This window comes from Lepus europaeus, chromosome 9, assembly GCF_033115175.1.
Source record: "Lepus europaeus isolate LE1 chromosome 9, mLepTim1.pri, whole genome shotgun sequence".
Taxonomy (NCBI): domain Eukaryota; kingdom Metazoa; phylum Chordata; class Mammalia; order Lagomorpha; family Leporidae; genus Lepus; species Lepus europaeus.
In genome coordinates, this window is record NC_084835.1 from 81874351 (window position 1) to 82162708 (window position 288358).

General features: G+C 38.3%; 1 protein-coding gene across 1 annotated transcript; it reads left to right on the forward strand.

Annotated features, from left to right (window-relative positions):
* The first annotated feature begins 28050 nt into the window (after window positions 1–28050).
* Window positions 28051–213590, forward strand: ASXL3 (ASXL transcriptional regulator 3). The gene is made up of 12 exons (XM_062200257.1): window positions 28051–28085; window positions 59111–59193; window positions 97025–97133; window positions 98390–98498; window positions 117455–117576; window positions 130364–130481; window positions 131446–131565; window positions 144584–144747; window positions 198559–198655; window positions 200859–200964; window positions 205396–207355; window positions 209871–213590. The coding sequence occupies exons 2-12, from the start codon at window positions 59138–59140 to the stop codon at window positions 213588–213590; spliced, it is 6681 nt and encodes a 2226-aa protein (XP_062056241.1). The 5' UTR covers window positions 28051–28085; window positions 59111–59137.
* Window positions 213591–288358: the final 74768 nt, after the last annotated feature.

Sequence of the window (288358 nt, forward strand, 5' to 3'; positions counted from 1 at the left end):
ACGTGTGAGAATAAAATCAACCAAATGTCCTTACAGTTAAGGAAAGAACATCAGGAAAAATTGTATCTATGTCTATTTATGAAATATGATTCAACACACCAAAGGGAAAAAAGTAACAAGAAAAAGAAGCCCTTTAATTTCAAAAATTATTATTCTAAGACAGATTTTTAATTTTTTATTTTATAAGGCTTTTATTTACTGAATTCATTTTTCTTTTTTTAACTTTTATTTAGTAAATATGAATTTCCAAAGTACAGTTTATGAATTACAATGGCTTTTCCCCTCCATCTCCATAGGTACAACTTTAGGAACATAGTGAGTGGCTCTTTCCCCCACACCCACCCTCCCACCTCGACTCCTGTCCCACCTCCTACTCCCTCTCCTATCCCCTTCTTCATTATGGTTCATTTTTAGTTTAACTTTATACACAGAGCATCAAACTCTATGTCAACTAAGACAGATTTTCAAACTTGAGCTTGCATCAGCATCACCTACAGAGTTTATTGAGATTCAGGTTCGTGGGTGACATTCCAAGAGTTTCTAATTGAATAGGTATGGCATGGGTCACAGAATCCATTCCTCTGTGCTACTGCCTCAAGTGCAGCACTACACTTCAAAAATCATTGATTTACGAGATTTGATTATACATTGCCAATTTTGTAAATGGAGATTCTAATGGTTTTACCTAAATATTTTAGCAGAATTTTGGTTTTTCTCTACTCCTGGCCTTGCGCTGTTTGGTGGGTGGTGATATGAGAAATGGGGTGGGGGGAGGGCACAAAACAGAAATGACTACAAATGTCAGGAGAGAAGTGCAATTCTCTTCATCCAAGGAATATAGCCCAATATTTCAGCACAAGACAGCAGACTTTATTCACCAGGCACACAGGGAGATTTTCATAAAGCCATTAGGAGTTGTCAAGAATTGTCATTCCACATGGCTGTCCAGCTCCACAGAGTCAATTTTTAAGTAGGATTTGTGAGTTTAAGGGTAGTTCCAGTTCACTTTGTTTGAATTATAAATTTTAGAAACAATGTCCCAGTCTGTTCCAATGTTAGTGTTAGAATATGTTGAAAATATCAACTCTAGAGAAGAATCTAAATTTATCTCTATTCCAACTAGCACAATTTACTAAATTGTGTGCAGAGAAAGCACAAGTAACAGGAGACCTCAACAATGGATGTCAAATGGGTAAGCTAAGCTGTTAGGTAATTATTAGATCCATCAAAGGACAAAATTATAATGACTTTGTTTAATAATGATCTTAACTGACTTACTCTTGATTCTAGTACCAGGAAACAGTTCATTACATAAAACAGAATAAATGTCCCAATGGTCCAAAGAAAGGTTTTTTTACAGACAGAAAAGGATTAAAGAAAACAGAAACAAAAATCAAAGATTATATTGCTTATTTCAAAATCCCTTCCTTATAAATTGGGACAGAAGGATAGACAACAGAAAAACAGCTGATTAGTTATCATCAGATTACTTCTGTTTACCTTTATAATGTAAGGATTAGGCAGAGAAAACATCATTATTAATCCCAACTGAAAATGGCCTATTTGAAAAATTTGGCTGTCATTTCTCTGATTCTGATTCCTCAGAATTTCAGATGAGCGACTCAGTTTCAACTTGGTGACACAGATCTTTAGCATGAGTGATTCCTTAGACATGTATTATTGTTACTATTGCATGAGTCTTTCTTCAACTCAACTGTAGGTCCCTGGAGAAAAGAGAGCATGTCTAACTTTATTTTCTTTTGTTTACTTTTAAAATTAACTTTTATTTTATTTGGAAGGCAGTGAAACAGAGAGACAGAGATCTTCCATTTGCTGGTTTACTCCTCAAACATCTACAACACCCAGTAGTCTGGAATTCCATCTAGGTCTTCCATGAGGATGGCAAGAATCCACGTTTTTGCGTCATCATCTTCTGTCTTCCAGAGGGCACATTAGCAAGAGTCTGGATTGGAATTAGAGGACCCATGACTCAAGACACTCTGATATGAGATATGGTATCTCAAGTAGGGACTTAAATACCTGTCCCTTTTTCCTTAATATTTTACTATGACTGTAACTAAGTTCTGATTCTAAGACAAAAAGTCCTATTTGTAGAATACAAGGAAGACCTCTTTTACTCCTTGAAACTCAGAAAGTATTAATTCCCTTGGAGCAACATAGACAATCATATTTTCTAATTAAATTCTTCATTGACTGATCGATCACCCTAGCCATCTACTTCCAAAAGTTTTCTAAGGTTTGGTGCTGTGGCTGCAGCATTGGCATCTCATATGGACACCAGTTCAACTCTCAGCTGTTCCACTTCCAATCCAGCTCTCTGCTAATTGCCTGGGAAAGTGGTGGGGGATGACTCAAGTTCTTGGGCCTCTGCATTCAAGTGGGAGACCTGGAAGAAGCACCTTGCCCCTGTATTCAAGCGGGCCCAACTCCAGTTGTTGCAACTATTTGGGGAGTGAACCAGTGGATGGAAGGTCTCTCTCTCTCTCTCTCTGTAACTCTGCCTTTCAAATAAATAAATAAGCCTTTAAAAATTCTTGTAGTAAAACAGTAAGAATTCTATATTTTTACATTGCCCTAGTCTTACGCTAGTTGTGCAACAGGTGAAAATACCAAGAAACTCAGGTAAAATGCAAAAGATAATCTAAATTGTAACATACATGTCCATCTATTCTGTCTATAAATACTACTTTCAAATCCCATTAACCTGTAGACTTCCAGCCAGTGATGTACAGGGACCGGCTCATGGGCCCATGAAAATACACTGTCAATATCTCGTTCCAGCCCAACAATCAATTACAACCATATTGGAAGTTTGAAATTGACAGTGGTGGGAATAATTACAGAATAGAAAAGGGAAACCCTACAAATCAGGACTTCTGGTTTCCTGGAAACCCCATTATTAAAAACCTGCCAGCACAGTACTGCTTCCAGCTCAACAAAGTATTACAGCATTTGCTTGTGCCAATTCAGCAAGTTTCTGGACTCATTGTGCTTTTTCACTGTGTCCCAAAGAGTTTGTAGTATTTGGTGAAAATAAACACATACTCCAATTAATTTGTTGTTGAGGCCCACACAAACAGAGAATATTAAAATAAAAAAAATTTAAATCCTACAAACATTACCCTTTACCATTTACAAAGAAATTACATTTACAAAGAAATTGGTGGACTCTAGATTAAAGAGTTATGTTCAGATGGAAAAAAAAAATTTCTCGCCAGAACAATTAATGAATAATCTTAATTTTACAGGAGACTTCTCAGCAATATCAGCAAAATGATCTTATTTTGTAGCATCTGAACTCTGTTCTCTAATCTGCAAAGTAGAGAAGAGAGGCAGACATTATGGCACAGCAGCTAAGATGTTAATTGGGACACCAGCATCCAATATTGGAATACCTGGTTAGAGTCCCAGTCACTCCTCTTTCATTCTGCTTTCTGTTACTGTACACCCTGGAAAGCAACAGATGATGGCTCAAGTAGTAGGGTCCCTGCATCCTGCTGGGAGACCTAGAGAGATATCTGGGCTCTTGGTTTCAGCCTGACCCAGCTCTGGGTGTTGCAGGTATTTGAGGTGTGAAATAGCTTATGGAAGATTTCTCTCTTCTTTCTCTCTGTCTCTCTCTGTCTTTCTTGGTGTGCCTTTCAAATAAATTAAAATAAATAAAACTTTAAAGAAAAACATAGAAAAGATAATCCCTTCATTGCTTATTTCAGAAGGCTGCAGTAAGAATCAAAAGAAATCACATCTGTGCATGTGTTATGTGAACATTAAATCATATGCACATTGTTAGTGTGAAAGGCATGTTTTAAAAGTAGGGAAAACATCCTTGTTCTTCTTATCTGTAGTCCATATACTTAAAAAACATATATTTCATAGGTAATACATATGTATGAATGCAGTCTTTTTCTACTTTAGGATGTACCATTGGACCTCTCCATTACTAAGTTTGCATAGCAACATCATATATTACTTATACATGGTTTAAAAAAATCAGTGAAAACATTCTGGATCAAAATAACAGTAGATATAATAAATTTACCATTTATCTCAGAGATAAAACATAGAAGAAAGTGATTGAGGACAATAGTTCCAAAATATTTTGCAAACAAAATTTTTGTAAACAATATAATAAATAAAATAATACAATATTTATAAACAATAAAATTACTTACACTTTACATTTTTTAAATTTTTTTTTAATTTTTTTTTTTTATTTTTGACAGGCAGAGTGGATAGTGAGAGAGAGAGAGACAGAGAGAAAGGTCTTCCTTTTTGCCGTTGGTTCACCCTCCAATGGCCGCTGCGGCCGGCGCATCTCGCTGATCCGAAACCAGGAACCAGGTGCTTCTCCTGGTCTCCCATGCGGGTGCAGGGCCCAAAGACTTGGGCCATCCTCCACTACACTACCGGGCCATAGCAGAGAGCTGGCCTGGAAGAGGGGAACCGGGATAGAATCCGGCGCCCCGACCGGGACTAGAACCCGGTGTGCCGACGCCGCAAGGCGAACACTTTACATTATTTATTGTGTTTATTTTCTTCCAACTTGAGACATTTAATGAAAAAAAGCCACTTACTGGCTGGTGCTGTGGCTTAACAGGCTAATCCTCCACCTTGCATTGCCAGCACACCGGGTTCTAGTCCCGGTCGGGGCGCCGGATTCTATCCCGGTTGCCCCTCTTCCAGGCCAGCTCTCTGCTATGGCCCAGGAAGGCAGTGGAGGATGGCCCAAGTCCTTGGGGCCTGCACCCGCATAGGAGACCAGGAGAAGCACCTGGCTCCTGGCTTCGGATCAGCAAGATGCGCCGGCCGCAGCGGCCATTGGAGGGTGAACCAATGGCAAAAAGGAAGACCTTTCTCTCTGTCTCTCTCTCTCACTATCCACTCTGCCTCTCTCTCAAAAAAAAAAAAAAAAAAAAAAGCCACTTCTTAACTTCCTAGTGCACTTCATTAAATTAACTCTAAAATGTCTTGTTACAGGTAATTTAGCCAAGTAAAAGCTCAATATTGTTTTCATTAACATCCATTTAGTCAAAGAGACTGTGGTGAATTTATCCATTCTCTAATTCAGAACTTACAGAACTACAAAGACAAAGCAATAAATTGATGAGGGGAAAAGGCAAAGAATTCATTTTTCAAACCTGAATCATTTGGCCAGTTAGCATAAAATTTGATTGTGGATAAGACTTTTATAATCAAATGACTCTAAGTTCAATTTTCTGAAAGATAATTTTGCTTTAATCTTAGCTTTCTGAATATATAGCTACTCTCCAATATGATTCAATAATGAAAGCATATGTTTTGTTTTAAACTACCACATGGATGACTCCTACAAAAATATGATTATGACAAGGAAGTTTCAAAAGTGAAGTGAAAAATTATTCCAATACTTTTAGTTCATAGTTCTTCATAAATGAAGGCTACTGGCCCTTCAGCTGACGTAGATTGTAAATGTGCCTACATTTGTCCTTTGTCCACAAATGTGTCTTATTCTGTTTTTACCATGCAAAAGTATTGATGGAAGAGCTAATGTTGTGGCATAGCAGGTTAAGCCTCTGCCTGTAATGCTGGAATTCCATGTGGGCATCGGTTTCAGTCCCAACTGCTCTGCTTCCAATCCAGCTCCCCGTGAATGCACCTGGGAATGAAGTGGAGAACATCCAAGTGCTTGGGCCCCTGCATTCATGTGGTAGACCTGGAAGAAGCTCCTGGCTTCAGGCTGGCCCAGCCCCAGTTGTTGGGACCATTTGGGAAGTAAACCAGCAGATGGAAGACACCTCCTCTCTCTCTCTCTCTCACACACACACACTCTCTCTCTGTAACTCTTTCAAATAAATAAAATAAATCTTTTAGAAAAAAGTGTTGATGCAACAGAAGTTGCCAATTGTTAAATACTACATTTAACACTTATTTTGAGTCACCTTTAGAAATCTTTTTCTACACACAGATTATTGGGAACTTGAATCTTTCTATTTACTATTTGTATGAGGGATTTTTTTTTATTTTTTAAGATTTATTTATTTGAAAGGTAGACTTATGTGTGCATGTGTGTGTGTGAGAGAGAGAGAGAGAGAGCCAGAGACAGAGACAGAGAGACAGAGAGCATCTACCATCGGCTGGTTCACTCCCCAGATGCAATGACTGGGGCTGGATTGGGCTGAAGCCAGGTTCCTGGAGCTTTTCCAGGTCTCCCATGTGGGTGCAGGGGCTCAAGCACTTGGCCCATCCTCCACTGCTTTCCCAGGTGCATTAGCAAGGATCTGGGTCAGAAGAGGAAAAGCCAAAACTCAAACCAGTACCCATAGGGATGCTTTCCTCATAGGTGACGTATTAACCACTTGTGCTACAATGCCAGCCCCCATGTAGGAGAGATCTTTAAAAGTCCAAGGGAAATGTGGATATTGAAAAAAAAATGGAAGGATTTCACATCTGCAAATAATTGATATAATTAAAAAGGAGAGAGTGATCTTACATAGGAAGCAGGATACACAGCAAACTCATAGAATGGCAAAAGCCCTAAACAGCACTCTGGCCTCAGAATCAGCCCTTAAGGCATTCAGATCTGGCTAAAAATCCCATGAGAGTTTCGCAGGCATGGAAAGCCAAGACATTGTGGCTTAAAAAATGACCTAAATGAAAGATCCCTGTGAGTGAGATTCCAACGGAAAGAACGGGCCATCAAAGAAAGAGGTAACTTTCTCTGAAGGGAGGAGAGAATTTCCACTTTGAATATGGCCTTGTCTAAATAAGATCAGAGTTGGTGAACTCAAGAGGCTTCCATAGCCTTGGCAGCTCATGACAAGAGCCTCGGGTGATTACTGACGTCATAAATAAGAGTGTCAATTGTTAAATCAACAACGGGAGTCACTGTGCACCTGCTCCCCATGTAGGACCTCTGCCCTTAATGTGTTGTACTATAAGAATGGTAAAACTACTACTCAATAGTACTCTATACTTTGTATGTCTTTGTGGGTACAGTCTGTTGAAATATTTACTTAGTATATACTAAGTTGATCTTCTATATATAAAGATAATTGAAAATGAATCATGATGAAGAATGGGATGGGAGAGGGAATGGGAGATGGGATGGTTGTGGGTGGGTGGGAAGGAGGTTATGGGGGAAAAGCTGCTATAATTCAAAAGTTGTACTTTGGAAATTTATATATATTAAATAAAAGTTGAAAAGAAAAAAAAGAAAGGATTTCACAAATGTTTCCAAACAAAATACACTTAAAATTTCATTCCATTTTTAGCCACAAACCTCTTGAAGTATCCTCACATGTCATTTTTATTATTCGATTCCTCTTAAGTGTGGTGTGAAGCATGGATCTTCATGGTCATCATTTTCTAGATGGCTAGCTAGTTACCTAAGCGTTATTTTTCCAAAAGCGCCACTGTGGCGCAGTGATTTGTTATAGTATCTTCATGATACACTTAAATGTGCCTTGGTCTATTTCTGAAATCGCCATTTTCCACAAATGTGTCTAGTGATGGACCAGCACTGTACTGCTTTTGTTGTAGATGCTACCTCATTTGTCTTGGTAGCTTATGAAGCTAGTCCTTTACAGTTTCTCTTTTTTGTTATCTTTTTACTTATTCTTGTATGATTATTTGTTCACATTTAACTTAGCATCAAGTTTTCTGGCTGCATAAAGCTAGTTTACTTGTACTTTATTGAACTGTGCAAAATTTACAAATGACTTTTGGGAGAACAGACAGCTTTATGATGTTGACTTGTCTGGCTGGAAAACAAATGGATGTGTATCCTTTGTACAAACCCACATTTGCATCTGTCAGGAGCATTTCAAATTTATCTTCACCCAGGCTTTGCTCATTTTTTGTTAATTTTATTAATGAATATTTTATTTTCTTCATCATTTTCCCTACCATTTTATCTTTAAAATATTTATTTAGATTGGTTTTTAAAACTGTGTATCTTTTAATTATTTGGCGATATTGTCATTGAGTCAGGTTTTCTGTTGTATCTTCTGATAATAAAGCAAATTTTTTTACTTCTTCTTTTTGAATTCACGTGTTTTTATTGTTTTATTTTATTTCCCTGACTTAGACAACACCTTTACTACAGTGTTAAATAATGAAGGTGGCTGGTATTGTGAGGTCCATATCCCATGTTGTAGTGCTGATTCTCATCCCAGCCCTTCTGTTTCTCATCCAGGTTCTTGCTGTTGCTTCTGCTTAGGAAGTGGACAATGGGCTAAGTCCTTGGTTCCCTGGCACCCATGGGAGATGACTAGAATGGAGTTCCTGGCTCCTGATTTTAACCCATTCTAATCCTGGATGTTGTGGATATTTAGAGAGTGAGCTAGTGGATGTAAAATACCTCTCGATCTCTGTCTCTTCTCTCTCTCTCAGCCTTTTGTGGTAAATGAATTTCTTAAAAATATATGAGTTGGTATATTTGTCTTAGTCTGATTTATAAACATAAATATAAGAGAAAATTTATATGCCTATTTTGTATGTCTGAAATAAATACAACTGAGTTGCGGTTATACAGTGTATCTTCAGTAATATTTTATCTATTGGTTTGCAACTTTCTTTGTGCTGTCTGCATTTGGTTTAATTATTGTTAAGCTTGCTTCAAAAGAAATCTGGGGCATTTTCTTCACTTACTCTATTCAATATACATTATATATCATTAGAGATTGGGTAGATATACTCTAGGAAATGAACTGGACCTGGTGCTTAATTGTAGAACAGTTTCTTAATAATTTCAACTTTTTCTTCTACAGAAACTGGTGTCCCTATGCTTTCCATCTTATTGGGGCCAATTTTGGTAAATTTTGCTCTGTAGAAACATAAACATTTGAAGCTTGATATATAAGAGATCTTCAAAAACTTCATGGAAAACAGATGTTATGAAAAAATTATGCATAGATTTCAAATTGTTTGCACCAAAATAAATATCTCTTCATTCCCCTTTTCCATGAACATTTTGAAATTCCTTTATACTTGTTCTTTCATTTATCAGATATTGAACCCTTATAAAACAATAATATGTCAAATCCTGTGCTAAGAACTTTAAAAATAATATATTTAACCTATATGGGAAACTATGAGGCAGGGATTATTAGTTTAATTTTTCATTTAAGAAAGTTGAGGCTCACAATGGTCATACAACAACTTGGTTCACAGACTAGCAAATGGTGGAATTTGCTTCTGAGTGCATGTCAGAATCTAAGTTCTCTTTATTTACTAGCTCCTGTGATTGATTTTAGGAAATTATAATCTAGTAGATAAACATATACACTGAAATTTGAAGCTTTACTGAATTGATAAGTTTCACCCTAGTACTTTCCAAGCTCACATTTTATTTGGCTTTTAAACTTTTGTATTTATTTATTGTTATAAATTGATCCCCAAACTCCTAAAGATGTTTAAGACCCAAATTCTTAAACAAATAGATAAACTGGACTTCAATCAGATTTGCCCCAAATGGTGGAATTAGAAATGTGCCAGGGGATTCCAATATAATCCCATCAAGGTAGCATGTACCAATGCCATCTCACTAGTCCAAGTGATCAATTTCAGTTCACAATTGATCATACTGATAGGTCTAAGAGTCAAAGGGATCACACAAACAAGACTAGTGTCTGCTAATACTAACTGATAGAATCAAAAAGGGAGAGAACGATCCAACATGGGAAGTGGGATACACAGCAGACTCAGAATGGCAGATGCCCTAAACAGCACTCTGGCCTCAGAATCAGCCTCTAAGGCATTCAGATCTGGCTGAAGAGCCCATGAGAGTATTTTAGGCATGGAAAGCCAAGACACTCTGGCCAAAAATTAATAAATAAATAAAAATAAAAAACCTAAATGAAAGATCTCTGTGATTGAGATCCCAGTAGAAAGAACGGGCCATCAAAGGAGGTATCTTTCTCTGAAGGGAGGAGAGAACTTCCACTTTGACTATGACCATGTCGGAATAAGATCGAAGTCGGTGAACTCTAAAGGCTTCCATAGCCTTGGCAACTCATGACTAGAGCCTAGGGAGATTACTGACATCATAAATAAGAGTATCAAATTGTTAAGTCAACAACAGGAGTCACTGTGTACTTACGCCTCATGTGGGATCTGTCCTTAATGTGTTGTCCAATGTGAAGTAATGCTATACCTAGTACTGAAACAGTATTTTACACTTTGTGTTTCTGTGTGGGTGCAAACTGAAGAAATCTTTACTTAATATATACTAAAGCAATCTTCTGTATATAAAGATAATTGAAAATGAATCTTGATGTGAATGGAATGGGAGAGGGAGCGGGAGATGGCAGGGGTGCGGGTGGGAGGAAAGTTGGGGGGAGGAAGTCATTGTAATCCAGAAACTGTACTCTGGAAATTTATATTTATTAAATAAAAGTTTAAAAATAAAAAAATTAAAATTTTAAAATAAAGAAACCCTAAATTAGTTCTCATCACACCGTTAGCTGTGTAAGACCAGAATGCTTCAGGTGTGTATGACTCTCTGCTTCTTGGTTCCTCCTATACTTTTTCTCTGCACAAGAACCACCATTTCCAGTCTCCACAAGATGCCAATCTCATGAGACCACCCAATGTTGAACTGTGAACTTCCAAACTTTAAGCCAAAATAAACTTTTTCCTTTCCTAGAAGCTCTTCTGAGGTATTTTAGCAAAATAATGAAAAAAAGCTAATACATTTGGTTTATTTGCTTGAAAGGGAGAGAGAGAGAGAGAGAGAGAGAGAGAGAGATAAAGAGAGCTCTCCGATCCGCTAGTTCACTCCTCAAATACCTGCAACAATTGAACATCTAAACCAGGCAGAAGCCAGAAGCCATGAACTCAATCTAGATCTCCCAGGTGGTGTCAGGTACTCGAACCATCACCTACTGCCTCCCAGTACGTGCACAGCGGAAAGCTGGAATGAAGAGCAGAGCTAGAATTCAAACCCAGGCACTCTGACGTGGGCTGTAGCTGGCAACATAATCATTGTGCCCAACACCCACCCTTGACAAGCTTTTCATAACAGTGTTTTAGAAAATGGTGTAATTTTCTTCCATGTTAGTGTCGGTCTCTTTCTAGCTATTTCCCTACTGTGCTTGATGCAAACATAATCATCTTCAAATCCACAAGTCCTGACTTAGGAAGGGAGTGGCTAGCCCAGCATCTATGACCACATCTAGTGGCTTGGAATAGTCAAACTCATCTTCGGAATCTAACGTCTCACCTTGAATATCATGTTCCTTCTTTCCCTCCCACTCTTCTCCCACCAGACTTTTTCTATTGTGAACTAAGGCCTCTACAGCCAGGGCAAGTACTCTTGCTCTTGATTTTAGGAAGATCTGTTTTGTTGCTATCATCTTGATTTCCAACCCATGGGCTTACTGGTATGGTAGTCTGTTGCAAGAATGGCAATTTTGGAATTTTTGCGATTAATAATCCTTGTTCTTTTTTGCCAGACTGCCTTCCACAGGGCTGGATCTACTACCTCTATGCTAATACTGTGCAGATCTCCTGGAAATATTCTTTCATGAATATTGACCTAAGGCAAATTTTATGAGATAGATGCTCTTCGGGGCATATTTTACCTCTTGCTACTGAAGACTGTGTGAATCACCCAAGTTTGAAACATCCTTGACAGCTCTTGTCTCCAAAGAAAGGATGCATATATCCCAGAGAACATGTAAGATAATGTGTTGACCTAGAAATCAGTATGCATTGTCTGTGTTTATAACTATTTCTTTAAAATTTTAATATAGAAAAATTCAATTGTTTAATACACAATGATGCTGGTGTATGTGTTATAACAACAATATGAGGTATCCTTAATGAAGATAAGAAAAGAAGTCATACAGCATGAAGGGCCAGAGAATGATCCTCTAAGTCAATTGGTTCAGTTTGAAGTTTTCAGTGCACTGTGAAATAATGGCGGAATATATTATTTTAAATGGTAGACTCTGAATAACACTTGATAAAGAATTCTGGAAAAGCAGTTTACCCAACAGTAAATGACCTTGAAAAGTTACTTAAATCATAACAAGTTACATGCTTCTTTTAAATTTTTACTTCTTTATTTTTAAATATTTAGTTATTTGTTTATTTGTGTGAAAGGCAAAATTAGCTTGCTAAAGCAATTGATTGGTATTGAAGAAGTTGGAAACATAGTAACAACTTCAACAAAAACCCTTGCCTCACTAGTGAATGAGGTTGAAAAATGATTATGATGACCTAGTAAATGCTCCCCCTGAAACCTTTCAGCTATCAGTTCTATGCATCTTTTGGAAATACCTTGTTCAGCTCTTCAGACTTTAGAAACAGGACATGAAGTAGGACTAATTTGGAACAAAAGTCTATTTAGTTAAATTTACTTAATTAAATGGGTCAATTTACAATTAAAATATTTTTTCAAAAATATAATATTGTTAATTATAGTGCTGTCACTAAAAATTATTGTTCATTGTTTACTATTTCAATATTTGCTATTGTCAGTGAATTACTAAATAATTCAATCATTAAAACTTCCTTTGTAATTTGTGTTTTATTTATATTTGGTAATACGTAAATTTGCCACTGTATTAGCATAGTGTAGGGTAGCAGAGTAGCACATACCATGGGATTTGATATATTATTTTAACTCTTTTTAACCCTGGGAAAAACATGTTGTAAGACCCCCCTGTCTTTGACTGTGAAGCTACCTTCCAGATCATATTTAAGGCCGAGGTGTCCTAGAACTCTTCACTAACATAAACAAGAAACAAAAAAGGAGCTACTCACCACAAACTCACAAACTTATAGCTAAGTTTATTTACACAGAAATTCAGAAATGCACACACACAGATCAAGTGCAAAAGTATCAATATATATTAAGAGTAATTATCAAATAGAGTGGAGAGTATATATGTTCATTCCTTTAGCCTTTAGCTTGTTTTAATATTTAAAGGTAAAATTTAGAAGAACAAAACTCTCTAATCTTAATTCTACAAGTAATTATTGGGCTACTGTTGCATTAACACACTTATTTGAAAGGAAATTTCTCTGATATTTGCCTTAACTGCCCACTTTGATTTGCATATATATATATATATATATATATATATATATATATACTCCAGTTCTCCAGTTTCAATTACAGGTCAAGTGCAATCTTCACTAAGAAATGTCCTCCCACCCCTTAGGGGCCGCTATTGTGCCATTGCTAAGCCTTTGCCTGCATCCCACATGGACACGGTGTGAAGACTGGACTGCTCCACTTCCGATCTAGCTCCCTGCTAATGCCCCTGGGAAAGCAGAGGATGGCACTAATGCTTAGGCTCTGCACCCACGTGGGAGACTCAGAAGAAGCTCTGGGTTCCTGGTTTCGGCCTGGCCCAGCCCTGGCTGTTGCAACCTTCTGGAGAGTGAGCCAACAGATAGAAGATCTCTCTCTAACTCTAACTCACTATAACTAACTCTAACTCTGCCTTTCAATTAAATGTAAAAAGTAAATCTTAAAAAAAAAAAGTCCTCCCCCAACAAAAGGTATTTTTCCCCTAAAAAACTGTTCTACTATATCAGCTATTCTAACACAAGATTTATTTTGGCAGAGTGCATTCTACAGCTGCTATTTATATTCATTCTGTTGTAACATTTCTTTATCAATTTGTAAACAGGAGCCCATATTTAAAAAATGAAGAACTCAATACAGTTGATGTTGCCTGAAAAAGGGTGCTGAATGCTCTTCACCATGGGAACCATGCAGAAGACAAGAATGTACACAGATTTCCAAACTACCCTTTCAAATCTTCAATGCCATTAAAGTTGAATTTTATAGGTTTTCCCTCTTCTGCATATGTATAAACCGAGAATAGAAGCTATTCCCAGTAAGGAGGCTTTTGTACATATATCAAAGGATTTTGATGACATTACAATAACCAATAGAATTGGAGCTAGGGCAGTTTGTGATGATTTTGGAATCTCGAGACATTTACCTTCTGCTATAAAATATTAATGAAACAGCTGACAAGCTAGCAAAATTATAAAGGAGTGCATCTCATAGGAGCGAAATTCACTGGCATTTATTTGGACTCCGAAGAGGGTTTTAGGAGCTCACAGTTATGGATGTGACTACTGTTTCCTTTGTGTTAGTAGTATATTAATGCGGGTGGGTTTTTGTTGTGTTACTATCAGATGTTTGTGGTTTAAAAATTTTTATTACTACAGAAATGTCATGGAATAGTATTTTTCTGTTTGTGAGAGGTTAAAATTACTTCATAATGGCAAACACTGTCCTCCACTGATGAGTACAGTAGCCTAATTTGTCACAGGCATCAACTTTCGGGCAAGAATCTGACTCCTAATTGTAGGAGGATAAAAATGCTGTAATAATATAATAATATTGAAAACAACAAATTATTTCATGCGCCCTTAAATACTGATTTGGCTACCAATCTGGCACAGTTTTACCCATTTCTTGGTTATGCTTGTTATTTGTTTTGCTTTTTTTACACCAACAGGGCAATAAGGATCCACAGTTTTAACAATATGTCCTATGTGGTGCAGGTTTTTACCTGAGAAAGTAATTCAGAATATTGTCTCTTTGTAGAGAAAATATGTATCTACAAAGCAACAGGCAGAGGTAAAATTCACCAAAGAACATACACAGATGGCAAATAAGCCTTGATGTACATGTACACATTATATAGACACAATATCATTTGCCATTAAAGGAATGCTGCAAATGTAAACAATGATATACCTCTGCATACCTATTATAATGGCCCAAACGGGACAGCATTGTGGTGTAGTGGGTCAAGCTGCAACCATCCACACCGGCATCCCATTTGGGCACCCATTCATGTCTGGGCTGCTCCACTTCTGTTCCAGCTCCCTGTTAATGGCCTGGGAAAGCAGCAGAAGACGGCTCAAGTGTTTGAGCCCCTGAAGCTCCTGGGTTCAGTCTGGCCCAGCCCTGGCCCTTGTAGTAATGTGAGTAATGAACCAGATGAAAAAAGATTCACCTCTCTCTCTCTCTTTCCCTCTCTCTCTGTAACTCTGACTTTCAAAATAAATAAATAAATCATTGTTTTTAAATAAAAATGTCCCAAATCCAGAAAAACTGACAATATCAATGGCTGGCAAGGATGCATGGCAAATGGGCACTCTTGTTCATTGCTGGAGGGAATGTAAAATTGTACATCAATTTTGGAAGTCAGCTTGACAGTTTCTCAAAAAGGGAAATAATAGTTTTACCATATGGACCTGTAATCACATTCTTAGGTACTTACTCATATGAGTTGAAAATTTACATTTAGACAAAACTCAAGTGTTTATAGAAGTGTTATTCATAATAGCCAACTATGAAGCAATCAAGATGCCTTTCAACAGAAGAATGTGGGGTGGGTGTTGTGGTGTGGTGGATAAAGCCACCATCTGTAATGTCAGCTTCTCATATGGGCACCGGTTCCAGTTCCAGCTGCTCCACTTCCAATCGATCTCCCTGCTAATGGCCTCAGAGAAGCAGTGGAAGATGTCCAAATTGCTTGAGTCCCTGCCTTCGATGTGAGAGGCCTCGATGAAGCTTCTGGCTCCTGGCTTTGGCCTGGCCCTGCATTGGCCATTGAGGCCATTTGCAGAATGAACCAGTAGATGGAAGATCTCTCTCTCTCTGTCTCTCTGTCTCTCTCTCTTTCTCTCTGCATATCTCTCCCTCTCTTTTTGTAACTCTTTCAATATAAGTGGATATATCTTTAAAAAAAAAAAGAATGGATTTTTAAATATTTGCTATGACCATACAATGGACTATTATTCAGGAAAAAACAGAAATGAGTTGTCAAACCAGGAAAAGATATGGATGAAGCTGAAATGCATATTGCTATGTGATAGCAGTCTGCTGGCATTGTTGACATACTATATAATTCTGAATATTTGACATTCTGAAAAAGGCAAATGACATTCTGAAAAAGGCACATCTAGAGATAATAAGTAGATAGTTACTGGGGATTTGAGGAGGGAGTAATTTGACTCTGTGAGGTACACTTAGAATAACGAAGCTATGTAGGATGGTGTTAACACCAGTGGATACACACATTATAGAATGGCAGGGTGGGATGCAAACTGTGACAAAGGAATCCAGTTTTATGTGTGAAATAATATCATGGGAGGGGATGGAGGGAAACAGTACTTACCTAATTTCAAAGATAACTGGAATATTTTATGACAAAAGGCAAAAAGATCTATCCTTGTGATAGATGTACTCTAGGTGTTCGGGTTTTCCCTACGGATGCGTTAGTTAGCGGTTGTGAGGAACTATGCATGAAAACTGGAAGTGAAGAGTTAAGTTAATAGATGGCCAAGGGTGGGAATCGCTGTTGTAGTGGGAAGTTATAAATATGCCAGGAGAGGAGGTTAGAATGATCCACATGTCAATGGATGAGAGTTGGGGACATAAATTCATGTTTAGCTTACTATAGATATGAATTGCTACATTCATGTGCTATGTGTGAGTGTGTTATTATTCATATATTATTTCCTTGCTTTGTCAGCAGGCAAAGGCTAAAAATAACACTTCAATAGTACAAGCACACTTAGCACTCAAATCTTGGTTTCTAATATCTTTTTTTAATGAAAGAATTAGGACTCTTTGGAGAAATGCTGATTTTAGGATCGAGTCATGACATACATAGGATGATGAGGCTATGGTACCTTGTAGTGCCAGAAAGTGAGGAAGTACTCAAAAAATAAATAACAAGTGAACACACACACACACACACGTCATGTAGGAGTATGTCAAAAGAACACAGGAGAATCCAAGAGAATTTTCATTCACCAAACCTGGAACAATTTGAGCACTGAAGTAAATAAAATTGTACTGAATTATAATTCAAAGTATAAAATAAATATCAATGATTCCATAGGCATATTAACAATAGTTGAATTAATAATAATTGAATAATTGAAATAATTAATATAAAATATTTGAATTGATTAATAATAGTACATAGCTCAAAGTGCTCATGTAACAACTAAAACAATTGTCAATAGTATAATAAATGATCAATAAATGTCAGTTATTTTTACAATTGTCAAACCCCAAGAATAACCTATTCCTACATATGTTTGCTTTTAATATGAACAAATATTTGTATATTTTGATTTCACAGGGATTTCAGACCATTTCCTCATCACGTCCCCACGCCCTGCCACCTTTGGGTAGAAGAGAACATGGTGATTCTACATGCATGTGAAAATTTAAAAAAAAAAAAACTTGAATAGCTTTATAACTTCAAAACAACAAAATTGGAGATCAAACACTAATTACTTGATTTCAAAATGTATAATAGTGCTCACTCATCAAAATAGTGTGATATTGTATAAGGACAGAAAAGGCAAAAATGCAATCTATAAAACAGTCCATTAAAAAAAAAATCATGATTAAGGTCAATGGATTCTTGACAGATGTGTCAAGATACTTCAATGCAGGAAAAGACAATTTTTTACATAAATGACTTTGGTACAATTATATATATTCATATGTTGGAAACAAACTGGAACCACTACCTTATGGGTACCACATAAAAATCCATACTATGACTCAAATATATACATAAATTTAAGGGCAGAAGCTAACAGACTTGGAAAAAAAATTGCTAATCTAATACTTTAGATTAGGAAAAGTATTTTTAGATATACTGTAACAATACTTCACAAAACAAAAGATTGATAAATTGGGTTTCATCAAATTTTAGAATATTTTGATCTGCAAAAGATACCATTAAGAAAACAAAAAGACATGCCATAAATTGGGAGAAAAGATTTTAAATAATATGTCTAATAAAGTATACATGTGAAGTCTTAAAATTTAATTATAAGACAAATTATACAGTAAAACCAACTAAAATATTTGAGTATATGTTTCACTAAAGAATATGTGGCCATTTTTTAAAAACATATGCTTAGAAATAAGACACCAATTTGAAAACTTAAACATACACTTACCATAAGATACAGTAATTCCACTTAGAGGTGTTTATCAAGAAAAATTAAAACATATGTCCACACAAAGTTTTATACACAAATATTCTGAGTATTATTTATCATAATCCAAAACTACAAGTACTCTGAATGTCCTCCAACTGGTGAGTGGATAAACAAACGTGATATATTTATAAAGTGGGGTAATACTTAGAAATAAAAAGAATCAAACTACCAAAACATGTGACAATGTGAATATAAAATAGAATATGCAAAGTGAAAGAAGAGAGACATAAAAGACTACAAATTGTGTGATTCCATGCCCTATAGGTAGGATCTGAGTTTGACTTCAAAAGGGGCAGAGGGTATTTTTTTGTGGATGGTCAGAAATATCTAAAACTCGATTAAAAACATATTTGCACAACTATATAAATTTTCAAAAATAAATACAAGCTATACAGTTACATTGGCTAATGTGGTGGTGTGTAAAATACGTCAATTTATGAATCTAGATAAAACTTTAATAAAATAGAATTCAGAGAAACAGGAGAGAAAATTAATAAATTGCCATTCTTATATTACAGAAATCTGTTGTCAAAGTATTTTACACATATGCACACAATTTTACCTCCAGTTCTATGTAGTTTCAACAGTGAATGCCATCAAACATTTAAGAGAGAAATAATATTAATCTAACAAAAAATATTCAGCATATTGGCATACAGAAAAAGAACAAACTTTTCAACTTATTTTTTAAGTTCACCAACAACATGATATTAAGATATCTGAAAGATACTAAAAGTAAAGAAAATTAAACATCAGTATCCCTCATGCACATAAAGACAAAAATCATTAATAAAAAATTTGAAAAATGAACCCCATAATATATAAAAATACAATTAGAAAGACTAACTGAGGTTTATTATAGAAATGTAAAATCGATTTAATATGTGAAAGTCAATCAATATAACATACTACATTAACAGAATAATAGGAGAAAATCTAATTATCTTAATAGATGCAGGAAAGTGTTTGATAAATTTGAAGTCTACCCATCATGGGAGACAGGAAGAAGAACTTGTTTTATACAAATGGAAGAGAACTTCCTCAATCAGAAAAAGGGTTTCTGCAAAAATAACATAGCCAATACGCCACATAAGCAAAACATGCATCTCTTAGAGCCAAAGTTTGAGAACAGATAAGGTGTATTTACTCTCACTAATTGTATTCAGAATTATTCCCTAGCCAGTGCAATAAAGCAAGAAAAAGAAATGAATTTAAACCAAAAAAGATATCATCTCTCCCCAGTTAGAATGGCTATTATAGAAATGACTTTAAAAAATAAGGCATGCTGGCATGATGTGGAAAAAGGGAAACTTATATGCTGTTTGCAGGAATGTAAATTTGTTCAGCCATTGTAGAAAACAATGTGAGGTTTTCTCAGAAAACAGAAAATATAAATGCCATATGATCAGCGATTTCACTACCAGATGTATATCCAAAGCAAATGGCATAGTTATATCACAGATACATCTGTGCAAATGTGTTTATTTCAGCCCTGGTCACAATAGCCAAATATGGAATCAATCAATATGTCCATGAACAGATTAATAGATTTTTAAATGTTATCTACATGATGGAATATTATTTAGCCATAAAAAGGATGAAATTATATCACTTGCAGCAACATGGATGGAACTGGAGGACATTCTGTTAAGTGAAATAAGCCAGGCACAGTAATGCAAATACCATATGTTTTCACACATTTGTGCAAATTAAAAATGCTGACTATACAGAAACAGAGAGTGTAACAGAGGTCACTAGAAGCCAGGAATGGTAGAGAGGAGGGAAGAGAGTGAAAGAATGGGTAGTGGATACCAAAATATAGTTAGAAGAGTTCTAGTGTTTTAAGCACCCATAAGATAACTATAGTCTAAATCAATTAATTACACACGTTGAGGCCGGTTCTGTGGTGTAGTGGGTAAAGCCACTACCTACAGTTCTGGCATCCCATATGGGTGTCAGAGAGTTGCCCCACTTCCAATTCAGCTCCCTGCTATGGCCTGGAAAAGCAGTGGAAGATGACCCAAGTGCTTGGGCCCCTGCACCCACACAGGATAACCAGGAATCTCCTGGCTCCCAGCTTCAGCTTAGCCTAGCCCAGGTGGTTGCAACCTTTTGGGGAGTGAACTAGCAGATGGAAGACCTCTCTCTCTGTCTCTTTCTCCCTCTCTCTGTAACTCTGCCTTTCAAATAAATAAATAAATAACTTTAAAAAAAGAACAAAAAAGCTAGACATACACCCATGCATATGTGTTCAACTGATATTTGATCACAGTACTAAGTCAAAATCAGTGAGTTGATAATAATAAAATATTATTAATATTATATGTAGAAACATAATAATAATATGGATAATGTATGGAAAAATTAATTGGAATCTCTGTTTCATAATACACACAAAATTAATTATAGTTATAAATACAACTATTTATATATAATACCAATTACTATATAATTTATAAGATATAAATTGACATAAATGTAAAAAGCATAAATATAAATAGATGAAATGTAAAAGCTAGACAATAAAATATCTAGAAGAAAGTATAGAAAATTCCTTCTGAAGTTGTGATAGACAAAGATTTCTTGGAATCTACCCCAACCCCCAAGTATAAAAATTTAAGAAAAGTATATTTATATATCTATATGTATTTCCATATACATGGATTTTATTAAATACATCAGAAATCATTTCAAAATGAAAGGAAGCTACTGGCAGGGGAAAATATTAGCAGTCTATTAACTGGCCAAATTCATCTTTGGTAATGAAATCTGATAGTATTGTTAGGAAAGACTGGAGATGGAAATGTTCTGTATCTTGTTTTGAACAACACTTAGTAGGGTGAATAAAATTGACAAAAGTCATCACAGTCAATATTTGAGAACTATGTATTTTAGTTAATTATACCTATCATTTTAAAGAAATTAGACATTTTACCAAGTAGAAGCGTTCCTTACCTGCATGGAGAACTGGTAATAAGCTCATGAGAAGGATTAGTTTTATGAAATGGAAAGTAACTAAGCAATTATGAGTTAGTGGGGAAGTAGTGATCTAGACATTTTAGATCTACTAGAGTTAATCACCTCTTGGTCTAAAAAGAGGGAGGGTCTCTAGAGGGAAGAATTTTCTACTAAGAAATGCACATTGATCAAAATTCTTACTAGCAACTCAATCCAGGTATTGTTAAAAATGTATGATTCATTATTTTGACATCTAAATGTCATAACTATCTTTGATCTTTTTCCTTGGGGATATCTTGCCTAACTGTGATAGAGTGGTTAAAAAGTAGGGGGGGAATGAATGATCAAGGATCTGCTTTTTTCTGGGTTTCTCTATTCTCATAGTAAAGATAATTATGCTTAGCACCATTCTGACTCTCAAGCCTCACTGGGGCCATGAAAATCCTGGACAAAGTTCAGACACTGCAAGGTCATTGTTCCCCTTCTCAACACCTTTTTACCCCTGAAACACAGTCCTCCCACTTGTCCTTACTGCTAGGTATGTCTTTGGGGGCGGGGGGTTGGCAATTCCTGCTCCTCTTCTAACCTTCTTTTCTCTCATCACATCAGCCAATCCACAGTTGGATGACATTTCCTTGGCCACAATGAACTCCTAAGAGATCTTCCAGTTATCCCTGCTGTTTAGCTAATCAATCAAGTCACCCCACAGTTACTGGAAGTGTGTTGGCCAAGATGATCAGCCGTGTCCCCTGCAATAAAACTCAACAGGGAAGCAATAAGAATTCTTCAGTCACAAAAGGAGTTCTCTCTCCCATCACTTCAATTCATCCTTGTAAAACTTGCAGAAAAGCTTTATATCTTCCTTTGAGTTCCTTTGAGTTGTTGGTGCTTTGCACAAAATGCAAGGACGTTCCAATACCAGAGTAAGACCTAAGGGGGTAGTCTTTATACACTTTTCTGTACTACTTTAAATAGCAGCCAGGTGGAAAACCACTGGATTAAATTACTTGTTGGTAATTCCTCTCACATTCTTTTGGGGGAGTCGCCATCACAAAAGTTACCTTTTGGTCCTCATAGAAAGTGTGGGAAACAGAACATCAGTAACGTGGTCAAGAATCCATTGAATGAGTGCAACTGAGGTGTCAGACCGTAGTCATAATCAGTACTCTAGTCTTCTTCATGAGCTAAGAACATTCTTTCCACATGAAGATGGATTTAGCAGCATGTAATTTTCCTTCTTATCCACAAACTGTAGGATTGAATTAGAGTTTACCTAGAGAAATCTAATTTGTAGTTTTGAAAATAAGCAAAAAAGTTGTTAGACTGCAAAGCTGGAATTCTGATCACATTACATATTCATAAGAAGATAGTATCAAGCAAAGCTTTATTTACATTTCTTAAGTGTATTTTTTTCCCTCCGTTTTGTATAAACTAATGAGTGGTGCTGTTTAGGGAATATGTGTAGCCCTCTTTGTGTAATGGATTAAGTGTGAGTCCTGTTAAATAGTAGGCCATAAATCAGACTGTGTTCTCTATGGCTAATTAAAGGTTTAAAGCGGGAAAAGGTAAATTCTTGAATGAAGGGCTCTACTCAGAAGCAGAGTTTGTTATTGCACAAAGGAAGTAGAGAGATAAAGCAGAAAAAAGAACTTAATCAAGTAAAAAAGAAAAAAAACCATGAAAATGCTTTTAGCTACTTCGTTCTATTTCTCCTCAGGTCTAATAAGGGTGTGGATAGATCATGAAAAACCTTATTTCAATTATTAAACGTAATAACAAGACAAACTAACCAGAGAACTAAAAATGAGTCTCAAAATGGTCCTAGTTTCTAAAAAGAAAAGAAAGCAATATGTACAGACAACATAAATAAAACCAGCTACAGAAGGGTTTTGGAAAAGATGAAAAGTTACAAGTTTTTTAAGCTACACAAGTCTCCATAATTAGAAAATACTGGAATCATAACATTTTAAACTTGTAGATTTCAAGTGAAAATATGACCATAGCAAATAACTCACTTCCTAGAGGAAGAATTGTTCCAAATTTAGATAAAATTGGTGCCAGACAATATTATTAAAATAGCTCTGTTCCTGAAATGAAATGAATATGTATATGCATGGTATAAACAAATTTTGCCTTTTGAAAAATTTATTTTCACTTCATTTGAAAGGAAGAGAGAGAAACAGACAGATCTTCCATGCACTGGTTCACTTCCTAAATGCCTGCAAGAGCTGGTGCTTTGCTAAACTGAAACTAGGAGCCCAGAATGCCATTAATGTCTCCCATGTGGGTGGCAGGGACCCAAGCACTTGAGACATCATCTGCTGCCTTCCAGGATGCCCACTAGCAGAAAACTGGATCAGAAGTGCATGAGCTGGGACTTGAACCAGGCACTTTGCAATGGGATGCAGGCATACCACGTGGATACAACCACTGTGCCAAAAGCCTGCCCCCAAAACTAACCTTAAATGAGTATTGTAATACTGAAAAGTATGTTACATAGGCTATATAGGATTCAAAGAAGACAGACAAATCACAATTCTTTAGCCTTTAGGGACAGCATTCAGTAATACCTGACTATACATAATTCATAACACTGATAACTGGCTTTATTTCACTTCAGTTTGTATTACCCCTGAAATGGTCAATGAAATATAGGAGATTAAAAAAATTGCTAAGAGGAAAAAAATTTAAAATATGTATTGAATTTAAAATTTAAAATATGTATGTATACAGTTATATATGTAACATATTTACAATAAGAGAGATCAATTTGCTCTATTTTCAATCATTCATTATTTATTCAGTAAACATTCATTATATCCTAGATGGACACAATATTTTTTTTAGTGCTAGAAATTCAGTGAACTGGACAGTGTACAAAAGAGATATTGGGAATCGCCTACATGGATTCTCCGACTCCTCAGATCCTAATTGATTAACAAATGGTGTTTAAGAAAAAGGTTAAGTGTTCTTATTTATAGAATTCTGAGATTCCCAGATTTTGCACGATAAACACATTTCAGAAATAAAACCCATGTTTCATGGTTATCAAGACTACCTAACACCTCTTCCTTCTCAATCCCTGCAACCCTATGGCCATCTTCTAGCCTCATCTTAATTTCTCCCCCCACCCCACCCTGCTGGTGGGCACCAGTGATGGAGGAACTCAGGAGGTTCCCTTTTATTCCAGACTCCTTCATGCAGTGAGCACTTAGGTGGTAGCCATGCACACAAGAGTGTTGGATACTGAAGCAACTCCAGGCCCTCACTATTGCTTGAGTCCCTGAAACATTCCAACTTTTGGTGAACTCTTAGATTAGCATCCATTTGGAAACCTTGTATCTCCCGAGGGACCACAGAAATAACACAGCTACAAACTTTGACTATCTTCAAGTACACCATCAACTTTATCTGTCTTAGCATGAAATTTATTATTATTTGGGTTTGGAACCTGCAATTGTTCATCAATTATTAAACATGCTGCAATATAAGAATACATGGGCTGAAAAAAACTGCTGGAATGGAAGAAGGGAGACAGCCACACAGAAGCAGTTTGAACTGAAGAATTCAGAACTCATCGCAGGATTGGAAAAGAGGAAAGCAGGGGAATGCAAAAGCGCTGTAACAATCTATTGTTGTCTAATTAGAAGGGGCCTTCAGAAGAGGGAGAATTTATCGGCAGTTCTAACCGGAACTTGTGCTTTGAGTTATTGCTTCTCATTTAAAGGAAGGCTTCTCAAAACACATGCAATCGGAACCAAAGTTAACTGGATGTTAGCAGTGCTTGGTTAGCAGTGCTTGGCATACGTAGCCTCTCTGAATATTTCCTTAATTTTTAATTGTCCGAACAGATCATTTACTGCATTTTTGTTTGGAAAGCTTTTATCCTTAGCTACAAATGTGAATTCTTCGAATTCCATGTCAAATAGCTTTTCTTTTTTATCAAAATCTTAATCCTCCTGCAAATTATTTCTTTTATTTTCAAAAATATTTGCAAAATGTTCATCTTTAAAAAAAAAGGTTTTTTTTTGCTTGTTTATTTGAAAGGCAGAAAGAGAGAGAGGGAGAGAGAGATTTTCCATCTGCTGGTTCATTCTTCACATGGTTACAATAGGCAGAGCTGGGCCTGGCCAAAGCCATCTGCCCAGAACTCCATCTGGATCTCCCACATGGGTAGCAGGGGCCCAAGCGTTTGGGCTGCCTTCAACTGCTTTCCATGGTGCGTTGGCAGAGAGGTGGATCAGTAGTGGAGCAGTCAGAACTCAAATCAGCACTTGGATATGGTGTTGGCACTTGTAGTGTTTGTAACATAGGCTTTACCTGCTATGCCACAACACTGGCCCCCAAGTCATTCTTTTCATTTTCACATAATTTTAGTTGTTTAAACAAATTTAGCATGTTCTGTTAAAAATTATATAATTTGCCAGCTTACAAATGATCTGTTATTGATTAACATGTTCCCTTTTATGAGTGACTCGTAAGAAAAAGTACAGGTGAATGTTGTTAGGTAAATGTAAATAAAAGGAATACACAGTCTGGGATGGTGGCCTACCTCTATTCTGGTGTGCTGTGGAATATGTTATTTTGGCAAAGAATATTCATCAAGTCCTTAACCAGACTAGCCTGATGAACTATTTATATGCAGAAGCCCAAAAGTGAGGTAGAACCCAAGAGTTGACTATTGTTTTTTCATATTTGCCTCAGTGTCAGAGAACGGGTACATAAACACAATGGGTGTTTTTAAACCATCAATTTACATCTGTTTAAGTGAGATGCTATATTTTCTCTTTAATAACCAGAATTAGATTTTTGGTGACATATCTGAATATGTACATTTTCCTTTATCTGGCTGCAAAACTTTCTATTAAGCACAGAAAATAACAAATTATGTTACAGTCTGGCTTCCTAAAATAGATATTTCTGAGTGGAAGAAAAGACATTCAAATGAAAAGACTTTGAAAATAAATCAATTGCTTTAGCCATAAAGAGTATATTTGGAAATAAAAGCAGATGTGAACATGATTCAAGTTTAATGTATTTGAAATGTAAAGTAAAAATGTAATACACCTGGATAGAGTTATGCAAATTGCATGGGTAAAATTTTCCACTAGGGATAACATCAGCATGTTCTCTAAATCCATTTCTTAAAAAAGGAAAGAAAGGAAAAGTGGAGATAATCTTTTGATATTTCCTTAAAACGATATGTAGTCTTTCCCCATTTTAATGAATTAATAAAACAAATATGTTTCAAGGACTAGCATAAGCAGCTCTTTATGATTATGAACTGCCTGAGCTTAATTTTTCGTAATCAAACATTTTTATTACTCCAGTCACTTGACAGTGCTCTCAAAGGAATCACCTTAATATAATTGTTCTCATAGACATGTGTCTTTTCATTAGATGTAAGAGATCATGCCTAAGACGTGAGTATTTATTTTTAAGCATTGCACTACGGAATAGAACAAATGGGATTACAGTCAAAAGACTTGGGTTCGGTTCTTAAAACTTACTTAACAAGAGACCTTGAAAACATGGTAATCTTTTTAAGTGTTATTCCTTCTTTTGTGCAGTACATGGAAAAAAAATACATTTGCCTAAATGATCTTAAGATTCAAATGAATCAACGTATGTGACAAAACACAAAGTACTATTTATATACCATTACATTAAATTCAGGAAATAACTTTAGAAGACAATGCAGTAGTGACGATTTTGTTTTCAGATGCTTAAGACACACACGCACACAATTAATGTGGCTCAGAATTCATTTCTTTCTTTGCTTAAAATAACTTTATTGACCTAAACCATTCACCAGCGATGTTAAGAAGTTGGAAAGGTTCCCGGAAACTTCTAAATCTTTAACACGTTGTGTGTGTGAGTGTGTGTGTGTGTAGTTCACTAATAGGGATCACGATCTAACTCTTCACACATCCCTAAAGCTGGAGATTATAATAAATCATTTTCACAATACTCCAGCGTTAGCCGTTCGGTTGTGTACCTCCGCATCGCGCGTTTTGTTTATAGAATAAGGACACGCCACTTAAAAACAATGCGTGCGGCGGCTGGTACGGCGCTGGCCACGGCCACTTCGCTTGGGTCTTTGCATTGTTCAGGGCGGCGTAGGTGGCTCCGCGCAGGGTCGCGTTGCCCGTTCGCCGCTGGTTCTGGTCCGAATCGGCTGCTTGTGCTCAACTAGGCTCTGGGAACCCGATCCACCCAGCCAGGCAGAGACAGGGTTAAAGGCGTCCAGCTTGGGGAGCTGCGAGTGTGTGAGTGAGTGAGAGAGAGGGAGAGAGAGAGGGAGAGGGAGAGAGGGAGAAAGCGAGAGAGGGAGAGGGAGAGGGAGAGAGGGAGGGGGAGAGGGAGAAGGAATCTAGCAGGGCAGCGTCCAGTTGCGGAGCAGACTCTCGCTCAAGTTCCTAAGGCCGCCGTGTCCGCGGTGTCCGGCCCTAGCGGGACGGGGAGCCCGGGCTGGGGGGTGCCCTGCTCAGAGCCGCGGCGCCCCGCGCGCATCTGGGGGCTTGGTAGGAGGGAGCGGGGTCTCGCGAGGGCCTCAGGGCGTGGCTGGAGGAGGGGGCGCGCGGCGAGTGTGCGCGGGGGTGCGCGCGCGGAGGGCGAGTGTGAGCGCGGAGGGCGAGTGTGCGGCCGCGTCGCCATTCCCCGTGACGTCAGAGTGTATTGTTGTGAGCGGGGCCGAGCCGAGCATCCCCGGAGCTGTCACCGCGGCGGCCGCGGCGGCGGCGCAGCGCGAGCCCCGCACGAGCGAGCCCGGCCGGCGCCGCCCCCGCCCCTCGCCGGGGCCCCGCCGCCGCCGCCGCCGCCGCCGCTCCCGCCCCCGGCCCGCCCGCCGCGCGCCGCCGCGCGCCCCCACCCACCCTCCCCACCCCCTCGCTCCATCCCTCCCACCCGCCGCCGCCGCCGCCGCCGCCGCCGCCGCCCGCGCGCCTCCCCCCGCGGAGCGAGTGCGGGTCACCGGGTCACTGGGTCATTGTCTCCGCGCCCGAACCCCGAGCACCCCGTGGAATCCCCCACGTCATCATCAGAACCATCAATGAGATGCAAACATGAAAGACAAGAGGAAGAAGAAGGACCGCACCTGGGCCGAGGCTGCCCGCCTGGTACGTGCCGCCCCCCGCCCGCGCGTCCCGCCGGCCCCGCCGCTGCTCGCCCCGCGCCGGCCCGCGGCGCCGCCGGACACGGCCGCTGGCAGCCCGAGCCGCCGCCCGCTCTCGGGCTCCTGCTCTTTGTTATTCCGCGGGAGTGGGCTCGCCCGGGGGCCCGTGTGTGTGTGTGTGTGTGTGTGTGTGAGCGTGCACGCGCGGAGGGGCGCAGCGACCGCCTCGCCGAGCCCCGCGCCCGCCGCGCCCGGGACCGCCCGGGACACTTCTCCCCGTACTTGGCTGGCGGGGCCCGGCGGCGCCTGCTCCGCGGGCTCACTGCCGAGCGCTCGGCGCCGCTCGCCTTCGCTCTCTGCCGCTCCGGAGACCTTTGTGTGGCAATTACCACTCCCTCCCGGCCCCTCCACCCCCCGGAATTTCATCAATAACTCTGTGCACGCTCTGTGTGTGTGTCCAGCGTCTGTGAGTTCAGACATCCCACGCGTGCATGCACGGTGTGTGTCGGACCCGGGCTCGCGGGGCGTGTGCATGCGGGGCTCGGTCGCTGCGTGTCCGCGTGCCGTGTCCTGTGCCCTCGCTGTGCGCACGGGTCCGTGCATGTTTTGTGTGGCTCCGGGGCGCTTGTGTTTGTCTGGCATTGTGCTCCACTTGGTGTTTGTGTGTACACCCCGCGCACGTGTGTGCAAGGTGTGTGTGTGTGTGTGTGTGTGGGTTGGGTGAAGTTGGGTCGGTGTCATTTGTAGCAAGGCTGATTAAGAGTGCACAGCTAGGTGTGTTGTACGGCTGGCTTCCTGGGCGGTGTTACTTCGCTGCGATTCCTTTTCTTAAACCTTTCGGAGCTTACGTTTTAATCATCCAAAGAATGTCTCTATAGAAATGCTGGTTGGCGGAGGGGCGTCGGCGGCGTCTTTGGTTTGATGCATGTCTATGTGTGCGTTTTTCTCTTCCTTTCTTTTTTCTTTTCTTTTCTTTTTTTTTTTAAATTATCTTCTTTTTGAAAGGACAGCTGTAAACGCATTTTTTTAAAAGGATATTTCTGTACAGTGTGTCTCACGGGAATGCAGGGCATTGCATTTGAAGCTGAGTCTTTGAGGGTTTCGGCAGCATAAATTAAATATTTATTCACCAACTTACTATCTGTTTAAAAAAAAAAAATTGGCCAAAAAGAAAGCAGACTGCATGCTAAGCGGTTTGGGGAGGGGGGGCGAGACCCAGGACGCGTTATTGGATTGACTTTGTAAAGATTGTTTTACTGTAACTGTAGTCATTTTAAAAAGCCTTTGAGTAACTACATTATGCTCAAGGAGAACATTTGTCAAAAGTAATTATCTGAGTTTGGTTGAAGGCCCTTGCTGCTGTGTGTCTGGATTCCAGCAAAAGATTTTAGATAATTGGCCCTACTGACCTGCGGAAGAAGTGACAAAAGTCCTTTTTAATTGCAATCTTGGTATTGGTAGCAGGGGCGGCCAGGCCCTTTTACTTCATCTCTTAATTTTGTAGTGGTGTGTGTTATCATTTCTCCCCTTATCTGCGATTGCCTTCATCGCCAGAGCCCTGGCCCTGGCTCTCCCCTTGCTCTCGGTGGGGGAATGGGCAGGCGATAGTCATTCTGTAAGGAACCTCAACTGCGAGAGGAGACTTAGTTGTGAGGAAAATGTGAGAAGTAAGCAGTGGGTGTTAAGTAGATGCCAGATTGATGTTATCGCTGAGTTTTTGCCAAGCGCAGTACATTACTTATTGTTTGCTCGTCCATTAATTCAGAATTGTGTGGGGGTGTACATTATTCAGGTTCCTTGAGGTGGCAATCAAGTACTATTATAGAGCTGCAGTGTGTGTGTTTTAAACAAGTGAACAATGAGTTGATTTATAAATATTTTAAAATAATGATTCATGAATTAGCCATATCTGCCTGCAGAGAATTATTTAATGGAGAGCATTATTCTGATGGAATTTCAAGCTAGCCATTTGTATTCAATCAGTATATGTCACTGTTCTCCAAAGTGCAGTGCTTTATTTGATCAAATCATAATATCTCTCTATTGATGTATCTTGAAAGAGATTTTTAAGTCACAGGTTTTTTGGCTTTTTTTTTTTTTTTTGGCTAAAAGTTGTATTTTCCTCATGCAAAGTTCATTGATGGGAAAAGACACACCAGGAGTCATCAACACAAAAGAATTAATGATAGACCAGATGTCTCTATTTTAACCAGACATATTGAACTAGTAGTTATGGTAATTTTTCAATTTGGTTCAAGTTATTTTTCCCTTGGTAGTCATACAGATGTGCATGTGTTCAAAATGTGACAGTTGAAATAAAGTACAGAATAAAAGAGCAAGTAATTGTGCTGGAAATGCCATTTTCCGAAATTTGTAATTTGTAAAAGCGACATGACTGTTATTTTGTGAATAAAGGATAACTTGACTCGTTTGGGGAACAGTGACACATTTTCATATTTTCTTTATACTTACACGAATCCACATGGACTTGAACTCTCTTCTGAACTTGCACGATAAGGTCTTTTATAGTTGATAGTATTAATTTATACTCCGTGAAAAAGGACTTTTATGTAGTATTTCTGTGATATGGATACCATTATTCCATATTTTATAATGCCTCTACTGCTTTTGCTATTGTTGTTAAGGACTTTTAGCCTCTTGTCCATCAAATGTTAAACCAGGTATCAATTTTCAAAAGTAAAGATTAAGGAAGGATTGAAAATATGCAACTCAGTATGTAATTCTTGCAATATGTGAGTTGAAAGACAGCTCAAATTAACATGAAGAATAATTTTAAAATTGGTATAGAGTTTTATGTATGTATGTTATATAAATACACATACACACATACTACTTGAGTGTGTGTGTGTGTGTGTTCTTGAAAGAGAGGACACAAAATACATATTTTGAACTGTGACCAAAAGCTGATTACATGTATCTTTGCCTTCAGTTTATGAAAAATAGATTTGGAAGAAAAATCATTCTTCCTGCAGTAACAGAATTTTCAGTCGACAACAGAATTTTTGTTTTCTTTCTTTGTGAGGAAAGTATGTGGTCTCCAAATCTATTAACTCTGAGTGGCAACTCCAGATATTTTGTTTTAGATATAGATGTAGCTATCAAGCTGTACCATTTTCTTAACTGAAGTATGTAATTCTTGTGTCTGGTGGGCTTGCTCAGCATGCGAAAGAAGGAATGGTGGCATAATTCGCCTGTGCTTTCAGGAATGCAGTGATTATTAACAGGCTGCTCTTTAAAAACAGCAATGCCACATTTTCCCCTGTTTTTTTTTTTTTTTTCTTTCTGCCCTGCATCAGTTGCAGACATTTCAGCCTTTAGCCTCCTCCCCTCCCCCTCTGCCTTCTGCAGTTATAGTTGTTACTTTGCGCATTGCCATTTAATATGGAGTCTGCTCCTAAACCAGATGCATTTTCATCGTTTTATCTGCTCTTCTAAGGTTGTAGAGTCTCAGAGGATCCCACAATCACATGGAAGTATCTTCTGTCTTAATATTTGTAGACCACAATAAGAATAAAAATCAAAACCATAACTCATGTTGAGCTGGGGCTTTGACTTTAATCCTTTTGACTTTTATCTCAAGTCTTCACTCTGTTACTATAAATACAGTTTAAACCATTGTGAAAGGATCTTCATGCTTCTTTGTAAAAAATGGGGATTTGACAGGACTTTGTTTTACTGCACTAAGGGGTTTCTTTGTTACTGGCTTAACACAGAACATACTGTTATTTATATATTTATTCTAGGTTAATTCTCTTTTTTGACATGCAAAAATGTTGTTGCTTTGAGAAGTGCTTTTTGATAGTTTCCTCACTTTGTTCTGTAGGGAGTGCTGCTTTTAAGATCCCATTCAATGTATTAATTTGTTTCCTGAGTTTCCTTCTATTTATTTTATTCCTTAACAATCTTTGTTTAGTCTCAGTGGTACCTGAAAATCAATCTTAACAATTTCAATAACTTTGTTCTTGGAAAATAGAACTGATTCATTTACTTGTAGCTTAGATACATTCACAGAGATAATGAATATCAGTTTGTTGTGGTTGTTGCTTTTTTTTTTTTTTTTTGGTAGTTCAAGGTGACCTTTAGGGAAATTTTTTCTTAAATGACAAGTTTACCTCATTGTTCTAAGAAAACAAGCACATGTACTTTTATGCCACACAATATTAGTGAAGGATTTAAGTTCGTTGAAATTTAAGAAAACATACTATATTAAAAATTAACTAAGGTGTTTATTAATTAAAGGGAATCTGCATGAATCTTTTGCACAGTGAAGATTGTTTTGCATAATGCATTACATTCTAAATAAACTATTAGAGTTTCCACAAAATAAAACCAATGGGAATGGTTGCTATTGAAATAGACATCAATTCATTGGTTGCCTTGCCTTTTGTTTTGGTATCTTAAGAATAAGTATAGTTTTTCAGGAAAGATGAGCATGGAGATGGGGAGACTGTTGGTTGATCCTGCTTTTGGCATTTTGTCCTTTTGCTCATGGTGCTTAGACTGTAGGTAATGATTAGGCCCCCTTAACATCTGAGAAAAATTTTGACTTGTGATTTGGGGTCACCCCAGACGTACACATGAGTGGAGTTGTGTCAGGGCTTATTGGCTTAGGAGTGTGGCAATATATTTTTGCAAATGTAGTTTTATTTCCAGTCACTTACCCTTCAATTGGTTTGACTCAGCTGTAATCTACACATAACATCATCTCTTTTTTCAAACATGGAACCTAAATTTCCATCTCTCAGTTGGAAAGATAGAAAGAGTTGGGTGATCTCTAAGTCTACTAAAAAAGAAAATGAATTCCAAGGTGAAGTAAAATGATTTGAAATAATGAATCATGTGAGGTCAGGCCCAGTGATTCATTTGTTAAATTTTTTATTTCCTGCTGACATTAAAGTGAACTTGAAGAAATAATTGTTTTGTTTCTTTTAAAGATTTATTTGTGGGGCTCGAGTTGTGGTGTATCGGGTTAAGCTGTGGCCCGCCAACACCAGCATTCCATATGGGTGGGTGCCTGTTTGAGTACTGGCTGCTCCACTTCTGATCCAGCTCCCTGCTAATGCACCTGGGAAACAAGTGGAAGATGTCCCAAATGCTTGGGCTCTACATCCACGTGGGAGACCCAGGTGAAGCTCCTGGCTGTTGTAGCCATCTGGGGAGTGAACCATCAGATGGAAGATATCTGTCTCCTCCAACCCCCTGTAACTCTGTCAGAATAAATAGGGCCCAAACACTTGGGCTAACTTCTGCTGCTTTTCCCAGGCCATTAGCAGGGAGCTGGATTGGAATTGGAGCAGCCGGGACTTGAACAAGCACCCACCCATGCCCAAATGGGATGCTGATTTTGCAGGTGACAATTTTATCTGCTAGGCCAGAACAACAGCCCCTGAATTCATTGTTATAAATCTTTCTCTACTTAAACAAATTCTTTGGTAGCAGATAATTCCTTGTATGTCAGAAATAGACTATTTTCTTGCTCTACAATGGGCATTTAGACTCAAAGATTAGTATTTCTAAGAGAATTTCACCACCAAAAAGCTAATCGGTAAATGGAATTAAATTCAGTATTCAATAATGTGATTGTTTTTAAACTTCATGGAAATGCACTGAAAGTGTGAAATATAGCCCCTAAGCATTTTTCGATCCTCTATATATGTGGTTCAGATGCTGGCGTGGGTATGCAGATATATCCTTAAGGAGTAGAAAGTTCAGTGGAGGAGCAAGAGGTGGAGGATGAGTGCACAGACACCATCTGTAGGCGACACGTGAATGATCAAGCAGGTGCTCCTTTACAGAACGACAGAAGGGAGAAGCTGTGGTGATTGTGGAATGCCTAATGGATTAGGGGAAACTTGGTTTGGCTTTGAAACATGACTGACTTGAAACAGGTGAGGAAAGGAGAGCGTTCTGAAAGAGAACTCCATGGGTAAAGGTGGTGTGTCAAGGAAGAGGGTAGGTTCAGGTGGCAGTGAGCAAATGAGTCTAGAGGTATCAGAAGACCTAGGGGTAGACACTGTGATGAAATTGGAAGTCCAATTGTGATTAGATTGAAGATGGATTTGAAAGTACTTTTAAGGCAGTGAGTTTTAGCACAGGGATGTTGGGGGCAAGAGGTAGTAGAAAAATTAAAAAAACACTTACAGAGAAACTGAAAATAAAATCAGTATTTGTATGGTGGTAGGGCTAGGGAGTGGAGTGTCTGATTGCTTCTGTTAGTTGGCACTCAAGAATTTGAAGACAAAGAAAACAACTTTGTTGTGTTCTTGTCCTTTATCAATTGAGGCCAAGTAAAAATCTGTAAGTAATATAGGCTGCGTTTGTACAAAACCTCTAAGAACAATCCATTTGTTCACTCAAGTCCCCTTTGAGATCAGTAACCAGGATGATCTCAGTAACTGCTTCTGAGGGTGGTTTAACCACATTCCCGATGCCATCAGCCTGTCCATCAGAAGCAGGCCTGAGGCAACATCTATTTCTTCTCTCTCCTATGCCTTCTCTCCTCCCTTCTTCCCCTCTCCTCCTTCTCCTCCTTCTCTTCTTTTCCTCATCTCTCTCCTCTCCATGATTAGAGAGCAAAAAGTATTTGTTCCATGGAGGCATACAGAGTATCCAAACCTAGATCAGGTTTCTCCCTTGCCTTTCAGAAGGAGGGCTCTCTCTCTTCCTTTCCCTCTCCCTCTCCCTCTCCCCCTCCCTCTCTCCCTCTCTTCTTCTCCCTCTCCCTCCCTCTCAAAATTCTGCATGAGGTTATTCCTCTTATTGGACATTTTTAACTCTCCCCCTAGAGCTTGTTAGTGGCAGATCCTGGCTCTTTCCTGATAGGGCTGGGAGGAGGGGCCCCTGTATAGAACCAGTGTCAGCTTTGCCAGCACTGAGTGCCTTGATTGTTCTGCTTTTGTCCCTGCACAGTTGGTAGCTGTGGAGATCTAGCCCTGGCTGAAACTTTCCCTGAAGAGCCCTTGGGGAACAAATAGAAACATTATATGATTAGCCTCATTGTTTTCATTATTAAACAAGTCTACATGAAAGGGTAGCAATTAACAGCTTTATCAGCCTGAACTTAGACACTTACCTCTTCTCTTCCCTCTGTCTTCCCACTTAAAGTGGTAACAATTAACTGTTGCTGGTTTTAATGTCAGCAACTGAGAAGACTAAATTGGGAATAGGCATTTCTCTTGGCTGATTGACATATAGCCTTCTGACACATTCTTATGCCATTTTAAGGCAAATTTGTGCCCCGGGGTTGGAGCCAAAGGGCCTGTCAGAACACTGATTTTAATAGCTGAAATATATAACTTAAATGACATCCAAGACCTGAGCTCTAGTGGAACTTTTAGAACCCGAGGAATTCTCCAAGGCAGTGCAATTTATACTTAGTGGACAAGCTTAGACATTAGAACATTCTTCTAAATATATACATGTATAATTTGATGTATGATACAGTTATTCACCATGGATTCACTTTGCATATCTTTAACATAAATTAGTGCAGTAAAAACTAGATTATGATTTTTAAAATAATCCCAAAGATGGTGTTATTCTGGCAAGTATTCCACTCTTTATGCAATGGTTACACAATGGCTAATTTCTGAATAAATCAAGAAATCAATAACCACTCATAATTATATCTTAAAGAAGGCATAAAGCAGACTGTTCACCTGATTCAGAAGACAGGTTGCGTTTCTAGGATTTCATTATGTATTTGAAAGTATTTCAACAATTTCAATGAGTAAGAAATTGAGAATGGAAGGTTGGGCTATTTTTCTGTTCATTAACAGAGAGTAATAATATAGGGAGTTGGTTGTTTATTCTTAGTTTTTCTTAATTTCAGAAATAAGTGACTGAATATTTCATTTGTATATCTATTAAAACATTGCTGATTTAGACACAGCACTAAGTCGCTGTCTGGGATCTTTATGACCTTCCATTCTCCCAATCCCTACTCATATGCACATGCAACGGATAAACTCTTTGTTTTAAAAAGTGCTTGTAAGCAGATCACCCTCCTTTAAAATGGTTTTTTAACTAGTTAATTTAATTGAAAGGCAGAGAGAGAGAGAGAGAGAGCGAGAGAGAGAGAGAGAGAGAGAGATGATGGAGCAATCAATCTTCCATCTTCTAGTTAAATCTGCAAATGGCCACAACAGGTAATGCTAGGCCAAGAACTCCATTTGAGTCTCCCACAAAGGTAGCAGGGGCCCAAGGACTTGGACCTTCTTCCACAGCTTTTTCAGGTGCATTGGAAGGGAGCTGGATCAGAAGCGGAACAACTGGGACTCAAACCTGCACTCTGATAAGGGATGCCAGTGTCGCAGGTGGCTTAACACTTCAGCACAATGCCCACCCCTAAAAAATGTTGTGATTTTCAAAATCTTCCAATCAGAAGTTGCCATAATGCCTTCCCAAAGTACTTTTCAGTTAATTTCTTGTCTCTTTTAAATCAGTCTTAGATGTGCAATTAAATGTTTACCCAGCTTCTCTCCTATCCTTGTTCTCTTCCCTTAGCTCTCTTTTAATCACTTGAATGCCCCTCCCCACTCTCTCTGTGGCTCCTTTACAGTTGATAGAGTTCTGGGCTCTGCCCGCCTCCTCCTCACTGGGCAGTCCCTCTCACCGGAGTGGCAGTCTCCCAGAATGAGGACACTACCCTGTCTTTTCCCTGAACTTTACATTTATATTAACAATTTCTATTGCTTATATCTTCTGGGTAGATAAATGTATCCAGTTCATTTAAACATTTATTGAGTGTTGCCCACAAATGAACCATGCATTGGGCACACAAAGAAGAAAGTGTTCATGTCACAGAGGGACTTATCTCTGTGTAAATAACCGTGATGCTCCTGGACAGTGGTGGTAGGTTCTGTCTTCTAAATACAGCCCACATGCAACTCATCTTCTCATCCACTACATTTTGACTAATTCTGACCTTCCAAATAATTTTTGTCTCTAACCTCTTTTCTAAATCTTAGTTACTAAAGCTGTATTTATCTTTCTAGAAGGGACCTGATCTTACTGAATCATTCTTCTGCTTAAAAACTTTCACAGTTACCTTTAAACTAAAAGCCATCAGGTCATGAGAACCCTTTTTGATATTAACAATACTTTAAAATAAAAAGAAAAGTGATATATGATTGTTTTCCCAATAATATACAGCATGTAATATATTACACACATTATATACCATGTGTATAATCATTGTGTAGAAAGTTCTGTAACCTTCAGTTTATTTTCTATTCTGCTTGAGCACAAATAGTTATTTTTAACAATAGTAAATTGATTAAATTTATCAGCATTTTGTCAACCTCAGTGCTACACTTTTTTTCTTGTTTCAGACTCCTCTTTCTAAATTGCTGTGTTAAACAGCTTTTTTTTTTTTAATGTGAAAGTCACTGAATGGTAAACACTCTTAGTCTTTGTATATCTAACATGTGCCCTCCTCTTTTTAGAAAAGGTTTTGTTTATTAAACTTTGAAATTTCAAGATACAGACTCACATGAAATGATAAGATATAGAAAAAGGAAGGCAGATTTTCACATCCTCTTCTGTCATCTATGCCTTCTGAAATCCTTCCTTTGCTCATTTCCTTATTGTATTTCTCCTGGAAGCCTCTTTATCCTCTTATTTATGAGGCTCTGAATTCAGTCATTATCAAGTGCAAAAGTGGTCCCAAGTAGCTGTTTCAAGCATTAGCCCCAGATGAGTTGGTTATGATTCAAAGGGAGATCTCATCACAAAACTCATTGTGTCTTTCATTTTAAAAAGTAGAAAAATGTAGGAAAACATTAAGAGATTCTGTGTTGCGTTCACCTTTGAACGATAACTTAGCTGGTTATAAAAGCCTGTTTGTACATTTTTTAAATCCTTTGGCCTTCCCACGAGTTTCTTCATTATGTCCATGCTTCAGTGATTGTGAGTTCTGGTTACTGTGAGTTTCATTGTTACTCTTTAAGAAGTAGTATGCCTTTTGTATCTGACAGTTGTTACATGTTCTCTTCATCTTTGAAGTTTCACAGTTCTAATACTGTCTTTATGTTTGTGGGTAGATTTGTCCTTTTCTCTTGGTGCTTAGCATATACCTGATTGGCATTTTATGATTAGAGTGTGAATTATGTTGTAGTATGGTACTTTGGTATTGCATTGTATCTACAACCAGACCATGAATTCTTTGAAATATCCTCAGTCCTCATAATATCTAGTAAATCTAACATGTCTAGTTTATGGATTAGAAATGATAAAAGAACAGTGAAAGAGCTCTCTCAATTCTGAGAAGGATACAGTGATGAATGTGTTGTCTTTATCAATCAGGATTGTGGGTTTCGAGCATTAGAAAACAACTCCTGCTAACTTAAATAGAAAAGGAGCTTTTATTGTTGTTATTGGAGACTAAAAGCAGTCCATATAATCATCTTAGAACAGCTTAATGAATAGTCAGGGATACTATGGTTTAGGCAGTAAAACACATAGATAGGGTCATGCTGTAGTAGTCTAGTTGGACTGTTTTTGTGGGTGCCACTACTACTGGTGATGGTTGCCACTGGGACTCAGTGTTGACCTGGGATTTTCCTGTTGCTGCAGATGTACAGTGAATGTGTCATAATTAGCTGTCTTCACATCCTGTGTTCAGGATTCAGATTCACAGGCTTAATTACCTAGTTGGCAGACTCTCAGTCCCAAGTCTGTACCTTAGTTGTCAGGAATTGATGAAAAAATGCCTATGGCTTCTTCATTTCCTGTAGTGAGAATATCTCTATTTGCATCTTCACAGAAACAGTGAAGCCCACAAGGTTCAAGCAGAATGCCTCATGTCTTCCCTATCCCTTTTGTTCCCAAGAAGTGTGTTCATCTCTCAGTGAAAGAAGCCACCATCTTTACAAACTCTCTTTCCATCTGCAAAACCTCTTATCATTAACACTTTCTTCTATTTTTTTTTTCCTTACATCTAGTAAATCACTGGGTTCTGCTGGTATTATCTCCATTTCAACTCTTGAAATCCTTATCTTTAAAATCTGCACTTATGGCCATCTTTGTTACCCTTTACTTTAATCCAGATAATACATGCGTTATGAAAACAGTACAGATTAATAAAGGACCTAAAAGATTTCTGTTTGAGTCCAAACTCTGCCATTTAGTATGTGTTTGTCTGTGAACGAATTATTTAATATCTTTCAATTTTAGTTCCATTGTATATTTTAAAAAATAACATCTACCTTCAAGAGTGGTTGGGATGTTAAAACAATCATGCACAAAATATACTTAGTACAGTTTCTGATGATATACTGGTTAATTCTGATAGTTTCCATCTTCTCATTGAATTGCTACAACTTTGCTAGTTTTCCAGGGCCTAGATTTGCCTCCACTCAGAATTAATCTTACTACAATTATGATCACTTATTTAAAAATAGAACCAATTCATGGTACCTTCTTGAGTATGACTTAGTTCTTCAAGGAAGCAGATTGCATTATCTTAAAGGGGTAACAAATACAGTCAGGAAACAATAAAGGAAAAGAGCAAAGGGTAGTGATGCAAACCAAGGCTAACACTGCAAGAGGTGGTTACCATCTTCAGACTTGAAGAGTAGGAGTGGTTGTTGCAATGATGTGGATCGTGACTATAGGTGAGGGCTGCGGAATGGAAATTGTGGCCTTAGGTAGGGGAACACAGACGCTGTCATCCTTCATTGCTGCAGGGAATGGATATTATAATTATGGCCCCTCCCTCCTTCCATCCTCTGATCTCCAGTTGATACCTCCTATTGACCAGACCATTCAGAAGTCAGTGTTAAGGGGGACTCTGTTGAGGAGTTCATAGTTCATAAACATCAGCCTAGTGGGACACAAAATTTGGTAGAGAAGGATGGAAGGTAAATCTGACAAATATAAATTAGCTCTTTAAAGAATACCCACTTTTGGGGCCAGTACTGTAGCCCAGAGGTTTGAGGTGCTGCCTTAGTGCTGGCTTTCCTTATAGGCACTGGTTTGAGTCTGACCTTTCCACTTCCAGTCCAGCTTCCCTGCTAATGCACCTGGAAAAGCAGTGGAGGATGGCCCAGGTCCTTGGTCCCCTGCCACCACATGGAAGACCCAGAGGAGGCTCCTGGCTTCAGCCTGGCTCAGTCCCTGCTGTTGTAGCCATTTGGGGGGTGAACCAACAGATGGAAGATCAATCTCTCTCTTTCTCTCTCTCTCTCCTTCTGTCTCTATCTCTACATTTCAAATAAGTAAATAAATCTTTAAAAAGCCACTTTTAATAGTTTAGAAATGGAGGCATGCTTCTCTATAAAAGTGATGCCTTCTTGATTCATTTCTGTGTCATTGCTGAATTATGACTGTGAAGCCTAGAAAAAGGATCTGATTTTCCAAGAATCCATAAAATATCTTATGGGTTTTGAAAGTGTGTCTCTGTTCAGCCCCCAAGTGGCACCCTTTATTTCATTGAGATAATAATTTGATAGTCATAATAATTAATGGCACTGGAAAAATATTCAGCTCCTGCCATTAATATGTTAGGTGCCATGTGAATGATATAAGATATAAATCTTGACCTTTGCATAATTAGCTTAAAAAAAACCCTTAGGGCTCAAATGAAAGTCTCTTCTGTAAATTTAAAGTTGTACACTCTTTCAGAAATACAGCGATCAAAAAGTGATCATTTTGTGCGTCTGATTTGAATTGGGTACAATGATGTCTGTAAAGGCTTTCTCTGACTGCTAAATAAATAGAAGTATCTACTGCATTGATTACAACATGGATTAGAAATGCTTGCAGAGTAAATAATCTCCTTTATGCATGTTAAGTAAAATATTCATAAGCTTACTGCAATAGCCTCCTTTTGAGAGAATAGTGATCTAATGATGCAATAAACTCAATGTATGAATTATGATAAAGTAATACTAGCAATAAATTATAGTAATGCATTTATCATTAATTAATATTAATAGCTAATAGGAGCTTATACTTGGTACTTACATGTCTTGCATTGAATTAAACTTGTTACACATTACATTGCTTAATCCTATGAATAAACCTAGAAGACATTTTATAATACTATCCACATTTTTCAGATTATGAACTTGAGATTTAGAGTGTCTGTCTATTGATTTTTCTCTCAGTTGCAAGTGAAATAAATTTAACTCAAACTAGTTTGAGAAAAGTGTCATGTAACTGAGAAATCCAGACATGGAATTCAGTTGTAAGTCAATGTCTAAATTCAGAAATTCTCATCAAAATGTTGGCTTTTTCTACATTTTGTCTTTTTTTTTTTTTTTTTCTTACTGCAATGATGTGGGTCGGGACTATAGGTGAGGGCTGCTGAAAATGTGGCCTTGAGTAAGGGAACACAGCCACTGTCATCCTTCTTTTTTTTAATTTTTATTTATTTATTTGAAAGTCAGAGTTATACAGAGAGAGGAGAGGCAGGGAGACAGAGAGGTTTTCCATCAGATGGTTCACTCCCCAGATGGCCGCAATGGCCGGAGCTGCACCAATCTGATCCGAAGCCAGGAGCCAGGAGCTTCTTTCAGGTCTCCCACGTGGGTGCAGGGGCCCAAGGACTTGGGCCATCCTCTACTGCTTTCCCAGGCCATAGCAAAGAGCTGGATTGGAAGTGGAGCAGCCTGGTCTCAAAGCAGCGCCCACATAGGATGCTGGCACTTCAGGCCAGGACATTAACCCACTGAGCCACACCACAGGCCCCTACTGTCAGCCTTCATTGCTGCAGGGATATAAAAATTCTGGCTCCTCCCTCCTCTCATCCTCTGATCTCTAGTTGATGCCTCCTATTGGCCAAACCATTCAGAAGCCTGTGTTCTGGGGAACCCTACAGGCAGGGTTCTATTCAAACCTTGGAGAAGATGTGATGTTTATGGACATCACAGACCTGTCTTCTCCAAACTTAGCCACTCCAATATAAAGAGAATATCTTTCTTTATCTCTCATTAAAGTTTTTTTTCTTTATTTTATTTAAAATTTTTCTTTCTTTTTATTTATTTGAAAGGTAAGCAGAGAGAGGGGATTATGCCATTTACTGGTTCACTCTCCAAATGCTCACAACAGCCAGGGCTGGGTCAACCTAGAGCCAGGAATTAAGAAGTACATCTAGGTCTCTTATGTGGGTGCCAAGGACCCAACTACTTGAGACATAACATCAACTGATGCATTCCCAGGGTGCACATTAGCAAGAAGCTAGAGTCTGGAGCCAGAGCTGAGACTTGAACTTCAGTGTGGAATGTTAATGGCTACACCAAATGCCTGCTTTGTTTCTCATTTTTCTTTTGATGCCAGCTGCAGGGAAGACTTCACCTAGTCCTTACCTGAATAATATGCCCATTCTTGTGCCAGCAGCAAGTCAAGGTCAGGTGACACTATTGATTGCCACACAGTCTCACATGGAGCAGAGGAAAATTACACCAAAGCACCAGTAAAAACCAGATGGAAGTTTGCAGGGGAAACAAATGATAAATGTCACTGCTTTTGCTACTAGAGGGTGAATTAACTTACTCACCTAGTGAAGGCAGAGGAATGATTCAAACTCTTGTCTGCCTGACTTCAGAGCTCCAGACTGTAAGTGTTATCTTGTAGATACTTTCTCATTCATTATTTCTAGTGTTATTTTTTGATATTTGTTTTACATTGAAAACAGATTTAAGGCAAGGTAGTGTGGCAGAGAGTTTAATTATTTCTTTGGTCTGTTTCTATTGAAACTTAACTTTCCTAATTTAGAGGACAGAAGTTATCATGGATGATTTCTGTTCCATTTCTTCCACAGACTAGTTTCTTTATGGTTTTATATGAATAGTCTCCCTGTAATATTAATAACTAATTCAGCATGGCACAGGGTTTGAGTAATAGTTAAGTCTTAACATGCTAACATATATATTTCTACATGAGGCTTCCCGGTATTTTAGGTACCCATAAATAATTTACTTTGGGAAGCATGTAAATATTCTTATTCACTGTCTAAAATGCCAAGAGTCCTGACTTGATTATGACTCTTAGAAAGGATGTCCACTTAGCAGAAGAGAGCAAACTTTTCTTCCCATTAGAGTGACTCCCCACTAATTCCTCTGAAAATTGAGACAAGGCCAGCATCAGATAATGACTCCTTACTTCATGTGAAATGTTGTGGATTTTTGTGGTGTTATTGCTGCCATTTCTTATTTATTTATTTATGACAGCATTTCCTCTCACCAAAAGTCCAAATGACTCAAATATCATTCTCAGAAGATTTCTTTCTCTTCTTTGCCTCTTCAAATCCTTTTCCTGAGCTTTCTGGAAGTTTAACCACACCATTTTAGCTCAGAAGGGGATGAGTGGTACTGACAGTGGGTGACTATTCGTGTTCACAGGGTAGAGGTTCTCTTGGGTACAGAGACACACACATTTAGTTCAGATCCACTAGGATCTTGAAAGAGAAAATAAGAAGTAAAGACACTACTCATAAACAAAAATGTTTTCTTCTTTTTTTCCTGCTTTCTCCACTTTTGTGTATATCTGTCTTGTCACTTCTTACATGCTGACTTGGCAGAACAAGGGTCATTGACTAAACATGAATGGGCAGACTGACAGCAGGAGAAAGAAAAGCCAATGTGTAAATATAGATATTTCATTTCCTTTTAATCTTTTAATAACTCAACTTTTTTCTTTCTTTTCCTTTTTTTTTTTTTTTTGACAAACAGAGTTAGACAGTGAGAGAGAGAGACAGATAGAAAGATCTTCCTTTCCGTTGGTTCACCCCCAATGGCCACTATGGCCGGCGCACTGCACCGATCCGAAGCCAGGAGCCAGGTGCTTCCTCCTGGTCTCCCATGTGGGTGCAGGGCCCAAGCACTTGGGCCATCCTCCGCTGCCCTTCCAGGCCACAGCAGAGAGCTGAACTGGAAGAGGAGCAACTGGGACAGAATCCGGCACCCCAACTGGGACTAGAACCCGGGGTGCCCAGGGTGCCAGCGCTGCAGGCAGAGAATTAACCAAGTGAGCCACAGTGCTGGCCATACTTTTTTCTTTTCATAATTCACTATTTTCTAAGCCCAACTCCATAGTAGAAAATACATTCGTGAACATTAGACACATTTTTTATTTAAAATGTAAACGCTTTAGAGGACAATGATCTCTTAATTGGCCAACTCTACTCACTTTATCTTGTCATTACATTTTCTCTCTTATCCTCTTGGTGTAAGGTGTTAATGGTAGGCAGTTTTAGGCCAAAACACAACACTAGAAACATGAAAAGTTCATCCAGGAAAATGAATAATGGAGAAACAATCAGTGGGACCTTAGTGGTATTTATGCATACAACTTGCTATTGGATAGATTCTATAGGGGTTAAAAAAAAAAAACTGCTATCTTCTATTAAGTTAAAATAAAATCTTTCTCTGTCTTTAAAAAATAAGCAACTGGGTATTTCCTTAATAGTTGGTAGGTTGGTGGATGATTCTTCTATTTTTTCCTCCTTAGGGACATGTGGTGGAATCGCACTTCTTTGCTTCCTTGAAGTTAGGCATGACCATGTGAGTTGTTTTCTTACCTCTGACCTGGAACTTTGAAGAATTAGTGTTTCATTTACCATTTTTCTATCCCAGCTGTGTTGATCACAGAAACCTGTGCAAAGATGGAATTTCAGTTAACCTGGGTCTTAGTTGGACATGTAGTTCTGAGTGAGAAGGAAGCATTTCTTTTAAGTCACTGAGGTTTTGGGGTGGGTTTTTCACTGTTGCATATCCCATCCTATCCCCACAGATGCAGTCACCATGGCAACACAGATGTTGTCATTACAGGCCACTATGTACCACTGTCTGGGACAACAAATGTATAATTACATGCTTAAGAGGAAGGTTAGGCAAACAAGGTTAAGTTTCTTTTTTCTTCTCTATTAAATTATTTTAATTTATAAAATCTTCCTTTCTAGTATTTGTGTTTTGTTGTTTCAAACTAGTAAACAAGAGCATGTTCAGTTCAGGAATTTTTTTTATTCTGTCTTGATACGATTTTTATATTTTTGCCTCATAAAATAATTGTTTTTCCTCCTGTTTACTGAGGAGGAAACATTTCTAACCAGCCAGAATATGATGATTATTGTTAACAAGGATTTGATTCCATGATAATTGAAGAGATAGGATAGGAGCACCTGGACATTTTAAATGAGTTCATGTCCCCTAGTCAAGACACATTGTATTTCACTGAAAAGGTGTGGCCAGATTTCCCACAGAGCCTCTTCCTTCCTTTTCTTTCTTCTTCACACCCTTCCCTCTGTTTTCTGGCCATGGTGGGTACTGGTTGAGAAGCGCGCCCACTACAGATTCTATTTCCCTGCCTGTCTCGAAGATTCCAGTCTACATTTCCTGTCCATTGAGGATTAAGCCGTCTTCAAGCTATTTCCCACCAGTTTCCACTCTTCTCTAGATAAGTGTACAGAAACTCCTGACAGAAGACAGATTCCCCAGAGAGACCCACCCCTTAATATAGGCAATAGAAACAAAAATGAAGAAAACTGGACTTAAAAGGCAGACTTTCATCCCACAAGGAATATGTTGACCATATGCATCATAAACCAGATGAACCGTGTTTGTCCAACCGGTTAGCAGTTGATATACTGATCAGCAACATATACTGATCTATTGATCAGTATTCAGCCTGATCTGTTCAATGCCATAAGCCAAAACTCAAAACCAAGAGATTTCTGGGAACTTGCTACCAGTCTGTTCCTCAGGTGGACATGGAGTTACAGCACAATTCCTTACATATTCAGTTGTATTTTTTAGTATGATGTGATTTTCTTTTCTGCAGAAGACAATGATTTTCATGGTGAAATCCTTATCTGCAAAAAGGTCAGCCTGTATATGGAGGTGCAGCCACTTGATTATAGTTATTGTGGCTGAGGCTGCCTCTGAATTGCTAGGATCCCCAAACTGAATCTCTTCCTATTCTATTTCCTCTTTACATACGGTTATGTGTTTTACATTTGTATGTGTATGGAATGTGTATAGGTCATCTAGATGTTTGTTCTCTTTTGTCATTTCTACACCATGTGACAGGCATATTAAGACTAATCCAAGGTAGTTAACACAACTCTTTAAACTTTTTCTATAGATAGTTTGCATTAGGAAGATTTGTTCCTTGTGCGCTTGATGCCCACTGTCTGTGTTGAGTGAATGTAAGAGAGAAACATCTGGCCTGATTTATCTTCAGGCATAATTTAATAATGCCAAATGACAACCTCTGGGGGAAAAAATCTAAGACGATGCAAGTGCTAATTTAGAGTTGACTAATAGGTAATTCTTATTTTGTGTTCCTTGTTTCAAAGAGATAGATATTTTAATCACATCAAAGTTAGCCATTTTTCTTCATTGTGAGTTCAACTTTTAATATTAGGGGATCAGGAGATCCTAGCCTAGTTTTAAACAGAACTCATCCTGTAAAAAATCAGAACTGAGGAAGGCTAAGAAGCAATGGGGACTATCCGATTCGCAGGCAAAGGTAAGTTTTAATACTCCACTGCTTCGTTAAAGAGATTCAGCCTATGTTTCATATCAACAAATATTGGCTAATTGAAATCAATTCTGCTGTGTTTTACCCTGATACGTATGGCCTTCAATCCTTTATAGATAAAGAAGCAAGACCAGAAAGAGGATTGGATGGAGGCAGTTGGAAAACTTGCCTAACATTAAGCTGGCTGGTATACTAAGCAACACACACACATAAATATTGTTCCAAGCTTTTATTTAGTGTAAGTTTTAATGCAAATATTGTAATGGCAACCTAATCATTTGAGTAGAGTAAATCAGAATGGTAGATCTTTGACTTAAGTTTTAGTATAAACCAATATGGTAGAATTTTATGCATGACTCTAGGTAGAATTAGGGAAGTGCGTATCCCTGAAGCCTATTGGTCTATAGAGGAATCTTCTCTGGATCGTGTATCTCCATAATCTTAGGATACTTTCTTCATATTTTTAAAATGCTACTCCTCTTTAGGAAGTCTGAGAATTAGGAACCCCTTCAGCTGTTACTACCTAAATTTAAATTCTAGGTGAATATCTTTTATGACTAAGATTATTGATAGATTTTCTGGATGGATCAAAGTGCACACTTAACAAAGGAGTATGTTCTGCATTTTCAGAATTTTGATTTGTTAAGAATTCGAGTTGCCAGCGATGAAAAAGAAGTTTTAGCATTAGCTCCACAAAGAATTCACTTATGACTTAGGAGCCCTTATTCTATATTTTGTACCTTTGGTAAAATATCCTGTAAAAGGAACCAACTATGGACTTAATAATTATTGTAAGATATGAATGGACCATGAACATTTACTTACGTAGCCAATTTAATGTGTGGGATAATTTATTGACAGACTCACTTGTAACTGTTAACTGTAAGCTTTTCCAGGAGAGTCACAGTTCTTAAGTAATGCCTAGAAAGAAGGAATGAATGTGATCTGGATCCTGTTATTTACACTTCTCTTTGCACAGTAGTCTTTTATTTTTTGAGCCTGATTTCTTCCACAGTGCTGGGAACATGGCTTCTAGCAAATCCCAGGGCCAGATCACATGGTATCATTATCAGAAAGCAATTGAGTTTTAGGCTTATGTACTCAGGACAAATCAATGATTTATCATCTTTTTGTAGCCAACTCCAGTAGTTCCCCCATTCCACCATTAGTAGTCAACTTTCAGTATCTACAAGAATATGACAGTTCCATTCAATCAGGAACTGGAAAGATTGTTCTTCAGAAGGGAGAAGGGACTTGTATATGAGAAATGCTAAATTAAGCATATCTGTATCTCCTTATCATTTATTATCAGTTTTTCACTCTGAGGCAGGTTTTTAGTGTATGCCTACCATGTACTTGGAACTGAAAACATAGCAAGCAAATACACATGCACACAACAAGCACACACATACACACACACACCCTGATTATAACACTACCATAAGATCTGCATTGTAATGCCTGGAAATAGCATAGGCAGGACTTATTTCTGTGTAGACTTTAATTAGCATAATGAATATGGAAGGAGATATAAAATGGCATAGTCCCCTTTCTTATATTTGAAACCTATTTCTAAATAGACACTTGCCCTACTCCAGTCCCTGACTGTAGAGAAATAGTTAATGTCTCTAGAGGTGGTGATGGTATGTTTCATTGTATTTTATTTTGCTGCATTTGTGTGCTTAGTAAATATTTGTTAAATCAATGTATTATTGAAGAGGGCATGTGTTGTCCAACTGTAGTCAGGAGGAGAGGGTTATTATTAACTGTGACAAAATAAGCAGCATTGTCTTTGTCATTTTTCAACATTTAAGTGGTCAGAATAAAATAATTCCATATAACAAAGTCATTTTATACGATTATCTAAAGATATATTTTACAACTAATTCCTTGTGGCAGATACATCTGGATGCTGTATCATTTCAGACTAGTTTGTAGGAAGAACATTGAAGAATTTTCTTGACTTAGATTGAATGATGATTAATGTTTGTTTTGGAAAACATTCAATCTACCTGTATTTCATTACCCTCACTGTGCTTTACACGGTAAGACATGCAATTGTTTCTGTTGTTGGGTATTTATTTTTGTTTTCTTTGGCAGCTTATTTTTTAATATTTATTTATTTGAGAGGCAGAGAGACAGCACACAAAAACACATACACACAGATGTATGTAGAAACAATTCCCTTCAAAAAACATGAAAGTCTCTCAAAATGTTCTTTCTCTGCCACTCTCCGGGGTAACAGTTGTTAACTCTATTTTTTGTAATTGGAGTGGCTAGAGTTTTATGGCTATGTATTTGTGTATACCACAAACACTTGAACATACAGCTCCTCTTACATATTATTCTTTACATTGCTTATTCTTCCTTATCAGTTTTCCATGAGTGTCCTTCCACGTCACTACATATTTTCTTATTCTTTGTAATTACCATGTTTTGTTTTATGGTATGCGTATGTCTCCAATTGAACCTCTCCCTCTTAGACTGTATCTTGTCTGTTGTTTTAGTATTACATCATGTAGGTAGGCACTGGATTTCTATGGAAAAGGACCCAAAGGGGCACTAGATTCTATAAATTCTATAAATTGGACTTTTGATCTTTCATATTTTAATAGTACTGCTAAGTGATTCTCTAGGTGTGTAACGGTTTGAAACAAAATATTACATTATGATGGTGAGACACTTGGGCAGCTCTGATATGAATCCCAGCTCTGATTGCTTATTTATTTATTTATTTATTTAAAAAGACAGAGAGAGAGAGAGAGTGTGTGTATGTGAGAGAGATTGTGCTATGGTACATCTGTTGGTTCACTCCCCAAATGGTGGCAGTAGCCAGGACTGGGCCAGGCCAAAGCCAGGAGCTTGGAACTCCATCTAGGTGTCTGACATGGGTTGTAAGATCATCTTCTGCTGCCTTCCAGGCACATTAGCAGGAAACTGGATGGGAAGCAGAGTGACTGCGATCTGAACCAGCAGTCCAGTATATGGGATACAGGTGTTGCATATGGTGGTTTAACCCACTGCACCATAATGCAAGTCCCCTGGCTCTGCTTCATACTTGGGCATAGCCTGGTAGAAGTGAATTAGTCTATTAATATCTCAGTTTTCACATCAATGAATAAATATACCTACCTTAGTGGGTGCTTGTGGAATCATATGTGTTAACATAAAGTTCTTTAAAAATGCCTGGCCTATTTCTACTACAGAATTATTTCTAGAATTATGTAAGTATTAGCTGCTATTATTAATAACAGCACTGTGTAAGGATTCCCAAGATACTGAAGTTTGGGGTCTCCACTGATTTCTGCCTTAGAATGTTACTCTGTGGAGAATGTTGGCTTTCACTATAGGTATCCCTGTTGTCTATTTCTGTATGGACAGCAGTTTAAACTCCATATGTGGCCAAAAATACAGACACCTTAATTTTCATAATATTGTGTTAATCCTGACATCTTTAAATCTGATTTTCAGAGTTATATATCTGTCCATAGTTAATAGTAAAGTTCAAGTAAATTCCAAGTTGTTGCCAGAGTATATATCTTGGTTTAATCTTACTCAGCTTTAGGAATATTAGCTATTTAGATTATTTCACATAATATCCTCAATTGTTATATTTAGATTCTCCTGAGTTTCCACAATAAGGCTTCCATATATTTTATATTACTTTTCTGAAATCTTCACTGAGGATATTGTCCATTACCATTCAATGACTGTGTGAATTTTGATATGAGACAATTCTCTTGGTTTAGAAATAGGAGAACTTTTATGTGTTCGGACAAATTCATGTTTCTTTCACTCAGTTACTGGGAGTTAACTGATGTTTACCTCTACATTTAACTGCTGTGAAAATAAGACAGTGCTCTGGATCAGAGTCAGCAGCATTATCATCAGGCATGATTATCATTTTTGAGAGATTCCATTGTATTGGAATCTTTTAAACTCAGGTTTCTTTTAAGAAGTGTGATAAGGAAAGTAACATAGAAGTTATATTGACCGCGAATAGGATAAGGAATGATGGAATATGAGCTCAGTGACAGACATGGAAAGAAACTGCAGATATGACAAGGAGGTGCTGTTGACAGCCGTAGGGATAATCACGGAGAACAGGAAAGTGAATATCCAGATAGCCCGGTTTCAGTACTTGGCTCTACCACTTTCCAACCGTGTAACCATGGGCCATTTAAATGACCTCCTCTGTGCCTTTCTTATTTCATCCATCACCTATAAAATGAGGGCAGTTTAGGACCTATGTAATAGGATAGTTGTTTTGGAGATTGATTGAGCTCATATCCATGCTAGAATAATGCTTGATGCAGAGTAACTACCACATAAGTATTTGATCTTTATTTTTAAGAAGAGAAAATAAATTTTTTTGGAATCATAATCTGTCAAATTTTATTTTAGCTCTCAGTAAAATTTTAGGATGTATTATTATAAAGAGATGAGTGTGAGCATTTAGAAATGGAAGTGAAGTTCCCTGGAAGTCATTATGGATTCTCTAAGTTAATTCATGTCAAACTAAATTAATTTATTTTTGATAGGATTATTAGACTTACTCATCAGGAAGATGTGTCTGTTGGAGCTAAATTTCAGCCAGTCGTTTGACATGAATCTATTGTTAAGGCCTTTTAAAAGTGATGGACAATTATGCACTGGGTGATAGTATAATTAAATGAATTTGTAGCAGATTGAACATCTATAGACTAAGTATATTGATTGAGTAATCAGTATCAATCTGAAAGACGATCTCAGTGGCAGTCACAATGGCTTTATTTTCCATCGCTTTGTTTAGCTCTGTCATGAATAACTTGGCAGAATGCATCAAAATCATGCTTGTCAAAAATGTGTATATCACAGAATAAAATAGGGCAACTAAAAAAAATTGAACAAGACTCATGATTTCAGAAGAACCTTGTTAGCCTGAGCAAATAACCTGCAATAAAAAAGAAGAAAGTTACCCAAAATCACAGTGTCTTTTCTTAAAATATTTTTTCTGGGGTATGTGGCAATCTGCAAAGGATTTCTGGGATGAATGTACTGATACCTCGGATAATCAGATGTTGTGATGTTTTGGACTAATGAGATTTTTGGAGGCTCCACAAAGGCATTAAAACAAACAGTATTGCATAAAACAAAGGTGTATTTATGTTTGGCAAGTTTGAAAAATATACCACAGAACTGTGGCTGTAGTTTGATAAATAAATGTTGAAAGAGCTGAAAGAGTTAGTTGACTGACAGTGTGAGGTGGCTGCTAAAGAAATAGTGTCAGATGAAGTTGTATTGTGACTATAGGAGATAGAAAAGGGATTTAATAGTTTCTCTTTATTGTGCTTTGATTAAGCTACAGTTAGACTATTTATTAATGGTATTTAATTTGTTTTTAATGAGTATAATACTTAAAGATGTGTTTTAAAAGTGACATTGGAAAACCCAAGAATATTCCAAGAAAAATAGGTTGGCTGAAGGTGTCTGCAAACCATGTTATGTTATGGTTGAAGAAAGAAGCTAAGGATCCATTAACCTGAAAGCAAAGGGAGACTGGTCTCTAGCAGTGTTTAAAAACATGTAGCAACGTGTTTTGTGAATAACTTGCTGGGCCCCATTTTATGAATCTATATAGCACAATTACCTTTTAAGTTTACATCTTAGGACAGGGCTTACATTTAATATAAAATAATTGTTACACTCAAAGGCAAAAGCTGTTTGGTAGAATCAAAAGGTATGTAGAATCGTAATCTGCAGAAAAGACTTTATAATAACTATCAGACTCTGGCTAGAGTATGCTGCCTGCAAATTTCTATGATAGAGGGTTTTTTTCATTAAAGAGCCATTAACTTTTTAAATATTTTTCTGTTTCTTTTTGTTTTGAAATTTATTTTCACTTGAAAGGCAGAGATAGGTAGACAGACAAAGAAGTTCCCTCATTCATTGGTTCACTGCCCAAATGCAGAGATGGCTTAGGTCAAAGCCAGCAGCCCAGAACTCAATCAGGTCTCTGATGTAGGTGGCAGAGACCACACTACTTAAGCCATCCAGTGCCTCCCAAGATGCAAGAAGCTGCAATAGGAAGCAGAGCCAGGACTTGAACCCAGGCACTCTGATATGGGGATATGGGGATCCCAAGTGTATCTCACACTGCTGAGTCAAATGTCTGTCTTAGAGGTGTTTTTTGTTTTTTGTTTTTTTTTTTAACAGGTTTTATATATACTATCATTTAAACAATTGTTATTTTCTTTCATTTTTTAAAGAACATTGATTGCATTTGAGTCCCTTACTTGATCTTTTCTTTCTGTGTTAAAAATGGAATGCCAACTGGTTCAAGAGATTCTAAACTTACTGAGGTACAGACACTGCTAAAGTCCCACAGGAAATTCAGATTCCCCTCTTAGTTGCATAGAATTTTATCTGCAAATTCAGAAAATGACCACTGTGATTGCTATCATTCTATACCTCTGAAAAAGCCATTTCTCTCAGCTGTGTTCGGGTCTTATGACTCGGGGCAACTAAAATCACTTTTTCTGTAAGACAGAATTTGTTTCTGATGGATATTCTGTGATCCTGTGTGTCATAGTTGCTGGAGATTTTGTCTGTAAGCACATGTTGTTGAAAGCAAGCTGTTACTGCTGATACTCTGTATTTTCATTAGATTCTTTAACAAGTGTAAGGGTAATTTGCTCCTGAGTGTGCCATTCTTCCTCGTGTTGAAGCAGTATCTGGAAGCTTATTGTGATACCACCAAGTACAGCGTGGTGCAGATTGACTTGGGACTCTATAGAAGAATGTTTGTGGCAGTGGTCAGAAAATGATGATGGGAACCCAAGAGTACTTTAGAGAGGGCATGGAAAACTAGAATTAGAAAATAAGTTTATTTTGACACATCAAAATTTTGAAATCCATGCATAGTGTTTTCCTAATACAGCACTTGCTGTGAGATCTTGGGGGCATGTTACCTTTATGGAGGCCATTGCTACTGGGTGAGGTGGAGCTGATTCTCAAGGCTATCATGAGTCTATTTTTTATACATTAACACTACTACAGTGTTACAGTTTACTCATGAAATATGTTCAAATAGTATAGAAATTTTTAAGTGTCATGCTTAACCCCTTAACAAGTAACTACGTATGCTTGGAGTGGAGAACAGCCTATGTAGCAATTGTCTCATAAGTATTAGCTGCTCTTACCATGTTTAGAAATTGCCAGTATATGAATACATCAATATTGTGTGTAAAAGTTGTGTTCATCTGCTTACTAGCTTTATAGCCTTGGATCGATTAATTCAACTTTGTACCTCTCAGAGGATATTAATAATATCTCCCCTGTGTGTCTCACCAAGTTGTTGTGAGGATCACATGAAGTACTGTATGTTGTGTGAGCACAAATGAATTATTGTATGTTGTGTCAGAGTGCTCTGTAACTGTGGAGAGCTGGACAATGAATTACTGTTGTTTTAACCTCATAATCGTTTACTTGAGATGAGAGACTTTAAACATCTAAACACTTTAATGAACTCCCTATAAGGGTTAAGGGAAGACACATTAATGTTAGAAAAAGGGAGAAAGCCTGGTCATTGATACCCATTTAGGATTCCACAAATGTAAACATACTCATGAATCATTGAAATGATTCTTAATCTTAATTTATGTAGTTTTTATTTTTTATTTTATTTTATTTTTTTTTGCAATCAAATCACTAAGCTCTCTCTGGAAAGTTTTATGAAGGGCTTGAAGGGCCAACATTTTATCCTTTAAATGAGTGCTGGCTTAATGTGTTTATGTTAGGGATACTTAAAATAAGGTTTCTGTTTGAGAGGCACCCGTGTTTGAGCCAGTGTTCTTAGACCAGGAAAGTACTTAAAAACTTAACCTGAAGCCTAGAAAAATGTGTTCTTAACATAGCCCATTCCCTTTTTTTTTTTTTTTTTAAGTTTCTTTTCTTTTTCCTATGCTGGGGCATGCAGAGGTCTGAAGGAGGAAATTTCTTGAATGTGATTGTCTCACCTCAGAGTTGCATGGATCTTGATGTCTTTGAGACAGGTCCTGAGGTAGTCACATAACTCAAGAAGGTGAGATCCAGTGGTGTATTTGTCAGTTCCACACATCTGCTCACCTCCTCTGAAAGATAGAAGGCGATCCATCATTAGGAAGGGAGCTGATTCGATTGTGTGTACGCTTTGTGTCCCCAGCCCTGGAAAGTCCCCTTCTGGAGAGCAGTGGTGAATTCAGCACCTTTCCTGGAGTAGCAACTCAGAGGAAAGTGAGTAGCTGAGAACTGAAAGGGCTTTAGTGCACGAGAGATGAAGGATTACTGAGAGAGAAGTGGAATCACAAGTATGGCCTTAACACGGGAGAGCAGTTTGTTTTACAGAGAGGGAAAGGGCATTGTATGTGAAGGCTGAACGCTGTGACAGACTGTGATTTTTCTAGAAGAGACAGTGGTTTCTAATTACAGTCTTCTCTTGGTGGTGCAGTGCTGGTTCTAGTAATTCTTGCTGTGGGTATCCTTAGTGAAACTCAGCAGCTGTAGGAAGCTGGTTTTGAGGAAATATTTGATAAAGGAGCTCAGATTTTCATCAAGGACTTTGAAATGGGGTAGAGAAGATCAGTTTTTAGAAAATGTCAATACGTGTAGGAGAGAAATAAAACACAGAGCTATTAGAAAGGAGACCCAGTTCACTTTTTTTTTTTTTTTTTTTTTTTTTGTAGAAAACATGTCTCTGTACTTGGTACTGTTGGAACTATTAAGGATTCAATGAGCTGTTCCTATAGATAAGCATTGTTAAAATTTAGTGGCTTTCATATATGTTAGTAACAAATCATGATAGTATTATAATAAAAAAATGCATAGTTGCAATCGATAAATATGAAACTTAATTCAAAGATTATTTCAAGTTCTTAAGTAAATATTACATTGAATACTGTGTGTAAATTCCTTCCAAATCTAATTACATGTGTCATTCAGTTCCAGTCTCAATTTCATTTGGAAACATAAAGAAGTTGTAATTAGAAACTTAAGGAATATGGAGCCAGTGCCGTGGCTCACTAGGTTAATCCTCCACCAGTCGTGCTGGTATCCCATATAGGCGCCGGATTCTATCCTGGTTGCTTCTCTTCCAGTCCAGCTCTTTGCTGTGGCCTGGGAGGGCAGTGGAGGATGGCCCAAGTGCTTGGACCCTGCACCCACATGGGAGACCAGGAGAAGCACCTAGCTCCTGGCTTCAGATCGGCATAGCTCTGGCTGAAGCGGCCATTTGCTGGTGAACCAACGGAAGGAAGACCTTTCTCTATGTCTCTCACTGTCTAACTCTGTCAAGTAAAAAATTTATTAAAGAAAAAATAAACTTCGGGAATATTGAAAGCAATGTCCTTTTCAGATAATGGAGAGTGTGCGTATCGCAATCTGGTGGCAATTAGAGCAGTGTAGTGCTGGCAAAGCAATTGACCAGATCAGTGGCACCTGGTGGAACCCAGGATGTGACCCCTGGACAGTCATTTGCTGTTTATTCCAGAAAGCCTCATGGTTCTCGCAAGCAGTGCCCTTAAGGAGTCAGTGTGGTGGCTCTGAGCTCTCTCATCTCCAGCTCCACAACAGCTCTGCGTTGGTGTGTTTTATGTATTGAATTCCCACATTTGTAGAAAAGTTACACCATTTGAAAATTTTTCATTGCCCTAGCTATAATAAATGGGAGAGGTTGCCTTACGAACCATGTGTGGCTTGTTTCAAGTAATGGCTGGGGGAACACGGCTTACTAAGGGGAGCTGGAGGTTTAAGTCAATACTTTACCCTGGTACAAGAGTATAAATTTCCTATAAATGAAAACAATGGCAATGTGAAGTATTTGAAGCAAACATTTGTAGGAATTTACATATACCTTGGATAAAAGGAATTTCTAATCATTAAAGCAGAAGTCGGTGGAAAAGACTGATGGAGTTGCTTGTTTAAAAATACAAAAACTTTGAGTATCTCACTAAAATGAAATCTGAAACATAAGCAACAAGGCCAGGCCAGTGCTTCACGGCCTAACGTGTGGTGGTGCACTGGGCAGACTTGGTGTAACCTGCGGTCCTGATAGCTGGAGATGCCTTTTGTTCTGATTGCGTGCGGCTTTTCCCGCTCAAACGTCTTGGAGTATGGCTGCCTGTGAGTCTGATTCCCGTCTCTGTCACATTATTTTGATTGCATCAGTGTTCTGTTTTGTGAAGATAATTTCTCCCGCTCTTTGTTCTATTCATGTGCGTAGCTAGTTCAGTAAAGCTTGTTCCAACCCAGGAACCCCTCCTTCTTTGTCTCCTTTCTCTGCCTTGCAGGAACTGAGGGTGGCTTCTGGTGTTTGTGTTGCTCCCCACCTCTCATCCACTTCATGATGTAATTCTTGGCACTTTTACTTCCTTTGTAGAGTAGGATGTGATGTCATAGAGAAGGGGACAGGGCTATCCAAATTCTCTCAATTGCTGGGAGGAGCTGCCCAGGTGTGCTGAGGGGCCTGTACTCAGGAAGAGAAACAGGGAATCCTCCACAGTGAGTAACCCCACTTTCGAGTGCACCCAAATTTCCATTAAAACGTTGTCCAGTACGCTGGAGTGTCCTCCACAGCCCTTTCTGGATGTAATCAGTTTCCCCTTAGGTATTCCCAGTTCAGCTCAATTGTCCTCCTCTTTCCACCTTTCTGTGCTACCCTCCCATACTCCCCCCACTTTCCCTCTTCCTTGCCTGCTTACTCATGTGTCTGTGTCTGTGGACCTCTGCCTGTATCTTTTATGAGAGCACTGGTGTTCCCAGCATGGCCTCTCTCTGGGGACAGTGCCTACCCTACATGCTTGCACAGTCCATGTGACCATGGCTTCTCCTTTCAGTACTTCATCATTATGCACTGTTCTACTTCCAGTTCTTCTTTTAAAGATCTGTCAGCTTGTTTTGTTTGTTTTGTTTTCATGTCTCTTTCCCCATGGTCTCTGTAATCTAATCTTCCCCCTTTTCAGCTCTGTTGTGCAGTTTCCTTATTGCCTTATTTCCAATAGTTTTACATAAGCTCCTCTTCCCTGTGGAGTTTGCCTATGTTGCTTTTTTCCCCTTTCCCAGTTTTCAGGTCAGCTCTCCAAATTTCCTCTGAGAGGACCATTTTCCTTCTTTCCTATGGACATACTTGATGCTGTACCCTCTTTCTAGCATAGCTCATGCATCTGTCTGCTTTAAATGACGTAACTATGAGTGAGGAACTGATCAGGATTGGGAAAAATGGAGAAGTTGCCTGGGAACTGGAAAGGAGAGAATTGCCAAGTGGCCTAAAGATAAGGAGGAGCTCGCTGTATGGAATTCATTGGAGGACCTTGGTGAATAAAAAAGCTTTTGCTAAGGAACTAGATGAAATTTGCCCATTGACAGTAGAAAAGATTATGGAGCTATTCTGAACAGATTTGGAAGCTTTTTCAACTTTTAAGTTTTTAGGGTTGCCCTGTTAATTGTTAATAATAATTATGATCTTTTAGTAAATAATCATGAATGGGAACTCTAACATCTTGAAGTTGCTTGAAGCTCCTGTTTTTTTGCTATCTACCCCGGGAGGAGGTCACTGTGAACACATGTGCAGACTTTTACCTTATACCCAGATGTGGTTCTTGGTTCCACGTAGGTGGGCAGTGTGAGCACGGCTGCTCACTGCTTCCACCACGTGGAGTTAAGTTCCTGGAAGAATCAAGGAATCTTGACTCCCAGGACTGAAGGTCCAATGCCTGTGGAAATAATCAACTATGTCCCATGTGTTCCCATACCCTTTATGAAAAAGAACCCCAAATATTAAGTTGAGCAGAAGAGCAGAGAAAGAAAATGGGACTGAGTTCATTAAACTGATATGGGCTGAATGAGAAAAGGAAAGGGTTTACTGGAAATTAATTGGAAAAGGCAAAAGACAAGGAAACTGAGCTGAACTGGAAAACACTGTCAGTTAGTTGGACTCCTCTACATTTCTTTCAACATTTTGGCCATGAAGGGTTTTATTTTTTTAATTTTCCCCCTTTCTGCTTTTTGTTTTTGTTTTTGTTTTTTAATACAAAAGAAGTTGATCAAAACATGAATCCAATGAGGTGGTTTCTGACCAGAATTCTGTTTTCTGTTACTTGTAGTATTCAGGCTTCATGTTTCCAAAATTTTGGAAACTTAGAAAATATTTTAATAGCCTGAAAAGATATCTTTTAACATAAAATATTAGCAATTTTTAAAATAAATTATATACATTTAATAACTGGTTTCTTTAGGTTTCACATTTCTCTTTTGGTGTGTATGCCTTTGTAACTTTTTTTTTTTTAAACAATGGCCCCTATATGGTACAGAAATAGCCAATTTAAGAATCCAGAAAAAAATTACAATTTTCCCTTTGGACACTTAAGCTGTGTGATGGGCCCTTACCTTGAAATAAAAGCCCCTTCCCCTTTATAAGTTCAAGCAGAGATTGCATGATTCACATAAGTTGTTTTTCCTTTGTATGTGTCCATGCAATAATCTAGCAATCTTATGTTTATTTTTATTTTTTAGGCACTAGAAAAGCATCCCAACTCACCAATGACAGCAAAGCAAATATTGGAAGTCATTCAGAAAGAAGGGTTAAAAGAAACAAGGTCAGTATTCATATTTTAAACATTTTCTGTTTTAATTGACTAATAATTGTTGTTAGGTGCAAAATAATGCATGTATGTCAATTTTGATATTGTAGTTGATTATAAATTAAGTAACAGCCTGTAAATTGTTTGTGATCACAAAATATTTGGATGAACTAAGATTTTTTTTGAAACACCTGCTAACTTAATACAGTACATGAGATGGATTGATATACAGTGTACTTGCTTAACAAAGAGCACACTGTGTGACTTAACCCATTGGTGGAGTTATTTGTGTTTTTTTTTCTTGTAAGTGGAGATTGTGTTTCTGAAAGTGAGTAGTGAAAGTGAAACACTTTTTACAGCCTTTACAGATAGATTCCATAATATAAATATAAAGATGAGCTCACTCTAGCAAAATTCATAGTTCCAGTAAATATGGTTGAAAATTTAGTCCTCTTAGATAAGAACTAACTCTATTTGGAGCATCCTTTATCAGCTGTTGAGCCCCTGTTTTAAAAAAAATAATATGTTTATTCAGATAGGATTTGTATACTATAAAATTTGCCCCTTAGAATAAAATTCAGTGGTTTGTCTTGTATTCAGAAGTTCTGCAGGCTTCTCTGTCATCTAACTTTAGGATGTTCTGTCACCCTATAATGAAACCCTGTATGCATTAGCAGTAACTCCACACTCCCCACTCCTACTACCTCAGCCTCTGACAACCACTTTCTGTGTCTTCGCATTTGCTATTCTGGATATCACACATGAGTGGAATTCCCGTAAGTGTGGCCCTTTGTGACTGGTTTCTTTGACTTAGCAGTGATGTTTTCAAGGTTCTTCCATGTTGTAGACTACATCAGGACATCATTCATTTTTTTTTTGTGGACAGATAAGGCTCCATTGTATGGCTTTACCACATTTTGTTAACCCATGATATTTATTTTTATTTACATATTAATTTCACAGTTTAGGTTGTAGCCAGCAGTTTAGGGTCATATCACTTATATAACTTGATGAAAAAAAGAAGTTCTTACGGGATAAAATAGCTGTGATATAATACCATATACAGTAATCAGCTGTGTTGTGGGTAGTGGATTTTGTACATGAATTATCAGAAAGCCAGTGAGCATACAGTGGTTGCAGTTTGGTGAAAATGAGACCTCTTGAGCTATTTCTGAAAGTTTTAATGTGGAGACAGAACCACTGAGAGAAATGCCCTCCTGAGGCTGACCTTTCTAAAGACTAGATTGCACCTATAACAGCTGTAGCTTTAGGGTGTGGGCGGCATCAGCATTGAGCTGTTGAAAATCTGTTTCTTTCAGGTTAGATCATAGACATCACAGTTTGGTGGGGTATAGGGCATTGATTCTTAAATTTTCTGGTCTATTTTGGAGACATTTTTCTGCCTGCTCTGAAGAAATAGCCTGAGATAGTATAACTACCCAGTATCTGCAATTATTGTCCCCCTCAAAGAAGTGGCAATGGGAGGTTCATTAGTGACAGTGCCCAACAGCTCTGCTAATGGAGATCCTGTTCTAAGCCACATGTCAGTATGAGTAGGAGAGGTTACGGAACACAGGAAAACTGGAAATTAATTTTCTCCTTCCTCACTGTCCATAACCCTGAATATACTTAGGCGAAATAGAAAGAACTGAAAATGTTTGTCCTAGGGCTAAAAACAAAAAAGAAAGGAGTAAAAATGGAAAGATAGCAACCTCTGCTCAATGTGGGATTTGTGCTAGAAGAATCCACCAACAGGGACATAAAAGCTTTTCCTATCAGCAGATAGTTCAAAGTCATTCATTAAGATGTTATCTACAGGAGTGATGCAGCTGCTATCAGTTGTTAGGTACCTTAAGATATAAAATACTTGTACCATGGTTCTCAACAGCATTTTTATTATTGTCATTATCATCATCATATTATTTAACATTTTTCAAAAGTCTGGTCCATCCAGAATAGCACATTTAAGGGATTTAACACGTATTTTTTAGTAAAAACAAGTAACAAACAAAAACCCAAAGAAAAAACCTTTAACGAATACTTTAAGAATATTGAAATGGAAAACTTAAACACTAGTCCACCAAATGTGTCCCTCCCTCAGATACTGTAAAGAAAGCAAAACTGTGCTTGTTAAAAATACTGATGAAGTACTGTAGTGTTACTGAAAATACTGTCTTTAAGCAGTTCCCAAGTTGCATAGAATAGGGGCCTAGCAAAAGACAGATCACAATTCTTTTATTTTTGTAAAATCAGCTCTACAGAGAGAGAGAGAGAGAGAGAGAGAGAGAGAGAGAGAGAGAGAGAGAGAGAAACACATAGACACATACACACAGAGATCTCCCATCTGGTGGTTCACTTCCCAGGTGCCCACAGTAACTGGGCTGGGCCAGGCAAAAGTTGGAAACTCAGTCCAAGTCTCCCACATGGGTGGTGGGACCCAATTACTTGAGCCCTCACTTGTTGCTGCCTGAGCTCTGCATTGGCAAGAAGCTGGAGTTAGGAGCTGGAACTGGGGATCAAGGCCAGGTACACTGATATGGAATGCAGACAGCCTAACTGGTGTTTAACCATGGGGCCGAATGCATCCCAAATGTTGGGCCAAATGCCCACCCCTGTTCTGTTTCCTTAACTCTCCTCCTCTTTCTCAGTTGTGACCTGGTACTTATCATCTGTGTACCTCTGCTTGCTCTCCCTTTGTTTCTAAGTTCTACATTGCTTATTAGGATCACTTATAAAATAAATGCATTTAGATTCTTAGTGAGTTTGTGACTATACTGTTGGTTATATATATATTTATTTTTTGAAAAATTTATTTATTTATTTGAAAGGCAGAGTTACAGAGAGAGAAGAGATCTTCCATCTACTGGTTAACTTTCCAAATAGCCAAAATGACTAGGGCTGGGCCCGCCTAATGCCAGGAATTAGGAACTTTCTTCAGGTCTCGCACATGGGTTCAGGGGCCCATCCTCCATTGCTTTTCCAGGTGCATTAGGAGGGAGCTGGCTCAGAAATAGGGCAGCCAGGACTCAAACCAGCGCCCATAGGGGATGTCAGCACTGTAGGCTGTAGCTTAGCCTGCTGTGTCACAGCACTGGCCCCTATATATGTTGTTTTAAGGAGCAGATACTGACATTTGTTTTGCCTACTTAATATAAGGGACTGTTTTACTGCTTTTGAAGCTCTTAAGTATTTCCCAAATATTTAAGGTGGCTATATAAATGAAGTGCAACTGTGTATCTTTTTCTTAAGTAAAATTTAGAAGTTCCACCATCATAAGTTCAGATCTAGCTGATTTTTTTAAATTAATTATGGGTTTTTAAAGAAAGGAAAGTCAGTGACATGAGGCTTCCTTCAGACAGTTAACCTCTGTATACGGTGTTCTAGAGAAGAGAAGATAGGGGTTTTATCCATCAGTATGCCAACCTGGGCTTATAGTGAGGCCATTTGTTTCAAGTGCTAAGAAGACTTTTCATTTTCTATGTGCCAGGCGAGTCTTCTGTAGCATTTCCCTTGCTGCACTGTGATTTTTGTCCTTGTATGTCTACACTGCCTGTCTGTGAACTCCTTCAGGGCAGGATACCTAACACTCCTGGCATTCAGCAGAAATTTGATAAATAGTTACTGAGAAAAGAATCTTCTTCGTAAAGATGTTCATTTGATAGAGCTCAGTGATGACTTTGGCTGTGATCAGAGATAGAAGCTTGTTTTTCATGTGGCATGTGAGATTTTTCATCCTACTCAAGAGTTGTGGTGGTGTTAATCAAAAAGATCCTAACAATTTTGTGGCAGTCTCGTAAAGTGTATGCATGATGATCGACCCCAGCAGTTATCGGTGAACAAATGAAGTTCTGCTGATGTTTGTTTTCAAACACTAAGAGCCACTGGTTTCAACTTGTAACTTGCAATGGAGAAATACACCAGTAGTTTTGGCAGAGCTCATGTGGATGTTTGAATATGTTCAGTATACATGATATTGTTACTTTATTTGACTGATGACTTCCTTGACATTTTATGTTACCTTTTCTTCTTTTCAAGTGACATTTTAAATTACATACTTTTCATGTAGATAGGCTAAAAAGAGGACAGCTTTCCTACATCATGTTCTGTGTGTCATCTTCATGTTATTGATGAAAATGTGGAAATATGATTGAATTCTATTTAGAATCCAGGATAAAATAGTTTCTTCTTTATGGTTTCAAAAAGCTATTTGAATATAATACATTGTTAGGAGAACATGTAATTTTTGTTGAAAGAAACTAATAATTTGATCATAATATAATTTTTGTATACCTGATTATCTTTTTAATGAAAATTTATTTGGTAGGTTTTACTTCCTCTGTATATAATAAGAGAGGAGATTTTATCAAACATAATTTGATTTTGGTCCATCTATGCACTTACTTTGCTGATCCTGAGAATTTTCAGGCTTTTATTCCATTGTGCTTGTGGTCAATAGTTGATCAGTCATGTTTGCTTGGAATGATCTGAGTCATATCAAAAAACCATGCAGCTTGCATAGAGGAAGTTAAACTGTGCATATTACAGTCTGCTGCTTTCGTAGGTGGATATTGGATATTCCTGTTTGGACTACTTTAGCTTTCCACTTCCTCAAGGAGTTGGGGTGCTTCAGTAATGTGGGTTCTTGTCTGCAGTAAGTAAATACATTTATGCAGCCAAAGAAGATTCACTCTGGTTAGTTATTATGTTTCTTTGGGTGATTTTGGGGCTTTCTCACTTCTGCTGTTCTGGGTTTGATTTGTTGATCAGAAGTTATTATTTCACAAGAGGACTGAGGGGTTTTGGTCCCCAGGGATGCTTTTTTCTCTGCCATGTGTTATATGATGTTTTAATGTGATGCTTCCCTAAGAGTGTATGCTCTGTTAGTGTGACATCCTGGGCCCACAAGGCCTTGGAGTGGGCTCGCATCACTTACCTAATGTAAGCAAAACAGCCATTCATCAGTGAGGGCTAATTGTTTTGTGTACTGGACATTATCATTACAAGTACCTGTCACTGATGTAGCGTGAACTGTGATAATGGTTTTATATTATTTAATAACAGGAAATTAATTTATAATGGGTCTGAAAGGCTCATAAAATAAAACACACACACCACAAAGCAATAAAAGTTCTTTGTTGAGGAAAGACATGAGGTACATTTTTACAATATTATAGGTACTGTATTCTGTAAACATTTATGTCAAATTTCATCAACTATTTACAGGGCAATAGCCTATGATTATGTATTCCAGTAGAACACTTAAAAGTTTTATAAATAATCCCTGTTGTATTTGGTGTTACTCAAAATATGGACATATTTTAGATTTTATGATGTGGAACACACACTTGATAGTCCAGGACTTTTATTCTAGTATCAATGAAAACTTTTATACTTCCACTGATAATTCTTAGAATAAATTTGTTTTCACCTCCTTGTTTAAAGCTTTTTTATGTTTTCTCTTTTGCAGTCTCTGTTATGATATGCTGAAATTGGGATCTTTATTGCATACTGTGGTTTGTTAAAGACATTGCATTTTTTAAGAGGATAAAATGTCAGAAACTCTATTACTATGTATCGTGACAAACAGTAAAATTTCTTGGCACTGCTCTTGGTGAGATTTATGTTGCTAATTAGTGCTATAGGAGATGATTCTTTCTTGCTGCTGAAATGTTTTGTCTACAGATAAGACAGAAACACAAATAATTTCTATTGCAAAATCAATTCTTATCTCCAGATTCCATGTTGGCATGCTTTCTTTTATGCTGAAATGGTGGTCTAGTTTGTTTGCATAGGGGCATTTTAGAATTATAGTGTTGGCTCACAGTGTCATCCCTGCCATTTGTTAACATCTAATTCTCTCATTGTATAAATGGTGTGCACAGTCAGCTACTTAGAGAGGGAAGTATGAGACAATAGTGTTATTAAACAGAAACACAGGACAATTTGCATATATTTATATGTGTGTATATATGTATAAACGAGCTTCTGGAATAATCTAGCTTTTAATTCCCATAAACATTTTGTTCATCATCATTACTCAGATTGGAAATCTCAACCAGAGTTGTTCTTAACTCCCTTCTCCCCTGTCATCATGAACAGTTGATTCTTGGGTAGTGTTAGTTCTACTGCCTAAGTATGAATTTCTTTCTCTGAAGGCTACTTTTTGCCATTCTTAAATTCTTGTCATTCATTAGTTGGAATATTGAGCTACCTGCATATCTTGTCATCTTAACCCCCAGTTCCCACTTTTCAAGTCTGTTTAACCCTCAAACAATTGCGTCATTTATAGTAGTGTTTCTTAACTGATAATCCATAACATTCCAGAGAATATGTCACATGTAGCAAGTTAGGAATCACTTGTATGTTTGGTGATGATTAGATAATATTGGGTATGATACTTTTTTCCTAGGTATGTGGTATCTGGCTACATCCTTGATACTCCCAATTCTAGCCTCCTGCTGATGTGCACCTGTGGAACTTGGAGTCTGCCACCTAAAGGCCACATGGATTGAGTTCCCAGCTGCTGACTTTATGAAACCTAGCCCAGCCATGGCTATTTTGGGCATTTAGGGAGTGAGCCAACAGATGGGAGCTCTCTCTGTATATATGTCTGTCCCTGCTTTATAAATAAAATGAATTCTAAAAATTATAAAAGCTCATTGATATTTTGTATTTTCTAAACAAAATTAGTTAGATTTAAATTAAAAGATATAACATTAAATAAAAAGTCATAGTTTATACATGAATATTTCCAGTTGTTTAAAAATAACCTTGTAATATTATCATACATTAAGTTTCTTTAACTTAAAATTACTTTTCTATACATTATCAAAATAATTGAAATGATTCTTAAGAGGGAGTGACAAAATTGTTTATTACTGTGGAAGCATTTTCTGAGTTAAAACATCATTATGGGCCAGCGCCGTGGCTCACTAGGCTAATCCTCCACCTGTGGCGCCGGTACCCTGGGTTCTAGTCCGGGTTGGGGCGCCGGATTCTGTCCCAGTTGCTCCTCTTCCAGTCCAGCTCTCTGCTGTGGCCCAGGAAGGCAATGGAGGATGGCCCAAGTGCTTGGGCCCTGCACCTGCATGGGAGACCAGGAAGAAGCACCTGGCTCCTGGCTTCGGATTAGCGCAGCGCGCTGGCCGAAGCAGCCATTTGGGGTTAACCAACATAAGGAAGACCTTTCTCTCTGTCTCTCTCTCTCTCACTGTCTAACTCTGCCTGTCAAAAAAAAAAAAATCATTATGTGGAACTTAACCTTTAAGACTAGGTCTCAACTCCTCAGCTCTACGCTAATCAGCTTAAACAATTTATAGTCAAGCTTCAACATTCATTGCAGCCACAGCTGACTGCTTGCCATTGATTGGGTTATTTCCTCTATTATATTTTCATGATTTTCAAAGTAGAAATAGAGCCCCACAAGGCATTCATGAACTGTGCCCCATGTGATTGCGTGTGTGTGTATGTATGCACACATATGCATATGCGTGCATTTGTGTGCATGGGCTCTTGCGTACTTTTGGTAGTTATCACCTTGTTGATAGAAGATTGGATTGCTAAGTGAGAATGAAGTGCTTCTCAGAATCCTTTACAACTAATGTATTAAGTCTGGAAGAGGATTCTTCCTGGTTCCCCATTTAAGTTATACTAATAGTGATTATCTTTGCTTGGGCTGCCGCAGCTCAGGTTGCCATGGACTGGGTGGCTTAAGCAATGCAAGTTACTTATAGTTGTGAAGGCTGAAGTCCCAGATGGAGGTCTAAAAGTGTTAGTGTATGGTAAAGGCTTTCTCCCTGGCTTGTAGCCAGCCACCTTCTTGCTTTGTCCTCACCTAGCATTTCCTAAATGCCTCTGCACAGAGACACTCTCTGCTATCTCTTCTCATAAGGGCACTTATCTTGTGGAATCCTGGCCCCAGTCTTTTGATTTAGTTACTTCCTTAGAGGCCTCATCTCCAAATACTGCCACCCTGATGCTTAAACCTTCAATATAAGAATTTGAGAAGAAAATAAGCATTCAGTCCATAGCAGTGATTCAGAATTTGGGACATTTTCAGAATTCATGGCATAGCCGAAGAACATTTCTAGAATTTTGAGTATCTGGTTCATTTTGGAAGGTATTCCTAATAATATTCTTAATACAGTACTGTGCTTCTGTTTTTGTGCACTGCTGTTAGGTGTTCTTATATATAATTCCTAATATATAAACCAATGGAATATGTGGCTTAAGAAGTTTCATGTTCAAATTTAATGTGTATATTCACATAACATAAATCGATTTGGATTTTATTTGAAGCCTTTGGTAGAAATAGCTGTGGCGACTGCGCATAACCCTCAAGGCATCAATATCCACTAAGCTATGCAATTATAGCTATGAAATGCCCATTTCTTAATATATCTTTTTATTCTGTCAAGCCTGCTTTCTCCAGTCTTCCAAATAATTGAACAAAAAAAGGTAATTTAGGTGATTTCAGCTTTACCAAGAACTAGGTATAATTTACTCCAGAAACACTGAGCACTCTATAAATATTTCAGTGCAGAAATAGAACCAGAAATGGATATAAAATTACACCATGTGAGCCTTTCTAAGTATCCTTTGAAGGTGAAAATCTTTGGGGAGGAATAGGTATTTAACTGGGGTGATTTTATATAATTTTTTTTCTATGTAGTGCTTTTCTCTTCATCTCCTATTTCATTGGTTGTTCTCTTAATTGCCACACGCATAAGTGATTTGAGTTTTGCTTCATTGTATTGAACTTGACAACATAATTCAAATGCAAAACAGTTGATATGCTGACATGGGAACTTCTTTTTATAGTTGACTTGTTTTCTGAGGGAATAAAAATTATGGAATTTTGTTGAGCCAGGTTTTCTAAAAGCTATCATGCATAATTCCTCAGAGTAAGATTCATTTGACAATTGTTTGCCTGGAGTTCTTTTTGAGATTCGGGAGATTATTTTGCCTTTTTTTTTTTTTTTTTTTTTTTTTTTTAGCAAGTAAAGGCCTTTGGAGGTAAACTGCGAGATTGGCAGTCTAAACTTTGTCTGTTAGAAACCACGTCTTAGGAGGGCTCTCAGTATGCAGGTATGTGTGTACAGGGTGCTATGTGGTTAAATTATAGGACATTGAGAGATTAAAATGAAGTTGTGGACATGTAGGTATTATTACATAAAGTTAATCATTTAAATATCTACTAAATTACTGCTCAGTGTTTGCTCTGTAAGGTCCTGGAGCTTTGTGGGAGTTTTATTCATTCCATTAGCATTTATTAACTATATGATATATTCTTGAGACTGTAGAATTGTTGGCATAAATATATGAGCAAAATGTAGTTCAGGATTTAAAGCTGTTATTTCAGATCATTCATCTCTGTGTTATTTAATTAGGTCTTTTAACCTCTTCTCTATATAGCATGTCATAAACCTAGCACATAATGCTTTTTAAAAAAAAATATGTAAACTTAAGAATTTCTAAATTCTCTCTTGAATTCTTCATACATATATGATTTTTGAACATGTTAATTATTGTGCTTCCATCACAAATGTAAGCTCATGTGGTAAGGAAATCACATCTTTATATTCATTAATTTTCTTGGGATAGTGCTAAAATACTGTGCTTTGTGTACTAAGTCAAGCAAATTATTAAGTAGGAATTTGATCCTTGCTATTAGGCCAAATGTTAAGGGCTTTACATGAATTATCTTAGAAAGAAGCCTTGAGGTGAGTAGATACTATAATGTTTCCCATTTGTCAGATAAACAGAACCTGATGAGGTTAAGTACTTTGAGAAAGTTCCTCTAGCTTGCAAGTGATAAGCCTGGGATTTGATGTCTGACTTGAGCCAATTGCCTTTAACCTTTTTAAACACTTATAGCCTGAGTCTAATACAATTTTGATTAAAAATGTATTGGTTATAAGGTTCTATTAAAGAAATACTCCCTCATCCCCTCTAGCAGGTTTTCTGGCTGATTGTAGGTGTCTTACATGTATTACTCACCAAGATTAAAGTCTTGCCTGTAGATAGTTGTGTTGAGACTTTTTATGACCTAGTTGTAAATGGGCTAGAAGGGTGAAAAAGATATTTCTGTAATCCACTTAGATTTGGAGGATGCAAAGCTTCAGATGAACTTTCGTTGTTATGGTTGTCCAACAGAAAGAGGATGATTTTGAGTGAAGATTTGGGCTTATGGGCAGGAGCAAGATATATTTTAAATGTATCTTCTTACTATCTGTTTTAGAAGACAAAACTGTGAGAGTGGGAACTAAGGACTTCATGGGACTATTACATTTTATCATTTATTTTGGGCTTACAAATTGAAATTCTTGTTGCTGTGAAACTCATTAATTGTGACTCCTCAAAGCCCAATTACTACTAAATGTAGATAATCCAAAAAGGGAATTTTAGAGGGTGGCTATCCCTACACTTGTGGAAGCAATTGATTGAAAATAGAAGAGACTGTCTAAACCATGTTTAGATGGAGGTACAGGGAGACTAGGTTACTACATTGTTTTTCTTTTTTTTCTTAGTTAAGATTTATTTACTTATGTGAAAGGTGGAGTTACAGAGACAGAGGCAGAATGAGAAACAGAGAGGTCTTTCATCCACTGGTTCATTCCTCAAATAGCTGGAGCTGGACCAATCTGAAGCCAAGAGCCTGGAGCTTCTTCCTGGTCTCCCATGTGGGTGAGGGATTGTGCCATCTCCTACTGCTTTCCCAGGCCATAGCAGAGAGCTGGATTTGAAGTGGAGCAGCCAGCCCTCAAACCTGTACCCATATGGGATGCTGGCGCTGCAGGCAGGGCTTTACCTGCTATGCCACAGTGCCAGCCCCACCTTGTTTTTCTTTTAAGGAATACATCTAGGGAAAGAAAAGGAAGCCCAAATAAATAAGTGAAATAAGTGCCTCTGGCTTCAGAAGCAGCATTACTGCCTCCTTTAGGGCATCTTCTTAAACAGAATGTAAGCAGAGATAATTTACTGTTATTTATAATCCGTAACATGACCACCTGTCCAACCATTTTCCTTTCACTTATACACCACCATCCCTTTTTATTTTTGATTTTACAGTGAAATATGTAACATTGCCAGGCAGAACATTCTGAGCCTGAATTCATGACCTAGTCCTTCTTTAGCATGTCTGCAATGAAATATAGTAATTTGTATAATTGTTATTATTCGATTGGTTGCTTACTTTGTGTTTATTTAAGATGACCTACTTGATTTGAGAAATAGAAAAATGCCATGCATCATGTTTTGTTGGAACAGCTTGCTGTTAGTGGGATAATGTAAGAGTGGCCCAAATCTTAACTTCTTAAGTGATGGGATTAACAAAACTCAATCTGGAATTCTGCTACATCTCCACCCCAAGATGGAAAATGTTGAATAAGGAACACAGGAAATACCATTAAGGCTTATCAAACACAATTTTTACCACTCACTTTTTAAAATCAAACCTTAGCATTGGAAATTTTAACTGTATTTTGAAGATTATAATTTGTTTTAGTTTTAGACGTCATTGTTTTATCACATTACCAAAAAGTCAGCCAATTGTAACTTTCCATTTTCAAAGTTTTAAAAATGACTCAGTGGTACAGTCTTCACTTCTTTGCTCATTAGAAAGTGATCAGGAATTGTACAATAGTATCTGAAGCATTTTGAGTAACTTGAAGCAGATAATTACCTAAAATTTCAAATCTGGTTTTCTCCTTATCTGACTTCTGATTACCTAGTCTTCCAAGCAATTTCTAGTCTTTATTGAGAGTATACCTTTGTGAAATGAGAGTATGAGTGCTATATAATTCTCATGATGAGGAGTTAATTCTTTGGTAAAGACATAAAGGTCAGGACCGATTTTTCACAAGGAGTCTTTCCTGTTAGCATCACCATGCATACTTTTAAACCGTGCTCTTGAGAATTGACATGGGAATATATTTCCTTTTACAAACAGGTCATTCAGCAAAGCTTTGACTACATTAGGATGCAAACTAAGGTCTGAATTGAGTTAAACTTAGAATTATATCAAGTTTTTACTAAGGACCTTGAAGATGATATAGTGTAAATTTATAGATAACAAACTAAGGCTTAAAAAGGAAAGTGAGTTGTCTGTAGTAATAGAGCTAGTGTATATTTGGCTCATCTTTAAAAAAAAACATTTATTTTCATTTCATTTGAAAAATAGAGAGAGAGAGAGATATCTTCAATCCACTGACTCACTCACTTATTGACTGCAGTAGCTAGATCTGGGCCATGCCAAAGCCCAGAGCCTGCAACTCGATCTGGGTCTCGAACATGGATAGCAGGGAACTCAAGAACTTCAGCCATTACCTGCTAATTTTCAGAATGCTGATTATCAGGGAAGCTGGAAACTGAATTAAGTATTCTGATATGAGATACTTGTATACCAAGAAGAGTCTTAAATGCTGTATTCAATATTCACCCGTTGATTCATCTTTAAACTTAAAAAAAGGCTGCTGATTATTTTAGAATTTGTAAGAGTATACAGAAGCCTAGCAGTAAGTGATAGTCAAACTGTATAAACAGATAAAAAGATAAATGATCTATTCTAAGCTACCATTGGAAGGGACATGTCTTTAAATAGTTCTTGCTAAAGTGATTGACTTTCCTTGATTCAATCACTCTATATTACCAGATTTTATTTGCTTTCAGTGATATGTATTTATAAAACCACTGGCACTCTGTCTCTGTCTCTCACTGTCCACTCTGCCTGTCAAAAAATATTTAAAAAAAAAAAAAAAAACCACTGGCAGGAATTAGGAGTACAAGAGAAATTGTACTGTAATTTCTACATCAAATAATGCTCTAAAATTCTTTTTTTAAAAGATTTAATGCATTTTCTTGAAAGACAGAGTTGCAGAGAGAGAGAGGGCAAGATGTGTCTTCTGTCCCTTGGTTCACTCCCCAAGTGGCCAAAATGGCTGGGACTGGGCTAAGATGAACCCAATAACCTAGAACTCCACCAGGGTCTCCCACATGGGTGGCAGGGACCCAAGTACTTGGGTTATCTTCTTCTGCTTTCCTGAGGGGGTTAGTGGGGAGCTGAATTGGAAGTGAAGCAGCTGTAAGTTGTATCGGAGCTCATATGTGATGTTAGCATCACAGGCAGTGGTTTAACTCAGTACACCATAGCACCTGTGCCTTAAATTCTTGATTATAGTTTCATTGTCTCCTTGTTGCCATCAAGACTTTGGCCAAAGGAACTGTAGGAAAGGCAAGGAAGGACTGTGATTGCCTGAGACTCCTGTCCTGGGCTGATGGAGGGGGTCTGTGAGCTCAGCCAGGCACAGTGAGTCAATGCAAACTTCATAGGAATAGATCGTTTTACTGAATAAATATGTTCCAGTTCTTCTTTGAAATGTTTAATATGAAGATGAGAAATGTGAAGCAAGGGCCAATAGATTTGCTTGCAGACAGGTTGAATCAAAGGGCCATCAAACACTCATTTTTCTCTTCTCTTCAGATTTTCCCAGTGCACTTACAGCTCATTCTATTTCTTCATTCACCTGATGTTAGTATATTTATGCTTATGTATCAAGCTTTTCTTCTATTCTTTGTAAAAATGAGATGTATATCTATGAAATATTTAAATAATTACAGTAAAATTGAGTGGTATGAAAGGTTTAGTGAGTAAATGAGAACATAACTAATGCAAAAAAAAAAGGAAAAATAAGTTCTCATTTATTGATTGTTTTTGCTGATATTAGAACTCATTTGACTCCTTTATGAATGGATGTTCAGTGTGTCAATGCAGTATGGAATATATATAATGAGTATTTTAATCACTAAATTAGGTCAAGTTCAATACAATTTCGAGCAATTAAATACTTTTTATAGTCATTATATGTTTTTATCTTTACTTATAAAATGGTAGTATTGATTCCTGACTTTTTTACCATCTAAAGTTGTTCTGTCTATTAAAATGTTCAACCAATTAAAAAGCCTGCTACAAGTGTATGTTGCTGATTTTATTGAGCCCTTTGGAAATAATTTAAATATTTTCAGATTGTTTTTCTTAGGCTTTTAGTAGTGAAGTCCAATAAATTACTTTTCATTGTTACTTTATGTTATAAACTATTGCAAAAGCTAATGTGTAAGTTTGCATGGTTAACCAAAAGTAAGTGACTTAATCAAATAGACATGAATTTCTCACATTACAGTCTGAAGGTGGATAGTCACAGGAGTGATTCTGTAGCTTTGCGACACCAAGATATCCAGGGAACCAGGACCTTTCGTCATGTTGCCTTGCCATCTCTAGGATTTTGTCCTTACCACAGTGGTCCGAGATGGCATGCAGCTGGAAGCAGGGGTGCACATAGTCCCTATTAGGAAATATTCTAGAAGCTGAATGCTTCAGGTTCTCCGCCTGTTCCACTGATCTGATACCTGGTTGCATTGAGCTGAGTATAGTCATTGTTGTAGAAAGGATGTTCTCAGTTCACATTTAAGGGGGTCTTAATGGTAGGGAAGGGCAGTTATTAGGGAATTACCATCCTCTGCCATATCTTTTTAATTTAATCTCATGCTTGGCCTTGATATATATTATATCTAATCTTTTTTTATATTTGTATACTTTATACTTATACTTTATACACAAATATTCTGTATATTTTCAGTTCTTTCTGGCTTGGTCCATTTTTTTGAAAAAGATTTATTTATTTATTTATTTATTTATTTATTTGAAAGGCAGAGGAACAGAGATGAGAGAAGAGGGAGATAGAGAGAAAGAAAGAGAGAAGGAGAGAGATATCTTCCATCTGCTAGTTTACTCTCCAAATGCCTGCAACAGCCAGAGCTGGGCAAGGCTGAAACCAGGAACAAGAACTCCATCCATGTCTCTCACTTAGGTAGTAGGGGCCCACTTGGGCCATCGTCTGCTGCTTTTCAGAAGCGGGGCAGCCTGGACTTGGACAGAGCTCCAATATGGGGTGCCAGTGTTGCAAGTACAGTTCAGTCTGCTGTGCCACAATGCTGGCTCTGAATTTCACCATTTTTTGCCTTTCATCCTCACTTTCATGGCTCAATTTAAATGTCATATGCTACCTCCTCCTTGTAGAACTCTTTAGCTTTCTGAACTTCAATTTATTATTTTATCCTGGCTATTTCATTATTACAAGTGTGTTCCTTTGTTGTAGAATCCAATAAACTCTAAGATTCTCTCTTGTTCTAATAAGACTGCAATTTCCTTAATGGTAGAGTTCATGTCTCATTGATCCTTCTCTTCCTGTGGTGCCCTTTGTATAATAGGCTCTTGATATTTTCTTACTTGAGTAAATGAAAATGTAAATTTTTTTGCTTTTAAAATAATGTGTTATTGTGGATAAGTCACTCAGTTTTTGGCTTTTTTTTTTTTTCGTTATTTTTGTCTTTCCAATAAAAAGGGGGGAAATTATAGCTCTTTATCCTAAGTTTGTTTTAAAGACAAAATAATTTGGAAAACCTTGGAAATTGTACTGTCAATTGTAAGATTTTTGGCTTATGGCATTTCAGTGTTTACTGCTTTTTTACAAATTTGAAGAAAGCTAATGAAGATTGAATGAAGTCCAAGTTGTATTTTAAGATATTTTACAGTAGTCTTTTGTCACACCGTTGCCAAAAGTTTAATGTTTTAAGTAAGAAATACAGAATATAACCTAAATTTTATTTTTATGTAAAATGTCATAAGCTATAAAAGATATTTTAACTGGTTTTTATTCTTAATTAAGGTATCATAATAAGAAACTGCAACTTGAAGCAGAACCTGAGTTGTTTCAGTATGACCTATACCAATGACTAGTGTTGGCTTTCTAGGTTACTGTTTTGGATCTTGTTTGTAACTCAGAGGGTATATTTCTCTCCAATTAGCTCTTATACTTGGGCCTTGCTAGCCTTCTGAATGTATGAAACTGATTTTGAATGTGTTCTGCTTTTACATCCTTCACACTCAGATGCATTTAAATACAGTATTCTGACAATACTACTGCAAATTACCTAGTTGGTACTCTTTTGGAGGGAAAGATAAAATCCTGTGTATTTACAGTCATCCAAATTTTGTTTGGAATTTGATTACTAAGCTTTGCATACATAAAATGAAATTTTTGGAAATAGATTTTAGTGAACAGAACCTTTGCTGTCTATTAGAAGGTCTACATTTAAGTGTGGAAAATAATGTTTTGGAAAAATTTGTGTCATTATTTTTGTGCTTCTGTCATTCATATTCTCATAAAGTAATGTTTATTGAATGTTCATAGTATACTAGGAGTTTTCTATTATACTGATTTTTTTTTGCTGTCCATTAAACCAAATCCACCATAGAATATATTTTAATTATGAGTAGGGATCTGCTTTCCAAGATTCTTTAATTTCCATTTATATTAATGTCTTAACTTTTGCTATTACTGTCACTGACTCCCTAATGCTATTTATCATATAAGATATGGGTTGTCAGCTCCCTTGGGAAACTTTCTTCACAGTACTAAAACAGAAATATAGTTTCTTTCTTTGTATTCTGTGGGAAGTTTTTAGTGTGTCATTATCATAGTTGTTTTGTTTGCATGTCTTCTTTGAGCTAAACTATGAATTCCAAGATAGCGAGACAAACCTTCTTTGTCTTCGCATATCCTGTATAGTTCTTAGATGGTTTGTATCACTGCCCAGTACTAAGAGACCTGTTTAACCAGTAGTATCTGTATAAGGGATGATTTAAGACAACTGTCACACTTTCCAATATGGTGGTCAGAACTTCAGGTTGTGAAACGGGGGTCAGTATATCAAACACAAGAGCTTAAGCTTTTAGGAGGAAAGCCATTATATGTTGCCAGTGCTAAATGGACTGTAAGTTTGAAGTAACCAGCTAAGTGGGCTGTCCCTTTCAAAATAATGTTTTCTGAGGTTTTTTTTTTTTAACCTGGGTGAATTATTAATTCCTTGTGTGATCCTTAGTGAGAGAGAGATCCCCTTTCTGAGATGCAGTGAAATGCGAGGAGAGTGTCCAAACATAATAAGTATTATGTTTGATGTAAATCTCAGGTCCAAATAACTCTAAAATATTTCTGAATATTTAACATTCATAGAATAATTGACTTGGGAGCCAAAGTAGATACCAAGTGACTCTTGGGAGGCAGTACAGCAGATGGACATTTCTGAGTTAATGTAAACTGAATGTAACTGACAAGGATGGAATGAATCTGACCAGCAAAGCAAGTGAAATGGAGATGAGAAGATGGAATTCTATTAATTTTAAATGGAGTTATATATTATGAATAGTTTTACAGATAGCTATTTGCTTAATGCAAAATAATTTAGGGTAAGTACATAGAAAATAATGTTAGAGTGATCTGATCCATTTCATTTTATTGTAGACATTGTCTGGAAATAGAAAACTTGGAAAAATTTTATAGTAGGATTGAAAGTTTAAGTTGTTAGTATTCTGTTATTTTAGATAAAGGGGGCAAACAAAAAGGAAATAGTCTTCAACCTTGTAATAAAAGGCCCAAGAAAAAAATTGAATACTCTGTGTAATGACTATGGCTTTGTTTCTAAAAAGCCTGTTCATTATGGAGTAAGAAAATGATTATACTGTTTTAGTTGGTTAGAATTCTTTTCCCTTTTTAACATATAGTAGCTCTTTGGCTCCATTGATCATTTTATATTTTTCCTACCATTTGAAGTTCTTGTTCATTGTAAGATTTTTGGCCCTACTTCTATGGTAAGCAAGTGTAGTCAGTGTGGAGCTCTTCAGTCAGTCATAGAGTCTGATAATGCAGTCAAGGTGATACGATTTAGGATTATGAAAGTGGTTTCCACACAGTGGATTCAAGAGAAAGCAAGGCACACTTGGTAATACCAAAGAGAGTGTCAAAGATTAATCTGACATTGCTATTCCATCTCAAAAAACCCAAGGCCTTTAAAAAAAAAAAGCAGAATTGTTTGATTCTGTCCATCAAACTTAGAAAATTGCCTTGGAAACCAATATTATGTTTTCTCTCTTCCCTTCAGGACAAGGTATATTCCATTTTGGACCACTTCAACTACCTTACCAGGCAGCACCAGGTCTTCATATGCTTTAAGTTTATCTTCTACAATGGAAAAGATCTTTTCTTGAATGTTCATATTTTCATCTTGAGAAGGCAATATATGTAGGATGGGTTAAGCAGTTGTAAATGAATATGACAACGTAGAAGAGTGCTTTTTGGGAGTTTTACTTTATATACACATATATAATATTTTCCAGTCTGGTTTCAGACCCCGGCATGGCTTGGAGACAGCGTTGGTGTGTATGAAGGATCTTCCTCGAATGAAGGATTTGGGACACCTTTCCATGATGATTATATTAGAGCCTCAGCTGCTTTCGTGTTGGTCATGAGGTGATGCTGAACCGAATGCTTGAACTAGCAGGAGTGGCTGGGAGTGCATTGGAGTGGTTCCGTTCATTCCTTCCGGGTAGGTACCAGCTAGTGTTGTTGGGTGAAACATGGATACAGAGGGTCTTCCTGTATGGAACCCAGTAGAATCCCTCATTCCCTTGCTCATGTTTAGTGGGTGTGAGAGGACAACTGGACACTGAAAGCCAGGCAGTGTGAGTTGAATGACTGGAGAAGGTTATGAGAGTATGTTCCAGACTGATGTCACTCACCGACGTTGTATCTGTTTGTCAGTGTGACAGTGCAGACTAGAATGGAAGCTGAGAAAGTGTGACTTGTTGGAAGGTGAAAATCTGGGAGGCTGTGGTATGCTTTCTCATTTCTCTGCTGAATTACACTTGTGTACACTGTGGCTACATTTTGAGCACAAATTTATCTGAACATGTAAATCTCATTGTAATTTAGGCAGAGATGTTTTATTTCCCTTTCTGGTTTATATCTAGAGCCTTCTTCCTTATGAACATTGACTGCATCTCCATAGTCTTTCTTACTAAAGTTGTAGTCTACTTATTCACCCTTTTGCTTGGGGCTCTTTGAAGTAAAGCAGCCTGACTAATAAATATTCTTGAAGCTGATGGCTGATTTTTCCCAGTGAATGTTTTATCTTCACCAAAACACTTCGTTATTTTGACTCTGTTTTACTAAGAATCAAATTGATACTTTTAAGGAATTTGCAGCACAAATGATGACTCTTCCTTTCCTTAAATTATTTAACCATTTTAAGTTTATATAAGGACTATACTGTAGTTTCTTGCATTTTGAACATATTCCTTAGACATTTGGTGCTTCTTTTTGGTTAATTATTTATATACTATGATTTTAGTTATTTTCATTAGAGTAATGAAAAGCTTGCAGAATATTGAGTATGGAGAACGTTTATTAGGTCTGAGTGTGGAATATAGGTAAAGAACTGAAAATAAGAATCACAGATGTTTGTGTCTGTAAATATCATTAGAACTGTCTGTTGAATGTCATTTTGGCAAAAGGGCAGGAAACTAACATTTATGCAGTAACCGATCAGTGTGAGGCACTGAGCCAAGCAGTTTCTATTTTTTAGCTCATTTAATCCACACAGTAACATTGAGAAGTGGGTGCTGTTTCTTCATTGTACAGTTGAGGAAATTGATGCTGGGAAAAGTTAGGTACCTTGCCTCGCTGGAAGATCTGATAGTTGAGCCTGGGTCTGGCTGATTCCAAAGCTTACTCTTTCCATCACAGTTGGTGACAGGCAAATGTTAGACTTGAAATGAGGGCCAAGAGGAAAAGAAAAAGAAGAAAAACATACCTGTTGGGAGGCATGAGCAAACCAAAGAGGAAATGAAAGACATAGGAATGTGTGACTGTAATTTTTTTTTAAACTTCTAGTTAGTTAAAACACACTTTGACAAAAGGAACAATTTTAGGATCATCAAATGTTTACTATTTAAGGGCTGAGGAAGTTTAGAATTTCAGATTTTATATGTTTGTTTTGACATTTATTCACTATCTGTTCTGAAAATGAAGTAACAATACTCCACATTGGAGCTTAGAAAACTACTTTAAAGATTAATGCTTAAAAGTCAATCAGGGGCCGGCGCCATGGCTTAACAGGCTAATCCTCCGCCTTGCGGCACCGGCACACCGGGTTCTAGTCCCGGTTGGGGCACCAGATTCTATCCCGGTTGCCCCTCTTCCAGGCCAGCTCTCTGCTATGGCCCGGGAAGGCAGTGGAGGATGGCCCAAGTCCTTGGGCCCTGCACCCGCATGGGAGAACAGGAGAAGCACCTGGCTCCTGGCTTCGGATCAGCGAGATGCGCCGGCCACGGCGGCCATTGGAGGGTGAACCAACGGCAAAAAGGAAGACCTTTCTCTCTGTCTCTCTCTCTCTCACTATCCACTCTGCCTGTCAAAAAAAAAAAAAAAAAAAAAAAAAAGTCAATCAGGTAGGCCAGAGCCAGGGCTCAATAGGCTAATCCTCCACCTGTGGCGCCAGCACACCGGGTTCTAGCCCTGGTGGGAGCCTCCGATTCTGTCCCGGTCACTCCCCTTCCTGTCCAGCTCTCTGCTGTGGCCCGGGAGGGCAGTGGAAGATGGCCCAAGTGCTTGGGCCCTGCACCCACATGGGAGACCAGGAGAAGCACCTGGCTCCTGGCTTTGGATCAGTGTAGTGTGCTGGTCGCAGTGCACCGGCTGCGGCGGCCATTGGAGGGTGAACCAACGGCAAAGGAAGACCTTTCTCTCTGTCTCTGTCTCTCTCACTGTCCACTCTGCCTGTCAAAAAAAAAAAAAAGTCAATCAGGTAGCAATTATCTGAGCAAGGACAGTATTTGCAAGCAAATTCCAGTTGTTTACTGTTGACAAAAGTGTGTTTCTTAATATGTCTGCAAAAATTTTCTATGTGGAACCTTACGTTAGTAATACTCTTATGTATAACATAGTGCATATGACAGAAAATATGGTGAATTTTTGTGTTCTTCTTAAAGAATAATTTGTAAGGAATTTTAGTAAATAGTTTTTATCTTTGAATAAAGTTGGGTTCCTATTAGTTTTCTTTTTTTAATGATGGGTAGCTGTCTCCCACCATCACAGTAGATTTATTTCAGTCATGGCCAGAAGAATGTTGTTTCTGGACTTATAAAGTGATATTCGGAAATAGAATGGTTCTGTAGTCTATATTAAGGTTATTATTAATTATGTTGCTTATATACTAGGAAGCAACCTCTACTGCTTCTCCTTCCCCTAAACAGTAAAGCTCTTTAGAAATAATGATTTTCAGTGTCAGTGTTATCTTAACATCTCATGAAGTAGCATTCATAATTGAATTCAGCACCTTAAGATTTCCTGACTTGGGTTAAGTGAAATATTGATTTCATGAAATTACGTGGCAGGTGCATCAAGGAAGTGTTTCCTGAAAGCTTTAAATGGCTATGTCAAACCTCCAGAATATTAATTCAAGTTAAATGAGTGGGTTGGAGTTGTGCTTACCTTAATAATGATTTCTGCCAAATGGCCAGAAGCTTTGATATCCCAGGTTGTATTTTTAGAAAGATTGAAAAATGAAGGAAGACAGAAGAACTTTTCGGTATTGTTCCATAAACATACATAGTGGTCTATAATTTCAGCAACTGTTTAATCAGTTGCCATTTGCTTAGTTGATTAAATAGGCCCTCAGGTTTAAAATAATTTTTCTTGGACTTTTGCCTTAGCTCACCAATTCCCTTCCTTTCCACCCCGAATATATTTACATATTGTTCTTCTTTTTCATTACTGGAGTTGTTCTCTAGAGAGTCCCTGTGTACTTGGTTAGACCATTGATACTGCTGTCAAATAATATACAGCAACTCTTGTTTTGTCTGAAGATAACATTTTTCCTCTTGGGTCATCAAAATGCGCATTTTTCCTAGGGATGATGTTTATTTCTATAAAACAGAGGTAATACATATATAACCTATTAGTAGAATTACTTTTGGAATTTAATAATGTGGATGTGGGTATAATTTTATAGTTTTTAAAAACTGTTAGCCTGAAATACCATTATTTATTCTCTTTAAACATTTGCATCAATCCTGGTCATCCTAATCTTTATTTTATTGAATTTTCTGTATGGAAATGTATTAATATCAATGTGTACCAAATATGAGCATTTCTGCAACCCCTGCTCCCAACCTTAGCCACTTGTGAATCATATTTCCCCAAGGATGAAATTAAAACGAGAACTAGGCGTATTAAATTTCTCTCAGGCATATTGCTGCATTCTTATGATGTATTTTTAAGTGTCGCATACTAAGTTTGAGGAAAGGAAGGATGCCTAAAATCCCTGGTCTTTGTATTTGTATTTCCTTTCCAGAGTCAGTTGTTTCCATAAGAAGTCTTAACCTTGAAATTAGTTCTGCTCTGAAGTGGTTTGTTTTTGCTGTATATTCTATCTGAATTTTAGGGATATATTTCACAAAACATACTTTATAGTTATTTTTTCTAGAGAGCTATGTTTACTAAATATCTTCATATGGTAACACTTGTGATCAAAATAGAATATCACCATTAAATAACGTATCATGAGCATGTAAGTGGACAAAGAGGAGGAAGAGGGAAGAGCAAGGAGTGCTAAATTAGATTGGCATTTGTTGAATGCCAATCTTAACAGTAGTGGTCGGTTTAGTTATTTTTAGACATTTCCTTTATCAGACATTTTAAAGGTAAAATTTTTCCCATAGCCAGCAAAACTCTGAGCTGAATTTTCTTGACAGTCTGCTGATCAAGGAATTTCAGAGGAGTACTGGAGTCTTTTGCAGTAAAAAAAAGGATAGGAGAGTGAATCAGAAATTAAGTAATGGACAAGAAATCTCCGATGATTTTCTTTTGAACTGTGTGTAGCAAACCATTGCAAATGATAACATTTTATTGGTCACATAATTTGATAATTCATTTTATGTTGAAGAAGATATAACCATGGTAGAAAATTGAAATACTAAAATTTATGCCATTGGAAAAAATTAGGAAAAAAGTTAAATATAACATTTAAATTTACCTTAACAGAAAGTAACTTTTCACACTTAGAAGATATAAAAAAAGATACACAGCAAAAGATGCATGTAGTAGGCTACATCACACTTTATGTATCTTCATATCAAAAATGTAATACTGTAATAATCAGCTGATGGAGAAAATATTGATAACTGATACAGAGGTGTTATATAAAGAAATTAATAAAATCATAAGAAAAACATAATGACCTGAAAGTGTCATGATAAAAGATAAAAGCAAAAATGCTCCAGTTCTTAATACTAAGGAAAAAGCAGTATTCTATATAAACATTTGATCTTACTAGTAATAGTAAAAATAAAACTTTGTTAAGAAACCCTTGCAGTTTTTTTAGTTTACCTAATAAATTAATCAGTCCGTACACTTCACGTTGATTCCAAGTGTTGCTTTTTAATTTTACACATATGACTGGTGAGTGTATAAATCAGAGACATTGACTGAAAAGTCAGTTGTCATTGTTTAGAAAAGGCATTTAAAATAATTTACTTCTCACGAATGCCACTTATGCAAACCTATCTGAAGAAAATATTCCTGATTTTAAAGATGGTATCATATGATCTATCAGAGCTTTTTTCAATTGTAAATAAAGGACATTAAATGTTCTCTGGTAATATCATTGGTTTTCAACCATGGCTGCAAATAGAATCATTTGGAAATATATAAGAAAAAGCTAATGCTCTATCTAGTAGTTTTTATTTAATAGATATGGAATTGGCCTTGAAATGAACATTTTAAAGATGTTTCTTAAGAATTCTGATGTACAATCAGTTTGATAATAACTGCCTTGATTTTGATACAATATTTTTAACTATTTAATGTGGTATTATGATATTATTTGATAGTATGGAAGAGTACAGTATGAAACATAATATTGTGATTCAACATTTAGGTAAATTGTAACTTTAAAATAGAAAAGAGAAAAACTAGAATAAAATTTACAAAATTCTCACAGTTGCTTTAAGGAGTGGGGAATTTGAGTGATTTTTCTCATCTTTAATTAAGAGGTGTTTAGTAATATTACTTTTTTAAAGATTTATTTATTTGAAAGGAAGAGTGACAAAAAGCAAGAGTGAGAGCGAGAGAGAGAGATAATCTTCCATTTACTGGTTCATTCCTCAAATGGCTGCAACAATCAGATCTGGGAGAGAGAGAGGGAGAGAAAGAGAGAGGAGAGAGAGAGAGAGAGAGAATCTTCCATCTACTGGTTCATTCCCCAAATGGCTGCAACAACCAGATCTGGGCCAGGCCAAAGGCAGGAGTGAGGAACTCCATCCTGGTCTTCCATGTGGTTGGCAGGGACTAAGGTACTTGAACCATCACCTCTTGCTTCTCAGGCACATTAGCTGGGACCAGCATTGCAACCTGAGATGTAGGTGTCCCAAACAGCAACTTATCCCATTACACAGCAACACCCACCCCTAGTAATGTTTCTTGTATTACAATTATAAGAAAAACTATACTGTATTTAAAAGAAGGATTCTTGCTTATCCTCTTAATGGGGCTGACATTGTGGCATAGCTGGTTAAGCCACTGCCTGCAGTGCTAGCATCCCATATGACTGCCAGTTAGAATCTCGGCTGCACCACTTCCTACCCAGCTCCCTGCTAAAGCACCTGGGAAAGCAGCAGAAGATGGCCCAAGTGCTTGGGCCCCTGTACCCATGTGGGAGACCTGAAAGAAGCTGCTGCCTCCTGGCTTTGGTTTGGGCCAACCCTGGCTATTGTGGCCGTTTGGGAAACGAACCAGTGGATGAAAAAACTCTCTGTCTCTCCCTTTCTCTCTGTAACTCTTCTTTTCAAAGAAATAAAATAAATCTTTAAAAAGATGATTCTCTTGATAACTTCCTATTTGTATTTATATGTAGGTTATTTGTTCCTATGAATACAGAGATTTATTCTGGCATCTAAAATAATCATATTCTGATGTTAGAGTATACCTTATAATTTTATAATAAAATTCCTAGAATTTTTTCCCTTTGTTTTATCTCAGTAATATTTTCTCCTATCATTTTTTTGAAGTTTGGAGTATAATAAATTCAAAACAGTCACTTTTCTCTTTTTATTACTCCATGAACGTGCCTACCAGTAGGCACTGTTCTAAAGCTCATCTATACAATGAAGGTTCCTCAATGCTTATTTTCTGCCCCAACATTAACTGTGTCATACACACCTTTAAATTAGTAAGTCTGGAACAAAATTCACCAAATTGTTTGCAAACTGTCTTCTGTATTGCACTTCTTGATTAATTATACCTCCATCTACCGCTAGTCCCTAAAGCAATCCTAAATACTTCCTCTTCCCGTAACTCACACTTCTAGTCCACATCTTTATCCTACTGATTATTTTGTTTTCCAACATACACGTATTTCTTGACTGTTTCTCTACATCTCTGCCCTAACACATCTCAACCATCAGTGCTCGGAGGGAGCTCTCACCATTTTTCCTGTAGGCCAGTGCTGCAGACTAATAACTGGTCTGTCTTCTAGGTGTGTCCCAGTTTAAATCTATATTCATGCTACCAGTAGGATGGGAGCACTTTCCTTGTTAAAATTCTCTGGGGCTCTCCATCATCTGCTATATGTACTTTAAGCTCCTAGCTGTGCAGTTTAAACTGTGGTACTTTGAAAGCCTTATAAACCATGACATAGTACATACCTTTTCACTGGATTCACATCCTTACCCTACTGTCTGTCTACTCATTGCTCTGGAAACTCCAGCGATTCATGCTCCCACATTCCACACTCAGTTCTGAGAATTTATGCCTTTTTTCATGCTACTTCCCCTACCTGAAATTGCTTCTTCATCTCTAGTCCTAGCAATATTGAAAGATTGATATGAGAGGACTGCAAAAAAAGTTATTGGAAAATTCACATCATTCTTAATTAAAATTTTTCATGTACTTTTGAAGTTATCTCATATTATCCATTATTGACTAGTTAGTCTTATTGGAAGGTAGGTATCAAAATTTTCAAAGCTTCCTCCAAACTAACAACCCAACTTTTTGGAATCTATTCTAGAGAGATAGTTCTGCATGTACTATATAAGAAGTATATATAAGACTGTTGCAATAGTGTTTTAGTAGGTAAAATTACATGCAAGTTATGTATTCTGTAATAAGGGCATATTTAGTTTATGACACATTATATCTGTTCTGTATATTCTTAAATCATAATATTAATATTAAAAGCATGTATGGAATACAGAGCAAAAATAGAGCTGTGGGAAAGTCTCCCAGTCAAGTGAAGACGCATGCCTGCCATTAGGTACTAAATGCTCTCATTTATATTGAAAATAAATCAAAACTACCAAACCATAGTGTTGAATATACTTATATGCATATATATTAATATAAATGCAAAAGTGTCTTGAGAAAAGCCATGTAGATTTTAAAAATCTTTACTTCTGAAGTAATGGAAAGGACTGAGGAGAGCTGAAAGGGATTTTTACTTTTGATTGAATGTAATGATATTCCTTTATACTTTCTATGTATTTATGCCTTCATAAAATGTTTACACATTAGCATAAGTTGAATAATTCTCAGGTGTGAATATAATAGAAGTCAAACTGTTGGCAAAAGAATAATATCAACAACCACCAATCATTTCTTTCTATTTTGAAAAAAGTTTGAAAATAAAGTAAAGCAACCATATACCAAGCACACACCAGCTGGAATGCACAGTTGTGGTCAGATATTCATAGTTGCTTCAGATTTCTTTTAAATAAAGTCCAACAGAAAAAGTTGAAATTCTTTTGATTTCCTTCTCTTTCTCCTTAGAAGCAACCAGTGCCATAGATTTTCCTTGTATTATTGTAGATGAGAATTTTACTATCAAAATGTAGGTAAAAATGTACACATCTATAGCTACAACCTATTAAACGTGTTATTTATGTTTTCCTATAATTAATAATGTCTGTTCATGAAAGTATGTTTCTGGAGCCTATACCAAAAACTGGAATTGCCAGTCTGTAGAGCAGGTGCACATTTATTTTCACTAGACTTGGCCAAATGTTTTTCTGAATTATCATATCAGTTTTTCTTCTGACTAGAGTATTTCATAATTTCTATTTGTGGATGACCTTAGCTAATATTTGAAATTGTTGGATTTAAAATTCTGTTCTACTCTGAAAATTGTGTAATGTCAGTTTATCAACAAGCTCATGATGTTTTCTCAGTGTTCCAGTCTGGCAGGGCCTGTGAAGGGAAACACAAAGTGTCATTAATAACATCGGAATCCTGGAGGAGCTGTTGTCTGAAACAGTGTAGGGGGAGGCTGAACAGAACTACATGCTAGCATAGCAGCATAGGCTGTAGTGGCTATAGCAGTGCAGGGAAGATCATGATGGACTGGGGAGATGATTGGTAGTTATTATGAGGTGACAAAAAGAGCACCAGGACCGCGGAGGAAGAAGAGAGGAGAACAGTGGGCCTTGAAGATGAGGGAGTCATGCAGCAGAGCAGCTTGAACTGAATGAACTTCAGTCAAACTGTTACCAAACACCCTTAAGTCTCAACCAGAAAAGGACTAGTGGAATCATAAAGCACACCTATTTTAAACTCATCATTTTGCAGATGAAGAAATTGAAGCATAGGTAAAATAAAAAAAATTAAATCATTTACTTAGGTTCTCTGTGAATCACATATCAGACAGAAAGTTGTCAGATTTATTGGCTTATTTAATTTAGGCATCCAAAGAGTTGATATTCAGCATGATAACTGAGGAGTTCAAGTGATGTCATTTTTCTCCCTATTTTCTTTCCATGTTTTGTTCTGCATTCCTCTGGTTAGATTCATTCTCAGTAGTTATGCAGCAGCTGATATTTTTTTGGTGTCTTTACAGCTGATGTTCTTACTGAAAACAACTTACACTCTTTCCCTTTATTTCTATACTAATTCTATAAAGATATGCAAACTCCCCCAACTGATCACTGTGACCAGGGAGATAGTTCCATCAAGCCTTCCTTCCTGATAGGGAAATCAACACCATTTTATTGACTGTTTCATTGCAATCACATTGTTAAGGACAGGAGAGTTCTTCAAAGAAAGGATTGCAGCCACATCAGCCTGTCTGATATATAGAATGTATAACAGACAAGATTGTATCCCTGAGTTTAAAAAGAATTCAGTGATATCCATCTAGGGTACTTTATGTTCACATACCCATAGTTCTAATATCTTTTTATAGTTACAATTACATTTATTTCAGTAAAAAAAAAAACTTTTTTAATACATTAGGATCGCTTGTCAGGCAATACAAAGATCTATAAGTATGTGTCTGACCCCTGTGGAGTTTCCAGACTTCTTGGAAGTTGTAAGAGCAGGGAAGTTAGAAGTGTAAACAACTTTCAGAAAGGATGAGAGGGAAAGTGTTGAGTTTTTTCTAGAGGAAGAGAGGTATCTTATGATCACAAAAGGCTTCACCATCCAAGTAGTTGTTAAAAATCTCTTAAATATTTGAGTGACAAAGTGCAGTATATTAGTCATGGGAGACGATTCCAGGCACAGAGTTTCATATAAGCCAAAGCAGAGAGATGGGAAACCATAAAAAACTGTGATTTACTGAGTTGGATAGGATTACAGGGAGTGGCTGGGAGTTGAAGATAAAGATGAGGTTGGTGCCAGTTGTATAGTAGAGAAGCCTGTGTCAGGCAGTGGAGTTTGTGCTCGCTTTAGTGGGCAGCGAAAACCACACATTAAAACAATAAAGCCAGTGAATGGCACAGCCTGAGAGGGAGACTGGGAAATGTGGTGTTTTTTTTTTGTTTTTTTTGTTTTTTTTGTTTTTTTAATTTTAAATAAGAAAATCATCTGGCCCTAGTGTGTAGAATGAATTGAAGTAGGGAGGTGTTGAAGATGGAGAATGATTGGGAGCTTAAAATCACCCTCTTGTAAGTGAGGTAAAGATCCTTTGCAGCTAAGATGGAAGGAAGTAAAAATGCAAATTCAGAGGTGAACTTGGTTGAGGCTTTATGGAGGCAAGCTAGTTGGAATAGTCTAAGAATTGCTTCAGTCATGGTTAAAGAGGAGAAGGCTTGTACCCAGGGCTGAGTGAGGGCAGAAGGGAAGCAGGAGGCAGATCTGTGGGTTGGTGGTAGGGGATGAATGTGTGGATTTTCATAGTAGGTTTTCATCTATTAAGTAATGTAATATCATAAATACATATATTTTCAACTGTCTATGGATATCATTTGTAAATTTTCCAATGCTGTTTAATGCTCCTGAGTACACATTTCAATTTTACAAATTTACACAGGGAAAAATCATCACATTAAACTTTTTTAACAGAAAAAAGATATTTTAAATTGTTTTAAAGTAACCTTGTAATATTTAGATCATAAAATTAAGCATTCCTGGGAATGGTGACTGCTAAGTACATTTCTCCTGGTGATCCTCTCTATTTAAATGTGGTACAGCATTACCCCAAGTATATTCTTTGGCATATCATAAAAGGAGATGTTGCTGATATTATGGTGAATAAGATCCCTTTTGTTAGATATGGGTAGGAAACATGGAGTCAAGCTAGATTGTTTTAGAGACTTTCATATACATGTATTATTAATATAGTTGGTGAGTTTGCAAGAGGAGAATCAACATTGCATAAATTTGGCGATTTATTTGGAGCATCATTGGGATGACTATCCCATAGAACAGGTATTGGAAATGTGGCAGAATTAATTATGGGTGAAAAAATGGAAGCGTCTCATTGGCTACAAGAATATAGAAATTTACATTTCAATATGAAACTAATTTGTCATCTCATATAATTGTAACATCTGTTCTTTTCTTTAATATATTAAGTTCACTAGTTTATTTTGGAAGATACATTTTTGGACGAATTGAAAATATTCTCTTTGAGTTTGCAGAGGTGGGAAATAGTATATGCCTTGAAGAGACACTTATGGCTGTGGGTTGATTGCAGGTGCATTGGAGTTGATACTATAAAAAAATCCGTGCATGATCATATCTCAATCATATCCTTGCAAGAAACTGAGGATAACATTGAAATTCTAAATGTTTTTCCTCTTTGTCACTTGCCTCAAGGATGCCTTTTTTCTGCATTCCATCTTTTCACATGTATTCAGAAAATTGAGGTCAGCTCAGCCTACAGTTCTATTATGTGGAAAGCACTGTGAGAGTGCAAATTTATTTCAAGATTAGTTTGAGATACATAGTGTGCTCAGTAAATATTTGTTCAGTGAGTGGATTGTGTTTTTTCTTTAATGATCAAGTCATTGAAGAGACATCTGAATTTGGATCTGAATTCTTTACATTTCTTAAAGTTCTTTCTTCCTTGGTTTTCATGGGTAGTATCAGCTGAGAAAGACAACCAAAAAAGTCATCTCCTGCAGCTCACTTTTTAATTTACAATATTTGAAATCTACCCTGAGAAAGTCATTGCTATATGTGGTGTTGGGTGAAGATGGTGCCAACCACCTTACCATTAAGCAACATCTGGCTTTTCTTTAGGTGTATCCTCCAGGTGTTAAATATACTTAGTATTCCAGGTATACAAAGTGAAGGAGGTAACTATGGAGAGAGAATATGGGATAGTAAAACGAACACAGGCTCTGGAATTAGGTAGAATATGAATTTCAGCTTTATCACTTCATTTTGTTATGTGGTTTCAGTAAGATCCTTAATCTTCAAGATTCAGACACATTTATAAAACTGGGACTCATGCCTACATTTTATGATAGCTGTAAGGAATGCAGATAAGAGTTTTGAAAGCCCAGGCACATTATAGATGCTCAATAAATGGTAACTGTAATAATAGATATGTGTGGCTATCATTCTTTTCCATTCTGTGTGCTGCTGTTATTCAACCCTTACTGAATAAGGTATTGATTTTTTAACATGCTATACATGTGAAGGCAATCATTTAGGGATACAGTACATATGCCCATGTCTTCAGCTATTTTTGCTAATGAGAAGAAAATGTTGTTAGACATTAAACAATACATTGCCTGAACCAATTCTTTAAATGAGGTATGAAATAATAATTCCTTTTCATTTACCATTCTTGGTAGATGTTGGTTACTTTGAGTAGTGATGAGAGTAATAATAATAGCTCACAGTTGTTGAACACTTACAACATGCCAACACTGTTCTAAATGCTTAGCCCTCTATGACACACTGACTTCGTTATCTGTGTTTTATATCTGATGAACATGAGACCGAGTCTGATGTGATGCAGCCGGTGAATAGTCTGACATATTCAAACTCGGGCTAACTGGCTCCCACACCCTCAGTCTTGTTCATTGTACTCTCCTCCCTTTCATCATATAGACAGAGTAATACATGTGTGTCACAATACATAGCTGTATGTAGAGGTACAGTTGCCAGTATCTATATATGTGGCACATTCTTTTTTCCCCTTTAATTCAAGAATTTCTATAATGCTGTCAGGGATATAAAACTAAAATGTAAATGGCATACTCCCTTCTTTTAAGAGCCTGCTACCCCAATAATTGAATTAGGCTTTAAAAGATTCTCCATTCTTCAAATGGAGAATAATAGAGTCATTTCAATTGGGGAAGGTTAGAATAAATTTGTCAAATGCTGTCATGTCAAAAGGTATGCCACTCAATAGATAATTTGAACTTTAATATGTAAGTAAAATATTAATTAATGAACTTTTTAAAGTTATTTTGTGACAATTCTTTACTTTATTTCTATAATTAAAGACAATCACTTCACCACCTATTTTAATTGAAGTTCTTTGAAAATTATAAAATAGATTTTATGTTTCAGTTTATACTTCTAAACAGCTATTCCATAGTTTCCTTATAGAGCCTATTTTAAGATAATACCAACCAAGTTTTTGACTTTGTATTAATGTGTTGGAATTTTTGCCTTTTAAAACACAAGGTCAGGTTACTGGGTAGGGCTGATAAATCAGTTTAGTCTTTCTAGTGGTAGCATGGTAGTTTCTATAAAGTAAATGAAAGGTCTAAGTTCAAATGACTTTATATTTTAGGAAGAATGTCTTTTATATTATTCAAGCCAATCAGAGATACACATTAAAGTTTGGAGTCTGAAATTCTTTCTTTAAATTGAGAATTGAATTGCATGACATATTATTTGGTAATTATTTCTTGTATGAATTTCTCCACCTGATAAAAGGGTTTCAGAACTACATTTCTTTCTTTACCTTAGAGATATGTTGAATATTGAAAATCACATAGATATCTTCACAAAGAAATTTGCAAATTTTATTTCCTTTAAATATGAATTACATTTCTAACTATACCTTAGAGACATGTTGAGTATTGAAAATCATGTAGATATCTTCACATAGAAATTTATAAAGTATCTCTCTTTTAAATATTACCCATTCCTTGTTTGGATTGATGGGTTGTTGTTATTTATTTTTATATTTTTCTAATCTCTGTTATTCCTCACATGTCAGTGCTTATTAAAAATTTCATCAGTAATCTTAGAGGTGCCATGAAGTTAATGTGGATATTTTTTGTGTACATTTTTTGGTTAATGTTTTGTGCTGGAATTTAGATAATATACAACTATAATTGCATATATATATATATATTGCATACATTCATGTCTCATTCAGAGAACTAAAAGAACTCTAAATTTTAACATTTTAGTTTCAACTTTTTTTTTTTAATCTGACAGGCAGAATTAGACAGAGAAAAAGGTCTTCCTTCCGTTGGTTCACTCCCCAAATGGCCACTACGGCTGGCGCACTGAGCTGATCTGAAGCCAGGAACCAGGTGCTTCTCCTGGTCTCCCATGCGGGTGCAGGCGCCCAAGCACTTGGGCCATATTCCACTGCCTTCCCGGGCCACAGCAGAGAGCCGGACTGGAAGAGGAGCAACCGGGACTAGAACCCGGTGCCCATATAGAATTCTTCACTAGCAGTAATATTTCTAGAAAATAAAAACTTAGTTTTGCCTCAGTTTTCTAGGGTAGTGTTTAAACCATCTAGGGTATTGATTTTTTCAGCTGATGCAGATTCTGTAACTATATATGTTTAGGAGTCATCCTTTTTCACTGGTAAAAATGGTTTATTCTCCTCCATTAGTATGGACATGCTCATTAGAAATAAAAATAAATAATCCAAGAATACTAATTTTTACATTTTAAGAACATTTCTTGTGAAATGTAACATATAGGATGATAAGTGCACTGATTCTGTTGTACAATTTAATTTTCACAAAGTGAAGAAATATATACTGTGTGAAGATCTGAAATCTTACCAACACCCCAGTGGCCTGTGTAGTTTACTCTTAAAAATATATCCTTTATAATTAAAACTGTTTTGAAAGGTAATACTTGAAAAAAGCTAGAACTGTGTTTTTTGATAGAAGAGTAAACATATCACTGTTTATATTAATAGCAGTTAATACGGTAACTGTCTCATCATAGTGTTTACTAATGCCTTGTTAAATTTAAGTCTTTAGACTTCTATTTATGCAAATTAATTTTTGATGCTTTTGTATTTGAAAAATGAGATTTAGCATTTTTACAAGAAATAGTTTTCATCTAGAATTTTTATTAAGATTAAGATTTGAGTTACTTAAATATTGTCTTACAAAGTACTATTATTTTATATGTAAATGAACAGAGGCCCTTGATTATGATATTATCTTTGCAAATAGTGTTCCTATAGCATTCCCCAGGTAGTCTTCCAGTGACTTTAAAATTATTCAGATAGGCTAACCATTCCTTCCACTATGTATTCTCTAATAGCAAAATTCTATGTGTTGCATCAGCAATTTGATAATATAAAGGAATGGTTTTGTGTATTTCACACAGCACTGGGACTCTGCATAGCATCTCTGGGGGTTCTTTGATGTCTAGACAGTTTCAATTATGACTGCTCCCCTGCCTCCAAATTCCACCCCTGTTCTGCTTCAGGGGTTGTGGGAAATGAAAACAAACCAGAAGGGTTCCACAACCTTATAGTCTAGCGGGAAAAAAACAAACAAGTAGAATAAACTGTATATCTACAATGGCAGGTGCATAGGAAAGGGCCTGATTATAAGGAATGGAAGAATGAACAGAATTTGGGGCAGATATTGTCCTGCTTATTTACTTCTAATTGTATGTAAATATGGAATACATGTGCAATGGGAACAAAATGAAAGCATTACAGAAGTATTACAGAAGAAAATCAGGTTGCCTTTTAGCCCAAAGCCCCAGTTCTTTCCTCTCCACCTCCCCATAGGCAACCAAATCTAAGACTTTGGCGTGTTCACTGTACATTGTCAAATTTTTTGAAATGGTAAGATGGAAACTTGTGTTTTAAGCTATAAAACTAACTTTTATTTCTTCCTTCCTTTTGTTTTCCTTGTATAATTCGGGATGTCATGGTTCTTCCCATTCATCTGATTAGAAAGTAAGTAACTTGAAACTTCAGAGATTTTATTAAATTGTTGATGTTTTATGGCTTCATATACACATATACATATTCTGTTATCAAATTTTAATTTTTTAGTTCTGATTGATGTGATTAACTTGTGCATTAACTGAAGAAAATAGTTTTTAAGAAATTAAAATTAAGAATTGTTGCCTATAATGTGTTCATGATATCTCAGAATACAGATTCGATCATATTTGTGTAATCGTCTCTCTTACCTGCAGATAATCATTGTGTGTTAAATTCAAATAGGTAGGCAGATTTATATATTTTCCCATTCTATTTTTTCTAAATATAAAAATAATGTTTTCTAAACTTTATGGCATTAATGAGAATAATGGCAATAAGTAAATGATATAGATTTTAAAAGTGTATGTTCCTTATTCCACATTGAATGTTACCTTTTATTAAGCATTTAAATTCTATTGTTGCTAATTTTTGTGTTGTTCTTAAATAAAATGGATCAGAATAATTAGACTCTTTCTCCTAAAAAGTCTAAGTGATATGCTTAAAACAAAGTGACTAATTGAGTGATTTTGTTGCATAAAATTCATTTGATTGCAAAATATTTTCTAATTCTTTGCCAATATATAGTTTTGAAATAAAACAAATTTCATATGATTGCTCTGGGAAAAGATTTGGGGAAATTCCAGTAGGCACTGAGACTTTGGGAAATGTACTGTCATGTGATATGAATTACATATTTCTGAATTTTTCTGTAGTAGTTCTTGAGCTTATTGAGTTAAACAGTATGATTTAATTATCATATTCAATAGAGATTATTTGTAGGGTACTGGGTACTCATCATATATGTTTGCAGCAAACACCTTTTCTAAAAAAAGAGATTATTTATGTATTTTGAAAATCAGAGAGAGAGAGAGAGTTAACTTCCATCCATTGGTTCACTTGCTAATTGGCCACAATGGCCAGTGCTGGGCCAGGCTGAAGCCAGGAGCCAGGAGCTTCATCAGGGTCTCCCACACGGGTAGCAAGAGTGTAAACACTTGGGCCATCTTCTGCTGTTTTTCCTGGGCCATTAGCAAGGATCTGGATTGAAAATGAAGTAGCCAGGATGGGAACCAGAGCCCCTAGGGGATGCCAGTTTTTCAGGCAACACTTTACCCACTGTGCCACAATGCTAGCCTTTAAACTGCTAGTGTCTTTAAACTGCTATTTAATAGCAGATTTAGTGTCTACAATTATCTTTAGGTTATTGTACCGTAGAAAATATAAATTATAGTGGTGTTACATTTGCTCAATATTTCTTAGTTGCCTTTAAATCTGTATTATTCTTTAATGTCTTTTTTTTTTTTAAAGCAATGCCTCTAACCTTTTTTAATTAGTTATTTTATTTCTTTGAGGGAGACACAGAGAGAGCTCCCATCCATTGCCTCACTCCCCAAATGCCTGAAAGCTAGGAACTAAACCTAAGTATTCCTTGTGGGTGGCAGGGACACACTACAGAATCCTTCATTGCTGTGTCCCAGGGTGTGCATTAGTGGGAAGCTGGAAGGAACTGGAACCTAGGCCCTCAGATATGGGAAGAGGGCCTCCCAAGTGCCATTTTAATCACAATGCCAAATGCCTGTCCCTCTTTAAAATTCTAAATCTGAATCCTGAATTGTGTGCTTTAAGATCTTAGGAACCAACAGAGAGAATTCTGTAAGGTTTCATGTTAGGTGAGCAATTTTATTAAGCTATATTTTTGAAAGTCTACATTATGTCATTTTTATATATTAGATTCTGTTTTACTTGTCATGTTAACATCTTTTTGCCAAGTCTCTATGGAAAGTCTGTATTTCTGACAGTTTCACTAAATTAAAACTCCAAAATCTGGCATAATCATCCCCAGCTTCAAATTTTCTGTGCTTTTGTCTGAAGGGTGTACCGTAAAAATAACATATTTTTCAGAATTCAGTATAACCTCTGATGCATTATTTATCTGGAATTCATTCGTGCAGACATGAATAAATTTTACTTTATGGGTGTGCCTGGGCCACTTCAAATATAAGCAAAAATCATTTGTGAGGGAAAATAATGAAATGAGGTTTGTAGGCTTGTAGCAGCTTCATGAGGAAAGATATTACATAAGCAGACAGCATATAACTGTGTGAACTTTAGTGTTACAGCTGCATTATTCTGTATTAGGATTTTTATTAGGATTGTTTTTGTATTAGAATTGTATTTGTATTAGGATTGTTATTTCCCATCAGAACTAGTGGAACCATATTTATATGTTAGCACAGACAAGCAGCTTCCTAAAATAATAAAGAGTATTCATATTATTGTAATACTATAAGCCTTTAGGACCACAATGCATATGCATGTTGACTTGCAAAAGTGTCTTCTTACAACTCAGAAAATTTGATTGCTTAGCTCTGTTGGTAAGTGACAGGTTGGATAATCACAAATTTTAGGAAATTCTTAATTTAGTAACAGAAAGTTGTGTTTTTATCACAGAAATTGAGAGTTTGAAAGTGTAATTTCTTAAAGACCTTTTTGACCCAGAATATTTTGGAATAAATACTCATAACTCCCAAGAGGTATGTGGGGTGAGGCTAAGGCTTCTAAGGAAAATCCATGTGACCAAATATTGATCTGGTAGTGTATTAACAAGTACAATATATATGGAAACATAACTGAATGAAAGCAATAATTATAGCTTGCAAAAAATACTGATTTGCAAGTAAGACATAAAACATGGTATAAAATCTACTCCAGGAAATAAATATATTTGTCACATTTCATAAACATCTTCCCAAGTGTATATATTCCAATAAAGTTTGTGCTTTATGGTTTGGTATTTTTAATCATTATTTTAATGGTATTTGATTTCTTTAAAAAATGATTCCTTAATTCAGTCACTTGCATCTTTACTGTAGAGCATAATTATTAACTGGGCAGAATTCCCAGACACATACTTCTTTATTTGACATCTCTAACAGATAAGAATGTCATTGTAGAAGCTATATGAGATATAAACACAGATACAGACTCTTAGTTGGTCATGTAAGAAATGCAGCCCTATGACTTAGATGCTTATAATTTCAAATCAGTTCTTCCCTGGTTTCTTATTGTTCTTTTGGTGCTTTTCAACCTTTCTTTTGTTGCTTTTTAACCTATGGGATGGAGCTACCCTTGAACTTGTTTTTTTTTTTTTTTTGATCACTCAAGTGCAACCATGAAGTTGTCTGTAAAATTTAAAATCCAAAGCTTCATGGTATTATTTATAAAATAGCATCACATAAATGCTTTGGTTTCTTTAAAATACAGTGTCAGTTGCTTTATGAATAAAAGCATAATTTTAATTCAGTAGACTTCTTGCCTGAAGCCTATAAGACTGATGCATCTGATTAACTTCAGTGAAACTGGACTGGCTCGTTATTGTAATGTAGATGTTTCGGGGTTGGGAGGATATTTTAAAAAGGCATGCAAGGAAGTCTTTTTTTTTTATGAAGACTTGGGGAACAGTTTTGCCACAGAAGCTGCATCTCAGACTGCTTCATTTTTGCACACTTTTATTTTCTAGTGGAACCTCTCCATTAGCCTGTCTGAATGCAATGCTTCACACTAACACTCGAATAGGGGATGGAACATTCTTCAAAATCCCTGGAAAGTCAGGCCTCTATGCTCTCAAAGTAAGTTGGACTGTTGTGCATATTATGTGTGATAAGTTATGCCTGTGTATCATACATTTTTTCAGACATGTGAAGGTAAACAAAATTAGTTTTGGGTGAAGGGTAGAAGAATGACCCCTTTGCCTTTTAAATGTTTTCAGATGTCAGAAAAATGATTTCATATTAAGAATAAACAATAGCATTTTTCTTTAAGAAAAGCATATCTGTGGTTTCACTCCATAACATATGGTCATGGAAAATAGTTGTGGCTTCTTTAAAATTCCTGATTCTTTAAAATATTTGTGGAGGAGTGTCATGGATCATCAGCCAGGAGTTTAATATGATCATAGTTGCCATAAACTCTTGGACTTAATGACCATATGTTGATATGGAAGCTTCATATCTGCATGCCTTTTTAGCTTTTTAAAAATAAAAATTTTATTCTGCTTGAACATGTATGGATTTAAATAAAGTATTCAATTGTAAAACAAATGATGATCTCAAGGAAGTTTTTCTAGGAATGCATACCTGTTATTTGAAAAGGATGGAGAAATGAAATGCAAACTTCTAATAACTTGAATCTTAACTGTTTTAGATGAATGCCCATGTCCGTCTAGCAGAAATGCCACCTATATTGCAGAATTCTATAGATCAAAAGCTTATGTTCTACAATAGGAGTATAACTTGGAAAAAGTGAATTCAGTATATTATTAAAAATAAGTCACTGTTTTACTAAATGAAGGATTTATATTTGACGTGTCTTAATTTCCTTTGGGGAGATTTTTTTTAAATGGCCAAAATTATTCTGGGCAAGGAAAGGTGGAACTCTTCCTTAACAGGGACTTGTCCTTGTAGGGATTCAAAAAATAACACAGCTTAATCAAAAGACTTGCTTGCTTGCTTTCCTTTTTTTTTTTTTTTTTTTAGCATTTTATACCTAAATGAGTGTTTAACTTACTGATCAAAATTCTGCTCTATCATTCACGCAATTTATTTACATAAAGAAAAAGTTTTTAAAAAGGGGGGGGGACAACAGTTTCAAAATGAATTATTTTTGGTGTGGATTTTGAAAGATTATCAAGAAAAAAAAAAAACCCTTTGGCCTTTCCCCAGATTTTTTTTTGGGGGGGGGGCAGTGATTTTATATTACAAAGTAAGTCAGTATTGAAATTGTAAATCACAAATAGCAATGGTAATACTTTAGATTTCTGAAAGTATTTCGAATGTTTTCTGTTACTAATACATCTCCATAAATCATCCTTTTAAAACTAATATAGAAAGAGGAATCCTCGTGCTCAGCGGATGGAGCTGTGGATTTAGTCTGTGACTCTGAGTTGGATGGCACAGAAATGGCTGAGGCAAATGCCAATGGAGAGGAAAATGGAGGTGAGTGTGACCAGTCGCAAAAAATAAACTCTGTTCTCCTAAGTGTTGTAGGATTCCAGTAATCCACTAACTGAATCTCCCAGCCTTGTAATATTCTGTCTGCATTTTCACCATTTTCTAAGATTTATCATTAGTTTTGAGTTAAAACGGTTATTGCCTGTGACAGAACATAGCTCTTTGTGTTTTGTTTGCCCAGTATGTATTTCTCCGAGCATTTTTTGTATTAGCAGCCTCAGTGTATTTCTCTTGCGAGGTTGGAGGGTTGCTGGAGGCACTAGAGGTTCCATTCCCATGGGACGACTGAGAATGCCAGCCCTTCATTTCTGATTGCAATGATCTTTTCTGTGATCACAGGAGTTTTATAATAGCTTTGAACCTTGGCTTGTCCTCTGTAAATTAAGCTTAATGTTATCATTCTTCACAGTGAAATAAGGGCCGAATATGATACTTTCTTGTTAAACATTTTGATGAGTGAGTGACCCTTCCAGAATCCCAAGGGGGACGTTTTCCACCTCTGAATTCCATCTGTGTTAATCCATATTTATCTTTCTCACGACAGTTACATTATCATCCTCTGGTATCTGTCATTCTATCCCGCAGTTCTGGCAAATATTTGTCCCACAAAGGCTGCTGCACTTTCTCCTGCCCTACCCACTGGTCCCACAAATGGACCCGTATCATGATCTGGGAGGAAGACTGTATAATTAAAGTTTCAGTCAGTGGACTCCTAGGAATCAGTAAATTACCTTTAAACAAACAAACCTTAAAGACTCCTCACAGAAATATCATATGTCAGTAATAAGCCAAAGCCATTCATTTTATTAATGGCCATCGGGGTCCGTGTGTGTGCTCTGCATGCCGGCTGAACACTCCTGCCCTTTAGACTGGTGTGCGGTCTGATAGGCCCCGAAAGACCCATACTGCTTCAGTTTCTATCTGATCTGCAGCAGAGCTTGTGAAGGTAACTTAGGAAACACAGATTCTTAGCAAAACAGCTGCAGACTGTTTTATGGGCTGCTTTTATCATCTTTCATTTGACTTGCTGTCCCTATTTCTATGCCTTTGGAAACTCACCGTCCCCTTCCCCCAACACACACACAGTAACTACTGTCATGCTATGAATCTTTGCAACTCCTTTTGGTTAGAGTGGGGACAAGGCAGCAGCGCACAGGAATTTCTGGCATTCAAGAAGGGCTGGTGAATAGGGCATCTTCTTCTCTTTTGGGAGAAGGTGAGACCTAGTGATGTCATTTCTGTTCTGTGAGTGCTCCTGAGCTCTCAGCATTTACATGGAGCTTCTACTGTGTGCCAAGGCTTATTCTTGACATCGCAGTTACAGGAGTAAAAACAAATAAAGAAACAAAAACCAAATCTTCATGAAGCTGATGCTTTTTGAGAGAAAGACAATAAGCAAAGTTAATATTTAAAATATTTATAGCTTATTCATTGGTGACAAGTAACATGAGCCAAATAAAAAAGGGGGAAGAGGGAAGGACAGGGTTATTTTGAGAAAATACCTGAGTGGAATGCAAGAGCAGGTATTTAAAGAGGAGTGAGTTCAAGGTAGGGGGAACAGAACTTAAGAAGATGTTGAGGCAGGAGAGTAGAATGTTCTAGAAACATTAAGGGTAGTGTGGGTAGGAGGACGGAGTGAACAAGGGAATGCATAATGAGATACAAAGCCAGAGAAGTAATGGGGGCCAGATTATATAGGCCTTGAGACAGGTTGAGTGTTATCTGAAATGCTTGGGACCAGAAGTATTTCAGATTTTGTATTTTCTTCAGATTTTGGAGTATTTATATTATGTAATGAGATGTTGGAAATGGCACCCAAGTCTAAACACAAAATTCATTCACATTTCAAGTACACTTATGTACACATCCTAGGGGTAATGTTATGAAATATTTTTAGTGCACCTGCATTTTGACTGTGACTTATCTTATGAAGTTAATCATCTTTCCATTTGTAGCCTCACAGTGACTCTCAAAACGTTTTGCATTTTGGAGTATTTTGGATTTTGTACTGGCTCTTGCTTTGTAGAGCTTTGAGCTAATGAGATAATAACCTGGTTTATACTTTAGTTTTAGCAGAATAACTAAATAAAAAGGACAATACAGGAACAAGAATAAAAAACAGAGAGACAAGTTAGAAACCTCTTACTGTACTCTAGAGGAGAGGTGATGAAGGAAAAGCAGTGAATGTTATGCAGATTGATTAGCTTCTGGATATATATGAAGGTAGAACCAACTAGATCTGCTGACAGATAAATGTGGATATGAGATAAAGTCGTTGGGAATTGCTTCAAAGTTGGAAGGTTATTGGAAGAATAGCATTGTTTTTAGCTTAACTAGAAGAATCTGCAAGAGACACAGTTTGACGAAACTGGGTTGTGGATCAGAAGCTCAATTTTGGACACATTGAGTATGAGACTCCTTTTCCACAACCAGATGGGTATGTTAATTGAATTTATATGTCCAAAATTCAAAGGAGAGGTCTTGCTGGAGATACACACTTGGAAGTGGTCAGTTCATAGATAGCATCAAAGACATGAACTGAATAAGAGAAGCCAGAAACTGAAGGTCAACATGGAGATATTTCACAAAGTTTGTGGAAAATTAGGGTTAAATATAAGTTTATTTTAGAGCAAACAGCTTTTAAAATCCATGTATAGTTTTTCCATAATATGTGTCCCCCATGAACTTTTGGAAGACTTCTTGATATATGGACTTCAAGTTGTCTGTGCCAAAATATTCTTGTCCTTTAATTACATTTTGCATAAACAAGTTGAAGTATTGCTGTAGAAAAGACATGAGACCCAAAGGCTGAGCTGATGGGCACTTGAGCTACAGGAGGCTGGAGAGATTATAGGAAACAGCAAATGAAACTGAGGATAAATGGATGTGAGAACATATTTTCTATGCTGAAAACCAAGTGAAGAAAGTGCTTCTGTGGAGGAAGTGACTCATGTCAATGCTTCTGGGATGTCAGGTTATAATAAAGGTTAAGGAATTACTACTGGATTTAGCTTTGTTGAGGGCACTAATGAACTGGACCATGACAGTTTTTGTGGAACGGTAATACCACAGGTTTGAATGAAATGAGGTCAAGAGGATTCTATGAGAGAAACTGGAGATCAGAATTGTAAGCAATTATTTTAAGAATTTTTGAGGGGCAGCTTTGTAGCATAGCTGGTTAAGCTGCTGTCTGTGATGCCAGCATCACATGTGGGAACCGATTCCAGTTCTGGCTGCTCCACTTCCAATTCAGTTCACTGTTAATGTGCCTGGGAAAGCAGTAGAAGATGACCCAAGTGCTTGGGCCTCTGTCATCTACACGGGAGACCAGATGGAGTTTCAGGTTTGTGGATATGGCCTGGTCCAGGCCTGGCCATTGCAGCCTTATGGGGAGTGAACCAGCACATGGAAATTCTCTCTGTCTCTCTTGTTCTCTGTCTCTCTCTATCTGTAACCCTGCCTTTCAAATAAATATACACATGTTTAATAAAAAAAAATGTTGTGGTGGTAAAGAGAAAAAGTGGGAAAAATATCTGAGGGAACAGTAGAATCAATAAATTTTTTAAAGTAAGAAATAAATTTTGGAATGATTGATTACCAATGGCAAAATTGTAGTTGAGGAGAAGTTGATAATATGGGAGGGTTGCCCTGTTGCCATATGTTTGATCAGATCAGAAGGAATGGGACCCATTCAATAGTTGAAAAGATTGGTCTTAGCAAGGGTACAGGCAGGTACTATCAAGGAGGAAAAGTAGAAAAAGGGTATTGTAGAAGTGAAGGTAGGTGAGCATGTGGAAAATTTTGCTTCTTATTACTTATTTTTTTTCTCGTGAAAATCATGAAAAGGATTATGAAGTGAGAGTGAGAATAGGAGATAGTTTTGCAGATTTAAGGAGGAGAATGTCTGAGAGAGTCTGACCATATAAATCATGTCATTAGTCCTGAATTTATCATGAAACTGGTCAGTGTGATTGTACTGTTTTCTCCATTTGTGTTCAAGACAAGCATGAAAGTGCAGAGCACACACAGTTAGATTTCAGTAGAGTTGTCTTTTTTCCAAATGCAAACAATATAGCAACAAAAGGACAAAGAAGTTGAATTTCAAGAGGCAATTAAAGTAAATGTCCACAGAATTTAAGCAGATGTGGAAATAAATGAAGAAACTCCTGTGTGATGGAGTGGTGCAAAGTCCTATTACCTAGAAGCATAGGTGATGACATTGGGTTTAGAGTAATATTGTGGAGTGCGTGTCTGAGATGAGAGGAAAGAAGAGGCCTAGGTTAAAGGCTGTCATGAAAGAAAAAGCTGTTTCTACTCTCCAGTTGGCTGGCTGGCAGTGGATGGAGTTAACTATCCTGCGCTTTTCAAGCCTTGTGCCAGGGGATGGGCCTGAGTCTACCTGGAGGAAAGTGCCGTTCTTACTTGACAAGTATGTTTCAAGGGCTGGTGGTGTCCCTGGCACAAGGTATTAGGGTCACGTGCATTAATATTAAACAGAAAATTATGATAGGACTGCCAAGAAAAGGTGTGACGTTTAGGATCTACAGTGTTCAAACAATGGAGAATGTTCCAGAAGTTGGCAAAGGAGGAAGAATGGTTTGTAATGTACTGCTGGTGGCATGATATTCAGGGGTGGAGGTGTCTACGGAGAAGGGAGGGAGAGTGCTCTGGAAGGAACAATCAGGAGAATAGGTCACCTCTCCCAGTTCCAGGCCAGTGGTTGGAAAGCTGTGGAAGAGAAAAGTCTTGAGAGGATTCCAAGGGAGATAGTGTCCATAAGAGAGCCAGGCTTTGTCCATCAGGATCTGAAAGGCGGGTTCAAAGAGTACACGAAGGCTGCAGATTTTGCTAACGACTAATCCTGAATTCCAGAGGAAATAGAGGGAGGGTTTTTGTAGTTTGGAAGAGGTGGGAGATAGGGTGAGCACTCAGCCAATAATTAAACCAAAGCAGGGGTAAGCAAACTCCTCTAATTTGAAATGTGAATAGGTACTTCACAAAATAACTCATACCCACACATATCCAGCTAATGGGATGAAAATTAGATTTCCTGGACTCTTCTTTGAAGTTGCATTAGGAAAATTGCTTTGGGGAATCACCCAAAGAATAGTAAATAGCTTATTTCCTTGAGTATTCCCTGACTTGCCCAATGTTGCATCTTTCTGCAAACAACAGTTGCCTTTGTAGGACGAGAATGTTTCCTACCCATGTGTGTATTATATCCCTCAGAGGACAGCTCTCAGATATATTTTCAAACCTTGATATTGAAAATATATTGAGTGCTTACAATGTTCAGCTTTTGTAAAGTATTTACATGAAGGCTCTTTAATTTTCACAACATTCCTGTGAAGTAGGCAATATTTATATATTTTTAATTATTTTATTTTATTTTGATTAGTGAGGAAGCAAACAGGTTTTAGTGTTTCACCCAAGCTGCTGGTCCTGGTATGGGTGTGACCCCCAAAAGCCATGTTCTAACCATTCTGAAACTTTGCCTGAAACCCCTGGGAACACTTAATAGACAGTGGTTGTTGATAGAATTTACCTGTATAACATGAGTTTAAATCTTTTCTCATCATACGCTGAGACTCTGACAGAGAGGAATCCTTGGCACAGCAGGTTGTGGAATGGTTGTCATAGAATTTCTTACAATCATCACTACCTGCCAGGAAACTGACCTGCTCTAGGTGATTTCCTTGCCTTCTCTGTTTCCAGTACACACTTAAACCAAAGTTAGAATGCATATACTTCCCATATTTCTTACAGCTGTACAAATATACTTGAAAAATCTGATGAGAATGAGAAGGTGGGGCACATGTGTGGCTGTGTGGGTGTGAGGGAGAGAAAGGGAGGGGGAGTGAAAAGGAGGGAGGAGGGGAGGGGCCGACCATCTGTTTTTCCATCTTTATTTCCCTCTCTTACTCCTCCTTTGGGGTGAAAGAATGGGAAGTGTGGAGGTGAACAATCGCCATCAACTGATACAATAATAGAACGAATAAGCCTCCTCTACCCTAGAGTTATTTCAAATGAATACAGATTAATTGACATTTGTTGCACCATTGGGAGTGGGGGGGGGGAGGGCAAGTAGAGAAGTATTTGAGAAGAAAGCATTTTACAAAAGCTAACAGGGAAGGAATCCTAGTAGGCTGATTCCAGTTATTAACGCAGGAGGTCCTGGGGAGAGTTAAGATAATGATAGCAATGCTTTACTCCTTTTCTGGACATCAGTCGGCCAGGGAAACAGAGCTATTTTTTAAATGACAGATGCTTTGCCACAGTATTTTATTTGAAGGTTCTGTTGAGACATTTTACAATGTAGGGTTATTATTTTTACCAAGTGGTATATTATAGATTGTGGAATTTACAAGACATAGAACTATGGTTATGTGTAGGTTTCCTTGACTTTTGAACAGTTTCTCAGGTTACTAAGTATTAGAAATAAAGACTTTAAAAAGTAAGCTGTTTAAATTTTACAAGCTAAGCTCTGGAGATCAAGGAGTGATTTAGGTGAATCACTTGATGTATCTGTGTATCTGTGTTGACAACCCATGACCATTTGTGCCTATATAAGTATGGATCTGTGTCACCCACAAAAATATTATGAATTTTATGGCCTGTTTTAGTCAGAGATTTATAGGTATGTTTGTCTGAGTTGTTTTCTGTGCATAATACATTGGTATATCATGAGTTTCCGTACACGTATTGAGTTGACTTAAAATGCATTGTTGGTTTGCAGAACCCCTACATATTTTATATAAAACGATGCTATCAGAAGACGCTCTTCATCCTCTTCATCCTCAATTTATACATTATTATTAACAAGAAAAAAATGAGTTTTCTTTTTTTGTGGCCTTTTGTATATTTCAAGCTTAAAATCAACAGCAGTCATCCTATTTTTTAAATGAGGAAACTGGAGAATGTACAATTTTTTATCCGCAGAGATCATAAAGGTTCTGCTTGCTGTTAACCCTAATGGCTTTCAGGGAGGAAGCAGCACTCTAGCAAGGGAATTAGCATTTTAAACGTCTCTGTTTAGGCAAAAAATACTGAGAGAATACGTATCCTATATTTCAAACCTTAGATCCCAGGGTAAATAATGATTCCATTATTGGAAGAATTTTATATGACCCTTTTTCATTATTCTTTATGGCCAGTTTTATAAGTGGGTTTCTGATTGTGTGATTCTTGGCAGGCTTGTGTTAACTTAATGAAACATTATTCAGCTGACTCTTTGTTTTCATTGGCTCAGAGGCCACAGTTGAAGGGGTCTTTTATCCAAAGTGAAAAGTGCTTTAAGGTGGCCTGAAGTGTGTGGATCTCTGTTGAGACATCAATTACATGCAGACTGCAGATGAGGAGCTTTGTAGAGAAAGTGAGGCATGCACTAATGAGGGCTTAGCATCCTCGGGGAGCAGTCACACCAGGAGTTGGTAGGGCAGTTTACTCAAGAGGAAAGGGAAGGAAAATGTGGGTAAAGGTGGAGTTGTGAGGGGAGTGATGTGGGTAATGTTTGAGGATGTTGTACACAATTTACTGTCTCTTTGCTCATGGACTTATTTTGCTGGAGGTTTTTCAGGAGCTTGCTTCTGAATGCGCCAGGGTGATTTTAAACAGGATGGTGTGTGTGTGTGTTTAAGGGGAAGAGGGTTCAGGAAAGTGTTGACAGACTTTAGAAGGTTTGTGGAGGAAGATGAGGTCATATGATCAATTTCCACCTGGAAGCCATTCCTAAGAATCTCATAGGTAAGGGAAGGAAATGCCTTCAGTGTCTCTACCAGTCCCCTGATTTCCTTGGGTTAAGTTAATTTGTCTTCCATTCAGTACCTCTGCATTTTAGTTTTGTTAGCTGGAGGAGGAGCCACCTGCTCTTCATTGGTGGCCTAGCAAAACCTAAATATGTGCAAATTATGTTGTTTTAGCTACACATGGAAGAAAAGGCAGAGGAAAGAGAATACTCTTCACAGTCAGTAATGACCATTGGCAGGATATAAAACTTCCTCTGCCCACTCTTTTTCATTCTCCCACCTTTCATCCCCGCCCACAGATTTCACAGTTCCCCAGAAATATGTGGGACTTCAAAAGCTTAAGCAGCCTTGGATCCCATCTCATTCCAGCTAAAATTTTACTTAAACCAGTCAGTTCCTTTAGACATTATTCTAACAGTCCATGTCTACAGGAGCAGAAATCTCACTGTCTCCTTATATTTGTCTCTGTTTCTGATAACCTTTGTAGCAGAGAATTTTATCCTTATGTGGAAATCTTTTGTGCTTTTAATTAAACTGATTTCCTCTTTTTTCTCTGCCTGAAGATGGAGAACAGCTGGTCAGCATCTAGTCCCCACCCCCTTCTTATGTGTTCCAAATGACTTATCCCAACTCTTTGAAACATTACTTATAGGTACTATTTTCTATTTCTTTTATCCATTAAGGACCCCTTTTTCATACATATTTCCCCTTGAACTGTGAACTTTGTTCTTGTATAAATGGATTTTGCTCAGTTTTAACAGTCTAAAGTCATGGAAGAAAGGAGAGTTTTCTTTTTAAGTGGAGATAAAGTGGCCCAGTTAAGTGGGGTTTCTCCTCTTGCATTGTGAGAGAAATATTTCATAATACATAGATAACATTTGGAAAGAGAGTTTGCTCTCATAATAAAAACAAACTCCCTCTCAAATAAAAACAAAATTAGTGGTATTCCCCCAATTACTCATCTTAACTAGCCAATTTTCTGTTTGATTTATGTAGCCTGTGCTTTATATGTAAGAACAAAGCAGCCATGCTTTTGAAAGAAATATTACATTTTCATTGATACCAGAAAATCCATTCTGCTTTGTCTTTAAAAGCCTTGTCATTTCTCAAAGCCACCTGGATACCTAACTCTCCTGTATTTTACACTGGACTTGATTTTCTTTAAAATATTTGTTTATTTATTTTAAAGGCAGAGAGAGAGAGAGAAAGGGAGAGAGAGGGACAGAGGTAGAGGGAAAGATATTTTCCATCTGCTGGTTTACTCCCCTCAATGCTTGCAGCAGCAAGGATTGGGCTGAACTGAAGCCAAGAGCCATGAACTCCATCCAGGTTATCTCACATGGGTGGCAGGGACACAAGTACTCAGACCATCTTCTGCTGCCTTCTCCGGTGCATTAGCAGGAAGCTGGATTGGAAGTGGAGCAGCCAGGACTGGAACTGGTACATGAATGAGATGCTGGCATCGTGGGCAGTGGCTTAACCTGCTAAGCCACACACTGGCCCCTGGAATTAATATTTTATATGTGGCTTGCTCTCTCTCTGCCTCTCCTCTCTCTATGTAACTCTGACTTTGAAATAAATAAATAAATCTTTAAACAAATATTTTACATGTGGAAGTACAAAGTAGTAATGATGCCTGGAGTGGAGTGCTTACCCTGGGCCCATGCCAACCTTTGGCTGATAGCCTTCCTGTTCACTTTTTCCATTCCTCATTTTCTAGGTTGATTGCTTTGTTTTTGTGCAGATGTTGCAGTGTGAAAAGATCACAGGTGTTGTACCAGTAGAAAATAAATAGCCTCTAATATTTCTTCTCCCATGCCAGCAGCTTATACTGTTGTTACTCTGCATCAGTCTGAGAAAGAAATCCGTATTGATTCTGGAGGGGTTAGGTGATTAAATGCTGGTGCCTGGAGCATTGTGTGTGTCTCCTACTAAATACATATATTTCTTTATATAGAAATGTATGTAAAATAATTAATATATATCCGATGATATATGATATATATAAATCGTATATAAGTATATATAAGATATATATATATACTAATCTTTTTCTGTATATATATATATAGAGAGAGAGAGAGAAAGAGAGTGAGAGCTTGTTTTGAGTTTCTTCCTTTCACATCTGTATTTGAAGATATACATTTATAGCTATCCAGGGATATTAATATAACTAAATGGGTCTGGCTGATAAATGGAGTATGAGGAAGGGATTTCTGTAGCTGTATCTTCGGTGTATAGAAAGTTCTTCCTAGTTACTTGCAAAGCTTCAGTGTCCTGTCCAGTGCAAACCAAAGCGTTCATACATCATTTGTGAACACTGTAGGAAGTTTGTGGCAAATTCAGTTCTGTGAAGGGTGAGTATCATTTACGGCATATGATGTCAGCCCATAAATCATTAAGGTGTCTGGCTTGATTCCATCTTGTAGGAGTATCCTGCCACTTATATACTCATGTATTGCTGGTACAGTTATTGCCTGATTGACTATTCTGTTTGGCTTATTTTGCTCTTATTTCTGTATGTGTCTCCTGAACAAGAAGAAAGTTTCTTTGAGCTAAATAAAGGGTTATAAAATATAATAAATATCAGTTATATCAGATATTTTATATTCATAGAAGATATCATTCTCAATTTTATTAAGAGTACCAATAGTGGCTGGTGCCGCATTTCACTAGGCTAATCCTCTGCCTTGCGGCGCCAGCACACCGGGTTCTAGTCCCGGTCGGGGTGCCAGATTCTGTCCCAGTTGCCCCTCTTCCAGGCCAGCTCTCTGCTGTGGCCTGGGAGGGCGGTGGAGGATGGCCCAAGTGCTTGGGCCCTGCACCCGCATGGGAGACCTGGAGAAGCACCTGGCTCCTGGCTTCGGATTAGCGCGATGCGCCGGCCGCAGTGCGCCGGCCGCGGCGGCCATTGGAGGGTGAACCAATGGCAAAGGAAGACCTTTCTCTCTGTCTCTCTCTCTCACTGTCCTCTCTGCCTGTCAAAAATAAAATAAAAAAATTTTTTAAAAAGTACCAATAATTTGAATGTTTAAACTCCATTATGAGTTTCTTAGAGGAAAAAATGCTATTTCCATGATTTTATTTCTTCTGGCTCTTTTTAATGGCTGATTTTTCTTGGTGTCTGATATCCTTTGAGTCTTGTCTTTGAATGCAGCAAGAAAAATTGCTTAAACACAAATGCCTACACCTACCTTAGAACAAGAATGTTTTTAGAGAGGGCTGCTGTCATTTGTCTAGATCAATAAAAGGATTAAGGAATTATCTTTTTTTTCTGAATGAAATTGAGTCCAGGAAAGGTTTAATTGTGTTCAGATTAATTTCCTTGTTTTTAATTTTTTTAAGTTATTAATTTATTTGGAAGGCAGAGTTACAGAAAGAGAGAGAGACAGAGAGAGAGAGAGATCTTCCATCTGCTGGTTCACTCCCCAAATGGCCACAATGGCCAGGGCTGAGCCAAGCCAAAGCCAGGAGCCAGGACCTTCATCCAGGTCTCCCACATGAGATATCTTCCATTGCTTTCCCAGATGCATGGCAGGGAGCTGGAATGGAAGTGGAGCAGCTGAACTGGATGCCTATGGGATGGTGGCCTTGCAGGCAGCTGCTTAACCTGTTACACCACAGCACTGGCCCCTTAAGTCACTTCTAAAACAATTTTTGGCATGTACATGTTGCTACATATACCCATAATATCTGATACACACAGTTTCGGATGTGAATACTGTGCATGGATCATAATTCAATCCACACATATACCTTTTTGGCTAGTTGCTATCTGGGGATACTTTTGAATTAACTGCTTATTGCTCTTTCAAAAACAAGTTTTGGTGATTGCCACTGTGTTTTCATAGGCATAGTTTTCCTCAGAACTAATGGTTCTATAAAACTGTTCTTTGAAAAGCTACTTTTTAAAACCTTATGGCCTCATAATCAGATCTTGGGTCTTGTTCATTGTTTTCCCCTGTATCTTACACAGTGCTTGGCATGAAGAAATGTGTTCAATGCAAGTTGTGCAGTTGAATGAATGATTAATTAATAAACTTCCCAACTCTCTTGTAAACTGCTATTGAATGCTAACCATGTGCCACAATGTTATCCCTAATGTACTATGTGCTTTTGATTTAAATGTTTTAATCATAAAACTTTATTAAGTCTATGGTATACATCAGAACCATTTCTACAGAACACTTGTTATTTGAAAGCATGTGGTTTGATTGTTGAGAAAATTGAAGGGGGTGTATTTGGAGGGGGAACTGATATAAATAAAACTGATCAAAGGATCTTCCCCTCTTGTCTTTTTTTAAACTGAATACCAGTTCCTTAAGAATGCCTGCCACTTATTGGGTGGCTCAGTGGTATTTATAGGAATTAATTGTACAAAGTATCTGTGTTGCAATGAGTATATGACATCCCAATCCCAGACTGTACACACACATAGCTTCTGCAATGTTATATAGCATTGTGATTTCTAGTTTTAAATCTTACATTTTATTTTTTATTTACTTATGTAAATAAAATTGCAATTTTCCTCATAAAATAAGAAATGAGTAAGGACAGCAGAGAGAAAAAAAATCTATAATTAATGACCAGTTGTACAGCTTCCTGCCAACTTAAAAAGATGTTCTGTGGCTTGGCTTTCATTTTCTCTCTAATTGCCTTCAGGATAATATAAAAATGTTTTTTAAGAAAGTCTCTGACTTCAAATTTTAAAAGTCCCTTTTTTAAAAAAAAAATTTATTTTAAAGGCAGAGTGATAAAGGGAGAGAGAGACAGATCCAAACAGCAGCTATCCTGTAGCAGAAAGTATAATGAAACAAATTTTTCTCTGATAATGCTGATAGAGATACTAAACTTAAGGTCCTGGGAAATCTTCCATCTGCTGGTTCACTCCCCAGGTGGCTGCAATGGGCAGGGCTGGGCCATGCCGAAGCCAGGAGCTGGGAACTTCATCCAGGTCTCCCACTTGGATGGCAGGGGCCAGCCGGAGCACTTGGGCCATCATCTGCTCATTAGCAGGGAGCTGAATTGGAAGCCGAGCAGCCAGATTTGAAACTACGCTACTCTATGGGATGCTTGTAGCACAAGCAATGGCTAAAACTGTTGAGTTACAATGCTACAAATTGAGCTACAGCACACCAAAATTCAATTTTTATGTATGGTTTTCTGTGACAAAAACCAGCTTTGCTGACTACTTCCTTGAGTTTTTGTTAAAAACAGTCATTGAAAGTTAACTTTCAAATAGATACTTTAGATAAATTTAACAAAAATCAAATTTAGAGTTTTACCTTTATAAACATTTTTAGCTCAATTTCTCTATGCCCATTTTTGGACATGAGTAAGTCCCTGCAGGACAGAGCCTGTGGGAGCAGAGAGAGACACAAGCACCAGTTGCAGGGACTGTGATGTATTCAACAACTAGGTTTCAAAGCCATGTGAGTAGGAGAAGAACAAGTCTGCCTCAGAAACCAGGATAGACGGGAAACCTTTGAGGGAAGCTTTTTTGAATGTGTTCTGCCAAGATGAGTTTGCCAGGCAGAGTGACCGGAAGAGTACTTGGAGGAGGGGCAGTTAGAGCTAAGACAATAGTTAGCTGATAGTTGAGGAACCAGCAGAGCGCGCCCTTTGGCTGGGTCACAGAGGGTGCTAGTCGGGGAGTGGGCATCATGTGATTATGAAAATAGAGACAGATCAAAGTTCGAATCTCACTTCTCCCTTCTTTGTATTGTGGATTAAAGATAAAAGTTAGAATTATGGGTGTTCTCTTGTACACCTGTCAGTGGATCACTGATTGGATAAGGAGGAAACACCACCGTGTCTTCCCACTAACGTTCAGTTCTAAAAATATGAGATCTAACCTATATTTTTTAGTTCAGTAGCATTTTCAAGCTGAATGGTTATGAAAAAAAGGAAAGGGAAGTACAGCATGGAGACACTGAGAAAAGAACCTGCAGTCCACAGTTTTGCAGGAACATTGTCACCCATTTCTTTGGTCTTCAAGGCTGTTTCCTGGCTACCCATAACCTTCCACCTCCCTTTGCTCCTGGACCTTCTAAATAGGTTTCAGGGAGGGGTTTGTGAGTGTGAGCAAGAGGGGAGGTAGATATGGGCAACTTTAAAACCAATGAATTAGCTTTTAACAGTGTTTTTGCTTTACCTGATTTTGGCAGGCAAGTCAAATGTAGACAGAAATAGTATTTCTGTGCCTTCTTGAAAAGTGTTGAACGACAGACGTTCCAGGGAGAACTAATCTCATCTTTGTTTCCTTATCTTCAGTTTGTCCCATTCTGAAAAGGGCAGGCTCTTATGGAGTTTTGAGGCATGAAGTTTTCACATTAGTTTTGTGTTCATGCCAGTGTACAGTTAGAAAAAAATAGCTCCCATTCTTTGCTGACTGCCAAGAAGGTATCACTTTCTAAGTTGCATGTCAACGTTTGATATTTATTGGATAAAACATCTGTCCCGATTCTTCAGTTTCCTGGCTCCTGTTGTGATTTTATTTATATTGAATTTCCCCTAATCCTTTCTTTACCATTATTTTTTTTTGGGGGGGAAGGGCTTGTATTTCCAAGACCTAACTTAGTCCTTTAGTTAAATATTCAGGCAGCCCTTAATCATTTATTCATCACATCTATTATCAAGAAATCTGCAAGAATTAGTAAAAGTGAAAAGTTGTGTTTTGTCAGAGGGGGAGTCTGCATGAACCTGAACAATCCAACTGTGCAGTGAATGAGCTTTTAGATGTAGCTCTCATCATGTCATGTACGTGGCAGAGAATGAGTAAAGCAACACATATGCTTAGGTCAGCAATCTGTAGTCAAAAGAACTTACAACACCATGTATGTACAGACCATTACATGTGTGTCCCACCTTTGTTTTTCTCTCTTGATTTTTTTTTACTTAAAAACAAACTTTAATCCAAAGGATATATATTTATTGATTTTTTATCTTCAGTTACCTTTTATGTCTGTCTAAAGTTCTGCATTTATTTTATGAAATGCAAATGGCAGGGAGAAAATAGTCTGACTCAGAGATTTAAGCGTCAGGAACAAGCTCTAGAAAGACAGCTTAGGGGAGAAAATTATTTCCTAGTAGATCAACACCTGATGCTTCAGCTGGATCTAGAAGGAAATCTAAGAAAGCAAATAGAATTAGATTTCAAAAAGTAGCTCACTTTGAGAATGAAGTTCATGGTTCCTCAGTGCTGTGGCAACTCTCTTGTCCTTCCCTCTCTTTGGGTTCCAAATTGAACAGAATCCTTCTTTTGTATGAAACATAAATAAATCTATCTAAATCACTATCAACACAGTGCAGTATTAAATTTAAACCGAAATGCACAGCATGTATGCTGACCCCTGAATTGGGATCAGAATATCTGATGGTTTCCTAGATTACAGAGAAAATGGTGATCCTGCAGGCTGCTGTCCTTACAAAGGACAGCTGGTCATGTAGTGCTTATTTTAGCCATCAGAAAATAAGAGGAACACAAAGGCTTTAATTACATATAAATGCAGAATTTGTCATATTTGATCCTGCTATATTAAAATTTACCTTCAAAAGACTTATGAATAAAAAAGCATTTCCTAGGCAAATCTGAATTTAGATGTGTAGTGTACATAAGCAACCTCATATTTCCCATAAATTCCCTAGAAGCAATGAAATGCACCTGATTCTCCTTTTTAAATAGACAGTAAGTATACAGTTTTCTATGTGGAAATGCTAGTGAGAATTTGAAAGTAATAAAACATATTTACTGGGGCCGGTGCTGTAGCGTGGAAGGTTAAGCCTCTGCCTGCAGTGCTGGCATCCCATATGGGTACTGGTTCGAGTTGCAGCTGCTCCACTTCTGATCCAGCTCCCTGCTATTGCACATGGGAAAGCAGTAGAAGATGGCCCAATTGCTTGGGCCCCTGCACCCATGTGGGAAACCCGGAAGAAGTTCCTAGCTCCTGGCTTCCTTTGGATCCTTGAGATCATTTGGGTTGAGGAGTGAACTAGAGGATGGAAGACTCCCCCCCCCCCCCCCCAGATAGATAGGTAGATACATAGATAGATAGGTATAGACAGAAAGATTGATTGATTTTGCCTTTCAAATAAAATATTGATAAAAGCTATATTTGTTAATGCACACTTTACTTTAGGCTGGGGTTACACTGTATCCATGCAAGTCTGTTCAACTGGGACCATATACCTTTTCTGCCATCTTTCTGTCATTTCATAGAGATTTCAGAACACTGAAAAGACCATTAGTGTACACGATAGATTTATATATAAGCTGATAATTCTTTTTAAAAATATTTTTATTTATTTGAGAGGGTTACATACAGAAAGAGACCTAGAGAGATAGAGAGGGAGAGGGAGAGAAAAAGAGGGAGAGAGAAGAGAAAGAGATCATCCATCTATCTGCTGGTTCACCTCCCAAATGACTGCAGTGGCCAGGGCTGGGCCAGGCCAGAGCCAGGAGCCAGGAGCCAGGAGCTTCCTTCAGGTCTCCCACATGGGTACAGGCACCCAAGTACTTAGGTAATATTTTATTGCTTTTCCCAGGCCACTAGCAGGAAACTGGATCAGATACAAGACTTCCAGGACATGAGCTGACACCCATATGGGTTGTGGGCATCGCAGGTGGCAACTTAACCCACTACACCACGACGCTGGCCCCCTTGATTATTTCTCATGGTTCTTCATAAGTTAGCTTTGGCAAAGTGTTGCAGATTACTCTAGCAGTCATTTCAAGTGGCAAAGTATATAGGGTATGGTTTGTGCAAATAATATTACAAATGTTTCTTCACTGGAACATTTAGACTGCCATTAGGGAAAGTATCATATTTTATAAGTTGGCAAAAGTTGCCAGGTCTTTAATTCTAGGACTTCTCTCACTGTATTCATGGGCACATCTTGCTACTTGAGCCATCATGCTTCCTCAGCCTATTACTCTTCTCACTGTTCTCCATTTTTTTTTATATGTCAGGGGTTGGACAATTTGTTCATTCTTGCCCTTCAGTGTCATGTAATTGGATAAGAACTTTTTAGACATGCAATTTTATGCATGATTTTGACTTTTGAGGTCAATATTTTGTGGGAAAAATCATGGCTCTGGAGCCAGAGAGAGCTGGCCATGGATTCCAGTGCTATCATTTCATTGGCTGTGTGACCATAGGCAAGTTATTTAACCTTACTTAGCTCCATTTTCCTCTATCCATTGTGGAGATAATATCTTCTTGTCTTGAAAGAAATCATAAAGAATAAGTAAGATTACACGTGTAACATGCCTTGCATCAATCACTAACAATTGCCTATTTGGATTACTGATAACTTTCTGTAAGAAGTGGAACTTGATTAACTCTTTCTTCCACCACCAGATTATCTCTAATGAATCACATGTTCATTTATAGACAAGCTGTACTTGAGTCTACGAAAAAGAATTTGTGTGTATTCAATACTGTGACATGCATATACTTCCATTTTTTAAAAATATATATATATATATTTATTTTGGCAGACAGTTATAGAAACAGAGAGAGAGAGAGAGAGAGAGAGAGAGAATCTTCATCCACTGGTTCATTCCACCAAATGCTGCAGAAGCCAGGAGCCAAGAGCTTTATCTGGATCCCCAAGAATTTTGGCCTTCTTCTGTTGCTTTCCCAAGTGCATTAGCAGGGACCTGGATTGAAAGTGGAACAGCCGGGGTGTGAACCAATGTCCATATGGGTGCCAATGTCACAGGTGGTGGCTTAACCCACTATGCCACAATACCGGCCCCCACTTTTTTTACTACAAAAAATTTACTCTTCCACTTTCCTTTAAAACCCAGATCAGAATCTTCCTGAATTGCCGTTACTTGAAAAATGTCCTTGAGTTAGTGTTAGCTCTGATGCCCTTACAGAGTCATGAACATTTTACGGCATATCTTCAAGTGATTTTCTTACATCTGACTTCCTCTTGCCTTTGATGTATATCTCCATTCTGCCATTAGTGATTAATTCCTCACTTGGATTTTCTAAATAACTCTTCTCTCCTAGTCTACACAGAAAAGGTTTCTGCCAAAATCACCCCAGAGTTAAACCTGATCCCTCAGTTTGAGGGTGATTGAAGGAAGAGTTGCAGCTCTAACAGATTTCATAGAGCAGGAAGTATCTATGGGGAACTTGGTCACCCAGGTTGTGGAGACCTTGGTGCTCCTAAGAAGCAATATTGTGGAAGAAAATGTCTTCTTTATAATAAACAGTAAGACAGCCTGGTAAAAATTGGCACATTGTGTTTAATCTGTGGAGAGTACCACTTTCTTGAAAATAATTCTCTTGAGTTGGTCAGAAACATCTTGGATTTCATTTTTCCTTCTCCACGCTATAGTTAACCCATAGGAGACGATAGATATGTCCCAGAGTGTCATAGAGCAATAAATCCAACAGAGGGAGGACTGTTAAGCAGGAACTCATAATATCTTTGAAACTTAGTAGATTTATTTTATTTTTTTAAGATTTTATTTATGTATTTGACAGGCAGATTTACAGACAGTGAGAGAGAGAGAGAGAGGTCTTCTGATGGGTCACTCTCCAAGTAGCTGCAATGGCCAGAGCTGTGCCGATCTGAAGCCGGGGCCAGATGTTTCCTCCTGGTCTCCCATGCGGGTGCAGGAGCCCAAGGACTTGGGCCATCCTTCACTGCTTTCCCAGGCCACAGCCGAGAGCTGGACTGGAAGAGAAGCAACCAGGACTAGAACCAGTGCCCATATGGGATGCCAGCGCTGCAGGCGGAGGATTAACCTAGTGTGCCACGGAGCTGGCCCCTGAAACATAGTAGATTTAAAGCAAAGGCATGCATTTAGGTTGCTCCCTTAGGATACCATGCATTGCCAATTTCAGCATTCAGAGTTGGATAGTGTCTGCTGGCTCCCAAATCCTGAAGCAGATACTGTGCAATTTTTTATGTCCAGACAATAGCTGTATGAGTGAAATTATCATCAATTAGTGGATGAGAAAACAGAAAGAGAGACTTAGAGAGGTTAAATGGACCTGTGGCCACACAGTTATTAAGTGATCCCTTCTCTTCAGATCTACATCTCTCCTTTTTACTGTGTTATTTCACTTTATTTTAGGTTTCCATTTTAAACTAGAGAAAAGCTCCCAGAGAGTTAATTACAGTGGATATAAAAAAGGAATTCAAATTAGTAATATCATTATCTCTCTCCATTTCTAGTTTGTGTGAAGCAGGTAACCGATGAAGCATCTTCCACTCGAGATTCAAGCCTTACTAACACAGCAGTGCAAAGCAAGTTAGTGTCTTCCTTTCAGCAACACACCAAAAAGGCTCTTAAACAGGTAAGGTAGCCAGCATTCGTCCTTTGTCCTTCAATTCTACCTACTTAAGGCAGTGAGTGTTCTGCTGATCAAATAAAATATATAAGACTTTAGCAATCAGAAAGCAATAGATAGAGATATCCTGAATTCAACCACTTCCATATTATGCAATCCAGTAGTTTTAATCTGTGCTAAAAAGCCAGGAGAGCTTTGACTAAGAACTTTGATATAAAATAGAGGGAAATATGTGCTTGGAAACATATAGAATTTGTTTTAAACTTCTGTATGTGTGTGAGACAGAGAGAGAGAAACATTTATAGTAAATCTATTAGGTTCATATTGTATTGCATATTTTGAAAATAATGTTTATATTCTAATATTTATATGATGTTATAAAATAAAGTTTCTTATTACTGAGATGAATTCAGGTAAAAGAAGAAAATAATAAGAATGGTGTATGTCTAGAATATCCATCAGGACTATATGTGTGTATGTATGTATGTGTGTTAAGAGTCTGAGGTAAAGAGAGGACAGAGTGTTGCCATCTGCTGGTTCACTCTCCAAATGCCCATGATAACCAGGGCTAATGCTCTTAGGATTGTATCTATAAAATAAATTAAATCTGTCCTCTTATATTAATAAACATAAAAACTATCAAAAAACAACAGAGAATCCAGGAGTCCTGAACTCAATCCAAGTCTCCCTAATGGGTGGCAGGAATCCAACTACTTAAGCGATCACCTGCTGCCTCCCAGGGTCTGCCTCAGCTAGGAGCTGGAGTCAGGAACTTGAGACAGGTATCTGAAAGGGGACCCGAGTGTCCTAACCACCAGCTCCTGGGGGCAGTTGTATGATGCTGAATGATGATAACTTTGTAGTATCATCCCAGTGGTAACTTCGCAATAAAAAGCTGTCTCGATCTGGGTGGCCTTACTCTGAGATGGTGATGTCAGGTTAGAGTGTGGGTGCTAGTGTACCCTGCTTTGAATCCTTGTCACTCTGTGATTTGGGGCCGACCAGCTTGCCTCTCTGAATTTCAAGCTCCTTTAGCAAATGTGGAAAATGATAGTATCATGCACATGTGATTATCTGAGAAGTCATTGAGGTGATACATTGAAAGCGTATCATGGAGTGAGTATCTGGACCGTAATAATCACTCAGTACATCACTCAGTAGCTCTGCTCTCCCACCACACTTGCAGAATAGTGCTGGGATGGAAAGGAGGAGATGCTGTGCTTAGCCTGGGCCATTGCCTATGGCAGCAGTAGTGGTCGTGTCCACAAATGGAAGGCTATATGTTTTCCCCTAACTTCATGATTTTCCCTTGTTTAACTGATTTCCTCTGGCATTTTCATCTTGATCCTCTGTAATAAACCCCCTTCACCCACCCTAATTGGGCCCAGCAATAGAGGGACTTATTTATAATAAGGAAAAGAGAAATAATGTTTCAATTCATTAGTTAATTAAAAATTTATTAATTATTTAAAGAAGAAAAGACTCACCAAACTCTTTAGCACCTTAATATTCAGATTCAATCCCCTAGATATAAAATATTTCTACCTAACTTCTCCCCTAGCTCCAAGAAATGTAGGAATGCATCACTTTTGTGCTCATTTTTCTTCCCTTTTTACTCTGCATTCATTGTTAACACTGCAGCTCTTCTTTCCATTGGTATTGTATAATAAGTGATAAAAATATTTTCTCCTGAATAGGTCAAGTAATCTTTGGGGAGATTGTCATTTGGCTTTTGGGAAATGGCTTAGATGCAAGAGAACAAAGCTGGAATCAGTGTTGAGATTTTTTTAATTGATGAAATAAAAGATTGGTGTAGGTGAAGAACCCTGGACAAAGGCTCATTCAGGCGGCTAATAGGATGCAGGTAATAAAATACTAACCAGGATAGAATAAAAGATACACAACTGGACACTTGTAGCTGTGGCATTTAAGAGACGTAAATGGGATCATAAATGAAACTCTCATTTCTGAAGTGCAGTGATTTGGAAAATGTGCAAACTGTGAAGTCTTCCTGAATATGAGTAGAAAGATTCCAGTGCCTGTATTGTTAGGTCTCTCTCTCTCTCTCTCTCTCTCTTTTGCTTCCTTTTGGATCCCTATCATTTGAATACTTTTTAAAGTTACTAAAATGTTACACAGCTTAGAGTTAGCATTTTTGTTTTGGGAAAGCAGTGAGTTCGTGGAAAGTGCCACTTACTTGCTATCGTCTAAACCTTGTTTTAAGAAGTCTGTCCTGTAAGCTTCTTAATATCCTGAAAGAGTTATTTTATTCATTTCTTAAAATTTCTATTTTATAACTAAGTAGCAAATTAGTTGCCAAGGGAATGGCTCAATATATAGAAGATATGCTAATGTTTCATTAATTATCCAATTCATATTGTAAATACATTTAGAAGAGCTTGTAGAATTTTGACCAGATTCCCTATAATTGCTGGATTTCTTAAGGCAGCATTTTAAAAATTGAGTATATGGCATTTTAAATTGTAGCAGCCTCAGCAAATCTGCAGCTTTCTTTTCTTTTGGATAGTTGAATGGCCATGAGCATGCAGAATTCATTATGGATGCATTATATCCATATATAATATGTCCATGTATATGAATACATGTTTTATATCTGTGAAATGTTTTGTGTGGTATATACATATGTACAAGTCATAGTCATTCAGCCCTAAGACCAGCTGAATTAAGTTAATAATAATTACATTGGCTGATATAAACATTATGCTTTTCATTTTACATGTGGTATACCATTTAATTCTTATGCAAGTTCTTTGGCATATGTACTCATGTTTCCATTTTAAAAAATTGTTTATTTTCATCTTACCAATAGAGAGTGAAAGAGCAAGAGAGAGCAAGAGCACATGCACAGGAAAGGGGGGGGGGGGTGCCAAATGCCTGCAACAGCCAAAGCTAGACCAGGCTGAAGCTGGGAGTCAGAAACCCCCACATAGGTCTTCCATGTGGGTCTGCTTCAAGAAGCTGGATTAAAAGCAGAGTTGGGACTGAAACCCGGTTGCTCCAATATGTGATACAGGTATCCCAAGTGGCATCTTTACTGCTGTGCCAAAGGCCCTCTTCAGTGTTTCCTTTTTAAAGATAAGAAACAAAGGACCAGAGAAGTTAGATAACTTTCCAAAGATCACCCAGCAGTTAAATCTTGGAAATGACATTTAAATATGGTATCATAGTTTCAGACTCTAGCATTTTAACTAATACTGCATTTCAGTATATGTTATGTAATAGGGTACTATGTTTTTGACACTATCCAAGGAAATTTATTGACTTGAGTCTTTGTATAGTATCAAGAAAACAGAAAGGTACAGTCGTTATCAATGTGGATTGCTTATGTTCAGTGCCAGCACACATTAACACCACACACTCAAATATATTAGCCATTATGATAATTTTCTAATGTATTAGAGAAACAGTGTGCTCCTATCCACTGATTCACTTCCTGAATGCCTGGGCAGGGGCTGAAGCTGGGAGCCAGGAACAATCCAGGACTACTGTGTCGTGGCAGGAACACAATTACTTGAGCCATTGCTCTTGCTTCCCAGGGTGTGCAATGGCTGGAAGCTGGGGCCAGGAGTTGGTGATCAAACCTGGGTATTCTAATGTGGTAAACAATAGCTTAACTGCTAGGCTAAGCACAAGCTCCCTGTTGTTAGTATTTTATTAGAAATATATTCTCTTTCCAGTACAGCACTAGTAGTCTAACTGTATATTGACCAGTATAGATTCTTAGAAAGAGGTAAATTAAAAAACAAACAAAATACCCAAAAACACAATAGCTTTGTAGTCTTTAGTAAAAAATAATAAATTTTTAAGAATTTACTGGCATAATAAGGAAAATACAATTTCCCATATCTGAGGCCTCAAGCCTATACCCCCAACTAATTCCTGTTGCTATAGAGGGTAGGTTCTTTGCCTTCACAAAACAATTGAAAGTGATATAATTACAGGCTGGACAGCATAGACGCTGTGATGCCCCTTGGTTATTGATGTACAATATCTTCCATGCACTCAAATTTTTTGGTTGCTGATACTTTCTAATCATCAAATATAAGTTAGCATCTTATGTTGGGTATAATTGCATGAGTAATAATATGTGGTCATTTCAATGGGGATTTGTGTATTTATTTGTCCTGAATAAACATTGTCAGAAAGTCCTGGGGAGCTGCAGATTGTTGGTTTTTACCTGATTCCTTGAATTTTCTGCCTTGGTATTTTAGTTGTCATGATCCTAAAAATGTGAAATATTAGGTTTTGAATTTTGAAGAAGGCTAGTTTTCTTAAAGAAATAATATATTCTGGAAGTTTGTAACAAAAAATAAAATGCAAGATTAGAGAAGGAGAGTTCTGTTATGCCAAGTAATACGATAGTGAACATAACCTTTTATGTAGCTTCTATTGGTTTATTGACTTTACTCATTATTTATTTAGGGTGGTAGAATTTATTCATAAAGTTGCAGATCCTTTTCCTTCATGACACTGATAAACAGATATAGTCTAGATATTTTACTGTAGGTTAGATGTTTGACCAGTATTGTGCAATTCCATAGATTATGTTGCATGATAGCCGTTTCTGAGCGTGGGCGTTGTCATTTAGTGTCATAACAGTAATGCAATTGTTGGTGTCTCATGCAGCCGCCTATTTGCTCTGTGTGTGTTTCAAGTTATTTAAGTCCCAGCATTCACAGCATGTGGAGTTTTCAGATTTTCAGTGAAGAACTTATTGTACTCAGTGAATTTTTGTTATTTTGCTGGTGTTCTTTCTCTATTAAAATAAAGCAGATATTACTGGTTTGAAATTCCAAGTTAGTGCCAATGTCTCCATTTTTAAGTTTTATTTTTCCTTTAGGGTAGAGATGAAAATTGTATTTTGTAGAATTATCCAAAAACTTCCATTCTAAAAACTGGCGTGTGTACCTAAAGGTTTTTTTCTCTTTTTGCAAGAAAAGATTACAACTTATCTCTGGAGCAAAGACTGTTCAGTCAGCATCTTTTTCTTTCTTTCTTTTTACGTAAAGCCAGAATTGAATTTCTGTGGGTGCAATCTGATCTCTACTTTTCCTGGACTGGTTTAGTTGTGTTACATTTGTTTCTTTTAAAAATGTAAGTTTATTTCCAGGTTTAAGTCTATAAATTACTTTCATATTGAATAGTCCCTGGAAGTATTAACCTTAGAAAGTCCAATTGTACTTCTTACAACATCACAGATAATGAAATTTTACTGTCTGTAATTTTGCAATAGCACACTATGCATGTGACTGACCAGCTTGGAGACACATTACTTCACAGCAAACTGCATTTGTACTCACCATCTGCTCGTTTATTTAGGTTCTAATATTGCATCTTTCTGGATTTGCAATGATAGGATTTAAAGCTGTTCAATAAGATAGTTCATTAGTATTCAAATTACAGCTAAGACTTGAGACAGTTGGAGGTGCCTCATTAATACCATCCCCTGAAATGAATATAGACTGCAATAGAAAGATTGATTATATGATAAGAATGTAATGAAATTATGTTGCAGACTAATCAGTAGGCTCTCTACTAGCCTGATGTGGGAAAAACTGGCCCCTTCCTCAACTTCTCACAACAAAAAGAGAGTATCCTCTCTTTCAGGATACCCTCGTACAAGTACGCTCTCCACCACCGTATCAAGAGGTGCTATGTGGTGACAGATGTTGTGGAACAGTGAATGAAGCCAGCACGTAGGATGCTCACATCCCAGTGCAGAGTACTTGGATCCAGTCCCACCTCCACTTCCAGTCCAGCTTCCTGCTAGTGGGGAACCTGGGAGGCAACAGATGCTAACTTGGGTCCCTGCCACCCATGTGGGAGACCTGGTATTATTTTCTGGATCCTGGCTTTGGCCTGGCCCATCCCCAGCTGCTGTGGCATTTTAGGAGTGAACCAACAAATGAAAGATTTTCTCTCTCTCTCTCTCCCTCCCTCCCTCCCTCTCCTTAACCTGCCCCCCACCCTCCCTCTTGTGTGTGTGCCTGTGTGTGTGGAGAGAGGAGTGTTGCTCTGCCTTTCAAACAAATAAAAGTAAATAAACTTTAAAAAAATTAAGAAAAAAATTAAGTGATGTTCCAGGTATTATTTTGTTTTTTAATTTTTTGTTTTATTTGAAACAGAGAAAGAAAGATATTCCATCCACTGAACTCAACGTGGTCTTTCATGTGGGTGACAGGGACCCAAGTACTTTAGCCATCACCTACTGGCTGCCAGGGTGCACATTAGCAGGACTGAGACCAGAACCAGCCTTTCCAATACAGAGTGGGGCAACCAAGCATCAAGTTAACTGCTGTGCCACCTACCTGCTCCCCAGTCCTGTTTTCTTATTCTTTTACAGAGATGTATATTTTCCAGGCTATGGGGTACTCAAATTTAGTAATTATAAGTTAAGTTGCCTCTATTTGTAACATGGTGTAAAATAAGAATTTTCTCATTTTCTTGGAATTTTAGCAAAAACTCAAGCTGAGGACAATGTGTTAAAGTGTACCCTGCTTTGAAGAGAGGTGCTAGACACAGCTCCAGAGGACTTAGTGAGAGGACTTAGCAGATGGTGCATTGATTATACCCAAACAGCTATGTACAAAATAGCACAAGATTCATTACACACACACCCATACATACACACACATACACGTGCATGGATTTCAAAATATTTCTCAACAAAATAAACTTATCTTTTAATTTCATTTCCTGCAAACTTTTTGAAGCAGCCGTGTGCATGTGTGTGTGTTGTGCATTCGTGTGTGTACTTCTCTCAGTGTAAGTACATTCTTGTGTTTTGAAGGATTATGATATGAAACCTGGAGAATTCTGAAAGTAGCTGAGCACAAAGAAAGTGTAAAGCTGTACATTGCTTAGTAGAGCAAGGATGCTGAGTGTACTTGAAGGCTAGGTAGGTGCTGTGCATTTAGCAAGAGTGCAGGCATCCCCAGAGGGATATTAATTGCTGTATAAAATGCCCACACCAATGAATGCATTTCTTGGAGTTTTCATTTTGACTCAGTAAATACTTAGGGAGAACCTAATATATTCCAGGTACTCTTATGTGTTCAAGGCTGTGTCAGTGAACAAAGGTGACAAAAATCCTAGTTTCTACAAAGCATACTCTCCAGGATGGTGAAGAGAGGAAATAATGGCATTACACTGATTAAAAGGTGTTACGTCCACTCGGAAAAAATAAAGCAGAATGGGTGGTGGGGATGGAGACTACCGAGGGAAAAACAACCAGTCGTTCAGATGGCTGACGCAGGAGCGACATGGGTAGTGAGAAGGGCTAGTTTGAATGGCAGCAGTATGCCTGGGGCATTTAAGGAAGGGAAAACTTGAGATGGTATGAATTAGTAAGAGGTTGGCCTGAGGTGTGAGATACAATGCATTCCATGCAGTGGAGCCTTCTAAATATTAGCCAACATGATTGCAGGCAGCAGGTCTTTGCCCAGGGGATGCCTCATGCTTCCTTTTTGCTGTGGTTTTTTTTTTTTTTTTTTTTTTTTTTTGGCTTTGGTGCCAATTGGCTAGGGTGAAACTGCAGACTGTGGGGAAGGCAATTGGGGAGTGGGTTGCCTTTGCACTGAACAAAAGTCCCCTGCTCCCTATAAACTTAGCAGCTGTTTCTGAGAAGTTCTTTGCCATCTGCAAAACCACTGTAAACTCTTGTTTGTTTTTTTTCACAACTTTGGCTTTCTTTTTATTCCTTGAACCACCCAAGATCTTCCTGGTAGGGGTTTTGCTGCTGTTGCTTTTATTGACACTGGACCCCACAGCTGTCACACAGCCAGGTTGTTCTTGCACTTTAAGTCTCATCACCCTTGTTGCCTCCAGAGAGAGGCCCTTCCTGTCTTGCTAATCTACATTGGTTTCCCCTGACCCCAGCTACTCTGCTTCATCTTAACTGCCATCATTTTCTTAGCACTTGTATGTGTTTGAAATGACTAATACTGTTTCATGCTTCCTTATGAGTTCTTCACTATCATGTAAAGTAATTAAAAGAAAATTTTGGTCATACTCACTGCTGTGAATCAGCAGTATTACACTGCAGTATGGAGAGTAAGTCCTCAAAAATACATTTATTTCAGAATGGATACATTCTATAAATATAAAAAATAACATGTATTGAGTGTTTACACTGTAAACTGTGCTAAAATATTGTTCTGCAGATTTTCTCTTTAAAGCATCTTGCCAACACTACTGTTTCTTTTACGGGGATATTTGCCAAGGTACTTTACCCGGCATTATGCAGCTTGTTAGTTAAATCTTTCTGTGGTGCGAAAATCCTGCAGCCCTTGAGCCACACAACCATTAAGACAATTCTGTAGCAGCCCCAGCTCCTTTCCAGTTCACATTAGAAAAGATGGGATTTAGTACCTACACTGAGCAGTGGTTAGACTTGTTTATTGTGGCCATTGGGGAGAGGCTGTAATGCTTAGTAAACATCAAAGATCTGTGTCATTGGACTGAATATGGCACACAGTCATTTTTGTTTTCCCAATACATTGCTTAAAAACAGGAAGAGTCACCCAAAATCTAGATTTGCTGCATCTCCTGAGTATCAGCTAACCTCTCTGATGGGGTCCATGTGTTCCTGCTCACTTTGGCCTCCATCTTTGGCCATGTCTCACCCTCAGCTTGCCTGGCCCAAAAGGCATTCACATTTTTTAGAAAATCATGAGGAGGAAATGGACAACATGTGTTTGAGTAGTCAGTGCACATAAAATTGCAGAAATAGGGTTACATATACCAAAATGCAATAAGTGAAGAGGTAGCCCTCATTATGCACGCCTTCCCACAGAGACCAGCAGCTTCTCTATACCTTCTGAATCTTGGACAGGACACGCTTCAGAGTTCTCTGTTCAATGTCAGCCCAAACTATCGCAAACATCTCAGCTGAGTCAGCAGTGATTTCCCCTGCCCCCATCCGTGTTCTCATCTGGTTAGGTGGTGCGGTCAGTGTCCATAGTCAAGTGAATCCTGCCTTCTGAATTGGAATCTTCAAGGCAGCCACAGATTAGTCTACAATGACTGGATCTATATGTGCAGTCAGTCCAGATGCCCCTTTACACCCAAGCAGCTGAACTTCAATATGCCTGAGTTTGCCTAACAGCCTGTGTTGCTTTACTATAGTGACTAGTGACACAGTAAACAAAGACTTCTTCACTGTTACTTATCTGACCCTATAAATCATATTTAGGCACAAATACCATGTTTGCTTTTTAAGAGAAAAAAGCAAAAAAGTCCGTGTGTTTTTAATACACTTAAAATAATTGTTCTTATATGATAAACATTGAGTTTTGGTCACCTACAGGCACATAGTGTTGTATGTTAGTGTTTTAAAATATATTGAACTGGGAACTATTGCTCAAATTTTTCTGAGTAGGAAATCCATACTCAAAGACATCATTCACATGACCTTAATGTTGCTTAACTTTCCTTTATCCTTGCCTTGACTAGTTAAAATTAAAAATTTCTGTGTTTTTGTTCTTATTTCTATCAGAGTTGTTTTTTTTAAAAGATTTATTTATTTATGTTAATGTCAGGATTACACAGAGAGAGAAGGAGAGGCAGAGAGAGAGAGAGAGAGAAGAGAGACTTCCATCCTCTGGTTCACTCCCTAATTGGCCACAAATGCAGAGCTGTGCTGATCCGAAGTCAGGAACCAGGAGCTTCCTCCAGTTCTCTCACAGGGGTGCAGGGGCCCAAGGTCTTGGACCATTTTCAACTGCCCTCCCAGGCCATAGAAGAGAGCTGGATTGGAAGTGGAGCTGCCAGGACTTGAACTGCCCACATGGGATGCTGGCACTGAAAGCAATGGCTTTACCTGCTATGCCACAGTGCTGGCCCCTCTATGATAGTTTTTTCCCCCATGTGATTAACTAATTTCTGTTTGGTAAAATCCTTGCAGATCTAAAAATTGAGGATAAAATTTTTGTACATTATTTATCACCTTGCTCCCAAAATGCATGCCAAATTTGGCTTTAAGTTTCCAACATCTAGACTTCTAGTTAGTGCATTATTTATCCCTTAACCAAAAGTATGAGAGGTAAATAAAAAAAGTTTATGTATTTATAATGCACTTAACAATAATTATTTTTCTTCTATGGTGGACATTTAGTTTTGCTCGTCTATAGGTGGGTAGTGTTGCATGTTAATATTTTTAAAAATATTATTATGAGAAACATTGTTCCAATTTTTTTGTAAATGTTAAACATTTAATAAGAGTTCTTTTACATACCAAAAGAAGAAGGAGGATGAAGAAGAAAAGGAAAGAAGATAAGTTAGGTGGGTTGGAAGGAGAGGGGGAAGGAGGCAGGGAAGGAGGAGGGAGGGAAAGAAAGGAAGGCTTGTCAGAGTGGAACCTTCGGGAAGAACCATTTCCTTAAGTGTTCTGTGGCCTAGGCAGGGGTTCCTTGTGCTACACTCTCCCAAACACATTCTGCCAAATGCCCTGCCTTCAGTCACAATGTGATCATGTGAGAAAATGTACAGTACTTGCTTTTAGAGAGAGAGAGAGACATTGTGTCTGCAACTTACATTCAAATGGTTCAGAAAAAAAAAACAACAATATGCACTTGTAGGCATGAGTTGCCTAGGACTACCCTGACAAGATACCTCAGGCCACATGGTGTTAAGCCTGTGGATTAAACAACGGAAACTCTTTCTCACAGTCCTGGAGGCTGAAGTAGGAGGTCAAGGTGTTAGCAGGATTGGTTTCTCCTGGGTCCCTGTCCTTGGCTTGCAGTAGGCTGTGTGCTTTCTGTGTCATGACCTTTCCTCTGTATCCTTTTTAATGTCCTTTATAATAAACTGATTAATAAGCATTTTCCTGATTTCCATCAGCCATCACAACCAGTGTAATAGAACCCAAAGAGAGGATGCATGCCTTGATTTATAGACCATTGACCAGACGTATCTATGGCCACACCGCCCTGAACATCATGCCGGATCTTGTTTGTTCTGATGTTCTGAGTATGAAATACGTGTTCACAAAATGTCATTCAAATGACTCAGTATTGGTTTAGTATTTTCTAAAGTAAATTCCCTAACCTCACACACACACACACACACACACATGAATGTTTTTTAAATGCCTAACTTTTTATCAAGGGATGTAATTGAAATACATGATAATATATACATAAAAATTGATCACTATTTGTATAGGTTGTATTGTTTTGTAAAGCCTTACACAGTGAGCCAATATAAATGTACAGTGCTGTGTGGCATTAATTCATTATAGGATTTATAAATTAATGCCTATAAAGTGCTTTAAGTCTTACACAAGGCTAAAGAGATTAATGAAATTATGTGCAAAATTTATGTGCAATTATATATACACATTGAAGGAAGAGGAGAGTAAATGTTTTAGATATTTTATAGCACATATGCCTGCATTAAATCTACTATTGAAAACAAGCTAAAAGTGAGAATAATAATCATTGCATTTTTTATCCCTATCCTCACGGTACCTGTTACTTTATTAAAGCTTAATAAATATAAGAACCAAATGGACAATGTCTCATTTTATCATTAGTGATCATATCATTTATAATAGATTTCTCAAGCCTTTCCTTTCTCATCTGGATTTAAATTCCATCTGAAAATGCCTTTTCTCATTTAGCTGGTATTTAATATTTCATATCTGTAATTATTTGGTAGCCAAGGCTTATGATCAACAAGCTAGACATTCAGCTAATACTCTTTGCAAATAAAATGACATCATTTTTGACACTAGGGGATATATAGTCAGTGCAGTGTGTTCGGAGAGTCTGACAACTGTTGGTCAAAGAACATTAACCAAGTAACTGAGATGTTGTAAGATTGGTAGAAATTACATACACACCAGGAATAAAAAGGTTTGAGACACTCCACAACCAGGCTTTTAACCTGAGGAGTTTTAGCATTCCTGTGCCTGTGATTGTAATGGCTCTTCCATACGTGTGCTTAAGACCCTTTTTATTACAGGTAATTTTCTGCATAAAGCCATCAACCAGATAAGCTGTATTTCAAAACTTTTCAATGTCTTTTATTACATTATCATCACCGTGGTTGATTCATTTATGAAATACAAAATCACTCTCATTTGGAGAGATTTATTCCATATCTTTTTTTTCCCCTGGATTTGCCAAAACCCCATCATGTTCGTGTTCTGAAGGTTAATACCCAAAGTCAAGCAGACAGAAGCCAAGTGCTGCAAGGTTTCCAAGATTAGGACTGATTCCCTTCACAGAAATAAATGATTCCTGCCATGTTCAGTGATTTTGTGCAGTGCTCCCCACGGCTGAGTGAGTGCATCAATACTGTAGTCCTTACATGCTGCACATACTGATGACACTCGGTGTTAACTTGATTGACTGAGCAGTGCGCTGGAGAGGATGCACCTGCGAGAGAAATGCAGACACATATATTTTTATCCTGGGTTTGAAACATTTATTTTACATTTATTTTACTTGGGAGTGATAGTTTCAAATTCCATGGGCTCCAAAGCCACACTGCTAAGGTAGAGCAAACCGTTAAGTGCTGCTTTGCTGTCAGAATTATACCGAAAATGGTCTCAGGTTTATACTCTTTGCCAAAGCCTGATTTTATGCTTTTCAGGGAAAATGATATCAAAGTGATTATTAAAGATCCTGACAAATTAAGGGTTCTATGAAACTTAAGTCTCATAAGAGGTTCTATCTAACAATAGGCAAGTAGATCATTTAATTCAATTTTGAGAAATCATTTTGGCTATGTTTTTTTTTATCTTGTATTTTATTATCATATTTTGTAGGCTCTGAGGCAGCAGCAGAAAAGAAGAAATGGAGTCTCAATGATGGTAAACAAGACTGTGCCTCGTGTTGTGTTGACACCATTAAAGGTGTCCGATGAGCAGTCGGATTCACCTTCAGGTAAAGAGCTAAAATTCCCTGTGCATGGCTACTTGTCCCCAGAGGAGACATCCTCAGTGGGAGAGATGTTGGGAATTTTTTTCTGAGCCTGGATACTGCCACTGAGGTTTGATTTCAATTTTTTTCTTATACCATTGACTCTTTATGTGATTCAAAAATAAAGATATTTCCCAGTTTAATAAAAGGGGGGTGGGCAACGTTTATCCTCAAAGGACTTCATTTGCTAAATGTGGAAATGTGTAAGAAAATATGTGCGTGGTGATGCTTTGGGCGGGGGAGGCTTTTCTTGTGGCTTTTACTTGTGTTTCAATCATGAACTTTAATGGTGGGCCACATGCTGGTGTGTAATTCCATCAAGCGCAGTTCTTCCGGGAGTGTGAATTTGTTTCCCAGTTCTCTGCTGTAACATCAGGAATCCTTTATTGGTTTTTGTGTTCCGGCAACATTCTTCTCACTTCAGTGCAGTCCTGACCTTTTCTTCTAATTTACCTCGTGTCATTTTATCAGCTGTGCACCGTCCTATTTATTATAGATTAATGCTTGCATTTTCTGTTCCGGCTTCAACATGGAGTTATTTATAAAGGTCTGATTGCTCCCTCTTCTCAGGACTCCCTTTTCTTCATCTTTCTGTCTGTGTCTTGTATCGTCTGTAACTGGCATGGCATTGCTCAAGCTTGTTCGTGTATTTTTAAAAACGATCTGACTATTTCTTTTAAAAGCTATCAGATCAGTGAACGTGTTTTTGACTCTGCTATTAGGCCATCTGTTGTTGCTTTTTGTTCTGTTTGATTGATTTATTGGGCTTTTCTTTTTATATCCAGTAGGGGAATCAGATTGTGGCCAAAGGTAGTGTATTAACTCTTAGAAAAGGAGATTATATCTATGGTTCTTGAAAGAATTTTAGATTTTCTTTTCAAGGACAGCAAGAGAAAGATAATGGCATAATAACTATTTCCTTTTTTAGGATCCGAATCTAAAAATGGTGAAGCAGACAGTTCAGATAAAGAAATGAAACATGGGCAAAAATCTCCTACTGGAAAGCAAACAAATCAGCACTTAAAACGATTAAAAAAGTCTGGTTTAGGTGAGTGTTCAATAGACTGTGACATTTCACCTTTTAGAGATTTATGTCTTTTTAAATTGTGGGAAATTCTCAGAAGTTGTTTTTTTTTTTTTTTTAAAGTGGTTGAATAAGGAAATTTAAATATCCTATTTATCTAAACCAAAAAGAGTGCCAAGCAAGGAACCGTAGTTAAAATTGAATGTTCTTAAGCTTATTTGTAAATTTGCAAATCATGTTAATGGGTAAAGCAGAAGGTAAAGATAAACTGATATACACTGTACATTCAGATAATTAAGTGCCTGCTCATGATTCTGTCTCACATGTGGTATTTCTGTCTGTGTGATTGTTTCACTTTTTGCAATGTACTGTATTAGGGAGAAATGCAACTTTTATGAAGGATTCATTGAACTGGCGAATACATCATCATTGGGGTCTGCTGCGGTGGAACTGTTTTGCCTTGCTTTTTGTCTGTTTCTTAAAATATTTACCAGTGCCGGTCTGAGAGCGAGTACAAGATTGCTGAGAAGTGGGGGAGACCCTGGGCATAGGTCTTGCCAGTCAGCACCAAGTTTTCTTTTAAATATTTTCCTTCCTGATAACTTTCTATCAGGTACCCAGCACTAGCATTGAGAGAAAGGGAGTATGAAAATTAAAAAAGACAAAAATAAACATGTCCTGGAATGAACATTATAATTCTTGGCTTCTTCTGCCTTGTTGACTGACCCAGACCTAATGGCTTCATTTTTCTCTCTCTCTCAGTTCACTTGTGAATAGGGGTAATGATAATAATTCAGGTCATTATAATATTTTATAGAACAGTTGATAGAAACCATAAATTTATCGATGTGGACTTTATTAACTGGTTCTGCCATACTTTCTTGGCAACTTGGAGTACTTCTTATTCATAGAGTTCATCTGTTTGGAAAATGCAAGCAAGATTTTAACTGATTTAAGGTTTTTAGTAAAGTCTTATTGATTCGTACTCTATACCAGGCATTTTGCTAAATTTTGGTAACATACTTATACCAGGCATTTTGCTAAATTTTGGTAACATACTTTCAGTGAAAGCCTTTGAATAGGATGTATATACCTGTACATCAGAGACCTCTGAGGAAGTAGAATTATTTTTTTAACTATAACAAAATTACCTATTTTATGTTATTTCCAAGGATAAATAATTTTTTAATTCTTGTGCCTAGCCCAAAGTATGTTTTTGTGAAAACACAATTACACATACACTGACATATTTCTTTCAGTCCACGAGGTACTATAAATAAAGTTCTTTAATGGATGTAACTTTGAAAATAGAAAACTCTAGTGGAAGAATTGTATTAAACAACTTATTAAAATTATGTATTCAAAAATAGTACCATGTTTCCATATACTAAATGATTTAAAGTTCAGTGGCCATTAGTTAAGGGACAGATCTGCCACCAACCTCAGAGTGGCCAGTGCCACACAATGCACCGGGGCCTCCCTATTTAATTTACTTAGCCAACTCCAGGACAAGAGGGTGCCGAGAGAGTGTACTGTGTGCCTCATCAGGACCCTCCCAGGTGCTCAGGTCTTCAGTCAGGAGCTCTCCGATTGTTACCTTGACATCCATACTCAAGCAGATAAAGAATTAGAATTATTTTTTGTTCTTTTTCATACTTAGAGTCAACTGAAAGGTACAAAGGTGAACAGACAAGCCTGTTTGTAGGAAATCTTGCATGCCACTCTACAGCTTTCATGTTAAAAATAGGGCTGCCAGAGTATTATGGCTGACTTGTTAGCAAGTTCAAAAGGTAATAAAGGAGACCACTATGGTTTTTTAACTTGCTTTCCTGTAGGCTACAAGACAATAGAAATAATGAAACCATTTTAATGGAGGGATGGAGAAGTGAAATCATGCCCACTGCTCATATTTAATGGAATGGTCTAGGTGTTTTGACATGTTACCTCATTGAATTCTTCAATTTTGTACAATAGATGATTTCTATTTTACAGCTGAGGAAGCTAAGACCCAGGAGGGTTGGGACATGGTTCATGAATGAGCCAACTAGAATTCAAGCCAAGGAATAGTTAACTCCAAAGTCTCACCCATTATCTGGATAGAATCTGAATGTCAAATCATGTAGCCTGTATTTTTCAACTGCAGGCACCACTAAGGAGCACATAGCAGTGTATGTCACAAGTCTGCCAATAGGTGTGAAAGTGTGGGTACACTAGTTACACATGGAAGGAGAGCTGCCTGGCTGATCCTATGTCAAACAGAAGAAGAAAGTAGGAATTAAAACAGGTCAATTAAGATAGAAATCTGTCAAAAATAAGCTACAGGTGATTCCTGGGAAGGCAATGTGACTAGCAAGCAGATGAATGGAATGGCTTATTATGTGCAAATGAAGTTAATAATACATATTAAGCTTCCAGTGTATACCCAGAAATATAATATGAGACATTTTTAAAAACTAAAATGGAAGAAAGAGCCTAACATGAAACCATCTCTTTTTAGACCATGATATCTTTGATATTCTGTTAGAATGAGGATATTTAATATTCTGTAAGGCATAATAACGTATACTGCTCTTTTTGCCATTAAGTTGTTAATTCCTGGGGACCATTGACTTTCTCCTCCATTTTTGTAGTCCTTGCTGCACCCATTCTATCTGTTGCAGAAAAACTCCCAAGCTGGTTGGAGGAGTTGCTATACAACCCCCAAACATGGATCAGCTTGCCCAACACACAGAAAGCCAGTCACTGGCATCACGGTGATGGCAGAAAAGTACGTATTTACTTGCAATGTGCAGAGCAAAGAGCCAGACAGCTATTGCTTAATACCTGTTCTCCCCAAGTGTTTGGGGGTGAGGGTTCTTGTGGTTTGAAGTAGGAGCTTAGAGGTGGATGACCAGCTCATGTCCAGGTTCCTGGTTGGTCAGTGGTGTTCCTGGACTTCCTTTGATGGGTCAGTGTCGCTGTGCTCTTCAGGGAATTTTTATGATGGCTAGGTGGGCTTCAGTTGTCTGGGGCGTTGCATTCAGGTGGTAGTTATGTTCTGTCTGAGACCTGGAGTACCCCTAAACAAAACCCCGCAGACAATACTGGCTATTAAGGTTTTTATCCACAGGAGAAGCCAATGACTCCTTGAGTCTTCTGATGAGAACCTTATAGGGCCATCTGTACCACTCCCTCAATAAGTGAATTCCTTTTGATAAGTGATCAGTTCTAAAGGATGAGCAAAGACCCATTGGGCTAATTGAGATGGTGAGGGGCTGGGTCTTGCCTCTACCTCAGGAACATTAGTGTAGGGTTTCAGTCTCATATCCCTGCTGTTTACTAGACATTGAATAGGTTTGGAATGAACTAATGATTTAATTAACTGAATGACTGGTAAGTTTATCAGAATGAATGATGGATTCTATAGGTTTCAGCATAGCACTGAAACTACTAATATCTCTTTGAATAAAAATGATTTTGAGCTTTGGGGGAAGGTCATTGTTCTTGAACTAATGTGTAACTAGCAGCAGAACCAGTGCAAAGGAAGCACCCCCTATCCCCCCCTCAGGTAGCCAGTTCTCCCTCATCTGTTTCTCTCACCTGAGTCAGACATTTAATTCCCACAGTTTCAGAAAAGTGGTTTTAACCTTCTTTGCTTGCTATAGGTAGGAGTTGTGTATAAATTATAAAATTATAAGCTTTGAAACTATTATTAATTTAAACAAATACCACAATGTGTTTAATTTAAACTGATAATTCTGAAAGAAAATCCAATCAAAATCAGACTTAAGGCTGTAAGTCTAAATTTTCTTACTCATTGTGAAATTTCCCTAACAAAGTTTTGTTTTTTTTTTCTTTTTTTAAAGATATAACACACATCTAATTGTACCTTAGCTGCTTTGTTTCGATCTCTGGCAATAACTTAATTTGTCATATTGTAGGATATTCACTCCGTTTAAGGCATAGATGTCATGTGGTCTTGAAACCCAATGAGTGTGCAGTTGCCCCGGTCTGTTTTTCTGGGAAGTCAGGGGGAAAGCGCCACAGCCCTCCCCTTCATATAGATAGTATAACCCTTAGTTATACCCACAGTGTATAACCCACAGTGTAACCCTTCATATGCCCCATTTCCCTGGAGATTGTTAAGAATAGACGATAAGAAATAGTAATAATGACCTTCAATATCTTTAGCCATTTTAGTTCTGACAGTAAGCTTGAATTCTTAGGAGAAATATATCATGGAACACTGCTATTGTTGGTCTAGGTGTTTTGCTTACTCTTGACTACGTTTATGTATGAAAACAAAATTCTCGGAGTGGCTCTTGTGGAATGGACTTGGAGGTGACTGAGTGCAGTTAAAAAGAATAATGGTTCTCCATAGTATTCCCTCATGATGTCATGGTAAAACAAAACAAGCAAACCAAACTTTACTCCTCCCTCTATTGTCAGACGCAAAAAAAAAAAAAAAAAAAAAGAAACAAAAAAAGCAAACACGCGGTAATGATGTTTGCAGGGTGTTTGTTATTATTTTCATAGGCCTGGCAACATAGTACAACAGTAAATGTTAGACTGCCAAATAACCTAGCAGTGGAAACTTCATCTGGTGGGATGGAGGGTAGTTACAAGCTGCAAATAGGGTTTGAAGTATGTGTTTTTCTTTTGTAATCACTTGTCATATTACTCTTACCTTGTCTTAGCAAAGGATAAGATTCATTTACAACCTCTCCAAAGGCGTTTTCTGAGGTAACCCTAATAAATTATCACCTCACTGTCTTCATAGCACAAAGCTTTAAAGTGTAGATTTATGAACACTTAAAAAATTTCTTTAATGATAGGCTATTTTACCACTTGTTTTGCATTTCTTTTTGTTCAATTAATAAACTTTATTTTTTAGAGAAGTTTAGGTTCAGAACAAAATGGAACAGAAAAGATGTATGCCTAACTCCACACATGCACAACCTGCTCCACCAGTGGCATTCTTTACCACAGTGCTACATTTTGTTTCTTCCTGCACTTGATACACCTACATTGACAGCTCGTTATCAGCCAAAGCCATCACATACCACTGGGGTTCTCTTTGTGTTCTATATGCTACGGATCCTTATAAGTGTAAGATGACTGGGATCCACCATTGCAGTATGCAGCACAGTTTCACTGTCCTGAGTGTCCTCTGTGCTCTGCCTGTTCCTCCCTCCCTTCCTGTTTTTATGTCTTAATTTCTCACATTTCCCCTACTGAAGATGTAAGTTCTTTGGTTTCTGGGTCATTGACCTAAATCAGCTTTTAATTATACTTCTTCCAACCCACTCACACAGTAGGAGTTTAAAAAGTGCTTGCTAAACAAATTTAAGCTTCTAACGGATGTCCCTGAAGGGGTTTGAATAAATGTCCACATTGAGCCCAAGTTCTGGGATTCGTTCCAGTACATGTATTTTATTTGGTTTAATCTTTTGGTACTGAAGAATTACAACTTTGCTGGTTTATAAAATGTTACATACTCTTTAAATAAATCAACACAGAAAAATGAAAATGAAATTTTAGAAATAACCCCATTATTTAATCCAAAATAATTGACCCAAGTGTTTTATAAACATTATTTGACATCTCTCAATGTGTAACTTTAGCCAGTGATCCTATTAGAAAATCTGTTATACCATTTTAATTAAAAGTAATACATTTAATTAATTTTAGACTAATGATAAAAAAACAAGTAAAATCAAAACCAAAAATTTTAAAGACTGTTTCAACATCTAAAAATTTTTTCAGAAACATAAAAAATATGAAAAACTAAAATAGTAATTATCTAGATACTCATTTTAACTTTAGGTAATATGTTATAAAATAGAAGTAATTATAGTTCCTCCAAACTGCATGTTTGCATTATATTATCTTTTTAATATCAAGGTTGATAACATTTATATTCCATTTGTTTAATCATAATCCATATAGGTTTTTTAATCATGGCATTATATTTTAATCAGTGCTGCAAGCAGACTTTTTACACAATTTCTTAACTTGTGAAGGCTGTATTGATTCATGTTGTACATGATTAGATCCATCATCTGATACGTTTTTTCCACAAGAGCGTTACATTCTGAAAGCCCACTTTTCTTCTTTGAGATCTCTTTCAGAATCATTCCTCTAGTTTCTTTGAGGCAATAAAGAACTCTTGGATTTTCAGTTCTTTCTGTGTTTGTTTAGGCCATTCCTTTTGTCTGCCTGGTCACCTTTTTCATGTGCTCCTTCCTTCTGTATGAATGGCTGTGTCCCTGTGTGTGCCCATTTTGTGCTTATTTCTGTGTAGGTTTGGGGAATATGAGTTTTTTTTTTAATTGTTTATTTATTTATTTATTTGAAAGGCAGATTCAGAGAGAGAGACAGTACTTGCATATGCTGGCTCATTCCTCAAAAGGGTGCAATAGCCGTGCTGGGTCAAGCTGAAGCTGGGAGCCAGGTACTTCAGCAGGTTCTCCCATGTAGGTGGCAGGAACTTAAGTGCTTGTGCTGTCCATTATCTGCCGTTTCCCAGATAACTAGTTGGAACTGGATTTGAAACTGAGTGCTGGGAGCTAGGACTCTAACTAGCATTCTGATATGGGATGTGGGTTTCCCAAGTGCCACACTGCAGACACTGCCTGCTCCAGGAATAGGAGTCTTCAAGCTGGCAGACAACAAGTGTCCAAGTACTGCATCCTTGACTCTGATGGGGGCCCTATAACTTCTTCTGGCCAAAGAGAAAATTATCCTGGCCCTAAAGCAACACATTCTCCATGGTTTTTAGCATGAGCTCGCCTGTTGTATTCTTGCAGAGCATGGACTCTCACTTTGGCAACTTGGCAGTTGTTACTTCCTTTCTCTTTTTTTGCCCCCTCTTGGCTGCCTCAGACCCTCTGGGCTAAATGTCAAGAATTAGACACTGAAATGACTACAGATTTGTCCTTCTCTGGGTAACAGCTTTGATGAAATAAGACAATCATATATAATTGGATTTTTCTTAAGCCAATTATGAGTGCATGTGTAAGGATAATTAAAATGGAATTAAACATCCTCTGTGGCAACAAATTGAGTTCATCTACTCTGTCTTTGTTCCAAAATTATAAAACATATTTTTCTTAGGTAGATATCTATGAAATAAGTCTTCTCTTGGCTTTGCCATAAAAAGCTGTGTGTCTTGTGGAGACTTCTTTTTTACTAGGCTAATCTTAAAGCCTTTGAACAATACTAAATACTGATAGTATTAAGTCCTGCTTCTCACATCACTCATTGCATCATGTGTTTCTTGAATACTCCTTTGAGTGAATGACCTGAACCCCTTCCTAAGACTTTTAAGGGAATAGTAAGATTCAGCTAATCCCTTCCTGTATTTTATAACATTCCTACCTCTGGGTTCTGCATTTGCTTGTACTCTGAGAAAAGAGACATCTTTTCTGTTGTTTATTGCCCTGTGATGTATTTTTTTTCTTAATTATGAACGACTTCAAGCCTACAAAAAAGACAGATGCTAATAAAAGACATTTAACCAACTCAACTTTAAAAAGTTAGGCTTTAGGGCCAGCACCATGGCTCACTTGGTTAATCCTCCGCCTGCGATGCGGCATCCCCTATGGGTGCCGGGTTCTGGTCTCAGTTGCTCCTTTTCCAGTCCAGCTCTGTGCTGTGGCCCGGGAGGACAGTGGAGGATGGCCCAAGTGCTTGGGCCCTGCACCCACATGGGAGACCAGGAAGAAGCACCTGGCTCCTGCCTTCAGATCGGTGCAGGGCTGGCTGTGGAGACCATTTGGGGAGTGAACCAACGGAAGGAAAACCTATCTTTCTGTCTCTCTCTCTTTCTGTCTATAGCTCTACCTGTCAAAAAAAAAAAAAAAAAGGCTTTTTTTACAAGAAGCAGATACAATTTGCGTACCCTTTTGTGCTTGTGTGACACTGGCAAGTAAGTTTTCTCTCATACTGCCCTTAGTAGGAATCCAGGCTATATTAATGTTATAAATTGAGTTTAAAAGTTTTTTTTATTTACCCATTGCCTGGAATTTGTGCAAAATTAAACAATGGGAGAAATAAGAAAGTTTCATATCCAACAAAAAATCAACTTTTAAAGCTATTCACTGAATTTTTATGTATAGGTGGGATAGGGATGTTGCTATTGATCTGTTTTTTTTATTCTTAGAAATCTATAAGATCTAATTGAAGTTTTCTATTTTTAACTTAAATATGGAAATATATAAACTTAAAACTACTTTGACATCAACTATAATGGCAAACATCATAATGTATTATGCTTTGTAAAAATGTTTTTAATTGTAATTATACCTGCTTTTTAAACCCATATCATATGTAGTATTGTTTCACTACTTTTACATCTGTTATTGTTTATTTGTATCACTTCTTACCAGAGATCTCTATTTCATTAGTTTAATGAAGATAAACATGTAAAATTACTGATGATCTTCACTGTTATTTTCTGTTTCATGAATTAATGTCTGTTAGAATTCATTATTTACTCTATTTTTATTTTTTTTTAATTTTATTTAAGTTACACAAGTTTCATGTATTTCATATATACAGATTTAGAAACATAGTGATACTTCCCACCCTTTCCTCCCTCCCGCCCACACTCCAGCGCTTCTTCCTCCTCCCTCTCCAATTCCCATTCTTAATTTCTTCAGTTTATTTATTAACTTTGCGATTTTTTTCACTTAAGCTTGAATTTTCAAGCTTTTTTTCATCTCCATATACAATTTATCTTTAAAACAAATTGAGCAGTATTTTACAAATTTTGGCATTATCACTTAGAATCTAAGTATTTTGTTATTTCCATTCCACATTTTCCCCTCTGACTTGTGAAGAACAAGTGTGGTTTTGAATGTCCAAATATAGACTGGAAGTGTAGAAGATTGAAGAGTTGCTATCTTTTTTTTTTTTTTTTTTTGACAGGCAGAGTGGACAGTGAGAGAGAGACAGAGAGAAAGGTCTTCCTTTGCCGTTGGTTCACCCTCCAACGGCTGCTGGGGCTGGCGCGCAGTGGCCAGCACCCTGCACTGATCCGAAGCCAAGAGCCAGGTGCTTCTCCTGGTCTCCCATGTGGGTGCAGGGCCCAAGCACTTGGGCCATCCTCCACTGCCCTCCCGGGCCACAGCAGAGAGCTAGACAGGAAGGGGAGCGACCGGGACAGAATCGGACGCTCCCACCAGGACTAGAACCCGGTGTGCCGGCGCCGCAGGCAGAGGATTAGCCTATTGAGCCCTGGCGCTGGCCTACCTGATTGACTTTTTTTTTTTTTTTATTTTGACAGGCAGAGTGGATAGTGAGAGAGAGAGAGACAGAGAGAAAGGTCTTCCTTTGCCATTGGTTCACCCTCCAATGGCTGCTGCGGTCAGCGCGCTGAGGCCAGCACACCGCGCTGATCCGAAGCCAGGAGCCTGGTGCTTCTCCTGGTCTCCCATGTGGGTGCAGGGCCCAAGCACTTGGGCCATCCTCCATTGCACTCCTGGGCCACAGCAGAGAGCTGGCCTGGAAGAGGGGCAACTGGGACAGAATCCAGCGCCCTTACCGGGACTAGAATCCGGTGTGCCGGCACCGCTAAGCGGAGGATTAGCCTGTTGAGCCATGGCGCCGGCCAGAGTTGCTATCTTTTTATTATGTTAATTAGTTTTATTTCTTTTTGGACAGAGAGATGATAAAGTTTTGTATTATTCTTTAGTATTTTTTGAGACTCACTGGTCAGTCCTGTATGTGTGTGTGTGTGTGTGTTTATTTAACCTTGATTGCTAAAAAAAATGCTTTCTCTGTTAACTTAGTACAGTGCTCTATGTTTAATTTGCTGATTAAATATAAACTATTGAGTTGTTACAATCCTGTGTATTTTGAAGACTTTTTTTAAATAAGGCAGATTTTTGTTCAATATTTATTTATTTATTTGAAAGGCAAAGTTACAGAGACAGAGGGACAGACAGGGAGAGAGAGATCTTCCATCTGCAAGTTTACTCCCTAAATGGCAGCAGTGGCTGGAGTTGGGTTGATCAGAAGCCAGGAGCTTGCTTCTTCCAAGTCTCTCAGGTAGTTGCAGGGTCCCAAGCATGTGGGCCATCTTTCACTGCTTTCCCAAGTGAATTAGCAGGGAGCTGCAATGGAAGTGGAGCAGCTGGGACTCAAACTGTTGCCATAGCTCATGCTGGTACCACAGGCAGCACCTTTACCCACTATGCCATAGTGCCAACCCTTGAAAATATTTTTTAACAAACTTTTTTATTTTTTTTGACATGCAGGGTTAGACAGAGAGAGAGAGACAGAGAGTAAGGTCTTCCTTCCGTTGGTTCACCCCCCCCCCCCAAATGGCTGCTACGGCCAGCGCGCTGCACCGATCTGAAGGCAGGAGCCAGGTGCTTCCTCCTGGTCTCCCATGTGGGTGCAGGGCCCAAGCACTTGGGCCATCCTCCACTGTCCTCCCAGGCCACAGCAGAGAGCTGGACTGGAAGAGGAGCAACCAGGACAGAATTCAACGCCCCAGCCGGGACTAGAACCTGGGGTGCCGGCACCGCAGGCAGATGATTAGCCTAGTGAGCTGCAGCACCAGCCGAAAACATTTTTGTCTGGTCTATTATATCTTAATAATATATGTTGATTTTCTTCTAACATTGTGTGATGTCAGTTATTTTTTAAAATTATCTCAGTTTTACATTTTGAGTATTATAATATTTAAATGGATACAGGTTCAAGGTCATTGTGTATTTTCAGTAAATTATTTCATATGCACTTAAGAATGATCTTTTGCGTCCCCAGTAATTTTTTAAACATTTGTTTATCTTGTTGATGTTAATATTGTGGCATTACTTTTTGTTCTTTTCTAATGTCTAGTTAGTGTTTCTTAATTTGTTAATTTTTACCCTTTCATATGACTTTTGTCTTAAATTCTCTTGAAAGCAGTATATAACTAGATTGCATTACTTTTAAGTCTGCTGTGAAGATCCATTTACATTGATTGTGATTTTATTGGACTTAATTTTTATTTTATGGATTTTTTCTCTTTTATGCCCTACGATTGATTTATTAGGTTTTCTTTCCATCCATTTATTTGGCAATTATAATTTTCATTTCTTCCAATGACTATCTATAGTATTTTAGCAAAATACAAAAAGTAATTCATATGTGTTTTATTCTTAAACAATGCCAAAGTTCTGTTGTACTCTCATTGTAATCACACCTCCCTGCATTACATGCAATTATTGTCATATATTTTATTTCCATTTTGTTTTAATACTGATTAGCCATTAGTATTGCTTTCTACAGTTAATGTTTGTTTTGAGGTACTCATGTTTGTGTGTTATTTAGTTTATAGATGCTTCTGCACCCTCTCATTCCTTGCTTAATACAATTTATTAGTTAGAACAATCACTTGTGGTTATTTCAGCGAGATTGTTTAAGGGCTAGAATTTCCATTTTGGATACTGAAAATGTACTTCTATCTTTGCATTATTGATTGACAGACATAGTTATGAATGAGGTTGACCTTATTTTCTCTTGGCCCTTTGGTGATATTCCATAGTTTCCTGTTATTTAATGATAAGGTTTCTACCCATATTATTGTCATCCTCCTGGAGATAATCTGTCTTGTTTGAGTGGTTTTTAGATTCTGTTCTTTTTGTTTCTAGTGTTTGGAGATTTCAACATGCATGATAGTGAAATGGATATTTATGTTTCTTGAGGTTTAGTGTATTGCCTTATTTGAGAACTCTTATTATTATCTCAATTCTAAAAAACAGATTTCATCCACTAGTTAGCCATATACTGCCTCTCTGCCATCCTGTTTTTCGTTCAGGAACTTCTATAGGTATGCATTCTGACTACTATGCCCCCTATAATTCTGCCTTATTCTATTTTGACTCCTTCATTTACAGCACTTAAGATATTTTCTTCAATTCTCTATATTCATTATTCAAGGCTTCTTTACCATGCTAAGGTTTCCTTTCTGGAAATTCTATCTGGTTTGTTGAGAATCTATTGTTTTGTGATAGTATTATGTTTCTTCATAATTTTTAATTTTCTTCTAATTATTTAAAGCAAGGCTCAACAAATTTGTCTGTCAAGGGCCAAGAGAGTAAGCATGATAGATTTCCTGGGCCCAGCAGTTTCTGTCACAGCATTTCATGTCTGCATTGTAGTGCAAACACAGACCTGAGCAGTATGTAAACAGCTGGGCATGACTGCAGACCAGGAAGATTTTATTTACCCAAAGAGGCATTGGACTGGATATAAGCTCATGGGCCATGATTTGCTAAGATATGATTTAAAAGTGTACTGTTTATAATCACATTCAAATAGTTCTCTTGGCTCAGCTGAGAATAGCAGTGCTGTATGCTCCATCAGCTGACTGGTGGGTTATTTTCTTTTATGAATATGTCATGATTTTGAGTTGTGAATTTTACTTACAGGCTTCTCTTGGAGGGAAGTGTGCCTTGAGTTGTGCAATTACCCTTCAAAGCATATTAGCATTTCAGACCCTGGAACTGATGTTTCTATAAAAGATCACTTTTGAAAATACCACTCTCAGAAATGCTCTGAATTAGAATCTTTTGAAATAATCCAGTGTTTGGTTCATTGCCTGACATGAGATGAACACATAGTTCTTGTTGCTGTCATTATCTCTGTAAAAAATCAACAGCACTGAGGTTACTATTATCATTGACCTTAGGTCTTATGAAACATATGTAAATTGTGGTTGCTACTCTACATGCTTTTTTCTTTGAAAATTCTGATTAATTAGAAGCTCATAATTAAAATACTTCTTTATCACCATTTGGTGCTACTTTGAGTTAAAATTGTAGATGATACTGATTTAAGTGTGTTGTGAAAACAAAAGCTGTCTAAGGCTAGACAGAAACATAATGAAAGAAGCTTTGGGCATTTTTCTTCTGAAATACCATTTAAGAGGGAAAGAATTAAACATATTATTGAATGCTTGTGTTCAACAGATATATAGATATGTGTATGTGTGTGTGTGTTCACGAGCATGCACGTATGTATGCATTTTCTCAACTTGTAGTAAATTCATGCCTCTTGTTCATCACAGGACACTTGAAATGGACCAAAGCTGAGGACATTGACATAGAAACCCCAGGATCTATTCTTGTCAACACTAACTTGAGGGCATTAATAAATAAACATACATTTGCTTCCTTACCTCAGCATTTTCAACAATACCTCCTGCTTTTACTCCCAGAAGTGGATAGGCAGGTAAGTAGAAGTTTGAGATATTTGATGTCAGTCACTATTCACATTATTATGAAGTGGCAGAGCTGTTATAGTACATTTGTATAATTTATGTATGTGTGTGTATGTGTATTTTACTACTATCATTGTTTTATTTTTTTAATCTGCCAAAACAGCCATTTTTTATTATCAGTAGTGAGCCAACTCAAATTTTAAAATACAGTACATGTTGGTGAAGTAAAAACTATAGATCGTCCAACATTGGGAAGGGAAAACAAAGAAATCAAGCATCCTACTATCAAATAAATCTTTAAAGTCTGCTCCTTTGCCTAGGGGGAATACTGAGATATGGTAATAAAAGCCAGGGTTTCTAAAAAATTATGTAAATGTTTTTATTCTCAGTTCTTTCCAAAAGGCATTTAAAATTTATGTTTATATTTCATTTCTGAGACCTTATCATTATGAATATGATTGCCTATAAATAATTACCTTTTACTTCTTTTAGTGTAACCAATAATGCTTTAAGTGTATTTCTGAAAAGCTACTAGAATAAGGAAATATAAATATAGATCCATAATAGCAGATATCAATCATCTTCTAAAGCTGTTTCTTTAGGAAAGAAAGGGGAAAAGATTATCACATGAACTTTTATTAAATTTCACAGAACTTATTAAATAGTAACTAGAACATATTCCCTAATGATTCTTACTCCAGTAAATTCTGACACTTTATATCATTCCCAATTGATGGACTTAACACATATGAATTTATGAATTTGTATCTTCAGATGATAGGTCAATACATGAATTGAAGTGTGCAAGACTGATTCAATATTTCCATATTACTTTGAATATGTTTTCTTAGCTTTTTATTTGATTCTGTTTTCTACTGACTTAATGATCTCTTTTCATACATATTTAAATATGATAAGCAACAATTGGCTACAAATGCTATCTCTAGTGATGATTTTTCATATTTAGCAAAAGATTATTTTGATTTGGGATACATTTCCATTTGACTAGGAGTTTGTTTTCAGCTGACACAAAGCTATCTAATATTTTCTGTGAATATGATATCATATGTTTTTGGTGCTTTGGGTAATAAAGCAGTAAATGCTTAAGTGCTTTTGAATTATTAAATGCAATCTACTTAGGAACACTTTATTTATAAGTAACTAAAATATGAAATAGAAGTGAGTATGCTTAGGAGGAACAAAAAGTACAAACTATGCTGCATTTTGATACACAAAGAAAAAATTAGAGACAATTTTAGGATCCTTGAATTAGACCTTGAGAGTTAAATAGAATTTGAATAAAATGAATGGTGGAAGGATACCAAGTGAGAGGTCCAAAGATACAAAGTCAAAAGCTAATTGTTGGAAGTCTGAATTGTAGAAAGAATAGCACAAATGATTCTGGAATGACAGATTGGGAAAAGATTTTGCAAGGGTCCTTGGGTATGAAACTAAAAGGAATGAAGGGTATCCTTCCTGTATATGTAGTGCAAGACATTGGGGGCTTTGAAGCAGGGCTATAATATAATAAGACCATTGCTTTTTAAGAGAATTCAACTTACATAATATCCACTTCAACGCATGCATCATTTCTCTTGTTTGCAATTCCATCTCTAGCTCTTGGAGTAAGATTTAGCATAATATACATGGTATTCAATAAATATTTTTGAAATGAAGAGGGCATTGAGGGCTTTGAAGCAGGGCTATAATATAATAAGACCATTGCTTTTTAAGAGAATTACTCTAGCTGTGGTGAAAGGAAATGTTAGGAGTGAGAAACAGGAAAGTGCAAAGAATAGTTTGGAAAGCAATTTTAGTTGTTCCCAAAGGCTATTGGTGAATCGTATTGAAATGAAAGAGGAGGAGGAAAATACCAATGTCTCATCATCATCATCTCCACCCTTCACCACAACACACTGCACTGGAGCAATTTTACATTTTTTTTTTCAAATAACTAAGCAAGGTATGGAGAGGAGCCACTGATAACTCTCTACTTACAAGTTGTGTGACTGAGTTCAGGCATTAAGAAATTTATTAGTTTATAGAACTGTTTCCTCCACTTCAACAATGCATGATTTCTCTTGTTTGCAATTCCATCTCTAGCTCTTGGAGTAAGATTTGGCATAATATACATGGTATTCAACAAATATTTTTGAATTGAAGAAATGAAAAATTGTGATAGCTTTAACTATGCATTTGATAACCCAAGAGGCCAGTGCCTAAGACCAACATTTTATTCAAGCTGTAATAGTTTATATTATTTTTTTACTCACTATGAGAAATAGAACCGAATAAGGTACAGCTTGACCTTAAATAACATTTGGATCCTTGGGGAGTTATTTAATTATTCAAGGAAAATTTACTGAGCATGTTATGTGCTGTAAGTTGGCTGAACACAATGGATACAATGAATGAATCTATCTTGGTGAGAATGAATGAATCTTTGGAAGGAATAACAGGGGAAAGAAACTCCTGCTGAAATATACTTTCCTCATTAGTTGGAAACAAGTTTAAGAACTGGATAGGTCTATATCAAATTCAATATAAGACCAACTAGAATCACATAAATGTCAAAATAGAAGTATACAAGTCCTCTGAAGGTATAGTGGATGAAGAAATTTAATCTCAGTGTCATATTACACAAGATTTATGATGTAGACGATACTTAAGTTGAACTTTGAAGGACTGATAGGTATGTTTTAGACAAAGCCAAAGAAAACTGAATTGTACAGAGAGAGGGTATGTCATTTATAGAGACTCTTTGCAAAGATTCACTAGTTCCCAGTGACTGGAGCAGTGTATCCTGGAAAATTGAGGGATACTCTGCTGAAGGGGAAAATGATATACAATCTTAATGGCCTGGTTGTTGGCTAAACTCTTTGAAATTTTTCTAGAACCAATGGGTATATCAAGTGTTTTTGAAATGAGAAATGGCATGCATAGAATAATTTAAACAATTGTTTTAGTGCCTGGACATAGCTAGTGGAAGAAGGTCATGTGACAAATAAAATACAGTTCTCCTTTTTCACTTAACAGACAGTAGCCCTGTAAATGATGAATTGGATGGACAAAAAGATAAAACAGGAGACAATTGGAGTAGTTAACATGGGAGATAAATGTCTGACCTTGGGTTTTGGCCTTGGAAATGAGAGGAAAAGATTGAATTCTCTACATATTTGCAACTCAGAATGACTGGGAATAAATGTCATTGCATATGGAATGCAACTGGCCACTGGGTATTTTATCTAGGGTGACTTGGAAGGACAGAGTGGTTCTGTGGGCCTGACACCATTTGATACCAAGAAATTCAGAGCATTTGCTTCTTTGTTCTCTCTGCTCTGCTCTGTCTGAGGTGAATAAACCCTTTGTCCAAGCAGAAAGGGTCAAGTCAGGAATTTCATGCAACAAGCTGACAGAATTGCTGCTTTTCAGTCTACCTTTCAAATATCCAAATGGGGATGGATACCACTTCAACACAGATGGTGTGGACGTGTCTGATTTTATTTATTTGAGCTAGTGGGCATTTCTATAATTATGTGAAATACCTTAGAATGTCTGTTAGAAGGTTTTTCTTCACATATTTTTACAAAATTTGAAACTTGTAGCTTTCTTGTTTCCTTGCACTGACTATCTAGTTTTCTGCCTTATTTTTAGTGTGACAGTCATGTAAGGGCTCCAACTCTGGACCCGTATGGAGCTGGTTCAGTCCATGATTTCATTGTTAAAATATAGGAAATTTCCCATTTATCTTGCAAATGCCAGTTGTTACTAAGCCAGCTTCTGTGGGTGTTTTGTTTTTCAATATTTATAAATTGCTATTGATTAAAAATATGAATCAGATTATTAATATATGATCTAATTTAGATTATATTTTTACTTTTCCTATATAATTTATGTAATTTTCACATCTTGATTTATGTTTAATTTTATTCTCCATATATTATATTTCAATAACAGAAAATTCAATTATGTTGAATAAATTCAATATAAAAAGACTTCTGGTCATTGCATTTGGGATGCAGTTATTATTCAGGACTCATCAATTTTTATTTATATAATTAATTTTAAAGATCTTATTGAAGACCTTCTTCTAAACCTGAATCCATTTATTATAGGATGGCTACCTGAATCCAAATAAATGGTTCCATTTCTCTTTGTTCATTTGCATGGAGATAGTATTTCTCTCAATATTTAAACCAGAAGTCTTGAGATTATCACACTAACAGTACTGTGTAGGCCATGCCATAATTTCTTTCTTAAAAAATTTTGTTAACATACAGAGAATAGATTTCATCTATTTCATAGGTACAGTTCTGGGAAGATAATCATACTTCCTCTTTCCTTTTCTTGCCCCTCATTCTTTCTGTTCTTTTTTTCTTTAATTTTTGTAAAACCATAATTTCAGTCCACTTTATAATCAGAGGCTTAATGCACCACTAACCTTAATATTCAGTAAGTAAAAAGTGGAGGCCGGCACCGTGGCTCAATAGGCTAATCCTCTGCCTTGTGGCGCCGACACACGTGCTTCTAGTCCCGGTCGGGGCGCCAGATTCTGTCCCGATTGCCCCACTTCCAGGCCAGCTCTCTGCTATGGCCCGGGAGTGCAGTGGAGGATGGCCCAAGTCCTTGGGCCCTGCACCTGCAAGGGAGACCAGGATAAGCACCTGACTCCTGCCATCGGATCAGCGCAGTGCGCCGGCCACAGCGCGCTGGCCGTGGGGGCCATTGGAGGGTAAACCAACGGCAAAGGAAGACCTTTCTCTCTGTCTCTCTCTCACTGTCCACTCTGTCTGTCAAAAAAACATTAAAAAGAAAAGAAAAAAAAAGTGGAAAGATCGCAGTTTCACAGGAGTATAAACAAGGGCTAAACACAACAATCAAATTATAAGATGCCCATTTTGTTCCTATATATTGTTTTTTATTCTATGTTAACTACTACGTATCAGAGAAAACATATGAAAAATTGCCTTTTGAGGTTTGAAATTTTCAAAAAGCATAATGATTTCCAATTGCATCCATCTTGTTGCAGAAGATAGGATTTCATTATTTTAACCCCTGAGTAGTATTCCACAGTGTGTGTGTGTGTGTGTGTATAACAATTTATTTTATCCAGTCATAAGCTAATAGATATGAAGATTGATTCCATATCTGAACTGTTGTGAATTAAGCTGCAATAAATATAGGGGTACAAACAACTCTTTCATATGCTGATTTCATTACCCTTGAGTAAGTTCCCAGGTGTGGAGTGGATCTCCATGCTGTCTTCCATAACAATTGTACTATTTTACATTCCCTCCAACAGTGCATTAGGGTACTTTTTTCCAAATAGCCTCACCAGCGTTTATTATTTTTGGATGATAGCTGTTTTAACTGGGGTGAAATGAAACCTCATTGTGGTTTTTATTTGCATTTCCCTGAAGACTAGTGATCCTGAGCATTATTTCATGTGTCTGTTGGCCATTTGAATTTCCTCTTTTGAAAAAATGCCTGTTTATGTCTGTTGCCCATTTCTTAACTGAATTGTTTGTTTTGTTGTTATTGAGTTTCTTGAGCTCTTTACTAATCCTGGATATTACTCCTTTATCAGCTATACTTTGCTAAAATTTTCTCCCCTTCTGTTGGTTGCCACTACACTTAGTAAAGTGTTTCCTTTGCGGTGTACAAGCTTCTTAGGATCATGTAATCCTGTTTGTCTATGTTTTTATCGCCTATGCTTCTGGGGTCTTTTCCAACAAGTCTTTCTGTATGCCAATGTCTTGCCGAGTTTCCCTAATGTTTTCCTATAGTAAGTCTATGATATCAGATCATAAATTTAGATCCTTGATCCATTTTGAATTGATTTTTGTATAAGAGGAGATCTTGTTTCATACTTCTGCATGCATAAATTCAATTTTCCCAGCACCAATTATTAAGAAGACTGCTTTCTCCAGGGATTGATTTAATTCATTTGTCAAAGATTAGTTGGTTGTAGCTAAATGGATTAATTTCTGGAGCTTTTATTCTATTCCATTGGTCTACATATTTGTTTCCCAATACCAGATAGCTTTGATTATAACTGCACTATAGTATGTCTTGAAAAATGTTATTTTGATGCCTACAGCTTTGTTTTTGTTATTTACGGTTACTTTAGTTATTCTAGTTCCTTTGTGTTTTCACATGGATTTTAGCATTGTTTTTTATAGATCTGAGAAGAATGTCCTGGTATTTGGACTGGGATTGCATTGTAGCTGTATTTTGCTTTGGGTCTTATGGACATTTTGATGATTATTAATTCTTCCAATCTACAAATGTGAAAAATTCTTCCATTTTTTTGTGTCTTCTATTTCTTTCTTTATTTTTTTTTTAATTTTTGTTGTAGAGGTCTTCACATCCTTAGTTAAATTTATTTATTTTTTTGTAGTTATTTGAGTGATATTGATCTTAACCAGTTTATGTCATCTGCAAACAGGGATAATTTGACATCTTCCTTTCCAATATGTGTACCTTTATTTTTCTTGCTTAATGGCTCTGGCTAAAACTTCCACAGGTATATTGAATAGCAATGTTGAAAGTAGGCATCCTTGGTGGGAATGTTTCCAACTTTTCCCCGTTCAGTATGATGCTGGCTGTGTATTTCTCATATATTGCTTTGATTGTGTTAAGGAATGTTTCTTCTATACCCAATTTGTTTAGAGTTTTCATCATGAAAGGACGTTGTATTTTATTAATTCATTCTCTGCATCTATTGAGATAATCATATGGTTTTTATTTTTTCAATTTGTTAATGTGACATATCACATTTATTGATTTTCATATGTTGAACCATCCCTGCATTCCAAGGATAAATTGCACTTGGTCCAGGTGAATGATTTTTCTGATGTGTTACTGGATTCCTTAGCTAGTATTTTGTTGAGGACTTTTACATCTATGTTCATCAGTGATATTTGTCTATAGTTCTCTTTCTTTGTTTTATCTTTCTCTAGTTTTGGAATTAAGGTTTTTCTGGCCTCATAAAAGGAGTTCAGAAGATCCCCCCCCCCCTTCAGTTGTTTTTGAATATTTTGGGAAGAATTGAAGTTAGTTCTTTTTTAAAGTTTTGTTCGAATTTATCAGTGAAGCCATCTGGTCCTAGGATTTTCCTTGTTGGGAGGGGCTTTATTACTGATATAATCTCTATTGGTTACTGATCTGTTTGTGTTTTCTGTGTCTTTATGGCTCAATTCTGATAGATTGTAATTGTCTAAATATCTATACATTTCTTTTAGAGTTTCCAGTTTATTGCCAAAAGCTGTACTTCCTGTTGATTATTTTTTCCTGTTGTATCTGTTGTAATATCTCCTTTTTCATATCTGTTTTTATTAATTTGGGCCTTCTCCCTCCACATTCTTTTGGCTAGTTTGGTCAGTGTTATTTCATTTTTTTTTTAAACAGCTCCTTATTTTGTTGATCTTTTGTATTGTTTTTGTGTTTGTTTCAATTCCATTCATATCTTCTCTAATTTCAGTTATTTTGTTCCTCCTACTAATTTGGAGTTTGGTTTTGTTCTTTACTAGATCCTTGAGATGCACTGATATCTCATTTATTTGGTGTCTTTCCAATTTCTTGATGTAGGCACTAATTCCTATAAGCTTTACTCTAAACACTGCTTTTGATGTATCCCATATGTTTTGATATATTGTGTTATCATCTTCATTTGTGCCTAGGAATTCTTAATTTCTTGTTATTTCTTCCATGATAACACTGTTCATTCAGGATCTTCTTGTTCAGTCCTCATAATTTTGCAAATTTTCTAGAGTTTCTTAAGTTGTTAATTTCCAGTTTCATTCCATTGTGGCCAGAAAAGATACATCATATAATTTCTATTGCTTTTTAATTTGTTAAGACTTGCTTTATGACCTAATACATGATCTATCCTAGAGAAAGTTCCATGCAGTGATGAAAAGAATATGTGTTCTGCAGCTGTGGGATCTGTAGATACCAAGTAGGTCAATTTGGTTCATAGTATAGATAGCACTGTTGTTTGTTGAATTTTTGTGTAGTTATCTGTCCATTGATGGAAGTGGGGTGTTGACATCCTTCATTATTATTGTATTTGAACCTATGTTTCCCTTTAGATCCATTAACTTTTGTTTTAAACGACCAGAGAGCTTGGAATTGGGTGCACACACATTTACTATACTCATATCTTCTTCTTCTTCTTTTTTTTTTTTTTTAAGTCAGAGTTACACAGAAAGAGAAGGAGAGACAATGAGGTCTTCCATCTGCTGGTTCACTCTCCTGTTGGCTGCAATGGCTGGAGCTGTACCGATCTGAAGCCTGGCTCCTGGCCAGACTCTTCTGGGTCTCCCATGTGGGTTCAGGGGCCTAAGGACTTGGGCCATCCTCTACTGCTTTCCCAGGCCATAGCAGAGAGCTAGATCAGAAGTGGAGCAGCTGGGATTTGAACCGGTGCCCATAAGAGATGCTGGCACTGCAGACAGTGTCTTTGCCTGCTACACCACAGCACCAGTCCCCTAGTCATATCTTCTTGATAAATGGATCCCTTAATCGTTATATAATGTCCTTTGTCTCTTTTAACAGTTTTTGTGTTAAAGTCTATTTTATCTGGTATTAGGATGGCTACTCCTGCTCATTTTTGCTTTCCATTAGCATGAAATATCTTTTTGTATCCTTTAATTTTAGGTTTGTACATATATTTATTGGTTAAGTGTGTTTCTTTCTTATAGGCAGCAAATGGATGGGTCTGGGTTTTTAATCCATTCATCCAGTCTGTATTTTTTAATTGGAGCATTTAGACCATTTACATTCAAGGTTATTGTTGATAAGTAATGACTTGGTCCTTCCATTTTTTCTTAAATATTCTTATTTTTGTTTTAGATATCCTTTATACTTTTGCTAGGAGATTTTATGCCTTCATATTCTTTTATGATGATGACTATCTCTGTTTCTGTGTGTAGCATATCCTCAAGAATCATTTGTAAGCTTGAATTATTGGTGGTAAATTCTTTCAATTTCTGTTTTGCTTTGTAAGATCTTTGTTTCACCTTCATTTATAAATGAGAGCTTTGTTGGGTACAGTATTCTGGTTTGACAGGCTTTTTTTTCCTCTTGAGACTTGTACTATGTCTCTCCATTCTCTCTTATTCTTTAGGGTTTCTGATGAAAAATTAGCTTTCAGTCTAATTGGAGATCCTCTGAAGAAAATCTGGTACTTGTGCACATTTTAGATTCTTTTCTTAAAGTTTAACTATAATGTGTCATGGTGAAGATATTTTCTAATCATGTCTATTAGGAGTTCTGTAAGCTTTTTGTACTTGGATGTCCCTATATTTTTCCAGATTAGAGAAGTTTTCTGCTATTATTTCACTGAATATGCCTCCTAATCTATTCTCTTTCACAGCTTCACATGTTTGGTCATTTGATAGTACCCATGTATCTCAACATTATTTTTGGTTTTTATAATATTCTCTTCATTTTTTTGTCTTATTGAGATATTTCCAGGGATTTGCCTTTCAGCTCAGAAATTCATTCTTCAGCCACACCAAGTCTGTTGCTAATGTTTTCCACTTCATTTTCTATTTGACATATTAAAAATCTTCATTTTTAATATTTCAGTTTGATTTATCTTCAGTATCTCTACCTCCTGGCAGAACTTTTCATTCATGTTGTGTATGGATTTCTTTAACTCATAAGTTTGCTTCTCATTATTTTTAAGTAATCTTATGATCATTCTTTTGAATTCCTTTTCACACATTTTTATCAGTCTGTTCATCCTTACATTCTAATTTTGAATGTTGTTGTGTTCCTTTTGGGTAGTCATATTGTCTTCCTTGTTCTTGTTCTTTGTATTTCTATGTTTATTTTTAGGCATTTGTGGGAACACTTGGTTTTGTCCTCTGATGGCTTTTATCCTTGGAATATGCCTCTGTGGCTTAGTAGAGTTATCTGTTCCTTCAGTGGATAGCCAGAGGCATATGCTGGGTGGGACCAGGGAACTCTGGCTAGTGCTCAAGCATAGTAGATCCCCTCTGTTGTCAGCAGGGTTGTGGGTGCAGACAGTATGACCACCTTGGCTGAATGATCACCCCCACTCTGCCAAAGTTAAGCAGCCATGAAGGGTGACCCCAAATGCCCAGGCACCTTACCCATGCTGGTGCCTGAACAGCACAAAGGGTCTGCCCACTCCTCAGTCTGAGCGTGGAACCCTGAGTCTCTGAAGCCAGACAGAATGTCTGCATAAAGACCTAGCCACACCCTCACATGCTCTACTGCACATCCATTGAAGTCCCATAATCACAGGTTGCAAGTCTCCCACAGTCACAGGGAGCAGGGGAATCCACTGTCAGCCTCACAAGCCTGCCCAATCCATGGAAAGAGCCATGGTGTTCCAAGAGCCGGCTGCCTAATCGATGGATATTGGTCAGTGCTCTGCCTTGGCAAGTCATGTCCAGGTGCTGTGATAGAGTAAGGGGATAGGAGCACTTCATAGGACTAAGTGGATGCCTTGTACCCTCCCAATCCTCCGGGACAATCTCCAAGTCAGTGGAGACTGTGGATTTATCCCTCTGACAAAATCTCCTACTCTTAAGTACAGCAAGCTCTACTCGCCTTACTAAGATGGCATTTCACCCCTGCTAGTTTTGAGGTCTATTGCTCCAAGAAGGTGACATCTTTTCGAGCTACTGGCTATGGGAGTTGTGGGTGGTTTCCTGCTCACAGCTGTGTGATTGTATTGTCCCTGCTGCTCCATGATGTCTCTCTTCTTTTTGTAGGATTTCCATGGCAAATTTCTGTCCAGCTGTTCCCTGGGAATGCAGTTCTTCCCCTTTTCCTCTGTTATTTTCCTGTGGTCAGAATCAGCACGTCTTTTCCCTGTTTAGTCATCTTGGATCCCCTCACCATCATTTCATAAACAGTGACACTATCCAAGGAAATAGAAGAAGGAAATTGACTTAAGTCACCTAGGACTATCATTAGAGTTTAGAATGCATTGTTATCTCTTGAAATAAAATGATATACTTGAGAGACAGAGGTCAGAGATACTTTAGAAATCTAATTTTATGAAGTTTTATTAGGCGGTGTATATTAGGGTGCTGGTAAATGCTTGGTAGGCAAACAACAGTGCCCACTGAAGTGGGGTAAGAATTCAGTTTGGTTTTAACATGTTGGATTGTGATACCTCTAATTGTATGAAATGTCCAGAGCATGACTCTTTATTCAGGTTTTGAGATAGGAGATGATAGAGTTTGTGATAAAAAAAAAATGTATAGGTTGTGTGCGTGGTGGGATCTGAAAAGATTGGGAGATATCAAAGTCATCCAAGAGGAATACATTTGTTCATGACAGAGAATATACAAAGGGGTCAGGGAATAGTTACAAAATACCAAATCTATGAAGATCATCAATGTAGAGATTATGTATCGCAGAAGTGTCAAATGGACATGATGAGTCATTGGGGACTATGTAGAATATCTTTCCTTTGTCCCTCCAGATCTACCCTTTTACTTTCTTTATTCTGTTTTGCTCCAGAAGTCTAACCTAAGTATGGACTCCTGCATCAGGTGGACCTGTGCTCTGTTTTCTTCTTCTTCTTTTTTTTGAATTTTAAAATCATCGTATACTTTTTTTAGAAAATTTGAAGATTCAGCTGAAAATGTTTCTAGCCTGATGATCCATTCCTTCCCAACCCCAGTATATTATGATTTTAGGAGGACATTCTGTTACCTAAGTACAATGTAACCAGTCAAAACCAGAAAATAAGCAGTGATAATTACCATGTGATTCTTTGAGTCAAGTTTAGCCAATTGTCCCCATCATTCACTTTAGCAGTGACATCCAGTACACAATCTATCACTTCATTGATTTTTCATGTCTCATTAGTTGTCTTCTGTAACAGTTCCTTAGTAAATCCTTGACTTCTGTGACCTTGGCTCTTTTAAAAAATTATAAACCAATTTAAGTTTGCATGGTGTTTCCCTAAGGTCAGATTCAAAGTACATACCTTTGTGGGGAATACAATAAGTGATGTTAATGTTCCTCTCTTTGCATCCTGTTAGGTAGCATACAATTTTGAATTATCCCAATGCTGATATTATTCACTTTATCACTTGATTAAAATGTATTTGTCAGGCCGGCGCCGTGGCTCAGCAGGCTAATCCTCTGCCTTGCGGCGCCAGCACACCGGGTTCTAGTCCCGGTCGGGGCGCCGGATTCTATCCTGGTTGCCCCTCTTCCAGGCCAGCTCTCTGCTATGGCCCGGGAGTGCAGTGGAGGATGGCCCAAGTGCTTGGGCCCTGCACCCCATGGGAGACCAGGAGAAGCACCTGGCTCCTGCCATCGGATCAGCAAGGTGCGCTGGCTGCAGCGCGCCAGCCACAGCGGCCATTGGAGGGTGAACCAACGGCAAAGGAAGACCTTTCTCTCTGTCTCTCTCTCTCTCTCTCTCTCACTGTCCACTCTGCCTGTCAAAAATAAAAAAAAAATGTATCTGTCAAGCTTCTCCAGTGTAAAATTAAAGAGTATTTTGCCAAGAACTTCTGTTTAAATACCCTGTTCCTCTTCCAACTCTAATTCATTTCCATATGTATAGATTGATTGCCTTCTTGTTTTCCACTAGGTTCTTATTTTCAGTTGTCCCACATTTTGTCAGTGGGAGTTTCTTACAGCTGGTTCTTGTGTCCTCTGATGTGTCTCCATTGTTTATGGACCACTTTCTTACTTTGAAGCACATCAAAATATTCTGATTTCATCTCAGATTTCCCCTGCCCCAGCCAAGAAGTGAACCTTTCTTCCAAGAAGCCATGGTTCCCTTGAGTGAGGAGAGTATTTAGAAGTTAAGATCTCAGGAAGATATGCTGTCTCTTGCTGGGGTTTTGTAGCTCCCATATCTAGGACACATTTCAGAAATACATATGTATGCATATACATGTGTGTGTGTATGTGTGTGTGTGTGTGAAAGAGAGAGAGAGTCAGAGTGAGAGAGAGAGACTTCCTTAACTCTTTGAGAGCAGGAATATCATGTAAAATAAAGAGTGAGAACCTAGTCATAATATATGAACATTATACAATTTATGCTTACATTTATTTCTATATGTATTTCCTTTTTAAGCTGTGAATTCATCCTGATAACCTTCAATCCTCATATAACACCCTATGGTTCTCTCTAGTTTTCTCTTTCTGTGGCTGTCTCCTTTCTCTGACAGTGAGATACTAGCTCCTATTACTTTTAATATAGCTAAATATTTGATTATTGTCAGTAGCAAGTCTTCCATCTTGGCCTTCATCCCTCTTCCATGTGGATGGTGGTCTAATTGTACTCCACCTCTTACTGTCCATGATGGGGTCACCTGCTCACTAACACTCCTTGCCCAGACATCTTTCCTTTTCTGCTTGACCTTTGACACTGCACATCAGACCACTTCCCTGTGTAGGTGTCTTTTTCACCCTGCTTGGACCCAGAAATGCCTCTGCACGTCTCCCCTGTACACATACACCTACCTCGCCACCTTCAGCTCTGTGATTGCATACTGTGTCCTATGGATCCCCTACCTCCTCTATATGCAAAGGGATACATTGCTTTAAGCTTTAGACCTGAATTTTTCACAAGGGGAAAAGAGAAGATCCTTTGGATCCTGAATGAGTTCAATTATTGCAGAGCCCCAGCAGGGGATTCTTGGAAGAAGAAGAGTGAGATGCTGTCCCACATCTGTTCTGCACTGTCAGCACAGGGTGCATCCATTGACTAGCCCCTGTCAGGTGCTTCTCCACATGTAACCTTCCATTGAGTTCTGGTAAGTTCTCTCTCCCCTCACACGTTAGGACAAATGCTACCTTGTATTACTATTTCTGGTTTAGTGTATTATACTCTATGATATTGCTGTGCTTTGACCATATCTTTATAAATCATTACTTTAATCTACTCTCCTCATATGACCTTAACTTGAATGCACTATCTGTGCTTGCTGGGACTCTTGACTGATAGACCTAATGAGGAAGTTGGATAATATGGAGGTAATCAAATTCTAATTATGGGGGGTAGATATAAGATATATAATTCATTTATTCAACCAGTATTTATTATAATATTTATTATGTTAACTCTGGTTAGCACTGACGATGTGAACATTGATGACTCATAATTCCTATCCTGAGAGAGATAGAAAAACTAGTTACAGAACTATGCTGTAGTGATGGCAAATGCATCATGCTATGGGGAGCCAGAATGGGTAGTTCTAGTCTGTCTGTGAGAGTTAGAGATGGCTTGAAAGGGGGTGGTCTGTAAAGATGCAGGAAGGTTACCAGGTAAAGAAGTGTAGGGGAAGGAAAGGAGAGAAAACCCTGTATACCAGTAGTAATTTTGCTTACTTACAATGCTGGTCTTCTACATATGTATGTTTTTATTCAGCCTTACAATAGCATTCCAAACATGTTTTTATCCCACTTTTATATGTGAAAACTGAAGATCAAGGGGAAAAAAGATTTACTCAAGATTGTACCGGTAAAACCATGGAAATCAGAACTTGAATAAAGGTTTGTCCAACTCCAAACTCATGCTGTTTCCATACACAGTGTTCCTCAACTCTAAGACACACACACATGCACACACATACACAGCGCACACACATATACACACACAGAGAGAGAGAGAGAGAGAGAGAGAGAGAGATTGAGAGAGGATTAGTGTATGATGTCTATCTATATAACTTTAGATGGCTGGGATACACGATGAATTCAGACCAGCAATGTGGTTGGAAGAAGCATGTCCATAAAACCCTAGTACTGATATGCAATGTTGGCCATACCAAGACTTTGCACTGGAGCATGACACAGTTAGATTGTGTTTTCGAAGATCCCTGGTGGAGGAGGCAAGCATGGAGTTGAGGAGGGAGGTTTTCTGAGCTCCCCACCTGGCTGTTGGTTGGCCAGACCATCTTCCCTCATCCTTCGTGAGCCTTTGCTCTTACTTAGCTTCTGTTCTTGCCAACAACTCATCTGAGAAGCTTTTCTGCATCTTTTGGTAAGACCAGCTCCTTCTCATCTACAACTGTTCTTGCTCCACCTTCCCTCTACACGACTTTCTTTATCGTTCCTGTCTTATTTTTTCTGGGAATTCCCATACCAGAGCTTCTTATGGCCTGATTAACTTGCTTCTGTATTTATTTGTCTTCATTTGAGTCAAGGCCTAGGACAGTCCCTTTGTTTCTTCTGCTTACTATGCGTTTGCTGAATGAATATGTTCATGAATATGGGCTAGGAAAATATTTATAAGGCCAGAAAATTCTAATTCGTGAGACATTTTATTAGTTTGCTAGGATTCTATAATAAAGTCTACATAGTGAATGGCTTAAACAACAGGAATTTATTTTCTCACAGTTTTGGAGACTGGAGGTCTAAGATCAAGGTGCCAGCCTGTTGCATTTCTGGTGAAAGCTCCCTTTCTGCCTTGCAGATGGCTATTTCCTTACTGTTAGGGCATCAACAGAGCCCATTCCTCTTCCTATAATGTCACCAGTCCTTTTGGATGAGGGCTGCACCCTTTGACCTCACTTGACTTTATTCGCCTCTTTAAAAGCCTCATCTTCAGATGTTACATAGGGATTAGGGTGTCAATGTTTGCATTTTGTGGAAACACAATTCAGTCCATACCAGGCATGTTGGAAATAAAATAGTCAGGACTTGGTGGTTGCATGTGGGCAAGTGGGACATATTAAAACACACACGAAGCTTTCATCATGAAAGCTTGGTAAGCTTTTAAAGCCAGGGTAGATTGTGACATATTTTCGGTCTGAACATTGAGACAGTGATGGAAGAAATGGAAGAGAGATGATTTTATTTAGTGATCACAGTGTTATAATAAATAAAAATGGATAGACTTTATTAGATAAGGAGAACAAACAAGAAAGTATCAATCTCTGAGATCAGTGGAAAATAGGAAAGAAAGTGTGAAGAAATAAATAGGTGTGAAAATACAGTGGAAATTAAGATGTTCAGCTAGGGGGAAGTGTAGGAGGGGTTTTCAAAAGCCTATAGAAAATGTAAAAAACTATGCATGGATTTCCAACTTTTTTGGATTAGAGTGAACTTTTAATTCTACTTTTCTGTGAATTTTTGAAAAGTTTTGAAATATTTTTATTTATTTGAGAGACAGGGAAAGAGCTTACATCTGCTGGTTTACTCCCCAAATGCCCACAACAGCTGTGGCTGAGCCAGGCCTAAACCAGGACACTGGTAACCAATCCAGACTTTACATGTGGGCGATTGTGACAAAGGTGCTTGATCCATCACCTGCTTCCTCCCAGGGTATGCATTAGCAGGAAACTTAATTTGGAGGCAGAGCTGGGACTTGAACCCAGCCACTCCAGTATGGGATGTGGGCATCCCATGTGGCATTTTAACTAGTGTAATAAATGCCCACCCCTCCATTCATTTTTTTGAACTATCCTCATATTTGTCTGCTTGGAGACTAGAAAAAAAAAAGGATATCAAGAGACTAAAAAGGCTTTGGAAGGCAACTTGATGAATTGTTATGGGGATTCATCCTGGCCAAAAAAGTAGTTCCTGAAAAATTAAGTTGTTGAATAAAATGTTACAGTCTCAGGATAACACGTTTCAGCTATGATTAGGTTTAGAAAAACATGTAGGTCAAAAGTCATCTCCTATGCCATAGCATTTCACTTCAGAGATGAAATACAGAGAAACCAAGGGGTCAGGGCAACATTGGTCAGTGCTAGCAAACAGGTAGAATTATACACACATCTCATTCTTACATTCAGTGCCCATATGGGAATATTGACTTAATAAATTCGGTGCTTGGGTTTGTAGCCAGACGTGCCTTTGTGCATCGCTCTCTGCAAGATGTGCCTGGAGAATTTTTAGACTCCTTGATTATACATGGCAGATCCTCCTCCCTTTAAGAATTTGTGCTTTGTAAACTATGTCTACATAGAACAATTTTGTGACCTTTTAAAAATATATGGCAGCTGGTGGAATAAATGTCAACTAAAGTGGAGTCTATTTAGGTGTTTATTACACTTTCAGATTGAACCTCACTGATGAATAGGTTGTTGTCATTTCTGTCATCGGTATCATTTTTAAATGATGTTCTTCAGTGCTTCCATTTGGTGGTATCAGGGCTAACAGGACTGTCTGTACATATTTATAAGACCATCCCCCAGCTACTAAATAAATGATGCCTATTCTCTTTTTTTGTCCAAATGGCAATTGCAGCATTTCAATCTATTCTTACTAATCTCCCAATTTTGCTCAGCATTCACATCTATGTGTCTGTGGTCTGTTAAATGACTCACTACTGAAGGCTATGCGCTATGTAGACTCTTTAAAACCCTATCTGGCTTTGTGCTCCTCAGGTTCTGCAGTCACTGGCAATAATGCACATAATTTTAACTGTGGAGAATGTCATTAAGCTAAAATGGAACATTTACACAGTCCCTTTTGCAGAGAATTTTGGACTAGGAAAATGAATGTGTGTGTCAGACATTTTACAGCACACAAGAATGTGATTTATTGATTTCTGATGGCGCTGTTGGCATCAGTGTATATATTTAAAGAAGTCATGCAGCCTTTATAAATGCAAATGGGAAAAGCTTTCCGTCTTTTTCCTCCATGGAAATAGCTCATACATTTTCAATAACTCAGGCTCCTCTTAGAGATTGCTCTATGTACTGTATATATTGATTTTAAAAGTATACTGTTATTTTATTCCACAACTAGTGTGTATAATGAAATGTCAATTTACCTAAAAGATTATAAAATTCGAAAGTATTAAAGATATGAAAAATACTAGTATCTTGAGCCTTTAGGTAAAAGTAAGTGTGTACTTGAGATGTAATTATTTTAATGGAACTGACACTTTGGCTTTTTCCCTGCTTCTGAAAGCATATCTTAAAGTACTTAGGAAATCCATTATTCCTTCTTGCCTCAGTCACTTACTGATGACAGTAAATCATACATGCCCACAACTACCCTCATAGACCATGCCTGGATATTTCTTTTCTCACCCTTAGAGCTTTGTGGAGGTATATATCATTTATTTAATATTACAGTGATTTCTGATGGAGGAAAAAGGTTTCATTTGCATAGTACCCAGTACTTAGCTGACTGATAGTTAACATCAGATCCTGTTTATCAGAATCTGCTACAATATATTTCAAATAACATATAGAAGATTGAATTACAGATAATAGGCAATCCAACAGAGTTAATTTTAGTTCTATACAGGTACTTAACAGAGGAACACAAACTCATTTAACTTAGAGAACATATCATTTTATATAATAACTAGTTTCTGCCTCTTTTAAATAGTAAATGGCAACATCCTGGCCTGGAAGGATATCTTTGGCCACTACCACTGACATTTTGGATTATTAAATATTTAAGTTGTCATCTAATTTGTTATATAATTTATTTAATCATGTGTATGCATAATAGTTAATGTCCAGTTTAGAATGGAATGGAGAATAAGAGACTTAACTAAGTTAGGGTCATGGGTGGAAGGAAAAAAATAATTTCACTTATAAAATTAATGTTGAGTCTCTTACTGTTTATTAAAGCCTATTCAAAAAATATCTTTGCCAAGAAAGTACCTTGCTTCCATTTTTAAAGTTTACTTAAAGAGTCAATTATGAGCAGGGACTCAGCAATGCAATAATGTTTGGATCTCTGGATTAAGGTGCCAGTGTAAGTTTGCATACTTAATTCCCTTGACTATTTCTAATTTTCCATTAAAGTGACACTGGCTTTTTCCCATTAATAGACTTCATTATCAGTCCTGGAACCAAAGGAAAAATGCCATGCAAACACCAAACACTGTGAGGAATTTCTGCAGGAGATAATGAAGGTGACACTAGACACTAGATTAACTGGTGAAGGTGAGGGCAACTGCCTCAGCAGAATGTTCAGGGTGGATATCTGGTGCAATGGTTAGGATGACCCTGGGGACACCAGCATCCTATATGGGAATGCCTGGGTTCGAAGCCCAACTCTGCTTCTGATTCCAGCTTCCTGCTAACGTGCACTCTGGGAGGCCGCAGGTGAAGGCTCAAGTACTTGGGTCCCTGTCACCCACATGGAAGACCTGGGTTGAATTCCTTGTTCCTGGCTTCAACCTGGTCCAGTTCCACCAACGCCAGCATTTGGGGAGTGAATCAGCATATGAGAGATATCGGTCTGTCCCTCTCTGTCTCTGTCTCTATTTCAAATAAATTTTTTAAAGTGGAAAAAAAAAGTAAGGAAAACTTGCTGGCTCTGCCTGGGAGAGACTGTAGATATGCTCTATGCAAAACTAATTCTGAGTGATGAGGCCAGAGACCAGGGTGGAGGAATCGGAAGGAGCAAATTCTAATGCTCTGCGTTCTGAGAATGTTCACTGGGATTTAGTCTCTGTTATAACAGGATCCCACTGCAGAAAATGTTTCCAGGCTGGTTAAAGTCCAGCTGCTTTGCTTGCTATAGGGAGGCCCAGCCTCACCAATGTGTCCCTAAAGATATGTGTAAGATGCTCTTTGTTAAAGAATCAATCACTTCTCCTCACAAGTGCTGTACCTATACTTGGGTAAGCATCAACAGAAATCAACCTGTACTTTTTCCTGAGCCTTTATCTGATCCTGATAGATTTGTAGGAGATCCAACAGAATTTCTGACAGAAACTATCTCCATGTCCTGAAACACCTGCTGACCTCACTCTCAGAATGAAGAGACCCAGTTGGACAATTCAGAGAGCAAGCTCCTAGTGGTGTATTGAGATAGGATAAAAATGTTCTCAGTGGTATCTGTTGATAATCTGAACATTATTCAAGCTAATTCAGTGATTTTACAAATATGAATTGAAGTTTTACAAGGGCTTTGCAATATACCAGACATCATCGAGGATACCTTTCCTGATACTTTCATGAGCCCTGCCTGTGTAGCGCTTACATTCTAGCAGGAGTTAAAACGTTGGAAATAGTGAATGTGTGTGCAGTTTTCTGCTGTAAACTGAAGAGTGAGCAAGCTTCAGAGTTAGGACATGAGGAAGCTTGATACAGGCCTATGGAAATGGTTTGGTACTTGGAAATCTTTTTTAATTCACTTGAAAGGCAGAGAGACAGAGAAGGGGAAAAGATCTTTCATCCTCTGGTTCATTTGGAGAACGAACCTACAACAGCCAGGGGCCAGGAACTCCACACAGGTCTGCCATGTGCATGGTAGGTGCCCGTTAGTACTTGAGCCTTCCCTGGAGGTGCTGGTTGTAGAATGATAAGTTCAACCATACAGTGGGTTTTTGTTATGTAGGTGTATTCAAGATGGCAAGATGCGGGAAAAATCTGTGAACATGATGGGCTGGAAAACTTGAACTTGAAAATTGGGGAAATGAAGAAATTAGTGGATCAAAGTAAAGTGGACAGCAGGTCAGAATGAGTCAGGAATGGCCATTTGATGAGGTGGATATGTTATCAGGTTGCTGGGTCAAATCCCAGCTACTCCACTTCATATCCAGTTTACTGCTAATGTGTATCTTAAGAGACAGAAAATGATGGCTGCAGCACTTGGGTGCCTGCCACCCTTGTGGGAGACCTGGATTGAGTTACTGGCTTGTGGCCTAGCCCAGCCCTGCCTGTTACAGGCATTTGGGGGGAGTGAAAGAGCAAATGGGAAATCTTTCAATCTCTCTCTCTCTCTCTCTCTTTCTCTCCTCCCTCCTATCTCTCTCCCCTTCCCTCCCCCTCCCATTCAAAGAAACTAATTTACCAAAAAAAAAAAAAAAAAAAAAAAAAGGGAGACTGGTCACAGCAAGAGTGTGCAAACATGCAAGCAGGGAAGGAGGAATCTTGGTTAGAGCATCATCATCGTCATAAAGGACTAAAGGTTACAGTTACAGAGCAATTAGGGGGATTTCCCTGTTTTCCCCAAAGATCTATAGATTTTTTTGTCTTTTATTTTAGTTATTAGTAGCTCTACAGAAAGTTGGACTTTTCTTTCAGGATTTGGGGTTTTCCTATCTAGTTTAAGAATATATTCTATATCAGTATTAGACAAATATTCTCCAAAATATTCTAATAGTCTTATATTTTTAAAAATTTGTCTTTAGATTCTGATAGTATGAGTTTTGTCATTTGTTTTCCTTTTTTGAGGTGTTTTTGCCTATTCTGGGTCCTTACATTTCCATAAGAAGTTTAAGATCAGTTTGTCAGTTTCTGTAAGGAAGCCCACTGGAATTTTGATAATGATGATCAAGAATTTGCTGAGCACTTTGGGGACGTTGCCTCCCTCTGCTTAGTCCTCTGATCCGTGAACATGGGATGTCTTTTTGTTTATTTATATCATTAATTTATTTCAATAAACTTCTTAGTTTTCAAATTATAAGTTATACATTTCTTTTATTAAATTTATTCTTAAAACTTTTTTTAGTATTGTAAATAGGTTTTTCCAATTTTCTGTTAGTGAGGTGTCAGCTGCTCATGTTATTGTGGTTTTCTTGTACATAACAAGTCTTTTTTCTTTGCTATCCAAAATCTCTCTGGCTTTTAGTATTTTTACTATGATTTGTCTGAGTGCTGACCTCTGTGCACTATCTTGCTGCAATTTGTACATTGTCTTTCATCAAATTTGGAAAGTTGGACGTAATTTCTTTTATATTTTCTTCCATTTTGTCTCTCTCTTCCCTTTTTGTTACTCCCATTGTGTGCAACATATCTCTGAAGCTTTGTTCATTCTTTAAAGTCTTTCTTCTCTCTCTTCTTTTAAATGCATAATTTTTTATTACTCTGTCCTTTAGTTTGCTGATTCTTTCATCTATTTCAAACTTACTGCTGAGCTTCAATAGTGGAATTTTATTTGTGATTTTACTTTTCAACCCAAAATTTCTATTTCACTCTTTTTCATAGTCGCTATCTCATTATTGATATTTATTCTCCTTTGGTGAGACACTGTCAAAATACCTTTCTTACTATATTTAAGCATAGTCGTCTTTAGTTATTTAAAGATATTTACAGTGGGTACTTTGAGGCCTGTTTTAGTTAAATCCAAAATCAGGGCCTGTCATTGCAGTTTTCTTGCCTTACTGCTTTCCAGTCTGTGGGTCATTCTTTCCTTTGTTGTTTTTCTTTTTAACGTGTTCTCTTGCTCTCACTCTCACTCTTTCTCCCTCCCTCCTTTTCTTTTTTCCCCTCCTTTCTTCTTCCTCTCTCATTTTCTGTCTTCTTTCTCCTTCCATCTCCTTCTGCTTGTCTATTTTTTAAAAAGATTTATTTCATTTATTTGAAAGAGTTACAGAGAGAGGTGGAGACAGAGACAGAGTTCTTCCATCCACGGGTCCACTCCCCAAATGGTCTCTTTATTTCATACACCCTCTCTTCTTCCTGAGTGGTTTTGATTGTTTTCTTATTACCCTGTTTAGAGACGAGCCTAGATAATTGAGTGAGGCTGCTTTTCCCTGAGGTGTGGAGCCTTTGGTGTTCCAGAAAGGCCACAGCGCTGGCCCTGACCACCATCATCCTGAAGCTCTCTTTGTCCTTTCCTTGGTCTCTTTGTTAAACCATCATAAATATCTGTGTGAAATATACTAATTACTTAGTGTTTTTTTTCCTTCACAGTAAAAGAATATTTCCTTTGTTTGTACCTTTTATATTGTTAATTACCATTAATTTTAAAAGCTTACTTACAGTTGCTCTAGGGACTAGGATAATTAATTTATATTAGGTATACAGTGGTCACAGTGAGATTCCATTTGCCAGTCATAAACACTGTGGTCCTGTTTTTAAGTGTTCTACTTCCCTGGTAGTCCATAAAATTATTGGGTATTTATGATAGTGCTCATGATTTTATAATCTCTGCTATGTCATACTTAGCCTTCAATTTCCATTAATTGCAGCTGGATTGCTTTATTGTTTTCAGCAACGCCCTGAGACATAAATTTCTCCACAGTTTGACCCAATTAAATTAGGGCTTATTTAAAGGGTGGTTTGGAGGCTACTTTTTGGAGGTGATTCAAATCCCAAAATGGTTCTTCTTAGCAAAACCTTTCTCTAGTTCTCTGGTAAATTCATTGACCTAAAGTCCAGCTCATTGCCCCCTCATTGAGCTATTATCTCCTCTTTGGTCATAACTAAACTCTCCATTGGTTTGAAGATCGCACTTAGACTTGCAGTTTCCCTGCACACTATTTTAAATAATGTCTGTGCCATTTGGGGGATGTTAGAGACTCTCTCCTCATGAACTTCTTGTCTGCCTGGGTAGAGTCACTCCCTTAGAGATTGCTTTGGAAGCAGGGCATTGGGTGGGCATGGTGGCCTTTGATCTTTCAGATTGCCTCTACTGCGGTGAAACCTCCACTCTGTGAGTGTGCTGGAGTCAAGGCACCGATACTCTTGGCCTGCTGTGAGGCAAGGAGCCGCTGACTTATTGGATGCACCTGCCAGGAATTTAGCTTCTGTAAGTCTAAGGGCTTCTAACCCCACCAACATTCTGGAATGGAATTCAACTCCCTGTATTTATATAAGGTAACAGATATTGTTTTACGTTTGTTTGCCTTCACTATATTACTGGTATGATGAAGCTATATATATAAATTATCCTTTACCCCAAATGACATTAATAGTACATGGATATTTCAGCATATTCTATAATGTAGTAGGCACTCAATAACTGTTTTATTTTTTGAATGAAATTCAGATAAACATCATATTTCTGAGTGAAAGCACTTCCAAAAAAGAATTGCTTTATATTTATACTAGGTTACATTCCAGAATCAGACATGAGAAAGAAAAATTAGTACTTTGCTAAGTATTTTTGTATTACAGAAGCAACTAAAAGAAGGGTTACATTAAAGTACAGATTATCTGACACCTGCTACCAGAATAGTTTCCATTATAAATACATATATTAATGTAGTATTATTTAAAGTATTTTTACCTCAAAGAAAGAAAACATTTCTTTTGATTGTAACTTTATTTTATTGTTATTTACCATAATTTTGAGGCATTTTTAATTTCTTTGTATGATGTGATTATTAGGTTTGCAGTGTTCACAATGACATTACGTTTTTACACTCATAAACATTGAGCCTAAGAGTCCTGTTTCTTTGATTGGCAGTAAGGATAAAATTAATGAGTGCATAAAGCTCCTGTGCTAAAGGATTTTACAATCTAGAAGGAGAGTGAGCCATGCAATCTTAGAAAACAGTGTAATAAGTTATAAAACAGAAGCATGCCATTGATAATGAGGGAGGTCCAGGTGTTAATGATTCTTAACACTGTGTTTCTTGCCTAGACTAATTTCACTTTAAGTCTTTATAGATTTGTTTCCATTCATTGATATTTTAGTACCAAAATTTTGATTATTTAAATCTGCTATTTTGTACATTTAGAGGTTTCATTAAATAAATGGTGCATTGATGGAGGGTTGAGGAAATTCTTCATGTAGTTCAGTTTCCCCACTTTGTTTAATCTCCTCTCGGGATACTTTCCAAAATGTTACTTTCTGTATCCTGCCTTCACATTTAAATTTTTCTTAAATGTTTTACCCATTAAGAAATGCTCTGAAAGGAAAGGAAAGAGACCAAGAAAAATAGAAGCAGAATTGAATAAGCTTCAATTGATGCTCAGATACTGTTATGTTTTAATAGCTTAGATAACTTTGTAATAATAATATATTTCCATAATCAGCAAATATTTTGTTCTTAAGATATGAGGCACAGATCTTACGTTACACAAGACAAAATAATGTTAGGGAATCCATAAAGCATTTATTGTATTTTTAATTTCTACTACAGATATATTTGATTGGAGGAGAAAAACTGTTAAGATACCATCCCACCAACCTGATATAAACTCATTCCCAAAACTTGAGGCTATGCTGTAAATTTTAAAATTTAACTGAAAATATTTTCCTTTTACCAAATCTTTGTGACAGTTTTAGTAAATTTAAAAACGTGGTCAGTTAAATAATACAAACTTTTTATTAATATACAAGGAGCCATTTTCAGCAATAAAATGAATTTGAACTCTAGATATTTTTTAACAAATACAAAACTGTAGATAACTGTTAGCAAATGTTATTTTAAACAAGCCCTCAAATTTAACCTGGCCATTTCTGATTCTATCAATGCTGGGTCTTCCTCAGTCACCAATTCATTGTACTTGTTGTTCTCAGGTCAACCATTAATTAAAATAAGGGAAAATGGAAGGAAAAAATAACCATTCATTTATGTTTGCATAAAAGTGTTATTGAAATATGGCATGCATTTAGATAAGGGCCTAGCTTAGAATTGTACAGTTTGATGAATTTTATAAAAAGTGAGCATACCCTTATAACTAGCATGCAAGGCTTTTTCTGAAGTTTATTTAATTATTTATTTTTTGAAAGGGAGAGTTACAGTGAGAGAGGGAGAGACAGAGTCAGAGAGAGAGAGAGAGAGAGAGAGGGGTCTTCCCTCTGCTGGTTTACTTCCCAAACTGCCACAACAACCAGGGCTGGGCCAGGCTGAAGCCAAAAACCTGGAGCTCTTTCCACATCTCCCAGGTAGGCAGCGCTTGGGCCTCAAGTGCTTGGGCCATCTTCTGCTGCTTTCCCAGATGCATTAGGAGGGAGCTGGATCAGAAGTGGAGCAATCTCGACTCAAACCTGTGCTCAGACGGAATGCCAGCATCGCAGGTGATGGCTTAACACACTAGGCCTTATTAGCTCCAGTATGCCAGTAGGTGCTACAGAAATTCCTGTTGCCCCCTTTAATTAATACCCACACAGAGGAGCCCACTATCACCTCTTTCTGGTTGTTTTTGAACTTTATATGAATGAAATGATTCAGTATGTACTCTATTGAATTCAGCTAAATATTTTGTGTAATTCGTATGTTACATTGTGTGTAGTAGTGATTAATTCTCATTCTGTGTAAAATTCCATTGAGTGACTTCACTATAAATTCCTTGTTCATTCTTTTGATGGATACTTGGGTTGTTTTCGGTATGAGGCCATTTTGAGTAGGACTGCTATGAACATTTCATACCAATGTTTTTTGGTCTGCCTAAGTACAAAATTCCTCTTGATATATCCCTATAAGGCTAAATGCAGGATTGTAGAGTATACATCTGTCCAGCTTTTTGGATAGTACTGAACAGTTTCTCAACATGATTGCATCAATTTGCACTTCCACCAGCAATATGTGAGCATTCATGATCTTTCACACTCTACTTGAACCAAATACTGTCGATCTTTACAAGTTTTACATTATGTTTGTAACTTGAATTTCTCTGATGACTAATGAGATTATGGAACACTTTCCCTGTTTTTGAAAATTGGGTAAACCTCTTTGTTAATGACTAGTTCAAGTCTTTAGTCTACCTTTTTTATTGAATCATCTTTTTCTTACTATAAATTCAGGATATCAGTTCTATGGAAAATATACTGATGTTACCTTCTAACATTATGGTTTGTCTTTTGATGCTTTCAGTGGTCTTCTTTGATAAAGTTTATTTTAATTCACTTAAATTTGTTGAATTTTGTTAGTATAATTAGCTTTCTGTATCATGATGAGAAATGTCCTTAAGATACAGATTTATATCTACAAACCACCTGAAGTTGAATATGAGTGTGTTATTAGAGACTATTAGATTTTTATGTGTATATAGATTCTTAAACATACTTATTGAAGAGATCATTTTCCTCCACTGCAAAGTAATATAAGTAATGTCACCATTGGCAAAAAGTAATGATCACATAGTTGTTTCTAGGGTAGATACTATTCTTGTGCACTAGTCTTTAAGTCTGTCCTTATACCCAAGTCATGTTATTTTGATAATTAATAGCCTGACATCAGCTTTGTTCTTTTTTCTTGGGCTTTGGTGACCTTTTATGTTTTCATAGGAATTTTGAAATAGTAGTAGTATACATTTATATAAAAGCACATGAATTTTGATTTAGGAGATCTAATATATAGACCAATGTAGGGAAGAATTGAAATTATTACCTTCTAATACACGAATATAACTTGCCTTTCTGTTTTATTTAGATCTTTAATTTTGCTGAACATTTCGATAATTCCCTTCAGAAACCTTGTATATATCTTTTAAGAGTTTCTCATTTTGTGTTCTCTGATTTTTTTCTGCTATGCTTTGTTTCTATGTTTTGTTTTGTTGATGAGTATAAATCACTATTTGTTTATGGAGTCACTCCAGTGAATGGGCTGATTCACATAGTATTTCTAATAGTATATAGTTTGGGGGGAGATCATCTGAGTCTGCAATTGTATTGTTTAAAATAATTACCACTATGTTATTTTAACATGTCCATATCTTTCTTACCATATCCACTGGAGAATATGTTCAGTACTGGGTTGTACAGAATGATGATAGTTGGCATCTGTATCTCACTTTTCATCTCAGGGATAAAGATTTTGCTATTTCATCTTTACAAAGGATGCCTAATGCAGTTTTCTTTTGTAGACTTTTTTTTATCTTATTAAGAGAGTTTATTTCTATTCTTAGATTTGTTTTGTTTTAATCATAAACATAAGTAATATTTTCTCACCTAAGATGATTATTTTCTCCTTTATTATATTAATGTAGTAAATGACTAACTACTCTTTTGATATTAACTGAACCTTATATTCCCACAATAAACTTAAATATACACACAAATACAACTTCTAATAATTTGTTTAGAATTTTTACATTGTCAATTGAGAGATTGACCTGTAATATTCTTTCTTTTTTTTCTCTGATACTTTATTTTTTCATGTTAATGTAGCATTAATACAGAAAGAACAGGTTAAATATAGTTCAAAGATATAATTCTAAGAATATAATGATATTCTTTACCTCCCTCCCACACTTCCTCTCTCCCCTCCTCCCCTCCTCCCCTCCCTTCCTTCCTTTCTCTTTTCTTTCCTTCTTTCTTTTCTAGTTTTTGAGATAACATATTTAAATGACATTACAGTTAAGGGGTTAATGCCCCACTAAATAGAGTTCAACAAGTAAAAAGTAAACGTCTGGGGGCCAGCGCTGTGGTGTAGTAGGTAAAGCCACCATTGGCAGTGCTGCCCTGGTTTGTGTCTGGTTCATGTGCCGGCTGCTCCTCTTCTGATCCAGCTCCCTGCAAATGTTCCTGGGAAAGCAGTAGAAGATGGCCCAAGTACCCAGGCTCCTGCACCCACACGGAAGACCCAGAAGAGGCTCCTGGCTACTGGCTTCTGTTTGGCCTAACCCAGGCCTTTATGGTCATTTGGGAAGTGATCCAGCAGATGGATGATGCTCTCTCCCTCTGTCTCTCTCTCTCTCTCTCTCTCTCTCTCTCTGTAACTCTACCTTTCAAATAAAATAAACAAATCTTAAAAAATGAATAAATAAAAATACTCTAGTTCAGTGAAAATATAGGCAAAGGTTATAAACATTAATCAAATGGAAAGATGACCATTTCATCCATATAGTGCAAATTTTAAAATAATGAGAGATCATTAAAACTATAGTAGCATAAAATTCTTAACCATTCGTGTGACAACGTTATAAAACAAAGTTTGACAGAAATATTTTTGTAATAATACTGATACACAAGGCATCTTTCTCTCCCTCTCTCTTTTTTTTGTTTCCTTCCTTCCTTTCTTTCTTCCTTATTTTCTTCTCTCCCTTCCCCCTTTTCTCTCTCTCTCTCTTTCTTTTAATGCCCTTGACAAGTTTAGTAACTGTTCTACTTGATGGAAAAGTTTCTGTAAAATTTGCATTTTGCCTTTCACAATGTTAGGGAAAGTACACTTGTGAAATTATCTAGGCATAGACACCTTTTTGGGGAAATTTTTAATTGCAGACTTGTTTCCTTTAGCCATCAGAGAACTTTGATATCTTTTCTTAAAATAGATTTTGTAAATTATTTTGAGAATTTAAAAAACTGAAGAGCCCTGTTGAGGTAAAATTGACATAATAGGAACTGCACATATGAAAAGTATAATAGTTGATAGATTTTATATGCACATACACCATAGAAACATTGCCACTATCAAAATAATGAACATATCTACTACCCCAAAAAGTTCCTCATACCCTGTGACATCACATAAACCATACCCTGTGACATCCTTTCAGTATTGTCTTAAAATCCATAATTGTTGCATAAACCAGTTCCCCATCTACTGGTGAAGAAGTGAGTCAAACAGAACTCTTATATTAGTGAATGTGAATAACCACTTTGAAAATGATTTAACTTTATTTACTAATATCGACCCAGCATTTAAAACCCTCTTGCATTTATACCCAGTGGAAATCATGGATATATTTACTAAAAGATATGATCAATTTAAAAAACACAAAAAATATATAACCTTGCTATATACAATAGCCCAATTTATGAACTACTGAAATACCCATCAGTAACATAATAACAAAATAAATTGCTGTAAGTATTTTGCTACTTGAATTTACCATTGTGGGAATGAACAGGTGACATCTACGTGTAACAATGTGAGTGAATCTCACAAACATAATATTGAATGTAAGTATCCAATACAAAAGTATATATATTGTATAGTTCATTTTTATAAGAGTCAAAAAGATGCAAAACCAGCCTGTTATATTACCCTTGGGAATTAACAGTGGGAAAAAGTGCTTCATAATTCTGGTAATATTCTGTTTCTCAACCTGGTTGCTGCTAACATAAAAGCATTCATTTTGGTGGCAGCATTGTGGTGCAACATGTTAAGCTGCTGCTTACGATGCCAGCATCCCATATGGTCACTGGTTTGAGTTCCAGCTGCTCCACTTCCAATCCAACTCCCTGCTAATGTGCCTGGGGAAGCAGTAGAAGATAGCCAAAGTGCTGGGGGCACTGCCATGCACGTGGGAGACCCAGATGGGTCTGGCTGTAGCAGTCAGTTGAGGAGTGAGCAAGTAGAAGGAAGATTCTCTCTCTCTCTCTCTCTCTCTCTCTCTACCTCTCTCCCCCTCCCTCCCTTCCTCCCTCCTTCCTTCCCTTTCTCCCTCCTTCCCTCCTCTCTCCCTCCCTCTCTCTCTTTTTCTCTCTCTCTCCCTCCTTCTCTCTATGTATCTTCCTCTCTGTAACTCTGCCTTTCAAATAAATGAATCTTTAAGAAAACACAAACATTCATTTGTGGATTCCTTCCTCACCACTACTACTACTGCCCTCTGTTGAGTTGTGACCATCCATGTAGACCAAGTATCTTTTTTTTTTTTTTACTTTTTTATAATTTTTTAATTTTTTATTTTTTTAAACTTTTATTTGTTGCATATAAATTTCCAAAAGTACAGCTTATGGATTACAATGGCTTTCCCCCTTATAACTTCCCTCCCACCCACAACCCTCCCCTTACCCGCTCCCTCTCCCCTTCCATTCACATCAAGATTCATTTTCAATTCTCTTTATATACAGAAGATCAGTTTAGTATATATTAAGTAAAGATTTCAACAGTTTGCACCCACATAGAAACACAAAGGGAAAAATACTATTGGAGTACTAGTTATAGCATTAGATCACAATGTATAGCACATTAAGGACAGAGATCCTACATGAGGAGTAAGTACACAGTGACTCCTGTTGTTGACTTAACAATTTGACACTCTTGTTTATGGCATCAGTAATCACCCTAGGCTCTTGTCAGGAGTTGCCAAAGCTATGGAAGCCTTTTGAGTTCACTGACTCTTATCATATTTAGACAAGGTCATAGTCAAAGTGGAAGTTCTCTCCTCCCTTCAGAGAAAGGTACCTCCTTCTTTGATGATCTGTTCTTTCCACTGGGATCTCACTCGCAGAGATCTTTCATTTAGGTCCTCTATGTCTATTAAAGATGTATGTCTTTATAATCACTTTTTAAAATAGGATTAATTCTAACCAATATAAATTTCTTAACTTTTTCTTGAGTTAATTATCTAATCTAGGATTTCTTGCTTATTTAGATGTAGATCTTTTGGTGAAGGCTTAACAGATTTCACCTTCTCTTTTATTTCTTTCAAACATGAGAAAAGTGTAGTTATGAGAGTATTGTATTCAACCATACAGTTGGAACATATGGATTTTCACTTTAACGGACCATATTAAACTTTTAGTTAGATTTTTTTACTGGATTTTTTTCATGTGATTGTTTTTGGAGAACAAAATTAAAATATTTGCTTATTCATTGGAAAGGCAGAGAGAGACATTGAAGGGGGCGTGGAGAGAAAGAGATATCTTCCATGCTCTGGTTCAATTCCCCAAATGATCACAACAGCCAGGGCTGGACAAAGCTGAAGCCAGGAGCCAGGAAGTCTGTCCAGGTCTCCCATGGATAGCAGGAACTGAAGATTTGTGCTGTCAGCTGCTGCCTCGTAGACTCATTACTAGGAAACTGGATCAGAAGCAGAGCAGTTGGGACTTGAACTGGCACTCTATAATGTGGGTGTCACAAATGACAGCTTAATCCTCTGTGCCAAAATGCTCCAGGTAAAAAGTTTTACAAAGCCTTTATTTCATAAAGTTTTTTAAAACTTATGATAAAATAAATTTTATATAAAATGACCTATAAAATGCATATCGTTGCATCTTTTTTCTAACATTAGTTTTAAAATGTTCCATTTCATTTTGCCAGAGTTATTGCATTTAGATTTTCTGTTTGGCTTCCTGTATTTCAGTCTGACAGAATGGTTTTATCATTTTAGAACAAATGTAGATGTGGTTTTTCTTGAATTGGTTTCTAAACAAATTAACTTACATCTTATTGTAAGCAGATGTTTGTATATGCTTTATTGCCATAATTCCTTTATTCCTTTTGGGGAAATAGATTATTTTTTATTTCTAATGTCCATGCTTTCACATTTGCTTTCTCTTTTTCTGTCTTTATATGCAAATTTGATGAGTAGTTTTCTCATTTAATTTTTTATTTGATTTTGTGCCATATGCCTCAAATTTGCTTTCAAAATATGCATGAGCTTCCCTAATTCACTTTGACTCCTCTCCCCCCAGTTGTTTACAATGTTTATATTTAATAGCATTTATTCCTGTTTATGAGGTAAGAATTATATCATGGATGATCTGGGTTCCCAAATGAGTAATTGCTCACTTGTCAGTATATGGTTATTATTTAATTAAATGGAAAGCTTTATTAGTTATTGTGATCATGAATTGTGTCTCTAGTAACTGGCTTTTAAACAGATTGGAATTTTAAAAGCCATTCCTCCCCCTTATCATTGGAATAAAATTAGATGGTTGACTTGGTGGTTTGCACGTGGATCATGTGTGTCCTGTGGGTGAGAGCATATGGTGCGATGAGCTCATTGCAGTCCCTCTGTGGAGGGCTCCCAGAGCCTGTGCTGTCACAGCAGTCACAGCAGCCGCTTCCCTGCGCACTCCTCCTGGGGCTCACTGGCTCCCATTTCGGAGCCAGTCACTTGCATGCCACTCCGCAACACAAAGCTTCTGTCAAAAAGATTAAAATTCTATACATTCCTACAGTTGCAATGCAGTCATCAACTGTGCAATCCCTGTTTCCTCACATTTTCATTCTTTCGGAAATTAATTAGTTCCACATAACTCTTCTAATTTCTAGTTTACAGGCAATAGATTCTTCTTCAGCTATTGTCATTTGTTAAAATGAAATATGGAATTAAAGGGAAAGTGACAAAAATTTGAAAAGTCCTAGTGATCCAGCAGTTGGTATTATTTTTCTGAAATTCCTGTCTTACTCTTTAAGTATTTCTTCAGAGTGGTTGATCATAAAGTACAATTTTTGCTCTTTCTTTCCCATTGCACATATTTATTTCAGAATATGTTTGCTCTAGAAATTTACCTTTTACTAGTGACAGAGAATATGGATGATGGTGTTTAATCATTTCTCTCATTTAAGGAATTCTATCCTAATTTTAGAATCTGAATGATGTTGCCCTGGTATTTACACTGACACACTTAAATAAGCTCTGACATTCATTAAGATTACTCACTTGCAGGCCTGAAAATTGAGATGAGATATAAAAGAATTTAGGTTATGAGGGAAGGAGCCAATCATTTAATCATGTTTCGTATTTCAGCCTGCTCTCCTGTTTCACCTGTAGATTACTGTACTGGCTGACAAAATAACCTTCACTGTGGGTGCTCAAAAACAAAAGCTCCCCTGCTGTGTATGTATCTGAGTGTGTGGGCATTTTTAGCTGGTTTCCTAAAAAAGTTCTAGCTACCCCCATCTCTGTGAAGCATATGGCTCAGAAAACCAAGAAAGATGGCCGGCGCCGCGGCTCAATAGGCTAATCCTCCACCTAGCGGCGCCGGCACACCGGGTTCTAGTCCCGGTCGGGGCACCGATCCTGTCCCGGTTGCCCCTCTTCCAGGCCAGCTCTCTGCTGTGGCCAGGGAGTGCAGTGGAGGATGGCCCAAGTGCTTGGGCCCTGCACCCCATGGGAGACCAGGAGAAGCACCTGGCTCCTGCCATCGGAACAGCGCGGTGCGCCGGCCGCAGCGCGCCTACCGCGGCAGCCATTGGAGGGTGAACCAACGGCAAAAGGAAGACCTTTCTCTCTGTCTCTCTCTCTACTGTCCACTCTGCCTGTCAAAAATAAAAAAAAAAAAAAAGAAAAAGAAAGAAAAAAAAAGAAAACCAAGAAAGACTTGAGGGGTCCATGAAACTCCTGAAATTGTTTGCAGTACTTTACATGTATATATGTGTATATACCTATATATCTGTATATTGATAGATAGATAGATAGATACACATTTATGTGTGTGTGTGCATGTGTATTTGTTTGTTGATTTGTTTCCAGGGTGACTTACTAAACCTACAGACTGCATTGCTATAACACAGAGTCACAGAAAAGGGCTTCACCATAGTAGCAGTTTTTCTCTCACATTAAACAGTCCATGAGTAGACAGTATGCCTGGGTGGTTTGGCACTTTAGAGTTGTGTAGTACTTCAGTTTCTTCTGTTCCCTTGTTCCATGAGTTGCTGGGCTGTTGCCCTCATTCGCAGTGATTGAAGCTGGCTCCTCCATGCTCTAGACAGAGGACTGTGGAGGGCAAGATTCCAGAAGTCATGCACAAGTTACACACGTTGCATGTGCTCACATTCCTTTGTTGAGAACTTGAGCCACATGGCCACACGTCATTGTAAGAGGGGTCTGGGAAATATCACCTCTAATGGTGCTCAAGCTCATGGGAGGTGTATGTTACCCTACAAGAATGAAGGGGAAAATGGATCCTGGGAGACAGTTAGCCATCTGCCACAAAGGGGTGTCATCCATTTCCATCAAACATAGAAAAGATATTGAGAACCCAAAATCTTTAAAACCACTCATGTAGGTAACAGCTGTCAGAAACAGTGACCTAATTTTAAAATGCATGTTTTAAAATTCTTTTACTGTCTTTGGACAAAATTTACACAAAATGTGACTTTCCTACATAAATACTTAAAATAGAGAAGCAGTGCATCATTATAAAATGAAAGAATTGTAAATCAGGTTTTTTGTTGGGGTTGTCCCCACTTTATTGATTGACAGTTTCATCCCCAAATTTGTACTTAAAAACCTCATCACCATGGGGTCCTTTGGGCTTTGCTTCTCTTGCAGCCCCCTCCATGCCACTCTGGCTGGAGGCCTTTGACTCTAATAAATCTTGCTTTTAAACTTTTAAAAATTATTATATCCAATATAATATATATTATATAAGAAAAATAAAGAAAATTATCAATAATTAAGCCATATGTGTTCTAGTCTAGGAGTGGTCAGGTGTAAGTACCTGCCTTGGCATAGAAAGCAAGATACCACAACAACTACATGTACACATTGAATGACTGCTATGGCCAGAACTGCAATTGGAGACTGATGCAAATTCAGGAGAATGTCAAGAGAAATACCACAAGTAGTGGTAACCTCAGTAATGCAATTCTCCATGAACTGCTTTGGTAACAAAGTTCTGAACACTGCAAAGCGCATTATTCTCTCAAATTACAGCTTAGGTGCATTCCTGGAAAGAAAATTCAGTATCCTGATATATTAAAACACATGCAAAACTATGGAGTTGTATTCAAGTCGTGGGTCATCACAGCAGGTGTTTTACTTGCATGTGTGTCCATTGGATCATTTGGAAGGCATATGGGGTTATGAGCAATTTCCTCTGGTTTATGACAGTATGCACACTGGAGGGCTTCTGTGTCTTTCCTTCTTGCCCATCCAAGTCTAGAAATGCCATCTTACTTATTTCTCATTTCTAAATTCATGACCAATGAGGTCATGGTTACCTTTGCTGTTTCTGGTGTTCGGTGGGAACAGTGCATTGCATGCACTCCAGTGCTTTGCATGTCAGTTATGTCCATCATATGATTCAGTACAGCACACCAGCACAGGCTCAGATTTTATCCAGTGAAGGCAGTCACAGGCTCATAGAATCACATTACTCAGTGAGCTTGACACAGCTTGGCAGCACCGAGTTCCTTGCTAACTTCATTTCACTGTTTTCATTGCTTTTTTGGCTCTAATCATTGTCACTCCTGTTTCCCTTTGTTCTACCTGTGTCATATAACATTGGGTCTGGAAGGAAGATTAGCTATCTTCAGTTTTAAACACATTCATACGGTTATAGTAACTTGGCCAAGGGGACATATGGTTAGTGCAAACTCTGAAACAGGCCAACGGTATTTCTTATTGCTCCTGTATTTCACTTGAGAAGTAAGCATCCTTTTTATTCTGTTCAGGTTTCCCTCAGCTCACGTTTAAACCAACCGCTCATCTCCTCAGTTGGTGTTACTCTCTAGATCTGTGCTATCCGATTGTCTCCTGCCCCACCCCCCACCCCTGTGCCCACGCTTCCTCCACCCTCCTCATCCTGGTCCTTCTCTCAGTGTGGCACATGATGAACTCATACCAGTGGGAGCGCCTATTTGTTTAAACTGGATTGTTAGTAGTGTCTTACCTCATTTTCTTTGTAGAAACCTTTTCAATATGTTTTTTGAGCACTGATTTTTGTTATGATTTATAATTGGTAAAGTTACCTAACTAGGAGCAAGCAAAATCAGTTCTTTGAAATACATTTTGGGTGAACACAGGTGGAGACCTCTTCTAGCAGGTAGAAGAAGGCTCCTCCCCCCTTCCTTTAGCATGCCCACTTCAGCCTTCAAGTGGCCCAATAAACAAAGCTTAAATGAAACTGCTACGTTTTACTCTCTGTTTCACTTTATTATTGCTTTCCAATGGGTCATTTTGTCCACACTCTTGACCTGAATATAATAACTAACTTGTGCCTGTGTGGAAGTGTTTTTTAGTTTATCTTGGGACTACATGACTTCACCAAGCCTTCCTAAGTTCCCTGTTCCTTTAGTGTTTTGTCTTTTTTCCTTATTGTAAGTTCTCTAAAAACTCAGAAAACTCAGAGTAATCTGGCATATACAACTCAACCATACACTTTATCATGTTGAAAAATTCACAGTAGGCCTACCCATTGTACCCTGGTAGTATCTCTTTGCTTGTCACATTTGCCTTTTTAAATGTCATTCATATATTTTACACATTCTACTTAGCCTTTTCTTATCCCTCAAGCCACAGTAACTGGAGGAAGGGTGATTTTGCTGTAGGGAGTGAGCTCACAGCTGATTTGTAATTGCCAAAAAACTCCATGTGATTGATGTCTGAAACATCATCTTTATGTGACTAATACTAGTGTCACTAATGATGATGTTTCTAATTTTATCTTTAGTTCTGTGAAAGATATTTTAAAGCCAAGTGTCCATAGAAAACCCGAGGATATTAAAATTTGCTTTATTATTTATGATTTCTTTACATTCTAAAGGTATTTGAGTCCATATTAAGAATGACAATTTTGAGAAAAAGATAAAGAAATAAGCGACAGTAGTAAAGAACAAGGGGATAACGTATAGTTGTTATGCCAGAAATGCACCTGCCTTTGAGCACACACTTACTTCTGAGGTTTGTTCTGGAGAGCAGTGACAAAAGATAAACAAAAAAGATCCTTAATAAGAGGAATCTTTGGTTTGTATGTCAGATTTTCAGACAACATCCAAACAATGCATCAGTGGCAACTTTATAGAAACAGCAAGTACCTTGTTCATAAGGGCTGTATCTTACACTGACTTGGAATGGTTAAGTTGATAATTAATTAAAAGAAGTTTATGGAGACATGTCAATTCAGAGAAAGAGAAATACAGTAGATTCTAAATCAGCAATTCTCTGGTGCTGCAATCTGCTGTAATTTCAATACCATAAGGCAACATTTCCTACAGTGAACACAGCCTATAGATTATCACACCCATAGAATATTCTGTCGAGAGCGGTGTTCTGAGCTCCTAGGACTTTGAGAAATGCTGTACAAAGTTCCAGAGCTCTGCAGTAAAGACAACTGTTGGAATTTGTATAATTGTTCTCAAATTTAATTGATCATACAAGTCTTTATTTTCTTATGAATAGCTCATGGGTTGCTATGATAAAATCATTTGGGAAATGCAGAAGTAAAGGAATGGAAGTTGGACATGTTGCTAATCATGTGTACATATTAAAAATCAGTTGACAAATAGTAATCTTCCATTATTAATGAAAGTATAGTTGTGTGTTTTAGGATTTTCATTTAGCTCAGGGGTGAGGAATATGTGGCCCGTGGGCTGTATAAGGACTGTGAATTCATTTGGTCTGACACTGCCAAGGCAACCACAGGTGGGACTCGAAATTCAATAAATCTATAGCAGGCGAATTTTTAAATTCATAATTTTGATTGGCCCACAAATGATGTTATAAATGTCCAATGGCCCTTGGCAGAAAAAAAGAAAAAAACCCTCCCCATGATTCTAAGCGCTTGCTCTAATTTGTAGGTGGTACGTTTGGCATTTTGTGGTGAACGTTTAAAGGTTAATTTTGGAGTCTTTATAAACCTTACCCTTATAGTATTCTGTAAGTTGAACTGTTGACTTGTTATTAGATTGCAGCCCAACTTTTTTTCATGGTCTTTGACTTCCTTCAAATGGAATTTCTTTCTCCAGTGAACTGTACACCATCTTCAAAGTGGAAAATGTTTAATAGATTGCTCAGTGTAATACTTTCTGGTTGTGTCAGTTTGGCCTTGCTCAGATTGCAAGAAATAGAGATCTGCTAAGAGGGAAAAAAAAAAAAAACACTTTAAGTAGTTTTGTCTGGGTAGGGGTGTTAAACATGCATTGACCTCAGTTCTTTTGTGATACACATTATTCCTCTCATATCTCTTCTTGGATTTCAGACTTATCTCTCCAGCCGCACTACACATGAAGAGGTGATTAATTGGTTACCTCAGATCACAGAAGGTCTCTCTGGAACAGTCTCGGCTCCTGCCCTAATCTCTAAGCCAATCAGCCATTGCCTGGGTTGCAGAACTGATTTTGCTCAAGGCTAAGAAACTGATTCTTAAAACACTGTAGTAGAGATCACAGGGCCAGCAGGCATTAAGGCAATGTGAAACTAGATTTAGATGTGATACCTTGTTTCAAGCAGGGAGGTCCTTATAAACATTGCATTCTTAGATGTCTTGATGTTTGTGTTCAGGTTCAAGGACACAATTGAGATTTCTAAGATTTAAAAGATCACAAATGCAATTCATACATGCAAATGAGTATTAATTACCTTTTAATCATTGAATATTTTAGTTCTCATATGTTATTTGTTAGGTAGTCTGTTAGTTTCTTTATATTTATCATTTTTAATTTGTATAACAACTTTGCAGGTATGTTTACTTACCTCCTTTGAATCATGAGACAAATGGTGACTCATAGCTGTTCAGAAATTGAAGCATCTTCAGACAGCTATGACAGCAGAGCTAGATTTAGCAGAGTGATTTTCTAACTTCAAATCCAGGTCTGTTCCCACCCTAACATGCCAGGTTATTTAGGAGAGATACCATGAATACATCAGAAGTCCATTTCCTGGGTTTTACTCATTTTTTTCCTTAGAGGATATTAGAGGAACTGAGGTGTGCATAAAATTTAAGTAATGGAAGGAATAGTACCTTTTCTCTTCCGGTTTGCACACAGTTGATTGATTTAATTTGAAAAGATGCATTGTCCCTGCTCTGAAAAATTGTGTTACAATAACATCACTGTGGTGTTGATAACCCCTAGGCAAAAACTAAAATCCATTATTTGTTTCTTTTCTCTTCGTTACTCTAAATACAGTAACTAGGGGTAGCTCCTGATGTCTGTATGCTTCTGATAAAATTGCTTGTTTTTTCACCCTAATAGTTTTATCTTTTGAGCACCAGCATCAGAAAACTGGGTAAGATTACATGGATGCATCAGATAGTGATACAACTTAACTGCAACAAAATTAGTTCATTTTTTAAGCTCCTCCTGGGTCATGGTCTGCAAATCCCTGCCCTCTCTGTGATTGCAGTCTGCTGTTTGCAACCCATCTCCTATGCAAATGCTGCTTGAAGTCCTGTGTTCTCATATTCGTATTTTCAACAGATCGTTTTCTCTGCACTGATAAAGGAGCAGCAATCAAGTGAGTTTTTCTCACTTCCACTATTTGTTCTTGTGTTTGTTTTCTGTGCTGTGTAACCAATTATTGCACATTTACTGGTGCACCATAGCTCACGTTTATTTTCTGCTTGAATCAGGCGTGAGAGTGGTTTCCATGGGTCAGGAGTTCGGGCACAGCTGAGCTGCGCCTTGTATTCAGGATCATTACAGGCTAAAATGAAAGTGTTGGTGGCTGCATTCTCATGTGCGGCTTGGGGTCCAAGTTCATTCAGGTTGCTGGCGGCATTCAGTTCCTTCCAGCTGTAGGGCTGAGGCCTCAGCTCCCCGAGCCACCATTGTCTGTAGTTCAGAGTGGCTGTTTGCCTCTTCAAGGCCAGTAGGAAAGTGTTTCTGCTCTTTGTGTAATGTAGTCTAACCGAAGGCATGACAACCCATTGCTTAACCATTTCCTGTTGGTTAGAAGCAAGTCACAGAGTCTTCCCACACACAAAGAGGGTAGGGGGCAGGAATCATACAAGGGTGTGACACACTGAGGGCACCTTACAGTGTGTCTGTCACTCATCCTACCAAATACTAAGAATTATTATTATATCTAAACTTCTGGAGAACTTGCTCAGAATCAGCACTATTCAGTGCATTTTTTCATTGAATTCTCAAAAAATACCATGAAGTTATTTGCCATTGATAGCTTACAAAAGATAAAACTGAATCATGGACAGGTGGATCCTTGTCAGCTAAGAATATCCATCCAAAAAAAAAGCAGGCAAAAATAGGAACAACATTGGTGCCTTGTACTCCACCAGCTCCCACACTCTCACAAGGCTTTCTCCTCCCTTCCCCTCCTCTCCCCTTCTCTCCCCTTCTCTCCCCTCCCCTCTCCTCCCCTCCCCTCCCCTCCCCTCCCCTCCCCTCCCCTCTCCTCTCCTCTCCTCTCCTCTCCAGGTTGTGGGTTTTGCCCTCTTCCCCATCCTTTATGTTCATCTCTGCTTACAAACAAACGCCTTGGAGTCCTTCCTGTGCACACACACAGTGAGAATCTCCTCTCATGCGATCCCTATGTCTTCAGGGGCCTTCACGTGGTCTGTAATTACTGGACAGGCCATGTCTTTTTTAGCTGATTGTTACGTTACGTTCCCAGAACCAAGCACATACGCTTTTTAAGTGGAAGAGTGGACGCTTGCCTGATAATTAAAGGAAGCCCCATGGTATAATAGAAAAGGGATCGTTTTGAGGGATCAAATCCTGCGTCATAGATGGCCTGAAGTTAGAGTCTGAATGTGTTTGCACCCCCAAAATTCATATTTTCCAATTCTACCATCTATGGTAGTATTGGTGTAACATAGTGGCGGATCCTTTGGAAAGTGATTAGGGCTCTGCCCTCATAAAAGGGATTAGCACCTCTCTAAAAAAACCCTGAAAGATACATAAGCCCTTCCACCATGGGCAGCACAGCAAGAAGGTATTGTCAATGAGGAGGCAGACTCTCAGACAACTCTGGGTCAACTGCCGGTGCTTCAGCCTTGCACTTCCCAGACTCCAGAGTTCTGAGAATAAATGTTTGCTGATCAGAAGCTACCCATACAATGGTATTCTGTTACAGCAACCAAATGGACTTAATATACCTACTTTGGTGGCCAGCGCTGTGGCATTGTAGACTAAGCTTCTGTCTGCAGTACCAGAATCCCATACGAGTACTGATTCGTGTCCCAGCTGCTTGCTGCTCCTCTTCAGATCCAGCTTTCTGCTATGGCCTGGGAAAGCAGTAGAAGATGGCCCAAGTGCTTAGGTCCCTGCACCCATGTGGGAGACCCGGAAGAAGCTCCTGGCTCCTGGCTTTGGATCAGCCCATCTCTAGTAGTCACAGCCATTTGGGAAGTGAACCAGCAGATGAAAGACCTTTCTCTCTGTCTCTGCCTCCCTCTGTCTATAATTCTACCTCTCAAATAAATGAACAAATCTTTAAAAATATTTATGCCAATAAATAAAATCTTGAAAAAAATATTTATGCCTAAGTTGACTGCCGCCGTAGGCAGTAAATTAATGGTAGTTGTTGTTATAGTTTTTATTGGGCCAAAATGTAGATCAAGACCATTGTTAAACTGAAGAGGGGAGAAAATAGGTAACCTTTGGGCAAATATATTAACAAAATGTAAAGAAGAATTAAAATCATACCAAATAAGCAGTTTAGGGGTTCTCCTAATACCTTTTCCTTCTCTGGACACTCCCCATGCTAATATAATGGGCATTTTACCCTTTTAGTTCCTATTTATTTGAGAGGGAGGGAATGGGGAAGGAGAGAAAGGGAAGGGAAGTAGGTGAGGTAGGTACTTGGGATTACATGGTAGAGAGGGTAGAAAGGGAAGGGGAAGAAGAAAGGGAGGGGGGAAGGGGATGGAGGGAGGAAGGGAGGAAAGGAGGGGGAAAAGGGAGGGAGGGAGGCTGGAAGGGAGGAAGGAGGCGAGGGAGGGAGGGAGGGAGGGAGGGAGGAAGGGAGGAAGGGGAGGGAGGGAGGGAAGGAAGGAAGGAAGGGAGGAAGGGAGGGAGGAAGGGGAGAGGAAGGGAGGAAGGGAGGAAGGGGAGGGAGGGAGGGAGGGAGGGAGGGAAGGAAGGAAGGAAGGGAGGGAGGAAGGGGAGGGAGGGAGGGAAGGAAGGAAGGAGGGAGGGAGGGAGGGAAGAAAAGAAAAATGCCCCTAACAATTAGGATTGGGCCAGGGGCCAAAGCCAGGAGCTGGAAATGCAATCCGTGCATCCCTATGGATAGCGATTACTTGAGCCATCACCACTGCCTCCCAGTCCACATTAACAGGAAGCTGGAATCATGAGCCACAGCTCGGTGATCAGTGTAGGATTTAGATACCTTAATGACTAATCCAGACACCAGTCCCCCATTTATCCTTTTCTATCTCACCCTAGGGACTAGGCTCTTGTGGCAACAAAAGCTGTCTGTCCATTTCACAGTTCCTGGCACATGGCAGATGCTTATGAAATATTTGTTAAAGAAATGAGTGACTAAGAGATAGTCATTTAAACACAGCTGTTCAGAGTATTACAAATGGAAATAGCAATTCATTGATTCCCACTACATTATAACACAAACTTGTATTATCTATAACAAGAACATGAGCTTGAGTTTCATCAAATAAAATGTTAGTATTCTGTTGCATAATTAGTAATATCTTAGTCTGTTTTGTGTTTCTGTAATGAAGTACTTGAACTGAGTAAGTTATATAGAAAAGATTATTTTGGCATTGTTCTGGTCCAGGGTTGAGGGGCTGCATTTGTTGAAAGCCTTTTTGTTGGCAAAGTCTTGGAGTTACACAAGGCAACACATGGTGAGAAACAGGGAACAAATAAGCCAGATTGGCTTTTATAGCAGACTCACTCTCAAGAGAACCCTTCTGCCTATTAATCAGTTAACTGGGTGAGTAGATTAATACATTCCTCAGGGCAGAATCCCGGTCACCACTTGTAGGTTTCACCTGGTTCCATCTCTTAATATGTCACAACGGGGTTTAGACTCAACTTAAGTTTTGGGTACAAAACAGTCTAACCATAGCAGATGTATTGAAAGTTTGTTTTGGGTGCCAGTGTTATGGTGCCAGTGTTTGCAGAGCCAGCATCAGATTTCTAAGTGCCAATTCTAGTCCTAGCTGCTCTGCTTCCAATGCAGCTCCCTGCTAATGCACCTGGGAAGGAAGCAGATGATGGCCCAAGTACTTGGGCCCCTACCACCCACATCAGAGACCCTGTTGGAATTCCTGGCTCCTGACTTCAACCTGTCCTAACCATGGCCTTTATGCCAATTTGAGGAATGAACCATTGGATGGTGTCTTTCTCTGACTCCCTTTCAAGTAAATAAATAAATAAATGTTCCCAGAGATTATATTGATGAAAATACTATACACACACACACACACACACGTACTCATAGAGAGAGAGATTATCTTCTAAGATGTACACATATTCTCATAGTTGCTAGATCTTGTGCAAATTTGTTTATCTGCCTTGGGTCGTTCTGAAAAATTCTTACAGCAGCTTCTCACTTCTCATAGCACATGGTTCTAAGATGTGGCCAAGGGCTGGCCATCGATTTGTCATTAAAGAGATGTACTTGTGAGCATCAAATGGTCTTCTTGAATTTTGGATTAAGGCTTGATATATCATTGGCTTATTTTGCCTATAGATATCCTTATTTGATTTAGTGTCCTTATTTCACCATGGGCTCTCTCTCTTCCAAGACCTAGCAGGCTGCCCAAGTTTCTGAGAAATTATAGAATCTTGAATGATGATTTTCATATTTCAGATTTGAAAACAGAATAATTCTTAGGAAAGGTGATAATATGTTGAAGTGTAAAATTATCCATTGGAAATAATTTTTATTTTAATAATGTTCATGTAGCAGTTTCAGGGAAATCCCATTAAGGACAGTAGTTAAAACATAGCTATCGAACCCTTTAAGAATCAATGTTGGGATTGGAGACAAAGGTGGTTGGCACAGCAGTTGGGTCATTTCTGGGGCTGCCAGCATCTCCTATGAGAGTGCCCAGTTCAAGTCCCAGCTCCTTTGCTTCTAATCCAGCTTCCTGCTGATGTGCACACTGGCAGACAGCAAATGATGGCTCAAGTACTTGGATCTCTGACACCATGCAGGAGACCAGGATGGAGTTCCAGTCTCCTGGCTTCAGCCTGGCCCCTCCCTGGCTATTGTGGGAATTTCAGGAGTGAATACACAAATGGAAGATTTCTGTGTGTCTGTATCTGTGTCTGTGTGTGTGTGCATACACACATGTATGCACTAGCCTTTCAAGTAAAATGAAAGTAGATTTAAAAGTTTAAAGGAATTAGTATTGGGGTTCTCTTTCTGTTTTCACTTGTTTCTACTATTATTTGCATCCCTCAAATATGGTTTTCCAGATTATGTATGCTGGAATACATCACAGCAATTATGATAAAAACTTGCTTTTTCTCTAAGTGTTAGGAAACTCTTTTTTCCCATCAGTTGGTGCCTGCAACAATTCTTGTTCCAAGGAATGGTTCCCTTTAGCACCTGATTTAACATTTTCAGTGCAGTATTGGAAGCTAGGAAGGTTATTGGATGGGAGAGAGATCAGTGTTCTTGGGACACATGAAATTCTGTTCCGAAGGAGATCATCATCTTAGCCACGTGGTTGGGTGACTTACAAATTGTTTTCAGAGAAAAACTACGCAATGTATATGAATGTACTATGTTTATGTATCATTCACATATAATGTATATATGTGTGAATATATAAATCCATGTATAAGGGTACATCACAGTTCATGGTAAGTGAATTAAAAGATGTTTATTTTGGTGCAAAACTGTTTTGAGATCTATACATATGAGTATGTCTTTGTAAATAGATTTACTCATGGGTATGTAGATTTTTGCATACATCTGTATATGTATACTTATGTTATTTTTATAAGAAATATAATCATTTCCAGCAAGACTACTTACCATTTATGCCATCTGATAGTATTCTTTAATTTTTAAAGCCTTTTGCAGCGGTCTATGTATTCAGAAATCTCATGTCGTAATTCAATGTTGCTGTGTTTTTCTCCCTCTAACTCCTCTGCCTGAAGGACCTCGTTTTAGTTAAGAATGACACCTGGCAGCATCCTGAGTTTGGCAGAGCTTTCTTCTCCAGACCACTCCATGCTGAACTCTGGGCTTTGTTATTTATTCCCTCACGCTGGGCAGTGATCACACAGGCAGCATGCAGTAGGAAGCAAAGGAAGAAAGCCTCCAAGGAATGGCTTCTGTCCTTAAAATCAACTTTACAACTTCGTTACCAACATTATGACACAGAATGTCTTCTGCTTTTCCATCACGAAGTTGGCTATTTACATAGTATAAGTTAAATATAAGTTAAAGCTTATAGCATCATCCTGTATGATTTTTCACTACTTCACTTATTTATTTTGAATAATGGTTCTTACAGTGTCTTACATATTATCTTGTGTTCAAGCCTTAGAGTTTTCCATTCATTTGCTAAATAGGCATTTAGTATCTAGTGTGTACAAATCCATTGCCCTAGGTTTATCTCATTTGACAGCTTCTGACAATGATGCTATCACAATTCTTAATGCATCATTTCCCAAACTGTATTATGGGGAATACTTGTTCCTTGAGATATTGATAACTGTTCTGTGAGAGAGAATTGCAGGTTTTAAACATTTGGGTAATACTGCATAATTTATTCTTAGGGGTTTATAAGAAGTTCAAACATATTAGAGAATATGTACAGTAAGCTAATCATATTTAGTAAAGTTTAGGCCCTATTTGTTGAAAAGGAAGATTAGATTTCCTGTTAGATTGGTTTACCAATTAAAATACCTCTTTTGAAAAGTACAGCTTGGAGAATATTGTCTTTGCAATTTTGGAAGTAGGTTTCAAAAATTATTTGCTAAATTGTCTTTAGACTGTCGATCATTTTACTTCTTTTATTGATGCTCTCTCTCTTAGCAGCCTTTTTCCATTTTTATACCTATTATTATGTTATTCTAAAGAATAGCCTTTTCCCTATGGATAAAATGTGAATATACCTACAGAGTCTCTTGAGCGATCTGATTTATACTTAGTAGTAGCTAAAAAATGAAATGAACATTTTCCTTTAGAATTAATACTGTGACTAATTAATACTGGAGTATAGACTACAGGGACACTGGGTGCTTGATCATGCAGGGTATAAGTGGTTCCGTGTCAATAGCTTACAGTTTATGTACTCACTACTTTTTTGATATTGTGTTAGATTCCTGATTAGTATCTAACTGTATTGGTTTCTCTGCCCTAAAGATCCTATTGATTTTTTTATTGGACACAACATCTAACAGTGTACTGCACACAATGTTGACCTAAATAATTCTAAGTGTCTGGATAGATATTTGTGCATGCACAGTACAGATCATCTGCTAGCAGCACTTTTTGCCTTTGCACCTGTAATGGCATGAGCTCTGATTTTCCACATATCTGTGGCTGCTTTGGTTTAGTCTTCCTCACAGCCTGTACTGCCGCTCCCCATTCCTGCTACGCTAATGCCATCCTCTGTTTTTGGAACCGTTCCTTGGATGTTCTCAACCAAATCCCTGTTTTTCACTTGCTTATTTTCATGCGTTTTTTGCTGCTAACTCCTAATGTATTTCCTATTTGTTTCCTCACTGTTGAATTCCTTACCCCTACTTAAGTTATTGAGGAGACATTATCACATGCATACCTTTAAGATATCTTTACACCAACAAATCCAAAGGAAACATCCTTTCTTTGTTTTAAATACCATTCCTCCTCATAACTTTTCCTTTCCTGCTATCTGCTGCCAGCATCTATCCAGTGATTCCAGCCTCGTTCTTGGGAATCATCAGTCACATTTTTATCTCAGTCACTACCCACACATATGTTCATTCAGTGAATCGGATCCATTCCAGTTCTATACCGGTCTTGATCTTCTTCCTCTTCATTCACATTGCTGACCAACCCGAAAGACTTTCCATCTTTGTTCCCTGGCTTTCTCTGTGATGCTTCTTCATAGGAGTCATTGGCTCTAGTGTTACCTTAGCGCAGAATGTCCTCTACACCAGAGTAAATGGCTAAGACACCCATTGGAATTTATGTCCAAAATCCGAATCTTAAACACAAAACCATACCTCCTTATTTTATAGTCTTCTCCATTTTAGTAAATAGCAGTGTTTTATATATATATATATATATATATATATATATATATATATATTTTGCCAAGGCCAAAATTCCTTGCTGTCATCCTTGCCTGTTCTCTTTCATACCACACATTCAATCCATCATCAAGCCCTCTGGCTCAACATTTTTTTTTTTTGAGAGATAGAGTTACAGACAGTGAGAGGGAGAGGGAGAGAGAGAAAGAGAGAGGGAGAGAGAGAGAGAGAGATTGAGAAAGAGAGATCTTCCTTCCACTGGTTTACTCCCTAATTGGCCACAAAGGCAGAGCTGTGCTGATCTGAACCAGGAGCTTCTTCCGGGTCTCCCACATGAGTACAGGGGCCCAAGGACTTGGGCCATCTTCTACTGCTTTCCCAGGCCACAGCAGAGAGCTGGGTTGGAAGTAGAGCAGCCTGGACTACAACTGGTGCCCATATGGGATGCTGGCACCACAGGCGGAAGATTAACCTACTGTGCCACGGCGCCGGCCCCATTAACCTTTAGAATATAATCAAAACACAACCATCTCTTACTACCTCTACTGCTGCTTCCCTAGTCAAGCTACTATCTTCCGCTTGGTTTATTACAATCACTGCATGCTAAGTGGCCCTGGTAAGTCTTCTCTTCTAAAATTATGCTGTCCAATGTAGAAACCACCTGTGGCTATTGAGCACTAGAAATATGACTGATGTGAATTGAGATGTACTTTAAAAAGACATGCTGGATGTTGAAAAATTAACATTCAACGGGACTATAAAATACTTCAATAACATTATATTTTGATGACATGTTGAATTAACATTTTGGATACATTGTATTAAATAAAATGTATTACAGGAATTTATTTCACATTTCCTTTTCCTTTTCAATGCGATTACTAGAAAAACTAAAATTGCAGGTGACTCATATTTATATTACTATTCAATAGCATTGCTCTAAGTCTTTTTATAAACATAACAGTCGGAGCTATCGTTTGGAAATGTCACATTTTGTCATTCCTGTGATTAAAATCCCCCCAAAGGCTGGCCAGCTCCCTCAGTAGAGAAGCCAGTTTGTACAGTGGGGCTACAAGACCCAGCACGCACTGCCCCCTTGACCCCACTTCTTCATACTCTCTGATTGTACTGCAGCTCTATGGGCCTCTTTGCAAGCCCCACCCTAGGGACTTTGCATGCACATTCCATTTGCTTCCCAGAGAGCTGCATGGCTCACTTTCTCCTCATTTCCAATGTCTTCTCAAACATCCTTATTATTAATGAGTTCTAGAAAGGCCCATCTTGGTACCCTAAAACAACAGTCTGCTTGATTTTTTTCACTAATTTTTTCACATCCCCCTCATTGTCTATAGAATGAAACCCACATTGCTTGTATTTCTAGGCACTGCATTACTATTTAGCCCCTTTGTCACTCCAGCATATTTCTCACTGTTCCTCCAAGCAGCCCCCATAGACCATGATTTTGGAATCAAATGCAAGAAACACAAAATAAGAAGTAATAATGATTATAACAAAGGATTAAAAGATTAATATTAAGTAAAGCATATTCTTATACTGAAAGCATTCATTCAATTTTAAATTTTGGCTATGTACAGGTAACAACATTTGCTTAACCCTTTGACATTCATTGCACAAAATCTGTGTTCATTTAATCACTACCAAAAGCATATGATATATCCTCTGCAAGAAAGAATGTCAACCTTTTTTTTTTTTTTAACAGGCAGAGTGGACAGTGAGAGAGAGAGAGAGAGAAAGGTCTTCCTTTTTGCCGTTGGTTCACCCTCCAATGGCCATAGCGGCTGGTGCACTGCAGCTGGTGCACTGCAGCCGGTGCACCGCGCTGATCCGATGGCAGGAGCCAGGTGCTTATCCTGGTCTCCCATGGGGTGCAGGGCCCAAGGGCTTGGACCATCCTCCACTGCACTCCCTGGCCACAGCAGAGAGCTGGCCTGGAAGAGGGGCAACCGGGACAGAATCCGGCACCCCGACCGGGACTAGAACCTGGTGTGCCGGCGCCGCTAGGCGGAGGATTAGCCTGTTGAGCCGCGGTGCCGGCCCAGAATGTCAACCTTTTAGATCCTTTTGCATCTCTGTATGAATAAGTACCTGCTTATTTCTTTATTAGTATTTATTTCTCTTAAAAATTTTTGATCAGAATTTTTTCTCCTAATTAAAGAGGAAACATAACTCATCAGTAGTTAGACACTTCATTGTAAGAAAGTCAGGTGATTTTTTTAGAATGAACATGTCTATTGTGGCTAATGAGAAAACCTAGAATTTATAGTTCAGCAGTGAATAAATAGACCTTTCAGAAATGTTTATTGTTCCAGTCCATTAAAATGTTATATCTTTTGGACAGTATTTCTTAAAAGCCATAAAATTAATAGTGTATTTTAAAAGTTTTATTGGCATGTATTTGCTAAATTTAATTTAGCTCTGGTGTTGAATTGTGCTGTCTCATACAGACTGGGAATCTGGTAGTTAATGTTATTTTTTCTCTTTAAAAAAATTTCCTCCAGGGCTAGCTTCCATTTTCTTGAATGCACTTATGTCACATTGCCTTGCATTTTCATGTACTGAAATCTTGAGAATCTGTCAGACTTAATCTAGATCTGGTATTTCTTTGTGTCTTAAAATTATGCTGAAATTTCAATCAGTAACTAATCCAGCCCCTGTCTCGATAAGATACAAGAGACTAAAGTTCTGTGTATCAGCTGCTGGAGTTAAATTTTCAGTCTTTCATTGCACAAACCAAGGACAGTTCAGAAAACTTTTAGTGCATACCTGCGAGACGCTAAGCATTTTATAGACTATAGAAGATTATGACATTGTATATATCCTCAACTATAGAATAATTCTACATTGTTTTTTACTGTATCTTCTGTAAATATTCTCCAGAGTAAACAAACTCTACTTTCACAGAAAAGTTGCTTTCTACCTGCTAGTCCTAATTAAAATCTGTATAGGCAATATAAATATTTTTTCTTTTTTAAAAAAATCTTTTTAAAAGGCTGAATGAGGGAGAGGGAGATCTTCCATCCTCTACCTTACTCCCCAAATGCCTTCAACATCTATAGCAGGCCAGGCCGAAGTCAGGAGCAACTAACTCCACCTAGATCTACCACATGGGTGGCAGGAACACTAGTATTTGGCCTGTCATCTGTTGCTTCCCAGGCACATTAGCAGGAAGCTGGATTTGAAGAGAAGTAGCCCAGTATTCTGACATGGGATGTTTTAACTTGCAGTACCACAACACCCATTCCACTTTTCATTTTTAGTCTTACTAAGTAGAGTTACTTTTTCCCCCAAAGTTCCTGACCCACAATGACATAGATTAAGCATCAATATTTGCAGAAAAATTTCAGACTTCTTAGAGGCATACTGTTCAAATGTCTACCTTCTCCTCATCCTTATTGTCGTTGCTACACCTCCTTCATCAGCATGTTCCTGAAAGACTTGTATTCAAGGTTGGTCATCTGTTTCATCCAACCCGTTTTCCAAAACCATCCTGAGCAATTTTAGCATCTCTTGAAGTATTCTCCCAATGCCTTTGTCTTCTGAGACTATTGAGACCTTCACCCAGTCCTGCGTATCTCTCCAGTTTGCCTTTCTTTTATAATCTTATGCTGAAGTATTCTAGTCCCATTTCTGATTGTTTCTGTGTCTATCCGTAACTTTTCTGTCTTATCCTTTACACAGATACTAAAGTCATATTTGTTAGCATAAATAAAAATAAAAACTTTTCCCAACCTTCAACATTTTGAGTAGTTTCCCATTACCAAGAATAACACTTCACATCTCCCCTTTACCCCTGCCATCTTGGCTTACATCAAAAAAGGTAATAAATACACCAAGATAAAATCAAAGTGGGAATATGAACCTGAAGACCATTACCTGGGGCCTTATGTTTCCTTCTAATAGGTTCACTGACCACTCCTAGGTAGAAGGTAAGGCTCAAACTCCTTCACTACAGGATCTTACGTAGAATTCTTCCTGGCCCCTTTCCTTCCAAAGCAGAACCCCAGGCAAAAACTTGAGTGCAACTAATTTTGAAGCAGAATCCAGGAATTAGTGTGAGACATGGAAAGGCGAAGCCCTCTGGACAGGTGGGCTCAGGTTCATTTAAGCCTCTCTAAGAAAATGTGCAGCATGAGCTACAGAATTGTCCCACAGAAGGACACCACAGAAAAGGACTTTGCCCATGGTTTTGTAACTCCTGTGGATTGTGAATAGTGCTCAGGTCCAGACTCTGCATGTTCAGACTGCACCTGCAGGATGTCTCAGAGGCCTCTGCTTCAGAGAAAGTCCTGGATCGTTGTAGGGTATTCAGCTATTTACCCCAGCTGCTCAGTACTCACACGGGCTAAATGATACAGAATAGAGTATCACAAATGTCTTGCACACTACCTTTTGTACCACCCAGATCTTGCTGTGCCTCACATGAAGACCAACCTGCCGCTAACTTTTTAAGGAATGTCTTGGGAGCTATGTTGGAAAGAGGAAAACAAGCTGATCAGTTGACCAGCTACAAGCTGCACTCATCTCAACCCAGTCTTAAGGCTGTGATTACAATTTATCGTCTCCCTCCACTGAGACCCACATCTGTGTTTCCTCACCCTTGGCCAGCATTTCTGCTAGTTTGCTTGGTGGAGTCACCTACATCACCATTCCTGCAGAGTCTGGGTCCATGGTTGCCTTGCCCTTTTATACTATCTATGCAGTGATCATTGGTCGCTGTTCTACCAGGCCTGGATACAACAAGAGACATCCCAGTGATTTCCCAGAATTCTGCACATCCCCCTCCCTGCCCATGCTCTATGGCAGCAATCCTGTTTCCTCCTGATGGCCAGGGATGATGATCACATTTGTCTACCTACTCCTCTCTGAACCCCCTGGTCAAACAACATGAGAGGTGCAAGGGAACCTGGCAGAGCTTTAGCTGCAGTGGAGTACTTAGCCTTTTTGTGCACTAATCCTCAAATGGTGATGAATTTTTCACCCCCAAAAGACACTTGGTAATGTTTTGAAGCATTTTACTTGCAACAGCTAGAAAGAGGTTGCTACTGGCATATAGTGCTTAGAGACCAACAATGCTGCTAAACACATTACACAAAGCATGACCTTACAACATAGAATTATCTGACTGCAAATGACAGTAATGCCAAAATTGAGAAACCTTGCTCTGGTCAAAATGATTCTACCCTAGGGACCTGAATGTCTCACCCCAGAGTCCAGAGCTGCAGAGACATGGGACACACATTCTGATATTGGATCTCTGGGAGTGGTAACACAGAGGCTCATTCATTTCACCCTATTCTAGCTGCTGGGGACACAGCACCACAGCATCCATTGGTTCAGTGCATAAGCCACGTTCCAAAGCACAGTATTCTAGAACTGCCCCATCAAAGGGTGGGCAGGTTGGGACATTCTTCTACTCAATCTTGGGGATGAGGGAAACCCATGATATAGAATACTGACATGGTGCCCAGTCTATTACAACCATGCTGAATCTGAATGAGCTAAAGTGATATATAAGGCCCAGAAGCATCTGGTGTATCTGGAATATATTCAAAATGTAAGGGCAAGGCCTTATTCATCATTGCCACAGTGTTGCCAGCAGCCATACAAGTGCCAGGCATGTGGATTCATTTGAGGGCTTAATAAGTATCTGTTGAATAAAGATGAAATATCAGAGTGAGTCAACAAAGCTTAATGGATGAGTGAAATCCTGTCTGAAATTGTCGCATTGCATCGAGTATTTTAATGTGGCTACTGGTGTCTTCTTAAAAATGAAACTCAGGAAATCAGATCTATGTTCTTCTGGATGTCTGATGTCAGAAAATGACATATCTCAGATTTGTTTTCCATGTCTCTCATGGCTGGGTATGATTGGCCATTATTCAGCTTTGGGTTGTTTGTATAGCCTTTCTTTTAGATTCAGTAGTCTCCTTTGTTTCTGAATGATGGTTTAGCTAACACATTCACAAAGGAATTATTTTAGCTAAATTTTTAAAGAAATTATATTTCAGTGGGTAAAATGAGGTGTAGAGAAGATTATAAACAAACAGAAACAATGGCATAAGAAATCTCTGAGTGCATTTTCATGTTAATAGTAAATAACTGGAGTTTAGGACCTATGAATTATACACATCAACATAAGAGGAAACCCTGGAAAAATCTGGCTAGGTTTATAGTTTGCCAGGCCTTTGAGTACCATACTAAAGCGTCCTCATACCTCATAAAGGTTCAGTTGCTGATGATTTATTACGTTCTGCCTCTGCACTATGCAAGCTCATGCTGTCTGCCAGTGTGCGATGTGCTTTGATCTCTAACTGCTCTGTCTAATCCCGCCAGTCTCCCCTGTCCATGCACAAGTTCTTCCTAACCACTCCATGGCCACCTAAATACCTTTTTCTTTTTGTATTTCTTAACTCTCATGGAGTGCTGTTTCACTTTTTATTTGTTTTGTCTCCTCTTCACCACTATAACTTCAAACCAATCAAGGTCAACCCACTAATTTCTTCTGTCCCCTATATCAGCAAGCAGAGTGCATGCAATTTTCATTCTAGGAGACTCATCTTGGGTCAAGTTCTTTTCCTCCAACTCTCACTCTCTCTCTCTCTCTCTCTCTCTCTCACACACACACACACACACACACTCCCCAACACCACTGTGGTTTTGCTGCCTTTGTGCTTACTTTTGCTTTTAATTCTTCCTGATGAAATCTCATTTTTGTCGGCTTATTTCCTAGATGGGAAGTGATGGAATTTTACGCCTCAGCACTTCAGCTCTAAATAATGAATTTTTTGCATATGCAGCACAAGGGTGGAAGCAACGACTGGCAGAAGGTGAGTTTCTGTTTTCTATTATTCTGTGACATTGGCATACACAGTTGTACTGAGTGTTCTTTTCTCTGATTTCCAAATTTTTTTCCTCCCTTAAATATACTTTAACTTAGTAAACTCACATCCCATTCTACATTAATTCATTAATTCTTTTGTTATACTTGGCAGTTTGAGGGATCAGATATTTTTGAAGAAAGCATGATTTTATGAGACCTAATACTTATTTTTATATATTAAGATTTTCTCTGGGATGGTAATTTTAATCACATGGTTTAATCCACTGTGTATTGTCTGCTGGACCCTAGAGAAATTTGATGAAATACTTTTTTACCTCCCAAAGCTGCTATTTCACTTTATTCTTCGTTGGGTTACCCAACTTCTTCAGAAAGACTGAAATCTACCCAGGGCTACCAGATTTTTACTCTGTGTGCACTTAAGCTGGTATAAGTTAGGTGTGGGCCCGCTATATAGAGTATTTTCCTCTTGGAGAACACTCATGGCTTTCTGATAGCATTGTCCAATTTCATCGTCTCAGTACAATAGTACAATTCAGGTTCCTCCTCCAATGTTTCATTTGTTTTTGACCCCATCCAATTTGAAACCACCTGCTTGAGACACTTATGATCTATTTAAGGTTGTTTTGGGGCCCACCTTTCTAACAACCCTTTCTCAGTTCCCTTCACAAGCTTCCTTCTGTTGAGAAATGTTGATGTCGCCAGCATTTTCTTCTCTAACCATGCCTATGAAGGTACTCAAAAAGTTCATGGAAATATACATTGTACATTCTCCTATTCTCCAAGCAGCCTTATTCACCACCTTCATTCCAGCTGTCACCGCATGCCAGCACTTCCAAATCAGACTCTCGCTCCCCTCTGTACTCCAATGTTCCATTCCCACATGGCTACTAAATCTCACTAGCTGATATTAGGCAGTGTAAAACCAAGATGCCCAACATTAAATTCATGGACTTCCCTTTCATATCTCCTCCTCCTTCTGTTTTTTCTCCTTCTATAACGTTGCTTCTTTCCTCACCCCTGTTAATGATCTTAATAATATGTTTGAGCTTCCATTTCCCCAAGCATGTCTGGTCAAGTACTGTACACCTCTTCAGCCTTCTCACTGCTCCTGGCCCAGTTATAATCTGCATCTCTCACCTGTGATGTTTCATAAACTCTTAGCTAGAGTCCTCCGCTTTCTTCACTCTGTTGGCAATCTGTCTAAGCTGCTTACTTGGCTATGTTCCTCTCACACTGAATGCCAACAGGCCCTCCCTCTGTCTCACATAGGAAAATGCATAACTCCCTTTGGAAAACACGTTGGGTGACTGGCCTTAGTCTTATTTTCCCATTTATTTAATCCTATGTTCTCATAATTGGACACTCAAAAGAAGATACATATATATTCATATCTCTGATTCTTTTAATTACTTTATAAAAGCCTCACTATCAGGCATCAGCTTCTCCATGTGGTCTTCCTTCATGTACTTAGACAGCATGAAGTACTTTCCCTCTGTACTTCTACCATGCTTATTCCTTATGCCTAGAGAGGGCATGTAGTTTATAATATAGTAAACTACAATGCCTCTTTTCCCACCAGGATGGTTTCAGTAAGGATGGTGAATGTACACTCTTTCATTTGCAGCCCCTAGCATGCAGTGCATCTTTTTAAAGATTGATTTATTTATTACTTATTTATTTATTTTTGAAAGAGCTACAGAGAGAGAGGGAAAGATGGGGAAAGAGATATCTTCCATCTGCTGGTTCACTCCCTAGTTGGCTGCAACTGTCAGGGCTGAGCCAGACCAAAGCCAGGAGCTTCATCTGGGTCTCCAAGGTGGCTGCAGGGACCCAAACAGTTGGGTCATCTTCTACTGCCTTTCCTAGATCATTAACAAAGTTGTATGAGAAGTAGAGCAGCTGGGATATGAACCGGGCCCATATGGGATGCTGACATCACAGGTGGCAGCTTTACCCACTATGCCACAAAGCCACCCCCTGCAATACAATTGGTAAATGCTTTAGAGTTCATCGTTGATGAAATGACTCTTTGAGTGATTTTCATAAGAGAAATTTATAGAAACGGCATCATTACTCACTCTTTTTCTTTTCGACACCTATAATTTTTTTCAAATGGATGGTTTGTGTCCCTTATTAATTGAGAGATGAGGAGACCACTTTTATTCAGCATATTAAAATTTTCCTTCCAGGGGAATTTACCCCAGAAATGCAATTGCGGATAAGGCAAGAAATTGAGAAGGAAAAGAAAACAGAACCTTGGAAAGAAAAATTCTTTGAGAGGTTTTATGGAGAAAAGTAAGTACTAGAGCATTTTTTCTCATTTCTCATAGAAGGAAATGAAAATGTAATTCTCTGCTTCACATAGCACACTCAGATGCAGTAAAACTTAATAAACCTGTGATAAAAGGCAATAGTCCCTTGGTGTAAGAAATTGCAGGTAAAATTATAGTGGCATATCAGCACTTAAATTTTAAAAAATGCATTTTCAAGGGTTTATAACTTGTTCATGAAAATTCATTTTGGACCAAAAATAGCACATGAAATCCAGTAGCAGTCAATTTTGGTTTTCTTAAGTGGATCTTAGTAAAATTCTCTAATTCTTTTGCCTCAGTATTTCTATTAATGGATGCTTTAGAGATAAGTAGTTTTACTGAGGAACATATTTAGTTCTCATATTTTACCCCCAAAACATTGATTGTGCATGTAGATGCTAATCTTTGCTTAGTTCTTGTTTTAGGGAAAGTCGGAGGTGTTATTTTTCATGTTACCCATCATCCTCCTCAAGTGCAACCTCTTTTCAATGTATTATTTATGTGTGTGTGTGTGTGTGTTTCCTTTTTAAAACAAAAGCAGCAACAGGTAAATGTGGTAGTAACTAAACTAACCCAGAAGCCATGAAGCTTTAAAGGCCTTTTGTTTAGAAGACATATTCCACATGGGCAGAATTAGTGTCTTACAGAATTGCCTAAGGAAGGAGGAATTGAGGCACTATTGCCAATAACTTCAGATATTCTATAGTAAAAGAATTTGTGCTCTAATCCACACATAGGAAATTAGTGTTATAAACTCGCTGCTTTCTGTAAAAGACACAGAGGTAGTTGCAAGTAAGAAACTCTGTGCCATTTGATCTCATGTCACATAATTACCCATCAGTAGGGGGTGATGTGCCAGAAGGAGTATCACATAAGAGTTCTTCTTGAAAAGGAATCTGGTGATTAGCAGGCCACTTACTCGGAGTGAGCTAGCCTTGATGAGTTGACCGTTGGTTGGGAAGACCTATTTATAATCTCTGTGTTGGAATTCCTGGATGTACATACCTACATAAGCAAAACTGATGTATTTCCTCAAAGATTAAAATGTGGCAGGCTAGTAGTATGTCTTGTCTGTACCTGTAGTCAACAGCAGTATTTCTCACTCTTGGCTGCATCTAAATCCTCATTGGAGATTTTTAAAAATAGATTTCTCAGACCAACCCCAAACAGACTGGCAATTTCTAAGGTTGAGCTTAGGATCAGTGGGTTTAGAAGCCCTGCAGGTTGTCCCGTTGCCCAGCAGGCTTGCGAACCCTGGAGGATGGGGCTGAAGGTCCTGCAGGGGCCCTACATCTCCTTCTGTCTGTGAAAGGCGATGTTGCGAACACTCTTCTCAGGAATGGCAGAGCCATAACTGCATTAGTCACCTCCAAGGGCTGGTCCTTAACTGCAGAGGGAAGTACTTACTCTGTTATTGATTCAACAGTATTTACTCAGCCTCTCCTCTGTGCCAGATACTTCTCCAAACCAGGGATGTAGTCACCCCTTGGGCTTCCTGGATTCTCCCTCTGAGAGCCTACATTCCAGGCACTTGGCAATACACATTGAGGCGTGGATAGGTCTCAAGGAGCTTATTAGCAAGTATTTCATTTAATCCCCAACAAGTGTACAAGGTAGCCACCATTATTATTCTTCTAATAAGAACTTTTAAATTTTTTTTCAATTTAAAAAAATGATTATAATAAAAAAATGATTATGAGGGAAGGTGAAGCTAAGTAGTTTTTCCAGGTTTATACTATAAGGTTAAGTAACCTGCTCGAGGTCTTAGTCCTGCATGTTCTTAGAAAAAAATCATACAGATGAACAATTTTTGCATGAAATTTAGCAACTTCACAGATTTCCTGGATGCCAGGTTAAATAGTCCTGTCCTAGGATATGATAGCTATGGTACTATACGTAAGCGTGACCTTCCACCACCATCTCCAAACTCTGAATACAAAATATTCCTCTAGTAGATCCTCTCCTTGGTGTACTATGTTGATGGGTTTTATCTCCTTCCATCATTGGACTTGTTTCTTGTTCTTTTCTATGTTTGATTAGATGACAGATATATTTTGTATATTTCATTTTACTTGTATTTCCCCAATATTTTGAGGGTTTGCTCCAGCACAAGACAGTCTTCAGCTGACCAATACCCTGTACCTTCCCTTCTCATTGCTCTGAAGTCTTTCAGGAAGTTAGTATCCAAACTTGTCTCTAGTTAATACATGTCTGAATTAGTCCTCTGGTCACTGATATGGGTATATATGATGCTTCTTGTTGGTTTAGTCGGCCTATAAAATAATACCACCATTTTCGTTTTTGTTGCTGAGAGATCACCTATATGTATGCTAATTTACAACGGTGGAGTTTGGTCTCTGAATTTGTGATGTAGATTTCTGGAGTTGAGGGTTGCCTTTGTATGAAATGGGTATGCTGAGCATCTTCCTTGTATGCCTCCTGCCATCTTAAATCTATCTTCCTATGAAAATAATTTTCATTATTTCAAAGGCAAAATGTGTGTGTGTGTGTGTGTGAGAGAGAGAGAGAGAGAGAGAGAGAGAGAGAGAGAGAGAGGCCGATCTCCATCCACTGGTTTACTCCCCAGATAGCTACAGTGGATGAGCCTGGGCCATGCTGAAGCCAGGAGCCAAGATTCCACCCTGGTCTCCCACTTGGGTGACAGGGACTCAAGTACTTGGGCCATCATCTACTGCATTCCCAAGCACATTCTCTGGGAATTGGATTGGAAGTGGAGCAGCCAGGACTCAAACAACTCCAGTACAGGATGCCAGCATTGCAAGTGGTGGCTTAACCCACTGAACCACAGTTCCAGCCCCCAAATTAAAATTTTGATATAAATATGTTTATGTTATTATACACACAATACATATATATTATTATATCATTACCTACATTTATATTTAATAACATTGTTATTAACCAAACAATAGAAATAGGGCTGCCAGGGCCTTAGATTTCTATATGTTATATACAGAGCTACTATCAGTGGTATTTCTGCTTGATCCAGTCTCTCAGGGGACTTAATTTCTAGCTAATTATTCTGCTTTAAATTTGTCTATAATATAATTTTGCTGCTCTTAGTAAGGCATACTTACAAATTGTAACTGACTTTAAACCCATCTTAGGGAAAATTGAGGGGAACAAAACTAATTATGAAGGTAGCATCTTCTATCTTCCTTTCATAGCTTTATGAATGTTAGTAAAGAAAGCAATGATCAAATACCCCACAAGTGTATTCAAGTTCAATTCCCTTTCATTTTGTGCATTTTATTTAAATAAAACTTAAGGTGGATTTCACTGAGCTACTTTCTTGCATTACAGCTCTACAGCTATATTTCCTCACCTAATGTGTTACTTTCTCTGGAAATGTTCTCTCTTACGCTTATCCTCATGATTTCTTATATCCTATTTCTCAATCGTTGGATACTGATATTGTAGTTTAATATGACAAAAACCATATTCTACCACAAATTTTATATGATCTTCGTTTAGACAATTAGAAGCTACAGTAAGGTATTTGAGTAACATTTCTTAAATTGGTTTAAGAACCAGTGAGGTAATTTTGAGGTAATTTCAACATCAAAATTTGATGTATTGCATTAATCTGCCATTGTTCTTATTTGGTTCTGTTGTATCCCCAACATTTAGATAATTTCCTATTATAAGAGAATACTCTAAGTTTTTTTTTTCCTTTTTTTTTTTTTTTTATTTGACAGGTAGAGTTATAGACAGTGAGAGAGAGACAGAGAGAAAGGTCTTCCTGCCATTGGTTCATTCCCCTAATGGCCGCTACAGCCGGCGTGCTGCGCCAATCTGAAGCCAGGAGCTGGGTGCTTCCTCCCGGTCTCCCATGAGGGTGCAGGGCCCAAGTACCTGGGCCATCGTCCACTGCCTCCCAGGCCACAGCAGAGAGCTGGACTGGAAGAATAGCAACCGGGACTAGTACCCGGTGCCCCAACTGGGACTAGAACCAGGGGTGCTGGTGCCACAGGCAGAGGATTAGCCAAGTGAGCCATGGCGCTAGCCACTCTAAGTTTTTTCTTTAAAAAATTTTAGATCTGACACATTTTTTAGCTTTCCTGAACATATTTGCTGATCTTTTGTTGGATTCTTTTTGTTAATCCTTTTATTGACACTTGGTAAAGCTCCTATGTCTTTGCTTACAAAATAAGTGCCTTTCTTAGCCAAAAGTGGAGCTTGTTTTAGCTGTTATTATTATAATTATTATTAAAGCAGTAGAGACCCTACATCACCATAAATTAGCTTACGTAAATTAAACACGTTACTTGGGGATGATAAAATCCACTTGATGCATTTACTTCCGTTGAATACTGTATTTGTGGGAATTTCAGGTTGAACCTTTCGTGTTTTGTGGTTGGGCAGCCCTTTAATATTCCCAATTTCTGTTCAGGTTGGGCATGTCGAGAGAGGATTCTGTGAAGCTGACTTCCGGACCAAACAGTGATGGAGCTGAGAGTAGTTCCTCCTGTGGGACCTCTGGCCCTCCTGGGCCTTCTGTGCAGACCCCCTTGGAAGAAGAAAAGCCAAAAAGCATGAGAAGTGCAGCTTCTCCAGAGCCTGATTTCTGCGACACGCTTTGTCCTATGATAGAGGTTCCAGCGAAAGACGCCATGGCGGAGTCCACATCTGAGGATATCCTGATTCCTGAGGCGTCTCTGATTCAGGAGGAAGTTGCAGAAGAGGTGGAGACCAGCATCTGCGAATGCCAGGATGAACATCACAAGACAATCCCTGAGTTTTCTGAGGAGTCTGAAAGTCCAGCCCACCCTTGTGAAGAGCCTCAGATAACACCTCCCGAAGATACTTTGGAATCCTGTGTTGTGATGAATGATGTTTTAGAAACCTTGCCTCATATTGAAGTTAAGATCGAAGACAAATCAGAATCTCCCCAGGAAGAAATGTCTGTTGTTATTGATCAGCTTGAAGTCTGTGACTCTCTTGTTCCTTCCACTTCATCTGTGACTCACGTCAGTGACACAGAACTTAAGGAGCCAGAAACTGTAATAGAGACCAATACTCCAAAAATGAAAACAGCAGCACCTTCTCTGGAAGACCAGTTTCCAAGTGAAGGAATTGCTGTGGATATGGAGCTGCAGAGTGATCCTGATGAGCAGCTTTCTGAAAACGCTTGCATCTCTGAAACGTCCTTCTCCTCCGCGAGCCCAGAGGGAGCCTGCACCAGCGTGCCGTCCCCAGGTGGGGAAACCCAGTCCACATCAGAGGAGTCCTGTACTCCAGCCTCCCTGGAGACAACGTTTTGTTCTGAAGTGTCCAGCACTGAAAATACAGACAAATATAATCAGAGAAATCCTCCTGATGAAAACCTTCATGCATCTCTGATGTCAGAAATATCTCCAGCATCCACGTCACCTGAAATATCAGAAGCATCACTTATGTCCACTTTGCCATTAACCTCTGAAGCATCACCAGTATCCAACTTACCTCTAACATCGGAAACATCACCGATGTCAGATTTACCCTTGACGTCCGAAACCTCTTCAGTGTCTTCCATGCTTCTCACCTCTGAGACCACTTTTGTGTCTAGTCTGCCACTCCCCTTGGAAACATCTCCAGTATCTAATTCTTCCATGAATGAAAGAATGGTGCACCCACAAAAAAAGTCGCCATCGGTATCTGAAGAACCGCTCTCCCCGCAGAAAGATGAGCCTTCTACCCCTGCCAAATCCCTGGCTGAGAACTTTATCTCTCAACCCAAGACTCTGTCCAATACTCCTGAGCCCATCAAAATCGGTCCTTCTTCCATAGCTCCTGAAGCTTTTCCATCTGAAGACTTGCACAATAAGACCCTGAGTCAGCAGCCTTCTAAATCACACGTGGAAACTGAGAAGCCCTATCCTGCTTCAATCCCAGAACTTCCTTCTACAGAAATGATGAAAGTTAAAAACCATAGCGTTCTGCAAAGAACAGAAAAGAAAGGCATGTCCTCACCATTGGAAGTATCTGTCTTTTCTGAAGAAACAGAGAGTAAGGTCAGTGAGCTTCCCTCAGTTAAATTACAGGATAAGCAGTATGTCTCATCGGTGGATAAGGCTTCATTTTCAGAAGGTTCTAGAAACAAAGCACATAAACAAGGGAGCATGCAGAATCGGTCGGAGAGCTCACATGCTTCCAAGTCAGCAGAGCCCTCCAGGTCACCTGAGGGGGTAAGAAATGACAGCAGAGAATCAGAGATATCAAAGAGGAAAACCGCAGAGCAGCACAGCTTTGGAATTTGTAAGGAAAAGAGAGCTAGGATAGAAGATGATCAGTCAACCCGGAACGTATCATCCAGCAGCCCACCGGAGAAAGAGCAACCTCCAAGAGAGGAACCCAGGGTTCCTCCGCTCAAGGTATGATATTGAAAAAGCTGGTCCCACAGATAGACACCTCCTCCTTAGACATGATTTTTACACTTTCCTTCTCCCAGATTTTATGTAGCAATTTATAATGTAGTCCTCCAGAACAGCTTCATGGTGGATGATCCTTTTTAAATTTGCATTAGGCTCATACAAGAAATTCAGAAACGTGGATATATTTAGACCACAGTTTTTAAGGAAAAACCACTGGGAGAGGGGGTTGAGTGGGTACAGGGCCTAGAGGAGGCTCTAGGCCACTGAGACACTGGGGCTTTTGGGATTCAAAAGTGTAGGACAGAAAACTATAAATGTGAGGAAATGTGAAAGATTATTCAGTTTTTATAAGATCTCAGCAAACTAGGGGAAGTAGTCACAAGTCAGAGTAAGCACTTATTTTCCAATAGCACTGAATACCGCCTAGCAAAGAGGACTTGGCATATGGTAGTGTTCCATTAAATATTTCTTGAATAAATCATTGAAATTGCCTTATGAACCCTGAGGGAGAGTGCTGTGTATATCAAGACACATAAATTTTTTTTTTCTTTTCCAAGATAGCCAAGAAGTCTTTAACATCACAAAATAATATAGCCTTATAAAAAATGCATTGCTATTTTATACTTTCTATTCCAAGTAAATTTTACCTCTCAGGAAACAAACTTTTTATGTAAATTGCTTCTGCTTAAATAATAGAATATTAAAAGTAATTCAAAAGTAATTATTTAAAAAGTATCCCTTCCCTCTGTCATTTATACTTCTTTGATGCTTTTACCTAAGCCCACTTACATCATCATACAATAAAGCAGAGTCCATCATAGGATTTACCTAGAATTATAAACATCTCAAACTTTATAAAAATGTTTCGCTAGCTATGTCATATCTATTTTTTGTATGTGATTCATGATCTCCCCAAATTTTGCTTTGAAGAGTGTGGTTGTATTCACTCTATTTAATAAAGCAGTCCCAATTAAATAAGATTGTAGAGATGCTAAAGTTGAACATGAACTTCCAATTAAAAATCAAAGCTATGAATTTTGATTTCCAAAGTCATGGAAAGAATAGTGTAAATATCTTTTTCAGGAAAGTCTTCTTAATCGTACCAGTCTGAAGATAGGTATTTTAATTCAAATAGATAGATAGATGCTATAAGCATGTTTGATGGCCTTGAGTTCTTGTGCAGGGAGATCTAAATTTACATTTTTTAAGTATTTACTTTTCTAGACTAAGGGAGATGTTTATGAGGGAAAATTGAATCCCCCTCACCAAATTCACCTTTCCTTGACCTTGAATTAGAAGAAAGTTTCATAAGCAGTTTGAAAGTGAGTAATGAGATAGCTCAGGAATATAATTCCACCTATTAAATTCCCAAAGCACAGTTCCAAATGGATATGTTGCTAAATCGTGTTTCAATTGATTGTAATGTAAATATACATATGTTAGGAAGAGGTAGAGAAATTTCCTAGGAGAAGCTGGGGAAAATAAAGCAGGGTAGATGTAAATAGCACGGAATTGACACCAAAGTCACTCATGGGTTATATGACCTCAGGGCAGACTCCTTTTCCTCCAGAAGCTCAAATTTTTCAACTTTCAAATGAGGGGCATTCATGGAGCCCTTCCAGTTCTGCAAAGCTGTGAGTCTAAGAAAGCTGTAGGCGACTGGAGCATCACAGCATTGCTGTGGGATGCTAGTGCTTAGGGCTTGCGCCTCGTGAATTTGGTGATGACGTGGTGGTTCTCTTAATTAGCAAGAGTACATGAACATTGCTGTTTGGGACAGGTAATCTGAGCAGACTGTAGATTTTCTATATCAAAACAAGTGCCCCATTTTCAGAGGCAGAAAACCATACTCCGATCCCTTTGGAAAACAGAACACTTACAAATACAGTCCCATTTCATCTTTATAACAGCTCTGTGAAAGAAATAGACCAGAAATAACTCGTTCCATTTTACAACTCAGTTTACAAACTTGTCGCAGGCTTATTATATATGTATAAGGCTAGGCAGTATGTGAGTACATAAAAAACAGAATCCTTGGTTCAGAGAAGTTACTGGAGAAACTGAGGTACAGGGATTTTTGACTAGCATCATAGAATTCTGTGAAGCCAGATGAGAATTCTCATCTTCTGACTTCTTGGCCAGCATTTTTTATTTATTTGGAAGACAGATAAAGTCTCAGTTTTTCATGCCAGCAAGGAAGACAGTTTAAAAACTAAATATTTCTAAATTTTGTTTGCTAACCTCATTTTAAGAAGCATTAAGATGTTGTATGTCCATGCCTAATAAGGTCACTGGTTGATGTTTTCGTAGATTCCAGACAGAGTTTAAAACTTAATTCACACTCTTGCTACATTGCTTGCTGCCTTATACCCTGGAGGCCCACCATGGATTGAGGGTCAGCTCAATGCCTGTTAGCAGAGTCTGCGGCAAGTTCTTCCCCTAGCATGCTGCGTCCTATACCTCCCACCCTATGCTCCTATACGAGGCACTTTATTTTTCTTCTCTCTCCTTTCAGATCCAGCTTTCCAAAATTGGACCGCCTTTTATTATCAAGAGCCAGCCAGTCTCGAAACCAGAATCGCGCACATCCACTAGCACATCTGTCAGTGGGGGGAGGAACACAGGAGCCAGGACCCTTGCAGATATCAAGGCTCGTGCCCAGCAAGCTCGGGCGCAGCGCGAAGCTGCTGCGGCTGCTGCTGTAGCTGCTGCAGCAAGCATTGTCTCAGGAGCCATGGGGAGCCCAGGAGAGGGAGGAAAAGCAAGAACCCTGGCACATATCAAAGAGCAGACCAAGGCTAAGCTCTTTGCAAAGCATCAAGCCCGAGCCCACCTCTTCCAGACCACTAAAGAGACCCGGTTGCCTCCACTCAGCTCCAAGGAAGGGCCTCCGAGTTTGGATGTCTCCTCTACCCCTGAAACAAAAATGGAAGGTTCCACGGGCGTCATTATTGTCAATCCTAACTGCAGATCTCCTAGCAACAAGTCTGCACACCTCCGGGAGACCACCACTGTATTGCAGCAGTCTCTCAACCCAACTCAACTTCCAGAAACTGTCACGGACTTATCCGTGCATAGTTCTGACGAGAACATACCTGTGTCACATTTGTCTGAGAAAATTGTTTCATCTACCTCTTCTGAAAATAGCAGTGTTTCCATGCTTTTTAATAAAAATCCTGTCCCTGTGTCGATTTGCAGCACTGCTATGTCGGGAGCAATTAAAGAACATCCCTTTGTGAGTTCCGTTGATAAGTCATCTGTCCTAATGTCTGTTGACAGTGCAAACACTACGATTTCTGCTTGTAATATAAGCATGTTAAAAACCATGCAGGGAACTGACACTCCGTGCATAGCCATTATACCAAAATGCATTGAAAGCACTTCTCTTCCAGCCACTACAGAGGGCTCCAGTGTCCTGAGCTCCACAGACGAGAAGCAGTTGCTCATCTCCTGCAGCAGTGCCAGTAACTCGGTCTCCGGTCAGTACACCTCTGTGCCAACTCCTTCTATTGGAAACAGTTTGCCAAACCATCTCTCCACTAGCTCTGTCTTGATTCCCGCTCCGGGAATGAACAACAGGTTTCCTTCTGAGAAGATAGCCATGCCTGGGAGTGAAGAACAGGCCCCTGCATCCATGGGTACCACTGTGAGAGCAGCCCTTGGCTGCGGTGATTCCGTGGTGGCCACGGACTCGCTGGTGGCACGCCCGCCCGTCGCGATGTTTGCTGGAAACGTGCTAACAGTAAACTCTTACGACAGTCCTCCCAAGTTAAGTGCCGAAAGCTTGGACAAGCATTCAGGGCCTCGAAACAGGGCAGACAATTCGGGAAAACCTCAGCAGCCAGCAGGGGGCTTTGCACCAGCAGCCATAAACAGATCAATTCCGTGCAAAGTCATTGTGGACCACAGCACCACGCTGACCTCCAGTTTGTCACTGACTGTCTCCATTGAAAGTGCAGAAGCCACCGGGGACCCACAGAGCAGATTGGTGAGGACAGAGACATCCATACAGCCCCTGGCATGTCCTCAAGTGTCTGTGATTAGCAGGCCAGAGCCAGCTGCAAATGAAGGTATAGATCATGGAACTAGTTTCATTGCTGTGTCTGCAGCAAAACAAGACTGTAAAACCTTGCAGGCCCCCTGTGCCAGTCTCCGAGAATTGCCCCTTGTGCCAGATAAAGTAAATGAGGCAAGTGCACCTAGTCATAGCTTTGCTGAGCAGGCCCATGGCCCCACTACTTTCAAAAGTGAAGCAGACACAACCTGTAGCAACCAGTATCCCCCAGCTAACCGGATCTGCTGGAATGATGATGGGATCAGGAACACAGGCCAGCCTCTGCTTAGTCACGCAGGTTCAAGCAAACAGAAGGAATATCTGGAGCAGAGCTGTCCGAAGGCTATCAAAACGGAACATGCCAGCTACTCACATGTGTCAGAACTTCATCCCAGGAACCTCCTGACAAATATTGCTCTTCCTGTGAAATCTGAGCCTCCCGAAGCGGACAAGAGCTTTAGAATGGATACTGAAGACTTCCCCGGCCCTGAGCTGCCTCCTCCGGCTGCAGAGGTGGCCGCTGGTGTGCAACCCACACAGGGCGTGAAAGCTTCCACTTCGAGCCCCATGGAAGAGGCCATCTCCTTGGCTACAGACAGCTTAAAGAGAGTCCCGAGCGCAGGAAGCTCCAGCTGTCGTCTGTCATCCGTGGAGGCTAACAACCCCCTGGTGACACAGTTACTACAGGGCAACCTGCCTTTGGAAAAGGTATTGCCACAGCCCAGACTGGGAGGCAAACTCGAAATCAACAGGCTGCCGCTGCCTCTTCAAACTACCTCAGTGGGGAAAGCAGCACCGGAGAGGAGCGTTGCTGAACTGCCGACCAGCTCTCCCAACCCAGATGGAAAGGGCTACTTGGCGGGGACTCTTGCCCCACTACAGATGAGAAAGCGAGAAAACCACCCCAAAAAGAGAGTAGCCAGGACTGTGGGGGAGCACACCCAAGTTAAATGTGAACCAGGGAAACTGCTGGTGGACCCAGACGTGAAAGGGGTGCCTTGTGTCATCAATTCTGGCCTGAGTCAGTTGGGACACAGCCAGCAATTTAAGCAAGAGTGGCTGAACAAGCACTCCATGCAGAGCAGAATTGTCCACAGCCCCGAGGTCAAACAGCAAAAGCGGCTGCTCCCCTCATGTAGCTTCCAGCAGAACCTGTTTCCTGTGGACAAGAATGGCGGCTTCCACCCCGACGCTGGTACCTCACACAGACAGCAGTTTTACCAAATGCCCATGGCTGCCAGGGGCCCTGTTCCTACTGCAGCTCTGTTGCAGGCTTCCTCCAAGAGCCCAGTGGGCTGTAATGCGTTTGCCTTCAATAGGCATCTTGAACAAAAGGGATTGGGAGAGGTTAGTCTGCCTTCAGCGCCTCACCAGCTAAGGCTAGCCAACATGTTATCCCCCAATATGCCCATCAAAGAGGGTGATGACGTGGGAGGTACTGCACATGCAATGCCAAACAAAGCACTAGTGCATCCTCCACCGCCTCCACCCCCGCCCCCGCCTCCCCCTCCACCCTTGGCCTTGCCCCCACCTCCCCCTCCACCACCTCCACTACCTCCACCTCTTCCTAATGCAGAAGTCCCAACCGAGCAGAAACAACCGCCGGTTACCATGGAAACCACTAAGAGACTTAGTTGGCCACAGTCCACGGGCATATGTAGCAATATAAAATCGGAACCTCTTTCTTTTGAGGAAGGTTTAAGCAGCAGCTGTGAACTGGGCATGAAACAAGTTTCCTATGACCAGAATGAAATGAAAGAACAGTTAAAAGCGTTTGCGCTAAAAAATGCAGATTTCTCTTCCTATTTGCTCTCTGAGCCACAAAAGCCTTTTACTCAATTAGCTGCTCAGAAAATGCAGGTGCAGCAGCAACAGCAGCAGCTCTGTGGAAACTATCCAACAATACACTTCGGGAGCACGAGCTTCAAAAGGGCAGCATCTGCAATTGAAAAGTCTATTGGGATTTTGGGAAGTGGCTCCAGCACTGCCACGGGCCTGCCTGGTCAGAACGCTCAGATGCCTGTTCAGAACTTTGCCGACAGCAGCAACGCGGATGAATTGGAACTGAAATGCTCTTGCCGGCTGAAAGCCATGATTGTGTGCAAAGGCTGCGGGGCCTTCTGCCACGACGACTGCATAGGTCCTTCCAAACTCTGTGTAGCTTGCCTGGTTGTGCGATAAGAGCTGAGTAAAAGATGCAGTATCCCTTTTCGGCACGGAAAAGCCAACCCGCATCAGCGACAACACATTGAATAATGCAGTGGCTTATATCATGTTCATTTGTTTTCCTTTGGAACAGTCTTTCCCTAGGAGATGATTATTTTCTTGCAGTTCTCACAGAGGGGAGGACGCAGCCCAGCCCTGCGGCTCCACAGAAGCCTTTAGTTGTCATTCCCAGCTTTGGAAAGTTTCTGTCAACGTGTGTGCAGGTCACTGCCCCCTTTCTTTCCTTTATTTTCCCTTTAATACAGCTGTAGAGAAGAAAAGGACATGTTTACTTACTTACTAGTCACCAGAAGTGCAGATGTAGAAAGAGAATCGTAGAAGTAAATTAAGGTGGTCATGCGTTTCTCTGTAGATGAGCCATTACGGTAATGGTGTTGACAGTTGACTCTTCTGGACCTACCTTTTACCACAGTGGTTAAGCCGTATTTGGAGAGGGGAATCTGATTTAAATGTGTGATGCCTTGTATTTACTCCTGTCGCAAAAGACACATCATAGGAGGCATCGATGTGCTCCACTGTCGTCCTTACTCTCTTTCCTCCCCTTTTGCTCTTTCTCAGAGACTGCGGTGGAATATCTGTGTCTGCCTTGGATTTTGAACATGTATTGTAGTGAATTGCGTCCTGCACCTGAAATTGCAGCATGAAACCAGTATTCTGGTTCTTGCCCTTTGACACTTGATCATGTAAGACCACTAGGCCAACAGAGAGCCGTAGGCCCAGAGGATTTTGGAGCCTTATGTGTGGCATTTAAGAGCAAATATGAAAAAGAAATGACCTAAAATTAAAAAATAAATAAATAAGATGCTGTATATGCATGCCTAAATAAGTTGATAATGTAAATATTCTTCTATTCTATTCACTCTGATGCAATTATTGGATGTTAAAATTCTGGAGAAGGTAACTGTAGCCCTTGCTGATGGCACCAGTGCACTCTGGCCTCCGCCTTTGCAGAGGTGGCCACATCCTTTGACAAGTGTCATCGTTGACAACAGGGACTACACAAGGCTGAAATGTTGACATTTTCCGAACCATTTCATTCTTCACAATTCACTATCTATCTATTTACATTTGGCTCTGAAATAGCCCTTATTTTTAAGAACTGTCCTAGGTATTGCATGTTTTGTTTTGTTTTGTTTTCCTCAGGTGAATTCAATACATCCTTCAAATCTGGGGGAGTGGAACCGCTTTTGAAAAAGGGATACTGCATCTTACAGTTATCGTCAGTGTTTATCCCGTAAAGACTGAGTGTTGAGTATTTGAGCTTCGCTCCATATACTTTGGCCACCCTCACGCAAAGAACAGCTGTAGTTCAGGAGGCTCTGTTCCCAAAAGGAAGGTCACAAAGCACACATACACTGTGGGAAGATGAAAGAAAGCGAAAACCACGCCCATTTAACTTCAAATCCAGAGCACAAAATGTGGAGTGCCATTAACCCATTGATTGATTGTGGCTGTAGGATAAAAACAAAAATCATGGGGTTGGGGGGAACCACCTGTATCCAGGGTAAGAATGAAATGTTCACATGAGGTCATCCTAATCAATGTAAACATTTTGACATTCCCTTGAAACACGTCTTAAAAGTTAACTACAATGAGTGGAAGTTACATTCCTGAAAAAAGCAAAACTCATTTGATTTTCTGTAGTAATCAACTATGAGACATGTTGTTTTTTCTCCATATTTATTATTGTGATGTTGCCAAATCTCTGTAGGTGATAGAGATGTCATTGTTATTAACAAATCTCTGTTGTGAAAGATAATTTGTCTTGAGAGAAAGAAAAGCAAAGAAAACCAGCCCTTCTCAAGGAATCCAGTGTGAGTTCCGGCAGGTCCTTATTTATCTGCGTGCCAGGTTGTATTTGGGTGGTGTCCTTAATTCTGAAGATCATGCAGTTAGTGTCACAGCGAGGTATCCATGTAATACAGACACTCGCATGCCAACTTCTTCCAAGTTCAGTTGCCGCTATCTCAGTGTCAGATACTGTCTACACCAGCAGATTCAAAACTACCGCATCAGTAACTGGCACAATGTTGAAGGAAACTCCAGTCTACAAAACCTTTGCACTCTGTATGTGAGGTACAATTGAAGCTGATGTGAGACTGAGCTCATTGTCAGTTCTATCATTGTTGAATACTGCCTGTGAGTACTGGGTATAAAGACAAGTGCCCTTCCGTATGTTTGGGTTTTTTCACATAACAGCTTTGGAGACTCAGCTGTTGATTGTGCATGGATTCCACCACCCAGGTCCAAAGAGCATAATTTTTCTGTGCCCTTGCTCTTTTTTTGTCCCCAGTTCAAATCCCTAGTATCTCACATGGTTTATATTACTGAACATTAATACTTTGGGACTAGAAAATAATGGGAAGAAAATTCAGAAGTAAAAGTGGGTGAGATATTTTTTGGTATCCACTTAGTATATATATACAAAAGCCAGTACATAAATTTGAGTTAGCTGAATAGGTTTTTAGTTCAATAATTTCTACATGTGTCTGCCTATGTCCTAATAGCTTGTGTATGGTTATTGTGGTGTAAGGTGCAAATTTCATTATGTGCATTATCCTGATTATTGGACACCATTATATCCCTATCAGGAATAGAACTTGCACATATAACATGTAATTTTTTTCACAAAGGATGTGTTTCCCTAAGTAGCACTTTTGGAGCAGGGGAAGGAAGAAAACTGCTCTTCCCTTATCCCACTCCTATATGATATGCATATGCCTGAGATGTATAAAGACTTTAGGTAGTTAATGGGCATGTTAATAAGAACATTCGGATACAAATTCGTTTTCAAAATGAAAATGTTTTTCCTTCCCCAAAGTCAGAATATTGAAAACTTTGGTGAACTGAGCACCATTGTTACATATAATATATCCCTGCTAAGGTCTAGTTTTAAAGAACAAACTTTAAAACCAACCTTTGAGGTTGAGCCTGGTTGTTACAAAGCCTTTGGCGTGGTGGTATTTCTGGGATGAGCTCTAGAAGGTTTGGTTGACTCCTGAACCATGGATATTCTTACTCAGTTCAAAATACACACACAAAACCAAACAAGCTGGTGCATACGGTGCTTTATGATGCAGTCAGGAGTCAAACTACACACTGCTGCAGCCCTGTGTCCTTGATGAACACTCGCACAATTTCAAAAGCAGCAGTTCCTGTGGCCTCTGGTTCACCAGTTTCTCCTTGGCTTAGTCAGTCCCCGGGATTTGACGCTGAAACCAAGCTTGGGGTTGCTTCGTCTCTGTGGCCGTGAGGCCTGGCACCGCACTAGCTGAACATTCACAGCTGAGAGGCGCTGTCCCTCTGTGTTCTTCGAGGACAGTGTGAGGAGTCCTCAAACAGGACCTCCTCTGACTATCAGGGGCCTGTGTAGCCAAATGTCACTGCATATGAAAATCCTGTCGTCTTCACGCTTTGTCACTGTAAAGCAAACAGAAAGCATTTTTACTATAATTTAAAGGAGCTGCTTTTTTATAGCACACACTATTTCGCTTTGTATATTTGATAGTTGCAGAATAATTTAGACTGTAGACAAACTTTGTTGTATTTGTACTGTTTATGAATGTTTCAGAGAAAGTGCTTTACTCGGTTGCCATAATTTTCTTGTACTGCTGTATTTCCCCTGCTTCATGGAAACTATTTTCACATATTTTCAGTACAGATTTTTAAATGTGTGTTTGTGTGTTTTTTTTTTAAAAAAAAATTCTTTTTTTTTTTTTTTTTGGTCAGTATTCTGAATGTTTACATCTTTTTGACATTAGCCATTTAATGCCTTTTTTAAAAGGCAGTATTACTCCTACAGTGTAACAGCAAAATGTGAAATCAACCCAAACATAACGTGCATGACAAACACAGATTGGGGGTGACGCCCCCACACAAACATAGACATTTTGTATCAGCATACAGAAAAGTAGAACCCTCCTTCAGTCCTCTACCAAAGAATATATTATTCCCCCAGGAAGAACTCAGAGCAGGTGTGTCAAATCCGCGGAAGGGGGAGCAGTTGACTCAGTGAGACTGCTACAATTGAATACTGCTAGGCTTGCTTTGATACCTGACTAAATGTGACTGAGTGCAACGAGCATTGAAAAACGTTTTAGACAGTGTTTTGTTTAGAATTCAGGGATCATGCATTCTTTAATGGTGCTGTTTGTTTTTTATTTCTTCTTTTCTACAAAGAAAAAAAAAAAGTGTTGCCTACAAAAGTGACTGCTCACAATACCATAAGTTAAATGAAATGAAATGTCTGTCTCTTCATGTTTCTCTCTTCTTCCCTTTCTCGAAGTAACCATTTGGGTTTCAATATTAAAATATTCTGGAGAAAATAAAGAACTTAAACATGAAATGGTTGTCATTATTTTTTAATGAAATGTAGTTATGTCTCAAATGTATTATTGTATTGAGAATTTTATTAAGAAAAAAATTATAGGGCAGACAAACTACACACTGTTAAATTATCTACCTTTGTTTCTGGCATGCCAGATTAACAAGTATAACTATTGTTAAGACAGGAACAATTAAAAGCTGTTAGGAATTGATGGTTTCTGTTACATTTATTATTTAGAACTACATTGGATTCTCGTTTTCATGAAGATATTGTTTATACCAAAATGCATTGAAGTCCAGTAAATTGTTACTACCATATTTAACTTCCAAAATGCATAGAACAGAAAATGGCCCTTTAAAAGAACTGTTCTGGTTAATTGTTTATCCTACATTAAATATTATAGCTTGTTATTTGAATAAAATGCTGTGAACCATTGGGGCAAAACTGCTTCAGTTATATTTACACAAGTTAAAGAAATAAGCATATCTGTTCGGTAAGATGAATCAGAAAACATTAGCTGTAATTGGTGCTAAACCGAAGTCCAGCTGGATATTCATCTACATGGAAAATGTTGCCTTTAGCCACCAGATGGCGAGAGAGGATGTTTACTTTGGGAAAAGAAAAACCATGCTTCCAAGAACGAAAATGATCATAATAATGAAAGTCCAGCTTATCCAAGGAAGCCCAGTAGAAGATGAAGATTTCTTTTATCACATTATTTCACTACCATGATGAGGTTTCTTTTGTGTTTCACTTTTTGTTTATATATTTACAAAGTGCTTTCTTAAATTTATTTACAATTATTGTTATGTAAAATTGCATTACCCCATAAACAACATCTAGTCCAAAATCCATTACATATATGTCAAGAGCACATCATCCTGGAAGGTGACATTTATTGAATCTGATTTGACTGCTTTACATATCTTAATTCATTTTCATAAAATGGATTACAGTTACAAAATACATAAATATTTTATAATTTTAATAAATTGATATGAACTACTTTGAGTAACAATCTCATTATCTGAGTATGTATTTGTATCCATCATAAACTTTAAGAACTAGTGACATCCAGTAATTTATCAGTTTTCACATAGTTTATTGCATTCAAAAATGATGCTGTTATTTAGAAGAAACTTCTGAGAATAGTTCTCAAAAACAGTTGGAGGATCCTTTCTGTAGAAAACAAGCAAAAAGAAAATTTTTCCCACTCTAAAAGTGTTCAAAGTCTTTAGTTAGAGGTTGCCTAGGCTCAGTTTAAGTACAGAGCACAAACAACTATCCACAATAATAAGCAAAAATCAGGACACCTAAATAGAGCAATGAACTTAATCCTCTTCCTCACAGAAACTTTTATCCAAATTGCCAATGTGATTAATTATCAACCACTCTAAATACTTGGGGGAAGACTGCTGATTTACAAAATACACACTGAATTTGTTGCTATTTTATTTCAAAGCAGTTTTATTTCATTGCAAGTTTTGCAGTTTTATTAAATATCCCACTATTCATGACTATAAGTAATACTGATATTAAAAAAATATTTAGCAATCTTCTGAGGCACTAACCAATCCAAACAGATGCTGGATAAATGAAGAGAGATTATGGTTCATTTGCAACAAATCAGTGAGAACTGGCTGAATAGCAGGCTGTGAATGAAAAAGCTCCCTAAGTCTGTTATCAACAGTTGGGATTTATACTAGCTATATTCATTACATTTATGGGACAGCTTTCTGCTGAACTGCTTTTCTTCAGCTAAGTGTGTCATCTACAATTTCACTTACATTATTTTTTTAAGCAATCATTTAGAGATGTTTCAAAGGTGGGCTTTAACCCAACCAGAACTAACTGTTTAAGAGTTTTTTTTCTTTTTCCTTTTTTGCTCGATTCAAGTGGACTCTTCAATGGATTCCCCTCATAAATAATTACTTGGCCAAAAGGTGAAGAGCACGAACTACTTTAAAAGAAGGTTATGGGGGCCAGCAATGCGGCACAGTGCTTTAAGCTGCCTGCCGCCTACAGTGCCTGCATCCCATGTGGTCATAATTTTGGTCCTGGCCACTCCACTTCTGAACCAGCACTGTGCTTATGGGCCCAGGAAAGCATCGGAAGACGGCCCGAATCCTTGGGCCCTTGCACCCATGTGGGAGACCCAGAAGAAGCTCCTGGCTTTGGCCTGGTCCAGCCCAGGCAGTTGAGGTCATTTGGGGAGTGAACTAGCAGATGGAACATATAAGTCCCTCCCTCTGTCTTTGTAACTCTGCCTTTCAAATACATAAGTAAAATCTTTAAACAATAGTTGTGGACACTAAAGGTCCAACTCATATTTTTGTAGCTTCATCACAGTTTATTACTTTTACAGTAAGCTTGTAAACGTGAAATAGAATTCACCTTTGGCCCAAACATGTGTCTCGAGTTTCAAACTATGATTTGATCTTGAGAAAAAAACTGTTGCAAATCCTCATTCCTTAATGACAAGGGCTTGCAGAGAGAGATCCAGACTGCAGAACTGTGGCTCTATTTCTCTTGATTCATTTGGCTTCCAGCGTCCCACTCTGGGATGTCGAAGCATTTGCAGATAAGGCTGGCCTCAGCCACCATGGGAAACACAGCTGCTCCTGGTGTTCTCTCCCCATCCAGAGGGGATGACTTTTGTGTCTGTTTATTCACATAGCAAAAAAAAAAAAAAAAAAAAAAAAAAAAAAAAAAAACATGATTTCTTATTGTCATATAAGCTTCATTTACCAATCAAATTCGATCTGAAACTGAGGAATTGAAGGGTTTGATATATGAGTGGGGACAGTGCAGAATGATGGCTTTCAAACAGAAGCCACCAACATATTGTATTCATCTTCCCTTAACCTGGGTTTTTAACATCGATTTTTTTTTTTAGTACTTCATGTTCTTTGATTAAAATTTTTGTATCTTCAGGGAAAAAAAGCTATAGGAAATGGATAATCTTTAACAGAAACATTCAACAATTTAAAAATACTTTTTTAAATGCTACATTCAGAGTGGAACTGTACATAATTCATTACCTCTGATCAAATCCTCACCTGGTATGAACGGCCTCATGACCAGAAGCCCCTTCCAGAGGATGGCACACACTTTTGAGCATATAAACAACAGTACAGCTAGTACCTGTCACTCTGCACTTCTCCTCTCCCCTCCCCCTCCTCTCCTCTGCTTTAATCTTCTTTCTTTCCATCCCTCCCTCCCTCCCCTCCTTTCTTTTCCATATTGATATTTGAAAGGTTCTGTCGTGAAAGCTGTTCTGTCCGTAAAGCGTTGCTTGGCAAAAACCAGGAAGAATTGAGATATCACTGTCTAAAATCCCAGTTTTATAACTGTGATTTTCAGTAAAAAAAAAAATCATTTACAAGTCTTTAGGCTTCATGATCTAAATATGGATATTTTATAAGTTTGCTATGTATAGATAAACTTCTGGAGTTTTAACTGTGTACTTAAACCAAATATGGCAACTTCCTAGAGTAGTTCCAAAAAGACAGTTTTTATTTTAAAATAACATTGGTGAAATCTGTGTACCAAGTGCTACAAAGCATTTCACAAGTATTACCATGTTTATCCTTAGAAAACCCTGTGAGAGAGACACAATAAATGAGGATCCTGAAGCTTAGGCACCTGAAAGTTACCAACACTCAACCAGGAACTGGGAGGAAAAAAAATTTTTTTTAAACCAAAACTCATCCTCTTAACTTACAAGATGTGCTGATTGCTTCTCAGATCCTCCTAGGTACTGGGGATTCTGAGAAAAATTCAAATGCCCCCTCCAAAATGATAGGCTAGTGTAAAGAAAATAATTGCAGTTTAATGTGCCAAGTGCATCATTAAGACGTGAGCAAGATGCAGTGGGGGAGGGCTCAACCATGTGGGTGCAGCCATTTAGGACTGCCACAGCTGAGAACAATGTTCATCAATAAACAAACTGTCCTTCCCAAAGGTGGTCGCTTCAAAGTGTATGACCCTTTACCTAGATCACAACTCTGCCCCCAAACCTTTCATGAATTTAACAATGTGTTCAGATTTTTTTTTATTATTTGACAGTTATAAACAGCGAGCGAGAGAGATAGAAAGGTTTTCCTTCCACTGGTTCACCCCCCAAATGGCTGCCATGGCTGGAACTGCACCCATCCCAAAGCCAGGAGCCAGGTGCTTCCTCCTGGTCTCCCACGCAGGTGCAGGGCCCAAGCACCTGGGCCATCCTCCACTGCCTTCCCCGGCCACAGCAGAGAGCTGAACTGGAAGAAGAGCAGCCAGGACTAGAACCGGCACCTATATGGGATGCCAGTACCACAGGTGGAGGATTAATCAAATGAGCCACTGCACCAGCCCCTCAGATATTTTTAATGTTAATAATTGATTTTATAAAACTCAAATTGATGTTTGTGGTGTCTGATGTCATAGATGGCTTTGTGTTTTTAATATCTATTGTAAGTTAATGTAATACATATTTATGATTTAAAAAGTCAAAGGGGCCGACGCCGTGGCTCAACAGGCTGATCTTCCGCCTAGCGGCGCCAGCACATCAGGTTCTAGTCCCGGTCGGGGTGCCGGATTCTGTCCCGGTTGCCCCTCTTCCAGGCCAGCTCTCTGCTGTGGCCCGGGAGTGCAGTGGAGGATGGCCCAGGTGCTTGGGCCCTGTACCCCATGGGAGACCAGGATAGGCACCTGGCTCCTGCCATCGGATCAGCGCGGTGCGCTGGCCGCAGCGCACTGGCCGCGGGGGCCATTGGAGGATGAACCAACGGCACAGGAGGACCTTTCTCTCTCTCTCTCTCTCTCTCTCTCTCTCTCTCACTGTCCATGCTGCCTATTAAAAATAAAAAAATAAAAAATAAATTAAAAAAGTCAAAGGATATTCCAGACACTATTACAGAAACTAAAGCAAAAAAGATCTCAGTACCTGGATATAAATTGCCAAGTGGGCTATCAAATTTTTTAAGGAAGAAGACATTACTTAGCAGGATTCGTATTGTTCAATAGGGCTCAAACAGCAAAACAAAGAGCTAGTATTGCACATGCAAGTGGTAAGTCTGATTTGGAGTCAGTAACTTGTAAATATCACATCCAGTACTTTTGGGAACTAGAAGCTTCCTACTCTAATGGGGACCACAGATGAGGAACATTTTGGCTATGGGGGGTGGGAGGGAATGAAAGCGCATGGAAGACGCAGCCACCAGGTACCACCAGGGTATATAGGGCCAGAAATCAACTTCATCTGGATCAGTACTTTTCTAAGTAAACTTTGCCTGTTTCAATGAATCCTTCTGCTCTAATTCCACACTGGGACACAAGTGATGGTTACTGCCCAGAGGAGCCTCTGCTGTGAGCAGGACTTCCGGTTACTCAGACCCCTGCTCAGCGTCTGGGTCACCATCTTCCCCACATCTCTTCCTTGAAAATAACACTCTTAAAGCCATCTGGCAACCTAATACTTTAAGTATTTTAATAAGTTCATTTGAATAAATTCTGAAACAAATTTACAAGATTACATTTAGTGAGAAATTGAATTTTTCGATCCCCGAAAGTGATACTTTAACTTTCCTTCTTGCTTAAAGATGATGTGTCATCTTCCTGGGGAAAACAGTTTGTTCTTGAACCCTAAATAATTATAATATAAGGGGATGCTAAATACCAAGGCACTTTTGGAGCCAACGTTCATCACACATTCACTGAGCAGTTTTTTAAAATCACCATTTCCATGCTGGATGCTGTATTGTAGGGAAGATAAGGTTATACTGATGACTTGATTCTTCAACAAAAAGGGAGTTCTCTAACATTTCTTTGGGATTTTGTGCTTCTGCATTGTACTGTTGCCACAACATAAGATGGAAGGAATTTTCTCCTCTACCCCAGAACAACGTGAGTGGTTGGAGTAACTCACTGGGGGGATGAAAGTTTTGGAAAGATAAATCTCCTTGAAAGTCATAATTTCCAAACTATTGAGGCTCAGAGGCAAAATATTTATCAATAAAGTCTAAAAAGAATGAATCTTTTTCTGCATTTTTATTGGAGGAAATACATGTTCTTATTTGAAGTGGAAAGTTGTGTATGGACAATGACTTGTCATCCGACTTGGCTCATCTGCAGGAAACAGCCGAGAGGGTCAACCCTTTCCCTCAGTCTTGCAGTTCTGAGCGATGCAGGATTCCCCTGAGAAGGCTCCCCAGGTTCCACACGTTTCAATTTGTGTCCACCATAGCAGTCACAGGAAGTAAGGTGCATTAACATTCTTTTGTCACTAGACCTTAATAAGAAAATGATTTTTATTTTCTAGCTAAGTTAAAGATTTATTTTCTTGCAGTTTTACATTAAATAAATAAATAGTAAACAATAAAACTTGATACTTCTTCATATGGAAAGGTCTTTGGCCAAGACCTAGTAAGTAATTCTTTTTCTTTCAATGACTATCAAATTGACTTATCAGAAAGAAAACACTGGTCTCTGTAATTAGCTATTTTATACCTGGTTGTTTATTAAAATATCATCACATATTTCTGCTTACTTTATGACTGTGAGGATGGATATTTAAAATGTACTTCAATACATATATTTGCCTGTTTTATGGTTAACACTAGCCTCACATAAATATTACCAAGACTGAGTGATAACTTTAATAATGGGAAATCTGGTTACCTGACCCATAGTTCAGCAAATAGATTTATGCAAAGCTATTGAGTTTAGTTTCTGAGTGAGAAGGAAATGTCTCCCCAGACAGTGGTCCATTATTTCATCTTGGTCATTCCCTGGGCCATATGTTGTTATAGGAAGCTACCATTCATCTGTAGTGAGCATTGTACCTGGAACCACCCTGAAAGCTTCTGAAGATCAGGTGTAGTATTCATCTGTTTCGTTATTGCTGGTTTCCACCGTGTATAACACAGGAAAGTCCATTCATGCATGTGACAAACATGTACAATGGGGCTTCCTCAGTGCTAGCCTCTATCATCGATTCCGTGGGTACTACAATGAAACAACAGTCGAGAATCTCTGAAATTTAATCTAATGGAGGGAGGAAGGTAATAAAGGGATAAATGTTTAAAATCTATAGTATGTTTGCAAGTGGTAAGTGCAACGAAGGAAAACATAGTGCAGTAAGGATATAGGAAACATTGGGTATCAGAGTGGGTATAGATATGGTACTCAGGGGCAGCCTCACTGAAATGATGTTGTGACTGAATTGTGTCAAATTCTAGTTGGTGTCAAATAAATTCTAGTTGGTGTCCTCACCTTCAGCATGGTTGTATTGTGAAATAAGGTCTTTATGGAGATAATTAAGGTTAAATAAGTTCATAAGGTTGTGGCCCTAATCTAATAGGACTGGTATCCCTTTGAGAAGAGTAAGAGAGACCATGTAATAGGTAGGAACTTCAAAAGTTTATAGAAAAATGTTTACTATGAAAAAAAACTATGCATGGATTTCAAGTGGGGTTCTTTTTGCACCAAAATAAACTTATCTTTTAGTTTTATTTTCCCTGAGCCATTTGAAGTTGCTTCATATCACTCTCTCTGTTTTCTCTGCATGACACAGAGGTAAGCTCATGTGAAGTCACAGAGAGAGGGTGGCCATCTAGATACCATGAAGATAACCCCCAACAGAAACCCACCCTGGAACCTTGGTTTTGCACTTCCAGCCTTCAGAATGGTGAGAAAATACATTTCTATGATTTAAGCTGTCCAGACCATCATTTTCTACTGTGGTAGCCCAATGTTCTGGAACCAAAGACAACCTCTGAGTAGAGAACTAAAGAAGGTGTGGAGGTGCAGGAGCACATCTACAGCACATGTGATGGAGAGGCCTTCTCAGCAGAGGCAGAGCAAAGGAAGGACCCTGCTATCAATGTGCTATGCTCTGGTTCTCAGAATGTCCCTGTAATCAACAGGGCTCTCAGAGCAAAATAATGGATTTTCCAGGCCTTCCATTTACCAAGGATTTTCCATGATTGATGGTATCCAAAGGTCCAAATTGAAAAGAAATTACAAGTTTTCAGCAAATTATTAGAATCAATTATCATTCCTTTTTCCATGTAATTAGATTTATAACACCCCCATTCAGATTATTCACTAAGAAAGATCTCCAAAGGGCCTTATATATCACTTCATGTAGGGCCTCTGTTGGTCTAATGCCACCTTAGAACTAAGAAGGTGGAATCACTCCCAGTGCTAGAAAAGCAATGTCAGAGTCAATCATATGAAGTCAACTAGAAAGGACTCCTTGTCTCCAAATGCCATGCAGTTTATAAACCATGTAGTACAAGCAAATGTCAGTGTGCCTCAACCGCTCTACACTTAGTTTCTCTGCCATAGCCCCATCCTAGTTATGAGTAGCTGTAAATTTTAGGGAAACTGGAAACATGGATATGATTTTTTTTTTGGTGGTGGAGTATGTTTTTCAAAGCACAATTATAGATCAGATGGTGGTGTGCATCTAAAATGCAAAAGTATTTTTTTTAATTTTTTAAAAAAAATATTTGTGAAATACTGAGCAAAAAGGAGAGAGAGAGAGAGAGAGAGAGAGAGAGAGAGAGAGAGAGAGAAATTTCCATCCACTGGTTTATTCCCAAATGGCTACAATGGCCAAGGCTGGATAAGGCCAGAGCCAGGAGCCAGGAGCTTCATCCAGGTCTCCCATGTGGCTACAGGGGCCCAATTACTTGGACCATCATCCACTGCTTTTCCAGGAACATTTGCAGGGAGCTGGATCAGAAGTGGAGCAGCTGAGACTTGAACCAGCACCCATATTAGTTGCTGGCACTGGCAGGAAGAGGTTTAACCTTCTATGCCACAGCACTGGCCCTCAATTTTTTTAAAAGATTTGAAAGAGTTACACAGAGAGAAGAAGAGAGAGGGAGAGGGTGAGAAATAGAAAGATAAAGAGAGAGGTCTTCCATAGGCTGGTTCACTCCCCAATTGGCTGCAACAACCAGAGCTGTGCTGATCCAAAGCCAGGAGCTTCTTCTGGGTCTCCCACGTGGGTACAGGTGTCTAAGAACTTGGGCCATCTTCTGTTTTCCCAGGCAATAGCAGAGAGCTGGATCAGAAGTGGAGCAGCCAGGACTTGAGCTGGTGCCCATATGGGATGCTGGAACCGCAGGTGGTGGCTTTACCTGCTATACCACAGAACCGGCCCCTTCAAAAATTTTTTTTTAAATATCCAAAAATAAATCCAAGATTTGCCTCCCAATGAAGAGATTTATAAGCATCAGTTCTGAAATACTTCCTCCCTTGACATTTTCAAATAACATGAGTAAGAAAGAAACCATTAACCATACAATCACTCTTTTGAATCAGACAGAAACTTCATCTGCCTTCTGGCCCTGCACATATCTGCATGGAGACTAAATAATACTAGAATTGAGTCACCATAGGTCATAGAACCAAAAACAGTTGTTTCAAATCAGATTTTGACCATTAAAGACAATGTAACCTGCATTAACTTACAATTTGAGTTTATCTATAGAAATGGAATTACAGTATCCTGGCAAGATTGTCAGGAGGGATAGAATTCATGCAAACTGCTTAGCATAATGTTTGTTGCATGTTATGGTCACAATATATCATTTCTAACGTTCACAGAGGCATATACTTTCCCACAATCTCTCCAAAGGCTGTAATTTAAAGTTGGAGATGAACTATTGATAAATTCTAGTATTCCCTTGACATTAAACTAATCTAGGGATTTACCATACTTTTCACTTAATAAAGGAAGAAATGGAAACAAATGAAATGTAAATGTTCTTCTAAATCTGTACATTTCCTATGAATGTTATTGTTGGGGTCTTCTGACTAAATCATTTTATACAGCGTGCCAATGGTTGTAAAACTTTACGTGTATTGAAACAGCTCAGGAAACTTGTTAGAATGCACAATTTGGGGTTTTATCTGTGAAGTTCTGAAGCAGGACCACTCCAAGTGTTTCAAATCAGCAAGTTCTGATAAGAAATCTGTAAAAGCACATTAATGAGCTAGAAAACATAGACATGGCCCTCTGATACTTTTCTGACCTCAAAGTAAACACAAGTGATTTTTTTCACTTTTTTCTTAAGAAAGAAATGAAAGAAGAAAAAGACTACTTTTAAACACAAACTACATCCAGATAGTACTGAAATTCATTCAAGATTTATATCATTATATAAAGAGAGGCTTTCTCTATATATAAAAGATTAATTTATTGTTTCACATTGAAAGGCTGAAAAACATTGGTTACCTAACCTTCAAAATTAGCAATAGTTGGGGTCGGCACCATGGCTCACTTGATTAATCCTCCGCCAGCGGCACCAGCATCCCATATGGTTGCCAGGTTCTAGTCCCGGTTGCCCTCTTCCAGTCCAGCTCTCTGTTGTAGCCCAGGAGGGCAGTGGAGGATGGCCTAAGTGCTTGGGCGCCTGCACCCGCATGGGAGACCAGGAGGAAGCACCTGGCTCCTGGCTTCGGATCAGCGCAGTTCTGGCTGTAGCGGCCATTTGGGGAGTGAACCAACTGAAGGAAGACCTTTCTCTCTGTCTCTCTAACTGACTATCTCTGTCAAAAAAAAAAAAAATTAGCAACAGTTGTCTATAAGAGTAAGTATTAGAAAAATAACAAATACTCAACAAGAAGGAATAAGTTTTATAATTCAGTCTAGTTGTTTGAGTGGCTATTATGCAATTACTAAACATAATTTGGGAAACAATATTTAATTACATGGGCTATAATGTCATATAAAAGGACTTTGAAAAGTTTTTGGAAAATGAAAATTGGAAGGTAAGTTTATTTTGCTGCAAAATATTTTGAAATCATATACATGGAGGCTCTTCAAAAAGTTCATGTAAAATATGTGTTATGAAAAAAAAATTCATGGGTTTCAATATTTTTAAACCAAAATAAACTTATCTTTCACTTCCATTTTTCACAGTCTTAGAAGTTTGTGAAACAGAAATTTAAATTGTATTATAAAAATTTATTTCATTATTATTGAAAAAGCCTTAAATATCAAAAAAGACATTATACTAGTGACAATTAATCGTTGCTCTAGGATTGGAGATTTCATATAGTTTTATTCTTTGTCTTTTCGAACTTCAAAATTTCTTCTCAATATGAATGACTTCTGTTAGAAGATTTATAGAGCTATTAAGAGCAATGGAAACTTAATTATTAGTCAAATGCCCTATGTCAATCTGCAGAGTTGTCCTGAGTAGCATCAAAAATGTGTTCATAGGATATTCGGTAGTAGGGTTTTTTTGTTGCTTTGTTTATTTTCTCATTGTTGAATATGCTAGTTTACACTTGGAGAGATAACTTAGGTGAATATTACATGTCAAATGATATTTTGCTAAAAATATGTTTTTAGTGTGCTAAAGAATAAAATATAGAAAAAATAATAAGAAAACATTTGTAAAGTGTATCTATCAAATTTCTGCTGCCACCCAGTGGCTGCTCAGTCTGTTTTACATGCATTGTTCAATCCACTGGTGAGGTTACTGATGAACAACACATATAGTGGGTAAAATCATCCTACTCTGAGTAAGCCGTGGTTTTCTACATCTAGAAATGGCTAGTTAAAGCATATCATGTCATAAAACAATCTTTTCATAAGGACAGCTCTAAAGATGATTTGAGTCCACATGAGTAACTACCAACACATTCTATTGGTTCTACAAATTCTAGAAACTCTTGTCTCATTAGAATCATTCTTAAAAACGAATATTCCGGCCGGCGCCGCGGCTCAATAGGCTAATCCTCTGCCTTGTGGCGCCAGCACACCAGGTTCTAGTCCCGGTCGGGGCACCGGATTCTGTCCCGGTTGCCCCTCTTCCAGTCCAGCTCTCTGCTGTGGCCCGGGAGGGCAGTGGAGGATGGCCCAAGTGCTTGGGCGCCTGCACCCCCATGGGTGACCAGGAGGAAGCACCTGGCTCCTGGCTTTGGATCAGCGCAGTGCGCTGGCCGCAGCGCGCCGGCCGCGGTGGCCACTGGAGGGTGAACCAATGGCAAAGGAAGACCTTTCTCTCTGTCTCTCTCTCACTGTCCACTCTGCCTGTCAAAAAAAAAAAAAACAAACAAACAAAAAAAAATGAATATTCCATGAGTCCCGTGGAAGACACACTTGTCATACAGCAGCAGTCTTTAACATAAACACCTGCTTGCTGAATTGGGTCCAGTCACCTTCAGTTCTCAAAGAGGAGAAACCCGAGGAGGAAGCCAAATTACACCGGGACATCCCTCAGAACTATCAAGAAAGGCAGCCAGCTGCAGTTTAACAAGAGCGTTGCTAGACAAAAAGGGATTGGCGGCCTTCTAATAGCTGACTCAAAGTCCCCAGAGTATAACTTAAGGGAATATATGTAAAAACATGAAGAAAACATAAGGGAACAAATACTAATTTCGGTGCAAAGAAGTTTTAAAAAGCAAACCACATCTTAGAAACCAAAAGATAAGAGTGAAGGTCAAATATGTCAGTGTTCACATAGGTTTTCAAAAGCCTTGCGATAAGGATGCCAAGATACACACCCAAATTTTATTATTGGTTACATTATACAGGTGGGACAAAAGGGAGAAATGACACTACCTCCATGCCTCTATTTCTTAATTGTTACAGTGAAGCTATAAGACAGTAAATATAATTTTAAAGACTATGTAATATTAGCTCTGAAATAGAGATAAAATATAACAAACACTGGAGTAGTTGGTCCTTCTTGAATGCCTTTGGTAGAAAGGAAGAAAAACAACCTGGAAATATCTTCAGAGCTGTAAGGGTCGATAAGATACTAATGCAAGAGAAGGTGGAAGCTGAGATTCTTCAACATGAAGCAAGGCAATTTGGGGCCCAAAGAACAACCAGGTTGAACAAATGGAAACATCTTTTGACTGAAATGCCAACTCACAAAGTCAAACACTGAATAAAATTTTTGAAAGGGCAATGTCAAAAAGTAATTTAATAGGAAAATGAATAAAAAAGCACTTGTATGGAATAGTGACAAATTTCAAATTCTGATTGAGCCACAGTGACCTATAATGATCACTCTGAATAGGACAGACTGAAAATTCTTCAGTAATTGTGAAAATCATGCTCAGGCTGGTACCTTGTGAGTTATTAATTCAAAGGAAGTAGGTGGGTTTGGGGGCATTGTGAGGGTGATGCAAAAGAAAGTTGGGACCTTTCACTTCTGCCTAGATCTTTTGTTTTGGATCAGCCTGTTGTTTTTGTTTATTTATTTTGTTTATTTATTGTACTTTTTAAAATCTCAGAGCTTGTGTGGCTTTATGTCACCTTTTGGCTTGGTTTGTTTCTGTATGATTTGACTTTGGGAAGCCGTAACCAAAGACAAATGGATATCAGTGACGTATTCTGATTATTATTATTTCTCCTCCTTGGAGAATTACCTTCTCATAAAATTTAGAGGATAAACTTAATTGGCCTTGGTCAACCAATTTGGAAACATAAATGATTTATGTTGTGTTAAAGTAAGAGTGAGTAAAATGGCTTGGTACATGTTTATTTAAATTATGTTTCTTAACTATTTTAAAACTGATTATTCAAAGTCCTTTGTATCTTCAGAACAGTAATAATTGATACACATTTAAGTTGTTAATGTTTTAACAATAATACTAATGTTGAATAAATAAGATAGGAAATACATTAAGGTCAATGAAAGTATTTATTTATGAATTTACAAGATTAATTACTTCCTAACCACCTTATGCAACAGCTCTCTCCATTCATTTTCCTCTCCTCTGACCCTGCTTCCTTTTTTTTTAGAATTATCATTATTAAATACAAAGTTTAGAGATTGACTTAGGATAAGAATAAAAGTACACTAATCAGCTATATAACATTGATATGGTTCTCTTCTACTTTTCTCATCTCAAACATAAGTGATTTTTTTCACTTTTTCTTAAGAAAGAAATAAAACAAGAAAAAGACAATTTTAAAACATAACTACCTGCATTGGAGACCAGGAGAAGCACCTGGCTCCTGCCTTCGGATCAGCGCGATGCACCGGCTATGGCAGCCATTGGAGGGTGAACCAACGGCAAAAAGGAAGACCTTTCTCTCTGTCTCTCTCTCTCTCACTATCCACTCTGGCTGAAAAAAAAAAAAACAAAACTACACCAAGATAGCACTAAAATTCATTTGAGATTTATCTATATTGCTATTCCATAGTTCATATTTTATACTATCACTAATCATATTAGTCTAGAACAAAGAGCCCCAAATATTAGTATCCAGTTATCTTGGAAACTTGTTGAAAGTTGATGTTCTGGATTTATGCCATCAGAATTGATATCTCAGGAATCTACATATGTAATTGGCAACATACTTGATAAACTATTGTCTAGAGATTTGGAGTATGTGATTGTCATCTGCTATACTAAGTCCTGATATGTAGAATAACTCTAATAATCCCTAACAGCTTAATAATGCTTAGAGAATTGAGCACAGTGAAAACCATAACAAGAATACCCCATGACAGATGATTTCACATAGATGAAAAAGATTTGTTCAATTTTTAGGGAAAATATATTGACTAGGACTTTATAAACACATAAAATGAGCTCAGTTCAGTTTTGCACATAGACAAATGGTATTTCTTGTTTCACTTGCCCTTTTAATTTAGTGTCACCCCCAGCATTTCTGTCTTTTCCATTACCTTTTCAATTTATTTGACTGTTCTCCACATAAGCTATTTGAGTAGGGGGATAAAAGCAAGTTTTTGATAAATTAAAATCCATCCCATGAATTTTAATGCACTTAATAATTATTTGCTATTAGCTCTTTTACTCAAGAGCATTTCACTTGAAAAGAAAATGTGTCCTGCTGCTTAAAAGTGAAGGCTTTTAGCTTTAATTTGTTTTCCATCTTGTTATCAGCCCTTATGCTGAATCAACCACAGTTATGTAATTATTTATTTTTTGTAGACATCAGAAGTGTATAGTTTTTGAAAGGAAATTTCTATCATTGAAAAAGTATGTTATTCTAAATATCTTGTAGTATATTTGTCCCCATGCATAAGAAAACAAATACTGTACATTTAATATGGAGTTAACTTTATTACATTTTATTCATAATACTAATACTATTTTATTGTTTTTAAAAAACTATTCAGATAACATTTGAATTTTAACAGCTAATTCCTAAATAAAATGTTGGCTAATTTGTTTAATTAGTAAAATTAATAAAATGAATATTTTACTTATAGACAATTCAATTTCATATTTGTCTTCTCTGCTTTTTCCATAAATGCTCTAGAAGTAAATACTTAGAATTTTTACAAAGTACTTCGGATATTGGATAATTAACTGCTGCAATGTTAAAACTTAACTGTTGTAAAGTGAAATAATGGCATTTTTCTTAGGTCCTGGATTATAAAATAGTGACAAACCATGACAAAGTACATTACAGGTGAGGCCTTAAGCTTTTAAGTCACATCAACCAAAACACCTTGGACAAAGCTTATAAAAAATGCAGCAATGAATATTCTTTTGATATGAATAATTGAATTTACTTTGTTCTCATTTCATTCCTCAGTATGAAGCTTTGAGCCATTGCAGAAATAAAATTGACTCATTTTCTTTATTGGCTATCTTGTATGTTCTCTGCTTATATTGTAGCTCTCTCTGTTTCAGTATCATATGCTTGTATATTCCACCTGGCTTACTCAGACTATTTGAAATTTATTATTTTGCATTTTCAAGTGGATTTGTCATAAGCACAATGCAGCTTGTTTGAAAGAGAAAGTGTGTTACGTTTTTGGTTAATTTCCTATAGTGTTTTTATAGGGGTGAAGTGAAAAGAATCTGGACTTTACAGTCACATTTGAGGTTTGTGTTCTACCAGTATAGCAATGAGGTTCTTAATTTCCTTTGTCTAATCTACACATACTATACTTGGGAGTATAGACAGAATGTGTTACGTTTATATTCTAACTGAAGAAAGCTAGCATAAGGAGAATCCTAAAATTAAACTCAGTCAAATTTGTTAATCTCCATCTGATTCAATCATTTTTAATTAACATCTTCATTTTTATAATAGATTTTGTGTATGAGAAAACTTTTATATTTAAGAAATTGAAGAAATAGTGCAAAGAGTTGCCATACTCTTTGCACCTTTTCCATTATTAATGTTTATGTTAGTGTGCTACACTTATTATAATTAATGAAACAGTACTGAAGTCCCTAGTTTACACACATTTAATTGTTTCAACTGATATCTTTTTCTCTTCCAGGATCCCATCTACCATGTCACATTGCTTTTAGTAATTACATCTTCTTTGGCTCCTGTTGGCTGTGAGATTTTCCCAACTTTTCTAGGTTTTGATGACTGTGTCACTTTTGAGGAATACTAGTAAGTTATTTTATAGAATTCTCCTCTTTTGGAATTTGATGTCTTTTTGTGATTAGACTGAGGATATTAAGTTTTGTGAGGGAAGAAGAGAGGTAATGTGTTATTCTCATCATGTCACCATGATTTATCACTGTTGATGTTGACCTTGACCACCTGGCTAAGGTAGCACTTATCAGATTTCTCTACTGTAAATTTTTCTATCTCCCCCCTTTTCTATCCTGTACTCTTCGAAAAGAGAATAATTAAAGCAATTCCACACCAAAGGAATAGGGATTTATAACCCCCTTCTTTATTGGGTTTCCTTGGACTATTATAACAAATTTCCACAGACTAGGTGGCTTACAAAAAGGAAATTTGTCCTTTCAGAGTTATAGGGGCCAATCATCTGAAACTGAAGTGTCAGTAGGGTCACGCTCCCTTAGGAGGCTTTTGGCAGTGTGTTAGTCCATTTTCATTACTATAACAAAATACCTGAGGCAGGATAACTTTGTAAAGAGGATTATTTAGCCCACAGTTTTGGACACCGAAAGTTGAAGATCAAGCAGTTCCATTAATTCCACCTCTGGTGAGGTCTAACAGTAGATGTCACAGTGGTAAAAGAGTATATGGGAGGAAGAGACCACTTTTCAAAACAGGAAGCCAGAGGGAAATTCAGAGGTTGGGCTCTCATTTTGGCAAAGGCTCAAGGGTCTCATGAGAGCTACTTTAACCACCTTAAGGGGCAACTGTGTTTATGATCTAATGTTACCTCTCACTAGGCCCTTATCCATGTGTCTCCCACAATCCCACACTGGGGACCAAGTACATATACGAAGCTTTGAGGGACACACTCAGACATATCCAAACCATAGTAGGGGTAGAATTATTTTTTTATTTTTTCTGGCTTCTAGTAGTTCCAGGCATTCCTTGCTTTATGACAGCATAACTCAAATCTATCATTTCAGAGTTTCCTCCCTGCATATGTTTTTTATTATTAACAGAACACTTTTTATTGGGTACAGGGTCCACCTAAAATCCAGAATGATCTCATTGTAAGATCCTTAGCATCACTACATCTACAAAGACACTTTGTTGTTTCTCAAAATTAAGTCACATCAATAGGTTCCAAGCCACCATTTAGTTCATTATACTTTTCTTGAGGACAGGACATCTACATGAACTATTTCAAGGAAACTTTTTATCCTCCTTTCCCCATCATCTGTATATCAGGATGAGCTCAAAGCTATTTATCTTTTATAATTAAAAATAATATTTTTATCTCAAATTATTCCTGTAGGCTCTGTGTTCCTCTGCTCGGCTATATTGATGTAGGTTTCATTTCATTTTAGCAGCCCTTTATTCTGGCATTCTGGCAATATGCAATTCTTGATGCACTTGTTGATTATTCATTACCCCAGCCCTAAAATCAGTTATTTCTCCAAGGAATTTTGATTCCTTTTTTTGGTAGATAATAAATTGAACCAAGACCTCGGCACTAGATGCTTTTGAGTTCTAGGTTTTTTTCAGCTGAGAGAACAAGAATGTATGTACAGGTATAATAATTAATATAAATATTCCTACATGGAAATATTTCTATATGTAAGCATCTATAGCTATAGAAAGTTAAGCATACTGTTATGTTCATACTGTCTCCAATTTGAATTCATTCCTATAAGGATCATATCACTCTCTCCTACTTATGTATATATAATTCTTAATCCACAGTGAGAAGACTGGCTCCTACCATCTGTCATCCATTTACTTAATTGTTTGGGTCTAGTCTGTATTTAAGAGGGGTCTTCAGAAAGTTCATGGAAAGTGTGTATTATGAAAAACCTGTGCATGGATTTCAAGATTTCTTTTTACTAAAATAAACACCTTTAAATTACATTTTCCATTAACTTTCAAGAACTGTCATATAGCAGTATCAGAAATGTCAACTCATTTTTATAATGTTAAAACATTTTATCAGCTGTAGTCCCACAATTATGTGGAATTTCACTTGCCTTTTGTCTAACAAACTACACATTCCCCAAATTAGCACTTTTTCTATAACCCCCATCTATGAGGTTGTTTCATACATCTATCAGCAGTCAGCTTTTCTTGATACAGTACATATTCCATTCTGAAATGCCCTGGCTGCTTAAATGATGGTTTCTGTAATTTTCTAACATTATTGTCACTCTTTGTGCTGTAAAGTTCTGAGTTTTAACAAATGTATAATGTCATGTATCTAGCATTATAGTATCATGAAGATTAATATCCTAAATATATACCATAATTTACCTATTCCCCACTTTCTTATCCTGCTAAACCTTTGGAGGGCACTGGTGTATTTATTGTCTCCATAGTTCTGTCTTTTCTAAAACATATGATTGGAATTTTACAGAATATATTCTTTTCAGGATGGCTTCCTTTACTTATTAATAAACTTTCTCATAAATGCATTTTCTTGGCTTTATAGTTTATTTCTCTTTACCATGCAATATTACATGGTATGTACCATAGTTAGTATATCCATTTACCTATGAAAAACATCTTGTTTGATTCAAAGTATGGTGATTATGACTAAAGCTGTTACAACCTTTCCTGTGAAGGTTTTTACGTGGACCTAAACTTTAAAGTCAATTAGGTAAGCATGTGGGAGCATGACTGCTGGATTAAGTGTTAAGACAGTGGGCTGATAAAAAAAATTGCCAAATTGACTTGCAAAATGGCTGTGTTGACATTTTGCATTATCACCTGCATTTAATGTGAATTCATGTTCTGCAATCTTCTCAGCATTTGGCACTGTCAGATTTTTGAACTCACTCAAAATCAAGATTGTTTTTTTAGCCACTCAAATACGTATGTAAGGCTACTTATTTTAATTATCAATTCCTCTGGGCCGGCGCCGTGGCTTAACAGGCTAATCCTCTGCCTTGCAGTGCCGGCACACCGGGTTCTAGTCCCGGTTGGGGCGCTGGATTCTATCCCGGTTCCCCTCTTCCAGGCCAGCTCTCTGCTATGGCCCGGGAAGGCAGTGGAGGATGACCCAAGTCCATGGGCCCTGCACCCGCATGGGGACCAGGAGAAGCACCTGGCTCCTGGCTTAGGATCAGCGCGATGCGTCTGCCGCAGCAGCCATTGGAGGGTGAACCAATGGCAAATGGAAGACCTTTCTCTCTGTCTCTCTCTCTCTCACTATCCACTCTGCCTGTCCAAAAAAAAATTTTTTTTCAATTCCCCAATGTCATTTGATGCTGAGCATATGTTCCCATGCTTACTTAATATCTGTGCATGTCCCCTGGTGAGTCTTCTGTTCAGATTTGTTGTCCACTTTGTTGAGTTGTTTGTTGTTAAGATTTAAGAGTTGTTTATATAGCTTGAGTTTATATACTTTACTAAATTTGTGTTTTGCAAATAGTTTCTCAAAAATTGTAGCTTAGATTTTAATTTTCATCTAGTGTTTGAGGAGTAGAATTGTTTTATTTTAATGTAATCTTTTTCTTACATGGATTATGCTCTTGGTGTTATATCTGAAAATTCCTCTGCAAACTAGACACAAATATTTTCTTCAATGTTTCTTCTAGACATTTTAGAGTATGACTTTTTAGGTTTAGTTATTTGATTGATTTTTAATTAACTTTCATGATGGTTGTGGTCTGTATCTACTAAAATCTTTTACCTGATATTTAGTTATTCTAGCACCTTTTGTTGAAAGGATTGATTTTTCTCCATTGCATTCCTTTGTTCTTTTGTCAAAGATCAGTTGAGTATGTTTGTATAGACCCATTTCTAGGTTCTTTATTTTTTTCCCCATGAATCAACGTGTCTCTTATTTTGCTAATATCACACTGTCTTAATTACTTTAATTTTGTAGATAGTATTAAGAACCAGGTAGTGTCAGTCTTGTGCTTTTGTTCTTCTTCCTCAGTGTGTGGATCTTTTGACTTTCCTTGTAATCTTCAGAACTAGTTTGTCACTTTTGACAAAATAATATGCTGGGATCTTGATTTGGCTTTCATTAAATTTATAGATGAAGTGAACAGGTGACAAAATATTGGACCTTCTAATCCATGAACATTTTTATCTCTTCATTTAGATCTTTGTTTTTTTGTCAGAGTTTTATAGTTTTCTATATATATAGATCTTGTTCATATTTTGTTACATGTGTAACTAAGTATTCTATATTTTTTAAAGAAGTAAAATATTAATTTATCTGAGAGGCAAAGAGACAGAGACAGAAAGAGAATTCCCATATACTAGTTAATTTCTTGAATGCATGAACTGGCTGGAGTTAGGCTAGGCTGACCTTGGGGACTGGGATGCCACTGTGATCTCCCACATGGGTGGCATCAGGAACTTAATTACATGATGCATCACCATTGCCATTCTGGACCTGCATTAGCAGGAAACAGGAGTCAGGAGCTGGAGCTGGAATGAGGCATTGAACCAAGGCGCTCTGTTGTGAGATACAGGATTGTAAAATTTTCTTTATTATTTGAAAGAGAGAGAGATCATCCATCTATTGCTTCACTTCCCAAAAGAGCACAACATCCGAGCTAGTCCAGGACAAAGCCAGGAGCCCAGGATTCCATCAAGTTCTCCCATGTGGGTGGCAGGGAACCAACCACTGGGGATATCATCTACTGCTTTCCCAAGCACATTCAGACTGTTCAGCAATCTGAATGCAGCATTGATTGAACTAAATGGAAGCAGATCAATCGGGACCCAAACCAATGTTCAGATACGGAATGTTGGGTCACACTGGCCCCAGATATGGGTAATATTAACTGCCATCTTAACTACTAGGATAAACAGTCACTCCCTACTTTTATATCTATTGTTAATTATGTTGTGTTTCATTCTAAATTCCAACTGTTTGTTGATGATATATAGGAAAGCAATTAGCTTTGTACAGTACACTTGTATGCTAAATTGTGGTGGAATGAGAAATGTGGTAGAATGATAAGGCCATGCCAAGATGGCCACAGCAAGTGAGCATCAATTACTCAGGAGTGGCTTGGAAACCCCCTGGGAAATCCCCTGGCAACAGAGCCTGCCTGGCAACAGGCTGTAATTGAATGACTTCAGATACTGCCTGGCAACAGGCAGTAGACCACCCCTTGACCGGATTGGCTGCCTTGGCTATATAAGCTGTTGTACCAAGTGAAATAAACGAGTCTGTGGGCTGCTCACCTCTGGCCTGTTTTCACCCGACTCCCAGGAGCTGTGTGGTGACTCTGCGCCTCTTGCCCCCACAATGCTCCTCCTCTCAGAACGAATCGACCTCAACACTAAATATGATGCTAGTTGTCAAGATTTTGTAGAAGATTTCAAGTCAGTTGAAGAAGTTCTCCTCCATTCACAATTTGTTAAGACTTCTTGTTATTAATGGATGCTTGGTTTTTGTCAAATGCCTTTCCTTAACTAGTGATGTGATCATATGTCTATTCTTTTAGCCTGCTGATGTGATGCATTGCATTAATTTGTTCTTGAATGGGGAACTAGCTCTGTATACCTGGAATAAGTCCCACTTGAAAACTACATATAGATCTTTTTATATACTGTTAGGTTAAATTTGCTAACTGTTTTTAGTAGAAATTTTCATCTGTGTTCATGAGAGATATTGGTCTGCAGGATTTTTCCTTAGAATGTTCTTATCTGGTTTTGGTATTGTGATAATGCTGACTTCACAGAATGATTAGGAAAGTATTCATCTGCTTTTATTTTATGGAAGATATTATAGAGAATGTGAAGTGTTTTTTTTTCTTTATGTGATTGGAAGAATTAGCTAATGAAATCATCTGGGGCCTTGCCTTTATTCTTTAGCAGATTACAAATTGTTGATCCAAGTTGTAGGAACCAAAGTTAAACAGGCCTCAAATGTGAGGTTTTGTATTCATCTGGCTAAGAAATGGACTGAGTTTGATTTTTTCTAAAGTCTCAGGTATTAGAGGCTCAGAATACCCCTCATGTCCTCGTTTTCTTCTCAGCTATTATCCTTGGGTTCCCCTAAGAATTTATTCTTAAATAAAGTATGTGCTTTTACTTTAATCTATTGTTACTGTACTAGAGCACTGTTAATATGGTGGTAAGAAGTCCTGGAGGAGAAACCGTTTATAATCTTAAAATTAAATCTCATGCCAACAGTAGGCCTGAGTCCCTGGGCTGTAACTTTCTCAAGTGCTTCTCCCATTGTTTTCTTCCTCTCTCCTTAGGACTGAGGCAGGTGTCAGCTGGGTAATTGCCCTTCTGCTATCTAGGTGAGACTCTAGCAAAGATTTTTTGCTCCCCCTGCAGAGTAGGTCTTTATTATGGAGAACTTGCAGGGAATAGTTCAAAATGACTACTTTCCTCTCCTCCTAGAGATACAAAAAAAAAAAAATCAATTTTCCTTAACTATTCACCATAAGAATCTAGTTCCTTGATGGAAAACCCATGAAAATGTGGGTGACTTCAAGACTAAGACTTCCCAGGAGTTTCTTTCAAGCCAACCCATGATCAGCTTCCAAAAATTTATTTTTTTTTAAACAGAGTTTGGCAAAATGTTTTTATTGTTGAATAATATTCCTTTGCATAGATATACCAATTTTCTATTTTTTAACTTTTATTTAGTAAATATAAATTTCCAAAGTACAGTTTATGGATTACAATGGCTTCCCCCCCATAACTTCCCTCCCACTCGCACCCCTCCCATCTCCCGCTTCCTCTCCCATTCCATTCACATCAAGATTCATTTTCAATTCTCTTTATATACAGAAGATCGATTTAGTATATATTAAGTAAAGATTTCATCAGTTTGCACCCACGCAGAAACACAAAGTGTAAAATACTATTTCAGTACTAGTTATGGCATTACTTCACATTGGACAACAAATTAAGGACAAATCCCACATGAGAAGTAAGTACACAGTGACTCCTGTTATTGACTTAGCAATTTGACACTCTCATTTATGGCGTCAGTAATCTCCCTAGGCTCTAGTTATGAGTTGCCAAGGCTATGGAAGCCTTTTGAGTTTGCCGACTTCAATCTTATTTCGACAGGGTCATAGCCAAAGTGGTAGTTCTCTCCTCCGTTCAGAGAGAGGTACCTCCTTCTTTGATGGCCTGTTCTTTTCACTGGGATCTCACTCGCAGAGATCTTTCATTTAAGTTTTTTTTTTTTTTTCCCAGAGTGTCTTGGCTTTCCATGCCTGAAATACTCTCATGGGCTCTTCAGCCATATCCAAATGCTTTAAGGGCTGATTCTGAGGCCAGAGTGCTATTTAGGACATCTGCCAATCTATGAGTCTGCTGTGTTTCCACTTCCCATGATGGATCATTCTCTCCCTTTTTTATTCTATAAGTTAGTATTTGCATGCATTAGTCTTGTTTGTGTGATCCCTTTGATTCTTAGACCTATCAGTGTGATCAATTGTGAGCTGAAATTGATCACTTGGACTAGTCAGATGGCATTGGTACATGCAACCTTGATGGGATTGTATTGGAATCCCCTGGCACATTTCTAATTCCACCATTTGGGGCAAGTCCGATTGAGCATGTCCCAAATTGTACATCTCCTTCTCTTATTCTCACTCTTATATTTAACAGGGATCACTTTTCAGTTAAAATTTAAACACCTAAGAATAATTGTGTGTTAATTACAGAGTTCAACCAATAGTACTAGAACAAAAAAAAAAATACTAAAATGGATAAAGTATTAAATTGTACATCAACAGTCAGGACAAGGGCTGATCAAGTCACTGTTTCTCATAGTGTCCATTTCACTTCAACAGGTTTCCCTTTTGGTGCTCAGTTAGTTGTCGCCAATCAGGGAGAACATATGATATTTGTCCCTTTGGGACTGGCTTAATTCACTCAGCATAATGTTTTCCAGATTCCTCCATTTTGCTGCAAATGACTGGATTTCATAGTTTTTGACTCTGTATAGTATTCTATAGAGTACATGTCCCATAATTTCTTTATCCAGTCTACTGTTGATGGGCATTTGGGTTGGTTCCAGGTCTTAGCTATTGTGAATTGAGCTGCAATAAACATTGATGTGCAGACCGCTTTTTGTTTGCCAGTTTAATTTCCTTTGGGTAAATTCCAAGGAGTGGGATGGCTGGGTTGTATGGTAGGGTTATGTTCAGGTTTCTGAGGAATCTCCAGACTGACTTCCATAGTGGCTTAACTAGTTTGCATTCCCACCAACAGTGGGTTAGTGTCCCTTTTTCCCCACATCCTCTCCAGCATCTATTGTTGGTAGATTTCTGAATGTGAGCCATTCTAACCGGGGTGAGGTGAAACCTCATCGTGGTTTTGATTTGCATTTCCCTGATTGCTAGTGATCTTGAACAGTTTTTCATGTGTCTGTTGGCCATTTGGATTTCCTCTTTGGAAAAATGTCTATTGAGGTCCTTGGCCCACCTCTTAAGTGAGTTGTTTGTTTTGATGTTGTGGAGTTTCTTGATTTCTTTGTAGATTCTAGATATCAGCCCTTTATCTGTAGCATAGTTTGCAAATATTTTTTCCCATTCTGTCAGTTGCCTCTTCACTTTCCTGACTGTTTGTTTTGTAGTACAGAAACTTCTCAATTTGATGCAATCCCAAATGTCAATTTTGGTTTTCACTGCCTGTGCTCCTGGGGTCTTTTCCAAGAAGTCTTTGCCAGTACCTATATCTTGCAGGGTTTCTCCAATGTTCTCTATTAATTTGATGGTGTCGGGTTGTAGATTTAAGTCTTTAATCCATGTTGAGTGAATTTTTGTGTAAGGTGAAAGGTATGGGTCTTGCTTCAAGCTTCTGCACGTGGAAATCCAATTTTCCCAGCACCATTTATTGAATAGACTGTCCTTACTCCAGGGATTGGTTTTCGATCCTTGATCAAATATAAGTTGGCTGCAGATATTTGGATTGATTTCTGGTGTTTCTATTCTGTTCCATTGATCTATCCATCTGTTTCTGTACCAGTACTATGCTGTTTTGATAACAACTGCCCTGTAATATGTCCTGAAATCTGGTATTGTGATGCCTCCGGCTTTGTTTTTTTGTACATGATTGCTTTAGCTATTCGAGGTACCTGTGTCTCCATATGAACTTCAATATCATTTTTTCCTGATCTGAGAAGAATGTCTTCTGAATTTTGATTGGTATCACATTGAATCTATAAATTGCTTTTGGGAAAATGGACATTTTGATGATATTAATTTTTCCAATCCATGAGCATGGAAGATTTTTCCATTTTTTGGTATCCTCTTCTATTTCTTTCTTGAAGGTTTTGTAATTTTCATTGTAGAGATCTTTAACGTACTTGGTTAAGTTTATTGCAAGGTATTTGATTGTTTTTGTAGCTATTGTGAATGGGATTGACCTTAGAAGTTCTTCCTCAGCCGTGGCATTGCCTGTGTATACAAAGGCTGTTGATTTTTGTGCATTGATTTTATATCCTGCTACTTTGCCAAACTCTTCGATGAGTTCCAGTAGTCTCTTAGTAGAGTTCTTAAGATCCCCTAAATAAAGAATCATGTCATCTGCAAAGAGGGATAGTTTGACTTCTTCCTTCCCAATTTGTTTCCCTTTAATTTCTTTTTCTTGCCTAATGGCGCTGGCTAAAACTTCCAGTATTATATGGAAAAGCAGTGGTGAGAGTGGGCATCCCTGTCTGGTACCAGATCTCAGTGGAAATGCTTCCAACTTTTCCCCATTCAATAGGATACTGGCCGTGGGTTTTTCATAAATTGCTTTGATTGTATTGAGGAATGTTCCTTCTGTACCCAGTTTGCTTAGAGTTTTCATCATGAAAGGGTGTTGAATTTTATCAAATGCTTTCTCTGCATCTATTGAGATAATCATATGGATTTTCTTCTGCAGTCTGTTAATGTGGTGTATCAAATTGATTGTTTTGAGAACATTGAACCATCCCTGCAACCAGGGATAAATCCCACTTGGTCTGGGTGGATGATCTTTCTGATGTGTTGTTGCATTCTATTGGCCAGAATTTTATTGAGGATTTTTGCATCTATGTTCATCAGGGAAATTGGTCTGTAATTCTCTTTCATTGCTGCATCTATTTCCAGCTTATGAATTAATGTGGTGCTGGCTTCATAGAAAGAATTTGGGAGGATTCCCTCTTTTTCGATTGTTCTGAATAGTTTGAGAAGAATTGGAGTTAGTACGTCTTTAAATGTCTGGTAGAATTCAGCAGTGAATCCGTCTGGTCCTGGGCTTTTCTTTGTTGGGAGGGCCTTTATTACTGATTAAATTTCTGACTCAGTTATGGGTCTGTTTAGGTTTTTTATGTCTTCCTGGTTCAATTTAGGTAGGTTGCATGTGTCCCGGAATCTATCAATTTCTGATAGATTTCCCTGTTTGCTGGCATACAAGTCCTTGTAGTAATTTCTGATGATTCTTTTTATTTCTGTGGTGTCTGTTGCTACATTTCCTTTTTCATCTCTGATTTTATTGATTTGGGTCTTTTCTCTTCTTTTTTTAGTTAGTTGGGCCAATGGGGTGTCAATTTTGTTTATTCTTTCAAAAAACCAGCTCCTTGTTTGGCTGATTTTTGGTTTTTTATTTTGGATTCAATCCTATTGATTTTTTCTCTGATTTTAATTATTTCTCTTTTCCTACTAGTTTTGAGTCTGGTTTGCTTCAGTTTTTCTAGATCCTTGAGATGAATTGAAAGCTCATTTATTTGGTGCTTTTCCAATTTCTTGATGTAGGCACCTATTGTTATAAACTTTCCTCTTAACACTGCTTTTGCTATATCCCATAAGTTTTGGTATGTTGTGCTGTTATCCTCATTTATTTCCAGATAGTTTTTGATTTCTCTTTTGATTTCTTGCATGACACAGTGTTCATTCAGGAGCATGTTGTTCGGTCTCTGTGTGTTTGCATATGCTCTAGGGATTCCTGAGTTGCTAATTTCCAACTTCATTCCTCTATGGTCTGAGAAGCTGCATCATACGATTCTAATTCTTTTGAATTTGCTGAGACTTGCTTTATGGCCTAGAATGTGGTCAATCCTAGAGTAGGTTCCATGTACTGCTGAGAAGAATGTAAATTCTTTATGTGTAGGATGAAAAGTTCTGTAGATATCTGTTAGATCCATTTGGGCTATAGTGTCATTTAAATCTACTGTCTCCTTGTTGATCTTCTGTCCAGTTGATCTGTCTATTTCTGAGAGTGGAGTATTGAAGTCCCCCAATACTATTGTATTGGAATCTATGTCTTCCTTTAAGTCCCTTAACAAATTTTTTAAATAAACTGGTGCCCTGTAACTAGGTGTATATATATTGATAGTCATTATATCTTCCTGTTGAATTGATCCCTTAATCATTATATTGTGCCCCTCTTTGTCTCTCCTAACAGTTTTTGTGTTAAAGTTTATTTTGTCTGATATTAAGATGGCTACACCCGCTCTGTTTTCATTTCTGTTGGCATGGTATATCTTTTTCCAGCATTTCACTTTCAGTCTTCATGCATCTTTGTTGGAAAGATGTGTTTCTTGTAAGCAGCAAATAGATGAGTTTTGTTCCTTAACCCAATCAGCCAGTCTGTGTCTTTTAACTGGAGAGTTGAGGCCATTTACATTCAATAGGACTATTGATAAGTAGTAACTTTGCCCTGCCATTTTCCCAAAGATATTTTCTAATATATGCTTTGAACTTCCTGTGATCTTTAGCTGTAAGGTTTCCTTCCTTTACCTTCTTTCATATTGATTACCATGTTTCTGTGTGTAACACATCTTTAAGTATCTTTTGCATGGCTGGACTAGTGGTTACAAATTCTTTCAATTTCTGTTTGCTATGAAAGGTCTTTACTTCACCTTCATTCACAAATGAGAGCTTTGCAGGATATAATATTCTGGGCTGGCAGTTTTTCTTAGTACCTGGGCTATGTCTCACCATTCCCTTCTAGCCTATAGGGTTTCTGATGAGAAGTCTCCTGTGAGTCTAATTGGAGATCCTCTGAGAGTAATCTGACGTTTCTCCCTTGCACCTTTTAGGATCTTTTCTTTATGTTTCACTGTGGTGAGTTTGACTACAATGTGTCGTGGTGAAGATCTCTTTTGGTCATGTTTACTATGGGTTCTTTGAGCTTCCTGAACTAGGATGCCTCTATCCTCGAAAACCAGGAAGTTCTCTAAAAAGGCCTTCTAATCCTTTCTCTCTCTCCATGCCTTCAGGAACTCCTAGAACCCGAATGTTGGGTTTTTTAATAGTATCCTGTAGCTTCCCAACAATATTTTTTAGATTTCTAATTTCCTCTTCTTTTCTTTTGTTTGACTGTATACTTTCCTGTACTCTGTCTTCTAAGTCCAATATTCTCTCTTCTGTTTCACTGACTTTGTTTTCAAGGCTCTCTAATGTGTTTGTCATTTGATCTATTGAGTTCTTCATTTCATTTTGATTTCTCTTCACTATCACACTTTCCTGTTCTACTAGTTTCTGCGTTTCATTTTGATTCCTCCTTAAGATTTCATTTTCACGAGAGAGATTTTCTAAACTGTCCAGTAAGGATTTCCGTAGCTCAAGCATTTTTTTTGAAAACTTCTAAATGTTCTTATCATAAATTTTTTGAAATCCATATCTTGCATTTCTTCCACCTCATCATCTTCATAATCTTGGCTTGGGGTGTCTTGTTCATTTGGGGGCGTCATAATGTCTTCCTTGTTCTTGTTTCCTCGATTTCTGTGTTTGTTGCTTGGCATTGTGGAGATATTCTTTGGATTCTTCTTCCCTCGCTGTGGTGTTTTTTTCTTGTTATACTATGATTGTATTAAGTGGACTGTCTGCTTTTGATGGAGCCTTAGAGGCTTGAGATGGGTGTGGCCTGAGAGCTCTGTTTGGTTCCTCAGATTTAAGGGTGTGCTAAAGGTGACACTCCCAGGTTAGGCATGGTAAATCTTTCTTTCTTTCTTTTATTTATTTATATTCAGAAGGGAAGTAATTCTGCACAGCTGAGCAGAATTGAAGGTAGTTAGTTAGCAGGCGAATGATATACCCACAGGAGCCAGAGATCGGAAGCTCTTTCCCAAGGACCACACAGGGAATCTGTCCTGCCCTCAGTGTGGGCTCAAATTCTCCTGCAGTCTCCCACTGGGTTGCCAAGGTTACCGAATTGTAGCGTCTCTGGAGAGTACTCAGGTGAATTCCGTGAGTTTTCTCCCCCACCATCTCTTTTCTTCATAGTCTCAGTTCATTAGCACCACACATTCACTAGGTCCTAATCTCCTGTTATTTCACTCCCCCCAGAGTCAGGTTTTTCTGCTTGGCTGAGGGCAGGTGCAGTCCTGAGGTTACGCCGCTTATGACGTATGTCCAAAATTGTGCCTGCTCTTTGTCTTGCTTGCCTTTGAGAGGTGAGCAGAGAGAGAGAAACTCGTGTCCGTACTGGTCACTTTTTTTTTTCCTCTCTCTTCTAGTTAGCCTGGTGAACTTTTTCCCACAGGGTTTCAAGCCTTGTTCCCTCTAGTCTCCTCTTTCTGCTTTCCCGCCAGTGTCTCAGGTTATTGAGGTTCGGCTCACCTTGCGTTCCAGTGCTGGTGCGTTGATTCTGCCACTGGTGTCCTGAGCCGTGGGCTCCCATGCCCTCCATGCAGGTCCACTGTGAATCACTAGTTCTGGAAGAGTTTCCTCTGCTGTTTCTTCTCCTACTCTTCCTTGAACCAGCAGTATCTCCACTTTTATTAAACTGTCTCCTCCCAGACTATCAGTGTGCTCCCTTCCTATTCTGCCATCTTGCCGCCTCTCCCAAAAATTCTTAAGGAATCCCTGTTGGGTTATGGCTCCGTCAGCTTCTGCTCCAGAGAGGCAGGTTTTGACTGTGTTTCTCTGTATTTACCTCTCTAGATTTCAGGATGGCCATTGGCCCTGGGACTTCAGCACTCTCGTGGATCCAAGAAAAGTCATTAATTTTCAGATTGTTCAGCTTTGCTGTTGTCATAGGATGAGTCTGACAACTCCCCAGCTCTCTCTATGTCAGACCTAAGTCTGGAAATTCAGTGGACCATTTCTTTTAAATAACTGTCCTGTCCCAGGTTCCCCTCTGCTTCCCCTGCCCTTCTCTAATGTGGCATCTGAGCATTAGAAAGGAAAAGGATATGTGGACATACAAAGGGGTAGAGAGGTTTCTCCCATATGGTCTCAGGATCTGGCTTTGCTCTGTGTCTGGTTTTTTTTTTTTTTTAATGTATTTATTTATTTGAAAGAGTTACACAGAGAGAGAGAAGGAGAGGCAGAGAGAGAGAGAGAGAGGTCTTCCAACTACTGGTTCACTCCCCAATTGGCTGTAATGGCCAGAGCTATGGTGATTCGAAGCCAGAAACCAGGAGCTTCTTCCAGGTTTCTCTCGTGTGTACAGGGGCCCAAGGACTTGGGCCATCTTCCACTGCACTCCAGACCATAGCAGAGAGCTGGATCAGAAGTGGAGTGGCTGGGACTCAAACTGGCACCCACATGGGATGCTGGCACTGCAGGTGGCGGCTTTACCAGCTACACCACAGTGCTGGTCCCTGCCCTGTGTCTTGTAGGTTCTTCCCAGTGCTGTTGCATGCATACTTGACTACCACTTGCTCAGCAACTGTCAGCCATTGAAGTCCATGGCCTGTGAGTCAAGATCATTTTTCTCCTGCTTCTGAAAGTCCCCTCTGTTTACCAAGCCCTGCTTTTTCCTTGCTGAAAATGCAGACCCCTCACAGTTAAGGCAAAACAGTCTTTTTTTCTTTTTTTAAGATTGATTTTTATTATTTTAAAGGCAGAACTACATAGAGAGAGAAGGAGATTTAGAGAGCACTCTCCTATCCACTAGTTCACTCCCTCAAATGGCCACAATGGCCAGAGCTGGGCAGATCCAAAGCTAGGATCCAGAAGCTTCTTACAAGTCTCCCACATGGGTTCAGGGGCCCAAGCACTTGGACCATCTTCCACTGCTTTCCCAGGCACATTAGCAGGGAGCTGGATCAGAAGTGGGCAGCTAGGACTCAAACCAGTGCCAATTTAGGATGCTGGCGTTGCAGGCAGCGGCTCAGCCCACTACGACACAGTGCCAGTTGCGTCTGATCATCTTTTCTGTAGCTTCTCACCAGGAAAACAACCATTCTTATAGATATGTCTCTCTCAGAGCCCCAGAGAGCCAATGAAGCAAAAGCCTGTTTGCTTTTGACTCTTCTTGTGTGTTTCCTTTCGTATTTTAGCTCAGAATGAAGGAGATCATGACCACCTCATGTCTCTACCTCTGCACAGTATCTCCTTCGCATCCCAGGAACCACTCAAGGCCAAGAGGGATGTACGCTCCCTTTGCTTATCCTTGTTTGCCATGGCTCTGCTCAACTTCACAGCCTCTTCTTTCCTGGAGGGTAATTCATCTCTCTCCTTTTTCAGAGGCTGTACTGGCAAAAAACAGTGTGTAAAAGCATGACTGAATGGAGTGAATAGAACTCATTAGTGCAATCTTCTCAATGGAGTCCATCTTTACAGCTATAAAATAGGTGCATTGATATTTCTCTTAAAGGCTTATTTAATATTAGCATATTGTATGAATAAACTATTTAGAAAACTAAATTCTTAATACAAATATGAGTTTTATTATTTTTACAGTGCTAATCACTGCTATATAAGCTAACACTTTAATTCAGGGAAGTTTTATAGATTTTTAAAAATGTTGAAACCTTAGCAAAGAAGAAGCTGCCATCCTGACTTACAGATTCTTAAATGGCTAATTTAATGATAAAGGAAAAGGGCAGTATTAAATATTAGAAAATTATTTCCATAATATTTTAGCCTATTACTCATCATAAAGTTCTTTGTTTTCCCTCAGGCATTAATAATAATGATCCATAGGCTTTTGTTTGTTTGTTTTACCTTGGAAATCATGTATTAGGCATTTTTGGAGGCATTTTAAAATAATCCTAGGTGGAGAGGCAGTAGAGATTGCCAACAGGAAACACAGAAACCAATTATGACTGGTAAAGTAATCAAAGGAATACTATGCTGATTTGGGAATGTTGTGAATTGCCCATCTTGTTTAGCTAGACAGTAGAACTAAACTCTTTTAAAACAACAAGCACACAGAACGGGATGGCATTGAGGCACAGTGGGAAAAGCTGCCCCCTGCAATGCTGGCATCCCATATGGGTACCGGTTCATGTCCCAGCTGCTCCATTTCCTATCCAGCTCCCTGCTAATGGCCTAGGAAAAGCAGTGGAAGAAAGGCCCAAGTAGTTAGGCCTCTGCCACCAATGTGGGAGACATGGAAGAAGCTTCTGGATCCTGGCTTTGATGCTGGCTGCTGCAGCCTCTTGGAGATTGAACCAACAGATGGAAGATCTCTCTTTTGGTCTCTCCCTATATATAACTCTGACTTTCAAACAGATAAATAAATCTTTAAAAAATACACACACAGAAGAACATGTTTCCAAGGATCAAAGCTATAATAGACATTTCTGTAAAAATTCACTGTGTATATATGATAGGTAAGGCCTAGTGGCAGGCTGTGGAGATAAACAATTAATGAAGAATGTCATTATCCTCAATACCTTTTAGTTTAGATGGGAAGACAGCATATAAACAGAAATTTCAAAATAATGTGATTGATACCCTGATACAGGAAGTTGCAGAAGCACAGAGTATCAACACTCAGGTCAGATTCAGGGTTGAAAGGCAGTGTTTGGAAGGAGTCATGCAGAATCTGTATCTGGAATACTGAGTATGACTTATCTAGGCACAGAAAATGGCAATAAGTATTCCAAGCAGAAGAATGTAGAAATATACATGACTTTTCAGCATGAACAAGAAACTTAAGCAATTTATAGCTACTGAAGCATAAAGCATAACCAGGCAAGGTAGAGGCTATGGGGGATGCAGGAGCAAGTCAGAGAGATTCCCATGCCACAGTAAAGAGTTTGGACTTTATCCTGTATGAACTCATGAGACACAGAGATTTTAGCAGGACTGAGACACAGTTTTGTAATTTGGATAAACCACCCTGATGTCATGGTAGAGAGCAAGGAAAGCCAAACAATGGAGGCTCTTGCAAGACTCCTGCAATAGTGCAGGAAAGTGATCATGATAGGGAGATGAAGCGGAGGTGACAGGAGATGGACATGGGAGACATTTAAGAGCTAAGGTAAACAGGATTTGAGAACCTTCTTAAAGTTTGTCTATAGGAAGAGGGAATGGATAAATGGTAGAGAGGAAGGGGATTAGGATAGTCATTAGTTTTAAATGGCAAGTGCACCAATGTCTAAGTTGTCTGGAAAGGAGGAGAATACCATTAGAGAAATGACACTAAACTCAATTTATGGTATAGAGAATTTGATATGCCTGTGAGATATCAAGACTGTAATTATAATTGGCAATTGAATAAGTGATTCTGAAGCTTTGGGAAAACGTGAAAGCTGAAAATAAATACTAGAGTGCCATCAGCTTATAAATGATAGTTCATATCTTTGGAACTAGCACAAGTGTGTACATGGAAGAAGAACTATGGAAAATACATATATAAATGGGGCAGAATGTAGAAGTATGTCCAAAAGTGGACGAAGAAATAAAAGGTCCAGTAAGAAAAGGTGGAGAGAGGATCTGTATTGAGGCACAGTGGGTTAATCTACCTCCTGCAATGCTGGATCCCATATCAGAGTACTAGTTCGAGTCCTGGCTGCTCACATGCTGATCCAGTTCCCTGCTAAGGTATCTGGAAAAGCAGAGGAAGATCACCCAAGTACTTGGATAGCTGTGCCCATTTGGGAAACCCAGATAGTGTTTCTGGCTCCTGGCTTCAGCCTAGCCCAGTCTTAACCATTACAGTCATTTAGAGAGTGAACCAATGAATGGAAGGCCTCTTCTTCTTTTTGGTCTCTCTCTCTCATGCTCTGCTTTTCAAATAAATAAAACAAATCTTTTTTTAAAAAAAGGAACAAGTGGAGTCCACTAAAATGCAGACATGGGAGTGGATTAAGATGGTGGAGTAGGGAGGGACCTTGCTGCTCGAGTCTAAGAGAAGATAATTTTTAAAAAGTGGAAAGAGTGCAGTTGCAGGGAAGAGTTAGGGAGAAAACAGCAGAGGAAACTCTACGTAAATTCAAGGAACACAGTGGACCTACGTGGAGGTGAAGACACCCACAACTTAGGCCCCACCAGCCAAGAGCCTCTGCACCAGCATTGGAGAACAAAGTGAGACCACATAAGTCACTCACTTAAGCAGCAGCCTAAGCCAGTGATGAAAAAGCTACAGGAAGAGCCTAGAGGGAATCCAGCTTGGAGCCCTGTGGAGGATAGTGTACCTACCAAACTAGAGGAAAAACAATGAAAGAGGGGAGCACATGTTCTCTCTCCCTGTTCATCCTGCAAGGGTGTCCTGTAACAAGCTAGCCAAGAGCAGTTTTGAATATACGTAATAGCTGCAACATTTGTGTCTGCTCCCATCAACCAGCCAAGCAGAGACTTCAGAGTCTGATGGGGAGAATAGACAGGGGTTTGGGTGCTTGTGGCTGTGGGAGGCTTGTGTGCCAGAGCTGTGAAAACACTGAGGTTGCATAGGAGGACTCAGGGTGTGGCTGGGACATTGGGCAGTCACTGTGGAAGGCTCCACACAGTCAGGGCTACCTGGTTACCTGACAAGAGACATTGCTAGGGAATCTGAGCTTATACTGAAAACTGCACAGATCCTTTGTGTGGTCCTTGTCGCAGAGCAGACGAATAATATACTCACTTGGGCTAACACCCAGGCTCTGGTCTCTTTCAAGCAGAGGAACTCAGCTGAGTGTACACCAACAGACAAAAAGAAACCTCCCTTCTGATAAAAAAGAAAGGAGATTTACCCCACCAAATGTGGGTGTATCATCTCAGACATGCCCTTCACCCTGGAGAACTGAACAGAGCTCCCTGGCCACTCTCACCACATGCCTCTTGTTTGTCCATAAAAGTAGATATTCCACTAATCCACTCAGACATAGTCCAAAGATAAAAGCCACCAGAGCAAAAAATCAAAGAAACCAACGAGTATCCCTACAAATGCTAAATAACAGATGCACTAATCCAAGAAACAAGAACAAGGAAGACAACACAACACCCCAAAAGAACACATTCTCTTAGTGGAGCATGGGACTGGGGATGGGAAAAGGAGGAGGAGGTGGGGTGGGAGGGCAAATATTATGAGAAGAATCACTATATTCCTAAAGTTGTACTTATGAAATGTGTACACATTAAATAATCGGTTTCTTTGGGGGAAAAAAAGGGAACAAGTTGGGGCTGGTGCTATGGCATAGTGGGTAATGCCCCCACCTGCAATGCCAGCATCCCATATGGGCGCCAGTTTGAGTCCTGACTATTCCAATTCCAATCAAGCTCTTGCTATGGCCTGGGAAAGCAGTAGAAGATGGCCCAAGCCCTTGGGCTCCTATACCCACGTGGGAGACCCGGCTGAAGCTCCTGGCTCTGGACTGGTGTAGCTCTGGCCATTGCGGCCATCTGGAGAGTGAACCAGAAGATGGAAGACTTTCTCTCTCTCTCTCTCTCTCTCTCTCTCTCTCTCTCTCTCTCTCTCTCTTTCTCTTTCTTTCTCTCTCTCTGTAACTCTGCCTTTCAAATAAATAAACAAATCTTAAATAAAAAAAGGAATAAGAGGGAACATCATGCAAGTGAGAACAGTTATCACAAGAAGCTAAAAGTGCTAGTAAAATTTAGGATCAAGAGGTGTCCTGTCTGTTTGGAATCATAGACTTCAGAATTTCCAAAACATTTTATCTTATTTAATAAGAGCAAATGGATAGAAAAATAAAGTTCCACTTTGAAGGGCTGGAAGGCCCAAAACAATCAGTAAGGAGTGAATGAATAGTGAAAAATTGAACACAGTAAATGCAGACATAACTTTTCAGAAAATTGTGAAAATAGGAAAGATGAGAAAGAAAGAGTGATGCAAAGTCAGGAAGATTTGGTTTATGTTTTTCTTTTGTTAAAATTTATTTCAGAATGGAAGAGACTTTGGCATGTTGATGGATTGAGTTTTCTTTAACCAGGTGAAAGAGATGTTGAACGTACAGGGAAATGAGGAAATACAGGAAGAAGAAAGAAGTGGAAGAAGCGGAAGTGAAATAGATTGATAGCATGGACTTTGAAAGGGCAAGATTAGAGGGAAAGAAGTTAGGATGCTTGCAATATAGACAGAATGCTGTGCTGGTGTTAAATCTGTCATTTCACTCTTGGTGAGAGAAATGTGTGACCTACTGAGAGAAGGGGGTTGGGCACTGCGTGCCTATGCAAATTTTGCATAAATCTTGCTAGGTACAGATTTCCTATTAAACCATTTAATTAGAAGTGCTACTGAATCAATGCTTCAGAGCACCGAGTCTTTGTGTTCTGAAAGATACTCAGAATTAAATCCTTTTATCTGAATTGTCAGGCAGAAATATGAAAACAAGCAGTCACAATATTGACTTTCCTTCTGATTAACAGGCCATGCCATTTTAAACTGAGGGAGGAAGAAAACTCATATTGTGTTGAAGAGCTCTTTGTCCATCTGCCTTCCCGGCACTCCCACTAGGGGCAGTGTGGCTTACAATGAGAAACACCTGTGCTTTGGAGCCAGCATCTGGATTGCCTCTTTTTTTTCTTTTTGGTAGTTGAATGCCTCTGAGTCAATTATTTCATGTCTCTGAGCCTCAGTGTCCTCATTTATGACATAGTGCACAAACCCACCATATCTCACAAATGACATGTGGTGCCCCGTGCTTGGAACTCAATAAGGCTCTCGTTCTCAGTTCCTTTCTTGGGCTGTGAGTTCCTAAAGGGCAGAAAATATCTTAATCCTTGAATTACTAGTTTTTAGCCCAATCGTGGATACACAAATACCCACATACACATACACACATGTATACAAGCAGTTGGCTAAATGAATGATCTAAGGAAGTTCTACAACACAATATTTAGTAATTAAGAAGAATATCATAATGAGACCAGTAGACTGATGTGTTTTGAAAATCTTTCGGTAATGAGTTTTCATAATCCTCACCTCCTAGCATGCCTAATACAATGGCAGATGGTAACTTTTGATTCAGTTTTGTAAATGTGGGAATTTAATGCCAAAAGTACTTTGGATACCTACTAAAAATAACTGTCAATTAATGTCTTATAATTTTGATATGGTAGAGTAGCCAAAGAACAGTAAAATGTACAAAGAAAAAGCAAAATGGGTTAAGTCTGTAAGTGGATTGCTGTTTTCCTTTCCAGCCTGCCAGCTAGTCCTAGAAACTTAGCATGCACAGAGCTGATGTGAGGACTTGACTTTGCTTTAAAAGTGTCCCAAACACTGAGACAGGCTCTCAAAGGATGTTGATTAAGATCTAGCTGGGTGATAAGCTCCTATTCCATGGTTATGGAGAAGAGTTTTAATATAATACTAGAGCCTTTCATATAGCAATGTAAATCAGTAACCTGTGTAAGGAAAAAAAAGATATTTTTTAGAGTAGCAACTCATAGTTCCATGTTTACAGCAAATTTCCTTATTTATTCCTTATGCACCAATAAATTCAGCAATAGCGTGGTCAGTCTCTGAGAGGCGGTTACTGTGTTATCTGTGTAGAATGAGATTGAGTGGGGACATCACGGCCTTTGCTTGTAGTGTCCACACCTGAATCTGCTTCCCCACATCTGAAAACACAAGGGGAATCTGATACACATAGAAGCCAGTTCCCACTAAAGGAGATGGGTAGAATTGCCACCCCTATCTCTTTGTTCCCCCATAGATTTTGTTCAGGCTGTAGCTTCACATTGCAATTAATGATCTTGTTCATAAAATACAAATCATAACTGACATTCTGTGTTCAACATAGACGTCTGTGGGAGGGAGCTGTCAGTCCACTAACCTTGCTTCGGAAGCCTGTCTCTCTCATGGCAGACGCACTGAAGCAATACAGGTTCCACTGGGCAGGAGTAGTGAGCTCTAGGGTGCTTTACCAGCCTACCAGCAGATTGCCAGCAGGCAACTTGGGCCTCCACCCATGTCTCAATCTATGTTGTAGAGCATTCCAAAAGGTTGTTATCACATGGCCCTTATTTGCAGGAATTTTATTTCACTGGTCCTTGTAACTCTACTCTGTACAGGGAGGTAATTGGAGCAATCACTGTTTGAACCATTGTGATTTTATCAGAAAATCTCTTTGAATGAATTTAAACATGAATTAATACTATATCATAAAGAGCTAGAATGTAGTTGGCTTGTTTGCTTTTATTTTCTAGTTTAATTGATTGATACAATATGGAACTGACATACTTTATAAAAGAACGTCTGTTTATTTTTTTAAGATTTATTTATTTTACTTGAAAGTCAGAGTTACACAGAGAAAGAAGAAAAGGCAGAGAGAGAATGAGAGAGAGAGAGGTCTTCCATCCACTTGTTCACTCCCCAGATGGCCGTAATGGCCAGAGCTGCACCAATCTGAAGCCAGGAGCCTCCTCTGAGTTTCCCACATGGGTGCAGGGGCCCAAGGACTTGGGCCATCTTCCACTGCTCTCCCAGGCCAAAGCAGAGAGCTGGATTGAAAGAGGAGCAATGGGGACTAGAACTAGCGCTCATAACAGGATGCTGGCACTTCAGGCCAGGGCTTTAACCCGCTGCGCCACAGCACAGGCCCCAATGATTACTTCTTTAATTTGATTTCATTTCTGGTCCTCACTCTCTTTCCATTGTGATCAGTCATCCCGGAACAACATTGAGAATGGCACAGAATTATAGAATATATATCTGTTATGTGTCTAAGTGCCTTACAAACATTCTAATATAATCTTCACAATGACTATGAAACAGAATTCATAGTATGCCCACTTTAAATCCTCAAAGAAGTTGCACACAGCCACTACATGACGGACCTGAGATTCATGGCCATGTATGGCTCAAACAAAAACCCTTGTTCCTTCCACTGCATTTTAGTGAAGCATTTTAAGTGTTTATGATTCTGTTTCAAATATTTTAGAAACTAACCACTTTGGCCAAAAAGAAAGCTTAATTTGTAGGCATATAAACAATGACTAATACACTTATATAAATAACTACTAAGTAGAAAACATGAAAGCTAAACCACTAAATTAAATATTATAGCTTCATTTTTATTGGAACTTTCAAAACATTTTTTTCTATTAAAATCTATACTTTGTGTCTTAGACATCTTTTTTGCATGTTTGAGAATATTAAATGTACACAAAAAATTTAAGTCACCCAAGTGGTTATCAATAGAGGACGATTACTATAATTTGTGATTTTTCCAGTGCAAAGGTATTCTCCGCAGCAATTAAAATGAATAAGAAACTATATTTTAAATTTGGAAAAATTACTGTAAGCAAAGCATGTTACAGAACAATTTATGTTACACTAATATATTTTTAAAACAGAAAGAGATGTGATTATGTACATGTGGCTATGTCTCTATACATGTAGGGAAATCCAATGGAGAATATGTCTTAAATTTTATTCACAGAATGTTAACAGTAATCGCCTCTGGGTTTGAAATTCAAGCAGGAAAATGGTAATTTTACTTTTTAGTATAAATGTTAAAAAGGGAAAGGTGAGATTAATGGTGTTTTTTATACTTTTTAATATTTTTTATTAGCCATTTGAGAGGAGAGGGGGAGAGAGAGAGAGAAGGAGAGAGAGAGAGAGAGAAGGAGAGAGAGAGAGAAAGGCATTGCATTCAAGTGCTCCAACATGGTACACAGCTGTCTTAATCACCAGAAGAGAATTACCCAGTTTTTCATTTTTTAGAATACTTTTCGTAATTTCATATCCCGACCTTTTCTTCAAATAAATGTTTTTATCTGTGACAAGGCATGGGCACTCTACATCTATGGGCTATATATAATCTTCATATTTAATCCTCACTGCCACTGAAACAGGAAACACCAAGTAACTAAAACAGATAACACTTTCCCTTAAAGCTAATGGTGAGCTGTGGATATCTTATTAAATCAGAAAGAACTAAACTCTAGAGGGATGGAAATGGCCAGTTAGTGTTTTCATACCCGGAACTAATTTCGGGGGGTGGTGGCAGGGCTGGTAGAAGAGAGGCCCTGAACCACGCTTGCTTAGATGAGCAGAATCTGGCCACCTTTGAACAAGCCCAGGCGCAGGCAAACTAGACTTGAAACTGTAGGAAGCTCAGAAGCAGTGAGTCTTTCTGCCAGGCAGTTTTCTTACATAGGAATTTTGATGAGTAACTGAAGCTGTGCATGGCGCTGGAAAGCAGAGAGGTCTGAAATTCCTGCAGTCAGTATCTGCAACCTGTAATCTGCATTCCAAAGTCTTGAAGTCTCATGGTCTCACAATCTCGTAGTTCCACAAGTGAGCAGTTTTTAAGTTCAGCAGTCTGTTCCAGGCCCATAATTAGAAAGAGGACTAACTCAACTTCAAACCATTTGAAGCCAGAAAAGCATTGGGTCTAACCAAAGTCATAACAAGACCCTTCCTCACCAACTCAATTTTTAATGAGATCAAATGTATCAATTCTGTGGAAGTATATGAATTGAGGCTGAAAAACAGAGACTTACTTAAGTCTTTATGTTCTAATTCCAAAGTCCTGCTAGAGGAATTAAGACCAGAGTCTCACTCCATACCAGCCCAACCCATGATTGAATCAAACAGAACAACCTGTCACCTGGTTCACCCCACACAACACTAACAGAGGAAAGTGGTGTTCACTACAGAATCACAACAGCGTTCCATTAAGATTAAAAAAAAGGTAAGAATAGAGGCTGGCCTTGTAGCACAGCAGGCCAAGCCAGCATCCCATATAGCAGCAGTTCAAGTTCTGAGTTCCAGGTGCTCTTCTTCTAATTCAGTTCCCTGCTAATGCTCCTGAGAAGGCAGAAGAAGATGATTCTAATGATTGGACTCATGCCCACCCGTGTGGGAGATCTGGATGGAGTTATAGGCTCCTGATTTTAACCTGGACAGACCCAGTAGTTGAGGCTATCTGGGGAGTGAACTAGCCACTTGAGACCCTATATCCCATACCAGTTTGAGTCACAGCTCTGTTTCTGGTTTTAGTTTCCTACTATTGTGTGCACTGTAGGAGGCAGCAGATCATCATAGGTCAACAAGTTGGGTCCCTGACACTCATGTGGGATGAGTTCCTGGCTCCTGGCTTCAGCCTTAGCCAACTCTGGCTGTTGTGGGCATTTGAGGAGTAAACAGCTAAGAGGTCTGTGTTTCTCTCTCCCTCTGCCTTTCAAATAAATCTTTTTTTAAAAAAAGAAAAGTATGACATAAAGAATACAGCATTTTTATAAATAACCCTTCCCAATAAATTTGACTCATTAAATGAAAATGTAATCCAAAATATTTAAATGTTTTTATATTTAAATGTTTATAACCTCTTTTAAATGTTTATATTCCTATTCATAGCAGTTAAAAACACTGAGAATTCAATGTCTGTAAATAGATCACATATATTATATTAATACAATGGAACTCCAGTCAGTAATAACAATGAATGAACTGATACACACAGTCACATAGCTGAATTTCACAAGCTAATATCACATATACACATATATATGCAACATAATTCAATAAATTTTGTAATTGATGAAGTAAAATACAGTTGCATAATTTAAATAATTGATTCGCTGTTGGGAAGAGGGAGATGGGATGTTGTCTTGAGATAACTTACTTGGGTGACCGAAATGTTCGATGTCTTGATAAATATGACAGCTATATAAATGTAATACATTTGCTAAAATGCATTTAGCTGTACAATAAAATGTGTATACTTTATCTTACATAAACTACACTTCAACAAAACTGATAAATTTTTACTATCTATGTTAAAGCTATAAATTCTTAGCATAGAATTTTATGTAACTTACAATAGATGAGCTTTCTTTTCTATATAGATGTTGACCTCCTTTAAAACAATGTTTATTGATCTCTTCCTTCACACCTTCTGCTTTTTTTTTACTCATGTGTAGTTTCAGTTATCTCTCTTTTAAAGTTTGAGTCTGGTTATATTTAAGGAAGTAAAATGATTTTAAGAAGTTTATTTTTGGGAAGGACATGTGGCACACCAGCTGAAATGCTGCTTGGGATGCCTGCATCCTGTATCAAAGTGCCTGGGTTTGAGTCTTAAGTTTGCTTTCAATCCAGCTTCCTGCTAGTGTATACTCTGGAAGGCAGTAGATGATGGCTTTAGTGCATAGGTCCCTACCACCTACATTGGAGACTGGAATGAGTTCAAGGCTGTTGACTTTGGCCTGGCCTAACCTTGCTGTTGAGGACATTTTGGGATAAACAGCAGATGGAAGATTTTTTTCTCTCTCCCTTTTAAATAAGTAAGATTAATTTTTAAAAGGAGTTTATTTTGTTCATTTTGCAAAGATGTAGCCAAGTTACGTTAGAGAGAATTGGCAAACACAGAGGTGGACAAGTGAGATTCCAGTATTCATTATGATCTCTCTCAGTTATTTCATTCAATAGTTTCTTGGACGACAATGCTACTGTCTCCGTACAGATGAAGAGTCTGGAACTCAGAAGGACATATAATGTTCTTGGATTCAAATACCAAGGAACAAACCTTGGGAATCAGGTGACTCAAGATTCTTTCATTTGTATGAATAAACAGTTTTCATCATACAATTCTATTTATATATGTCAACCAGTAGACCATATAAGTCAGGAACAATGAATACAACTGCTGATTTATTCCTTCAGGAAAAATGTAAATTAGGTTTTTCTAGATTCTAATTTACTGTTGGTTATAGAAATAGAAGACAGCAGGCAGCTCTTCGTTCTTTGTATGAAGATTTTTTAGGACACTTTTGAATAATATCAGCAGCAATCAGTTGATACGGGCACTTCAAAATTTTAATCATGCAAATTGGTTTTAGCATATTTGTTTTTCATGTTAAAAATTATACATCCATAGGTATAAGTTCAAAAGCACATTACATAAAATAGAATCAAGTAAACTCCAAGTACTACTAAATCCTAAAATAATTAAAATTACAAAACTAGTCTTTTCTTTATATCTTTAATATCTGATTTTCCATCATTGTTGCTATAGGTGATAAAATAAAAGACAGACCAAGGGAAAAAATTGGAATGATATTTAAGTGTTTTCTAACATGGCATTTATGTAATCTATAGGCTTTAACTCAAACCCTCTAATTGTTTTCTGAGCCTTCAACAGGCTGGACACAATGAACCCCTAGAGATTTCCCCATCAATTTTAGTGTATTTCTCTCAACATATCCACTGTTCATCTTTCAGTGGCTGGTATGACCCAATAGATACTCTAAAATTGGAAATTTTCAGTCTTATCATTATGACTCATTCATTATGTACGAGACACATAATTTATGTTACTTGATTTTAAATCTGTGACTATATGTACTTGATATAGCAAATTTGAACACCTGCTTTGTACATGTTATAAAGATGTTGTTAGACAATGACAAACTTTGGGGAGTTGTTACATAATTCTTAGAAATGTTGAAGTGGGAAAAGAAATATATTTTGTTTCTGCAGAAATGCTCTCCCAGTCAATAGTAATAAATAAATAATTTATTTCATTGGAAAAAATTTTCAACCCCAGACTAGCTCACAACTACATTATTCTTTTTGATCAAAATGGTATAAACGAGCCATAGGCAAAACACTCTGTTGGCTTTAGGATCCAAAACAGACTTTTGATCATTTGCCCACAGGCTACCCAATCTTTATTCTTCTAAGAATTCTGTGTGTTTGTGATGAAAATGAAAGAACCTAAACATGTTCAAATGTATTTTAACCCATGATTCAATATATGCATTTTTTCTCCATCGCAAAGCTTAGCTCATATTTGTTTTTCTTTGTTGGACAGGCACTGCCTCTTTGATAAACCAGAGCCCTTAGGTTTGCCATTTCTAGAAAACTGTCAAGTCACAGTAAAATTTATTCTGGGAATTAAAAGACAGGCAAATAAAGACATACCAAAGCCCTGTACAGCAGCAGCAGCAACTGCCATTGAGAATATCAAGTGATTTTTCTCTATGAACTAACCTTAGGGTAGCTTGTCACTCCCTACCTAGACATGAATGTGTGTTTCCAACAAATTCAATGCTTTATCCACTGAGAGAGACTTCTATGGTTTATAGAAATGTGAACAACTTAGGGTTGTGTTGTTTCTCTGCTTTTCTGGTTTGTATTTCCTGAAGTCCAATTTTATTTATTTGAAAGGCAGAGTTACAGACAGACAGACAGACACAGAGAGAGATCTTCCATCCTGGTTCACTCCCCAGTTGACCACAACAGCCAGAACTGGGCTGGTCAGAATCCAGAAACCAGGAGCTTCTTCCAGGGCTTCTACGTGGGTGCAGGGGCCCAAGCACTTGGGCCATCCTCTACTGCATTCCCAGGCACATTAGCAGAGAACTGGTTGGGAAGTGGAGCAGCCAGGACTCAAACTGGTTCCTTAATGTGATGCTGGCTCTGCAGGTGGGCTAACCAGCTATACCACAATGCTGGCCCCCAAAGTTTGTTTCTTATTCAGAACTCATCTTGCCAAAAATCTGAGTAACATATGAATATTTGTAGAGCAGGAGAAGGATTACCCAGAGAGCAAATGTCACTTCACTGATTCTTACCCTCACTTCACAATTGAGCGAATCCTCATACAAGAACATAAAACACTGAAAACTGTATTGTTTTGAAACCCTAGCTAGAATATTTGTATATGAACATATTCTGTTTCTTGCTGTCAGTTTTCTGTTCATGGATGATAAAAGCCTGATGTTTGGTTTGTGGACAGTGTTGATTTGCTCCATCCCAGTTCTCCAATGTGGACTTCAAAAGAGGCATTGTGGATAACACAGAAAATGGGAAATTAAGCCAAGTCATCATTCCTCATTACTGTCCTCAAAAGAGGGCAAAGGAGGAAGGTGCAAGAACTAGAAGGAACCATCCACAAGACAAATTTAATTGTTTAGGTTTTCATGGAGAGGGCTGAGTAAAATGTCCTCAGGGGTAGCTATGGAGCAAAGGGGCAGAATCAATACTGACAGACTGCTGCTAATCTCCTAGGCCACTTGAATTTGGACAGGCTGCCTAAATTACCTGCATGTCACCTCATTGGCCAATATTAAGGTCAGGATTTTGTTCCAGCAGGTGCAAAACCTGTTGTTTACTTAACAATGTTGGCAGCAGCTGCTGCCTGTGCTGTTTCAAAGCAATTAAAGAGTGTGCTGTTTAGTAGGAGGTTGCCAGGTGCTGGCCGCCCTATGTGCTGTGACAGGCGGGGCAAAATTTCATGGAAACACCTGCCGGTCTGCAAGACAGACCTTTCCTAACTGGCTATTATGTACATAGTATTTAATCTTTTGTGGGTTTAGCTGACAGAGCAGGAAGCCTAGCTACAACGCACTCCACCAAAGGATGAAGAAATATAATAGGTAAGCACTTTCTTGTTTGCCACAATTGACAAGCATATTTTGAATATTATGAGGATTTTATTTCTGTCCATTTCAAAACTTTTGAAACTGTGTAAATGAGGAGTCTTCAAAGCATTCATGGAAAATATATGGTGGGAAAAACCATGCATGTATTGCAAATTTTTTGTACCCATGTAAATATCTTTTATATTTTTTCTACATTTTGAAGTACCCTTATAAGATAAATAAAAAGAATTACAACTTGGGATTTAATGATGTGAGTCAAGTCCTGATAAACTCATTGTAATATTGTAGTCAAAAGTGTGCTTAATACACTAACCTACAGAATATCATAGCTTAGTATTGCCTAGCTTCAACATGCTTAAAACATCTATAATAGCCCATAGTTGGGTATCAGAAAATGGTATTACACTACATACTGTAGTCCAGAAATAGACCAAAATTCAAAATTTGAAGTATGGTTTCTACAGAATGCATATCACTTTCACAGCAGGATAAAATCAAAAAGATCATAAACCTAAACATGTTGAGGACCATTTAAATTTGTTCTTCGGAACACGTATGTGACTAGCCTAAGGTCCCCAGTTTCCTTTGCACAGTCAATGGGAATCTCTTTGGTAAAGAAAGAAAAACCTAGTGATTTTCCAAAATTAGATCACAACATATTTTCTCTTTGTAACATGTTTCAAGATGAATTCATGAGACACAGAGACTCCCTTTCTGAACATGGTTGGCATGCCTTTGCCATTTACCAAGAGAAAGTTCTTCCATGAGTTTACAGTTGTGGAAACAGAGCACTCTTAATAAAGAGGTCAAATGATTATCATAGAGTTGTGTATTTTGTTTTTCTATTTTTTCCTTTGAAAAGGTGTCTGATACTCTGCCAACCCACAAGGAAGCCATCAGGGCTCACAGTTTGATGTACTTGCAGTTCATCTTCAATCTACTCTTCATACACCTCTTCTTTGCTTTACTTTCCTCTATTAAAAAACTTTCCCCCCAGAAAAAAAGTTTAAAAACATACTCATACAAAAGCATCCATAGAATATTCTGTTACTTGTTCCTAAAATGTTTGTATTTTTGGAGAAAATGGTAAGTATTAACCAAGGGTAGATATAAAATACTCTTTAAAAACCTAATCTGGGTACTAATGTTGTGGTACACTGAGTTAAGCCATCCCCTGAGATGCTGGCATACCATATGAGCCCCATTTTGAGTCCCGGTTGCTCCATTTCTGATCCAGCTCCCTGTTAATGCACCTGGGAAGGCAAAATAAGATGGTTCAAAGACTCAACCCACTGTCACTCAGATGGAGTTCCAGGCTCCTGGCTTTGGCCTGGCCCAGCCCCTGGCTATTACAATCATTTGAGTAGTGAACCAGCAGACGGAAGGTCATTCGCTCTCTGTCTCTCTCTTTCTGTCACTCTGCCTTTCAAATAAATAAATCAAATATTTAAAAAAACTGATTCTGAAATGTGAAGGACAGTGAGAAAGAGTAAGCATTTGGGAAGCAGGAGCATTTCTGGTTTGCAGTACATGTTTAACGACAGGCCCTTTTGTGTCAATCCTAGTAGCACATGTGGCTTTAGGAAGGGCTGTGTGTGTCACAGAACAGTGACTTGCTGACTAAGCCAAGCTTGGTAAGCCTCTGATTCTTCATCTGTAAAGAAGCAGATGAAAATATCAACACTTTCCTCGGAAGACTGTTGAGGAAATTTCAATTAAATGAGGGCAAATGGGAACATGTAGACTAGTGCTGGTCACCAATACAGAATTACAGAAAATATGGTTTGTTTTTCTTTTTTTGATTAAATTGGAACGTAGTTGAAATTTCTTTAGGAGAAAAAGTTCATTCTAAGAGCAGCCTTGCTGGTTCATAATCACTGGGGTGGAGAATGGGCCCGTGTTGGCATTACAGTCTTAGAGGACCATTCTGTATATGATTTATTAACTTCTGTGGAAAAGGCTTTTTTATGAAATGTGCATCTTTGATCCTCTCCTTCCTATCTTTCAAGGAAATAGTTCATAACCATCCAACTCAATGCTTATGAGATTGTTAGTTTTATTAAGTGTATTAAGCCTCATGGAATATTCCCATTTCATGTGGCACAAATCTTCATTAATGTTCACCATGGTAAGTAAGGTGGCATTTACAAACCATCGTAAAATAATTCAGAGATTGTTATACCCAAGGGAGAAAAATGTACTGCCACTTCCAAGTTCTGCTAAGAAGCCACATTTCTCTATCAAAAATTCTTTTAAACCATGTTGAGAAGCTGATATTTTTAATCAAGAAAAGTACCAGGTAGCAAATGAACATTTTATATAAAGTAGAATTGACCTTTAGCCATTGCTCAAAACAGGAAGAGAAGGATAAAAGGATGTGGAGTAGAAACAGTTAGAATTCACACAGGTAACAAGAACTCTCCCCTGTGACAGTCCTGAATAGTTAATGCTGTTAAATAGGAATATTGGACAGTTGATCTGCAGAACAGTGTCTTATAGGAAATGGTGCAGCAGAAGAAATGCCATTTTTCATGGTAGGAGGCAGGAAAGAAATGAATGAACTACATGATGAATGACAATAGAAGGAAAATATAAAATATATGTGTGAGAGAAAAAAAATATATTTAGAAAACCCCTAAGGTCATATTTACAGGTATTAGAAATGAAATAAATTGGAATTTTTTTTTCAATTTTACAGACTCAGTAACATGAGTTTGGCAGATGTTTGTTTTCATGGTGCATTAACAGAGAGCTGGATTGGATGTGGAGCATCCAGAACTCAAACCAGCACCTATAGGGGATGCTGGTGCTGCAAGCCAGGGCTTTAACCCACTGCACCGCAGCACCAGACCTGATCAATTCATTTTTAATTTAAATAAAAATACCACATTTCTGTAACAAATACATTGTATAGCCTAAATTAAAAATACACGCTTCCTATATGGATACCAGTTCATGTCCTGGCTGCTCCACTTCTAATCCAGATCCCTGCTAATGTCCTGGGAAAAGCAGCAGAAGTTTGCCCACAAGTTTTGACTCCTGCCACCCACGTGGGTGACCTGGAAGAAGCTCCAGGCTCCTGGCTTTGGCCTGGCCCAACGCTTGGTGTTATGGCCTTCTGGGAAGTAGATCAGTGGATGAAAGTTCTATCTTTCTCTCTCTGTATCCCCCACTCTCTCTCCCTCTCCCTCTCCCTCTGTAACTTAGAGTTTCAAAATAATAAGTCATCAAAAAAATTCAGGAGACTGGGTTAAGGTGCTAACTGAGATGCAAGCATCCTATATGAGTGCTGGTTCAAGTCCTGGCTTCTCCGCTTCTGATCCAGCTCCTTGTTAATGCACCTGGAAAAGCAGTGGAAGATGGCCCAGGTGCTGCACCTGCCCCCCCATGTGGTGATCTGGAGGGAGTTCCTGGCTTCTCTGACTTAGGGGAATAGATGAACAGAGGAAAGATTCTCTCTAACTCTTTCAAATAAATAAATATTTATTTGGCATTTTGCTTAATGGTTAAGATTCTGGAGATTACAAAGCCAGGGCACCTGACAATTTAGTATATGTGATGCCAAAGTGAGCATGCACCTGGCTGTTTAAGACAAATTTTAATGGATCTAAGGGGAAACACAGACTCTACAATAGTAATGGGAGGGGCTTCAACACCCCACTTTTATCAGCAGAAAGATAACTAGACAGAAAACCAACAAAGAAACAACAGAGCTAATCTACACTGTGGACCAAATGTATCTAACAAATATCTATAGGACCTTTCATCTCACAGTGGCAGAATATACATTCTTCTCATCAGTGCATAGATAGACCATACTCTAGGGTAGACCACATGCTACACCATAAAGCAATTCTCAGAAATGTCAAAAAAATCAGAATCATACCATGCATTTTTTCTGACCATCATGGAATTAAGCTAGAAATTAGCAACTCAAGAGCCTTTAGAACATATATCAATACCTTGGAGACCAAACAACATGCCTCTGAATGAACATCATAATCAAACACCACAGTGAAACATAAAGAAAAGATTCTAAAATGTGCAAGAGAGAAACGTCAGATTACTCTCAGAGGATCTCCAATTAGACTCACAGGAGACTTCTCATCAGAAACCCTACAGGCCAGGAGGGAATGGCGAGCTATAGCCCAAGTACTAAGAGAGAAAAACTGCCAGCCCAGGATATTATATCCTGCAAAGCTCTCATTTGTGAATGAAGGTGAAGTAAAGACCTTTCATAGCAAACAGAAATTGAAAGAATTTGTCACCACTTGTCCAGCCATGCAAAAGATGCTTAAAGATGTGTTACATACAGAAACACGACCATCAATACAAAAGAAAGGAAAGGAAGAAAATCTCCAAGTAAAAGATCACAGTAAGTTCAAAGCATATATTAGAAATATCTTTGGGAAAATGGCAAGGCAAAGTCACTACTTATCAATAGTCACATTGAATGTAAATGGCCTCAACTCTCCAGTTAAAAGACACAGACTGGCTGATTGGGTTAAGGAACAAAACTCATCTATTTGCTGCTTACAAGAAACACATCTTTCCAACAAAGATGCATGAAGACTGAAAGTGAAAGGCTGGAAAAAGATATACCATGCCAACAGAAATGAAAACAGAGTGAGTGTAGCCATCTTAATATCAGAAAAAATAAACTTTAACACAAAAACTATTAGGAGAGACAAAGAGGGGCACAATATAATGATTAAGGGATCAATTCAACAGGAAGATGTAATGATGATAAGTGTATACAAACCTAATTACAAGGCATGCTTTATTTAAAAGATATGTTAAAGGACTTAAAGGGAGACTCAGACTCCAATACAATAGTATTGGGGGACTTCAATACTCCGCTTTCAGAAATAGACAGATCAACCGTACAGAAGATCAACCAGGAAACAGCAGATTTAATCGACACTATAGCCCAAATGGATCTAACGCATATCTACAGAACTTTTCATCCTATACTTAAAGAATTTACATTCTTCTCAGCAGTACATGGAACCTACTCTAGGATTGACCACATTCTAGGCCATAAAGCAAGTCTCAGCAAATTCAAAAGAATTGGAATCATACCATGTATCTTCTCAGACTGTTACCAGTGAATGGCAGGGTTCTTGTCTTCACGCAAGAAAGAATTCAGGCGTGAGACAGAGTAGTGGAAAGTAGAAGTAGCAAAGTTTATTAGGGAAGGGACATCCGTAAAAACGGATGGGACCTGAGAGAGAGTGTGCAGTTGCTCAGACTGCGGGGAGGAGCGAGGTTACATGGCTGAGTGGAGAGATTACACCTGGGCAGGCAGGCAGGGGACTCAGCATAGAGGCAGAGGGCTGAGCCTGCAGTCCAGTTGAGGGGGTTTTAAGGGGATGGGTCTGTCTTCACACATCTCCTCCTGAAACAAAGGATTTTATGGATGTAAATTTTAAGAAGCTCCTATCTGAGTTTTCCCTCTGCAGGTATCAGACAGGAGGAAGGCTGAGTTTAGAGGAAGGGTAAACAAGACACTCTGGAGAATCAGGATCCAGAGTAGGGTATTTGAAATGCAGATACTGTGCTATATCTGGCAGATTGTGGAAGATTTGTCAGGCAGAAGGGGTGGGGACCCCCCCACTTGGCAGGTTATCTGGTAGAAGGGGGAAGGACAGGATGCAAATACCGGACTGCCCCTGAAACATTATTAGGATGACGTTGAGATGCAGATGCATGCTGGACATAGACATCTTCTCTTTAAGCCTGTTACACACACATAAGCTCATATCTGACTTCCTACCTAACAAGACCACAGTGGAATGAAGCTGGAAATTAGCAACTCAGGAATCCCTAGAGCATATGCAAAACATGGAGACTGAACAACATGCTCCTGAATGAACACTGAGTCATAGAAGAAATCAAAAGAGAAATCAAAAGCTTTCTGGAAGTAAATGAGGATAACAACACAACATATCAAAACTTATGGGATACAACAAAAGCAGTGTTAAGAAGAAAGTTTATAACAATAGGTGCCTACATCAAGAAATTGGAAAGGCACAAAAGAAATGAGCTTTCAGTGCATCTCAAGGATCTAGAAAAACTGCAGCAAACCAGACTCAAAACTAGTAGGAGAAGAGAAATAATTAGAATCAGAGAAGATATCAAAAGAATTGAATCAACAAAAAAAAAAAAAAAAAAACTTTACAAAAGATCAACCAAACGAGGAGCTGGTTTTTTGAAAAAATAAACAAAATTGACATATCATAGGCCAAACTAACGAAAAAAAGAAAAGACCCAAATCAATAAAATCAGAGACGAAAAAGGGAATGTAACAACAGACATCACAGAAATAAAAAGAGTCATCAGAAATTACTACAAAGAATTAGGCCGGCGCCGTGGCTCAACAGGCTAATCCTCTGCCTTGTGGCACCGGCACCCTGGGTTCTAGTCCTGGTCAGGGCGCCGGATTCTGTCCTGCTTGCCCCTCTTCCAGGCCAGCTCTCTGCTGTGGCCAGGGAGTGCAATGGAGGATGGCCCAAGTGCTTGGGCCCTGCACCCATGGGAGACTAGGATAAGCACCTGGCTCCTGCCATCGGATCAGCGCGGTGCGCCGGCGGCGGCGGCCATTGGAGGGTGAACCAATGGCAAAAGGAAGACCTTTCTCTCTGTCTCTCTCTCTCTCTCACTGTCCACTCTGCCTGTCCAAAAAAGAATAAAGAAAAAAAAAAAAGAAATTACTACAAAGAATTGTATGCCAGCAAACAGGGAAATCTATCAGAAATTGATAGATTCCGGGACACATGCAACCTACCTAAATTGAACCAGGAAGACATAGAAAACCTAAACAGACCCATAACTGAGTCAGAAATTGAATCAGTAATAAAGGCCCTCCCAAGAAAGGGAAGCCCAGGATGGATTCACGGCTGAATTCTACTAGACATTTAAAGACGAACAAACTCCAATTCATCTCAAACTATTCAGAACAATTGAAAAAGAGGGAATCCTCCCAAATTCATTCTATGAAGCCAGCATCACCTTAATTCTTAAACCTGAAAAAGATGCAGCAATGAAAGAGAATTACAGACCAATTTCCCTGATGAACATAGATGCAAAAATCCTCAATAAAATTCTGGCCAATAGAATGCAACAACACATCAGAAAGATCATCCACCCAGACCAAATGGGATTTATCCCTGGTATGCAGGGATGGTTCAACGTCCGCAAAACAATCAATTTGATATACCACATTAACAGACTGCAGAAGAAAATCCATATGATTATCTCAATAGATGCAGAGAAAGCATTTGATAAAATACAACATGCTTTCATGATGAAAATTCTAAGCAAACTGGGTATGGAAGGAACATTCCTCAATACAATCAAAGCAATATATGAAAAACCCACAGCCAGCATCCTATTGAATGGGGAAAAGTTGGAAGCATTTCCACTGAGATCTGGTACCAGACAGGGATGCCCACTCTCACCACTGCTATTCAATATAGTTCTGGAAGTTTTAGCCAGAGCTATTAGGCAAGAAAAAAATTAAAGGGATACAGATTCAGAAGGAAGAATTCAAACTATCCCTCTTTGCAGATGATATGATTCTTTATTTAGGGGATCCAAAGAACTCTACTAAGAGATTATTGGAACTCATAGAAGAGTTTGGCAAAGTAGTAGAATATAAAATAAACGCACAAAAATCAATAGCCTTTGTATACACAGGCAATGCCACGGCTGAGAAAGAACTTCTAAGTTCAATCCCATTCTCAATAGCCACAAAAACAATCAAATACCTTGGAATAAACTTAACCAAGGATGTTAATGATCTCTACAATGAGAATTACAAAACCTTAAAGAAAGAAATAGAAGAGGATACCAAAAAATGGAAAAATCTTCCATGCTCATGGATTGGAAGAATCAACATCATCAAAATGTCCATTCTCCCAAATGCAATTTATACATTCAATGCAATACCAATCAAAATGCCAAAGACATTCTTCTCAGATCTGGAAAAAATGATGCCTAAATTCATATGGAGGCACAGGAGACCTCGAATAGCTAAAGCAACCTTGTACAACAAAAACAAAGCTGGAGGTATCACAATACCAGATTTCAGGACATACTACAGGGCAGTTAAAATCAAAACACCATGGTACTGATATAGAAGCAAATGGATAGACAAATGGAACAGAATAGAAACACCAGAAATCAATCCAAACATCTACAGCCAACTTATATTTGATATAGGATCTAAAACCAATTCCTGAAGTAAGGACAGTCTATACAAAATGGTGCTGGGAAAACTGGATTTCCATGTGCAGAAGCATGAAGCAAGACTCCCACCTTATACCTTACACAAAAATCCACTCAACATGGATTAAAGATCTAAATCTGTGACCTGACACCATCAACTTACTAGAAAACATCAGAGAAACCCTACAAGATATAGGCACAGGCAAAGACTTCTTGGAAAAGACCATGCAGGCACAGGCAGTCAAAGCCAAAATTAACAATTGGGATTACATCAAATTGAGAAGTTTCTGTACTGCAAAAGAAACAGGAAAGTTAAGAGGCAACCAACAGATTGGGAAAAAATATTTGCAAACTATGCAACAGATAAAGGATTAATAACCAGAATCTATAAAGAAATCAAGAAACTCCACCACAACAAAACAAATAACCCACTTAAGAGATGGGCCAAGGACCTCAATAGACATTTTTCAAAAGAGGAAATCTAAATGGCCAACAGGCACATGAAAAAATGTTCAAGATCACCAACCATCAGGGAAATGCAAATCAAAACCACAATGAGGTTTCACCTCACCCCGGTTAGAATGGCTCACATACAGAAATCTACCAACAACAGATGCTGGAGAGGATGTGGGGAAAAAGGGACACTAACCCACTGTTGGTGGGAATGCAAACTGGTTAAGCCACTCTGGAAGGCAGTCTGGAGATTCCTCAGAAACCTGAATATAACCCTACCATACAACCCAGCCATCCCACTCCTTGGAATTTACTCAAATGAAATTAAATTGGCAAATAAAAGAGCAGTCTGCGCGTTAATGTTTATTGCAGCTCAATTCACAATAGCTAAGACATGGAATCAACCTAAATGCCCATCAACAGTAGACTGGATAAAGAAATTATAGGATATGTACTCTGTAGAATACTATACAGCAGTAAAAAAAAAAATGAAATCCGGTCATTTGCAATAAAATGGAGGAATCTGGAAAACTTCATGCTGAGTGAATTAAGCCAGTCCCAAAGGAACAAATAACATGGCTGATGCCGCGGCTCAATAGGCTAATCCTCTGCCTTGCGGTGCCGGCACACAGGGTTCTAGTCCCAATCGAGGCACCGGATTCTGTCCTGGTTGCCCCTCTTCCAGGCCAGCTCTCTGCTGTGGCCAGGGAGTGCAGTGGAGGATGGCCCAAGTGCCTGGGCCCTGCACCCCATGGGAGACCAGGAGAAGCACCTGGCTCCTGCCTTCGGATCAGCACGGTGTGCTGGCCGCGGCTGCCATTGGAGGGTGAACCAACAGGAAAGGAAGACCTTTCTCTCTGTCTCTCTCTCTCACTGTCCACTCTGCCTGTCAAAAACAAAAACAAAACAAAACAAAACAAAAACAAATAACATATGTTCTCCCTGATTGGTGACAACTAACCGAACACCAAAAAGGAAACCTGTTGAAGTGAAATGGACACTATGAGGAATGGTGACTTGATCAGTCCTTGTCCTGACTGTTGAGGAACTACTTACTACTTTATTCCTTTTAGTATTTTTTGGCTCTACTTAATACTATTGGTTGAATTCTTTAATTAACACACAATTATTCTTAGGTGTTTAAATTAAGTTGAAGAGTGATCCCTGTTAATATAAGAGTGGGAATAAGACAGGGAGGAGATGTGCAATTCGGCACATGCTTAATCGGACTTACCCCTAATGGTAGAGTTAGAAACGTGCCAGGGGATTCCAATTCAATCCCATCAAGGTGGTATGTACCAATGCATCTCACTGGTCAAAGTGATCAGTTTCAGTTCATGATTGATCATAATGATAGGATTAAGAGTCAAAGGGATCACATAAACAAGACAAGTGTCTTCTAATACTAACTGATAGAATTAAAAAAGAGAGAATGATCCAGCATGGGAAGCAGGATACACAGCAGACTCATAGAATGGCAGATGTCCTAAATAGCACTCTGGCCTCAGAATCATCCCTTAAGGCATTTGGATCCAGCTAAAAAGCCCATGAGAGTATTTTAGGCATGGAAAGCCAAGACACTCTGCCAAAAAAAAAAAAAAAATTGACCTAAATGAAAGATCTCTGTGTGTGAGATCCCAGCGGAAAGAATAGGTCAACAAAGAAGAAGGTACCTTTCTTTTAAGGGAGGAGAGAACTTCCACTTTGACTATGACCTTGTCTAAAAAAGATTGGAGTTGGCGAAATCAAGAGGCTTCCATAGCCTTGGCAGCTCATGACAAGAGACTCGGGTGATTACTGATGCCATAAATAAGGGTGTCAATTGTTAAATCAACAACAGGAGTCACTGTGTACTTACTCCACATATAGGATTTCTGTCCTTAATGTGTTGTACTATGTGAATTATTGGTATAACTAGTACTCAGACAGTACTTTATACTTTGTGTTTCTATGTGGGTGGGTGAAAACTGTTGAAATCTTTACTTAGTATATACTAAGTTGATCTTCTTTTTATAAAGATAATTGAAAATGAACCTTGATGTGAATGGGTTGGGAGAGGGGGTGGGAAATGGGATGGTTGAGGGTGGGAGGGAGGTTATGGGGGGGGAAAAGCCACTATAATCCAAAAGTTGTACTTTGGAAATTTATATTTATTAAATAAATGTTAAAAAAACAGTGGGTTATACAAAAATCAAAAGAGAAATCAAAAAATTTATGGAAACAAATGAAGATGACAATGCAACATATCAAAACTTATGAGATACAGCAAAAGCAGTGTTAAGAGGGAAGCAATTTGTGCCTACCTCAAGAAAAAGGAAATGTACCATATGAATGAGCTATCAATATATCTCAAGGATCTAGAAAAACAACAACCAAACCCAAAATTAGTAGGAGGAAATAAATAATTAAAATCAGAGAATTAAACAAAATTGAAACAAAAAAATACAACAGATCAGTGAAACGAAGAGCTGGTTTTTTTGAAAAAAAAAAAAAAAAACAAAATTGATACACTATTAGCCCAACTAACCAAAAAAAAAAAAAAGACCCAAATCAATAGAATCTGAGATGAAAAATAAAATGTAACAGATACCACAAAAATAAGAAAAATCATCAGAAATAACTATGAAGAGCTATATGACAAAAAAAATCAGAAAATCTAAATGAAATGGATAGATTCTTGGGTACATCAAAATTGGGTCCCGAAGACATAGAAAACCTAAACAAACCAATAACCAAGATGGAGACACAATCAGTAATAAAGACCATCCCAAAAAAGAAAAGCCCAGGACTGGATGGCTTCACTGCTGAATTCCACCAGACATTAAAAGAAGAACTAATTCTAATTCTTTTCAAGGTATTCAAAACAAATGAAATGGAGGTAATCCTCCTAAACTCCCTCTATGAAGCCAATATCACCTTAATTACAAAAACAGAAAAAATACAACAGAGAAAGAGCACTATAGACCAATATCCATGATGAACATAAATGCAAAAATCCTCAACAATATACTTGCTAATCAAATCCAACAATGTTAGGCTCCATAGTACCTGCCCAGATTACTCCACATGTATTGCCATGTATATCCTGCTTAAGTCCTACTGGGAAATGCCCCTGCAAGATGTGCTTTGCATTTGCTCAAGAAATAAAGCAAACATCCCCCAGCTGTTACCACAGGATAGCAACCTGCCTCTGAAAAGCCTGTGGCCACAGATAGCAGCATGTCCTTGAATCTGCCCTAGCATACAGAAATCTCCCTGTTACCCCAACCACTGGCTGTTCCAGCACACAAGCACCCTCCCTCAACTAAAAGCTCACATAAAAAACTGCCTTGTTACAGGGTGGTTGCTATTCTCCCTTGAGACAGCCCAGCAGTTATAACTTTAATAAACTCTTTGACTTTCTCTCTTGGCATGGTCTTGTTTGGTGGTCTTGGTCACTTTAACCTTACAAATGACACATCTGAAAGATCATTCATCCTGACCAAGTGGGATTTATCCCTGGTATCAGGGGTGGTTCAACATATGCCAATCAATGAATGAGATATATTACATTAACAAACTGAATAGAAACCATATGATCACTTCAACAAATGCTGAGAAAGCATGATAAAATATAGTATACTTTCATGATAAAAACCTTTAAGTAAATTGGGTATAGAAGGAACTTTCATTGAGGTAATCAGGGAAATTTATGACAGACCCATGGCCATCATTTTATTGAATAAGAAAAAGATGGAAACATTTCCACTAAGGTCTGGAACCAGGCAAGGATGCCCACTATCACCATTGCTACTCAAGTCCTGGAAATTTTAGCCAGAGCAGCTAGTCAAGAAAAAAAATTCAAAGGGATACAAATAAGAAAGGAGAAAGTCAAACTCTCATTATTTGCAGACATGATTCAATATATAGGGGGACCAAAAGACTCCACTAAGAGACTACTAGAAGTCATGAAAGAGTTTGGTAAAGAGGCAGGATGCAAAATTAACACAAAAAATCAATAACTTGATTAACAATGCCATGGCTGAGAAATAACTTCCAATATCAATCCCATTCACAATAACTACAAAAAAAATTAAATACCTTGGAATAAAGTTAAGCAAGAAGGTCAAAGATCTCTATTATGAAAGTTACAAGACATTAAAGAAATAGAAAAAAAAACACAAAAAATGGAAAAATCTCCCATGTTCATGAATTAGAAGAATTAATATCATCAAAATGTCCATACTACCAAAAGCAATTTACAGATTCAATGTGATCCCAATCAAAATATCAATGATGTTCTTCTCTCAGATCTAGAAAAAAATATGCTAAAATTCCTATGGAAACATAAGAGACCCCAAAAAGCTAAAGCAATTTTATACAGTAAAAACAAAGCCAGAGGCATCACAATACCCAATTTCAAGACATAATACAAAGCAGTTTTAATCAAAACAGCCTGGAACTGGGGAAAAAAAAAGACATATAGACCAGTGGAAGAGAATAGAAACTAAAGAAATGAATCCACATATCTACAACCAACTTATCTTTGATAAAAGAGCTAAAATCAATCCTTGGAGCAAGAACAGTCTCTTCAACAAATGGTGCTGCAAAAACTGGATCTCTGGTTGAAGAAGTATGAAACAAGACCCCTACCTTACACCTTACACAAAAACCCACTAAAAATATATCAAAGACCTAATTACTAGAGAACTTTTGGGAAACCCTGTAAGACAATGGCATTGGCAAAGCCTTCTTGGAAAAGATCCCATAAGCACAGGCAATTAAAGCAAAAATAGACAAATGGGACTACATCAAGCTGAGAAGCTTCTGCACTGCAAAAGAAACCCTCAATAAACTTAAGAGGCAACCGAAAGAATGGGAAAAAATATTTGCAAATTATATAACTAATAAAAGATTAACTTTCAGATATAAAGAGCTCAAGAAACTCAACAACAAGAAAACAAACAATCCATCTAAGAAATGGGCAAAGGACTTGAACAGAAAGTTTTCAAAATAGGAAATGCAAATGGCTTACATATGAAAAAAATGCTCAGGATCATTAGCCATCAGGAAAATGCAAATCAAAACCACAATGAGGTTTCACCTCACCCCCAATATAATGGCTCTCATACAGAAATCAACACACAATAAATGCTGGCGAGGATATGGGGGGAAAGGTATCCTAATCCATTGTTGGTGGGAGTGAAAACTGGTGCAGCCACTGTGGAAGACAGTATGGAGATACCTCAGAAAACTGAGAAGTCTTCTACCATAAGACCCAGCCATCCCACTCCTGGGAATTTACCCAAACCAAAAGAAATCAGCATCTGAAAGATTTATCTGTACTCCCATGTTCATTGCAGCTCAATTCACAATAGCTAAGACATGGAATCATGTCCATCAACTGATGACTGGTTAAAGAAATTATGGCATATACACACCATGGAATACTACTCAGAGGTAAAATAAAGTAAAATGAAATGAAATCCTACCTTTCACAACAAAATGGATGCAATTGGAAGCCATTATAGTTATTGAAATAAGCCAGTCCCCAAAAGACAAATACCAGGTCTCCTATGTGGCTGGCAGGTACCTAAGCACTTAAGCCATTACCTGCTGCCTCCCAAGGTGCACATCAGTCATCAGTAGGAAGCTGAACCACAAGTGGATGTAGGGTGCTGGATTTGCGGCATAGAAGGTAAAGCCACTGTCATTGACACCAGCATCCCACATGGGCACTGGTTCATGTCCTTGCTGCTCCACTTCTGATTCCGCTCCCTTCTTGTGGCCTGGGAAAAACAGTGGAGATGATTCAAAGGTTTGGGCCCCTGCCACCCACATGGGAGACCTGGATGAAGGTCTTGGTTTCAGCCTGGCCTAACACTGGCTGTTGGGGACATCTGAGTAGTGACCCCACAAATGGAAGAAATGTTTAGGATATTTACTGAAATGGAAAGTTCTTGAGGCCGTCTCGGGGGCTAGGGTTCTGTGGGCCCTTCAGATGTAAGCAGAATGTCCTGTACAAACAGGCTGCAAGCTGTGGCTGGAAAGCTTATTTCCAGACCTGCGAGCATCCCCCCAACTGTAGCCTGCTGTTCAGTATGTGTGAGCCTGTGGTTTTATTTTTTTTTTTAGATTTTTTTTATTAATATTTATTTATTTATTTTATTTGAAAGGCAGAGTTACAGAGAGGCAGAGAGAGAAGTAGAAAGGTCTCCCATCTACTAGTTTACTCCCCAGATGGCTGCAATGGGCAGAGCTGTGCCGATTCGAAGCCAGGAGCTTCCTCCGGGTCTCCCATGTGGGTACAGAAGCCCAAGGACTTGGGCCATTTTCCACTGCTTTCCCAAGCCACAGCAGAGAGCTGGATTAGAAGTTGAGCAGCCAGGATTCAAACTGGTGCCCATATGCAATGCCAGCACTGCAGGCAGTGGCTTTATCAGCTATGCCACAGCGTCAGCCCCAGAGCCTGTGGTTTTAACCACAGCTTCAATTAAATTTCAGTCTTACACCCAGAGCTAGCAGAGGAGGGGGCTGAGCCCCTATGGGGAATTGGGCTGTGTCCAAGAGACCCCTGCTACCACTATGGACAGCCCGAAGCCAATCAACATACAGTATATGAGACCCCCATCCAATGGGAACCCCCACAGAATGATCCAATGATAAGACAGCAATGTCTTAAAAACCCTGGGCACTTCCTAAAAGCCAGTGTCCCATTCGTGTCCCATTCTGGGCACTTGGCCTGGTCTCCTGTCAGACTAGATGCTTCACTGTTGCTTTGTAAACAAAACAAAGATTTTGCTACTTTTTTGGCAAATTTTTTCCTAGCTTTTTACTTTTATACCAGGCTAAGGAAAAGTATACTTGAAATTGGGTCCAGCAACCACCCGCCCTTCCTTGACTGGTAACAGTTCTAACACATAAATTTTTAGGTTTTATTGATGTGAAATAATTTATTGTATAAATATAACATAAATGTATGTATTCACTCTCCCAGTAATGGGTATTTGAGTTTTCAGTTTTTTAGAACTAACACTAACATATGGAGGACTTCCGCTTTCTGGTCTAGCATATAAGTAGCTTGCAAGTCATTATTCTTGACTTCCCAGAAGAAGGACAATTTGAAAGCCAACCACTCTCCCCAGGTTCATCAGATAATAAACTAATCGCTGCCACAAAAATCAGAGAGACAGAAAAATGGACAGAGTGCCACACTTTGTTGGAGTAGAAGCCGAGGATCACAAACATCCCTAGAAACAATGACCAGGGTAGGCAAAAATAAATTGCAATTGACAAATTGGTAAAGATTCAGCGTAGACACATTTGAGAGTTAAAAACTCCCAGGGAGCCCAGGTTTGAGGAGGGTTCCTAAAGTTTTGTGAGTTTCACCTCCAGAAGCCCTCCCAGGTTCTCACAGTAAAATTAGAAGAATCTTCTTGTATTTATAGCAAGGACAGGGAAAAAGTAACCGTATGGAAAGTTACCCACAGCATTCTACGAGTCCTAACAAGGCTGCCTTCCAGGCAAACTATATTACCAGTCTAAAACATTCTGTCCTGAGATGAACTGACCTCGGCCCCTCTAGTCTTGTATCATCCTCACAGTACAAGTACAAACGGGCACTGATGAAAGTCCCAGACTAAGGGTGCAGGGCCACCACTGGCTGGACTGGACAGTATTGGGAGAGCATGGACACTGCTTCTCTCCCTTGGCCCTACCACCACAGCAAGAGGATTTTATTACAACAATAGGAAAATCCAAACAAGAACTGCATCCCTCACACTTTACCCAAGAAGTAGTTACTAGGGAAATGTAAAGGCAACAATTGAAACCAAAACAACAGCAGTGGAAATTTTAGCTTCTGACTCCGGTAACTAGAGCAAACAGTAAGCACACCCTAACTGGTAGATAGATTAATATAAAACCCACACTAGGAGCCTGTTTACTTTAGTTATATCTTTAACACAACTATGCCAGGTATATTCAAAGGCAAAGCATAGTTTTAAGAGAGCAAGCATGAGAACAGGACTCAGATATAGCAGAGACGATGTAATTAGCACAACAAAATTTAAAACAAATATGAATAATATGTTAAAAATTCTCTTGGAAAAACTGGACGATATATAAGAAAAGAGGAGTAATGGAAGCAGATAAATGGATCAGAAGAAAATGCTACAATTTTTTTAAAAAAAACACCATGACATAAATGAAGAATGCTGTTGATAGTCTCCTCAACAGACTTAACAAAGCCAAGGAACAAATTCTCTAAACCTGAAAAAACATCAACTGAAACTTTCAAAACTGAAATACATAGAGAAAATTTTAAAAAAACAATATGCAAGTATGCCAGGATTCCCAGCAGAGATGCTGGACACCAAAGTTCTTCATAGGAAAACAGCTTTCATTCTTGCTGGTGGACCCAGAGGAGAGTTCTGTCTCTGATTTCTGGGCCCTGAACAAAGCAGGGCATTGTCTTCCATACCCTGGCAGAAACAACTCCAGGTTTTCTAATACATACGCAGTTTTACAACTTTGGACAGGATATCTTAGAGCTACAGCACTACTTACACAGCCGTCACACACAGTCACACCTGCAGGCACCCAAATCGCTGCAGCTGACCTAGTTGGATTGCGGTATTTCTTAGAAAGCTCTCTCCACCCCAGTTTCCAGAAAGCCCCTGCAGCCTTACCATTTCTGCCTTTAGCCGGTTTTCTTTCCTCCTAAGGGAAGGGAGTCCCTGCCACACAAGAACTGTGAGATAGTTACAAAAAGTGTAAAAAACACATAGTGGGGCTACTAGAAGAACAAAGGAACAGAAGAAGCATTTGAATTGATGTATGAAAAACTCTAGAAATGTATAGACACAAAACCACAGATCCAGGAAGCTAAGAAATCAATATAAAAATATGCATCTAGGAATATCAAATTCAATCTTGAAAAAATCAGACACAAAGAAAAGTCTTGAAAGAAGCTAGAGGGTGGTAGGAAACATTTAACCTATAGAGGAGTAGGAATAAGAATTATATCCAACTTCTCCTCAGAAACCACAACAAAAAGAAAATGAACTGAAACATTTAAGAGTTAAAAGAAATACACCCCACTGATGAAGAATTCAACCTTTAAAAGTTCAGGAGAGAGAAGAGACATTTGGCTTAGCAATTAAGATGCCCACATCCTGTGCTGGAGTGCCTGGGTTTGATTCCGAACTCTGGCTCCTGACTCTAGTGTCCAGCCAATGTAGACCCTAGGAGGCAGCAGTGATGGCTCAAGTAATTGGGTTTCTACCACCCATGGACCTGGGTGGATCTCCTGGCTCCTGGCTCTAGCCTGGCTCAGCCCGAGATGTTGTGGGCATTTGGAGAGTGAAGCAGTGGTTGAAAGATTTTCCTTCCCTTTGCTTTCCTTTCTCCTTTCCTTTTTTCCTTCCTTCTCTCTCTGTCTCTCTCTCTCAAATAAATGAACACACAAACAAAAAGATCTTAAAAAACAATAAGGTGGAGGAAGGAGTAAATGACCCTTTCTATTTGATCTGGGACATTCATCTCTTGCTGTCAGATATCCTATCAGCACACCTGTTCTCAGGCATTTGGACTTGATATGGATCTTGCACAAATGCCCCTCCATGCTGCCCCCGCTTCACCCAAGGTCTTGGGCTGAATGATAGCACTGATTCTCCAGGTTCTCCAGCTTGCAGATAGCAGATCATGGAACTTCTTAGCCTCTGTGATTGCACAGCCTGTTCGCATAATAAACCTCCTATTGGTTCTTTTTCTCTGGAGAACCTTAACTAATATAAATGTGGTACATGTAGGAGGAAGGTAAAATGACATTTTTAAAGCAGGCTCTGGAATTAATTGGCTAAAGAATGCTTCTTAGAAAGTTTCCACCTCATATAAAGAATTTTTTAAGAACCTTAACTAACACAAATGTGGTGTGTATGTGTGTGTGTGTGTGGGGGGGGGGGTGCAATGAAATTTTTAAAGGCAGGCAGGCTCTGGAATTAATTGGCTAAAAAACACTTAGAAAGTTTCCACCTTATATAAAAAAGTTTTTTAAAGTCCAACTTCCTAATTTACAGACCTTTTTTATATACAGTGTATCTCAACAAACTTTCAATTTTCATAGCAAATATGTTTCCATACCTCAGCTCCTTATACACAAGGTTTTTGCTCTTTCTGTATCATCACCTTTCTAAGATAAATGTATGATGTAGATCATATGGCCTCATACAATTTCCACAGACCAGGAAAAACTACAGTAAAAAAAATCTTCATTGCAGAGTAAGTCAGAAAATAAAGCTCTCAGTAGTTATGTCTTGTGTACTTACAGGAGACACAGTGCTTTGCTTTTATTTGTGCAATCTGAACTCATCCCCAGGCGAGAGTAATAACGAAAGGCTCAGATCCAAATGCTCACTTACCAGGAAAAGAAGCCCCCTTCCCGCTGCGCCCTAAGAACGCATGTAAGCAGCCAGTGATTGCAGTTTAGCCCACGCCTGTGCTCAGACGGCTGCTTTCATGAGCAGATTCTCAGGGTTGACAAGCAGCAGCTGTAGACCACCTCCTGCCCCATCCCAGCCCCTCCTCCCACCAATACCCAGACAGTTACCCACTGAGCTGAATGTTTCTCAGCCTGGATGGAGAGGCAGGCATCATTTACTTTATTTTTAACAGCTGGTTCATCAGAGGAGCACATTTTACATTTGTTATCCAAGTTCTCCTGGGTGCCTGTGCCATGGGGGTGAAGTAATTTCTACCAGGTAGGATGAATCAGTCATGAGGATCCTGTTCCCATCTGTATTTTCCTTTCTGTTAAAAAGTAACAATATGGCTCAAGGTGCCTTAGCTGGGACATTAGCAAAGCCATACTTCCACTCTCTCCAAGATTTACACTGATGGAACTGGTCATAAGTCTGATGAAATCAAAGGTAGATGACAAAATAGAAAATATCAAACTAGAGTATGATTGACAGTGTTCATAGTAGGAATTTACTTGAATGTTGATCAGTGTCAAAAATGTATTCAATCTGGCAGTCACAGACATTAACATCTTAAGTTCAACTTACTTTTTGATCCTCTGTCTCCATCACATTGCTAATTTCTTTAAAAAGATTTCTTTATTTATTTGAAAGGCAGAGTTAGAGAGAGAGAAACAAAAAGAATCTCCAGGAGGAAATTCTTCTGGTCTCTCACATAGGTTCAGGGACCTGCTTCTTTCCCAGGCACATTAGGAGAGAGCTGGATCAAAAGAGGAGCAGCTAAGACACAAACCAGGACCCATATGGGACGCCAGCATTGCAGGTGGCCACTTAACCATTATGGATATAAGAGTCAGTAAACAAGAAGGAAGTAGGTTTTGGTACCCAATACCACTCAGATGTCAAATAAATGAGAACTTAAAATCTATTGGGATGTATATCACGTAAGTCATTGGATCTTGAGCAATAGCCATTTTGTTGAAGAGAATGGAAGCTAGATTAGAGTAAGTTGATAATTTACCAAAAACAATAGAGTAGGAAATGAGAAAAGTGTTGTTGTACATATAGATAATTTTAAAATACAACTTTGCTGTACAAAGTTGGAGACAAGTGGTAAAATATTGAGAAGTATAGGGGTCAAGAAAGATTATTTCCTTATTTAACATAGGAGAGGCTTGAGTGTGATGAGAATAAACTCTGAATATAGAAAAATGGAATGGGATAGATTATGTAATTTTTCTGAGATGACAACAGTTAGATGGGATGCAAACCACAGGAAAAGGGATTAGATCTTAGGTAAAAAGAGATTTTTCCATAGGAACAAATGATGATAGAATATATGTGAATGTATCTGTTATGATTTGCATTTTGCTAGTAATATCAAAGTCTAGAACCAATTGTGACTTAAATCCAATTAAAATATATTTTTTGTTATGCAAAAGGTACCTGGAAATAGGTTCACCATCCTTAGCTCATTGCTACCCTTCTCTGGGTACCCCCAAATACCTCAAACTCTTTTGAACTTCTAGCTGTCATGTCCATCTTTCAGGTAGAATGAAAGAAGAGGAAAATGAAGGCTAAACAGAAAAATCTACAAAAGTCCACTTGCACCTAGTCAAAAATTGTATAGAGCACCTTACCCAATGGCAGCTCCCTACATCTTATTGGGTATCCTTAACTCCTAAAGATTCTAGATTTCTCTGGCTTTGGTTCTTAAACTCTTCTTGCACAATAACTGTTTCATCTCCACCTAAGATTTTAATGACCATGGTCACCACCTGCCTCTTGACATTGTCTGTCAGTGCTGCACCACAACCACAAGTCCCTTTCAGTCACTTACTCCATCCACCAGATATTCCTTTCCTGGTCTACTATTCAAGCTTCAACTATTAATCGAACTCTAAGACTTTACTCTATCAGACTCTATTGGTCTCTACCTTTCTCCAAACCTCCATACTCTACCTCTTTTTATACGATGGTACTGAGATCCTTTCAGTGATCATTAGAACAAATCTTATCATAGCCATTGGGTACAACTTCCACAGCAGGTGAATGTGTCTTTACAATTTCTTCACGGCTGCATCAATGAAGCCCAGGTGAGGAAAGTCATGCACAGTGGAAGACTGGCTCCATAGCCGACTCACATATGCTGACCTCAGATGAGGCTCAGAAGTGCAAGGAAGGACAATTCTATAGTCAGTTCCCTCTCTTATTCTCACAATGAGCAGCAGAGTATCCTGAACACCCAGAGGGTAAGTTGCTAGTCATGATTATGTTATCCTTCCAAGAATAACTATGTGAGAGTCTGAAGGAGATGTAAAACCAGATGTCTTTGTCTAAAACAAGTGAGTGCCATTGACAAGACTGGTAGTAGATAACCCCTAAAGATGAGAAGGGGATGGGGTACTAAGGATTAGAGTGGGAACCTGTGTGTGTTTAAATTCTAACTACAGCACTGGAAACTACACATCTACCAATTTCTCTTTGATTTCGATATGAGCTTATGTGAAATAACTATCCTAAATAACTAAAGGAGCAAAGATATCCTTCAAAAATTGTTATTTTAAAATTGCAATTCTTGTGAGAATTGCTGATCGTAATTTTCCTCAGGATCAGGAGTTGGAATTGAATTACACAATTGAAGAGTTTTTAATTTCCACTTTTCTCAAACAGACCTACTCAGTCTGGGTTGGTTTGCAAATACAAGTACTATAGTTCCCCCAGTGAAAGCTTGTATTGCAGGTTTCATGGTACAAGATAAGACATTTGGACAGCAAAAGCAACAAGCAGGCTGGGAAAAGGAAGATTGGAGATGTTAACCCACTTTACCATCTGTGTTACATATATGTTACACTTAAAATTTTGCTTTTTAGTATTTTTCTGGTTTTGGGAGGTGAAGAAGTTTATAATTTTCGCTAAGTGAATATTTACTTTAGACCTTCTTCCATAGTCTTTATACTTAGAGAGTTCTTGTTAGAGATAACACATTCTAAAGGGCTTGTTCCATCCATGCACACTTCTCAGAGACCCAGACCTAGTCTGAAGCCTGGTTAGCAGCAGCATGGATTCCTGTCTCAAAATCTGCACAGCTGGGATGAATCCTAGACTAGTGCTTAATTAATTATTAATTAAGCATGGTTTCTCTCTCAAGAAGCATCCTGCTTTATATGAGAAAATGTGACAGACTGTAACTGGGTTCAATTGTTATGAACTAAATCATATTAGTCCTTTCTAGAAATTTGGAACAGAAGAGAGTTTTTATAGGTCGGTTGCAGGAACCTGCGGTTTTCCATGGGGAAAGCTCACTGATGTTATTTGGGATCAGAACTACCGGGAAGGGGGCTAGTGCTGTGGTGCAGAAGGTTAAAGCTCTGGCCTGTAGCACCAGCATCCCATGAGCACCAGTTTGAGTCCCAGCTGCTCCACTTCCTAGGCAGCTCCCTGTTATGCCTGGGAAAGCAGCAGAGGACAGTCCAAATCCTTGGGCCCTGCACCCACATGGAAGACCTGAAGAAGCTCCTGGCTCCGGGCCTCATATCAGTGCAGCTCTCACTGTTGCAGCTATTTGGGGAGTGAACCAATGGATGGAACTCTTTCAAATAAAAATAAAATGAATCTTTAAAAACAATAACAACAACAACAACAAAAAAAAAAAACTACAGGGAAGCTGGTCCAGAGAGAGCAAAAAAAAAATCAGATATGCAGACACCACTAGGGTGAGAATTAGTGTAACCCTCAGAGGGAGAGAGGGAAGACACAGAACCAAAGGTGTTTGTTTGTTTGTTTTTAAGATTTACTTATTTATTTGAAAGACAGCATTACAGAGAGACAAGAGAGACAGAGACAGAGAGATCAATCTTCCATCTGCTTGTTCACTCACCAAATAGCCCCAATATCCAGAGCTAGGCTAGGTCAAAGTCAGGAGCGGGAGCACCCTATAGGTATTCCTCATGGGTGGCAGAGGCCCAAGAATTTGGGCCATCCTTGGCTGCTTTTCCAGGCCTGTTAGCAAGGAGCTGGATCGGAAATGGAGCAGCCAGGACCCAAACTGGTACCAACATTGGATGTCGGCACAGCAAGCAGCAGCTTAACCCGTTGTGCTAGAGTGAACTTTTTTTTTTTTTTTTGACAGGCAGAGTGGATAGTGAGAGAGAGAGACAGAGAGAAAGGTCTTCCTTTTGGCTGTTGGTTCCCCCTCCAATGGCCGCTGCAGCCGGCACATCTCGCTGATCCGAAACCAGGAGCCAGGTGCTTCCTCCTGGTCTCCCATGCGGGTGCAGGGCCCAAGCACTTGGGCCATCCTCCACTGCCTTCCCGGGCCACAGCAGAGAGCTGGCCTGGAAGAGGGGCAACCGGGATAGAATCTGGCACCCCAACCGGGACTAGAACCCAGTGTGCCGGCGCCGCAAGGCAGAGGATTAGCCTGTTAAGCCACAGCACCGGCCCTGGAGTGAACTTTTTACTTCCCAATTATTTTCCTTGTCATGGCCTGTTAATACGTCATTTTCTGTCCATGTGTAGCTGTATAGATTTCCATGGTATATGAGATCATAATGCTGGTTTTTGTACAGGGTAATTGGATTCTTCACCCTTATTAGAGTAGAAAAATATCCACTCAAAGCCGGCGCCGCGGCTCACTTGGCTAATCCTCCGCCTGCGGCGCCGGCACCCCAGGTCCTAGTCCCAGTCAGAGTGCCGAATTCTGTCCCGGTTGCTCCTCTTCCAAGCCAGCTCTCTGCTGTTCCCCGGGAAGGCAGTGGAGGATGGCCCAAGTGCTTGGGCCCTGCACCCCATGGGAGACCAGGAAGAAGCACCTGGCTCCTGGTTTTGGATGAGCGTAGCTCCGGCCACTGCAGCCACTTGGAGAGTGAACCAACGGAAGGAAGATCTTTCTGTCTCTCTCTCTCTCTCTCACTGTCTAACTCTACCTGGCAATAAATGAATAAATAAAAATTTAAAAATCCACTCAAATGTAAAATATCTTCTAAAAAGTCTGTACTTTTAAAAAACTTTTTAAATGATTTTATTAAATTCTGTGAAATTCATTTTTGTTGCGTCATATAAGGGAAGATCTCTATTTTTCTATATGTTTAGCCAATTATCTCAACATTACCTATTGAATGTTTATTTACTTACTTGGGATGATTCCTTTGTTACTTGTGAACTTATTATCTGCATTACTATTTCAGAAACTCATGTATTTTATCACAGTAATCTGTCTATTGGCTTTTTGCCAATTCCAAGCTATAATTTATTAAAAATATTCATATTTCAGTGAAAATATTTATTCTTTTTTCAAAATGTTTTTAGTTTCTCTCACCTGTTTATTTAGCTATAGCAATTTTAAAATGAATTTTTAAGTTACCAAGAAATTTACACCTGAATTTTTATATTAATTACACTAAACCTATAAACTAATTTGGAAAGATTTACAATTTTTCTCCTTATGTAATGATGTGCAATATTTTTCCTTCTACTTAAACCTTTAAAAACCTCTGTGAGCAAGATTTCACGTGTTTCTTTGTCAGCATCCCCTACAATTTTCT

Excerpts from the sequence above, each read along its gene's own strand:
- ASXL3 (XM_062200257.1), top strand. The coding sequence starts at position 59,138 with ATGACAGCAAAGCAAATATTGGAAGTCATTCAGAAAGAAGGGTTAAAA. Across the intron at positions 130,482-131,445 it reads GCAGTCGGATTCACCTTCAG|GATCCGAATCTAAAAATGGT; the intron begins GTAAAGAGCTAA and ends TTCCTTTTTTAG. Across the intron at positions 200,965-205,395 it reads GAGAGGTTTTATGGAGAAAA|GTTGGGCATGTCGAGAGAGG; the intron begins GTAAGTACTAGA and ends ATTTCTGTTCAG.